The 288,358-nt window shown below is 39.2% G+C and overlaps 4 protein-coding genes across 4 annotated transcripts in view; all 4 read left to right on the top strand.

Moving 5' to 3' along the window:
- Positions 1 to 370, top strand: part of clasp1a (cytoplasmic linker associated protein 1a) — a 168,387-nt gene extending 168,017 nt beyond the window's left edge. The window contains 1 exon segment of the mRNA XM_055152935.1: positions 1 to 370. This exon segment is cut by the window's left edge and continues 3,710 nt beyond it. The gene's annotated coding sequence lies outside the window, so the exon portion shown is untranslated.
- A 6,326-nt stretch (positions 371 to 6,696) lies between these two features.
- Positions 6,697 to 39,928, top strand: tfcp2l1 (transcription factor CP2-like 1). The gene is made up of 16 exons (XM_055150817.1): positions 6,697 to 6,823; positions 7,222 to 7,363; positions 11,883 to 12,034; positions 14,146 to 14,219; positions 16,824 to 16,929; positions 18,849 to 18,955; positions 22,094 to 22,246; positions 25,468 to 25,578; positions 26,887 to 27,011; positions 29,416 to 29,467; positions 29,581 to 29,674; positions 32,246 to 32,336; positions 35,585 to 35,667; positions 37,956 to 38,098; positions 38,172 to 38,223; positions 39,555 to 39,928. The coding sequence occupies exons 2-16, from the start codon at positions 7,353 to 7,355 to the stop codon at positions 39,590 to 39,592; spliced, it is 1,392 nt and encodes a 463-aa protein (XP_055006792.1). The 5' UTR covers positions 6,697 to 6,823; positions 7,222 to 7,352; the 3' UTR covers positions 39,593 to 39,928.
- Positions 39,929 to 53,854: 13,926 nt separating this feature from the next.
- LOC110163931 (sterile alpha motif domain-containing protein 9-like) lies at positions 53,855 to 61,547 on the top strand. Its single transcript, XM_020928945.2, has 4 exons — positions 53,855 to 54,290; positions 54,373 to 54,464; positions 54,540 to 54,589; positions 56,487 to 61,547. Exons 3-4 carry the CDS (start codon positions 54,575 to 54,577, stop codon positions 61,086 to 61,088), a joined length of 4,617 nt encoding a protein of 1,538 aa, XP_020784604.2. The 5' UTR covers positions 53,855 to 54,290; positions 54,373 to 54,464; positions 54,540 to 54,574; the 3' UTR covers positions 61,089 to 61,547.
- Positions 61,548 to 71,564: 10,017 nt separating this feature from the next.
- gli2a (GLI family zinc finger 2a) lies at positions 71,565 to 281,825 on the top strand. Its single transcript, XM_055152490.1, is given in 15 exon segments — positions 71,565 to 71,745; positions 114,149 to 114,289; positions 186,342 to 186,447; positions 209,502 to 209,707; positions 222,334 to 222,543; positions 240,298 to 240,502; positions 242,015 to 242,210; positions 249,111 to 249,221; positions 250,709 to 250,849; positions 260,034 to 260,183; positions 271,323 to 271,487; positions 272,729 to 273,001; positions 273,003 to 273,011; positions 276,587 to 276,947; positions 278,099 to 281,825. Coding segments are annotated over 14 exon segments (4,395 nt in total). The 5' UTR covers positions 71,565 to 71,745; positions 114,149 to 114,174; the 3' UTR covers positions 280,246 to 281,825.
- Positions 281,826 to 288,358: the final 6,533 nt, after the last annotated feature.

The raw sequence follows: 288,358 nt of genomic DNA, 5'->3' as shown, positions 1-288,358 counted from the left end.
GCTTATTTAAGTTAAAGAATGTAAAAATGTACTATTTTAAAGTTGTTTTGGTCTTGGTACTGGAGTATGTTGTATTCTTGTTGCTCCTTTTGACTGTTTCCCTTTAAGCGTCTCACAAAGCCTTGTCTCATGAACAAAATGGACGCTTCAAACCGCTGGATCCTGGAAGCAAAAACGATGTCCACTATGCATGTCCTTCTTTTGTCTTAACCGCTCATGTAATATTCCTCTGTATTTATATATTTTATTTGGTCTCCTCCTGATAAGACTGTACAGACATTTTCTTTTGTTAACACCCACCTGTGGTAGGTTTGCAACGATGTAAAAATCAAATGTTTGCTCTAGAAATAAACAGACCAAGTTGATGGTTCTTCAGTGGTGTTATTACATTTAAGCAGAAATTTTTGTTTATTGTCACCATTTACTCACCCAAAGTTGTATTTTTTGGAGTGATTAATGCGTGTTTAAGCAATTTTTAATCACTTATTTTCAAGTAGAAGTGTTCAAAAATATCAAATTATCAACATATCGTGTCGTTTAATTGATATCGCGGTCTGCTGTATCGATATATCGCCAAGAGTATTTTTTTGGTATATTTTACTAAATTATTTTGTTTATAGCGCTACAGTTTTGTTGCTTGTTTAGTAGACGGAAACTCATTTATGTGACACATTTCACATTTTCACTGTTTTGAGGATTAAAATGTTTGTGTTTCATATGAACTTTTGCACAAAGAAGTGGTTTAAAAATTTTTAGTATTGAACCATGATTTAGCTTTTGAATCGATTCGAAATATGTCGTATCGAATCGAAAGTGCACTGTATTGAGACATGTATTGTATTGTGGCCTATGTATCGTATCGGCAACTTCTTAATGATACTCAGCCCTATTTTCAAGACGCCATTTCACTGTTTTCACTGCCACTGCTACACGCCCGCTGCTCTGTACTTACCGCGTTCTACAGTTTTATTTTCTTAATCGGTGATATGTGGAGGATTCTGCAGAGTTGTGTTAGTCATTTTGGTTCATATGAAACAAATTTGCTAGTCATCAGCCAGTTTCAATTCGTGGAAACTGTCTGACCTTGCAGTGTTAGATTTTGTTCGCTCGACGGTAGGCGGGTACTTTTTATCATTTACCCAATCGCTGCTGTTTGGTTGTGACGTATGTCATGTGCCGCTAAAGAGGCTAACTGGTATATTAAGCTTTTCCCAAATCCCGTAGGAAGAAGGACAATAACATCTTTCCCCTTGATAAAATTCACTAAACATTCTCTTTGTTCCAGCTTTAAATTCCTCAATCTCAGGAATCGTTGCCAACACAGAATGTATGGCTCTTCGCTGATTGGCTGGTGCCCGAACTCGCACTTTCGGGGTTTTTGCAGACCGTCTAATGTATTCCGATTCCTGATCTAGTCGCTGGAGAGAAATGAAATTGAGGGGAGGCACTAGGTGGCGCCAGCCTGGCTACAAATCTGCTGCTTGCTAGTGTGATGTGCAGATGTCCAAAGGAGGAGCTGTGTTTGATTATCTTCCGACTCCCACTTGGACCTCGGATTTAAAATCACATCCAAGCTTGAAGTGTAATATTATGTTCCGCATGTCGGACTATGTGGATTATGATTATGACTATTCCCTCATCTTATGAAAACACTGCCACTTTAATTAATGTAATTTTGCACTTCATTTTATGTTATGATTTCTTCTTTCATTACAACCTTAGGGACGTTAATGCTCGTTAATTCAAGTATTTGTTCAGTATTGTCCTCGCCACAACACCAACTACCAAACCCACAGGTAGTGATTCGGTAATGTACTGCAGGAATACGAGTGACTGAAATTGTCATTTAAACCACCAAAGTGTCCAAACACAATGAAAACAGTTCATATTTACAGGTCACAGTGGGTGCAGTCATCTTGGATCCTGACTCGGAATCCTTGCTCAGTCTACTTTTTCCGCCACCGAGGTCCGAGTCGCGCCGTCCCAGGAAATGGGGCGTGTCACGTGTGTCGTTGGCAACTTCCTCGGAAAACCGGTTAGGAAAGATAATCAAACACAGTGTGACTCTTTTTTGTGATGAAGTTTAGGGCGACGTCAACTCCGATTGGGCACCACTGTTTTCTAACGTGGAAGTCAGCTCAGCTCAGACTTGTTTCTTGTTCTCTTAAGTCGTTTTAGATAAATAATATTGCGATTTAAAATGTGTAAACTGTGTGTGTGGTTTTGTGTGTTTGTGTTTCTGAAGTCATTATTCTTCCCTGATGAGTGAGAGGCTGCCAGTCTGCACCATGTATCGGACTCTTCAATCACCACAAATCATTAAAGCCCAGATTATGGTCGTGCAACAAATCATCTTCGTTACCTTGAACTCCCCTCTGCCAACTGACGTGCACCTCAGAAATATTCTAACTATGTGTCGAAACAAAGCAGACAGCGGGGGAATCGACATGGACAATAACGGCTGGGATTGGTCCTTTCTAACCACCGCTCTACACACATTTCAGGTACTCCGCTTTTCTGCTTCATTTTGTAAACACATGAAAATGTTTACACATTTTGTAAACAACACCAGTTTTAAATCCTTGCCTCCTAGTGTTGTGGCGGTGAATTACTTTTGCAGTGTACAGACCTCGACGGAGATCCATAAATCAAAAACAACTACAACAAGATGCGGTTGAGTCGACACAGAACTATAATCCGGCCTTAACAAAACACATTCATACAGTAGAGGTGGGTGAAGTGTTTTGCTGAAAGACACAATGGCACAATGCACCAATTCCTCCTTTTACATCAAACATTTTAATCTATATTTTAATCTTAATCATATGAAATTTCAAATGTCTGTATTTTAAGTTGCAGTCTGCCACCTGCTTGTCTCTATGGCAATGACATTGATTTTTGGATGTTTCACAGTATTTATTAATCCCATCAGGTCAAGTTACAGGTCAGATCTGTGAAGACGCCACATAACTCACGGTAAGAATGCATGTTTTTCAAGATTATTTTGAGCAATAAAATTTAAAGCGCCCATTTCATGCAATTATCTGATCTTGTTATAAAGTTGTTTTCCTCATCACAACAGACGTGAAGTTGTCTTTAACAGAAACATACCCTTATTGAAAAATGTAAAAATGGGCAAGGTACAAACCCGAGGCACTCTGACTGAATATATTAAAAGTCCTTTAGGGTACGAACAAACGGGATGAAAACCATCTTGAAACGTGTTGCCGTCTCTTCACGCAATAAAGGACTTTTAACATTCTCAGTCGAGTGCCTCGGGTTTGAACATTGCCCACTTTTATATTTTTCTGTAAGGGTTAGTTTCTGTTTAAGACAACTAGTTTAACTCTCATAGAGCACCTGTACTGCCATTTTTTAACTCCTTTTATGACCCAGTGAAGCGCTCTACCTCTTTTCTTCATCTGACATACACCTGAAGTTGTGTTTTGTTTCATTCACACCCTGCATATTTAGGCTTTAGAGCAGGGATGTCCAAACTTTTTTCATCAAGGGCCACATATCTAAACACAGATGGAGCAGACGGTTGTTGGAGGGTCATAGACTGATGCTCAATACAGTGAATCATTTAAATATGTGCATGTTTAACACATTAAAATGAGCCATCAGACTTTATTCATGCTAAGATCCTTAAAAAAACACACACTAAATATCAAATATTAGCTTAGATTTTAAAAACACTTGCAGTAAAAAGTTAATATTTAATTGATGCAAGATCATTTGCAATTCACCTGGAAGCCTGAGGACCAAGAAAAATTTGTCTGAGAGGCCATAGTTTGGACATGCCTGCTTTATTTAGAGTTCTTCTCTCAAACAGAAAACACCCTGGAATTGCTACTTTCTACTGAACAAAATGTAAAAGTTAGCTGTTAATTTGAAAACTACCACTTCATGAGATCACAAAATGGAACAGAGCATTTTGAGCTTTGAGCTTACTAAGTGTCAAACAATCTCCAAACTCAAATTTTGAGCTTTGGAGACGTAGACAGACAAATAATAAAGTATTTGAATGAAACAAAACACAACTCCAGGTCTGGAGTTGGGTGTACATATAGGGCGGACTAAAAGGAGACTCAAGGATCGCTTTTGTGAACATAAAAACGCTATCAAAACAAAAAATCTGAATTACCCAATGGCCTTACATTTTTAATCTTCCACTCAATGTAAAGTCAGTCTTTTAAAAGTCATGGTAATTGAGGTCGTCCCTGCAGATATCAGAGGGGGCGACAGATTGTAACCTTAAAGGCAACACAACATCCGGGCCTCAATGATGATTTGGATTATTCCATGTTTCTCTGAAAGTTCACTTTTTGGGTGATCTCTTATTGTAAATGATATTTTTGTACTTGTGATAGTCAGTTGTTTATGTATTTCATATGTGATGGACACGCCTACTTTCCTCCAACATGTCTCGTTTTTCTTGTTGTTGTTTGGTGGGGCTGCTTATCACTTATGTTCCTCGTGGTTGGCCAACCTTTTGTTTTGGGGTTTGCTCGCTGTCTTTTTTTTCCTGCTGTCATGTTGTTAGGTTTATCTAAACATTGTAAACAAGAAGAAAGACAAGAGATTAATTCAGTTTTACTCGCGAGGAGAACGGGCAGAGAGTGGGCATCAAAACCAACAGTCTCCACACGTTCTGATGACTCAAGGCCGTTCTCCTCTTTTTATTTCATTAGGAGGCCCTAGTTACAGAATGATAATTCTCAAGGGGAAGGGGAAACAGCAAAGACATAATAAGAAACTGATGAAGCTATGCATAGTATAAACATATAAAACATGATTAACAATCAGGAGGTGCCTAAGGTTTGGTCAGACACCATCATAACTCTTGCATGTGTGACAGTGGGAGTTGGCTTCATGTGAGGAATCATCTCGAGGTTCACTAGAGCGATAGGACACTGCACACAGTTGTCAAACACAAAGAGGTTATTCATTTTCATACAAGTGATTGGTACATTATAAATCAAAGAATTGTAATTACGTAAATGGTTAACTCATAGGCATAGAATATCACACAAGTATTTAGCAAATATGAGATAATAAAATTATTCTGACACATGTGATGTTGTTATGTGATTAATTGATTGTATTTATTGACACCCAGTGTGTCTTGTTTTTACTACTTTGCCCTGATGAAGACCATCTTCCTGGTTCCGTCCCTTCATGTAATAAAGGACTTTTAATATACTCAGTCGGAGTGCCTCGGGTTTGTACCTTACCCATTTTTACATTTTCCTGTAAGGGTAATTTTCTGTTCTAAGACAACTCCAGGTCTGTTTTGAGGAGGTAAAGCTCACAAGAGTCATTTTTTTGCGTAATATAGGACCTTTTAATCATATTTTCTACAGTGTCAATGTGCTTGAGCTTTACACAAATAGTCATCATCACAAATAAATTCAGTTTGTTCTTGTAGCGCTTCTTGAGAAACCATAAAGTTATATAATGATTGGTTCTGATTGTGTCTTGTCTGTGCTCTTGTGTAGGTCGACCTTTTGAGCTCTGTCGCTGTACAGGTGTCCATCCGTGTCCAGGCACATGTGTCCGGCCGGAGGAGCCCTTATCCCCCCCCGCTGTAAACATTAACCACAGCCCACTTTGACATGAGCCAGCTCTGCTCCGTGAACCACTGAGAAACACGGGAGGACATGCAGCTGCCTCTGTTTGGTCAGGTGACTTCGCTGTGCCTGCTTTTTGAACCAGGCTCCCAGGTCCAAGCTCATACACAGGAGTTTTGTGTCATTGCCGTACAGTAGTTGGCGCGCGAATTCTTAAACGTCCTGCTCCTGTATTGCACGAAATATGATTCTTGTGAGCTTTAAGCCATGTTAGAATATTGTTACATCCACAAAAACAGACCTGGAATTGTGTTTTGTTTCATTCACACGTGTTTGTGTAATAGGAATGTGACGAAATCCAAATCTTTTTGTACGATATTTTCACGATGTGCATCTCACGTACAATATTTATCGCGGTATTTTTATTTTACAAAACTCACAGTTTTTGCTACTTATGCTACTTTTTAAATATAGAGATTGTAGAACAGTTGGATATAGAGTTTATTTTGGAGACATTTATGTTTTTCTGTTCCTTATTTCATGTTCAAAGTATATTTTATTCATTTTAATGTTTTATACATCGCAAAACTGCTCTAAGGTTCATATTTGTAGCCTATATTTATTTTCAATTTGAAAGTTTTGCATAAATTATCAATAACAAAAGTGTTTTTTGTGCTGAACAAGTGTATCGTGTAACTAAAAAATAATCGTTTCAATAATCGTGATTTCAATATTGACCAAAATAATCGTGATAATGATTTTTTCCATAATCGAGCAGCTCTACTATGTTTTTTTTAAAGCTATTGCTGCACCCAAACTATTGATTTAAGCAAAGAAACTTGTGTTTGCAATATATTGTGACAGCCCACGATATTATTGTGAGACTTTTGGCGATACCATATCACGATATTTTGATTATTGTTAGATCCGTAATGTCCAAAGCACAAATGCTCTGTTCTACCTTGTGATGTCATGTAGTGGTAGTTTTCAAGTTAACAGCTCCTTTTACCTTTTATTCAACAGAGACGGGCGCTCTGCTCAACCAGTGATACGAGCAGAAAGAGGCATTACCTTCAACAACCTCTCTCTGGATTGGCTCTTTGGTTGCTATGATGCTCATGGTCGGAATTCCAAATATGGAATTGGGCTCCAAATTCGCCTCTGTAACTGCAAGCCTCGATGAGCTTCATTTGACTGGACCAATATTTGTTTATCTTTTTACTCTTTACACCCGTTTTGGCAGGAAAAAAGTAAGTGCAAACTAATTACTCTGTTGATTTTATTTTGAAATTCCTTCAGGATTACTAAAGTGTCGATCTATCTTTAAATTGTAACTTACATTCATACGTTCCTTGAAAAGCCATCTGAATAATTCCTTTGTAAACAGTTGCTGCTCATAACTGTGGACAATAAACTGTCAGTGTTGACATTTTGACATGGTTTTTATGCTTTTATCTCTGTAATCTCTGGGCCTGTCCACACAAAACTAAAACATGCCAGTCTTAAACATATGTTTTGTCAGCGCAAAGAAATGAACTAAAGAGAAATAGTTACCAAAAGTGGCATTATTCAGTAACAAAAGTGTGATTGTTTTCATGTGAAAGAACTTTAAGCAATTTGTTTAATTTGGTTTTATATGGATTTTCAGTTCTGTTCCTGCTCTCCGTGTGAAATTATTACATCAGTTTTGACATTATAAATAACAACATCTGATAAATTACTGGTCACCACGAACACCGGCCACAGTTCTGAAGATGTTTGTAGCTCGCAGCCCAACACATGTTGACAAGGTAAACACATCTACTGTACTGTCTTTAAAAAGAAACCAAGAAGTTAATTTTTTACGTTGGCTGTGGTTAAATGTACACTCGAAAGGTAAATACTCTTAAAGGTCCAGAAGTCAGATTATAATCAGATTTTGATGCGCATATGAAAAAGGCCAAAGTTATGAATGCAAGATAAACTTCTCCCTGAATGAAAGTTTGTGACAACAGAACTTTACACAATACCTTTAATATAGTAGTATTATTTTTTTTATTATTGTTATCCCATGAGTCAGATTTAAAGGTGCACTATGTGACTTTTCACTTGCTTGTTTCTATGGATATGTCACTGCTCTGCCTGGAATGTTCCACAGTGTGACATTAAACAGTTTTACCTTACATTTATTCAATTACAGGTGATTTTATAGCTCAAAAATATCTAGAAAAACAACATTCTGACTGTGAGTGGAGTCGCCTCTCCACAGATCTGACCTGTAACTTGGTTTGGTTTGGTCTTAGTGAAGATAGAAAGGTTTAATATCACCTGAAATTTACACGTGACATAGGCAGAGCTGCATACACACGTGACTCCTCCTCTGTGGATTCTCACGTTTAAACACTAAACTTTTAAAATTGTTTGTGTATTCATTGTTGATTGGGTGAATTATGTTTTAAATCAATACAAACGTTGACAAGAGAGACGATGCTTTCCAACAATAACGAGCCGTATCTTTATTTATTTATTTCATTCATAAAGTATAAAAAGACTTGCCTGATTCATCAGACGGTTTCACTTCATGGAAACAGTCTGACCTCGCAGTGTTAGAATTCGTTCACTCGACAGTAGGCGGGTACTTTTTATCATTTAACTGCTGGTGTAAACTGTCCAACCAGTTAAAATGGAAAGCGATACCTGCGTGTGTTCTGCATGTACCGTATTTTTCAGACTATAAGTTGCACCAGCTAAAGAATGCGTAATGACGAAGAAAAAAATAATACATAGGTCGCTCCGGACTATAAGCTGCACTTTTTGGGGGAAATTTATTTTATAAAATCAGAGACCAGGAACCGACATTTCATCTTGAAAGGCAAATTATAATAATTACAATAGAACAGAGAACAACAGACTGTTAACATCACATATGAACAGTTCTTTAGATAACTATAGCATAAACAACAGAACAGAACAAGTTTACCAAACTCTCCATCTCACTCCAAATCACTAAATCCATTAAATTCTTCATCCTCAGTGTCACTTCTGAGCAACTCCGTGACCTCCGGAGGTAAACGGAGCGCTGCTGTCGTCAGACTCAGCATCAGTTCCAGTTAGAATTATTCCGGCCATTCTGAATCCCGACAGGATGGTTTCGGTGTCACTGAAGTTCAGGCTTTGTCGATCCGTCCAGTGACTTCCAGGAAAGTTGCATGGTGCACCCTCTCGGTTCCCGTGAAGCTGTGTTCTCCATCCCCGCTTTCCGTCAGTCCTTCACAAGTTTCTCGCTCACTCCAGACTTTATTTCTGCTTCTCGATTAATGTTTTTGGCTGCATATTTCACTACTTGCAGCAGGATAGCGTTTTTGTTTTTTTTATGTGCAGGAGGCATATGCAGTAGAGTGCGAAATGACAGTGATAGTGGCATACAAGCCTAGAGTGCTCTCTCGTGTGTAAAAATTTTAATATATAAGTCGCAGGAAGCACCCAAACCATGAAAAAAAGTGTGACGTATAGTCCGAAAAATACGGTATGTGAGTTTATGTGAGGCCATATTGTGAAACATTCCAGACAAAGCAGTAACATCTCAAGACGAAAAGCTTTTGACCGACCCACCACCAGAAAGTTAAACATTGCACCTTTAATTAAAAAAATACTCTTAACTTCTGTAATTTTCCAAACCTACTTTTCAAATTTACTACCGTCCACTGACATGCAACACTGCCCCCATGTGAACGACACACAACACTGCCCTCCCGTGAAAGCCAATAAACCTCGTTCTATTTACACTCTCTCTTGTCTTATCTCATCTCACATGCTATTGTCTCAAATCACTCCAAACATCATTATGCTATAGAGTTTAAAGTCTAGCGTAAGGCGTTCTGTTGACAATGTAAACACGGGCTGGAGTGTGACTACTATTAATACAAAACCCCGTGAGGCTGTCGAGGGGGGCGGGGCTTCCCAGAGGTCGATAGAGGTATGATCATTTCTGACGACATCACACGGACGCCTATAAAACGGAGCTCGCCGCGTGTTGTCTCTTCAAACTTCTCCAGACTCAGCAGAAGGACCGCACCTGTCTCTCTCTCTCTCTCTCACTCTCCGTACCTGTCTCTCCGCTCGCTCCCGGGACTCCAGACGACGCCAAAAACATGCTCTTCTGCCATTCCCAGCCGGAGTCTTTCCACCAGCACTCCGCTAGTTACATTAGGTAAAGCAGCACCCAGTTTTAGAAATCAGAACACAGAGAACACAGACACTAGGCACACAGAAAAAAATGTTCTCAATCAGGACATTTTTCTGATATTATTTTCAGCTAAATTATTTCACTGTACATTATGATGGATTCTCACAAATTGCTTTCCAAATTTTGCTTTTGTTGTTGTTGTTTTAATTCAAAGCAAAGCTACTTTTTCAAATTCTCAAATTGATGGTTTTCTTTGTTTTGGTTAATTATACATTTTGGATTTTGAAATTTAAAGCAAAATCTTTAGTTTATTGAAATTTTGTAGTGAGTTTCAAATCAAAGCTATTACTTTCTCAAATTCTGAAATATCCAGTTGATGGTTTTCTTAATTTTGGTTGATTAAAAAAAGCATATTTGAATGTTTTGTTTAAATATTCGTTTCAAAGCAGAACTACTTTGTCAAATTCTCATATATCTCATTGATGGTTTTCTTTGTTTTAGTTAATTAATAAGGTGCATTTTGCAAAATCTGCCCTAAACACTTTTTTTTTTTTTTTTGGCTTTCATAACACCTTTATTTTAGGTTGTGTCACCGGGTTATCACAACGCAAACTTCACTAAGTCAACAAACCTACATTTTAACATGCTTTTAGTGGAGGCTCAAATTCATTCACTGCAAAAAATATACGGATCGTTTAGTAAAAGAAAATGTAATTATTTCTTTTTTTTCCATATATGTCAATGTTATGTCATCTATACAGCTCAATAAAAGCTTTAATTAAACTTACTGTTTTTAACCTAGTTTTAAATCATAGACTGTATATATAAATGGACATAGCTAAAAGGCTAAATGCCACGTTCCAGATAGGAAGTGAGCATGGGCGCTCTTCCGACTCCACTGAGTCTGGCTCCAATTCACTTTCAATTGAAAAAATGTTCTTCCTTTCTATCTATTTTTACTACTTTCTACATTTGATATATCATCCAGTTCGGGTCCTGAGAGCTTGAGAGTTCTGCGCAGTATCTTTGCTGTTCCTAGTACCGCGATTTTCTGGACTGAAATGTCTGTTGTTTTTCCTGGGATCTGCTGTAGCAACTCCTCCAGTTTTGTTTTTTTGTTTTTTTAAATGCCAGCCTCGTTTTCATGTAGTCCATTTTGTGACAGGCGCAATTTCAGCTCTAGTGTTAAATTTGACTTGGTTCCATATCCAGAAATATTAGTTTTGGAGGTGTTAGTAATCTGGCAAAGTTTCATGCTTGTACCATAAAAGTTAACTATTTTGGTCCTTAACAGCTCCACTACATCCAGCTTGGGTCGGCTACCAGAGGCTTTGGAGCTTTAGAGTTCTGCTCAGTATCTTTGCTGTTCCTAGTACTGCACTTTTCTGGCCTGAGATGTCTGTTGTTTATCCTGGTATTTGCTGTAGCCACTCTTCCAGTTTGGGGGTTACAGCCCCAAGTGCTTCGATCACCACAGGCACCACTGATACCTTCACCTTACAGGCGTTCTCCAGCTCCTCCTTGAGGCCCTGGTATTTGTCTAGTTTCTCAAGTTCCACCACAGCTCTGCTCTGTTTCTTATCCACCACCACTTTGTCTGGTTGGTTCACCATCACCAGTCTGTCAGTCTGTATCTGGAAGTCCCACAAGATCTTGGCTCGGTCATTCTCCACAACCTTAGGACATGTTTCCCACCTTGACTTTGGGGTCTCCAGCCTGAACTCTGCACAGATGTTTCTGTACATTATGCCTGCCACTTGGTTATGTCGCTCCATGTTTGCTTTCCCTGCAGCATCTTACTCCCTGCAGTTTTGTGCTGAACTGTCTCAGGAGCCTCTTTGCACAGCCTACACCGTGGGTCTTGTCTGGTGGGGTAGATTTGGGCCTCTATTGCTCGGGTGCTCAGGGCCTGCTCTTGGGCATTACTTTTTTATTTATTTACTACATAATTCCAGATATATTGCGTCATATATTTGATGTCTAATTATAGCAGATAGTGGAGGGTGAGTGTACTATTATGTTAGTTTACTATTATGTCCAAGTTATGCAAGCCCAGGCCTTTGTACTGTGGATTAAAAGGTTAGATAAGAGCTGGCCTGCCTTCCTTGATCACTGGTTGTTAACAGATCACTTGTATATTTCAGAGAGGCGCTGGCACCGTTCCTAAAAAACGAGGAAGCGCGTCTGATGGCGGAGAGCGGCGGGGTGAGGAGGAGCCCGTTCCAGTACGTTCTGTGTGCAGCCACGTCTCCGGCCGTGAAACAGACCGAAGAGACCCTCACTTACCTCAACCAAGGTACTCCCCGCAGACACTGACCCCTGCAGCAGAGCTCGTGTTGGCAATGAGTACCAGCTGGGGTTTTTAGTTTAGAGAGATGAATGGATGGGTGGATAAATGGATAGATAGAAGAGAGCCTCACTTACCTCAATCAACGTGCCAAGGCCAATTTGTGAATGAGTGCCAGCGGGTTTGTTTGGGTTTAGCGATAGATGGTGGTAGAAAGAAAGAAAAATAGATACAGTAGACAATTTGGAGCTCCCACAGATAAACACTATTGTTGTGTCCTTGGTCAAGACATTTAACCCACCTCACCCCCTTTGTCTGCATACACTGGTGCATGAATGAGTGGGTTCTTGACGTAAAGCAGTTTGAGTTAACCTGATTTATCGGTTGGTTTCACTTCGTAGAAACCGTCTGACCTAGCAGTGTTAGAGATTGTTCGCTCAACAGTAGGCGGGTACTTTCTGTCATTTAACCAATCGATGCTATTCGGTCGTGAAGTATGTAATGGTATATTAAGCTTTTCCCAAATCCTGTAGGAAGAAGGACAATAACGTCTTTCCCCTTGATAAAATTCACCAAACATTCTCTTTGTTCCGGCTTTAAATCCTCGATCTTGGGAATCGTTGCCAACACAGAATGTATGAATTTTCGCTGATTGGCCGGTGCCCGAACTCGCACTTCCGGGGTTTTTGTGAACTGTCTAGTGTATTCCATCTCCTGACCTAGTCGCTGGAGAGAAATGAAATTGAGCGGCGGCACTAGGTGGCGCCAGCCTGGCTAAGTTTGAGTGCCTTAAAGATGGAAAAATGCAATGTAAAAATGTGACCACGATGTCTTTGAACTCTTAATATTTGATTTTTCCGAAGTCTAAGGGAAAAATTAATGGAAAATTTACTTCCAGAACCTGAGCGAGTGGTAGATGACTATTCTTTCTTTGTGTCAGAAGGGCCTATGATTTTCAGCAGTTGAAGCAGTAGTTGTCATGGTAGTAGCAGTAGTTGTAGTAGTAGATGTACTTCTGCAGTTGAAGTAATGTACTGTTATGCAAATTCAACTTGAGGTTAGCGATGAGCCAAAAAAAGGTTGTGTTGATGTTCTGGTATTTTATTTTGTTATAATTTCAGATGGAGGCAGGAACCTGTTTGATTCTATTGGAGATTCACTACTAGTTTTGGTAGAAAAATACAAATAACCCACAAACTCTACTTTGAGCCCTAATTATTAGTTAATACTTGGCTCCACAAACATCACATTTTAATCTCATGTTTAAAATTTTTCATAATTTTGAGACTGAATAATGGTGTCACTTTCTGAATGTACTGTGAAAAAGAAAACTGTCACCAGGCCCTATAATTACAGAAACATTAACCATAAACAAAGTCAGCAAATCTGCAGTCTGACACATAAACCAACCCTGGTTGAATGAACCTGGTATAATTCTAAGATACACAACTATTACTGAAAATGTAATAGTTGGTGTTATAAGAATGAAACTGATTGATAAACATGATTCAGAGCTGGTATTTGTCTCTCAACACGACCTCTGAAACTCTTTTTCCTGTCATCTTTTTATTCCTTCTGCATTTTCTTTGATCAGTTTATAATCTTTTATCTTGACAGACAGTTCATTCACACACACTTAAAGGTGCATTGTGTAACTTTTCTGGCAGAGGGTCCGTTAAATGCTTTTCTTTATAGAGATGTTATTGCTCTGTCCGGTTTCACACCTTTCTATCTTCATGGTGACCAAACCAGGACAAGTTACGGGTCAGATCTGTGGAGAGACAACCCCGCTCACAGTCAGAATCCCTGTTTTTCTAGGTATTTTTGAGTTATAAAACCTCATGTAATTGAATAAATGTGAGGTAAAGCTGTTTAATTCATTGTGGAACATTCTAAGCAGAGCAATGACATATCCACAGAAACAAGAAGGTGACAGACCTCGAACCAAAAAGTTACATAGTGCACTTTAACATCTACTGTCACATGTCACATCCTCTGTCTGTGATGATTTTGACACATGTATTTCACATTGGGAAATACAGTTTTCACTCCTGCTTCAGTTTCTGCCTGTACTTTACAAGAGAAGCCTTTTAATCAGGTGTTTTGTTTTCAAAATGTAGGTCAGTCCTATGAAATCCGTATGCTTAACAGAAAACTAGTGGAGTATTCAGACATAAGCACCAAATATGTGAAGGTAGGTGGACAGTTTTCTGTCTCTGCTCAATTTTAAAAATCTATTTTTCTGTACCAGTTTTAAGTTATACTGTAATAAATGTGTTTCCTCATCAAAAACATACTTGAAGTTTCATTTAGACATAGTTAATACACAACTCTTGCATATGTAGACTGTGTTCCACTGTTCCACTTTGTGATTTTTTTAATACAGGAAGTGCTCCATTGTGTTTTAAAACTCCATCCATCTTCACTAGAATGATTTGGATCATTTCTGGCCCAGAATTGCCAATCACTACTGCACAAAAGCTAAAAAGAGCTATTAACTTGAAAACTACCGCTTCATGACATCACAAGGTGGAACAGAGCATTTTGAGCTTGGGAAATGTAGACAGCCTGATAATGTAGGATTACTCAAACATGTGTGAATGAAACAAAACACTCCTGGTCTGTTTTTGATGAGGTAACTTGGATCAAACTTCACAAGATTTTGCGTAATACAGGATCTTTAATATGCAGCACATGGGCTGTTACTGTGTAAAAATAAAGTGTAGAATTGCAATAATTAGTCAGATAATGGACAAAGAATTCAACTGTAAACTACACTGCATATTGAAAGTATGTTTGTGTATCATCTGGCTCATTATTTGACAGTAACTCACACACTGCCTTGTTTAGTGTAGTCCTTACCCAAAGGACCTTGGTCAACACTTGGGTTAATTTTTGAAGAGTAGCTCCAGCGGACATGCCTTTGCGGTCAAGGTGCCGCACATTTAAGTTTGAACATCCCAGAAACACAAGAACGCCACAGGTGGATCTGAGTAAATACATGATGCCATTTATGAGTGTGTGAGAGAGCTACACTAGAGCTGAGTCTGTGTCGTCATCTCAACTGTCAAACATACATCCTAAAATCCCAGAGCACCAGAGAGAGCTACAGCTCCTCTTTTATTTGTAAAATAGCAAAGTATTGATCTAGTCAGTATGTGGGCTTGTAATGACGTGAATCCAGCACTGCTATTGCTAATGAACCTTATCTTATTTAATATTTACTTATTCTGCAATTCTTGTTTTGTCAACAGGTTCTGTGCACAGCAGCACACCAGTTATCTCACTGTGTCTCAAAGCTCACAGTCACTTTTATTAAAACTAATAATCTATTAATATTTAAATTATTTAAAATTCAGGTATGCAAACTCCCCCACCACAGTAAAGTGGCAGTTCAAGGTTTGCGTACTCAAATGATCCTCGGAGCTAAGTTGGCTGGGGTATTATGCCCCTGGTAGGGTTTCCCATGGCAAACAGATCCGAGGTCACGGGTCAGAATAAAAACAGTTCATGAACCCCTATGAATAGTCTGATATCAAGGACTGTAATGTCACCCGGGGCCCCACCCGAGAGCCAGGCCTGTGGTTGGGGCTCAAAAGCGAGTGCCTGTTAGACGGGCCTTTGCCCACGGGTCCCAGCTGGGCTCAGCCCAAAAGGATGACATGGGTCGGCCTGTGGTCTCACCACCCACAGCGGGTTTCATATGGGTCAGGTGCAAAGAGGACTAGACGACTGTTGAGGTCAGAGTCCACGACAACCTAGTCCACGGGCAGAGAACCTGGCCTCACTTCACTGGTGGAAAAGGAGCCTGAGCTTGTGCAGGAGGTTAAGAGGTACCCTCTAGATGTAGTCGGGCTCACGGCCACGCACAACTTGGACTCTGGTACTCAACTTCTCGAGAGACCCTCCATTTTCTGGTGTCGCCTGCGGGGAGCGGCGGTGAGCTGGTGTGGCCTTATAGTCCCACAGCTCAGTCGCCATGTGCTGGTGTTAACAGCAGTGAACGGGGACAGGTCACTCACTGTGGATGATCGACTTTGTTGTCATGTCTGAGTGGTTGGGACGAGAATCAGCTCCTCCCAATTAAAGACCATGGTTCTCAACCGGAAAAAGGTGGCTTGCCCTCTCCGGGTGGGTGGAGGGTCCCTGCCTCAAATGAAGGAGTTGAAGTATCTTTGAGTCTTGTTCACAAGTGACTGGAGGATGGAGCGTGAGACTGATAGGCAGATCGGTGCAGCGTCTGCAGTGACACAGTTCTTGGACTGTTGTGGTGAAGAAGGAGCTGAGTCGAAAGGCAAAGCTCTTGATTTACCGGTTAATCTACGTTCCTCCCCTCACCTATGGTCATGAGCTTTGGGTAATGACTGAAAGGACGAGATTGCACGAGGGACTATGTCTCTTGGCCTCTCTATGTCTAGAAAACTGAGTTTGAAAATGAGCACAAATCAAACAGTGCGATCAGATTATAACTGACCCACAAGTGCGTCGAGAGTGGACAATGTCACGCGCTCTTTTCACAGTCTTATTTCTAACAACTGTCCCAACCCACGCTGTCTTAGTTTTGATTTTTGAAAATTTGATCACCCTAAATCAGTTCACTGCTTTTTCTTTAAATCTTAATTCATTTTTATACAGAGATAAAACTGGACAGGAAGTAGAGAGACTAACAGTGAGGTTGCCGGGCGTTATTGTGCACAGAGCCTTTTGAGATGACAGGCTGCAGTGAGGTGACATATAGACAGATAAATGTAAACAGAACAGTGTACAGAGTGTGCTGACGTGGTGTCCCTGTGCTCAGAGCATAGTGCGGGTGGTGTTTCATGACCGCAGGCTGCAGTACATGGAGCACCAGCAGCTGGAGGGCTGGAGGTGGAGCCGACCCGGGGACCGCATCCTCGATATCGGTCAGTCACTGCACTCACACAGTACTTCACTTTACCTTATAGTAGGGAGACCAGGCATCCCCTTTCCCCGGGACAGTCCCAGTTTTGAGCTCTTTGTCCCCTGTCCCAGCAGATTTATCCCAAACCAGTGATTTTGTCACTGTTTTATACAAGAAATGTTCCAGGTGTCGCTATTTTCGACCAATCTGATCCCTGCCAGCAGTAAAGTAAAAAACATATCTTGTCATTTGTTTAAGTAAAATATAGCAAACAGTGCTTAAAAAAGAACATAAAGCAACACAAGTCCCTCAGATTATAGCTGTCGAGAATGGACTATATGCTCTTTTCAGAATGTTATTTATACCAACTATCCCATATCGGGTGTGTCCCAGGTTTGAAATTTAAAAAATCTGGTCCCCCTCCCTTATAGCACAGATATAACCTGGTACTGGCATAGAAAAAGGTACAATACCATTTTAAAATAATATTAATTTCATAATATTTCAAATTTCAACTTGATTAAAGGTGCAACTTTTCTGGTGGAGAGTCTGTCAAATGCTGTGATGTTATTTCTCTGTCTGGAATATTTCTCAGTATGGCAAACTAGACCAAGTTACAGGCCAGATCTGTGGCGCAGTCAGCAGTCAGAATGTCTGTTTTTCATAGTACTTTTGTGCTGTAAAACCACCTCTAACTCAATAAATATAAAGTGGAGCTGGAACAGGAACAATAGAAACCAGCAGGTGACGGACCCCCCACCCTAAAAGTTACATAATGTTCTCTGTCTGCGGCTTGTTAGACTTTAATTTGACCTTTATTTTAACACAATCTGATTGGAAAGAGCAGACTTAGCTGGAAGTACATTTTATAAAATTTATCCACGACTATCATGAAATCGATTTTTAATTTTAATTGTAGAATCAGCCTGAGTTAACAAGTTACTTATGTTTTATTCATGACAATAAAGTTAGTTTTGCTCAGGAGTAATTCACTTGTCGTTGTTCGCCTTTAGGTTTTCGTCTTTCTTACCTTGATAGTTGTGAATAAAATTTTCATGTTTATCCTTTGTTGACCTGGTTGAATAAAGATTCGGTGATGATGCAGATTTATGAAGCTGGTGGAAAATACACGAGGCATTTCCACAGATATTTTGCCATGGAAAAGCATTAACCGGAAGTGACATTTACTTTACATCGCAGAACTTCTGGTCTTTGTTGAAAAGGTCTATAGCACTAATACTCCCTGCCCACACTCTGACAATGAGAGCGTCACTCAAAAGTGAAAAATTCAAAGCACACTCAGAGGGCCGATGTCCAAAAGCTGATTTATTTTCAAAATAATTTTTCAGCAAAAAAGCCTTCATCAGATATTTTTCTTACTTTGGACCACAGTGCACAAAATGGTTGCCAGCCCAGGTGCCATTTTTTGAAAATAAGTAAGCTTTTGGACATCGGCCATCTGAGTGTGCTATGCATTTTTTCACTTTTGTCTGGCTGCTCCTTGCATTTGCACCTCTACAAGAATTTTGGAGTGTGTTTTCTGTTTCTTTTGAATCAGAGCGTCATTAGTGAATGTGCAATTACACTTTATTCTAGCACGGGAAAAAAAAAAGGATGTTCCCCAAGGTCACACGGGCTCCCCCGGCTTTACAGTAACAAGCTAGATCTCAGTTTTTCAGTAAGTCTCTCTCAGTTTTTTGGTGACATTCAAACACCTAAACAGGACCAGGAACGCTCTTTTTGATCACAGGCTTCTGGAAATGTGCTGTTTAAATCCATTTTCAATCTTAAAACATATTTGTCAGTGTTTGTTGATGTGGAGACTGGTGGTGATATGATTATACATGAGCGTGGTTAGTTTGAAAATTCACATTAGGACGTAGACAGTGGTGTTTGTGAAGAAGAGCAGATTCATCATTCGTCTTGTCACGTATCTTGCAGACATCCCTCTCTCAGTGGGCGTACTAGAGCCACGTTCACACCCGCTCCACCTCAACACCATCGAATTCCTGTGGGACCCTGCCAAGAACGCCTCCGTCTTCATCCAGGTACAAATATCCGGACGTTTACACATCACAGGTTCGACTGGTCATTTCAATAAAACATAGTTAACATCATTATCCAAACCAATGCACTTTATTTATACATCACATTTTATAAACAAGACAGTGCTGCACAGACAAATTAAGACAATAAAAGAGAGAAGATCATAAATAAAAACAATAAATAAAAAGCATTAAAATACATAATACATATTTATACATGCAAGTTATACATGAAAGTTGGACGAAAGTTTGACTAAACCTAAACTAAATCTGGACTAAACCTGGCCTAAACCCTGACTAAACCCGTACGAAAGTTGGACAAAAGTTGGATGAAACCTGGACAAAACCCGGATGAGAGTTGCACTAAATCCGGACTAAACCCAGACAAAAGTTGGACAAAAGTTGGACGAAACCTGGGCAAAACCTGGACGAAAGTTGGATGTAAGTTGTACAAAACCTGGACGATACCTAGATGAAAGTTGGACTAAATCCGGACTAAACCCGGACTAAACCTGGACAAAAGTTGGTCAAAAGTTGGACGAAACCTAGACAAACCCCAGACGAAAGTTAGACTAAATCCGGACTAAACCCGGACTAAACCTGGACAAAAGTTGGTCAAAAGTTGGACGAAACCTAGACAAACCCCAGACGAAAGTTAGACTAAATCCGGACTAAACCCAGACAAAATTTGGATGAAAGTTGGACAAAAGTTGGACAAAACCTGGACGATACCTAGACGAAAGTTGGACTAAATTCAGACTAAACCCGGACTAAACCTGGACAAAAGTTGGACAAAAGTTAAACAAAAGTTGGACAAAACCTGGACGAAACTCAGACAAAGGTTGGGCTAAATCCGGACTAAACCCAGACAAAATTTGGACGAAAGTTGGACAAAAGTTGAACAAAAGTTGGACAAAACCTGGACGATACCTAGACGAAAGTTGGACTAAATCTGGACTAAACCCGGACTAAACCTGGACAAAAGTTGGTCAAAAGTTGGACGAAACCTGGACAAAACCCAGACTAAAGTTGGACTAAATCCGGACTAAACCCAGACAAAATTTGGATGAAAGTTGGACAAAAGTTGAACAAAAGTTGGACAAAACCTGGACAATACCTAGATGAAAGTTGGACTAAATCCGGACTAAACCCGGACTAAACCTGGACAAAAGTTGGACAAAGGTTGGACGAAAGTTGGACGAAACCTGGACAAAACCCAGAATAAATTTGGAATAAATCTGGACTAAACCCAGACAAAATTTGGACGAAAGTTGGACGAAACCTGGACAAAACCTAGAATAAATTTGGAATAAATGTGGACTAAACCCAGACAAAATTTTGATGAAAGTTGGACAAACGTTGGACAAAAGTTGAACAAAAGTTGGACAAAACATGGACAATACCTAGACAAAAGTTGGACAAAAGTTGGACGAAAGTTGGACTAAATCCGGACTAAACCTGGACAAAAGTTGGACAAAGGTTGGACGAAAGTTGGACGAAACCTGGACAAAACCCAGACTAAAGTTGGACTAAATCCGGACTAAACCCAGACAAAATTTGGATGAAAGTTGGACAAAAGTTGAACAAAAGTTGGACAAAACCTGGACAATACCTAGATGAAAGTTGGACTAAATCCGGACTAAACCCGGACTAAACCTGGACAAAAGTTGGACAAAGGTTGGACGAAAGTTGGACGAAACCTGGACAAAACCCAGAATAAATTTGGAATAAATGTGGACTAAACCCAGACAAAATTTGGACGAAAGTTGGACGAAACCTGGACAAAACCTAGAATAAATTTGGAATAAATGTGGACTAAACCCAGACAAAATTTTGATGAAAGTTGGACAAACGTTGGACAAAAGTTGAACAAAAGTTGGACAAAACATGGACAATACCTAGACAAAAGTTGGACAAAAGTTGGACGAAAGTTGGACTAAATCCGGACTAAACCTGGACAAAAGTTGGACAAAGGTTGGACGAAAGTTGGACGAAACCTGGACAAAACCCAGACTAAAGTTGGACTAAATCCGGACTAAACCCAGACAAAATTTGGATGAAAGTTGGACAAAAGTTGAACAAAAGTTGGACAAAACCTGGACAATACCTAGATGAAAGTTGGACTAAATCCGGACTAAACCCGGACTAAACCTGGACAAAAGTTGGACAAAGGTTGGACGAAAGTTGGACGAAACCTGGACAAAACCCAGAATAAATTTGGAATAAATCTGGACTAAACCCAGACAAAATTTGGACGAAAGTTGGACGAAACCTGGACAAAACCCAGAATAAATTTGGAATAAATCTGGACTAAACCCAGACAAAATTTGGACGAAAGTTGGACGAAACCTGGACAAAACCCAGAATAAATTTGGAATAAATGTGGACTAAACCCAGACAAAATTTGGACGAAAGTTGGACGAAACCTGGACAAAACCCAGAATAAATTTGGAATAAATGTGGACTAAACCCAGACAAAATTTGGACGAAAGTTGGACGAAACCTGGACAAAACCCAGAATAAATTTGGAATAAATCTGGACTAAACCCAGACAAAATTTGGACGAAAGTTGGACGAAACCTGGACAAAACCCAGAATAAATTTGGAATAAATGTGGACTAAACCCAGACAAAATTTGGATGAAAGTTGGACAAACATTGGACAAAAGTTGAACAAAAGTTGGACAAAACATGGACAATACCTAGACGAAAGTTGGACGAAAGTTGGACAAAAGTTGGACGAAAGTTGGACTAAATCCGGACTAAACCTGGACAAAAGTTGGACGAAAGTTGGACGAAACCTGGACAAAACCCAGAATAAATTTGGAATAAATCTGGACTAAACCCAGACAAAATTTGGATGAAAGTTGGACAAACGTTGGACAAAAGTTGAACAAAAGTTGGACAAAACATGGACAATACCTAGACGAAAGTTGGACAAAAGTTGGACAAAAGTTGGACGAAAGTTGGATGAAACCTGGACGAAACCTGGACAAAACCTGAAAGCTAAAAAGAAGAGTTAAAACTTTCCTAAATAAATATCATATATATCACTGTCTCTGTCGTTCTCTCTGTCTTTCTTTGTCCCTCTCTCTCCCTAACTCTTTCTCTCTTCGCTCTCTTCTCCCTCTCTCTCTCTCAGGTGAACTGCATCAGCACAGAGTTCACTCCCAGGAAACACGGAGGTGAAAAAGGCGTTCCGTTCAGGATCCAGGTGGACACTTTCACCACCAACGAGCAGGGAGAGTATATGGAGCACGTGCAGTCGGCCAGCTGCCAGATCAAAGTGTTTAAGGTACATCTGCTACATTCACATCACCCATTAAAAACACATATTCATTTTTAGGTTTCTGTGTTTAAAGAGGATCTACCTACTTTTTGGAGCTTTCTACCATCACAAAAACCTGACAGTGTGCAGTGCTGGGGAGTAACGGATTACATGTAACTGGGATTCCGTAATCAGAGTACAATTTATGAGTGACTGTATTCAGTTACAGTTACTGTTTCAGTGAGTGGTAATTGGATTACAGTTACTTTGTTGAAATAAATGGATTACACGGCGGTATTTTCCTGTTTTCACATTTTGGGCTAAACCAGGACTAAAACCAGGACCACACCAGGACTACACCAGGACTACACCAGGAATAAACCAGGACTACACCAGGACTAAACCAGGACTAAACCAGGACTTAAACCAGGACTAAACCAGGACTACACCAGGACTAAACCAGGACTAACCAGGACTACACCAGGAAGGAACCAGGACTACACCAGGACTACCAGGACAGGACTAACCAGGACTTACACCAGGACTACTAAACCAGGACTACACCAGGACTACACCAGGACTACACCAGGACCAGGACTAAACCAGGAACTAAACCAGGACTAAACCAGACTACACCAGGACTACACCAGACTAAACCAGGACTACACCAGGAATAAACAGGACTAACAGGACAGGATAACCAGGACTAAACCAGGACTACACCAGGACTACCAGGACTAACAGGACTACACCAGAACTAAACCAGGACTACACCAGGACTACAACCAGGAATAAACCAGGACTAACACCAGGACTAAACCAGGACTACACCAGGACTAACCAGGAACCAGGAAACCAGGACTAAACAGGACTAAACCAGGACTACCAACACCAGGACTACCAGGACTAAACCAGGACTAAACCAGGACTACACCAGGACTAAACCAGGACTAAACCAGGACTACACCAGGACTACACCAGGACTACACCAGGACTTAAACCAGGACTAAACCAGGACTACCTACACCAGGACTAACACCAGGACTACACCCAGGACTACACCAGGACTACTAACCAGGACTAAACCAGGACTAAACCAGGACTTAACCAGGACTAACACACCAGGACTACACCAGGACTAAACCAGGACTAAACCAGGACTAAACCAGGACTACACCAGGACTACACCAGGAAACCAGGACTACTACACCAGGACTACACCAGGACTAAAACCAGGACTTAAACCAGGACTACACCAGGACTAAACCAGGACTAAACCAGGACTAAACCAGGACTAAACCAGGACCACACCAGGACTAAACCAGGACTAAACCAGGACTAAACCAGGACTAACCAGGACTAACCAGGACTACACCAGGACTAAACCAGGACTACACCAGGACTAAACCAGGACTACACCAGGACTAAACCAGGACTTAAACAGGACTAACCAGGGACACCAGGACTACACCAGGACTAAACCAGGACTAAACCAGGACTACACCAGGACACCAGGAAACCAGGACTAAACCAGGACTAAACCAGGACTACACCAGGACTACACCAGGAATAAACCAGGACTACACCAGGACTAAACCAGGACTAAACCAGGACTAAACCAGACTAAACCAGGACTAAACCAGGACTACACCAGGAACCAGGACTAACCACCAGGACTAAACCAGGACTACACCAGGACTAAACCAGGACAGGAACACCAGACTAAACCAGGACTACTAAACCAGGACTTAAAACCAGGACTACACCAGGACTAAAACCAGGACAACACCAGGACAAACTAACCAGGAAACCAGGACTACACCAGGACTACACCAGGACTACACCAGGACTACCAACCAGGACTACACCACCAGGACTACACCAGGACTACACCAGGACTAAACCAGGACTAACACCAGGACTACACCAGGACTACTAACCAGGACTACACCAGGACTAACACCAGGACTACACCAGGACACCAGGACTACACCAGGACTACACCAGGACTAAACCAGGACTACACCAGGACTACACCAGGACTACACCAGGACTACACCAGGACTACACCAGGACTACACCAGGACTAAACCAGGACTTAAACCAGGACTACCAGGACTGAACCAGGACTGAACCAGGACTGAACCAGGTCTAAACAATATGACACATAACAGTAGGTGGACATAATTTAAGGCAGCAGTGATCTCATATACAAATCATTTCTCTATCAATAATATTTTTAAAATGCTTAAGTAAAGACAGGGCTTTTTATTTTCTTTTAGCAGACAAAACAGATATCTCATGTTAAGATTTCCTGGTCTTTACTTCTCTAGAGTAAACAGTTGTCTGTTGTCATGGAGACTTGGGCTCAACAGACAATTTAAAGAGAACAAACAAGAATTTTCAGGATGCGGTTGTTAGATTCATGTTGTTTTCAAAAGCATAACAATATCAAGTAATCCAAAGTATTCAGATTACGTTACTCACTTCAAGTAATTTAATGGATTACGTTACAAACTACATTTTGGGGTGTAATCTGTAATCTGTAGGGGAATACATTTTAAAAGTCACCTTCCCAACACTGACAGTATGACATTAACAGCTCTACATTATGTTTATTTAATTACAAATGCTTCTAAATAACTAGAAATATTGGCATTCTGTCTATGAGCCCGGTTGCCTCTCCACAGATCTGACCCATAACTTAAAGATATAAAGATTTAATGCCATACTGTGAAACGCTCCAGACAAAACAATAACATCACCACAGAGAAAAGCATTTGACGGAGCCTCCAACTAGGGGTGTGCAAAAATATTGAAATATCGGTATATCGTTTCGTTTAAAGTGATGATACAGTATCGATATCATGGCCTGCTGTATCGATATATCGACAAGAGTATTTTTAAAGTACAGTGCTACAGTTTTGTTGTTTTTTTTAGTGGAAGGAAACTTTTTTATGCAACACTTTTGACATTTTCACTGTTTTGATGATTACAATGTTTGCGTTTCCGATTAACTTTGCACAAGAAGTGGTTTAACATAGACTTTTAGTATCACAGCCATGATTTAGCCTTTTTATTTTTTATTGAACCGTATCGAATCAAAAGTGCACAGTATCGAGGTATGTATCGTATCGTGGCCTATGTATCGTATCGGCAACTTCTTAATGATACCCAGCCCTAGTGACGATGCTAGAAAAGAGTATGTCATAATTTTGTTTATTTATTTATTTATTTTTGTCTTAAAGCCTAAAGGAGCAGATCGTAAACTGAAAACAGATCGGGAAAAGATCCACAAAAAGGAGCCCCAAGACCGGGAGAAGTACCAGCTCTCACACGAGACCACCGTACTCAAAGAGGTACAGCTCGTTTTCTCTTCTAACCATGAATATATTTATTTATTTGACCTTCATTTTCCACACGTCATCCTAGTACCCCTTTTTCCAGAAGATAGTAGGGATGTAACGTAATAGAAATATCGTCAAAAGTCTTGCAATATGTTGAATTACAAATTTCTCCGCTTAAATTTATTGTTATGGTGCAGCAACAGCTAAAAAACTGAGAGAACTACATAGACCATGATCCTTTGCTCTGTTTCTTTCTTCAGTCCAATCTGTGTAATGAAACAGCAGTGATTAAACGTTTTTACATCTTAATTTTTTCATTATGACAGACGAGTGATGTAGACTTTTTATTAAACCCAGATAGATTTACAACAGTGTAGACTTTGCGGTGTTGTTATCTTAGGTTAGACTTTGTAGTTCTCAAAACCACAACACACTTACAGAACGAGTAAATGCAAACTCATTCATGTTAATATGTTGCATGAGTCACTACGTTTTCCCAAAGTTTGTTTTGTCTGTCAATGATTGGGGCTCGGAGTCACATGGACCAGGTTAATCTCGTTTGAAATTGAACCGGAAAAAACATGGAACAAAAAAAAAAAGGATCTCCAACACAGTCAATTAAACAGCAGATTTTCTAGTTTAACATATTAACTTCTTTCAAAAAATAAAAGTTGCGGAGATGAAGAAAAAGATTAATTTCAATAAAATTTATTCTGACACCACAAACTCCAGTAGCTTACATTCTGTGTTTCAGGCACTTTACATTGAAACTGCTTGTTTTTGTTTCTAAATGTATCACAGTTTATATTAGTTTATTAGTTTTGTTATAATCATAAGGAACTGAAAACTGTAACTTCCCTGAAATCTCTGATCATGACTCACGTACGTGTACAGTAGCCAACAACTGTATTGTCATAACGTAACTTCAGAATAATATTACTCATAACGCCGAAAATAGTGGTTCAAGAAATGACTAAGTAAGACTACTACTCAAGAAAGAGTAACTGAAAGAGAAAATGAAACATTAAATCATGCCCAAGATCAGGTATTTTCAAAGGATAGACACAAAAATTAAAAACACGAAATCATATCTGAATGAGTGACACAAAAAACGCAAATCAACATAAAACTTGGGAAGAGTCACGAAAACCTTAACTCAAGTAAGAGTACTGTTTCTTCAGTAAAAATATTACTCAAGTAGGAGTAAAAGTATGCTGTAAGAAAAGTACTTTGCTCATTTGTGTATGTATGTGTGTGTATTTGTCTGTGTCTGTGTGTTTATGTTTACATATACGTGCTTGTGTGTATCTTTGTGTGCAGTGTTCTCCGTGGCCTGACGCTGTGAACCTCCCAAACCACAGCAGCAGCAACGGCGGCGGCAGCAACAGTCTCCCTCTGTCTCCAGGTTACCACAGCCCCCCCGCCCCCTGCTCCTTCACTGAACGGTAAGAATCTTCCCTCACTGGAACACACAAAATGACTCTTGTGAGTTTTAAGCCATGTTAGAATGTTGTTACTCCTCAAAAACAGACCTAGAGTTGTGTTTTGTTTCATTCACACATGTCTGAGTAATCCTGCATTATTACGTATTACTGTCTACAAGAGATGGGGCCAAGTCGTTCTTTTGCAAGCCTCAAGTAAGTCTTTGACCTCAAGTCCGAGTCAAGTCTGGGCTTTTTATTTTCTTTTAGCAGATAAAACATCTTATGTTACAATATCCTCGTCTTTGCTTCTCTACAGCAAACCAAGTAATCCAAAGTATTCAGATTACGTTACTCACTTTAAGTAATTTAATGGATTACGTTACAAACTACATTTTGGGGTATGTAATCTGTAATCTGTAGATTACACTGTACATTTTAAAAGTCACCTTCCCAACGCTGCCAACAGAGCCCAAAGGAAGTCGCCATCTTCATGTTTCCAAACGTCTTCCGGTTTTGTGACATGAGCGTGAACAGAGCCCATTGATACTTTGTGGCGGCATCATGCTGGGGGTGTTCTACAGTTTGTTTATGGCAGAATATTCAGAAATTACCATGGTGACACAATGCATACATTAGCAATAACTAGGGATGTAACAATAACCAAAATATCGTGATATCGTATCGTCAAAAGTCTCACAATAATATCGTGTAACAGCTTATAAACATTGGGAACTACATATCCCATGATTCATTTCAGTGCAAACAACATGAAGAAATATGTTTTTTACGTGAATTCTTGGGATTATGACAGAAATAATTTACACCAAAATCAAAAGGTATTTTAAAAGCAAAAAAGTGTCCTATCTACAATTACATTAGCCTCTCCAAGACATCGCAATAAATATCGTACCGTGAGATTTGGATATCGTTACATCCTTAGCAATAATAAGTTTTAACACTGTCTGAAAACAAAATGGATTTAAATCACATATTTTCAGAAGTCTGTGATCACGAGTGCTCACAATCTGTGTATCATTCATTCATTAGTTTTTGAAAATAAAACCAAAAATAAGAAAATGAAAAAACAACAATTTTCTTCATTATTTGTCTCCAAACCCAAAATGAAAAAACGGATAATGATTTGTTTTTTCAGTTTTCGATTTTGTGTTTAAATGAATGATGGAAAAAACGTTTAACGGCCGTTTCCCGTTTATGTGACTTGAACTGTGATGTGGGACTTTTGCACCGTGTACGGACTGAACCAGGACTAAACCAGGACTAAACCAGGTCCGGGACCAGACCGGAACTGAGTCCGGGCACCGACCAGGATCAGGACCAGGACTAAGACCGAGACTGAAGCCGGGACTGAAGCCGGGACCAGACCAGGACCAGACCAGGACTGAGACCGGGACCAGACCAGGACTGAGACCAGGACTGAGACCGGAGACCGGGACCAGACCAGGACTGAGACAGGACTGAGACCCAGACCGACTGAGACCGGAGACAGGACAGAGACTGACCGAGACCAGACCAGGACTGAGACCGGGACCAGAGGACAGACTGAGACCGGGACTGAGACCGGAGACCGGGACCAGGACTGAGACCGGGACCGAGGACCGAGACTGAGACCGGAGAGGACTGAGACCTGAGACCGGGACTGAGACCGGGACCAAAGCGGGACTGAGACCGGGACCGAGGCCGAGACTGAGACCGGGACCAGACCGGGACTGAGACCGGGACCAAAGCGGGACTGAGACCGGGACTGAGACCGGGACTGAGACCGGGACCAAAGCGGGACTGAGACCGGGACCAGGACTGAGACCTGAGACCGGGACCAGACCGGGACCAGACCGGGACCAGACCGGGACCGAGACCGGGACCGAGGCGGACCGAGGCCGAGACCGGGACTGAAGCCGGGACTGAAGCTAGGACCAGGCCGGGACAGGCCGTGACTGAGACCGGAACCAGACCAGGACTGAGACCGGGACCAGGTCAGGACTGAAAACGGTTTAGTCCTGTTTTAGTCCCATTTTAGTCCTTGTTCAGTCCTGGTTTAGTCCTGGTTCAGTCCGGCATCGCAGTTTAAAGTCACGAAAACGGTAAAGGATCATTATCCGTTTTTTCCATTATTCATTTAAACCCAAAATCAAAAACAAAAAACAAATCATTATCTGTTTTTTCATTTTGGTTTTAGAGACAAATAGTTTTGGTTTTATATGGAAAAATGAATGAACAAATGACACACAGATTGTTCATAGTTCTGTTTAGGTGTTCATTACAGCTCTTTATGCAGAGTACGGGTTTCCATGGTTACAAAAAAGCACATAAAATCCTACCCCTGGATGAAAAACCAAGCTTTCAGGAAGTCCCTCAAAAGCAGGCTTGTCTAATTTTCCGTGTTATTTCTCCCTGGATTCCTCCGTAGCAGCTGTTCCCCAGACCAGCCCGCGGAGCTGCTCGTAGCCGGCTGCACGGATGTAAGTATGCGTGCAGATTGGCGTCTAAAGCGTGCTCTCTTATTCCCTTTAGGCCAGTATTTGGAGACAGTGGATACTCATTACAAAGGGCTCTTGTTGTTTTTGACCCGTAGCACCTTCTGGCCACGTCCTCCCCACAGGACACACAGCAATGGCTCCTCCAACACAGGTTCACGCCTTTCTCAAAGCTCTTCTCCAGCTTCTCAGGTACAATCCACCACTGCGACGCAACAAATGTACACTCTGAAGGTGCACTGTGTGACTTTTCTGGTGGAGGGCCCCCGTCAAATGCTTTTCGCCAAATAGAGACATACAGATAATTTTTTTAGAGACTTCCAAAAGATGATGTTGGCGTGAGATTTTTCAACATAAAGTACTGACTCCCAATTTATACCCAATTATACACACACAGTCTCTCTTTAGTTTTGTTATACGTGTAGAACCCATGTGTCATTCGTTCATTCGTTTTTCAATATAAAAGCAAAATGAAGAAAATGAAAAAAAAAACAAAAAAAACAACAATTTTTTTCATTATTTGTCTCCAAAACCAAAATGAAAAAACAGATAATGATTCGTTTTTTTCAGTTTTCAATTTTGTGTTTAAATGAAGAATGGAAAAAATGGATAACGGCCGTTTCTCATTTAATTGACTTCTGTGACTGCGATGCCGGACTGAACCAGGACTGATCCAGGTCCGGGACCAGACTGGGACGAGACTGGGACCAGAGCGGGACCAGAGTGGACTCTGAGCTTTGACTCCGAGCCCCCTCGTGGTCCGAGGCTCAGCTTCGAGCTCCAGCCCTGTCATGGGCTCTGAGCCTCCGGTCTGGTCCCGGCCTGGTCTCGGTCTCAGTCCCTGTCTGGTCTCACTCTCGATCTGGTCCCAGTCTCAGTTCAGATCTCAGTCCCGGTCTGGTCCTGGTCTGATCTCAGTCTCGATCTGGTCCCGGTCTCAGTTCAGATCTCAGTCTCGCACTGGTCTCGGTCTGGTCCCTGTCTGATCCCGGCCTGGTCTCGGTCTCAGTCCCACTCTGGTCCCGCTCTGGTCCCGGACCTGGATCAGTCCTGGTTCAGTCCGTATGAGGTGCAAAATTCCGGCATCACAATCACGGAAGTCACGTAAACGGGAAACGGTCGTTATCCGTTTTTTCCATTTTTCATTTAAACACAAAATCGAAAACTGAAAAAACAAATCATTATCTGTTTTTTCATTTTGGTTTTTGGAGTCAAATAATGAAGAAAACTATTGTTTTTTTGTTTTCTTATTTTTGGTTTTATATTGAAAAACAAATGAACGAATGATACATGGATTGTGTAGCCAGCCCGTCAACAATCATTTGGCAGGCTTGGGGCAAAAAACCTCGCATGGGCCCCCCTCTAATATAAATCAAATTCTGGGCCTCTGAAACCCCGAGGCCCAGGACAAACACAGACTGTATAAAAAAAGTGGACTAAGTGACGTCATCCACAGAGTTCAGTTCCAGTCAAATGAAACTCATAATTTTAATGTTTACAGGGGTCAGTTTGGAGCCATAACAGCAGTAGTGTGAAATAGTATGAGCAATACATGCATCACGAATTTCCCGGTCATTGTGCAATGCATACTGGGGAGGATCCTCCAAAAAAGTTTTCATTTCATTTCATTTATTTATTTGTTTGAGCCAGGTACAACAAAATTCAAAAACAATAACAAAAATAGCGATATGTACATGAACATATTTGAGACCTGGTGCTCAAAAGGAGTAGGATGAAGTTTAAAAAACATATAGAATCCTACCCCAATTGTTTTACATAATCACGTGGTTCACAAGTGAGCATCAAACCACCATGTTTGATTTCCCAGTGGGATGTGTCTATTGTCAAAGCCGATCTTTTCAAGTCTTTTGAACCATATCGCATGTGTTTCTGGTTCTTGTATTGTCATATTTTAGTTATGGGATTCGGACATTGTAATTGTGTGGCTGTTGGATGTCCTAACAGCAAAAAATGGGCTTCAAAAGTTTGTGAACTCCATAAATGCAAAAGGTAATCAGATCTGTGTGAGTGCAAACCTCCGTTCAAACTGTTTCCCTTCCCAATGGAATTGAAGAATAGTGAAAGGTGAAGGCGATGGGCAGGATTGATCCACAGGAAGGACCAAAAAGGAAACCTCGCACTCTTGTTCAATTGGCTTTACAGCAACGTCACGTCTTGGTGAACAGCTGGTGCCTTTCGCCTTGACGTTGGCTTTATAAATTTGTAACCAAGGTTGAGCAAGGGGGTTTTGTTGGCACTCCACATACAAAATGTTCGCTGCAAACTCAGGATGATTTCTTAGGCAGCCAAAGATTTCCTTTTTGGTCCTTCATGTGCATCAATCATGCCCTTCGCCTTTGATTATTTTCTATTCCGTTGGGAAGGGAAACAGTTTGGATGGAGGTTTGCAGTCACACAGATCTGATTCCCTTTTGCAGTTATGGAGTTCACAAACTTCCGAAGCCCGTTTCTCGAGCCGTTTTCCGCAGTCAGGGCATCCAATAACCACACAATTACGATGTTCGAATCCCATAAATAAAATATGACAATATCAAAACCAGAAACAAAAGTGATATGGTCTGCAAATAAAACTGTACTTTAATATTCTTAGTGTAGCTTGCAAAGTGTTCAGTAACAAACATCTCCGTCGCATTCGTCCATCGTGGCCTCCTCAAAAGCACCTGCACCTGTTTTGTTAGACCATAGTTATCTGTCTGGCTGGACTAACTTGTCAGAAGGTCAGACATTGTGAATGTGTTGTAGGAGCTGACCTGCTGAGGATGAGCAGAGAAGATCTGATCCAGATCTGTGGCCCGGCCGACGGCATCCGCCTCTTCAACACTATGAAAGGAAGGTCAGTACCCAGTGCAAAATATTAGCATTCGGACTATAAGTCGTTCTATACCAGGTGCTGTATTAATTCACATACCACAGCCTATCCTTTTCCTATTCTTTTTAAAGAGCTGGCCCCATGTTTTCTCAAATGCACTAATATTTTGTTTCAGGGAAAATCAAATGTTTTCTAACTTTAGACGGGACATGACATCTTGTAACTACTGTGAATGTGAAGGAGGGTTAGTGTCTTTCCACTTGAATAAAATTGCTCGATGTGCCATAAGTAAAGTAAAAACCAAAGAAGATTTTTTTGTAGCACTAAAATGTACATGTACACCAAAAAGCGCCAATACAGGGTTTGGTTCTAACCTTATACTGGATACCTGGGATAGAGTGTTAAAAATGTTCTTCCAGTAGGTTTGCAGACATGAGCAGGACCAAAACCAAAATGTGGCCGAGAGACGCCTCAGTCAGGCCACATCTGATGCACAATGGACTAACTTCAGCATACACAGAAGATAGTCTGGCCCTGGAGATATGCGTTCGATGTACAACTTTGAATTGAATTAACCGGTGCCGAGCATAGAAAGAAGAGGAGTAAGTAAGTTTAAGAGCAGTGGACCAGGTATCATCAGGTATAGCAAGACCTAATCCTCCTCCCAAGCATTTTTACATTTATCCACAGGTGGGATTTTAAGATCTAGCATGATATTATACAACTTAAAAATAAGGCCTTTGGATCCCTGTGCACTGCTACTCAAGTGTTAAAATATATATATATATATATATATATATATATATATATATATATATATATATATATATATATATATATATATATATATATATATGTATTTTTTTTTCACATAAAACTGGCACAAGGTTCACCACATTCTCTGTCAGTATAAATAAATTAAAGGGACGTTTTCAGGAAGTAGCGCCATGGTTCCTCAAAGACATGAGTGTTTGAAAGTGGAAAGGAACTTAAATCATAAGACAGAAATAACAAGGGTGTGAATCAAGAGTGAATTTCCTACAGAAATAGATCAGCCCTTGCACTCATTTTGAACTGAAACTTTGCATGTAAAGTGTCATGCTGATGAATATGACAGGCTTTCATGTTTTTCAGTAATTCAGGTTGCTGGGACAGAACGTTTTGGTTAATATTTATCAGAGTTGCATCAGTTAAATATGAAGAAAGTTTTAAAAAGTAAAAAAAGATAAAAACAAAGAGGAAGTAGCAGAGCGATCTAACATGGAACAGCTCTACCTATAATAATCCGTGTATGATTTGTTCATTCGTTTTTCAATATAAAATCAAAAATAACAAAACGAAAACACAACAATTTTCTTCATTATTTGTCTCCAAAAACAAAATGAAAAAATGGATAATGATTTGTTTTTTCAATTTTGGATTTTGTGTTTAAATGAATAATGGATAAAACGGATAACGGCCCGTTTACGTGATTTAAACTACGATGCCGGACTGAACCAGGACTAAACCAGGAGTAAATTGTTTTCGGTCCTGGTCTGGTTCCGGTCTCAATCCCGGTCTCAGTCCTGGTCTGGTTCTGGCCTCACTCCCGGTGTCAGTCCCGGTCTCCCCTGTCAGTCCCGGTGTCAGTCCCGGTCTCAGTCCCAGTCTCAGTCCTGGTCCTGGTTTTGGCCTGGTCCCGGCCTCAGTCCCTGTCTCATTTCCGGTCTGGTCCCGGGCTCAGTCCCAGTCTTAGTCCTGGTCTCAGTTCTGGTCCTGGTCCCGGTCTGATCTGGAACTCAGTCCTGGTCTGGTCCCGGTCTAAGTCCTGGTCTCAGTGCCGGTTTGGTTCCAGTCTGGTCCCGGACCTGTTTTAGTCCTGGTTCAGTCTGGCATTGTAGTTTAAGTCACGAAAATGGGAAACGGCCGTTATCCGTTTTTTCCATTATTCATTTAAACACAAAATCAAAAACTGAAAAAACAAATCATTATCTGTTTTTTCATTTTGGTTTATGAGACAAATGATGAAGAAAACAGTTGTTTTTCATTTTTGTTTTTATATTGAAAAAACGAATGAAATGATATACGGATTTATAATCATCCATGTGGAAAAATTCTATCCAAAATGCAGGAACAATTTATGCATTTTTCTGACAGATTAAACCCTGATTTAACAAAATAAATCTATTTCAGTTTGTCTAATTATAACTGTTGTGTAAGTTAGACAGTTTTTGACACTTCTTACAATTCTTTTTGACACTGCGCAACTGCTTGTCTCCATGGAGATGGTATGGCTTTCCCTGGAATGTTCCATAGTATGACACAGACATTACGCACGTGTTTCTGTTGCTCATAAACTCAATAATTCCTTCTGTGAATAAGGGCGACTCTCCACAGATCTGAGCTGTAATGTAGCGTAGTGCTGTAACCTGCCTGTCTCCCTTCTGATATACTGTATTTTTCAGACTATAAGTCACTCCGGAGTGTAAGTCGCACCAGCCAAAAAATGCGTAATGAAGAAGAAAAACACATATTTAAGGTGCACTTAAATGAAAATGTATTTTAGAAAATCAGAGACCAGGAACTGACATTTCATCTTGAAAGTCAAGTTATAGTAAAAACAATAGAACAGAGAACAACAGACTGTTAATGTCACATATGAACAGTTCTTCAGAAAACTATAACATAAACAACAGAACAGAACAAGTTTACCAAACTCTTCATCTCACTCCAAATCACTGAATCCATTGAATTCTTCATCCTCTGTGTCACATCTGAGCAACTTTGCAACCTCTGGAGATAAACCATAGATCCATGATGTCAACCGTATTTAGCTGCATATTTCGCTACTTGCAGCAGGACAGAGGCTCTTTCTACAGGAGACATGCGCAGTAGAGTAAAGTGACAGTGGTACAGGAGTAATAGGAGCAGCAGATACTGACACACAAGCCTAGAGCGCCCTCTCGAGGCTGTCAGTGTGAACATTTTAATATATAAGTCGCACCGGAGTATAAGTTGCAGAACCATCAGAGCCAAACCATGAAAAAACGTACAGTCCAAAAAATCCAGTAGGTTTAATCTATACTGTGGAACATTCAAGACAAAGCAATAACATTTCCACATTGACAAAGTGGGGCCGGACCCTCCACTAGAAACATTATGCAGTGTGCCTTTAACAGTATGATCGCTTGGTACCAGAACTTGAATTACATTGTGTATTTAAAGTCACTGTAGTGTTGCTGTAGTGTTGTATATGAGAGATACTTTTCTTTTCTAATGTGTTTTTCCTTTAGGACGATACAGCCACGGCTCACCATCTACGTGAGTCAGCAGCAGAGCAGGACCCCCGCCTCGCTCAAAGCTGTGGGAGGAGACAGTGAGTTAACACTTTAAATATTCAGCTTATAGACGAGTTTCAGCTGACGTCATTGTTATTAAAAGCCCGCGTTGCATGCTGGGAAATAATTTGGTCGGAGGCAAGAAACACGATAGCGGTCAAACACAGTGCGTAACCTCGCGTATTTATCCCCAATAATGGTAAATTCCTGCTGCATTATCGGATGCACAAATAAAAGCACGGAAGAAGGAAAATGTCTTTTTTGTATTCCGAGTGAAAAGAACCGCTAACGGTGAATTAAATGGATTTCAAACATCCGCAAAGCAAACGTAGAAGATCCTAGCAAACCGTGGACTCCAACAAGTTCAACAACGCATCGAGACTCTTGGGGGTTTTCATCTTTTCTGCTGTGAATGGTCCAGGAGTTTCCACCAAGTCATTGTGGATATCGCCGAAGTGAATATTTAGCCAGGTAGTTGGCGATTCTGACCAGAAATTTGGTTTGGTCCACCTTTTGTTGGGGTTGAAAAGGGTGATTTGGCTCCATCGATGCTTATGACCAATTTCTGGTCAAATCATCTTGGGTCCTCTGCCGTTAGAGTGGATAAATAACCGGGATCAATACCCTTTACGTGCTTTCTCCCTCCGTCCGTCATGTTGAATTAGTGTTTCTTGCCGCCGACTAAAATAATTCCCAGCATGCAACACGCGCTTTTGTCAACAATGAAACTTGCCTATTCCAGAAGTTGCTAAGGACGCCGCCTTCATCATTGGGGTTGCATTATTTTGTACTTGTTTACAGTAAATAAGTTCAGTACAGACTTGTTGGTGCACATGAACATTGAACATTTTACATAAATGTACCAACTTTATGTCATATTTTAGCTGCAGAACTTCCCAAATTCTCCAGTGAAATAAATGAGACCCCATTAACCTGAAGTACCACCACAAAAAAGCGCGGTTTACGAGCATTTAGAGGCAAAAGTGACAAAATAAGGTGAATAGTTAGCCCCTATGGTAATTTATATTTGTATTAATGAACATGATAATAAAAAAACAATATGAAGTTATTTAAAATCAGGAAAATTTAATCAATAATCAAAAATTTGTTGAAAAGACATAAGAATGATATATAAGCAAAAGAATAGAAGAGGCCAAGAAAATCCGTGTATCATTTGTTCATTCGTTTTTTAAAATAAAACCAAAAATAAGAACATGAAAAACTATTTTCTTCATTATTTGTCTCCAAAAAACAAACAAACAAACAAACAAACAAAAACAGATAACGATTTGTTGTTTTTTTTCAGTTTCTGATTTTGTGTTTAAGTGAATAATGGAAAAAAAACTGATAAAGTTTATTTCCAGTTTCCGTGACTTAAACTGTGATGCTGGACTGAACCAGGACTGAACCAGACTGAACCAGGACTAAAACAGGACTGAACCAGGACTAAAACAGGACTGAACCACGACTGAACCACGACTGAACCACGACTAAAACAGTACTGAACTAGGACTAAAACAGGACTAAACCAGGACTGAACCATTACTGAACTAGGACTGAACCAGGACTGAACCAGGACTGAACTAGGACTGAGTGTCGGGACGGGCCTGGAGGTGCGCTTGTGTAGACCATCGAGTGATCAGGACTGAGACCGAGACCAGACCGGGACTGAGACCGTTTTTTCCATTATTCATTTAAACACAAAATCAAAAACTCGTTATCCATTTTTTTTTCATTTTGGAGATAAATAATGAAGAAAATAGTTGTTTTTTTATTTTCTTATTTTTGGTTTTAGTTTGAAAAATGAATGAACTAATGACACACGGATTCAAGAAGATATTTTGAGAAAGAAACGTGAAGTAGAATTATGAAAACATCTACAGTGCTCATACCTAATTTTACTTGAAACTTTTAAAAATGATTATTGTAGTCGAATTTTGGACACTTTGTGGCTGTAATTTTAACATCTTTAGATTAGACACTTCACCCGCCTTGCCTGTATGAATTAGGGTTGTCAAAAGTGTAGAAAATCACATACTAATCGTTACTAAAACTAGTATTGAAACTAGATACTCATTTGTGCAAGTATCGATACTAAAAAGTCACATTCACAGGACAGAAATGAACCTTTCCTGAATAGTTTTAGACTGATCTTGAGCTGTATCAGAACAAGTATAAGAGCACATAGACTAGTTTACGCCCATGGACCACTGTGGAACCTACTTGGACCACTGAGGGATTACACAGATGCCCACTAGAATCCATTTCGGCCAGTATAGGACCTTTACGAAAGCTTTTACAACCTTTTTTTCCCTGTTCTCTTCAGTCTACCACGCTCTGTATTTGGAGGACCTCACATTGTTGGATTTGACTGATAAACTGGCCATGCTGTTTAACACTTTACCCCAGAGAATCATACACGTGTACAGACAGAAGCCAGCGGGGATTCACGTACTAGTCACTGATGAGGTACTTTTACAGCAGTACACATATGACATAATTGATACCAGACATGTGATAGTTATAACTAATTCTGTTTCAGATGGTGCAAAACTTTACAGAGGAAACAAGCTTCATCATCAGCACAATAAGAGGTAACTGACAATGAAATCTGTTACAATATACTGTAAATATACCGGCAAAAAGCAATATTATTATAACAAGAGTTAACCTTAAAGGGCCCATCTCATGCTAAATAACTCTTTTCACATTGTATCTTCTACACATATACAAGCACAATAGGTAACACTTTATAATAACTACACCTTATTTAGCCTTAATAAAGCATGAACAAAGGCTTAATTAATAATGAACAAAGACTTAATTAATAAAATCAAATCTGAATTGAGCATTAAGCCCTGCAGTCTGAACGTAGTCATAGATAAATTTAATCTATACTGTGGAACATTCTAAACACAGAAATAACATTTCCATGGAGACGAGCAGGTGGCGGACCCTGCACTAGAAATGTTACTACTCATTGTAACGTTTATGCTATAGGCAGTGTTGGGAAGGTTGCTTTTGAAATGTATTTCCCTACAGATTACAGATTACATACACCAAAATGTAGTTTGTAACGTAATTCATTAAGTTACTTAAAGTGAGTAACGTAATCTGAATACTTTGGATTACTTGGTTTACTGTAGAGAAACAAAGACGAGGATATCGTAACATAAGAAGTTTTGTCTGCTAAAAGAAAATAAAAAGCTCAGACTTTACTCGACCAAATTAAAAATATTATTGATAGAAGACGAGGAGACACAGTCCATGCAGCATGATTTAGTCCTGTTAAATCCTGTTTGAGACATAGTTTAGACCTGGTTTAGTCCTGGTTTAGATCTGGTTTTAGACCTGGATTTAGACCTGGTTTGGACCTGGTTTGGACCTGGTTTAGACCTGGTTTAGACCTGGTTTTAGACCTGGTTTTAGACCTGGTTTTAGACCTGGTTTAAGACCTGGTTTAGTCCTGGTTTAGTCCTAGTTTCGATCTGGTTTTAGACCTGGTTTAGTCCTAGTTTAGACCTAGTTTTAGACCTGGTTTAGACCTGGTTTAGACCTAGTTTAGACCTAGTTTAGACCTAGTTTTAGACCTGGTTTGGACCTGGTTTTGACCTGGTTTAGATCTAGTTTAGTATCCGGCAATGAGTGGAATTACCGAAAAAAAATAAAAAATAAAAATAAAGGGATATTACCCAAATGTGAAAACAGGAAAACACCTCTGTGTAATCCATTTATTTCAACAAAGTAACTGTACTCCAATTACCACTCACTTAAACAGTAACTGTAACCGAATACAGTTACTCAGAATTTGTACTCTGATTACGTAGCTCTGGTACATGTAATCTGTTACTCCCCAACACTGGCTATAGGGAAAAAATATGAAATTATAACCACACCTTACATTTTTCTAATCTTTTTTCTGCAGATGAAAACACAGATGGATTCCACATTGTTTTAAAATGAACCCCAACTATTGTACAGCCTGTAAATATACTTTTTATGTTATATTTTCTGTTTTTGGACGGCTTTAGTTTTACTTAGCCTACTCATTTTTGCTTTTGGTTCCAATATTGAAGCTTCAAGACCAGCTGAAGCAAAAGCAGAAGTCTAAAAATGTTATTTGTACATTTACCACAATGTTGTAAAAACTACGCCTACTTCTGTACAGGCATAAACTGTAATATATGAAAATGAAAATTCTGTAATATTTAAATTGAAAGACCAGACTGATAATTTTGGTTTTGTCGTGTGTGTGGATTGTTTTGTAAATAAATAAAACACTGTAATAGTACGTTTACATTTGTTGATTTCTCTTTTTCCTTTTCTTTCTATTTTGAGACTTGATAAAATGGACTAAGACTCGGGACTTGACTTGGACTTGAGCCCTGTGAGCTGAGACGACTTGACTTGACTCCTCTCTAGAAAAGAAGAGTGTTATTTTACAGAAATATTTGTGGCCAGGACTTTTTTTCACGAGGTGTATTTGGTCAGCTGAATTTTAATGGAGGTCTATGGGAGAGCGTGAAGTTTGCAGAAAATTTGATGTCATTACGTCGCTTCTGCTCGTTACTTTACATTACAGCATTAAAATACGTCTTGGGGGAGCAGGGTGAGGACGACCTGAAATCAAGTGGTTGGTCTAAATAAACATTATCAATCCGTGTATCATTCGTTCATTCGTTTTTCAAAATAAACAAAAAAAAAAACTAAACTATTTTCTCCATTATTTGTCTCCAAAACCAAAATGAAAAAACAGATAACGATTTGTTTTTTCAGTTTTTGATTTTGTGTTTAAATGAATAATGGAAAAAACGGATAACGGCCGTTTCCCGTTTACATGACTTCCATAAGTGCGATGCTGAAGTTTTGTGTTGCATATGGACTGAACCAGGACTGAACCAGGTCTGGGACCAGACCGGAACCAGACCGGGACCAGACCGGGACCAGAGCGGGACTGAGACCGGGATTGAGACCGGGATTGAGACCGGGACCAGACCGGGACCAGAGCGGGACTGAGACCGGGATTGAGACCGGGACCAGACCGGGACCAGAGCGGGACTGAGACCGGGATTGAGACCGGGACCAGACCGGGACCAGACCGGGACCAGAGCGGACTGAGACCGATTGAGACCGGGATTGAGACCGGGACCAGACCGGGACCAGACCAGGACCAGACCGCGATCAGACCGGGTCTGAGACCGGGACCAGACCAGGACCAGACCGGGACTGAGACAGGGACTGAGACCGGGACTGAGACCGGGACTGAGACCGGGACCAGACCGAGACCGGGACTGAGACCAGGACCAGAACGGGACCAGACTGGGACTGAGACCGGGACCAGACCGGGACCAGACCGCGATCAGACCGGGACTGAGACTGGGATTGAGACCGGGACCTGAGACCTGGAGACCAGACCGGGACCAGACCAGGATTGAGACCGGGACTGAGATCGGGACCAGCCTGGGACCAGACCAGGACTGAGACCGGGAGGGACTATGTCTCTCGGCTGGCCTGGGAACGCCTCGGGGTCCCCCCGGAGGAGCTGGAGGACGTGTCTGGGGTGAAGGAAGTCTGGGAGTCCCTGCTTAGGCTGCTGCCCCCGCGACCCGGCCCCGGATAAGCGGACGAAAATGGATGGATGGATGGTTTACACTGCACATAATGCAACTAAATACCAGAAAAAACAAAAACAAACAAACAAAAAAAAAACCACAATATGTCTTTTTAATATGCTGAATTTCCCACTCTCTGATGGGGACAGGAAGATACGAATGTTAAATGCGCCTGTTCTAGGTCAATTTTTTATTTATTTATTTGTTTATCCAACCATAATATACAGCTTATGCATTATAACAATACACAGAGACAATTGTCTAGAACTATAAGTCTGTACTTCAAAGTGTAAATGCACATGCACAGATGGTTCATGTGTCTGATGTTTAAGGGTCAGTGCACACTCCTCTGCTCAGTCTGATGTGAAATCACTTTTTCTTTCTGTTGTTTCAGGCTGAAGACGGTCCGTGCTCAGAGTGTCCTCTGTGAGGAATCAAAACTCTACATTTGCTGTTTTAACAATAAATTGTAAATATTGTACAATAAACTGTTGGTATTGTTGCTTTATTTCACATGACATACAGTTTGTTCTCTCAAAATATGTCAAATATCAAATTGGTCAATATCATCTCAAGTCTATATGAGACTCACACTCGTATGTGCGGATCATTTAGACTGACAAGCAGCAGTTAAGTATTTTCTATTGGCACGATTAAAGAACTGCTGCAATAGTCTTATGTTTATCAGGCAGCTGAGGTATTTTTCACTGAGTGTGTATACATGCACATCAATAACCCGGTTATTAGCCATACCCCGGTTATGTCAGTATTCGGGTTACTGCGTATACATGCGCACTGAGAAACCGGGATACTCATATTCGCGTATACATGATCAAATGGAGTATCCCGGTTTCTTGACATAATCTTACAAATGCGCAGGCGCAAAAATTAACTTAAATCAATTTCATAAACCAGGAAAAATACAAACCGTGAGCTCCTTTAGCATAAGAAGCTAAGGAGCTACGAGATCTCCCACAATCCACTGTGCAGATTCTTCATTAAAATCTTCTGCATAAATAAACTCAACTTTACAACATATAAACCATAAACACTATAGAGCTACATCAGCCCGTTTGATCATATAATTCAGCTGTGATCACATTTGTTTACGTTTTTACAGAAACGAAACTTTGACCGTTTGGCTAATTAGCATAAACTGTTAGCGGCGATAAAAACAACTCGCTCCTTGCGCCGCTGATGTGATCAGTTTCTTTTGGACTAAATGACACGACTCTGTGGATTATGTGTGTTTATTTCTGTGACAGAAGAGGCGCTAAATGATGGTAAGTGTGTGTTCCGTGCGTATAGAGTATAGGAGATAGTTCATGTTTTAGCTTTTCAGCGGTCACACGAGTGCAGGTCGTACGAGTGCAGATTGTACATGTGCAGGTTTAGCGCAGCTCTTAATTTTACAGTCATTTCACTTGTTACTTGTGGCATGTATACGCAGTATCCCGATTACTGCAACATAAAGTTGAGTGCGCATGCGTCCAAAAGACACTTTCCAGCCTTTCACCACAACAGTAGCGACATAAATAAATTGACCAATATAAATAAAGTGACCAAACGAGTGAAATGACTGTAAAATAAAGAGCTGCGCTAAACACGTACAATCTGCACTTGTATGACCTGCACTCTTGTGATCGCTGAAAAGATAAAACATGAACTATCTCCTGTAAGACACACGCACAGAACAGACTCACCATCATCAGCACCTCTTCTGTCACAAAAAGAACACACATAATCCACAGAGTCGTGTCATTAGTCCAAAAGAAGCTGGTTGCATCAGCGTCACAAGGAGTGAGTTGTTTTTATCACCGCTAACAGTTTGTGCTAATTAGCTAAACGGTCTTAAGTTTCGTTTCTGTAAAACGTAAACAAATGTGATCACAGCTGAATTATCTGATCAAACGGGCTGATGTGGCTCTACAGTGGTTATGGTTTATATGTTGTAAAATTGAGTTTATTTATGCAGAAGATTTTAATGAAGAATCTGTTGGGTTTGATCTGCACAGTAGATTGTGGGAGATCTCGTAGCTCCTTAGCTTCTTATGCTAAAGGAGCTCACGGTTTGTATTTTTCCTGGTTTATGAAATTGATTTAAGTTAATTTTTGTAAGATTATGTCAAGAAACCGGGATACTCCATTTGATCATATATATGCGGATATGAGTATCCCGGTTTCTCAGTGCGCATGTAAACGCAGTAACCGAATACTGACATAACCGGGATATGGCTAATAACCGAGATACTGATGTGCATGTGTACGCACTCATTGATAGAAACCTTGGGATAGTTGTCATGGTGATTCCCGTCAGGTGGGCGTGGTCACGTGAGCACAGATGTATGCTGGGTTCTTTAAAAATGGCGCTCACCTGCACAGGTAAGGGACCTGTCACCTGATGACATGGCACAGAGGAGCCGAGCCAACTCGTTTTGTTTGTCGACAGCTTCACGTAAGTCACTCTTGATGTCACTTCAAACGCTGCTTTATGTCAGAGGAAGCTCCTCTCACGGCAGCGCGACGTTTTTAACAACAAAGAAAGAAAAGGCGGAGTGGAAGCGCAGGACCCGCGCAATTCAGGAAAACGCACCAAAACTGCAGCGGCACCCAGATCACCATCAGCACGACAAACAGCACGGAGGAGTCCAGGTGAGTCTTACGAGTCCAGGTGAGTCTTGTCTGTAGATACAGAATCATTATTGCAATAATAAATTGCTGTTCGGTTGTAAATGTTGGATGAATGAAGCTGCTGCTGCTGGTGCAGATTTTTCTCCGCGCTCTGATTGACGTTTCTGTAATGTGCAAAGTGAACTGAAATAAATAACGTGATGATGTGATGAGTTTCAAATGATAATGATGCTTTCATTGAAAGGAAATCTATTTCACTCTGTGGATGTGTTTTAAATGATGGTTCACTGAAAAAGGTGGATTATAAAAGAAAAACATGAAGGTGCGGCCTTGTGTCCTGAAACTGTCTGGTAAAAGGAAACTTACAGAAAGGCCTTTTCTGAAAACAAATGCAAAAGGTTTTGTCAGTAAAATGAAGGAAACTATGCCACAAATGAAACTCATGAAACAAAAGCAAAACGTGTGTCAAATAAAATCTCTCTGTATTTTGATGTGTGAAAATGTTATTTATCACAAAGAGTGAAACCGTGAGGAAAATGTGTTTTTCAAACTGAACAAACTGCAATGAAAAGGTTTAAACATGTACACCAAGCTTGGATCAATGAACTGGAACACAAAGACTCAGAATTATATGAAATGAATGAACTGATCATTTTCCAAACATGAATGATATAAGGATGGTACAGGACCTGCCGTAAAATACTCAGACATGCAAATTTAAACAAGTGGAAAACAAAAAGTGGAAAGTGTCATCAAAGATTTCAAATGGGATGAAAACCTACTTGGAAAATAAAAATATCTCATCTATACTGGAAATATAAAACCGTACACAAATGCATCCAACTGTACAATGGTCACGATGTAACCCTCAAATCCTAAAACATTTATTCTTTCTTTCTATTCTTTACCTTGTGTCCTCTCAAAACAAGATCTGAATACTGAGGATTTTAACGGCTCAGATTTGGGCCTAAACTGGTTCAAATGTATCAGATTCTACACACACTTTTATGGAGACTGTGTGGTCTCTTGTGGGTTGATCTGGTCTAAATGTGGACTGCATTTTAATGTTTAATTTCCACAGGTGGCACTTAGTTTTGGGCCCTTGTATTACGTTTCGTGCGGGTTTGGAGTGATTGGTAATAGTAAAACTAAAACAAGTGCATAATTAAGGAAAATTGTGATGCACTCAGACCACCTTGCTGGAAAAGTTTACCTGAACTCTTTTGGGTTGAACGTCCGTCAACTTTCCCCCAAAAACCCAAAGGTGAATTTAAAACTGTTTTGTTGAAATACACTAGTATTTTTTAATTTTTTTCTAACTTTTCCTTTGTGTTTGCAGGTTTGGGTGGTGTTCTTTAACCATTCTACAGGTGTCAGTTTATTATTATTATTTATATTATTATCATTGTTAATTAGTTCATAGTTAATTTAAGATAAATCTACCTCATGTCTTGCAAATGTGAGACATGAAAATCATCTGCGACATCTGTAGCAGATGTTAGTTTATTTTATTTGAAAACAGCTAAAGCTAAAACATGTCTGTCATATGTTACTGACTAACCCCTGGAGTTTTCAGGTTTTAGGTTGGTGTCTAACCCTTTTACAGCAGCTCTGTGATATCTACTACTGCTGGAGAAGCTAAAGAGTGCTTCTGACCAGTGACAAATGAATCTTTGGCTCCATTTGAAGTTAAAAAGGACCCAAGAACTAAGAAGAAGAATGAAAAATCTTATATCAGAGGCTCTGAATGAAAGAATTGATCCAGAGCACCTTGATGGAAGAGTTTACCTAAACTCTGTTTTGGGTTGGGTTGGGTCGGGCTTCAGCCAGCTTTCCCCCAAAGACCCAAAGGTGAATTTAAAACTGTTTTGTTGAAATACACTAGTATTTTGTAATTTTGTTTCTAACTTTTCCTTTGTGTTTGCAGGTTTGGGTGGTGTCCTCTAACCCTTCTACAGGTATCAGTTTATTATTATCATTGTTAAATAATTCATAGTTAAACCTAAGATACTTGTAAATTCTACTACTATGTCTTGCAAATGTGAGACATGAAAATCATCTGCGACATCTGTAGCAGATGTTAGTTTATTTTATTTGAAAACAGCTAAAGCTAAAACATGTCTGTCATATGTTACTGACTAACCCTGGAGTTTTCAGGTTGGAGAAACCCACATCGTTTTAAACCTTGATCATTTGGAATAATCTTAAGGTACAGTATATTAATAATCTTAAGGTACAGTATATTTTAGTAGGGAATTTTTGAGGGAAATTCTCCCTCTACATTTGACCCATTCATCGTCAACAAAGTGCTGCTCAGGCAGCCTGTCAGGAGCAGTGAGCTGCTGCCATACACCTGTGCAGGTTCTGCACACAAAGGAACCTTCTTGCTGTGAGTGAGTGCTCAGCCACTCATCTTGACTTGAGTTTTGGTCCAAGGCTTGAGGCCCTTGTGTTCTGTCACTTTTTTGTGGTCTGAATGTAATAGTTCTGACCCTTTGGCACTGGATTTGTGTCCAACGTAATCTTACAGGATCTTTCCGTGCTGCAGGTTTCACTGGATTTATTGGTCTGTCCATGCAGACTTTAACTCAGGTAGGTGACATTTCTGTGTGAATCATCATCTCAAAACAAGACCTGAACATGCTGAGGATTTGATGTTACAGGTTTTAGTTTTGGGCCTAAACTGGTCCAAAAGTGGGCCATATTCTAAACGTTGGCTCACTTTTATGGAGACTGCTGGTCTCTCTTGGTCTTATCTGGTCTAAATGTATTTCCACAGGTTGCACTTGGGCCCTTGTGTGTTTTTGGTGTGTGACCCGACTGGTCTAAATATGGGCCAGATTTAAACAGGCTGGTAAAACATGTTATCGTTGGGTGAAACTGATATTACTTATTGTAAACTAACCCTTCAATAGTTTCATTTGGAGTTAAAAAAGGTCCGAAAACTGACTTGATCTTTGGGTTGTGTGTATGTTTTATATTTGGTTTGGTCTGAACTGGTCTAAACGTGGGCCAGATTTGGACTGGTTTACAGAGTCTGATGGCTCTTGTCCTAACCCTGACACTAAACTGAAAGTCTAGTAGTCGTGTACTAACCCAACTCTTCCACAGGTTTGCACAGGGTCTGTTTATTTGAAATACGTTGACATTTCTGTTTAAACATTGTATTAACTTTACAGGGTTAAAGGTTAAATCTCATATTAATATTTCCATGTGTGTGTTGTAAAATTGTTTTGGGCGTGTCTTGTGAAATGACAGTTCTAACTCTAACTCTTCTGCCTCTTCTCATTGCAGCTCTAAACTGTTTTACTAAACTTTTAAACTAGTCTTTACAGGTCCAGAAGCTGCTGCTGTTTACTGTGAGTATGTCTGCACACACTTACTAACACACTAACTCTGTACGAACACGGGCGGTGGATCTAATCCAGCCACAAAGGGCGCTGTGTGTGTCCCTCTATGAAAGTCCCCAGCCTGGATAAATGGAGAGTTGCTTCGGCGTAAAACCTGCCTCTTTTAGCGCGATCTGAAAGTGTGTATGGCAGCTTTTTCTAATTATTTTGACTTGGTTTGGTGATATTTACTTGTGGTGAATATTTATCATAGTTTTACATCAGTTTTGTGTTAGTTTCTGGACAAAAGTTGAAAAGAAAAGCATAAAAATAAAGGACGTAGTGGTTCTAAAAAGGAATATGTCTGTTATCAAAACTTTCAAATGCAGAAATAATACATGCATCATGAATTTCTGACTTCTGGTCATTGTGCAATGCATACTGGGAAGGATCCTCCGAAAAAGTGAGTAGCAAACCACCATATTTGATTTCCCAGTGGGATGTGTCTATTGTCAAATCTGATCTTTTCGTCTTTTGAACCATATCACTTTTGTTTCTGGTTCTGATATATTATTATATTTTAGTTAAGGGAGTCGGACATCGTAATTGTGTGGTTGTTGGATGTCCTAACAGCGGAAAACGGGCTTTTGAAGTTTGCGAACTCCATAAATGCAAAAGGGAATCAGATCTGTGTGACTGCAAACCTCTGTTCAAACTGTTTCCCTTCCCAACGGAATTGAAAAATAGTGAAAGGCGAAGGCGATGGGCGGTATTGGAAACCTTTGGCTGCCTAAGAAATCATCCTGAGTTTGCAGCAAACATTTTGCATGTGGAGCACCAACAAAGCAAAATTCCGATCCCTCCCTCAGCTTTGGTTTAAAATTTTTTAAAACTCAACGCCAAAGCAAAAGGCACCAGCTGTTCGCCAAGAAACACCTTCCACTTCAAAGAGACCAAGACATAATGTTGCTGTAAAACCACAAGAACAAGAAAGTGCAGCTCAGTCTGTTTGTCTTCTGTACTTCTCCCTTAACAAATGGATCCTGTTTTGTTGGCGCTCCTCATACAAAATGTTCACTGCAAACTCAGGATGATTTCTTAGACAGCCAAAGGTTTCCTTTTTGGTCCTTCCTGTGGATCAATCCTGCCCATCATCTTCGTTTTTCAATATTTTTCTATTCCATTGGGAAGGGAAACAGTTTGAATGGAGATTTGCAGTCACTCAGATCTGATTCCGTTTTGCATTTATGGAGTTCGCAAACTTCCAAAGCCCGTTTTCCGTTGTTAGAACATCCAACAACCACACAATTACGATGTCCAAATCCCAAAATTAAAATATGACAATATCAGAACCAGAAACAAAAGCGATATGGTTCAAAAGACTTGAAAAGATCGGCTTTGACAATGGACGCATCCCACTGGGAAATCAAACATGGTGGTTTGATGCTCACTTTTTCGGAGAATCCTTCCCAGTATGCATTGCACGATGACCGGAAGTCCAAAATTCATGATGCATGTATTGAACTATTGTGTAATTTTAGACATGCCCCTTTTTCACAGTGCTGCTGCTAGGTAAAAGTTATGAAATTGGCTCTGTATCTGCTGTCCATGTTCGACCAGGAAATAAAATCAAAAATCTTCATAAATGCCCTTTAATATATCGACTGTACCAACTTAAATCTGTCTTTTATCTTGTAGCTTTAAAGTTATATTTATAGTTTTGATTTGGTCTGTGATTACCAAAATGTCTCCTGCTACTAGAATAAAAAGTACATCTGTAAACTATTCTGTAAAACTGTAAATATTGTAATGTTGAATCAAATGTGTAATGTGTGTAGAATTTAGAAAGAAAAAAAAAATCGTTTCTCAAACTAAATTATGAAATGTGGAGAAATCTGACGACTGTCCTGTGCTTTTGAACGTTTGACCTTTGACTGAGTTTTACAGAGGAAAACCTAAGAACCAAGTACCCTGCCTCACCCAGAGCAGTGGCGCCATCTGCTGGAGAAGGAATACAAGACCCAGACCTCCGGATTCACAACATTCAAACACTGAACAAACAGAAATCCCTGGTTACAAAATACAGCTCTTTTTCCCCCCGGTGTCCTTTTTTGATGCCTGTGACCAGATTTGTGATTTATTGAAATTTCAGATAAATAAATTGACTTTGATTTCACTTTTGAATCTCAGTCCTTTATTTATAAATAAGTTGAAAACGACAGAATGAAGCTTTTCTTTACTAAATCCCACTTGTTTTATGGGATAGGCTATTTAATAGTTTGTTTTTATTTTTTTCTGAAATGTTATAAACCTGTCCTTCCCCGGTCAGCTGACTCAGACCCTGTTGCTATGGTAACCGGTAGCCTGTCTTGTTTTTAGGTTTTTCTGTCATGTCATTTGTTAAACGTGTTGTGATATAATGCTAATGCAAATTTTTTTATTAACTATCTAGGGGCAGTAAGCAGCGTAGCCATGTTCTAAGAGGCCTTTTAATGTGCACACAGGTCCGGAGCCCAAAAACTGGGTCAAACCCGATGGCGAGCTAAGAACCGTCCTATGAGAAAATTTCTGGTCTGGTAGGAAGCCAACAGCCTGTCCTCTAAGGCTACGTTCAGACAGCAGGGCTTAATGCTCAATTCCGATTTTTTTGTGAAATCCAATGTTTTTGCGAGGTCGTTCACATTTCCAATTAAATGCGACTTGTGTGTGATCTCCAGTGTGAACAGTAAACGGCCCGAAAGTGTCCCGCATGCGCACTGGGAGACACGACGACGTCAACTGCAGTGAGCGTGCTCTGTGTTTATGGAAGTTGTCCAAACATGGAGGCGAGCATTGAGCACCTGGAGATTTTAAAGTTCCTCTCGTACCAGAGCCAGAACAACTTACTTGTTTTAAGGAGGAGACTGAGAAGGAGGACGAGGTTTTTGGCCGTGGCATTTTGTAGGACAGCGGCAGCGACGTCCGTTGAAAGGAACGTGTGGATGTGGAGACGTAGCCAAGAGTGGTGAGTGGAGATGTGCTTTGCTTCAGTGACACTGGATGAGAGACTATTGGGAATTCCAGGTGCCACAGTGGAGCACCAGTGGCAAAAAATTGTCACTGTGTCCTTAGGCATTTCCTAATAAGAAAGTGGAGTGTGGGTGACTGTTGGTGGTCGAAGGGGTCGATGGCGCAGATTGGCAGCATCGCTTCCATCAGTTTGCCCCTGTAAAGTAGAGCTGTTTAATGTCATACTGTAACATTCCAGGCATTGCAGTGACACATCCATAGAAACACAAAGGAGACGGACCCCCAACCAAAAAGTTACACACACTGTGCACAATTATTAGGCAAGTGGGTATTTGACCATATCATGATTTTTATGCATATTCTCCAACTTCCAACTTGAATTCTTATTGAATTTAAAGGGCCCATGTCAAGTAAAATCTACTTTTCAGAGCTTTCTACCTTCTAAGAGTGATGTGTGGGCCTTGTATATGTCGCCGAAGTGGTTTTTAGATTGATTCAGTTTTTTTTTTTAACAAACTGCAGCGTATTTCTGCCACCCTCCCACTTGACAAGGAACTAAAGCTGCTACAACAATGATGCGTCCAGCTACACCTATGATGCATTTGACGTAGCAGATAGTGCTTCGTACCAGCCTCCCTCCCCCGCTCCACTGCCTCCACCCCGCATCGGCTGACAATTCCCACATGAACACCTAAACAAAAGCGACAGCATAAGCTAACTGTTCTACACTGCAGTGTACATGATATAAGTTTATCTAATAGTGTTTATTAATACTTCGTGCTCCTCCAAGTCCTCGTACAATTATGGGTCCAACACATGCGGCTGAACGCGCTGTATCTCCATGATGAATAAAAGTTTATTCCTGCCACTATCAGGGTGCACGTCTGTCTCCCCCTCCCTCCCTGAGATGGGCGGAGGAAGGGCGGCTCACTCAGAGCCTACGTCACGTTTGGAGGGTGGAGCCTGTGCTTTCTCAGGACGGGCGGGAGATGAGCAATAGTCGGACTTTCATATAAGCGCCATTTCATAAGGTTTACATATTTGCATATAATTAACAATTCATAATAATTCATTTGTATTTTTGGTTAAAAGCCATTTTAATATGTTTCGGTACATGATTTATGTTTGATTCAAACGAAAGAAAACTGATACATGATTTGAACATTTGGGGGCGCACCAGTGCCTATCTGTTGTATTCTCATGTAATTAATGTGAAGAAATGCTGTTCTTGAACTTGTTGACAATAAAGAAAATTGTTGACTGGAGCAACATGGTCATTTTACAGTTCTGCAACGTGCTGTAAACACGTAAGACAGGCTCATTAGTCATCTTTCTTTGTGAAGAGGTTAATAAGGAGTCAATGACTAGACCAAAAAAAAAAAAAAGCCACTGGAGGTGGGAGTATTGCTATTAAAGATGGACTCAAAATGAACTCCAAAACCTACTGCCAGTTTTTAGAAAACACTTTCTTCAAGCAGTGGTACAAGAAAAAGTCTGCATCATTCAAGAGGACCATGATTTTTACGCAGGAAAATGCTCCATCACATGCATCGCAGTGCTCCCCTGCGTGGTTAGGCAATTAAGGCCTTAAAGATGAAAGAAAATGACATGGCCATGCCATTATTTTTTTCATCTTTAAGGCCTTCCTCACCTGACCTAAACCTTATAGGCGAGTTTCAGCTGACGTCATTGTTATTTTTTTTATTTTTATTTATATTTTTATTTATTTATTTCATTCATAAAGCATAAAAAGACATCTACAGTGTCACAACATCAAACACACAAGAAATGAATGAAAAGGAGCAGAAAGAAGAAAAAATCTTATGTTATCTGCCCCCCTTTCCTTTTTCAAGACAAAACATCAACACTGATCGTCACTAAACATTCCTTATCAGTTCAGGCACAATTACTGATCAATTGCAAACAGTAAATCTTCATTATTATACACAACTTAATTTTCTTTTTCATACAGACACAGTGCATTCGATTTTATATGTTTTTTAAATGTCATCATTGTACTTGATTCTTTTATTTCTTTGTCAAGACTCTTCCATAAGTGAACTCCTTTCACAGCGACACTTCGCTCCATAACCTTGGTTCTGAATCTGGGTTTTTTAAACATGTAGGTTCATTTTAAATTGTAGTGGCTTTGTTCTCATCTCAAACAGTTTTTGAATATTTACAGGTAATAAATTACACTTTGCTTTATACATGACTTTGAGGATACTTAAGTCAACAATATCCTGCATTATTAAAAGCCCGCGTTGCATGCTGGGAAATATTTTGGTCGGAGGCAAGAAACACAATAGCGGTCAAACACAGTACGTAACCTCACGTATTTATCCCCGATAATGGTAAATTACTGCTGCATTATCGGATGCACAAATAAAAGCACGGAAGAAGGAAAATGTCTTTTTCGTATTCTGAGTGAAAAGAACCGCTAACGGTGAATTAAATGGCTTTCAAACATCCGCAAAGCAAACGTAGAAGATCCTAACAAACCGTGGACTCCAACAAGTTCAACAACACATTGAGACTCTTGGAGGTTTTCATCTTTTCTGCTGTGAATGGCCCAAGAGTTTCCACCAAGTCATTGTGGATATCGCCAAAGTGAATATTTAGCCAGGTAGTTGGCGATTCAGACCAGAACTTTGGTTTGGTCCACCTTTTGTAGAGGTTGAAAAGGGTGATTTGGCTCCATCGATGCTTATGACCAATTTCTGGTCAAATCGTCTCTGTCTCTCTCGGGTCCTCTGCCGTTAGAGTGAATAAATAACCGGGATCAATACCCTTTACATGCTTTCTCGCTCCGTCCATCATGTTGAATTAGTGTTTATTGCCGCCGACCAAAATAATTCCCAGCATGCAACGCGCACTTTTGTCAACAATGAAACTCGCCTATTGAGAACAAGTGGGCCCTTCTTAAATGGGAGATTTACAGTGAAGAAAAACTGTACACCTCTCTGAGCAGTGTCTGTGAGGCTGTGATTACTGCTGCACAAAAAGTTGATCAACAGAAATGAAACTGAAACTAAAGAAGAGGGAAATGTACATTTTTCACGTAGTTGTGTAATAAATCTGCACATCAGTAGTTACCCAATAATTGCGCATGATTTTCTCCAGACTCAGAGCACCGTAGTTATTCAATTACAAAGTTCTCATAAATACAGCTTGCCTAATAATTATGCACACAATGTTTTGTTTTTTTTCTTAAATTTTCAGACAATCTTAATCTTTTTTTTAATCTGTGTTTGATAATGTGTGCATTGCAGTGGATTAAGGTAACAAAGTACAAAAGTACTACAAAATGCAGGTATCTGACTGTACTTTACTTTTACAGTGGATACTTTTTACTTTTACTTCACTACATTTAAGACTGTGAATCTGTACTTTCTAATCTACAATATTTTAGAAGTATTTTTATTTTTAAAGTAATTTTTGTGGTAAATTTATTTGGAGTTAACATCCCAACTTTATGCAAACCAAAATTCTTTTTCAAAATCACTACATTTCATGATATTCATCCTTCAGTTATTCTGCAAATCTCTGCAAAATACTCTACCCATGTAAGACAATGCATTGTGCAACATATGTCAGAAGTGGAAAAGGAGGAGTCTGGATCATACATTGCCCACGCTGGAGGGACACTGATTCAACTCTACGCTCGCAGAATCGTGCAAACTCTCCGCTAAAGGGGTATTATTTTACGATTTGAAGGCAAAATGGTAACTTTCAGCAGCTTTTTGTAAGTTCAGAATTAGATCAGATGACGAAACGGAGAAGGAGAGAGGACGTAGGAGCTCGTCCCGTCACGTGACGCCGGTGAGCAACGTATGATCAGCACTTTTTGAAGTTGGCTTCCTCTTGGATCCGACTACACCAGCAAACATGACCGCGGAGGCTTTGGTGGGCACTACGGCGCGATAAAACCCTCAATTGTGCCTCCGAAGGTAAAACGCAACCTTTTGTCATCTTCAAATCAGCGTAATGTGAAGCCATGCTCGAGGGAAAAGTCGATTCCGCTTTTTTTCCTCGGAGCTCCACGCGCCCTCCCGACGTGTCCATGGACTCGGAAAAACAGTTGGGTGAAAAGTTTGGATAGTCTGTTTATTAATGTCGTTACTGTTTATTATCTAAATGCACTTATTAATTTGCATCCCAGATACCGGAGACGTCCTGACATATAACCTAGAATCGATTACATCAGCAGCAGCTGTGGCCATGGATGAATACTTTTTCACGTGTCCTTTTCATGTAAGCATCCTTTTAACCCAAAATGATTTATATTTTTAAATGTGTTACTATTCATTCGTCTGTTATTTCTTGCAGAAGTTCCTTAAGTGACCTTCAGACCACCTTCTGTCATGGCTGAGATGCAGGTATGTCGTTACACTTTACACTTTAAACTCTGTCCCAGTTTTTATTTCCTAGTGATGGGACTAATGTTGACCCTAATAATCCGTGCTAAAGTTGGTCCAAAAAGATCGCGAAATAATATTATGAAATATGCGCGCGTTTAATTCACCCGTGAACAGCGCGGAACATGGAACCTTGGAGGTTTTAACACTTTAACACTTAATGTTGTTTGAAAAAGAAACATTTAGGCCCTTTTCACCCATAATAACATAGTTTAAAGTGACAAAGAAACCAAAGAAGTGCTCTTCCTGTCTGTGCACTCAGTGAACTCTCGCAAAATGCGGTTAAGCAGAAGAAGCGAGGCACAAGGGGAGAGGCAGAGGGAGAGAGAGGCACAAGGGGTGAGAGGCAGAGGGAAGAAAAGCAGAGGAGGAGAGAGGCAGAGGGGGAGAGAGGCACAAGTGGAGAGGCACTACCGTGCAATTTCCCTAGGGGGCGCTATTGCGCCACCTGAGATTTTCTTATATAAATCTGTTCAGGGTCGGGGTGTGAACCCACAATTAAAATTTGAATGAAATCGGCCAAAGTTTTGTGCCAGAATTTGTAGATTTTACCAATGGAGAGTTTATGCCATCGCTATGGCAACGACATAAAAAATATGACATGGGTGTCATTGACTTTTGGATCAGGATGCCAAAATGGAATTTTGTGCAAAGTTTCTGAAATTTTTGAACAACTATTTGGGAACAAAAGGTTTTCTCTCATATTAAATTTTGTTTCAATCTATAGGGGGCGCTAATGCACCAAATGAATAATTTTCACATTAAGTAGCTTCAGGGCAGAGAGTTTAACAACTGTTTCAAATTTCATTGAAATCGGAGTTCGTTTGAGCAAATGGGAGCAATTTGTAAATCTCCAAAATTGTGAGCATTTTTTGTTGCTTCACTGCTCAGAGATCGTAAGACGTGTGTGAAAAATTTGGATAACTTTTGATGTTCCACGTCTTGAGATAATATGGACCAAATTTGAGTTCGTTCGGAGGAGTTCGTAAAAGCTTAGCCAAATTTAAGCTAATATTACTGCCCCCTAGTGGAGCACACGGTGTTGGCGTAATAATATTTTTTCCTTGTCTTGACATGATCGACTTCTGTGTAAAATTTTATGATTGTACATGCAAATTTTTTTGTGTGTCATTCGTATTCCCTAATGCATTTTTGAGTCGTTTGGGGGCGCTGACGAGCCATTTTATTTATTTTTGGAAAATGAAAATAGCCAAAAGTTAGAGAAGCGCGAGTTTTACCAGATGGCAAAATTTCAGGACTTTTCGTCATTGTTCAGTGGATGAAAAATGGGTGAGTTGGTTAGGAGAATAACCAACCGATATGAGAACAATGTTCCGCTTTTTTTTGGCCGATAAACTATACATTTTCGGAAACCTCTGGCGCATTGCTACGTGATGGCGAGGGTCCCTGGTCACTACGGGCGAGTCACGTCGCGCCATTCCATTTTTTGGCCACTTGGAGCATCGCTTTGCGATACTAATAGGCCCTTCGCCAGCCTCTGGCGCTCGGGCCTAATAATTATGAGCTAAATATATGTCCAGTAATTGTGTGGTGTGATGTGGGTGGTGACAGAGCGGTTTATTCAGGTTGTGTTACATTAATGATAGTTGGAGTTAATTCTGCTGTCTCTTCCACCTAAAATATGTACTAAATACATCAACAGAGAACTCCAGGGGCAGCAGTAGTTAAATTGTGTACCCACCACTACCCTTATGATCAACAGCTTGATCCCATCTTCAGTCAGTGCATGCTTTTGATTCCTTTGTGCTGTTTTTGTATTTTAAAATGTATGAAGTAAATAAATATGATGCAAACACACATTTCCTCACAATTACTTTGTATTTGTTTTATTTTATAGAAGAATGACCTGGATCTATCAACTGACATGGAGCACTGGAGCAAAGATCAAGTGAGAGAATGGGCTCTCAGACTGGAAGGTGTAGATGACACCGCTGCAAACACACTGTTTGAGCAGGACATTACAGGACCTAGTCTTATGCTTTTAAAGGCAGAAGATCTGACAAACATAAGTGTGAAACTTGGCCCTGCAAAAGTTCTACTTCATTCCAGAGATGAAACTGTCAAGTTAAAAAAAGAGCAACCAGAAATATGTCCTGGAAGACCATGCAAACCATATCCCTTTTATAGGTGTCATGACACTTATAGATACATGGAAGGCAGCATTCTGGATGTAACAGAATCTGGGGCATCAGACTTTTATGAACCATGTCATGAATACAAAGCTTTTACCAACACTACTGAAGAAACTAAAATGATCAAGTTTACTTCTGAGGTCATACGCTTTGCAGCTGCTTGCATGAACAGCCGCACCAACGGCACCATTCATTTTGGAATAGGGGATGTGCCAGAATTTACTCACGGTCAAGTCTTGGGTGTGGTTGTTGAAAAAGATCGAGAGGTATATGACAAAACTTTAAGACATGCTATCAGTCAGTGTTTTGAGTTAAAACATGTAAAGACAGCCCAAACATGCATTAAACCCCCTCGATTTGTCAGTGTCCTCAACACAAACTTGACTTCATCTGAAAAGTTTGTGATTGAGGTAGATATAGTACCTGATTCATCATTATGTGAAAAGAATATCTATCACACAGTCAACTGCAGCATCAAAAAGAAGAAAAATAATGCAAAAGCATCTGAAGGTGAACAGAAGCAGTTTTTTGTTCGAGAGGGGGGCAGCAGTAGAAACCTCCTGGCTCCAACTACAAATGCCAAACCAATGCATGAATTCAACAACTTTGTTGCCAGTGTACCACAATTACTTGAACTCCGAAGGCAGGCAGAGGAGAAACACCTGAACAAGGTGAAAAATCACGTCCACGGTTCTAAGCTATGTCAGATGATCACTGGGGGAACTGGCTCCTTGGACAAGTCTTTCTATGAGCACTACATTATAGTCACCAATAAATCTCACCCCATTCAGCTGGACTCCATTGGTTTCCTTGTTGAACTCAATCCTGTAGCAGTGCTGGACTTTGATCCCCAGTCCTGTCAAAATGGGCTATGTGAGGGCTTTGAAAAGAAAAGTCCTGTTAATCTTCATTCACCAGACAGGTATAAAATCACAGAATCTGTTGAGGACATTGCTAAAAAACTGCAGCTGACTCGAAGTACCAGCTGGGTGTTCTGCAATGGAAAAACTGGTGAAGAGCAGCCGTCTGAGATAAATCTGTGGCTGATGGACAAAGGAGCGTCAGTTCGAAATGTGATTTCTTTTTTATGTCGAAAAGATGTTCTTCGAAACAAAAGGTTTCTTGTTGTATTTGTACTTCTGTCAAGAGTAAATGACAAAATGGATCCACTGGTGGAGACCTTTTGTACATTTTATCAGGAGCTGAAAGGCACAGAGCAGATTCTTTGTATTTGTGAAAATGAGAATGCATTTACCTCCTGGAAAAACTTGATAGACGCTCGCTGTGAAGTGGACATCTCAAATAGATGCATTTATGAGCTCAGCTTTGCAGAGGTCAATGGCACCATCTTGAGCCTTCTGTCAGAGAACCGCAGGAGCAGCCGATTCCTCCCGGGAGCTGGAGGGAGCAGAGTGTGTCTGGAGAAGAAAGTGGAGCGCCAGCTCACTACGCTGGATGTTCTGTGTGTGAATCAGTGTGAAGGAGGAAATGAGGACCAAGTCTCCATCGAGCAGAACTTCTACAGAGGGGGAGAAGTGTCCTGGTGGAACTTCTATTTCTCTGAGCAGCCTGGCTCCATGCCGTTTATTAAAAGGGATAAGTTTGTTTACATAACTGACACACTCATCCCAGACTTGTGTTCTCTGAGAAAAGCTTGTGTCCTCTTGAACCTTCTACATGTACCTGGATGTGGTGGCACCACTTTGGCCAAACACACTCTGTGGACTTTCAGAGGAAAATTCCGTTGTGCTGTTCTTATTGACAACGACGCCGACCCAGTTACAGTGGCAGAACATGTGTTCACCCTCCTGCAGTACGGCTGTAAAGAGCAAGAACTCCCAGTGCCTGTGTTGTTGATGATTGATGATTTTGAAGACATGGAAAAGGTCTTCAACTTACAACAGCTGATTGAAAAACAGTGTTTGAGCAGCAGTGTCCAGTCCAGGTCTCCACAGGTGATCCTCCTCAACTGCATGAGGTGTGAACACATTTTTGGACCAACTGATCCAACTGAAGACACTGTATTCATTGGGAATAAACTCACAGATGATGACCAGAAACAATTTGACCAGAAATTAGCAGAAATGGAAAAAACACATGATGATACTAAAACCTTTTATGGATTCATGGTCATGAAAAGCAACTTCAACACTGAGTACATTCGAAGTGTTGTTCATCACACCCTTCAGAGTTTCAACATGGAGCAAAAACATGCTCAGCTTCTAGCAGTGTTAGCACTAAGCAGCGTCTACTGCAAACATGCAGCTCTGTCTGTCTCTTTGTGCGAGGAATATCTTATGTTGCCAAAGCCATATTTTGGAGACAGTGAAGTTGAAGAAGGTTTTAAACAGTTTTCAACTTTAATCTTGTCCTGTGACATAAGATCTAAGGTTCTGTTTAAAGGAGTTAGAATGATCCATTCACAAATTGCACTGCACTGCCTGAAGGAAATGAACTTAACACATAAAGTCAGCAAAGCAGAGATTGCAAACTTCATTCTGACAACTGATGAACTTTATGACTGCACACAGGGTAAAAACAAACTCATGCAGGATATTCACAACATTTTAGTCAAAAGATATCCTTTTGGGCAAGAAGCTCCTTCTCAACCTTCTGTTCTTGCCAGTGCCTCACGTCACAAACCCACCAGCTGTACTGAGCAGGAGGATAAAATGAAGGAGGAAAAAGTGGAGTCTCGGTTTTCTCCCCTCATTCGAGATATTGAAAGTGAAACTCCAGGGCTGGAAGAGGATGTTCTTATAAATGCTTCCTCTAGGTTTCAAAAGGATGCCATTATTGCTCAGTTACTAGCCCGGTACTACTACCTTAAAAAGAAAGATTTTAATGAAGCAAAAAGCTGGGCAAGAAGATCCAAACATTTTTCCCAAAAGAACAGCTCGTACATCTCTGACACCTCAGCACAGGTTATAAAACATGAGCTGAAATATTCCATTGCAAATGAAAACTTCGCCATTGACCCTGAAGCTCTACAAAAACTTTTGAAACTGGCCAAATCTGCAATGGGTGCATTCAAAGAAACCCAACAGCTTGCAAAGCACGAGTCATTCCAAAGGTTACAATCCAAAAGAGACTACAGCCCTTTAAATACCTCTGGATTCCTTGGGGAGATACAAGTGTGTGTACACATTATTGAAGTGCTTGAAAAAATCCCTTTATTCTCAAGTGGGAAGGTTCGCCATGACCTTTTGTGTTCCATGCTTTCTGGAAGAACAAAACTTGACCAAATGAAAGACCATGATCCTGAATATAAGAACCATGTACAATTCTACAAGGTTCTTGAAGAATTTGCTGAAATGCTGTACAGTCTCAAAAACATGATGAAATCAAATTTTGACTTTCTTGTCAAATTTAATGTAAACCTGGCATCTAAATTTGGGATGAGAGAAAGCTGTGACCAAATAGCCAAAAGTGAACTTTCCCGATGCTTTGGTAAATTTGCACAACTTTTCTGTTTGACAGAATCAGAACCTTTGCTCAATAAAAGCATGAACACCATACTGAAGCTACATAAGGCCAGGCAATTCATTGAGAAGGAAGAACTTGATACATACTCTGGAATTTTGAATTGTCTTTCAAATGACAATAAACAAGAAATCTTGGGTGACATTGTCAGTGCGTACAAATTTATTTACAACTCTGACAACTGCAGTCCTGTTGAAAAAATGAACTACATCTACATGAATGTTGTGCTCAGTTGTATCAATCTGAAATTGATTGAGGAGCCATTTCCAAGACTGGTTAATATTCTGTGCAAATGTCTTAAGGATCCATTACCAAAGGCTAATTTGCCTCTCTACTTCATTGCAGTCCTTCTGTTATGGCCACAGCAACAGCGACACTTAAACTGGCCAGAGAGTGCTGATCTGCGGAGTTACATCTCTCACATGAAGACCGCCTTTCACACTGAGATGAAACACATATACAATGGCAAGAGACCCATTGTCCACTTCTTCCTGGGAAAAAAGGCTGGTTATGAACGTATAGTGCATCTGGGGGAAGTCAAAAGATGTAGCAAGGCTGAGAAGGACCAGTTTGCCTCCAAATGGGAAAATGGAGTGATATGGAAAAACCCCAAAGTACAAGAGCTTCTTTGCAGAGTAACTGGGAAAGTGAGATCCAGAACCATTCTGGTCCGTACTGTCATTCCTGACGTAAATATTGAAGTCACACCACAATTTCAAAGTCAACTTCGAGGTTACAGAGAGGGCTCCACTGTATCGTTCTTTATTGGGTTTTCAATGCAAGGGCCTCTTGCAATTGACATTGACAATATTAAACTAGATTAAAGTAGGCCTAACTATGCAGTCTGATACGACACTGTTGTCAAAATGTTATCCATTTCTTTTTTCTATTCCAACTTTTTTTTTTTATATAATCACTATTTACTTGTCTATATTCATAAGAAGTTTTTATAATATATAAACTCACCAATCTTGTTGCACATCTTTATGAATGTAAACCTAAAAAAACTGTTCTTCTGTAACTAACATAAATCATACATCGTCTTTTATCCAACAACTTTTCACCTGACATGAAATATATAACTGTTTGTTTGTTTGATTTATAAATTATTAAATACAACAATACTTGACTAAATTGAGTGTATTGATATTTATTATTAATTGTTAATCTCATCCATGACCAAATAATGAACATTTAGCACGGTTGCCATGGTAATAAAAATTCAAAGCATGATAAATCAATCTTTGTGTCCGTTAATAATAAAATGGTACATTACTTTTCAACTCTTGTATAAATTTATATATGACATAGACTCAAATATCAAAGACCTAATAACTGTAACATGATTGATTTATTTGAGTGAGTTTATAATATTTGCCTGTCAAATCCAGAATGATATCTGTGAAAATGAACCTGTGAAATGAAGGAACTCATTGGACACCTTTCATTTACAAATAAAATCACCTGTGATATTTGTTCCCTTTCTTTTCATGGACAAACCATTCTTGTCCCTGATTGGCTAATCCACCTGTCAATCACGCCCATCTGAAAACTGGAAGATTTCACCATTAACCCAACTCACGTTTTTGTAAAGTATTAAAGAAGTGTGTGTTCTGGATCACAGGCAATGTCATTTTCATTTGATAAATAATAAATATTAAGCATGTTAATGTTTTGTTAAATGTAAAGCCAAAAAGAAAGTTTTCACATTACTTCATTTATTAACATGTCTTTTCTCCACATCTCAAGAATCAAGAAATGTATTTACCATTTGTGCGTCCACACACATCGTGATCTGAGAGAAGAGAGTTATGTCTACTGTCGTCCAGCAGAGGTCAGTGTAACAGTATTTTTCAAGAATGGCTCGTGTCAAAGTATTGTTTCTACATCTATTAATGCATTTTATTTAGAAGCGTCTTTCTGGGCACTCAGGGACACCAATTAAACGAAATAATTAAAAACTTTTATTTACAAACAATTACAACTATCTTATCTTACCAATAATACAGCACTAACATATGCACTTATATAATTATGCCTTATTTTACTCCATCTTTTTTGCTACTTATTTACAATTTACTATGACCATTTATATTTTTTTCACTTTGTTATTATATTATATTGTGATGTATGTAGGAAGTGTCCAAGTAATTTCCCTTATGGATCAGTAAAGTTTGTCTAAGTCTAATAAACATACCTGACTGAAAAAGACTTTATATAAAAAAGTATAAAAAGAGTATAGAGTACAGTACGAAATTAATATAGTGAGGCTAAATGTTTCCTAAGGGGATTAATGGTTGTTATCAATACAGTTTTAATTTTATATTTTCTATATTTTCTCTCTTTGCATCATCTTCAGATATTGAGCTATAGCCTTAGTCAGGACTTTGTGTGATTTTTTCTCTTTTGTCAATGTGTGAATGTTTTTGTTGTAGGGTAATTAAAGATATCTTAAATAATTGTAGGTGTGCTAGATTAGAAACTATTTAATTCACCATGAGGTCAAAGCGTCTCTATTGTGATATAAAATGTATTGAAGATCAGTGTTTCCCAAACTTTTTCTGGGGACCCATATTTTAAAAGTCACCCAAGTCAATAGACATGATTCGTAAATCAGAATATAAAGGTGGATTTGACCATTATTGAACATAAATGAGGAGATTTTATTGTTGACTGAGTGATCAAGTTTTAAATAATGAAAAACAGTCACTGAACCAGCAATAAAAGGATCCATAAATCGACTATCTGGACATTAAATGTAGCCCATTTCTTTTTTCTTTTCAACATTCAATTGAACCAGTAATACTGGAACAAAATAGCCAATAAAATAATTATAAAAAGATTAGAAATCATACAAAACATGTCTTAATGTTTCAACATTTCTAATGAGACAGGTGCACCTGTTTGTGTTTTTGTGGAGTGTTCCAGTCCGGGGTGCAGGAGGAGAGCGCAGTGGCAGATCAGGTGCACCATTCAGTCTGTTTTTGTGCTTTGTTTTCATTTTTGTGAGCAGAGAAAATCCCAATTCACACATATATGTAGTAGCAAAAGGAATAAGCATAGAAACACTGGCCCTACTGAGGACAGGAGATTCACTCGCGCTCTCATGTGTCAGAACTGTATATTGCAGATAAACATGCAGATCGTGACAAGGCCACCCCCCCAAAAAAACCTCTCGCGGCCCAGTCTTTGGAAAACAATGTTCTAGAGTACAGTATGCTGTGGAAATCCTCAGTCAAACTCGTTGCAGTACCACTAAGAACCAGCAGAGAGCAGCACCTCAGGCCTGCTGCTCAGACTTCTAATCTGCACTCAACAAACAAGTAAAGATGTTTTTTAAAAGCTGTTATCTATATATTTTATCTATTACCTATCACAAAATAGCCAATGTCTAATAAGTAAGGCATTGGGCCGTGTCCCTCGTGGTGTCCTGTGGGGGGTGCTCTGGGAGTATGGGGTCCGGGGCCCTTTGCTAAGGGCTGTCTGGTCCCTGTATGACCGGAGCAGGAGCTGTGTTCGCATTGCCGGCAGTAAGTCAGACCTGTTCCCGGTGCAAGTTGGACTCCGCCAGGGCTGCAGAATTTCTAGGCACAGTCAGGGGGGACCAAAGGATCTCATCTCTGTTGTTTGCAGATGATGTTGTCTTGTTGGCTCCGTCGAACCAGGACCTGCAATGTGCACTGGGGCGGTTTGCAGCCGAGTGTGAAGCGGCTGGGATGAAGATCAGCTCTTCTAAGTCCTGAGGCCATGGTTCTCGACCGGAAAAAGGTGGCTTGCCCTCTCCGGGTGGGTGGGGAGTCTTTGCCTCAAGTGGAGGAGTTCAAGTATCTCGGGGTCTTGTTCACGAGTGAGGGAAGGACGGAACGTGAGATTCACAGGTGGATCGGTGCAGCATCTGCGGTGATGCGGTCGCTGTATCGGACCGTTGTGGTGAAGAGGGAGCTGAGTCGAAAGGCGAAGCTCTCCATTTACCGGTCAGTCTTCGTTCCTACTCACACCTATTTTCATGAGCTCTGGGTAATGACCAAAAGGACGAGATCGCAGATACAAGCGCTTGAAATGGGTTTCCTCCGCAGGGTGGCTGGGCGCTCTCTTAGAGATAGGGTGAGAAGCTCAGTCACACGGGAGGAGCTCGGAGTAGAGCCGCTGCTCCTCCACGTCGAGAGGAGCCAGTTGAAGTGGCTCGGGCATCTGTTCCAGATGCCTCCTGGGCGCCTCCCTCGGGAGGTGTTCCGGGCATGTCCCACCGGGAGGAGGCCCCGGGGAAGACCCAGGACACGCTGGAGGGACTATGCCTCTCGGCTGGCCTGGGAACGCCTCGGGGTCCCCCCGGAGGAGCTGGAGGACGTGTCTGGGATGAAGGAAGTCTGGGAGTCCCTGCTTAGGCTGCTGCCCCCGCGACCCGACCCCGGAAAAGCGGAAGAAAATGGATGGATGGATAATAAGTAACAAGATGTAGATATACATTTAGAATACCACAAGTTAAAACCATATTTCAGAACAATCTTCTTGGAGAATTCTTGAAGATTTATATTTTTCTTTTTGTTATTATAATTTACGGTTATGTGTGAGCTACTGTGTCCAAATAATTTCCCTTGTGGGTCAATAAAGTTCATCAAAGTCGAAGTCTTAAACAAATGAGGAACAACATTTCCATGGAGATAAGCAGATGGACAAGGTTTGTGGAGATGCAAGCCGGCTCGGAGTAAGAACCCTTGTTTTTTAGTGCAATAAAAACATCCAATTTATTTATTTATTGGCAAAAAATTACACAGTGGGGCTTTAAATGTGTGTAACTTTTCCGGTGGAAGGTCGGTCAAATGCTTTTCTCCATGGAGATGTTATTGCTTTGTCTTTTCTGTCTTCACGGAGACCAAACCGGACCAAGTCATAGATCAGATCTGTGGAGAGGCGACCCCGCTCACAGTCAGAATTCCTGTTTTTCTAGGCATTTTTGAGCTAAAGTCAGAGCTGTTTAATGTTGTACTGCGGAAAATTCCAAGCAGAGCAATGACATATCCATAGAAACAAGACTGTGACGAACCCCCAAACAAAAAGTTACACAGTGGGGCTTTAAGATTGACTGGGGTATTTTATTTTATTTTTTTATAGGAACCTTCAAAAGTGAGAGCCGAGGAGAGCCATGGGGACCTTCTCCAGATCTCGTGATAGCAAAGAGATGACGACACCTGGACACAAAGTAAGTACAGAGTATATTTTTAACTTGTCTATGTTCATGTGGTGGGTGTTGTACACTATTATGCACTTTTAGTCTACTACTCAGTTTGTTGTGATGCTCTAACATAATTTCGGTGTTATTTTATAAGACACTGACAATAAAGGAATTGAACTTACCATGTATTTTATTGACAGGGTGACTTCAAATCAATTTTTACTTGTGTGAATGATAGAAAAACTGGATTTGACGAAATTAATGTTTGCAATTTCACCTGTTTGTGAAGTTGGAAAATCACCTGAATGATTCCACAGAAATAGAAAGATACCTGTGTAATCCCTCAGTTGTCCAGGTAGGATCCACAACAAAAGAAAAGTTATATTCTGTCAACTGGACAAAAGTTTTAGAGCTTCTTCTTCTTCTTCTGCTTCAGTTCTGGTCAGACGCTGGTGGACACTGCCTTATATCTGTCTGAAGGGAGGAGCTAACTACACTGAAACTAACACACCTATTTCAGTCCAATTCAGTCTTTATCAAGAACCTAAATATCTGATTCATAGTTATTAATTAGTAAAAAATAATATTAAACATTGCAGGTTATAATGTATACAGACATGACCGCCAAAGTCTCCACAATTTAGAAGTGAATCTGACAGTGCTCCTCACAGAACAAACTGGACTAGAGCTTTCATGATCTGACTGTTCAGGTTCATAGCTTTACACATAAATGAATACATTTGTTTACAGTTACAGCTACAGTAAGTGTGAGTTCTCATATTTGCATAATTGTTCAGGCCCCTAATGGGTGAATGGGTGATTTCTGTCACTATAGAACAATAAAACCATACTTCAGAACATTATTCGTATGAGTTTTATATCATACTGGGGAATATTGTTAGCCTGATTCATCTGCTGGTTTCACTTCGTGGAAACCGTCTGACCTTGCAGCATTAGAATTTGTTTGCTCAACGGTAGGCAGTGCTTTTTTTATTTAACCAATAGCTGCTACTTGGTCGTGACGTGTGTAAAGCGCCGGAACGCTCAGTGGTGTCCAAGTAATTGCAGCAAACAAAGCAGAGAGTGAACATGTCTGTCAATGATCATTGTCGTTTCTGCGAGATGAACTTGCGAATTAAAGGTGCAATAAAAAAATGCGAAGTTTGTATGTGACAAAGGAAGTGTAAAGGAGGATTGCAACTTGGGTTGGTTCAGCTCTTTGCTGATTGGCCGGTGCGCGGTCTACAACTTCCGGGGTTCTTGCAAATCATCTAGAGCAGGGGTGTCCAACCTTTGTTCATCAAGGGCCACATATCTAAACGTAGATAAAGCAGAGGGCTGATTTAGGGCCATAGACTGGTGCTGAATACAGTGAATAAATGAAATATGTGCATATTTTATATGTTAGAATGAGCCATCAGTCTTTATTCATGCTAAGATCCTTAAAAACATACACTAAATATTCAATATTAGCTATATCTAGGTAGAGTTTCAAAAAACTTGCAGTAAAAAATAAATTTTTAATTGATGCAAGGTAATTTGGGCCAATTCACCTTGAACTCTGAGGGCTAAGAAAAATTTGTCTGAGGGCCGCATTTGGCCCCTGGGCCATAGTTTGGACATGCCTGGGCTAGTGTATTCTGATTCCTGACCTATAGTCGCTGGAGAGAAATGGAATTGAGCGGAGGCACTAGGTGGCGCCAGCCTGGCTAGAATATTAGGCAAAGGAACAATATTTTCATGGAGATAAGCAGGTGGATGAGCAGGTTTGTGGAGATGCAAGCCAGCTCAGAGTAAGGACACGTTTTTAAGTGCAATAAAACAACCAAAATTAGTTTTAACTTCTTGGGTTCTTTTCAAAGACAATACTTCTTGTAGCGGGCATGCACCTTTTCCAGCCTCTCCAAATGGTGAAGTGCTTTGACACCTTTTTGTCCAAATCTTCTTCTTATTAAGCCAAAGATGTTCATTTTGTCTTTTTATGTACTTTAACTTCTTGGGTCTTTAAAAAGTATTGTGTTTACAAAGAAACCAAGAAATTAAAGGACAAAAGAAGACAAAATTAACATCTTTGGCTTAAACAAAATGAGTCTTTCTTAAACACAGTGGAGCTTTAAGATGGACTGCACTATTTTTTTCTTGTATAGGAAAAATTCAACTCTTGTCAGGAGCAATGTACATACACGAAGAAATATTTGTTTACAGTTAGCTAGATCTGTTGAGTGTGAACTGTGCCTGAGTCATATTTATGTAATCGTTAAGGACCATAATACGTGAAAGGGTTGATTTCTTTTGCTCTAGATAAGTAAAAAAAACGCACTTTGGAACATTATTCATAGCGACAGATGAGTTTTAAGTCATACTGTGGAATATTATAGGCAAAGGAACAACATTTCCATGGAGAACAGGTTTGTGGAGATGTGGAACTACCATATTTGCAGTAAAACACCCCAAATTTGTCTTTTTAATGGCTAAAAAGTTCCACAGTGAGGCTTTAAGATTGACTGCGCTATTGCTTTCTTGTACAGGGAAAATTCAGATCTTGTCAGGAGCGGCGCAGCGCCATGGAAACCTTCTCCAGATCTCCTGACGTGACGACGAGGATGACGACGCCACGACTCGAAGTAAGTAAATTGTGCTTTTTTTTTTTTACTTTTCGATTTGGATTCCCGTAGACAGGGTGAGTTCAGGTAAAATTTGAGACCTGTGATGATAAATGTTGCTTCCCACTAGGCCTAAACTGCAGAATAAAGGCTTTTGGAGTCAGTTGAAACCTATGTGTGGACGGTCATAAACAAAACATGTATTACAAAGAACCCTTACCTTCTACTTTGTGAATCAGTGCGTTGATTTTAAGTACAGGCTCCCAGTGCTGGGTCAGAAAATGTTTGTTCGACATCAGAAAGCGCCTTCAATTACGCTTCCGCCTACTTAAAGAATCGCAAAAACAACAGGCAGCAGATACATGTGCAAAGAATTAAAGGAGGCGAGATTAAACGTGCATTGTGAAACTTTTCTGGTGGAGGGTCTGTCAAATGATTTTCTCCGTGTGTTCACAGTGTGGTTTTAAATCTTTCTAACTTCATGGAGACCAAACCAGGCCAAGTTAGAGGTTAGATCTGCGGAAAAGCGACCCCGCTCACAGTCAGAATTTCTGTTTTCTAGGTGTTTTTGAGCGATAAACCCACCTGTAATTGAATAAATGTAAAAGTAGAGCTGTTTAATGTCATATTGTGGAACATTACAAGCAAATGATTGACAAGGGGAGTGTCATCAGTGGAGAAAATAAAAGGGTTTCCAATGAGGTTAAGGGAATATCGAAATTTGATTAAATTATTTATCTGTTTAAAAGTGTAGGGTTATGGAGTTGTTGACTGAAGACGTGATTTTAAGTGAATTCTACTTTATAGTCAAGACAAATGGGAATGACTAGGACAAATGTTATTGATCAAGGAGATTTATAAACACTCGCAATTGACCATTTAAGAATATTTATTAATAAGAAAAAGCAATTCGTTTGGTAATGAATCTCTAAATAATAATAGTAGTAAAGCAATTTGTCAAAAAGAGAACACATACAGTACATGTCTGTATTTGTGACCAAGTCGTTGTTTTGCACATCTCAAGTAAGTCTCAAGTCTTTGACCTCAAGTCCGAGTCAAGTCCCAAGTCAAATACAGGCAAGTCCAAGTCGAGTCTCGAGTCACCGGCCCATAAGTCCACGTCAAATCCAAGTCGTCTGCTTTGAGCTTCAAGTCATTTCGAGTCTTTAAACCAAAAGTACCAAATGTAGCTTCGATTTTTGCACTTTACGAGTTTTAAGATAAATTGTACTTTAAAAATCATAGTATATTTATTTATGATTATTTATAGAAGTATGTAAGAGTTGAAGAAATTAAAATTTTTCCTTTTTAAATGTCCTGACAAGATCTTAGTGTGAATAATTACGGTCAGAGTCTTCTCAAGTCACAGGCCTCAAGTCCGAGTCAAGTCCCAAGTCACTAACCTTCAAGTCCAAGTCGAGTCCCAAGTCTTAGTCCGTTTTATCAAGTCAAGTCTCAAGTCCTAAAATTAATGACTCAAGACACGACTTGCAAGTCCCCACCTCTAACAGAAAGTCATTTTTTATATATGATAGTTGGAATCCATGTAGTTTTGGGTCAGGATCTGCAAAGTTCTGTTTTTTATTTATATTTATTTGACTGGAACAACCAAGTATGTTTCATGTACTCATGTCACACACGTATATTAATATGCTATGCCGTATATTTTGTGCAGTAATGACTTTGACACTTCTTAATTCATGAAGCATCTGTTTTAAAAATGTAGAGAAATTTATACAAACAGAAGGTTTCAATTAGAAAGATTTTAATTTTATTTTGTGTTGTAGTTTAACTTAGAGCTGGGTGCAGTTCAGATTTTCAGTAGCACATACCAACACTTAGAAGATATTTAGTTTACTATTTCAGTGAATTAAATCATATTATTAGTAGGGTTTGTTTTGTTTCATTATGTGTTAGTTCAAATTAAGAACAAAAGGCCTGTTCTCATGATCCATACATCAACTTTCAGCCAAATTATTGAGCTGGAAGTGCCAGGTAGTTTTTTGCAGCAGTGTGTAAAGTTCCTTAAACTAAAGAATAAGTCCACAATGAAAAATACACAAGGTGGTCGTCTATATTAGTGTTTCCCAAAGACTGGGCCGTGACTCTCAGGTGGGTCACAAGAGATTTTTTTTAGGGTCGCCTGATCTGCTGCTGCGGCGCTCTCCTCCTGCACCCCGGACAGGCCCAGGTTAAGACATGTTTTGTATAATTTCTAATCTTTTTATAATTATTTTAGTGACTATTTTGTTCCAATATTGCTGGTTCAATTGAATGTTGAAAAGAAAAAGAATTTGGCTACATTTAAAGTCCAAATCGGCGACTTATGGATCCCTTTATTGCTGTTTGAATGACTGTTTTTCATTGCAGAAAGAACAAAAATGTGGCTGTTTGCTGCAGGTGTTCCAATCAGTAGGAGCAAGTAGAGGGTGCTCTTGGAAAAAAGGATCAAAACTCAAACACAATGGACTCCAGGCACTCCAAAACAGTAGAAAAAGTTAACACATCGCACGAGGAAAAATATAGTTAAAAGGCCTTTATCTGAATGGCCAAAGCCAACATGTTTCGACCTTAACTGGTCTTCATCAGGGCTTAATTAAGCTTAATCATTTTTCCTTGTGCGATGTGTTCACTTTTTCTACTGTTTTGGAGTGCCTGGAGTCCGTTGTGTTTGAGTACTGTTAATCATTGTTTAAAACTTAAGTAGTATTAATAGTTCAGAGAGAAACAATAAAATATCCTCATTAATGTTCAATAATGGTCAAATCCACCTTTATTTTGTGATTTACGAATAATGTTTATTGACTTGGGTGACTTTTAAAATAAATATGGGTCCCCAGAAAAAAAAAAAAAAAGTTTGGGAAACACTGGTCTGTACTGTAGCATCAACATTTAAATGACTTGACTCCATTTTTAAATCTTGGATCAACTCATAAACGCGTTTTGACCGTGTTTTTACGCACGAAGTAACAATTACGCGCAGCTGTCCTTCCCCCACTTGTAACTTTCACTCTATACGTCTACCTAAACCGCTCCAGAACGCAGTTGAACGCGAAAAAAATCGAACAACAAATGAAACTTTACCCCAACTTTTCCTTCCCCTCCGCTTCCAACTGCTGGATTGGGTTAGGCCCGTCCCATCTGGCGCAGCAAATGGCCCTACTCACCGGGGAGCTCAGGGGGGAACGAGGGAGGGGGGGGGGGGAGTAGGAGCCCGAGGAGGAGACGAGGAAGAAAGGGGGGCAGGATTGAAAACAGATCAGCAGAAAGGGACGATCCCAACACCAGCGCGTGTTTCTGCTCCCAACTACCACCACAACACGCCGCGTACGCTCACCCACTTCGAACCGACGCACGATTTCTCCACGCAGACTTTCTGACGATGGATCTTACGCCAAAGTTTACCTCCACTAACGCTACTTCTGCAACTTATTCCCTCGCATCGCTCTGACTCGGGACAGTTCGGGGGGGGATACAGACAGAGCAGAGGAAGGAAGGAAGGAAGGAAAGAAGGAGCTAATGCCGGGCAAACTGCTCCCAAACTTTCCCCAAGTCGCTTCATGGAGTTTTTAACGCAGCTTGTACGTCGCGTTTTGAGTTTGCAAGTTGGTCCCTGACTCCAAAGCGAGTGGAAAAGTGAATCCAAGAGCGTAGGAGACGAAGAGGAGACGTCGTGCAATAGCGGAGAGACGCGGCAGTAAGAAGGTAAGGGGGGAAAAGTTTGCGGAGATGCTCGCACGCTGGTTTTGTCGGCGACTTTTGGTGTTTATCCGCGGTGTGTTACGCGTACGTACGTGTGTGTGTGTGTGTGTGTGTGTGGAGAGTGTGGAGAGAGTGGGGCTTCTCGAGTTGCTTTGCGTGTCAGCGGCAGATGAGGCGGCTCGCAGTCAGCTCCACATCTCTTTTGCACTTTGAACTTATCTGACACAGGAATCCAAAAAATGCTTCGTCCTGCAACTTGATCCATATGGGAAGAGATGTGATCAGAAAGCACGGCGCCAATCCCTCCCTTTTCACTCCCCACTGAGACTTTTTTTTTTGTTTTGTAATATACGACTTATTGCATCGCTTTTCTGTTTAAAAACTTTCAAACTATCTCTCGACTCTTAAATCTTTCATTTTACAGCTTTAAACATCCAACTTTTACCCTGAATTCAGCTGTGATGTTGTGGAAAAAAACAGCTTGGAGAGTTTTGCAAGATAGTTTTGATTATCACGTAAATTACACATACCGCGTTTTGCGTCACGTGTTGCGTTACGCGCGGACATTCTGGTGTCAACTTTAAAAAAAAAAAAAAAAAAAAGCACCTCTGCAACTTTTAAGTGCACCAAGATAATCCAGTTTGTGCTTGGAGTCGATCAAAATTGGCCAAAACGCTTTTATAATCTGAAATTTTGACTCTGCGCATCAAATATTTTAACCAAACTTATTTTTCTGCAGCATTTCTCATCATTTTGGAATGAACATGACCTTATATGAAACCTGCTAAGTTATTTTCAGATGCAGTGAAAGTCTTAATTGTCAATTAGCATCACCACAACTTACTTAACAGCCACTTCCAAATGAACTAACCTCTTCATCCTATTGACATCTTCGCATTTCAAAGGACATGCAAATCCCGTTTCAGTCTTAGCTAAGAAAATATATATAATGCCGTCTTCAGTGTTGCAGCTTCTTGAGAGTAATTCCATACTTTTGCTGCTCAATGTTTGCAGTATTAAAAGAGGAAAAAGAGCCCTGTGTGGAATGCAGTAGCAGCGCAGGGGCCCAGACGCACGGAGATGTGTACTTATTGTTGAAAGATTCACGGTTTACTGTTTGCTTTGGAGTGGAAATAGTCAACAAACACTTGACGCCTTTGTGTGGACCCTTAAAGCTCCTATATTTGCTATTGGCTTTTTGGCCTCTATCAAACAGACACTGCGCTAATGATCTCCAAACCCATGTGGTGTAGAATTATCAGCTCCACTTTGGTGTTCAGTTTTGCCCCCGAATTTGAGAGCGTGGAAGAGTTTTTAAAGCTTATATCGTTTGCTTTTTTATCCGCAAAGTGATTTAAATTAAGAAGTTTGTAGATATGCCTTTGATTTGGGAGCGGATTGATGTCAAAAAAGAAAAAAAAAGTACTAGTTTTGTCGAATAATCTTACTTGTAGATGAGTTTGTATAACCTTGAAGTTATAAATGTATCCAGTAGCAATTTCAGTTCAAGTTGTAGTTGTATATACTTTTTTTTTCAGTCTTAGTAAACTATATACTTCGTACATTTGCATCTTTGTGACATTTATACCCTAAAATTTTGTTATTATTGCTTATTTACTCAAGAGGAGCGTCCGTTCTTCGATGATGAGCCTTATTCTAAAGCAAAAACGCTTTCCAGTTTCTCAACGTTCCCCAACGTTTTTCCATTAACTTGTAAATAATCCGCGACGCCAATGCATATAAATTTTACTGTTATCTTAAAATTCATCGACTTTTCTACCCGGTACAAGTGTGTTTTTTCCGCTTCACACGATGACAACTCCGCGGTCCGAGGTTGGGAGGAAGAAAGGAGGAAGAAAGAAGGAAGGAGGGGGTCTATTCCCATTTGCATGAGAAAAAAAAGCAGCGAAAACTTTTAGTGCATTTGCCCATTGTGAGGAATGAAGAGTTCCAACAGTTAGGGCCTATGGGTAGTGAAAGGGCCTAAGAATGGATGAGCCTATTCAACTCATTCAAGTCTTCAGTCTTGTAGGGAGCGGGCGGGCGGGAGGGGGGGTCTGCGCTGCTCCAGCCTTCACCGACCCATAGTAGCTGTGTCACTTTCATCTTCACAGTCCCTCTGTTGTAAACGCCATTGGACGATCTTTTTTTTTTTTTTCTTCTTCTTCTTCTTTCGCACATCTCTGTATGCCTTGCTTTTCATTGATCTAGCTTCCTTATAGCTTACGGTATTTAATGAAGCAGATACTGGAAAAGCAAAGACTGGTTTTTGTGTTGGAAGGAAAGAAGAAGTAGTAGAAGGTGGTGATGGAGGTGGGGGGGTGTTACGGACTTTTTTTTTTTTTTAAGCAAATTCCGATGAAGTCTAGCGTACAGGGACCGAGAGTGACTCTAAGAAGAAGGAGGAGAGATGGGGGGGAGAGGAAGAAGAAGAAGAGGAGGAGGAGGAGGAGGAGGAGGAGGAGAGGTACCCCCCCCACTCCACCCCGCTTGGCCGGCCCTCCTACTACCTCCGAAAAAGAGAAAGCCACCCACTCCTGCTGAGTAAACTGAAAAGTGCGGAGGAAAAAAGAGAATTCCTCAAAGCACCTCGTCTTTAGGACATAATTCTAGGGGTATATAAAGCCATTGAGGTAGCCCGTCGTGAACTTTTTTCGGATGGGAACGGCCGGCGGAGTCGTCAGAGAGAGGTGGTCGGTTTTTTTTAAGAGGAGCGGGTGAACCTTTGACTCGGAGTCGTCCCGTAGCGCCTCGTAAATCTGCCCTCACGTAAACATTTAGTCTGACTGTAAAGGTCTGAGTCGAAAAGTGCTTCTTTTGGATTGTCACACTGTGTCTGAGCGGTTCCTGTTGTTGTTTGAGTTTTGGGCAGGTTCACGAAAGGGAAATAGTCACCGAACCTGACCCAAGCAAAATAAATGTCATTTTTTGGAGAATAAGTAAATGCATTTTGGTGTGTAGGAGTAAACGGTGCAAGTTGAACTCTGAAAAAGCTGCGTTCTTACAGTGCGCAGGGTCGCCTCTCCACAGACCTGACTTGTAATTAAGGTTAATGAATCTGTGTTTGATTCATTCATTTGTTTTTCAAAATTAAACCAAAAATAAGAAACAACAAAAAACTATTTTCTTCATTATTTGTCTGCAAAACCAAAATGAATTCAATTTTCAATTTTGTGTTTAAATGAATAATGAAAAAAATGGATAACGTTTCCTATTTCCTATTTATTAAGACGGACTTTTGCACCACATACAGACTGAACCAGGATTAAACCAGGTCTAAACCAGGTCTAAACTAGGTCTAAACTAGGACGAAACCAGGTCTAAACCAGGACTGAAACAGCGCTGATCCCAGGACTGAACCAGGACTGAACTAGGACTAAAACAGGACTAAAACAGGTCTAAACAAGGACTGAACCAGGACTAATCTAGATTCAGTCTCAGTCCCAATCTTAGTTCCGGTCTGGTCCCAGTCTCAGTCCCGGTCTGGTCCCGGTCTACACGGGTGCACCTCCAGGCCCATCCCGACACTCATTCCTGGTTTAGACCTGGTTCAGTCCTGGTTTAGTCCTAGTTCAGTCCTGGTTTAGTCCTAGTTCAATCCTGGTTCAGTCCGGCATCGCAGTTTAAGTCACAAAAACAGAAAGCGGCCGTTATCCGTTTTTTCCATTCTTCATTTAAACCCAAAATCAAAAACTGAAAAAAAAAAAAAATCATTATCCAGTTTTTCATTTTGGGTTTGGAGACAAATAATGAAGAAAATAGTTGTTTTTTTTAGTTTTCTTATTTTTTGTTTTATTTTGAAAAAACGAATGAATGAAAGAAACATGGATTTTAATGAACTTCCTCTACCAGAAAAGTTTTGCTGTGTATATTTTTTGGAATGTTTTTGAAATTCCTCAAGTTTTTGTCTGAAACTCTATGTTTTTTTATTATTAGTAAGTTAAATTTTCTCACATATTTTAGAAAAGAGCATGCATTATATACGTTTAAATTGTCAGGTCTCTAGAAGGATTCTTAGTGGTTATATTATTTCCTCAAATCCATTAATTTCTTGTTTATTTGTATTCTTGTGACCGTCATGTCCTCAAAATCCCCTTACATTTACCGCACTTCGCCTTCGTCGCATCCCCAGCTCTTTCCTGGAACCAAGAAGCGTCGTCTCCGATTGAAGTTTACTCAAGTGAAAGTTTTGAATTGACGAGACCCCAATGGCCGCTCAAGAGGCTGTAAAAGGCACCTCTGCGTTCAACGATGCCGCAGCCGCCCGTCCTAACCCAAACCCACTTCACCGCCGCGCGAAAGTGGACCGGCCCGAGAGGGAGATGCCTGTTTACATTCATGTGTAGAGCACTTCACTGGATCCCATCTCCTTTTGGCTGCGTCCCGAGGGTGGGGGGCAGGGGGTGAGGGTGCTGGCTGGCTGGCTGGCGGGCTGGTGGGTGGGTGACAGGCTTGTTTTAACGCCTGTTGTCTTAGACCCCCTCCAGGCTCAGTCTTTCTCCCCTCGAGTGAGTGGAAGTTAAAGAGGCTCCAATCATATCCGCCCGTGAAGCACCGAGGGCTCCGGGTGTGGGGGGTCAACCTGTTTGGAGCCCCCTTTTTCACACTGGAGCCGAGGAGTGGGGACTCAGTGGGCAGTGCTCTCCAGTCTCTGCAAAGGGACCCGATGCTGGATTGTAGACAGAGATGTAAGAATAACTGAAATATCGTGATATCGTATCGTCAAAGTTCTCACAGTAATATCATGGACCATCACAATATATCGAATTATAAGAGGGCCCGGTCAAGCAGAAGTAAACAGCAAGGTCAAAAATTCAAGTTAATGCATCTGATATAAAAATGTATTGAACAGATACATATGTACTCTAGTTTATGAAACTGTTTACCTTTTTTCTGTACCATTTTTGGTTCTAAAGTTCCATACGTTTTAAACAGACCATGAATGAAACATGGAACAAAAATTATTTCCCAAATTTCAAAGACCTGAAAATCATGTAAATAAATGGATGTATTTCATCATATCTTGTGTTATTTGATCTTTGAACTGTTGATGAAGGAACATGATTTTTATTTTTTTATTATTTAAAATGATAAAAATTTAGCTTGGAAGGACTGACATATTTTATAGAAATAGTTTCCTTTCATTTTGAAGTAATATTAAAGTATTCGGAAGAAATAAGCTGACAAATTATGTAAAATCCTGCACCTTCTACTTGTTTGCACAATTTTCCCTCCGTTACTTTTTCCTCTGTTACCATGACCTTTCTTAATAAAAAATCTCATTACTCAAAAAGTAAGAGGTTTTTCAACCTAATCTTGTACCATATGGTAGAAAACTATATGAAGCAAATATTCAAACCACTTATTTAAAAAAGACAGAGGGAACTACATAGACCATGATCCTTTGCTCCATTTCAGTGTAGACTACATGAAGAAATAACAGTTTAATTTTAAGTTTTAGTTCTTTGGATTAAGACTTGTCAAGATGTTTTAAAAGCTAAAAGTGTCCTATCTACAATTCGTTTAGCCTCTCCAAAATATCGCAATAAATATCGTACCGAGAGATTTGAATATTGTTACAGTTCTAATCATGAGCCTTCCCACCATATTGTGAACTTTCCTACGATATCGCAATAAATATTGTACCGTGAGGTTTATACTGTGGCGATATCGTATCGTGAGGCTTGGATATCGTTACACTTCTAACTGTAGATAGTGAAAAGCTTGAGGTTGGTTGAGAACATTTTACCTTTTTTTTAAACCGTTTTATTTGGCAGCTGTATTGTCATGATTTCCTTGTAAATGAAATTCCATCAGCTTAATTGTAGACACCATGGTTTGACTTGTTTTTACCTACAGAAAGTTACCTAACCTGACACACTCTTGCTTTAAAAGTCCTATATTAGGCAAAACTGACTCTTGTGAGCTTTAAGTCATGTTATAATACTTGTTACCTCCTCAAAAACAGACCTGGAGTTGTGTTTTGTTTCATTCACACATGTTTGAGTAATGTTATCCTTTATTATTAGTCTATAGGGATGTAACAGTAACCGAAATATTGTGATATTGTATCGTCAAAAGTCTCAAAATAATATCACAATATATCGAATTACAAGTTCATTTCAGTGCAGACAACATGAAGAAATATGTTTTTTACTTGAATTCTTGGGATTATGACGGAAATAATTCACACCAAAATCTTGTCAAGGTATTTCAAAAGTGTCCTATCTACAATTATATTAGCCAAAATATCGCAATAAATATCGGACCGTGAGATGCATATCGTGATAATATCGTAAATACAGATTTGGATATCGTTACATCCCTATTAGTCTGTCTACGTCTCCAAAGCTCAAAATACTCTTGGCTCCACCTTGTGATGTCATGAAGCCTTAGTTTTCAAGTTAACTTTTTTACCTTTTGTTCAATAGAGACAAGAGCTGAAATTACCCCAAAAAGATGTTACTGAAAGCGTATGGAGTTTAAAAACACAGTGGAGCACTTCCTGTATTACCACATGACATTAGAAGGTGGAGTGTTTTCAGTTTGAGAGAAGAACTCAGCCTAAATATGCAGGGTTTGTGTGAATAAAGGTCTGTTTTTGATGAGGAAACAACAATAGAACATAGAAAATAGTGTAATTTGGGCCTTTTAATTTTGTGATATCAAGATTGATTGAAGTTAAAATGGATTTTTGGTTGTTGAATTATGTAAAATTATGATTGTGTGTGTTTTCTTGTAGCGGTCTTATTACAGTATTCAGTCATTGTGGATTTGGAGGTTTAAAATGACAGATTAAAGAGCCAGAATCATATTTACGCTCAACACATGGCATCATTTTCAAGCAGCGTTTTAGTCAAGGCCATTGTCAAGTTAATATGGGCTCTATCTTTTTAAACAATCTACTCTTTGATTGGGAATGTTGTGGAATTACTTGGGTGATTTTCCCAAAGTAAGAAATCCTAGGACATTTTTCACCAATGACTCAAACAGAACTGTTCTCTTAAAGCTCTTAAAGGTGCACTATGTAACTTTTTGGTTGAGGGTCCGGTCCGTCACCTGTTTTGTTTTTGTTTTTTTCTGGATTTGTCATTCCTTTGCCTTGAATGTTCCACAGTATGACATTAAACAGTTCTAACTTAGATTTATTAAATTCCCGGTGGTTTTATAGCTCTGAATACTTAGAAATCAAGCGTTCTGACTGTGAGTGGGGTCGCCTTTCCACAGATCTGACCTGTAACTTGGCTTAGTTTGGGTTTCCATGAAGAGAAAGGTTTAACTGTGAAATAAGGCTGTGCAATTAATTGAATTTTGATCGCAATTTTGATTTGCGTGTCAAAAGATCTTCAAACTCATATAATCGAGTTGAAACGAAAGCTTAACAATGTTTATTTTAGGATATTTTTATTTTAAATAAGTATATTTATTCTTTTTTTTAAACATAGAGATTGTAGAACAGCTGGATATATAGGTTATTTTGGATACATTTATGTTTTTCTATACCTTATTTCATGTTCAAGTATATTTTATCCATTTTATGTTCGCAAAACTGCCTGAATTTATTTTCAGTTTGAACATAAAAGCGTAAATTATCAATAACACAGTGTTTTTTGAGAGAGAAATGCTGAACAAATGCATCGTGTAACTAAAAGAAATCATCGTTTGCATAATCGCAATTTCAATATTGACCAAAATAATCGTGATAATGATTTTTTCCGTAATCGAGCAGCTCTTCTGTGAAACTTTCCAGACAAAGCCATAACATTTCCTTGGAAAAAAAAGCATGTGACGGACCCTCCACCAGAAAAGTTACACAATGCACTAGGGCTGGGTATCATTAAGAAGTTGCTGATACGATACATACCTCGATACACAGGCCACGATACGATACATATCTCGATACAGTGCACTTTCGATTTGATATGATATATTTCAAATTGATTTGATATGGTTCAATAAAAAATAAAGGCTAAATCATGGCTGTGATGCTAAAAGTCTTTGTTAAACCACTTCTTGTGCAAAGTTCATATGAAACACAAACATTTTAATCATCAAAACAGTAAAAATATCAAATGTGTCGCATAAATGAGCTTCCTTTCACTCCACAAGCAACAAAACTGTAGCTCTGTAACAAAATAATTTAGTAAAACACACCTAAAAATACTCTTGGTGATATATCGATACAGTAGCCCACGATATCGATACTGTATCATAACATTAAACGATGCAATATATCGATATTCCGATATTTTTGCACACCCCTACAATGCACCTTTAACAGCTCCAGTTATCTTTTAGTCATCAAACGCATGTAATACGGTTGGAATGTCAACTTCACAGCTCTATCTTCTCTGAAAGACACGAGATCATCCCAACTGTCTGGTTTTGTTTACAGGTGAAAGCGTGATGCACCCTGAATCACTCCCGTACATTAAACAGCTCTCCGGACTTCTCACAGTTCCTTCTCCGGACGCTTCTCTCACTCCCTAAATCACGCACTGAGTCATCGGAAGCCTGTTTTCCCAATCGCACTAACATCATCATTGTCTGAGGGCTCACAAAGGAACAATGGTGGTCACAGCTCGAAAGTTTTCTGTGCAAAAGCCAGTCCAGGTCACAGCAGGTCAGCTCGTTTGGAGAAAAGAGGGGGGGGGGGGATGGGAGCTGCTGATTCATTATCTCAACACAAGATAAACTCTGCAGGACAATGAGAAAGGTCTATTTGGGAAGAACAAATGCTTTTATCTGGAAATTTTCCCCATAGAAAGTTTGCATTTGATCCTAAGTCTGAGTTTATGTAAATCTGTAGCTGTAACCTAATCATTTTGCACATTACCACACAATTCAGGTATCTAGAAGTTAAGTTTGTTTGGGAACCGTTTTGAGTAACAACCAATGAAAATCTCAGCATTCAGTATTTATTTGACTTTTGGCCTTTTATAATCTCCCTCATTGGCATTAAAAGCTCGTTAGCCTTAAGTCTTTGTTTGGACTGCAAACAAATGCGATTTACCTCTCAAATCTTCAGACAGGCTTTCCCCTTTTTTTTGTCTGAAAGTGTTCACGTCGGGCCCGTTATGACAATCGGAAAAAACGTTGACGCAAATGTAAACAAATTAAAGGTGCGCTGTGTAACTTTTCTAGTAGAGGGTCCGTCGTACGCCAAACAAACCCAAAACGTGGAAGAATAGCTGATATTTAAGGTCAATTAAATACAATCAATCAATGAACCTGCCCAGGGACGACAGGTAGAAATTGGCACTGGCGCTACAACCTGGTACAATCCATCTCCCAAATTGTGCGCTGTCCCATTAGATAAAATAAATAAATTACAATACTTTTCTCGATGGAGACGTTATTGTTTTGTCTTGAAAGTTTCACAGTGTGGTATTAAACCTTTTATCGTCATGGTGACCAAACCAGGCTAAGGCTACGTCCATATGACAACGCTCCTGGACTTTTTTTTTTTTTTTTTTTGCGGGTTGAAAAATATTTGTGGATCAATAAATATTCACGTCCACACGACAACGAAGCACTGAGTGAAAACGGTGTAAGACATATGCTACATATACCGTATTTGATGCTGTAAACAGGACAGAGTCAGAGCTACTGGATACACAATACTACAAAGAGCGCATGCAAATAAAGTCCTTCCTGAGCGGGGTTCTCTTCTGGACATGTGGTGATGATGGGGTCGAGACGTTATCGTTTTCCACACAACATCGCAACTCCGGCGTACTCAGATTTCTCCACTCTGGAATCCGTTTTCAGAAATCACCATTTTCGCCCACCCAAAACACCGACTCTGTGTGAAAGAAAGGCCAAAATGAATAAAATCTTCACCGTTTTGACCAAAAAACGTTGTTGTGTGGACACCACTTAAGTTACAGGTCAGATCTGTGGAGAGGCGATCCCGGTCACAGTCAGAATCCCTGTTTTTCTAGGTGTTTTTGAGCTATAAAACCAGGGGTGTGCAAAAATATCGATATATCTTATTGTTTAATCTGCTGATACAGTATCGATATCGTGGGCTGCTGTATCGATATTTTGTAAGAGTATTTTTTGGTTTATTTTACTACATTATTTTGTTACAGAGCTACAGTTTTGTTGCTTGTTTCGAGAAAGGGAACTCGTTTATGCGACACATTTGACATTTTCACTGATTAAAATGTTTACGCTTCATATGAACTTTGCGCAAAAAGTGGTTTAACAAAGACTTTTAGTATCACAGCCTTGATTTAGTCAGGATTTTTTACTGAACCGTATCGAATCAATTTGAAATGTATCAAATCGAAAGCTCAAAGTATCGAGATGTGTATCGTATCGGCAACTTCTTAATGATACCCATCCCTATATAAAACCACCTGTAATTGAATAAATGTAAGGTAGAGTTGTTTAATGTCAAGCAGAGCAACGGCATTATCCATAAAAACAAGCAGGTGATGAAGCCCCAACCAAAAAGTTACACAGTGCACCTTTAAATCAGGCCTACATTTGTAATTCGGTGCAATACTGACTCATAGAAAAGGCATTACAAGAACAAAGTACACATAAAACATACTGCTTTGCCTGGAATGTTCCACAGTATGGCATTAAACTTTCTAATTTTTGCGTTTATTCAATTACAAGTGTTTAGATTGGTGAGTGGTGACGCCTTTCCACCGAGCTGACCTATAATTTGACCTGGAAACAGCACCTGCTTGTCTCCGTGAAGATGAATGTTTTAAAGCCATACTGTGAGACTTTTAGGTAAAACAAGTATCTGTGCACCACACATTTAAAAGACCACCAACCGTTGCCCTAACTTTCTGCTTATTTTGCCGGTTTAAATGTGGTTTCCTAACATGATTAAAATCAATTTTCCATTTGCCAAAATTGATTTTCTCTGGCAATTTAACCAAAACCAAACAGCTGAAAATGGACTTACAGACATACACACAAATCTCGCTTTTGCTTTGACTGTATCATTAGCACTTCCTCATCAAACATCCCAGTGGCCCCTCTGTGTGACCACAAGCTTTCGCGATAGACTTGCGGACAATGCCGTATTGTATTCCGTGTTTGCAGCCCGCGCTAATCTGATGCAGAAGCCTAGATTGGGGTCTACGTCGAGGCCAGCGACGGCAGCCAACTTCCAGAGAGAGAGAGAGAGAGAGATAGACGGTGAGAAACAACGACAGAGAAAGAGAGAGTGGGCCGTGTTTGCGCTGGTAACTCCACGGTTTGTCTTGCGGATGGGGAGGGGAGAGGCTAACAAGTTTGTATGTTATGATTTACACTGAGCCCTCACGCAACTACAAAGCACCGAAGCCCGCGTTGCCTTCAGGGCCAGATAGGCACGGCTTTCTTTCTGTACGACGTGAGATATTAGATTCCCAATTGCGCTGACTCGGAGCCAAGCCACAGTCTCCTCGCTGATACACGCCGGAGACAACCAGGCAATAGTCAGATTTAAGGACATGTGGTTGTCTTTAGCAGAGAAAAGCGCCCCTCCTCTTCCCTAGCCATCATCTTCCCCGCGGTTCCTCCATTCTATCCAGTATGGCTTTACAAAAGTTGACGAAAGAAGTTCTTGGTCGACCAAAGACGTGCTACTGATCGATTGATTGGCTGAAAAAGGGGCGTGGTAAAAGATACGTATGTCCAGGTGCGTTGACAGAAATTTGGGGGCCCTGGGAAAAAAAAAAGCCTTAAAAGGGTCCGCTTTTTTAAATAAATGAATAGGAAGAGGGTCCAATTCTGTAGCCAGGCTGCTCAATTTCATTTCTCTCCAGCGACTAGTTCAAGAATCAGAATACACTAGATGGTTTGCAAGAACCCCGGAAGTTGCCGGCCAATCAGTGAAGAGCTGTGAAGCCATGACGTCAAACTCAAGCCCTTGTCTGAGTCCCTTTTGTGGTACAGCACAACAGTAAAAAGCAGTAAAAAGCGGTTGAAATGGATGTAGACGAAGACATACATTCTGTGTTGGCAATGATTCCCGAGATCAAGGATTTAAAGCTGGAACAAAGAGAATGTTTGGTGAATTTTATTAATTTGAAAGACTTTATTGCCCTTCTTCCTACGAGATTTGGCGCATTACATACGTCACGACCAAACAGCAGCGACTGGTTAAATAAAAAAAGTACCCACCTACTGTCAAGCGAACAAATCCTAATGCTGTGAGGTCAGACGGTTTCCACGAAGTGAAACCGGCTGATGAATCAGGCTACCAATTCTGGGCCCTAAAAACCCTAGAGCCCGTGACAACAGACTCTTCCTGCGTATGTCTATGTATCTGACCCAAATTGCTTAAGCAAAACTACACCTGCACGCGAGCTAATGCAAAAACAACTATTTATGCTGAAAAAGTACTAGGACATAGGCCTGTCACTAACAAATTTTGTAGTACGATATTTTGCTACAGAGATATACTGCGATAAATGATATTGAAACTAATTTATGCCACTGACACAATAAAAATAATGAGAGATAATCCCTGTAAACCATTTTAAACAGATAGTATCATTAAAAGTGCGCTATGTAACTTTTCGGTAGTGGGTCCGTAACCTTCTTGTTTCTGCGGAAATGTTATTGCTTTGCTTGGAATGTTCCACAGTATGACATTTGACTATTTTATTGCTCAAAAATACATTCAAGGCTGTGAGGGGGGTTGCCTCTTCACAGATCTAACCGGTAACTTGGCCTGGTTTGGTCTCCATGATGAGGAGAAGGTTTAATACCACACTGCGAAACCTTCCTGACAAAGCAAGACCAAGACCAGTCTCGAGTACTACAACACGGATAATTATGGCTTATATTTTGCTACGTATTTAGAATTTATTATTACCATTTACATTTTTTCTCTTTGTTATTATATTTATTGTGATGCGTGAGCTACTGTGTCCAAATAATTCCCCTTGTGGATCAATAAAGTTGGTCTAAACCTAAGCCACTGCAGACCTACTCGCATGTCCGTGTCTGGTACTCTGGCTACGGGCCCAAAGTACTTCGCGGTAGTGTTTTGTAATCAGCTCATTAGAGGAGGGGAAAGTGGGATGAAAATGGGTCCCGTTATGCGCAGGGGCCATCTTTGTACTCGCTGGCTTCACATGCAAGGGTCTGTCATGCCGGGGGCCGCTCGCCTAGTGAACCCAGCGCGGGGCAACAGGTGGCTACGGCGATGCGAGCCAAGCAGGAGAAAAAGTTTATAGAGACCAAAGATCATTACAGTGCGTGTGTGTTTTTAAAAGGTGCTGTCTTTTCACTTTACGGTAACAGACTACATTTTAAAAGGTCCTATATCACGCAAAATTGAGCTGTAAGCCGTGTTATGATGCTGTTACCTCTGCAAAAACGTAACTGAAGTTGTGTCTTGTTTCATTTGTAATCCTGCATTATTAGTCTGTCTACGTCTCCGAACCTCAAAATGCTCTGTTCCACCTTGTGATGTCATGAAGCAATAGTTTTCAAATGAACATCTACTTTTTACTTTCAGAAATTGGCAATTCTAGAGCTGAAATTATCCAAATGATTCCAATAGGGATGCCACAATAACTGAAATATCGAATACCGAAATACTGAAATACAGAAATTTTAGTCTTTTTACATCTCCAACGCTCAAAATGCTCTGTTCCAACTTGTGATGTCATGAAGCAGTAGTTTTCAAATGAACAGCTACAGTACCTTTAACCTATTTTCAGTAGAGATGGGTGATTCCCGGGCTGAAATTATCCAAATGATTCCAGTAGGGATGTCACAATAATCAAAATATCGCAATATCGTATCGTCAGAAGTCTCACAATAACATCGTGGGCTGTCACAATATAACGAATTACAAGTTTCTTTGCTTAAATGCATCGTTTTACAGCGGCAACAGCTTATAAACATTGGGAACTACATTTCCCATGATTCATTTCAGCGCAAACAACATGAAGAAATATGTTTTTTACTTGAATTCTTGGGATTATGATGGAAATAACTCACACCAAAATCTTGTCAATGTATTTTAAAAGCAAATAAAGTGTCCCGTCTACAATTATATTCAAAATTCTTCAAAATATCGCAATAAATATCGAAGGATTTGGATATCGTTACATCCCTAGATTCCAGTAAAGTTGTGACATCGCAAGGTGGAACATTGGGTTTTCAGTTTGAGAGAAGAACTCCGCCTAAATATGCAGGATTTGTGTTTGTGAATGAAACAAAAAAACACAATTCCAGGTTTGGTTTTGATGAGGAAATATTATAACATAGATCAGAAAATAGTGTAATATGGACCCTTTAAAGACAGATGTAAAGGTTTGTACGGAGTAAATAATGCTTTATGGACAAGTTTGCTTTTCAAATCTTCAAACTTTGTCTTAAAATATGCCTAGTTAGACAATTATTTGGAACTACACTGGCTAAAACCAGTTTGTTTCCTCTATTTCCTGTCTGTTCTTCAACCAGTGTGGTCCAAATGGTCAACCAAAGTGTGAAGGAAAGCGTGCCGTTTCACTCCGGTTTTTCGCATTAGTCTTTGATGCTTTTAACGAAAGGAAACAACAACAACAGCAGCAACAACCACCACCTGATGACGTTCTGTGGCAAATGCTGCTGACTTCTGAAGCCAGCACTTTTGCAGTTTGTTTACCCTGACGCTACAAAGGCCGGTTTGTACGAGAGAGGAAAGACCAGCAGCTGTCATTCTGAAACATCACATTTCCCAATACTAATAAATGTTTTTGTTGTCATCAGCACGAAGATTAATTGCGATGGAATTAGAATTGCAATTTGAATGGTCGGAAATAGAACATTATATTTTAGGACTGAGCAGTTAATCAAATTTTAATTTAATTTCAAATCGTCATTAATATGGTTCAGTTTTGGTTTTTTTTAATAAAGAAGTCATTGTCTTGTCAACCGAACAAGCTCAGACTTAACAAAGAAATAGCTACACTTCTTTCTTCTAAGTGGCAGTGATTAAAAGTTTCTGTTGTTTACGTTCAGGAAAGACAAAATTAAATGAAAAATGAATAGAAAATTGTCATTTATTAATATGAGGAAAAAGAAAAACTCGTATTTAGACCCCTACTAATGTCTTCTTGTATCACTTTTGCAAAGAGCAGAAGTCTTCTCAACTATTAATGCTCCTGGACTGAGAAATTCTTTCAAAAAGTCCTTAAATACATCTAGAAATATACATTTAGATGGGGTTTTCGATATATCGGTTTGATATTTGCGAGGGACGGTACAAGATCTCGTGCCATAAGATCTCGTGAGAAGAAGAGAAAAATTATGGACAATGGATTGGAAAAAAAAGGGTTAAGCATTGGTGACTTACATCTCTTACAGTTCCAAAAAGTATTATAGTGGAAACAACAATGTGAAATCAAAGAAAATTGTGAGGCCAAAAGTCAAAACTGAATTGTGAAATGCATTTTTTATTTTAGGAATTACTTTAAAATCTCGTCTTGTCTCGTTCTCGTTGACCTAATCTTGTATCTCGTTGTGTCTTTTGGAAATTATGTCTCGTCCCATCCCTAATATTTGCACTTTTTTGTAGCGACGTAACAATAACCGAAGTATCGTGCTATCGTATCGTCAAAAGTCTCACAATAATATCGTGGGCTGACTCAATATATATTGAATTACAAGTTCCTTTGCTTAAATACACGTTTTTATAGTAGCAACATCTTATAAACATTGGGAACTACATATCCCATGATTCATTTCAGCGCAAACAACATGAAGAAATAGGTTTTTTACTTGAATTTTTGGGATTGTGATGGAAATAATTCACACCAAAACCATGTCAAGGTATTTTCAAAGCAGAAACAAACAAAATATCGCAATAAATATCGTACCGTGAGATGCATATCGTGATAATATCGTACCGAAAAAACAAAAACAAAACAGGGTTGCAGATGTTTTATTATAATTTAATAATGCAGAGAAGTAAAAAGTACAGACAATATTTATGTTAGTATTAATTTCTCAGCCTATCTACCATCGGTTACTGTGGATTCTAAACGCGCCATGAAATCCCCCGTATCGGTCGATCTCTAAATACACGATCACAATAGATTAGAGTACAACAGAAAATTTGCCAGATACAAGTTTTGAAGTGGTTTTGGTCTCTTCTCAGCTGCCGCAACCATCAGCTACTGTTGCTTAAGTACGGCGGGCGGTTATTGACAGCTGAGGCGCTTTAGAGTGAGTGCTAACAACGCATTTAGCGCGATGACCCTGGCCAAATGTTCCGGGAGAGGGAGGAAGCCGACTCGTCTCTACGGCGCTCAGAATGGCCCCGACGACAGCTGCTCTCTTTGCGCTCACACACTCCCGCTTCCACTGCAGTGTCACGGGTCACTATAAAGGACAGTCAGCTGAGGTTTGGCAGCCGCGAGGAATTTTAATGATTTGGGGTCTTCGATTGAGTGGTGTTGTCACGATACGGGCATTTCAAACGCGGTTTCGATCCTAAGAACTGATTCGGATACCACAATGATAATTAAAAACATCTTCATTTAGAGAACAGAATGTAGTTTTTAACATGAAAGCGTAGTTGTTTCTTTTATATTTCCATGTGGTCTTATATCTGTGTAATCCTTCAGTGGTCCAGGTCGGTTCCATCGTGGTCCATGGGCCTAAACTAGTCTATGTGCTCTTATATTTTTTTCTAAAACAGCTCAAAATCATTCAGGAAAGGTTCATTTCTGTGCTGTGATTGTGACTTTTTTAGTATCGATACTTTTTCAAATGAGTATCTAGTTTAATATCTGATTTTTGATCATTTAATCATCACTAACTTTAAAAAAAAATATGTGATAACTAATATTTTTGAAGAAACCCATCATTAATTCTTAGAGGTGTAACGATATCCAAGTCTTACGATACGATATTGTCACGGTATGAACCTCACTGTATGATATTTATTGCGATATCGTGGGAAAGCTCACGATATGGTGGGGAGGCTCATGATTAGGGATGTAACAATATCCAAATCTCTCGGTACGGTGTTTTCACGATATACGTCTCACGGTACGATATTTATTGCGACAAAACTGTTAATATGCTTCTTTTTCCTCTTAAAATGCCTTGACAAGACTTACTCCAAAGCACTAAGACTTAAAAGTGCTTAAAACTGTTATGTCTTCATGTAGTCTGCACTGAAATGGAGCAAAGGATCATGGTATATGTAGTTCCCTCTGTCGTTTTTTTTTTAGCTATTTCTGCACCATAACTCTTAATTTAAGCAAAGAGACTCGTGATTTGACATATTGTGATGATCCATGATATTATTGTGAGAACTTTGACGATATGATATCATGATATTTTGGTCATTGTTACATCCCTACTAATTCTCGATTATTGGCCTTTATATTTTTTATTTAGACATTTTTAAAACAACAACAACAACAAAAAAACAAAGGTAATTCATTGGTTGCAGCTTTTTGAGGAGTTTTTACCATTCAAAACTTGTTAATTTCAGCAACAGTCCCAATGTGTCATCATTCTAAAACTCACGAAACCCAAGAATAGAGTGGTGGATTGTGCAACTTTTCTGGTGGAGGGTCCGTCAAATGCTTTTCTTCAAGGAGATGCTATTGCTTTGTCTGGAATGTTTCACAGTATGGCATTAAACCTTTCTATCTTCACGGAGACCAAACAAGACCAAAGAAGTTCTTGGCCCTACTGATCAATTGATTGGCTAAAAAGGTAAAAGATGCATATGTCCAGGCTCGTCGACAGAAATTTGGCGGCCCGGGGCAAAAAAAAAAAAACAAAAACGTATATGGGCCCCCGTCTATTATAAATTAATAGGAAGAGGGTCCAATTCTGGGCCCCAAAATCCCTGGGGCCCGGAACAACAAACCCTATTGTCCCCCCGTCTACTTTCCTGCTAATTTCTATGTATCTGACCCAAACTTTAAGTATTTTTGAGCTATAAAACCATCTGTAATTCCAGGCAAAATGAAAGACATATCCATAGAAACAAGCAGGTGACAAATCCCCCAACCCCATTCCCTCAAGTTTCGCAAGTCCACGTTGTTTTTATTCTATTACTCATGCTGTTAGTGGATTACTCCCCTATTTCATCGACTTGCTAAATATCTTCTCCTGTTCCATTTACTTTATTCTAATATTCTAACACAAACATTGCTTTAACACACTTTGGACCACACTCCCCCAGTCCATTAGCACGAGTAAGGACATGTTTCTTCGCCTCGTGCCAGAGTTTCTTCGCTAAAACGAGCATATCTGAAGCTGCACTCACACCCTCGCTTGCTTCTTCTTGCCTCGGTTTATGCCACAGGCTGCCCTCACCCTCCCTGTCTTTACGTTGCGGTTCTTCCGTCCTCCGCTCGTGGTAGATTCCTCGCTGGCTGAGGTCGGTGCTGGTGCGTGGGCCGCGAGCTCCACATCTGTTTCGCGTTGGTTCGAAGGAGACGAGAGATCAGCCACAGGATATTGCCTTTACTAGCAGGAAAGGTCAGGTCCAGGGGTGGAGTAGGAACTCATCCACGAGACTTTGCTCTTGCTGTTTTAGATGCCTTTTATATTACATCAGTTGTTAGATGCTCATTACAGTGTATCCCCGGCAATCCCGCGGATGCTTGGGTTTTGGTTTGGGATTTGGGTCCCTGATGGTGGAGTTCACAAAGGGCCAAGAACGTAAAATGTGGCAGGAAAAGCTTAAAATATAAATGCGTCGTGCTGCTTATATGTCTCTGGGAGTGTCTAGTGAAACTTTAGATCGAGATGGAACTCCAAACTCTGGGAACTAGACTACGGTAGCCCTGTTGGGACACTCTTTCAACCGTTTACAAATCTCGTAAGTCATACTTTAATGCTTTACTGGAGACTGGATTTTATTGGATGTTCAAATAAAAAAAGAAACCTCAAATTCAGCAGTTAAAGGTGCGCTGTCCAACTTTTTTAGTGCAGGGTCTGGCGCTTTACTTACTTTATTTTTACTTTACTTAGAATGTCCCATGGTGTGACATTAAACATTTATTCATTAGGGATGTTTCTGTTGCTCCAAAATACCTAAATTCCTTCTGTGAATAGGGGTGACTCTCCACAGATCTGAACTGTAATGTAGCATAGTGCTGTAATCTGTTTGTTAGACAGGTTTAATCTATACTGTGGAACAAGTAAGAACATTTCTAAGGAGACAAACAGGTGGTTGACCCTCCATTAGAAATGTTTTTGCATTTTTAGAAATACTTTTTTGATCATTTGTGGATTACCGTATTATTCGGACTATAAGGCGCACTTAAAATCCATTAATTTTCTAAAAAATTGACAGTGTGCCTTATTTATTAATTCTGGTTGTGCTTACTGACCTTGAACTGATTGTATGTGGTACATGGTCCTCAAAAATCTGTCAAAATATTTTAGTACGACTTTGGTAAACTACGAAGCCACACCGCTTGATGGATTGTTGGAGAATTACGGCTACTGTAGTCAGGAGCCTCGCAGAATCTGATAGAACTGACCACATTAGGCACAAGGAGCGAGCTGTTTTTTCGGTGCTTATAGTTTATGCAAATTAGCCATGTGGTTTTAAGTTTCATTTCTGTAAAATGTAAACAAATTTGTGCAAAGCTGCATTAAACACATTATTACTCAGTATTTATTTGAGTCGTCCTCATAGGAAATAAAAAAAAAAAAGATATTAAATGATCTACCCACATTCACACTCATAATACACATTCACCAAGAAAATGAGGCAATGCTGGGTGAATTGCGCCACGATCTGCCAATGGATCATGGACACCTGGGCTAAGGGATCAGTCTCAAGTGTCGTCCGTTTGTTTCTCTTAATGCACTTTATACCATATTTTCCGCACTATAGGGTAATCCACAATCCAGAGCGTCCTATGCACGAATCCACTCGGGTGTCCCAGCACGACTTCAGTAAACTACAAAGCCACACCACCCGCAGCGCACGCAAACACACACGGAGCAGACAGCGACCGCACAGCGAAAAACACCCACAGACACACTCATCACTCCACGCCGACGAGGAACAAAACGGAGGGACGAACCGAAAAAGCGAGCGCAATGTGCCGCTTCTAAACACAACTGAACAACTGAGTCACTGCGAACACGCCGACAATCCAGCGGTCCCAGACAGCACCCTCCCTACACGCCACAACTGAACAAAGCCCAGAGTCACCGTGAACGCGACAAACAAAGTCCCACTGACCCATCCAACTGTTGTGTTTCGTTTAAAATCCGGTGCCGTTTATTTGTGAAAAAAGTTCGAAAATAGATTACTCTGTGACAGTGTGCCTTATAATCCAGAGCGCCTAATAGTGCGGAAAATACGGTAATCCAGTGCACCTTATAGTCTGAAAAACACAGTAGTTAACTTTGCATGTGTCACAAAACAGTAAAAATCTTGTCAGCATTGTATAATAATTGTTATCGACATCTCAGTATAGACCTACCACTTATCTGGATCAACTTACGCCTTTAACCGAACATTTGAACACTGTACTGTCCGTAAATCTAAGTAAACAGATTGAGTTACGGCACCATCTTTTGCACTTAAAAAGCCCACCTAACAGACCCCTGTGGCCTAGTTTCGAGCACCGCTGTGGTTTCTGCCTGACTGACTGCTCTCTATACCCCAGTGACAGGCTCTAGTGATGTTGTTTAAACCTATGAATCAGGCTGATGGGTAAAAGGGCCTCTCCAGACGACTGCATGGGTGACCTCCAGGACCTCGGCGCTAAATCCTAACATGGAGTTCTACCAAAGACAAGTGATTCACCCCGAGAGAATGTGTCCGGGCCCAGTCCAAACCTGCCCTGGCCCTGGGGTCTGTGAGCTCTGCCATCCATTACACGCAGCATCTGTCAACAAAAACAGTCACATGCAACATACGGATTTGATTTGATGATTTGATGATTTGTTTAATTTAGAGAACAAAAGTGAGACAGCAGGAAGGGATCATGTGTACAGACGTTAAGGATCAGAACAAAAATGTAAAGTGGAAATGTTAGCGGCTTTAAAGGGCCCACGTGACACTATTTCCTGATCTTCGCAAACATACCTGAACTTGGTGCTCCACTGTGTTTTTAAACTCCGTAACAACACTATAACATGGCTTAAAGCTCACAAGAACCAATTTTTGTGTAATAATGGACCTTAAATTCTTGGAAGACTCAGTTATTACTTCCTTTCCTTGCATTGAAACTTAATTAGTGCTGACAATGATGCACAGAAATGAATTTGAGTTATGATTGTTCTGGTGTTAGTTATAATTTGGCATTTATTTACTTTATTTACAAGCAGGTGATGGATGCACCACTAGAACAGTTACATAATCCAGCTCTGTGATTCTTGTTTTCTTGTTCCTAAAATCTTTAATATGTATAATTTTTAATAGTTTAACAGTTTTAATTGTTGCCTAGCTCTACAATAATACTTCGTTAGGGCTGGGTGTCTTTAAGAAGTTGCCGATATATAATGCAAAAGAAAAAATTATTCAGTTCTGGAACCAAACAATATCTGATCTTAAAACCTCCTTGTTATGAGGTATATATTAGACCATTGAGCGGCATATTGTTGTTTTAAGTTTGTCTAAGTTTAATGTGGTAGATATTGATGAGCACTAATCTTTTTCATTTATTTAATTTTGTCCCGGACCTGTTATGTTGGTTTGTGTATTGTTTATTTGTTATATTAAAAACCAATAAACATTTGGTAACAAAAAAGAAGATGCCGATACGACACATACCTCGATACAGTGCACTTTCGATTTGTTGCGAGATATTTCAAGTTGATTCGATACGGTTAAATAATAAATAAAGGCTAAATCATGGCTGTGATAAAGCACTAAAAGTCTCTAACCGCTTATTGTGCAAAGTTAATATGAAACACACACATTTTAATCATGAAAATGTCGAAAGTGTCGCTTAACAAAGTTTCCTTCCACTAAACAAGCAACAAAACTGTAGCGCTGTAATGAAATAATTTAGTAAAATATACCAAAAAATACTCTTGGCGATATATCGATACAGCAGCCCATGATATCGATACTGTATCATCACATTAAACCATACGATATATCGATATTTCAATCATTTTGCACACCTCTATACTTCATAGATGTAGTTTTTTAATGTGCATACTTGGAAAAACACAATTTCGATTAAGTATTCATACATTTGTTATGGCACGAGACCAGAAACCATTACGTAAAGGTGCACGATGTAACTTTTTGTTAACTCTATCTTACGTTCATTCAATTACAGATGGTTTTATAGCTCAAAAATACCAAAAAACTTCCATTCTGACTGTGTGCGGGGTCGCCTCTCCACAGACCTGACCTGTAACTCGATCTGGTTTGGTTTCCATGAAGATAGAAATGTTTAATACCATATTGTGAAACCTTCCAGACAAAACAATAACATCTCCTTGGTGAAAAGCATCTGACGAACCCTCCAGCCGAAAAGTTACACAATTCAACAGATCAAGCTAAAACAACTTAACTAACAAGACAACTTTGTAAAATGTCCTTCAGTGGAACAAATCACCGGTCTGAACATGCAGCCACTTCTATTTAAAAATTACACACCACATTATTATAACCAACGAGGCTTCAAGTCGAACAGCGGTGAGCCAAAGGTGAAGGCCTGAGACTGTGGTCAAAAACAAGTGCTTTTAAAACCCTCAAGTCCCGCCACTGCCAGAGCTAAAAACGCAGCGTATTTCTAAGTAAAAGGAAGTCTCTGGGAAGTGCTCTCGTGTTTGGGAACATTTGGCGAGTTAAATTAAAGGTTCGTAGTGAAACTGTCCCGGCGATCGTCTCTGGAGGCTGCTCTGGGTTGGAGTTCTGTGAAGAGAAAAACAGCTGGGTCAGTGGAGTGAGTTATGCGCGGTGCTTTTCAGGCCCGTACGGACACAGTGAAGGTGGCTGACAAAAGGAAGACAGTGTGGAGCCGTGATCGTACACCTGTCCACCTGTAAATTATGTCTGACGCTTCCTGCATTCCTCCGCTGAGCTGTGACTTCTTTTTTAGGCTTCAGTGATCAGTCATACTACTTAAAACTGTTTTTCCTGAAAGTCATGATTCAAGACTGTATTTAAAGGTCCCATATTACGCAAAATTGACTCTTTTTGACTTTTAAGCCGTGTTCGAATGTTTTTACCTCTTGAGTTGAGTTGAGTTTTGTTTCATTCACACATGTCTGAGTGAGTCTTTATTATTAGACTGCCATTTTTGGATCCCCATTAGTTATTATTACCGCAGCAATAACTATTTGTGATCTCATGACTCGACTACTGTAACTACTTTCTATCCTGGCACTGACCAGGTCCAGCTCAGCCGCCAAAAGGGTCCAGAATGCAGCAGCTCGCCTTTTAACTGGAAAGAAGCAGAGGGACCACATCACTCCTGTTCTTAAATCCCTGCATTGGCTCCTTGTACATTTTAGAATCCATTTAAGTCTTACTGAGTCTTAATGGCATGGCACCTTCCTATTTATTTGAACTCCTTCATCCCCACGTCCCATCCAGAGGACCCCAGGACCAGGCTGAGGACCAGAGGAGACAGGACCTTCTCTGTGGTCGGTCCATGACTGTAGAACACTTTGCTTTTACACATTAGAGCGGCACAGTCACAGGAGCACTTTAAATCCTTGCTCAAAACGCACATTTCTTCCTTTTGGCATTTGCCCAGAGTTGGGAAGATACACCTTGGCACCTTGCTATTATTATTTTTTGCTTATTGTATATTTTATTTCACTGTAAATGTTGTTCAGCACTTTGGTAAAGCTTTGGCTGTTTTAAATTAACCTAGTGCCTCCGCTCAATTTAATTTCTCTCCAGCAACTAGGTCAGGATTTAAAATACAATCGACTGGAAGTGCGAGTTCGGGCACCAGCCAATCAGCGAAGAGTGATATATTCAGTGTTGCCAATGATTCCCGAGATCGAGGATTTAAAGCCGGAATAAAGAGAATGTTTGGTGAATTTTATCAAGGGGAAAGATGTTATTGCCCTTCTTCCTACGGGATTTGGGAAAAGCTTAATATACGAGCGGTGCATTACATACGTCACGACCAAATAGCAGCGATTGGTTAAATGATAAAAAGTACCCGCCTACCGTCGAGCGAACAAAATCTAAGGCTGCGAGGTCAGACGGTTTGTATGAAGTGAAACAAAGTAAAACAAAGTAAAACTGGCTGATGAATCAGGCTCGTTTTAAATGTGCTGTACAAATAAATTTGATTTGATTTGATTGTATTTGTCTAAATGCTCCACCTCCTCATGTAGTGGGAGTTTTCAAGTTAATATTTACCTTTTACTTTTAGTTCAGTAGAGATTGGCAATTCCAAGGCTTTGACTCTCATTCGAAAGCGGCTCCTGTTTCTATCCAAGCACCCACGCATCTATGCTTGCAGAATTGTTGTGTCTTTGAGCAATACACTTGTAATAAACTGACAGATTTTCTGTTTTGTACATCTTCAGAATCCAAGTGTAAAAGACCTAATCAGGGCTCTGCTAAAACAATATTCTTACGCAAAATATCATGAGAATTGCCTTTATTTGAGGATTCTCTTCAACTCTGTTCCACCAGGCGACGTCATGTGGTAATACAGGAAGAGCTCCACTGTGTTTTTAAACTCCACACACCTTCGCTAGAATAATATGGATCATTTCGAAGTCTGTGTTGTTGAGATAGTGTACCAGAATGATTAAAGCGCTAAATAACTCTCAGATCCTTAAAACAACACATCAACATAGCTGTCATAGGGGCACCTCGTATGTAAAACTATCCACTGTTTTGACTTTGGGGTTCTTGTCGCGCTAACCTGCATGAGCGTGCCTGTCTGTAACCCGAGTGCAGAGGTCCGCAGGTGCCATAGGGGTCTTCCTCCGCCAAAAGAAAGTACTGGATGTTCGCTGGCTGCCAGGAATTAGACACTACCAGCACCTTGGATCACACTCACCAAAAAGATAGGAAGTCAGAAGGCTGGAAATCTTCAAAAAAAAAAAAAAAAAAAGCAGAGGGGCTCTTTTGATGTGTGTTTGCATTCCTCACAGCGCTGGTGAAAGGGGAGCCGTGCCAAAGAGGAACACTTGAAACTGAACGAGGCTCAAAGAAAAACACTGGCCCTGGGTTCATAACAAAAGTCTAGGGTCTGGGGGTACGAGGTAAAAAGACAAGATGGATAGATGTTTGGAGAGGAGATAGAGAGGGAAGATGGGAGATGATAGAGGCTAATGGACTCTGTCTAGTTCATGGGAATCACTTCCTTGAGACAGTTTGTAGTAATTGTAGTACGGTAGCCTCAAAGGGACATTGTATTCGCAAGTATGAGTCACTGGTGCATAGATTAGTGCATAAATTTAACATTTTTACAGATAAAATACCTGATCGATCTAGGAAACAGCATTAAATAGTTTGTACCTGATTTTTTTCCATGTATTTTTTAATGTATGAGCAAAGTTTGTACAGATATATTGCGTCCGGATGTAACAATAACTGAAATATTGTGATATAGTATCGCCAAAAGTCTCACAATATTATCACGGACCATCACAACATAAAATTCCAAGTCTCTTCGCTTAAATTTATAGTTATGGTGCAACAATAGCTAAAAAAAAATAGGAACTACATAGACCATGATCCTTTGCTCCATTTCAGTGCAGATTACATGAAGAAATAACTGTTATTAAGCCTTGTCAAGGTATTTTAAAAGGAAAAAGTAGCATATTCACAATTTTGTTATCGCAATAAATATCGTACCGCGAGATACGTATCGTGAAAATATCGTACCAAGTGCTTTAGATATCGTTACTGTCCTAATATTGTGTAAGCAGCTCTTCAAGGCAAAATATGTCTCCTGTGTACTGTCTGGATCAAATTACAAAGCGTTTTAATGTTTTATAATCTGGAAGTGCACTCTTAGCATGCTAATTGTTGTTAGATTCACTGCTTTGGCCTCTGAAAGTTGTGAAAAGTGCTGAATAATTAGGATGCTCTGAACGCATAAGGTAAGAGAGGAATAATTTTGGACCACAGCAGATTGTTTAATGTGAACTAGTTCTCATTTTTACAGGACAGTAAAAATAAGGTACAGCATTTTTAACAACAAATCTAAAAAATATTGTCTAATTTTAAGCATTCGGAGGTACTAACTAAATGTTTTTTTAAAAATGAGTGGCATCTAGTATTTACATTTTTCTTGCATTATTGACAATTGAATGACTTGACATGGGCTACATATATTAAAGTTGCGCTGTGTAACTTTTCTGGTGGAGGCTCTGTCAAATACTTTTCTTCATGGAGATGTTTGTCTGGAATGTTTCACAGTATGGCATTAAACCTTTCTATCTTCATGGAGACCAAACTAGATCAACTTAAGCTGGGCGTCCACTGTGCGATTTTTGGCCCTTTTTGAGTCGATTTTTCACTCGTACAACTGTTTTTTAACGTGATTCATCAGCCAGTTTCACTTCGTAGAAACTTTCTGACCTTGCAGTGTCATTCGCTTGACAGTAGGCGGGTACGTTTTTTTATTTAACCAATCACTGCTGTTTGGTCATGATGTATGTAATGCGCCGCTAACGGGACTAACTGGTATATTAAGCTTTTCCCAAATCCTGTAGGAAGATAGGAAGGGCAATAACGTCTTTCTCCTTGATGAAATTCACCAAACATTCTCTTTATTCTGGCTTTATATCCTCGATCTTGGGAAATGTTGACAACACTGAATATATGGCTCTTCGCTGGTGCCTGAACTTGCTGTTTCGGGGATTTTGCGAACCGTCTATTGTATTTTGATCCCTGACCTAGTTGCTGGAGAGACATGAAATTGAGCGGAGGCACTACGCTAACTGTTTTTGGGATCAGGCCGACTTTTGGCTTAATCGTGTGTCGTGCTTTGTGTAGTAAACATGGGGAAACGAGAACCGATTAATACCTCACGAACAGCTCCCGATCGGCATTCGTAGGTCACAAGAAAATTGAACCTGTTTGAAATCCAGTCGCCTCTTGTGAGGGTTTTGCACTGATAAAGTTTTAGTATTAGTTATTCATTTTTTTCTTTTTCTTTTTTTCTTCACTAATTTACAAATATAGGTGTGGTGATGATAAAATCTGAGAGATGTATGTCTTAAGATCCTGTATTGTATAGTATGAATGCTGTCTGTGTGTTGTGTGAATGTTGTCTTTGTGTTGTGTTTGTCTTTTGTTCTGTTTTGATTTGTTTTTTCTTTCTACTAACTAACTAACTAAATGAATGATTAAATAATAAAGAAATAAATAAAGTAGTTCCGTGTTCTACAAACTTTTAAACCCTGTGATTTGGCCGTACAGTTTGAGCTGGGGCTGACTTAAACAGTCAAAAATATCACACAGTGTATGTCCGACATTACAGGCCAGATCTGTGGAGAGGCAACCCCGCTCACAGTCAGTTTTTCAAAGGTATTTTTCAGCTATAAAACCACCTGTAATTTAAGAAATGTGAGGTAGAGTTGTTTAATATCATACTGTGGAACATTCCAGCCAGAGCAAAGACATATCCACAGAAACAAGCAGATGTCTGACCCCCAAAAACCAAAAAGTTACACAGTGCATCTTTAAACTCAGTAATGTTTGACTATTTAAATGAACTTCAAATGGTTAAAAGATCTTGTCCAATGTTGTTTCTTGTGGTACTAACAACACCAAATTCAAAATAGCCCAGAGATATTCACTTGAAAATTAGGTTTTGTGGCGTCAAGCATCAAGGACTGCGCAGCCTTGTTTGGTAACATGGTTGGATAAATCATTTTAACTGACAAAAGTTGTATGTTCGTGATAGTTCGCAAAAAAACAACCCCAGAGCCAACGCAGCAGGAGACAGGAGACCATTTCGTGCCAAACTTTTGTCACATTGCTGCGTTACATCACTCTATTAAACCCCTCTGGTCATTTCAATAAAATAGTCACACATTTCTGGACAATTATGCCGTGTCACGAAGGTCTGTTTCGCTTGGTGTCTGTAGTTTCAGAGCTAATAGTTATGGCCTCGTGAAAATATTACAGCTTCCTCTTATGTGAGACATTTTGAGTTTGACTTTTTTCCCGTCCAGAAGATATTTCGTTTTAAATTTGCTAATCGATATGGCAACAGTGGTCATTTTTCATCATCCTGAAACCCATGAAAACCATTAAAAATCACATGAATGCAATTTAATGTACATCAAATTGATCTTAGTATTGACATGGGCTAGAAAATATAGAAATAGTTTGCAGTAACTGAGTCTAAAAGAAGATATCAGACACTAAAAAACAGACTTGATACCAGTGGCGGAGTTAATAATTTGGGGGCCCTAGGCGAACTTGAGATTCGGGCCCTCACTATATTTTTTAATAACTTTTAAAATATTTATTGTCTGTTTTTCCCCATTCATTGGAAAAAAAAACAACATCTAGAAAAGTTTAAATGATGTAAATTAATAATATTTTACTTTATTTCAGTAGATTCAACTTGACAAGTAAAATGATCTACCAATGGAATAAGTTTGTTTTTCTTAATTCAAGCAATATTCCTTTTTTTTTTTTTTTTTTTTTTTTTAAGTGCAAAAAGTTGTTGTTTTTCTTATTTTAAGTGTAGCAAGATGTATTTTCATATTTTAACTACAGAAAGTCTTGTACACTGGCAAATAATTTGACTTGTTAAGTGAAATTTACTCAAATCATGAAAAAACTTTCTTAATTTAAGTCATTTTAACTTGACTAGACTTTGTTTTTTGGAGTGTTGCTCTTGAGACACGCACATCTATATCTGAATTATGGTGGATTGGAAACTTTTCTTATTAGTTCAGTCGCCTACTAGATAACCATAGCTGAAAGTAGTTTTATTTTTTTGCTAGTACAATTACATTTTTGTTTACATCCATTTTATATGATTATGATTGTGATATGATTATGTTCAAATCAGGGTCAAGCTCCATTCTAACGTGAAAAGAGAAAATGATTTGACAGTTAAAATAGATTTGACAATCAGATTCTATTTTGATGGTGGTTTTTTTTTTTTGTTTGAAAGTAAAACTACACATTTAATGTCATACTGAGAGAAAATAAAATTGCTCTGAGGCTTCGGCCATTGGGGGCCCCTCCAGGTTCGGGGGTCCCTGGACGGCCGCCTATTGTTGCCTAATGGTAGCGCCGCCTCTGCTTGATACTCACTAATAAAAAACAGATAATATAGAATGTCATTTCCAACATTAAATCATAGTACTTTCTTTTATATTCCCATGAGGTCTTATATCTGTGTAATCCCTCAGGGGTCCAGGTAGGTTCCACAGTGGTCCATGGGCGTAAACTAGTCTGTGTGCTCTTATACTTGCTCTGATACAGCTCAAAATCATTCTAAAACTATTGAGGAAAGGTTCATTTCTGTCCTGGCAATGTGACTTTTTAGTATCAATACCTGCTCAAACAAGTATCTATCTTCTATACCTAGTTTTAAGATTGATTAGTATCTGATTTTTGATACTTTTGACAACCCTAGAATCTTAGGTATTTAACAAAACTTTTAATTATTGATATTTATAATGATATTTCAAGTTGCAAGGTAGCATTGTTAAAACAAAATAGAATAAACTAGGTCGACCTATACTAAATGATAAGTTGCTGCCTGTTCTGTCCTGTATTTATGCATTTTTTTTTTTTTGTCAAGGCTTAAAACTCCCCACAATTTTTCATTTCTTTTAAAAGATTTTCACATTCTTAGCCAGCTACATTCAAAGAAACATATAAAATAGGTCAATAAATACTAAATCGAGTTCTGGTTCAATACTTGATGGAATTTTTGAGGGCCAATATTTATCATTTATCTTTTATTACTTTTTCTTTGTACTAAAAGTTTTTTTTTTGTACTATAATGAGATTTGAGCTGCCAAGGGTTGAATAAATGCTTTTCTGACTCATAGATTCAAACAAAGTACTTTTATTATCTTTTTAATATTTATTAAAGTTTGTTTTTTTAACCATATGAAAAATTTTAGAATATTTAAAAAAATAATTCTACTTAAGTGGCATAAATTTGCTTCATGATAGTAATTTATCATCTATATTTTCTTCAGCAATATATCATATTTCAATATTTGTTATCGTGACAGGCCTAGTCATAATTTAAGAGCTAATATCCTGATGTGCGTGTGGTAGGAGGCCCATAATCCTGTCTTGGTCTGGAGTCAGCCTGTGGTCACATGGCTCCGGGGGGGAGGTGTGAGGCGAGGGGCACGGAGAGGTGGCCGGAGGGTGGGGGTCTTATCCTGCCCGAGCGACTCCAGCCCACTCGGCCAAACAGAAGATGAGAAAAGAAGTGCACCCTTGTTGTTATTTCGCCTTTGGCCCCTGCCATCTGTCCGCCTGGTTCGCGACACCTGTACCAGCCTGTCAGAGCCGGGGTCCCCTGTCAGCGGGGCCAACGCAGGTCCGGCCTGTTGGGAGAACCGGGGGTGGGTGGTTGGTTTGGGGGGGGGGGGTGTTTGGGCACCGTGGCACGAACTCGGCTGAATTAGAGGGAGCAGTGGGTGGGGGGAGCAGGGTGAAGTTGGGGGCATTTTGGAGAAATGAGCTTGGATTCTCACACTACCAAACTCATTATAATGAAATTGTGACCAACAGTTGCCAATGTTGATGCAAGATTTCCAGTAAAGCTCCTATATTAGGCAAAATTGACTCTTGTGAGCCTTTAGCCATGTTATAATCAAAAACATACCTGGAGTTGTTTGAGAAATCCATTTTAGGACTATAAGGCACACCACATTATAAGGCACAATATCAATAATGTTTAATTTTCTTCGTCTGTTTTTCATACATGAGGTGCACCGGATTATAAGGCGCATTAAGCGAAACAAAGGGACGACACTTGAGACTGATCCCTTAGCCCAGGTGTCCATGATCCATTGACAGATCGTGGTGTAATTTGCCCGGAGTTGCCTCCCTGTTTTGGTGAATGTGTATTATGAATGTGAGTGGATAATTTAAGTTTTTTTTTTTTTTACTTCCTATGAGGACGACTCAAATACACATTGAGTAATAATGTGTTTGACCCAGCTTTGTGCACATTTGTTTATATTTTACAGAAATTAAACTTAAAACCACATGGCTAATTTACATAAACTATAAGCCTGAAAAAAACAGCTCGCTGGACTAAGGACTGTAAATTGGGCTTTACTCCGTGAGGCTCCTGACTACAGTAGCTACAATGCTCCAACAATCCACCAAGCGTTGCGGCTCCATAGTTTACCAAAGTCGTACTAAAACATTTTGACAGATTTTTGAGCATCAAATACTACATAAAATCAGTTCAAGGTCAGTAAGCACAACCAGAATTAATACATAACAATGTGTTTTATGAAGCTTTGTGCACATTTGTTTACGTTTTACAGAAACAAAACTTAAAACCACATGGCTCATTTGCAAAAACTATAAGTGCTGAAAAAGCGTCTGCTGGACTAAAGGACACAAATCTGTGGAATATGTGTGAAAATCGGTTCAAGGTCAGTAAGCACAACCAGAATTAATACATAAGGTGCACTGTCAAATTTTGAGTAAATTAAGGGATTTTAAGTGCGCCTTATCGTCTGAAAAATACGGCATTAATCTGTACATCTACAAAGCTCAAAATGCACTGTTCCACCTTGTGATGTAAAGTAGTGGTAGTTTTTAAGATAAGTTTTATTCAGTAGAGATTGACAACTCCAGGACAGGTTTTTACATTTAAAAATGTAAAAAACACAGTTGAGCACTTCCTGTAATATCTCATGACATCACAAGGTGGAACAGAGTCAGCCTAAATTTGCAGGGTTTGTGTGTTAAACATGTGTGAATGAAACAAAACACTGGGTCTGTTTGTGATGAGAAAACAACATTATAACAGATCAAAAAACAGCGTAATATGGAAAAAACTGGGGATTTTAAGGTGAACAGGTTTGGCGAGCAGAACCAACTCATTTAAGGTCTTCAGTTAGTAAGAAATGCCTTATGAGGATTCAGATACACATTCATTCAAAATTCAACCCGCACCTGCCATGCCAATCAATATTTTCTTTGCTAAATGATCCTCGGAGGTTCCAGCGTCCCCTTCTACCCTTCTCCATCCCGCTTTGGCTCGGGCTTCAGAGGCAAATTGGAAAGCAAAGAACTGGCATGCCGTAAAAGCGCCGAAACAGCTATTAATGCTTTGCCAGATGTTCGGACGCCCATGTAAGCAGGAAGATTCCCTGTTAGTTTTTAAGGACTGGTGCGTTTGAAAAGCGAAGGCGGGCTCTTGTTCAGCTCATTCCCGGGCACCACCTCCCCGAGCCAAGAACGACTCAAAGGAGCCTGAGCTCCAGCCAAGTCCAACCCCGATAAAGGCTCATGAAAGAGGACGGTAGATTCTATGGCCGTGATAGGTGATATTCACAACTCTTAGAGACCAGAGCAGAGTTTTGTCAGTAAAGCGAACAACAACTAGCATGCTAACAGCGCACCACCTCATTATCAGTCAATAAAATGCTTTCTTATTAGCTTATGCAATATATTTGTACTGAGAAATGACAAATTTAGCTGAGATATACAGGAGAAAAATCATGTACACCGCCTTTGAATGAAACTTAAAAAAAAAATAAAAATTGACTCCGCCGTTTGTTTAAAGTGCACTATATAAATTTTGGTTGAGTGTCCATCACCTCTTTGTTTCTATGGATCTGTCATTATGCTGCCTGGAATGTCCTAGCAAGGCTGGCGCCACCTAGTGCCTCCACTCAATTTAATTTCTTTCCAGTGAATAGGTCAGGAATGGGAATACACTAGACGGTTTGCCAGAACCCCAGAAGTTGTAGATCGTGCACCGGCCAATCAGTGAAGAGCTGTGAAGTCATGTCTGGGTCCCTTTTGTGGTACAGCACAACAGTAAACAAAGTATTGAGATGGATGTAGACGAAGCCATACATTCTGTGTTGGCAACAATTCCCGAGATCGAGGATTTAAAGCCAGAACAAAGAGAATGTTTGGTGTTTCACTTCGTGGAAACTGGCTGATGAATCAGGCTAGGAATGTTCCACAGTGTAACATTAAACAGCTCTACCTTGTTTTACAGTTCAAAAATACCAAGAAAAACAGGCATTCTGACTGTGAGCGGGGTCGCCTCTCCACAGATCTGACCTGTAACGTTGTCTAGTTTGATCTCCATGAAGATATAAAGGTTTAATGCCATACTGTGAAACATTCCAGACAAAGCAATAACATCTCCATGAAGAAACCAGAAAGGTTACACAATACACATTTAAAGTAAAACATATGTTAGAATTCTTAAATACAAAAGGTTCACTGCAAAAAAAACTAAATCTGGTCAAGTTAAGATGACTTGAATTTAAAATGTTTTTTTCATGATTTGTGTAAATTTCACTTGAGAAGTAACATTATCTGCCAGTGGAACAAGAATGCATCTTGCTACACTTAAAAATTATAAGAAAAAAAAAACACCTTTTTACTCTTAAAATAAGAAACAAAATCGAATGCTTCTTGAATTAAGACTCACTCTTATTCCATTGGTAGATAACTTTAATGGTCAAGTTGAATCTACTCCAATAAAGTAAAACGTTCTTAATTTAAGTCATTTTAACTTACCTAGATATTGTTTTTTCCAGTCTTTCTACAATTCAGATGTAAAGATTTTTTGCTTAACTCACAAAAATTGCCTTCTTTACATTCTGTTCTGTATCATTGACTAGGCAGGCGCTTGTTTAACTCATTCAACTTATCCGAGCCAAGAAAGACTCAAAAAGACGCTTGCGTTCCTGCCAAGTCCGGCCTCGATAAAGGCCCATGAAAGAGGACATTAAACCCTATCGCTATAAGGTGATGTCAGAGCGGTCCGAACAGGGGACACGACAACTCTCTGGCTATCTCTGGGACTTTTTGGCACTGGGGTAAAAGGGAGACAGCTGCAGTCTAAACCTGTTAGTGGCCCACCTCTAATCGGCTTACATTGGCCGGATGACAGGAGACTGGCACCTCAGAAGGGTCGCGGAGACGGACGGAGCGACAGCCACCGCTCGGCGAAGGGGGACATGTTGGATAACCACGTGAAACCGAAAACAGTACTTCACACGTCCAGCGAGAAAGACGCCAGATCAGTGAACGATTTTATGCATTTAATCGACCTGAAAGCCCAAATTTGTTCATTGTTTTTTCTGGGTGAACCAAAAGTAATTATCAGAATTTCAAAATGTGTAGTATGTGTTATAAAATCAATAGTCATGTATTTAAATTTCATCAGGGAGGTACATTGTGTAACTTTTCTCGTGGAGGGTCCATGTTATGTCTTTGTCTGAAATGTTTCACAAAGTGGCAGTGTTTCCCCAACTTTTTTTCTGGGGACCCACATTTTAAAAGTCACAAATCTTCGCGTCCCAAGTCAACAGATATTTTTTCTAAATCACGAAATAAATTTGCAACCATTATTGAACATTAATGAGGATATTTTTTTGTTGACTGAGTGATCGTGTCTCTCTGAACAATTAGTATTACTCTACGGAGATTTGCAGAGAAGAATTGAGGATAGTAGTTTTGCGAGGATTCACATGATTCGGAGGCGACCCAAAAAAATTCTCTTGTGACCCACCCAGTCTTTGGGAAATGATGCAGTGTGGCATTAAAACCTTTCTGTCTTCATGGAGACCAAACCAGACCAAGTTACAGGACAGATTTGTGGAGAGGTGACCCCATTCACCGTCAGAATTACTGTTTTTTAGGTATTTTTGAGCTATAAAACCACCTGTGATTGAATAAATGTAAGGTAGAGCTGTTAAATGTTTTTATTGATTCATCTATTTGGTCACAGGTATATTTTGACATTATTCCACTGTCATATTTAACATACACTGGCCGAAAAGGTGTCGGCTGAAGCCACTCTTACTCTTTATTCCTTTGTCAGAGCGTCATCTTGACACCAGTTCTGATTCATAAATACAGCAAGAGGAAATAAACAAATCAGTAACAGTACAACAAAGTACCACAGCACAAACTAAGCATCATAAAAAATGGAACAGAGTGGTGCACAATTTTCGGTCTTCTGTACAATTGTTCCAGAGCTTCATCCCTTTAATAGACAAACAAAATTTCATAATGTTTGTTCTGATTTTCTTTTTGATAAACACGGCCGTGCCTCTGAGCTCATACTGGCTATTTCGGATTCTGAACACATCTATGACACTAAATTTATTAAACAATTGCAATAATTTGTTCATTTTTGTTACATTTTTCCAAAGACTGACCATCCATTTCCACTTTCTCTTTAAACTGTTCCTCAGTGTGATACTCACAGTTTATATTTAGTTTATTGTAGAATTGGACATGCCATACTGTGGAACATTCCAGGCAGAGCAATGACATATCGTAACAAGCAAGTTACACAATGCAGCTTTAAGATGAGACTGATATAATAATGTTAAAGGTGCTCTATGTAACTTTTCGTTTGCCCGGTCTGCTCAGCAAGCCTGATTCATCATTTGGTTTCAATTCGTGGAAACCGTCTGACCTCGCAGCATTAGGATTCGTTCGCTCAACGGTAGACGGGGCACTTTTTTATTTAACCAATCGCTGCTATTTGGTCGTGACGTATGTAATGCGCCAAATCCCGTAGGAAGAAGGGCAATAACGTCTTTTCCCTTGATAAAATTCACCAAACATTCTCTTGGTTCCGGCTTTAAATCCTCGATCTTGGGAATCGTTGCCAAAACAGAATGTATGTCTTCGTCTACATCCATCTCGATCGCTGTGTTTACTGTTGTGCTGTACCACAAACGGGACCCAGACAGGCGCTTGAGTTTGACGTCATGGCTTCACAACTCTTCGCTGATTGGCCGGTGTGCAGTCCACAACTTCCGGAGTTCCTGTAAACCATCTAGTGTATTCTGATTCCTGACCTAGTTGCTGGAGAGAAATGAAATTGACCGCACTAGGTAGCTCAGTTGTTCTCCATGATCATTTTTCATATATTTTGCTTTGCTTAGAATGTTCCACAGTGTTGCATTAAATTTCTATCTTGAATTTATACAAGAAGACAGAGATTATTGCTCAAAAATACTTTAAAACCCTATATATTCTTTCTGTGAGCTGGGTCGTCTCTCCACGGATCTGACCTGTAACCTGGCCTGGTGAAGTCATCTGCTTGTCTGAACAGAGTTTGATAAATTTAATGCCATACTGTGGAACATTCCTGTCAAAGCAATAGCATCTACACGTCCAATGAGTAGACCACTCTTCCACCGGAAAAGTTACAATGTGGAGCACCAAATGTATTAAGGCAAATTTTGTTCCCTGTGGAAGAAAGTTTAAAAGAAAGTATTTTATTATGATTTAGTTTTTCTTTTATCTTTCAAACTATAAAACACTTATTTTCGTGTCTCCGGTGAAAACGACTTACCTCATTGTATTATCAGGATGTTTCTTTTGCGCTCGGTCCAAGTAATTTTACGAGAGTCTGGACTGCTGACCATTCGTGTAAAGTTTTACTCGTTTGGACTTTAATAGAGATTCCGACAGGTGTCCAGAAGATAAAAGAAAGCTGGACTCTTCATTAAGATGCCCAAAACCTCGCGTCTGTATCTGTGCATTTTTCAGAGGAATATGTCAGGATTTCCGCACCTGGCTGCAACGCGCTGATAACATTTATGACCATGTAAGATCTGTTTTAACATTTTAAAAAGCCAAAGATATGAAGAAGTTTGTAGAACACTTATAAATGTTTTTACTTCTTCAATGAAAGGAACAGCCCCTGATTTTTTTGTCTTAAACTTGAACCTGAACCTGAAATTTTAAACAGTTCACAGTGGTCCAAAGTTATTCCTCATTTACCTTATTATTAGGGATGTATCAATAACTAAAATATATCGTGATATCGTATCGTCAAAAGTCTCACAATAATATCAGAGGCCCTCACAATATCTCAAATTCTCTTGTCAAATTATTGTCAAAAGGTTAATTGTATTGTATCTGCTACTTTATTTGGAGGCTCCAGCTGTGCCCAATCCTGTATTTCATTGGTCGAGAGTGAGAAGTGCCTTTAAATTAAACTTTCTTTAACTCCGTAGTTTAATATGCGTTAGAATACTTACTGTATTTTTCAGACTATGAGTCGCTGTGGAATATAAGTCGCACAAGCCAAAAAATGCGTAAGAAAAAAACATATATAAGTCGCACCAGACTATAAGTCACAGTTTTTGAGGGTAATTTATTTTATAAAATCTGAGACCAGGAACAATATTTTGTCTTGAATGGCAAGTTACAGTAACAACAACAGAACAGAAAGCAACAGACTGTTAACGTCACATATGAACAGTTCTTCAGATAACTATAATATAAACAACAGTACAGAACAAATTTAACAAACTCTCCATCTCACTCCAAATCACTAAATCCATTCAATTCTTCAGCTCCACGACCTCCAGAGGTAAACGAAGTGCCTCTTCTTCTTCTGTGTAGCTGTCCTCAGACTCAGCATCAGTTCCAGTTAGAATTATTCCAGCCTTTCTGAATCCCGACAGGATGGTTTTGGTTGTCTTTATAAGTTTGTTTAAATTTTAAATTGTTCAGTGGTACAGAAGTAATGGTGCGATCGACTGACATGATACAGACAGGACAGAGGCTCTTTCTGCAGGAGACATGCGCAGTAGAGTGAAGTGACAGTGGTACAGTGTGAAAATTTTGATATATAAGTCAGAGGACCACCCAAACCATGAAAAAAGTGCGATTTACAGTCTGAAAAATACAGTAAATACTTTTCAAATTTAAGCATAAATCACAAAAATAACTTTCTTTGTATTCTGCACTATACCATTACCTATGAAATGATTCAAACGTTAATTGTTTTGTATTTGCTACTTAAATGAGATGCCCCAGCAGTGCCCGATGCTGTACCTCACTGGTCTAGAGTGAGAACATCTTTTTGTATGACTCATCTTTTTATGGGAATCATAACGCAATGGAAAATCTATGTCTTAAAATGCAGTAATGAGTTTTAACACATGACATAAGACAGACACGTCTCCGAGCACAAACAACACATGTACGCCTCAAGACCTGACATCATGAAACCAGAGAGCAGCCCTGACTTTACGAGACAGTGAGAAGAACAAATATCTCATTTTTCAGAGTGTAATTGGGAAAGTTGTGTACCAAGGCTTCACGGTATGAGAAAATGATGCAGCATTTGATAATTATGTTTTATATTTCCATGAAGTTAAGTTTAAAAAAATGCACATTTACAAGTCAAACTGGGTCAAAATAAAAACCAAGGCCACCCCATTTCTAACGTAGAACTGAATAAAATCTGCCTTTTTGCCCATTTTACTAAAAAAATGTAAATTTGAAGACCTTTGCATTGTTGCCAGAGAAATCTTTTTGCCATGTAACTCAGCTTAGTGGCATGATTGGTTTCACAGAGACAGATATGTTTAATGTAGTGTAGTCTACATGTAGTTAAGAAGGCAGTGGACCATTCACAAGAAAAACAAATAACTGGCCTAGTCCAATTTGAAATCGATTAATAAAAATGCTTGCAAACCAGGAAACTGTGGTTGAGGTGTACCGTATTTTTTGGACTATAAGGTGCACCGGATTATAAGGCGCATTAATCAAAACAAACGGATGACCCTTGAGACTGATCCCTTAGCCCAGGCGTCCGTGATCCATTGGCAGATCGTGACGTAATTCGCCCGGCGTTGCCTCCTTGTCTTGGTGAATGTGTATTATGAATGTGAATGTGGAGAACAGCTCGCTCCTTGTGTGCTGATGTGGTTGAGCTTCTGTTGAACTAAAAGACATGACTCAGTGGAATATATGTGTTCTTTCTGTGACAAGGCGACCGCGGCGGTGTGTGGTGAGTCGACTCAGAACTGTACTTCGCTTTTTACTCCGCGAGGCTCCTGACTACGGTAGCCATAATACTCCGACAATCCATCAAACGGTGCGGCTTCGTGGTTTACCAAAGTCGTACTAAAACATTTTGACAGATTTTTGAGCGCAATGCACCACATAAAGTCAGTTCGAGGTCAGTAAGCACAACCAGAATTAATACATAAGGCGCATAATTTTTAGGATTTTAAGTGCGCCTTAGAGTCCGAAAAATACGGTAATAGTTATAATCTCAAACATCCTAATAACACATGTTTTTTCATAATTATAACTGCAAAGTTTAAGTGCAAAAAAAACCAAAATCTATTCAAGCTGAGATGACTTGAATTACGAAAGTTTTATCATATTTTGAGTAAATTTCACTTGCCAAGTAAAATAATCTGACAGTGGAACAAGACTTTTTGTATTTAAAACATGAAAATACATCTTGCTACACTTAAAATACGAAAAATAACAACTTTTGCACTTAAAATAAGAAACAAAATCTAATGTTGCTTGAATTAAAAAGAACACACTCATTCCATTGGCAGATAATTTGACTTGTCAAGTTAAATCGACTCAAATAAAGTCAAATGTTCTTAATTTAAGTCATTTTAACTTACCTAGATATTATTTTTTTCCAGTGTGTTATTGCTAAATTACTAGATGCCCATGAATGCCTCTTAGCCCTTCATATTTGTTTCCCTGACCTGCACGTGGACCGGGACAAGAGTCTGTCAAGTTTTGGGGGCAAAGACTCGCTCTGTGTTCTCATGTAAACGTCGTGAGTGACATATAGTGACAGAAAATACTCAGTGAGATCCCCTCCTCTGTCTATAAAGCTCGTAAATCCTGCGTTGCCTTCTGTTTTCACACTGCTCCATTCGCAGACACATGCTGACACATCCCGGCCTGTTTCTCACAAGAGTCTGAGTTTAGTCTGAGGTGAGATGACCGCCGCTTCACTGGAGGTTGTGGAATGGGGTTTGTCTCCTCCTGCCGCAGACCCAGGGCGTGTTTGCTCTGCGCCGGGGATGATCTTGTAGTTCTCACCAAGTTAAACAAGTGGCTCGCTGCCAGGCCATGGAGCCTTTCACGGAGCTATTGACTCAGGACACAGGCTAAAAGCTAAAGGCCGAGTGTATTTACAATTGGAATAGTCGTGCTGTGAGCATGCTGCCTCTGTGAGAGATTTGTGTGCTGCTTTGGATCAGAATATGTGGAATAAAGTCGTGTTTTTAAAGGTTTTTGATGCTTGAATTGTACAATCAAAATGCATTGTGTGGATTTTTTTTCTGTATTTCTTTAAAGGTGCACTGTATAATTTGCAACTGAAGAGTCTGAGATGCTGTTTTTGTGCCCGAAATGCTCCACAGTATGACATTAAACATATCTATTTCCACGGAAACAAGCAGGTGATGCCTCTAGGCCACATTACAAGCCAGATCATGCGTTTCAAAGCGTCTTTCCCAGCAATAAATACATAAAAATTAAATGTGAGGTGATTACATTTAATGCCACAGTGCCACTAGAAAGTTGCATAGTGCACCTTTAATTTACTAAAAACTGATTAAAAATGGTAAAACTTTATAAAAACTACACGTATTAATGCCTTAATAAAGCATGAACTAATGAATTCATGATTAATAAATAGTTTATTAAGAGTTATTAAAGTTCAGTAACGTCTAATTAATACTCTTAACTCTTAACGCCTTCATTAAAGTGCATTGCGTAACTTTTTGGAATGTTTTACAATACGGCATTTGCCTTTCTGTCGTCATGGAGACCAACCCAGGCCGAGTTACAGGTCAGATCTGTGGAGAGGCGACCCCGTTCCCAGTCAGAATGTGTTTTTCTAGGTTTTTTTGAGCTGTAAAACCACCTGTAATTGAATAAATGTAAAGTAGATTTGTTTAATGTCATATTGCGGAACATTCCAGGCAGAGCAATGACATATCCATAGAAACAAGCAGGTGACAGACCCTCAATCGAAAAGTTACACAGTGCGTCTTTAAGTGTTAGTATGTACTGAAACTTTCTTTAAAAAACATTTTCTTTATATATTGGATTAAAGGTTGTATGGAGGATTTTTTTTTGTTTGTTTTGTTTCAAATTGTCAATGATAGCATTATAGAGGTGCAGTAGCCTTGTAATTATGATGACCAAAAAAAAAGAGAATAAAAATTCATCAACTCTGGACGTGGTGGGGCCAGCTAAACATTTGCCAATAGATAACGACACTGCCTCGTTATCTGTTAGCTGACAGGCTGTCAATCAATCTCCCTAAGTTTCTAGCGTAACTGACTTGCCTGCGCGCCGCCGGTACGTGGTTTACGTACGCCTGTCACGCAGACGCAAGCCGCACAGACGCTGTTTACTCCACCAACGCAACAGTTCTTAGCGGCTTTTTTTGACCTATATCTTCCTCGCAGTTCGCACAAAGTTTGTTGCAATGGCAGACAAGAATCCAGGAGCAGTTAGCCGCAAAAGAAAGTCCGTTTTTGAGGTCGCTGAAAGAAGAAGACAAGGGGAAAAGCAGCGAAGCTAAACTAAGGTCATTCTTGAAGATTCATTCCAGCGATGGCGCGACTGAAGCAGACGCAGGGTCTAAAGACTGACGCATTGGTCGCCAAATTACTCCTGGACAGGTCACTTCTGCTTATTATGAAAACGTACTTTATTTCCAAGAGCTAGACAAACGTTTTTCAGGACACGAAAGCGATATCCTATGTCTGAAAACGTAATTTTCAAGGCAAAGAAAGAGTCCGCTTGCTGCTGCGTGTTGTAGCTAGTTCATTCGCACGGAATCTCCGCGCAACCTTCTCTGCACCCCTTTCCTGTCCCCGCTGCCCGATCCGCTCTTCCCCCTGCTCCTCAGTTCTCCGGGCACGGAATCTCCGCGCACCGCTCCCCTCTCCTCTCTCCTCTCCCTGCTCCGCTCTTCTCCCTGCTCCTCACTTCTCGTCCGCGCACGAAATGTCCGCGCACCCGCTCCCCCCGCTCCTCACTTCTCCGCCTTGCCTAACCAACACTGTAGTTAGTTGTTTACAAGTCATGTGCAGTGCACCGGCTGTAAACAAACCTGTTTCTGGCGTAAGAGGAGGCGGGAGAAGGCGTTTCTACGTAGGGAGCTGTAGGGGAGGGGGGGTGGTTTCACGCATGCGCAACATTTGAAAAAGGACAAACAGTCGCTGGATTTCTCGTTCCTTGGAAAATCCTCTATACAACCTTTAAGTCCATTGAAGATTTTGATTTTATTTATTTATTTTAATTCATTTTTAAGTTTTTCGTGACAAATTTAACCCCCTAGTATAGAAGAATGGTTTTAGTTTATGTCATATTAACAAATGTAAAGAAAATTGTCTTTAAAAGCTGTTTATTTTGTGAAAGGTAAAACTGTGGTAGCACTTCGAAAGGACAAAACCCACCACAAGGCCTTTGTCAAAACACCCAAATGGGAAGTTTTTAACACCTGGCTCCCACATTAGCATCTTAAAGGCAAAGTGTGATAACAGTTTTCCTTTTGGCTCTTCGCAGGCTACACCAAAGAGCGGTCAGGCATCATGGAGACCACAGCTCCCACAGCCACAGAGAAGAAGGAGTGTAAGACGTCAGCGCTGGATGGAAGCAGCTTCTCCGAGCTCCCCAAGAAACCGTCGCCAACAACACTCAACAGAGGTAAGACAGTTTCTGATTCTAATTTCCGATGGTAGGTTTGATTAAAGAGCAAACGGATTCAAAATAGTCAAACATCTCCAGGTCACGTCCCAGCACAGAGCACAAAATGAACAAATGTTACCAAATATTTAATTAAAGGGCCCATTTTACGCTATTTTCTAATCTGTTATAATGTTGTTTTCTTATCAAAAACTTATCCAGAGTTGCTCCACTGTGTTTTAAAACTCCATACACCTTCACTGGAATCTTTTGGATAATTTCAGCCATCGAAAACTACAACTAAAACTTAAAAACTACCATGACATCACAAGGTGGAACGGAGCATTTCGAGTTTTGTGGATGTAGACAGACTAATAATTAAACACAAAACACAACTCCAGGGATGTTTTTCATGAGGTCATCGCATAATAACTAGGGATGTAACGATATCCAAATTCCTTGGTACGATATTTTCACGATATGCATCTCACGGTACGATATTTATTAGAAGTTGAAACAGAATTGTGAATATAATACTTGTTCCTTTAGAAATGTCTTGACAAGCCTTTGGTTCTGTCATAAACCAAAGAGTTAAGCTTTAAAAGTGCTTAATAAGTAATTTCACTGGACTGAAACGGAGCAGAGGATCATGGTCTATGTAGTTCTCTGTTTCTTTTAGCTGTTGCTGCACAAAAACAATGAATTTAAGCAAAGTGACTTTTAATTCGATATATATTTTGATGGCCCATGATGTTATTGAGAGACTTCTGTTAATACCATATGACGATATATTGGTTATTGCTACATCCCTAATAATAACACATCCTAAAAGTCAATTTTGTGTAATATTGGACCTTTATTAAATGTATTTCTTAATCTGAGTAGGTTTTACTTCTCAACTAAAAATGTACACATGAAATAAGCCTTTTAATGCTTATAATAATTGAGCTTTTATTTTGATATAATCTTTGTATCGTATATATCGCTCCATGAATAAATCTTTCCTAAATTTTCCTTTTTTCAAAATCTACACACTTAAAGGTAGTTGTTGCAGTAGTAGTAGTAGTTTATTTTCTTCAGTCATGTACTTAATCATGTACTTAATAGATGTGACAAACATTTGACATAAAACTGTGATGGAAGGGGTTTAGGCAGAGGCAAAATCACTTACGAATGTCCAAACTTATTTACAAATGATGATGCCCAAGAATACGGCCAAAAACAAGCCACAACTTGAGCAATAAGTTAAGTTAAGACAACACAGAGAAAAAAAAAAAACAATAATAATAATAACAGTACTCATGACTTTAGTACAGCAGTTCTTTTGAGTAAGACTTAGACTTAGACAGATTGTATTGATGTACAAGGGAAATTATTTGGACACAGTAGCTCATCATCACAATATATTATAATAACAAAGAACAAAAAAAAAATATAAAAGGCAAAATAAATTCTAAATACGCAGCGAAAAAGATAGCAAGAAACAAAAACTGTTTACTCTGTAACTCTGTAAACTCTGTTCCAGTTTCTACACCTTTTTCCTTCAAAATAATCAATATTTACCCAAAACGAATCTACGTTATTATCTTTTTGTCTCTCTGTGTAGTAAAAAATATGTCTTTAAACCATTCTAGAGCTCTGTATTTGCCTATAGAATTTAATTTTTAATGTGTTTTTTAATGTCTTGCCAAGTGTTGGATAAACTATGTGCGTAGTATTTATTAAAACAAACAAAACAGTCTAAAACTTGAAGGTGCACCAATATTTCAAACTCAACTTTATTATAAGCAGTGTTGGAGAGTAACGGATTACATGTACCGGAGTTACGTAATCAGAGTACAAATTATGAGTAACTGTATTCAGTTACAGTTACTGTTTCAGTGAGTGGTAATTGGATTACAGTTACTTTGTTGAAATAAATGGATTACATGGCGGTATTTTCCTGTTTTCACATTTTGGGCTAAACCAGGACTAAAACCAGGACTAAAACCAGGACTAAACCAGATCTAAACCAGGTCTAAACCAGGTCTAAACTAGGACTAAACCAGGTCTAAACCAGGTCTAAACTAGGACTAAACCAGGACTAAAACCAGGACTAAGCCAGGACTAAACCAGGATCTAAACCAAATCTAAACCAGGACTAAACCAGGACTAAAACCAGGTATAAACCAGGTCTAAACTAGAACTAAACCAGGTCTAAACTAGAACTAAAAACCAGGACTAAACCAGGTCTAAACAATATGACACATAACAGTAGATGGACATAATTTAAGGCAGCAGTGATCTCATATAAATTAATTTTTCTATCAATAATATTTTTAATATGGATAAGGAAAGACTGGGCTTTTTATTTTCTTTATGCTCACAAAACTTCTTATGTTTAAGATCTTCGTCTTTGCTTCTCTACAGTAAAACAAAAGTCTGTTCATGGAGACTTGGGCTCAACAGACAATTTAAAGAGAACAAACATGAATTTTCAGGATGTGGTTGCTACTTTCATGTAGTTTTAAAAAACATGACAATATCAAGTAATCCAAAGTATTCAGATTACGTTACTCACCGAAAGTAATTTAATGGATTACGTTACAAACTACATTTTGGGGTATGTAATCTGTAATCTGTAGGGGAATACATTTTAAAAGTCACCTTCCCAACACTGATTATAAGTTTGTGAAATCGAACACTGTTTTTCTGAAAATTTAAGAACGACTGTGAAAACTAGAAGAGTTTCCGTAGTGTCTTTATTTGGTTTGCGCACGTTCGTAGTCCTAGCGTTTCCTGCAGTTGTGTTATTTCTCACTGAAGCTGTTGACTGTGTAGCTCCTCTTCATCGCCAGGCTCCACACATGTGAATCTGGGTGGTACATAAAAAGAGTTAGACCCTGAGACGGAGCTCGTACATGTCAGAGAATGTCTGATGAAAAAATGCTGTAATGAGGCCGAAGGACCTTGTTCTCACCTCCCGAGTGTAAATTTCATGAATTACTAAAAAAGCCAGTGGACGACGTCGCGTATCAGAGGCCGTGTGGAAAGAGCTCGCTGAGAGGGAGGGGGCGCCGCACTTTTGAAATGCTAACAAGACGTCATCTGACATTGTGGCGTTAGTGGTGCTCGCGCTTAATGATGGGCTTGGTGGCCTGCCACAAGAGGAGCCTGGTGTATTAATTGTTTAGGGATGCGTTCGAGAAAGTAGGACGTTTGTGTTTGGCCTGACTGGCAGCACTACAAAGACCCGACAAGTTCCTCCAAACCAGAAAGAGAAGAAAATATTGCACTTGCCACCGTCTTGAATAATTGATCCGTTTACACACTTCTGACCATTGTGTATGGCGTTGGCTGGGGGCTGTCACGGTAACCTTGCGCGCAGTGGGTGCTGGGTGAGCGCTCCCATAAAGGCCTTGTAATTAAAAGATGAGAGCTCATGTTTTTGTAAGTGAATGTGTGATGAAAACTCCTTCTAACGAGCGTATGAATTACTAACGGAGACTGGGTGGACACTGCAGCCCCTCCGGATAGCAGCCTTGGCTTCGTGTGCAGCGTCCACCACAGGAGCGCTGGTGTTAGAGATTAATGAAGGGCTTGGTGGCCTGCCATTGAAAGACCACCATTCCACCCAAGGGAGTCTAAAGTAGGACATAAGCACAGCGTTAAGTTTAAGATCAGGCTTTGTTTTTCTCTTGGAGTCTTCCCTCTTTGACTCGGGTACATTAGTATGCAGGCAGAAATGTGGGGCGCCCCTGAATAAATCTTGGTAATATTTGTTTTGGAATACATCATGCCAAGTCCTGCAAAGGCCACTTGTAATCTTCAAACTTGGAAAGTAGAATCAACAAAGGACAATAGTGTTTGTTAAGCAGAAATGTCCTAAAAACAAAGTTAACTGGACCAGCTACATGGAGACGGTAACTATTACATTGTAGTGAAGTGTAAGCCTTAAATTCTGTTAGTTGTCGGTTCATTATGGAGTAATTTATTGGTTTATTTTGAACACTTTGATTTGAGCAAACAAAAAAATACAAATAAAAACAGCAGCAACAACAGCAGGAAAATAACCTATTATTATCAAAATCTGCACGAAATACTTTTACTTTTTACTACAGGTGTAACAATAACCGAAATATCGTAATATCGTATCGTCAAAAGTCTCACAATAATATCATGGTGCATCAAAATATATATCGAATTACAAGTTCCTTTGCTTAAATGCATGGTTTTATAGTAGTAACAGTTTATAAACATTGGGAACTACATATCCCATGATTCATTTCAGCGCAGACAACATGAAGAAATATGTTTTTTACTGAATTCTTGGGATTATGATGGAAATAATTCACATCAAATTCTTGTCGGGGTATTTTAAAAGCAAAAACGTGTCCATTCTCCAAAATATCGCAATAAATATCGTACCGTGAGATGCACATTGTGATAATATCGTATCGAGAGATTTGGATATCATTACACATGCATGGTTTTATAGTAGTAGCAGCTTATAAACATTCAGGAACTACATCTCCCATGATTCATTTCAGTGCAGACAACATGAAGAAATATGTTTTTTACTTGAATTCTTGAGATTATTACGGAAATAATTCACACCAAAATCTTGTCAGGGTATTTTGAAAGTGTCCTCTGTCCAAAATATCGCAATAAATATCGTACCGTGAGATGCACATCGTGATAATATCGTATCGAGAGATTTGGATATCGTTACATCCCTACTTTTTACTCTTTAAGTACATTTTAAAACTTTAATACTTTTTAATTTTACTAGATTTTTCATGTGATACTTTTGCTTTTACTAGAATATTCTTACTTCAGTATCTGTACTTTTACTTAAGTAACAAAATCGAGTACTTCTTCCACTACCCCGATGATTTAATGTTATTCCTGTACCTGCAAAGTTCCAAAGTATGGCATTAAAACTATCTATCTATCTCCATGGAGACAAGTATCTTAGTCAAGACGCCTCTAGGCTGAGTTACAGGTCAGATCTATGGAGAGGCGAACAGTAAAAGACCACATGTATTTCCAAGGTAAGCAATAAAAAAAACAGTTTAATGCCACGCTATGGGACATTCCAGGCAAATCATTAATATCTCCATGGAAACACACAACACACAACAGAAAAAGTGAAGTAGTGCAGCTTTAATGAGTGGGAAAAACTGGTTATCGGGTACAATTACTCTTTAATTAAGCCCACATTTTCAAAACATGAAATTTCAGAAACCCAAAAATCAGCGTCTAAGTTTACACACATACACACAGAGTACAGTAAGTAAAAGTTAAAGTACTTCAAATGAAATAAATACTGTTTCAAATTCAATAACGACTTAATCAAGACAATGCAGAAACCTCGTAAAAAGTTAGTCCCTGAAAATAAGCACTTTGTTGTTCGCAGAAACCCGTAAAAAGACAATAGCGTAACCTAAGACGAAACATCCTGAGAACATCTTGTCCGGCTTAATCCGATGTGTCAGCTGGCTGCGGACTCCATAACTTTTTCCACTCCTTCCAAAAACACATGGCTTTTTGAACTCCCATCTGCGAGTAAGCCGATAGCAGGAGGTATACTGCAGCGAGGGTGCGAACGGTCAATAAAGTAAAAGTAGTAAAATACCGTACTTAAGTATACAGTTTAGACACCTGTACTTTACTTAAGTCCATTTTAAAGGTGCATTGTGTAACTTTTTAGGGTCGAGATGTTATTACTTTGTCTGTCAAGTTTCACAGAATGATATTAAACCTTTCTATCTTCTTGGAGACCAAACCAGACCAAGTTACGGGTCAGATCTGTGGAGAGGCGACCCCACTCACAGCCTGTTTGTGTACTTATTTTTGAGTGATAAAACACCCTGTAATTAAATAAACGTAAGGTAGAGCTGTTTAAAGTCATACTGTGGAACATTCTAAGCAGAGCAGTGACATATCCATACAGTAAAAACAAGCAGGTGATGGACTCCCAACCAAAAAGTTACATAGTGCAGCTTTAAAGTGGACAATTTTTACTTTTACTTCACGACATTTGAGAGCAGGTATCTGTACTTTCTACTCCACTTCATTTTGAACAGGACTGAAAAGTGAAAGTTTTATTTTTAACAAGTTCATTGTTTGAGCAAAGAAAAATATACAACTAAAAACAACTAGGAAAAAAAAAATGATTCAGTTGTTTTTGTTGAACAAAATTCAACACAAATCTTTATCAAAATCAGTGGTGGAGTTTGCAGTTTGGGGGCCCTGGGCGAACTTAAGTTTGGGGTCCTCACTATAATGCACCGTTTTTCTTCTTCTTCTTTAAAAAAAAAAAAAAAATATATATATTGTTTGTTTTTCCCCATTGGTCTTGAGACATGCACATCTTTATTTATTTGAATTATGGTGGATTGGAAACTTGTCCTACTAAATAACCAGATAATAGAATATAAAAGAAGAAAAAGAATAACTGAAAATAGTTTTATTTTTTGCAAGTACAATCACATTTTTGTTTACATCCATTACATATGATGATTATTATTTTTCTTATGATTATTGTTTAAAAGTAAACTACTTATTTAATGTCATATTGAGAGAAAATCAAGTTGCTAAATTAGTGGCACTCAGGGCAAATGGTTGGGGGCCCCTCCAGGTTTGGGGGCCCTAAGCAGCCGCCTACTTTTGCCTAAATGTAGCACCCAGAGGTGGGACCAAGTCGATGTTTTGCAAGTCTCAAGAAAGTCTCAAGTCTTTGACCTCAAGTCCGAGTCAAGTCCCAAGTCAAATACAGGCAAGTCCAAGTCGACTTTCGAGTCACTGGCCCATAAATCCAAGTCAAGTCCATGTTGTCTGCTTTGAGCTTCAAGTCATTTCAAGTCTTTAAACCAAAGCACCAAATAAAGCCATGGTATATTTATACATGAGTATTTATATAAGAGTTGATTTTTTTCTTTTTAAATGTCTTGACAAGATCTTAGTATGAATCATTAAACATCAGAACAGAAAGAATTAAGATTTTAAAATGCAGTTTTTTGCCGTGTGTCTGAACTGAAATGGAAGGATCGTGTTCTGTGTAGTTCCCTCTCTTTGACTTTATTGTACTGCATATTACTCCCAGGTCATTGACCTTCAAGTCCAAGTCGAGTCCCAAGTCTTTGTCTATTTTATCAAGTCAAATCTCAAGTCCTTAAAAAAGTGACTCAAGTCTGACTCGAGTCCAAGTAACCAAGAACCGCCTCTGATCAAAATTACTGCATTTGAAGCTTTATTATTATCAAAATCTGATTGAAATACTTTTACTTTTTACTCTTTATGTACATTTTAAAACAGGTACTTTAATATTTTTACTTAAGTGGCTTTTTCATGTGACACTTTTGCTTCTTCTTGAGTATTTTTGAGAGGCCCCGGTCACGCCAGAGTATTCTCGAGGTCTTGTTAATGGTTTTAAATGAGTGTTGGCGTTTGCTCCGACATCCTGCATCTGTCTCAAGACGTAAAAAAAAAACAAAAAACATCCACCATCTTTGCCCTTTTGCAACCAGACTCCGAGACCCAGGATTTACGAGTCTGCGCCTGGCATGTGCTTTACCATGTCGGCGAACATGTGTCGAGATTAGCTCCCCGCCCCCACCCGCACGTCGGTAGTAAAACATCTCGCCATTTCAAAACGAGTGATGGATGCAGCTCCGGCTCGGCTATATGTAAATTCAACGTTCAAAGAGAGACACGTTCGCCAAACCTGCCGTCATGTTGTTGTTTTACGTTCCTTATTATATTCAAAGAAGAAAGTTTACAACCTTTTTCCATCATCGCTCATTTTCCTCGTTGACCGTACTAGGCCAGTGGAGCAGACAGCCTCGGATTATTTAACTTTAAGGAGGCCATCGTTCTTTTTGCTTTCTGTCCGCAGTTTGTGAACTTTGCTGGCAGAGACTGATGTGGACCATAAGAAACGTATTGTCCGCAGATATTCATACGCAGCTTTGATTTATCTAAGAGGAGGCACCGTGAGGAATCCCCCCTCACCTTTGTCAACACTCGCTCTGCTTGCTTTGAGCTTAAGGAGAAGAAGTTGGATTAGGCTTTAAATCAACTCGGCTGCTATTTGAGACGAGGAAAAAAAACGGTTGTCGACGTATAGATTTTCTCAGGGTTTCTCGAACTTTTCATGAAATGTCTTAAAATTGTTTGTTTTTCTAAGTCTGTAGTTACACAAAAGACTTGACTAAACCAGAACAAAAACAATATAATGAAGAAACAAGGAGAGATTAAAATACGTGTATCCTTCGTTCATTTGCTTTTCAAAATAAAACCAAAATAAGAAAAAAACAAAACAAAACTATTTTCTTCATTATTTGTCTCCAAAACCAAAATGGAAAAATGGATAACGACCGTTTCCCGTTTTCGTGACTTAAACTGTGATGCCGAACTTTTGAGCCGCATACGGACTGAACCAGGCCTGAACCAGGACTGAACCAGGACTATACCAGGATTAAACCAGGTCTAAACCAGGTCTAAACCTGGACTGAACCAGGACTGAACCAGGACTGACACCGGGACCAGACCAGGACTCAGACAGGGACTGAGAATGGGACCAGACCGAGACCAGACCGGGAATGAGACCGGGAACAGACCGGGACCAGACCGAGACTGGGACCAGGACCGGGACTGGGACTGAGACTGGGACCAGATCAGGACTGAGAACAGGACTAAGACCAGGACTGAGACCAGTTTAGTCCTGGTTCAGTCCTGGTTGAGTCCGTATGCAGCGCAAAACGGGAAATAAAATCAAAAACTGAAAAAACAAATCGTAATCAGTTTTTTTCATTTTGGTTTTGGAGACAAATAATGAAGAAAATAGCTGCTTTTTCATTTTCTTTCTTTTTGTTTTGTTTTTATTTTGAAAAACAAATGAACGGATGACACACGGATTGATAAAGAAAAGCAAAATCTGACATTGAACTAATCTGAACCAGGATTAAACTGGTCTGGGCCTTTGTTAAACTAGAACAGAATCTGTCATTTTAGCCAAAAGAAACTGAAATAAAAACATGAGCAACATTTTTTATTTCATTTTTGCCATTTTATTGCACGGGAAGACGCAGAAAGTCATACATCATTAGTGTGAGCAGGCTTGCATCTTCACAAACCTGACTCGTATTTGACGTCCTCCTGCTTGTTTTTGTAGAATAAAAAAAATCCTAGAAAGTTGAATTTTTACATTTAAGATAAACCAGCTGAAATCTATTGTAACATATCACTACACCAGGACTAAACCCAAAGTAAACCAGGACTAAGGACAAATATTAAGAAAATATCCTATATTTTACTACAACAACAACATCTATAAACCCTCCAGATTGGACCGAGTACCATCAGCGTTCCCCGCCCCACATCTTGAGAACCGCAGCTGCACATAGATAGCGCCGAAAAGTCCCCTGTAATTACTCTTGCTGAGACTTTCGATAAGAAGCCTGTGTTAATCACGCCCCGTCAAGGCTGGGTCTGAAAGCCCGTACGGGGGTCCACGCACCGGCCACTGGGTCCTTTCTCTGGAGGGCGCTCTGGAACGGGTCATGCCCCCTTCGCCGGCAGAGAAAAATGTCCCGGAGAAAAATAGTTAAAAAAGAAAAAAAAAGAAAAAGAACTACCCTCGACCCACCACCATCACCCGCCCTGTTTCCAAAGGCCTACTCCAAAGGGACAGCCACTAATCTTCCTGAGAAAGAGATTTCCTTTGCCTTTCTTTTCTCTTTCTGTGGGCCTAAATGAGCCTCTTACGCCGCCGTGGTTCCTTCGAGCCGAGTGGGATGTGGACGGGGAGATCGAGGGGGGGGGGGGTGTCGGGGGCTGGAGAAGGGGGGGGGGCGTGGGTGGGGGGCGATGGGGCGGTGGGTGGTTTGGCCCGGGTTATGCAGGGATGACCACATTCAAGCCGGGACCTCCTTCGCCCTCCTCTCTTTTAGGGTTTAACTCCTTGCCCCGGACTCTTAGTTTAAAGACCCGGAGAATCCTTTGGCCTGATGGTTGGAGTGTTGTACTCAGCAGGTCGGCACAAGGAGACAATGTGGAAAAAAAAAGAAAGGATTTGATGAAGAGCGCCGGGGTTAAAATGGTTAAAATGATTAGCGGGAGTGGGTAATAACTTTTTAATGACGCAGGGTTCTTCTTAAACAAACCACAAAGGAGATAAGTAGACAGAGGTAAACAATAATGTGAAGAACTGAATCAGTAAAATTAACTATACAATTTCAGTCCTGGTTTAGTCCTGGTTAGACCTGGTTTAGTTCTGGTTTAAACCTGGTTTAGTCCTGGTTTTAATCCTGGTTTAGTCCTCTTTTTAGTCCTGGTTTACACCTGGTTTTAGATCTGGTTTAGACCTGGTTTAGGTCTGATTTTAGACCGGTTTAGTCCTGCTTTTAGTTCTGGTTTAGTCCTGGTTTAGTCCTGGTTTAGACCTGATTTCAGTCCTGGTTTAAACCTGGTATTAGACCTGGTTTAGACCTGGTTTAGACTTAATTTTAGTTCTGAATTAGTTCTGGTTTTAGTCTTGGATTAAACCTAGTTTAGACCTAATTTAGACCAGATTTTAGTCCTGGTTTAGTCCTGATTTTAGTCCTGGTTTAGTCCTGGTCTAGTCCTGGTTTAGCCCTAGTTTTAGTCCTGGTTTAGGCCTGGTTTTAGTCTTAGTTTTAGTCCTGGTTCTAGTTAGGGCCTCATTTATTGAAAACCACTGTTGTATCAAAAAACAAAACAAAAACAATACTAAGTTACTAATACTTACAGTACTACATTATTTACCTCTGACAGTTTGATTGATTTTAGCCTCTTGTCAAATTCCTACAACTTCACTCTGTTCTCAGTCTTATTTCAAGAAACTCTAGATTGTCTTATTCATTTTCAAGAAACTCCTCCCTGCCCTGACCACCTCCGAAGCCACCACACACGCCCTGGATCTCACTCTGAACGCCCCCAAGTCCGAGATGAGAAGAAATGGGCTCTATCAGGTGTCATCTACTGTAACATTTTGTAACAGCACGTCAATAATGTTTTTCCTGACACTCGAGAAGACCTGTGAGCAACAAGCTTACAGTAAAGGCCTATTGACCAGAGCCTGAACGCCTTTGCTTTACTGTCAGGGTCTATAGCAGCACGCGAGCCGGGACCAGGAACTGTCCTTATCCTTATCCATGGGCGGGCTCCGAGGGATACGGTTTCTGTCCCGGAATGAGTTTCAATTTATGGACTTTTTTTTTTTTTTTTTTGGTAAAATGTCGCTCTTTGGTATTCTCGTTGTAGTTGCTGTGACTGTGTCGTTATGTATAAACCTTCAAACTCTGAAATGTTATGATTTAGTCGACCTTTATACTCAAAGTAAACAATAATCTTTACAGAACATGTTCAAAATCCGAAAGAGCCAATTTGAGCTCAGAGGCCCAGCCATGTTTATCAAAAAGGTCTTTTTCACGTTATAAAGAAGTTTAAATGTTTAACTCTGGGCAGATACATGAATTATGATACTTAGTTTGTGCTGTAGTACTTTGTTGTACTGTTTCTGATTTGTTTATTTCTTCTTGTTGTATTTATGAAGATGAACTGGTGTTAAGATGACGCTCTGATAAAGGAATAAAGGGTAAAAGGCATAATAAGCTTAAGCTTCAGCCTGCACCTTTTCGGTCTGTGTATGTTAAATATGACGGTCTGTGAATTAATGTCAAAATATACCTGTGACCGAAATAAATACTTAAACAAATATCATAACAAGTATATGACCACATGGTAATAAAAAAGTACTATGATTTAATGTTGAAAATCACATTTTTATTGTCAAAAGAAACAGTGATTTTTATTATCACCATGGTATCATAATCATTACTGAGTACTGAGTCTATTCCTTGGTATTGAAATCAAGGTTGAATTTTTCCTTTTCTTTTTTTCTACTACTATACTAGGACAGTATTTACTTTTTTTCTCACTGGTTTATGCTAAGATTGGTGACACAATGAAACGTGTATGAATCGTTTTATTTTATCAATAGAGGACCTTTAAACCCGGAAATTGTCTCTACTAGTCAAAACAAAACAAAAACAAAAACAGTGATAGAAATTAGATATAGTTACTGTATTTTTTGAACTATAAGTCGCACTTTTTCGGGGGAATTTATTATAAAATCAGAGACCTGGAATCGACATTTCTTGAAAGTCAAATTCTAGTAAAAACAATAGAACAGAGAACCACAGACTGTTAACGTCATGTATGAACAGTTCTTCACATAACTATAGCATAAACAACACAACAGAACAAGTTTATGAAACTCTCCATCTCACTTCAAATCACTAAATCCATCGAACTTCAGTTAGAATTATTCCGGCCTTTCCGACTCCCGATAGGATGGTTTTGGTGTCACTGAAGTCCAGGCTTTGTCGATCCATCTAGTGACTTCCAGGAAAGTTGCATGCTGCACCCTCCTGATGTCACAAGTTTCTTGCTCACTCCAAACCTTCTTTCTGCTGCTCCATTATGGTTTTCGGCTGCATATTTTGCTACTTGCAGCTTGTAATCTGCAAAATATGATTTTCTCTTTAGGGGCATTTGTGTTCAGTCTTCTCAGTCGTCTTTATAAGTTTGTTTAAATTTTTAATTTTCAGTGGTACAGAAGTAATGGTTTTGACTGACATGATACAGACAGGACAGAGGCTCTTTCTGCAGGAGACATGCGCAGTAGAGCCAAGTGACAGTGGTGCAGGAGTAATAGGAGCAGCAGATACTGACACACAAAACTAGAGCCTCTCAGCATGAAAATTTTAGTACATAAGTCACACTGGAGTATAAGCTGCAGGAAACACCCAAACCATGAAAAAAAGTGTGACTTATAGTCCAAAAAATACGGTACATCTATATGTTCATATCATCATTTGTATTACCATCTTTTTTTCAGCTTGTTTTTAAACTACGGGGGCAAAAATTAGACTATAGGGACCCGCCATTGTCTCTATTAATGGGAAACAGTGAATGAGAGTGGACAGCTCACAATTGTGTCGACTGCTAATGGCCAGTGATTCATGTTCCTGATTTCCTCGCAAAATTGTGGGAACTCGGTCTGGAATGATGTCGTTACGAGCAGTGACTCAGCTAAATGATTCAATGTAAAATACCTTCTCGCCATTGCTCAGTCCCCAACACATGGACACGGAGTCTTGTACTTGAGTTTTACTGCCCGAAAAAGAGAACGAGTTCATTTTAAAGACTTTACAGAGGTCCAAAGTTATTCCTCACTTACCCTACGCATTCCGAGCATCCGAATTATTCACTGTGATGAGTTTATAAGCACAAGTTTTAGAGACCAGTGCGGAGTTTTCCCAATTAAATGCATTCAATACGCAGCGGACTTACAATATTTTAACTTCAAGAGCTGCTTAAACAATATATCTGTACTCACTGTTGGGAAGGTTACTTTTAAAATGTATTCCCCTACAGATTACAGATTACATACCCCAAAATGTAGTTTGTAACTTAATCCATTAAATTACTTTAGGTGAGTAACATAATATGAATACTTTGGATTACTTGATATTGTTGTGGTTTTTAAAACTACATGAAAGTAGCAACCACATCCTGAAAATTCATATTTGTTCTCTTTAAATTGGCTGTTGAGCCCAAGTCTCCATGAATAAGAAACTGTTTGCTGTAGAGAAGCACAGACAAAGATGTTTTATCTGCTGAAAGTAGATAAAAAGCTCTTTCCTTAACCAGATTAAAAATATTAATGATAGAGAAATGATTTTTTATATGAGATCCCTGCTGCCTTCAGTTATGTCCATCCTACTGTTAGTGTCATATTGTTTAGACCTGGTTTAGTCCTGGTGTAGACCTGGTTTAGACCTGGTTTATTCCTGGTTTTAGTCCTTGTTTACACCTGGTTTAGACCTGGTTTTAGTCCTGGTTTAGTCCTGGTTTTAACCCTTGTTTACACCTGGTTTAGTCCTGGTTTAGTCTTGGTTTAGACCTGGTTTAGTCCTGGTTTAGTTCTGGTTTTAGCCCTTGTTTAGACCTGGTTTAGGCCTGGTTTAGTCCTGGTTTAGTCCTGGTTTAGACTTGGTTTAGTCCTGGTTTTAGTCCTTGTTTAGACCTGGTTTAGGCCTGGTTTAGTCCTGGTTTAGTCCTGGTTTAGGCTTGGTTTAGTCCTGGTTTTAGTCCTTGTTTAGACCTGGTTTAGACCTGATTTAGTCCTGGTTTTAGTCCTGGTTTAGCCCAAAATGTGAAAACAGGAAATAACGCAGTGTAATCCATTTATTTCAACAAAGTAACTGTAATCCAATTACCACTCACTGAACAGTAACTGTAACTGAATACAGTTACTCATAATTTGTACTCTGATTACGTAACACCGGTACATGTAATCCGTTACTCCCCAACACTGTCTGCACTGGGGCAAGAAATTTTGCACAAATATGTAGAAAAAAATCGGATACAGGGCCTTTAATTTGAACAACAAACCGATAAGTAAAAATTTATGGAGTGTTTTTAGTCGGAGATTAGAAACAAATACGAAAAATGTTAACATATGGGTTTGGGAAAAAAAGATAATTCAACTTTTGGACTTGCTTTTGTGCAGTTCAGGCCGCCACAAAACGGGAAGTGGTCTCTCCAACTCCTCTTCACAATGTGTTTTCTTACAATTTACAAAAGCGGAAAAACCAAGCTAAACCCAAACAGTCCGGAGCACCGTTTGAAACAGGCTCTCTAAATTTAACAAGCCCGACAAAAGAGAGCTGTTTACTCAAGATCCAGTCACAAAGGCCCGTGTTCTGATTGTGTTTTTGCATGTAGCATGAACCGAAGCCTGATGGGACAACCTGATGCATGCCTCTTATGTGGTCTGTGCGCATAAATCAGACACCAATGAAAAGACCTTCCAGAAATCGCTTCTCTTCTTCCCCGCTCTTCAAAGAGTCTCAAAAGCTGCTCGGTATGCTCTGGGCACCGTCTGTAAATATAAATTCCCCTCTCCGTACCAGAGGCGATTCTCCGCACGCACGCCAAAGACAACACCGTACATTCCTGGCACTTTACAAGCACTGGGAGGGGGAGGCGATGTATGGATGCTTTAGGGGATTAAGCGGCAGCCGGCTCTCCCTTCTCAGAGACCTACTACACTCTCTCTCCGCTTCGTCGTCTCCGAATTCAGAAAGCTCCTCTCCCAGCGTGCGCGGTGTAATCCGTGCTCCGGCTTCTCGGGGCTACTTCCTGTCCTGTTGTGTTGTGGTTGGGAAAGGGACCAAAAAAGGTGCCAAGTCAAGGTCACGGTAACGTTTCGGTGGTTGGTTCAAGTAATCGATCTTGGCAAGTTTGCAAATTTGGGTGACAGAGGTAAAGTTTGGAAATCATTGGAAGACAACATGTTAAAATATTCCTAATTTCTGAAGTATGTTTGTGGGCGTAATTGTCACTTGCCGTAAAATATGAACTTTAAAACTAAAAAAAGCTTGAAATGTCAGACAAAAACAACATTTAGACACTACCGCGAACATTTTTTGATTGTTCGCAATAAGGGTTTTCATGTTGAGTCTTTCCTAATTTCTGATGTGTGTTTTATGTCCTACGATATGGAGGAAATAATGAAAAATGTAAAATCCAAAAATTCGAATTTGCCGTAAAATATGAGCTTGAAAACTAAAAAAAGTTTGAAATGCCAGACAAAAACAACATTTAGACACTACCGCAAACATTTTTTGATTGTTTTGCGATAAGGGTTTTCAGGGCAATATGGGCAAATGATGAAAAATGTAAATAAAAAATACTATAATTGTTTCTTGCCATAAAATATAAACTTCAAAACTAAAAAAAAAGCTTGAATTGCCAGATATAAACATTCTAAAAGACAACATTTAGACTAGGGCTGGGTATATTCATATTCATAAGTTGCCAATACGTAAATACCTTGATACAGTGAGTTTTCGATTCAATACGATATATTTCAAAGCAATACAATACAGCTCAAGAAAAAATAAAGGCTAAATCATGGGTGTGATACTAAAAGTCTTTGTTAAACCACTTCTTGTGCAAAGTTAATATGAAACACGCCCATTTTAATAATCAAAATAGTAGGGGTGTAACGATATCCAAGTCTCACGATACGATATTGTCATGATATGAAACTCACGGTACGATATTTATTGTGATATCATGGGAAAGCTCACAATATGGTGGGGAGACTCATGATTAGGAGTGTAACAATATCCAAATCTCGCGGTATGATGTTTTCATGATATACATTTCACAGTACGATATTTATTGCGATATTTTGTGGACACTGACAAAACTTCTTAAAATGCCTTGACAAGACTTAATCCAGAGAACTAAGACTTAAAAGTGCTTAGAACTGTTATTTCTTCATGTAGTTTGCACGGAAATGGAGCAAAGGATCATGGTCTATGTAGTTCCCTCTGTCTTTTTTATTATGTCTATTACTGCACCATAACTCTTAATTTAAGCAAAGAGACTTGTAATTCGATATATTGTGATGGTCCACGATGTTATTGTGAGAACTTTGACGATACGATATCACGATATTACGGTTATTGCTACATCCAAATGTCAAATGTGTTGCATAAAAGAGTTTCCTTCCACTAAACAAGCAACAAAACTGTAGCGCTATAACAAAATAATTTTGTAAAATATCCCAAAAAATACTCTTGGCGATATATCAATACAAAAGTTCTCGATATCGATACTGTATCAGCACATTAAACGATACGATATATCAATATGTCAATATTTTTGCACAACCCTGAATTTAGACCCAACCTCGTAATTTTTCTGATTGTTTGCAATAAGTTTTTTTTTTTTAAATCTATACTGTCTCTTTCATACATACTGATCTTGTGCCCTTGTGCAAGACACTTCTCACCCATGCTCATCTGACCCAAATTATAACTATATTTGTTTAAAAGTTCATTTTAACAACCAAAAATCGCATTACACCCCAGAAACGACACAGCGAGCCTTCTCAAAAACACAATATAGACGTCTGACATATGTTACCTATCACTGACCTGGTGTAACCTCAAGTCGGGTCTAACCTAAATTGTCTGCGCGGCTCAGCTACTTTCGGTGCGCTAATGTTAGCCCTAACACTCACAGTTCAAGTGAAGCAAAATAAACGTCGGAGGAGTTTAGACTGGTAAAACAAAAATGTGTGCTAGCTGTAAACACGAGCGGGAGGCGCTTGTGTAAACAGGCCGAGGTTCCTACGGTTGAGTTGGTCTGCAGGCGGACAGTTTGCGGTCAGGGACTTCCGGTTCTCCCTCCCCGTTGACTTGCCCCCCTCCAGAGCCCCCCCCCCCCCCCTCCTTCCCAACTCCCCCCTCCCCCCTCCCTCCAGACACAGCTGTGGTCCGTCCTGGAGGAAGAAAGGGCCGCTGGAGGGAAAGGCATCAATCGCGAAGCAGCACGGGGCAAAGCCATAGAAGTCACCCGCGATGAGGAGCCTCGTCTGCAGCTTCTCACACAATATACACCGTCTACATCAACAAACAGAGCCCTACAGACAGTTTAGAGAGAGGCCCGCCTAATGCTACGGCACGGACCGAGGAACTAGGCCAACTTACCCTCTGACATTTCTAAGCACATTCCTTTATTTGTACTACTTCCTAGGGTTGTCAAAAGTACTGAAATCAGATCCTAACTGATTCTAAAACTAAGATCAAAACTGGATACTAATTTTAACAGGTATTGATACTAAAAAACATCACAGTAGCAGGGCAAAAATGAACCTTTCCTGAATATTTTTGGCTTATTAGAACTAGTTTACGCCATGGACCACAAGGAATTACTTATAACTAAGATCACATGGTAATAAAAAAGAAAGTACTATTATTTAATGCTGAAAATGACATCTATCGTCTGAAGAAAAAGTGCTTTTTATTATCATAATTGGTAGGGATGTAACAATAACCGAAATATCGTGATATCATATCGTCAAAAAGTCTCACAATATTATCGTGGACTGTCACAGTATATCGAATTATAAGTTCCTTTGCTTAAATGCATGGTTTTATAGTAGTAACAGCTTATGAACATAGGGAACTACATATCCCATGATTCATTTCAGTGCAGACAACATGAAGAGATACTTCATTCTTGGGACTATGACAGTATTGATTTGCATTGAGTCGTTTCAATGTATTTTAAAAGTGATAAGTACCCTATCTACAATAGATTCTCCAAAATATCCCAATAAATATTGTATCGTGAGATGCGTATCGTGATAATATCGTACCGTAAGTTTTGGATAACAATAACTGAAATATCATGATATTGTATCGTCAAATGTCTAGCAATAATATCGTGGGCTGTCACAATATATCGATTCACAAGTTCCTTTGTATAAATGCATGGTTTTATAGTAGCAATAACTTATAAATCTTGAGAACTACATATCCCATGATTCATTTCAGCGCAAATAACATGAAGAGGTATGTTTTTTGCTTGAATTCTTGAGATTATGATGGGAATAATTCACACCAAAATCTTGTGAGGGTGTTTTAAAAGCAAAATAGTGTTGTATCTACAATTATATCAGCTTCTTCAAAATATCGCAATAAATATTGTACTGTAAGATGCATTTCGTGATAATATCTGTACTGTCCTGTGAGTTTTGGATATCATTACAGCCCTAATCCCTAATAATATGTCATTTCTACAGCGTTCTTAGTGTTGACATTTCTTAGTTTTAAAAGTTTTGTTGATTTTTATAACTCTTTCAATTTATTTACAACTTCTTACATTGTCTTCTTTTTAAATATTCATACACGTAGACTTTGCTAAACTCTTCATTTAACCAGTTTTGATCTCAGAATGGCTACTCCGTGGTTTCATGCGACCAAACGTCTTTTTGCCAGGTACATATCATGGTTTCCCACCTGACTGAAATCTCTTTTTTAGTCGAAGAAATTACGGTTCAGAAAGGCAGCTGTAAAAACAACATTTTATAGTGGAATCTTTCTAATGAAATGCCTAGACTGACTTGTCCAACCTCAATCGCTTACGTTCCGGATCATGTATGTTGGTCTGAGGCCGATGGGGACTTGCTTGGGTTTTGCTCATTGTCCCGTACAGTACACCAAGCTGGTTTCGTTTTTCCACCTCCTCGGCTTTTACAAACTCTGGGTGTGTTTAAAATAGTTAGCTCGCCCTCTGCACATCAGGTGTTATGTGTGTAGTTCTGCGCTCTGGGGCTCCACCTTCTGTGATTAGGCTAATTGCTAAATGCTAACAGAGCCGAGAGACTTGGAAATCAGCAGTGGTGAAACGTTAGACCTGTAATTACAAGAAGCAGCGGTTCCCTCAGGATGAATTCCACAAAAAAAAGAAAAAAAAATCAATTTCCTCTTGTGCATTCTTACAATTACAGCAGGCATTAATTGCGCAGTCAGGGGCTTAGACTGCTGTACAGGCCGAGACATAGCACACTTAAACACACTTTGCTTTTGTGCTGCCAAGTCAAAGTTACAAAGGCTCGACTTAGAAAAAGAATGCGTTTTTCGCTCCGGGGTAAGTTAGTATTGCAGCATTTGTTTAGCATTGCTGTGCCCGGAATGTTCCACAGTATGACTTTAAACAGCTCTGCCTTACATTTATTCAGTTACAGGTGGTTTTACAGCTCAAAAAAAAAAAACTTAAAGGGCCCATCTCATGCAAAATAACTCTTCACATTGTATCTTCTGCACATAAACAAGCACAATTTGGGTTTTGGAACATCCATTACACAGTTGTTATGAAATTTTACTGATTTCTTGGAGACAGCCACAGACCAGGAACTACAAAAGACCGACTATTGCTCATCCCCCCGCCCGTCCTGAGAAAGCACAGGCTCCGCCCTCCAAACGTGACGTAGGCTCTGAGTGAGCCGCCCTTCCTCCGCCCATCTCAGGGAGGGAGGGGGAGACAGACGTGCACCCTGATAGTGGTTGGAATAAACTTTTATTCATCATGTTGATACAGCGCGTTCAGCCGCATGTGTTGGACCTGGAATCGGATGAGGACTTTGTGGAGCAGGAAGCGCAAGCACCGCGTCGGCATCAGCTGAACATTACTGATTGGTAAAGTATTAATAAACACTAGTAGATAAACTTATTATATTGAGTACACTGGTGGAGGCGGGGCGGAGGTGATGGAGCGCGGGATGGGGAAGGGTGTAAAGCTCTTTCTGCTATGTCAAACGTGTCATAGGTGTAAATGGCCTTAGCTTTAGTTCGTTGTCACGTGGGAGGGTGGCAGAAATACGCTGCAATTTGTTAAAAAAACACTAAATCAATCTAAAAACCACTTTGGCGACATTTACAAGGCCCACACATCACTCTTAGAAGGCTCTGAAAAGCTGGTTTTGCATGAGATGGGCCCTTTAACTCCACTTTTACTATCACTTTTGGAGCCACAATACACATCCATGTTATTTCCACAATCTAGATTTGTAATTTGTATGCCCTGTGTGTTTTAAAATGAACTTTCTAACTTTCATTTTTTGGTTTTACTTGAAAAAATAAACTTGAAAAAATAATGAAACTTGGCGTTAGCTCCTAACTGACTAACGTAAACGTGAACTATTTAACATTTTAGTTTGGGGTCACCTGCTTGTTTCTATGGATATGTCTTTGCTGTGCCTGGAATGTTCCACAGTATGACTTTAAACTGCTTTACCTCACATTTATTCAGTTACAGGTGGTTTTAAAGCTCAAAAAAATACCTTAAGTCCACTTTTACTAACACTTTTGGTGCTAAAATGAACTTTCTAACTGACTAACATAAAGTTGAACTATGTAACATTTTGGTTCGAGGTCCGTCACCTGCTTGTTTCTATGGATATGTCATTGCTCTGCCCAGAATGTTCCACAGTGTGACATTAAACAGCTCTACTTTACATTTATTCAGTTACATTTGATTAAAAAACAGACATTCTAGCTGTGAGCGGGGTCGCCTCTCCACAGATATGACCTGTAACCAGTGGCGGTTCTAGGATTTTTCTGAAACAGGGGCCATTAAGGGGCCACATGTTACATTCAGGGTTCATCCAAGCACACAAATGATTAATTCAGTACGGTGCAAATACAAGCATAGACAGTTAAAAAAACGGAGGTGGAATTGCGTCAGTGATCATTAAATTCTCTGGTTGTTCTTGCACTTCAAGGGCCAATCAGATTAGAGGTGATTACGTGCTTACTTACTTATTTACTTACTTATTGCCTGTAACTTGGTCTGGTTTGGTCTCCATGAAGATAGAAAGGTTTAATATCATACTGCGGAACATTCCAGACAAAGAAATAACATCTCCGTTGAGTTAAGTATTTAATCAACCCTCCACTAGAAAAGTTACACAATGCACCTTTAGTAGGGTTGTAACAATATCCAAATCTCACGGTTCAATATTTATTGCGATATTTTGAAGAGTCTCATATAATCGGGATAAAAATGGGACACTTTCTTGCTTTTAAAATACCTTGACAAGATTTTGATGTGAATTATTACCATCATAATCCCAAGAATTCAAGTAAAAAACATGTTTCTTCATGTCGTTTGCACTGAAATGAATCATGGGATATGTAGTTCGCGATGTTTATTAGCTATTGCAGCTGTAAAACAATGCATATAAGAAAAGGAACTTGTGATTCGATATAGTGTGACAACCCACAGTAGGATATTATCACGATATGCATCTCACGATACAATATTTATTGCGATATTTTGGAGAATCTATTGTAGATAGGGTACTTATCGCTTTTAAAATACCTTGACAAGACTCAATGCAAATCAATACTGTCATAGTCCCAAGAATTGAAGTATTTCTTCATGTTGTTTGCACTGAAATGAATCATGGGATATGTAGTTTCCGATGTTTATAAGCTGTTGCTACTATAAAACCATGCATTTAAGCAAAGAAACTTATGATTCAACATTATTGTGAGACTTTTGACGACATAATATCACGATATTTCGGTTATTGTAACATCCCTAACCTTTAGACACACAATGACAACTATATACAGTATATGGAAAAAAAAGTGATGAAAAGTGATGTTAGCGCTTGCTCTAGAATGTTCCACAGTATTGCTTTAAACAGTACGTAACCATCTTGCATTTATTCAATCACGTGTGTTTTTATGGCTTGGAAATACGTTGAAATTTATGCATTCTTACCGTAAGCAGATCCACAGATGTAACCTTGGCCTGGTCGCGTCTCCATGGAGATAAATAAATTGAATGCTAGACTGTGGAACATTCCAGGCGGAGTAATTTACATGGAGAAAGTTACTTAGTGCAGCTTGAAGTAATGGTATTTTTCTTTTTCTATTGCTACTCATAACATACATGAACAAAAAAACATAAGAACGCTTAAGTTTATGTCCGTGCTGAGAGGTACGAGGCTAACCACTCTGCCAAATCGTTGAAAATTACTGAAATGTAACTACCATCGTTTTCTACAGTCGTTACCCCCAGACTTCAATGCTAAAAAAAGCAATGGGATTAAGCCCTGTCCGAGGCGCATATTTCATGTTTGGGTTACTTTGAAGAAATCCAAGATCCTCAGACATCCTGTTTTTTGAAACCAACCGGGACATTCTTTTTTACCAGAGGAAAAGAAAAAAAGTTCCCTGCCAACCTCAGCAAGGGATACCACTCAATCATGCTCCCGTACCCAGCTGTTACAGACTGCCTGCCTTTATTCCTGCTTCTCCTGGCATATTTCTCGCAGCTGTATGATGAATGACATTACAAATCAGTTTTCCATATGGCAGCATTTTGTTTGCTTTCTTTCTTTTTTTTTTTTTTTTTTTTACTAGTCACCGTGACAACCGTACAGGGCCCTATGACCGGCTTCTCGGTGATTACTGCGCGGTGGAACTAATATTTGAGTGGTCCCCAAGCTCTTTCTCACAAGGAAGACAATACTGTACCTGTTCGGGGTGAAAAATGTTTGTGGATTTTGACGTTTTGTGATGAATGGCGTCGAGCAATGAGCCAGTACTTTACTACACTACAAGGCTTGTACTACAACTACAATAATAACTACTGCGACTACTACATACCGTACTATATGCTACTATTTGGTACTACGCGACTGAAACATGATTTACTTTGTCTCTTTGCAAATTAATCGTTACAAATTTAGTCTAAAATGACAGTAGCGTACTAAATATGAAGTTGCTTTCTTTACATACATTTTTATTTATTTATTTATTTATTTTTTATCTCATTGCAAGTCAAGAATACTCTACCTAGGTCAAAAAGTAGTAGTAGTTTTATTCGGTCATTTTGCAGCACTACAAAACAAAACATAGACTAAAACCCCATGGATCATGACCGAAAGACTTTAGGCTGAAGTAAAAAGTACTTCTAATCCCAAACAATGACATAATTCCAAGAAAAAAAGGCATCATATGAACAGCAAGTTTGCATTTACGATTTCACTTACGACTTACTGTATATATAAGAGACAAAATATAAATGAATTAAAACTACATAATTCATTCATTCCAGAGCTGTATATCTTTCAAAACATAACGCTTTATACCAGGGATCTCCAACCTTTTTGCGTCCAGTAAGCTACATTTACAAAATAAAAATGCCGGAGAGCTACTAATTTTAGTGTTTGCAAGAAATTGAGTTGATATAAGAGGGCAAACCTTAGATGTTGTACAGTTAGAAGCCTATAAAACATAAACCGTTATCTATTTATTAGTACACAAAGTTCAAAATAATAAATTTACAGTGGTAATTAATCAAATTTGAGTTATTCAGTACAATATATATAATTCAGAAATTCTTTGGCGAGCTACTTGGAAGAGAGTGGAGAGCTACAGGTTGGAGACTCCTGCTTTATACTCTATTTGTAAAGGCTTCTACAGTGTTAGACTTTAAAAAAAATCATTACTCAGATTGTTCCACATACTAAACATACTACAACATACTAAAAAGTAGTGCTGGTTCTGATTTTTGTAAGCTTGTTTCCCAACTTTCAAGAGGCCACAGTGGAGTTTTGCCATCTCTGTAATACTAATAACAACTAGAATGCTAACAGCGCACTCGTTTTAATTCCTGGTTCGTGGACGATAAACATGTTTTACGCCAAGAGGATGCAGCAGTCTCATTTTGATCTAAAGAACTAAAGCTAATTTGACTTAATTTGTGAAATCAAGTACAGCCCCTATGTAACTTTTTGTTTCATGGCATTAAACATCTCTACCTTTCATTTATTCATTTTACAGGTAGTTTTAGAGCCTATTTACACTTGCGGGTAAAAACAACAAAATATTTTATCGGAAGTGCCTTTCGTTTAGACCGTGACGGCGTTTTGGGGGCTTAAAAACGCGAAAATCTGAAACCACCCTCCAGAGTGGAAAAGTTGAATATGCTCCGCCGTAGCGTTTCCGTCTACACTGCCCAAGACGCAAAACTCTGGTCAGATCTGCTCACGTCGCGTACACGTTTACGTCACATACATCGAATTCCACACACTTCTGCGTCACCGTATGCACGCAGATTTCCTCCCGAAAACGCTCGTCTAAACGCGGAATAAAAAGTGAAGACGCGACGCCACTTTTGCGTCTTCTGTTCAGACTGTCATCATATAAACGTAGAAAAACAGACATTCTGACCGTGAGGGGGTTTGCATCGCCACAGATCTGACCTGTAACTTGGTCTGGTTAACTTACCATGACGATAGAAAGTTTTAAGACCATACTGTGATTCCAGACGAAGCAATAACATCTCCATTTAGAAAAGCATTTGACAAACCCTCCACTAAAAAAGTTACACAGTGCACCTTGAAGCAGACCACATCATTAGCACCACAATGCTCCACTATCTACCATCATTTTATCAAGATTTCACTTTCTTATCTTCTAGACGACATCGGTTTCATAAGTGAAAAGTGGATGATGAATGAAAGCTAGTGTACGTTCGCCTAGCGTGTAAGCCTTCTGTGTTTTGTTTGCCAGGTGATTTCCCCTTAACCGTGTGAGCTAAGCCGGAGAATTCCTGGCTCTGGCTTCAAAGAGGTCAACCCTTGACAGCAGCAGATACAGACATGTTCGAGTCTGGAGAGGCGTGTCGAAATGGCCAACACCTTGACCAGCGTCGTCATGCTTTGGGTTTCTCCGGCGAAACTTTGAAGCCGACTGTATATCAACATTAATGTACGGGTGTGGAGTGTGGAAGCTGTATTGGTAACAAAGAAAACAAGAAAAGGCCCTAAACCCGATTATTTCCCACGTATTTGAGCAAAATTTGTGTTGTAGCAGTACAGATATGTTGTTTAAGCAGCTCCTCAGGTCAAAATAAGTCTGCTGTGGACTGTCTGCGATGATCAGGAGGTGCACTGTTGGCATGCAAGTTGTTGTTAGCGTTTCAGTCATGGCAAAACTCCGCTCAAACACGCTTTATTAACTCATCGTGGCGAATAATGCTCTAAGATAAGGTAGATGAGGCATAACTTTGGACCTCTGCAAACAATTTAACATTTACTTTTTCAGTTTTTCATGTTTTAAGTAACAATTTGGGAGCATACAGTACTTAAATGTTAGCCTGATTCATCAACCAATGTCACTTTGTTTCACTTCGTACAAACTGTCTGGCCTTAGATTTCATTCGCTCGACGGTAGACGGGCACTTTTTATCATTTAACCAATCGCTGCTATTTGGTCGTGACGTATGTAATGTGCCACTAACGGGGCTAACTGGTATATTAAGTTTTTCCCAAATCCCATAGGAAGAAGGGCAATAACGTCTTTCCCCTTGATGAAACTCACCAAACATTCTCTTTGTTCCGGTTTTAAATCCTCGATCTCGAGAATCGTTGACAACACTAAATATATGACTCTTTGCTGATTGGCTGGTACCCGAACTTGCACTTCCGGAGTTTTTGCGAACTGTCTATTGTATTTTGATTTCTGATCTAGTCACTGGAGAGAAATGAAATTGAGCGGAGGACCTAGGTGGCAACAGCCTGGCTACATAAATTTGGCTTTTGTTTAATTATTTTGTGGAATACCGAGTTTCACTATAATGTCTGTAACCATGATGTCTAGTAGTTTCTTTATATCCATCTTATCACATTTACTAAGATTGCAGTTTTGACCTCTTGACACTGAAGACCTGAGTTTTCATTGTGTTGTTTTTATGTTGCTGTGACATTTTTTGCTGGCGTTAGTGCATCTTTTGCCGTTAGCATGTTGGACAAGCACGGTCCACATTCCCCGAGCTCTGACAGCCCAGGTTCAAACTGCTTAAGTGCTCAAGGTGCTGTAAATCCTCTTTATTCAGCAGAGTTGTGGTCTTAGAGCAAATGTGGGCTCGTCTGAAATTCCCACAGAACAAAGCGGGAGGGGGCCAGGGGTTGAGGGTACTCAGCAGAAGAGGGGGTATTGTTTACATATCAAGACGCTTCCTCTAACTCCCAGGAAAAGCAGTAATTTGCCCCGCAAGGTTTTACTGTTTAATTTCTCCATTGTGCTGGGGGATAACCCCTTAATTATAGGGGAGGAAGTAGGCCTAAGCCCCGGACAGAGGGCCAGCGCAGACACAGAACCCTGGAGAGTTTAGGACCCCACTTCACTGCAGCCAGTCTGCCCAAGTTTATGTGGTGTTTCTATGGCGACTACAACATTTTTTACAAAGCTGTTAGATCATTTCTTTCAGGCATTTTTACGTATTATGAACAACATATTTTTTACAATGTTCATCTTGCACAAATGAGATATATCCCCTACTTTTGCCAGCCAAATTAAGTTGGTAGAAACTGACTCAAACCTAGGCTGACCAGATTTTCAAAATAAAAAACTGGGACATCCCTGGTTTGGGTTGGTTGGTAATAATCAAATTGTGAAACGAGTGCGTAATTAAGGATAATTGTTCTGCACTCGCCAGTATATTTCCTTGTGTTTTGGTCATTTTTAAGCAGCTTTTCTTTATTTTACCTAAACAAATGACAATTTATGCCTCTCTTTACTGTCGGCAGATATCAAATTGGTCAAAAATAGGGAGATCTGGGACATTTCTTGTATAAAACTGGGATAAATCACTGGTTTTGGATGAATCTGCTGGGACAGGGGACACGATGGGGACATCTGGTCAAAAGCCAAAGTTAGATTTAGATAAACTTTGATCCACAAGGGAATTTATTTGGACACAGTAGCTCACACATTACAGTAACAAAGAGCAAAAATATAAATGGCAATAATAAATTCAAAATAAGTAGTAGCGCAAGAGATGTATGTGTACAGGTAAAAATAAAATATAGAAATGTAGTAATACAAATATATCTCAGTTATATACAAGAGGTCGTAAGGATAATATACAATTCCCCAAACATACACAAACACAAAATAAAAGTTTAAATTTAGTTTCACTTTCTGTTTTGTTTTGTTTATAAAATGCATTCTTGTGTTCATTGCATGACTTCATATTTAGTCTCTTTTAGGGGAAATATAGACATATCGTATCATTTAATGTGATGATACAGTATTGATATTGTGAACTGCTGTATCGATATATCGCCAAGAGTATGTTTTGGTGCTACACTTTTGCTGCTTGTTTAGAGAAAGCAAACTCGTTTATGCAACACTTTTGACATTTTTACTTTTTTGATGATTAAAATGAGCTTTTTTCAACTTAATTTAGCCTTTAGTTTTTACTGAACCAGATCGAATCGATTTGAAATATATCATATCGAACCGAAAGCTCACTGTATCAAGATATGTATCGTATCTTGGCCTATTTATCGAAGTATGTATCGTATCAGCAACATCTTAATGATCCCCAGCCCTGGTCCCTTTACTGTTTTTGAATCCCATCTTAAACGTAGACACTTACATTTTGTCGTGTTTTTTTCTTTTATCACCGCGCACTAATAACGTCCTTAAAACTCTACGGCGAGCTCTCCACATGTTCAAAGTGCCGTAGCGAGCTCTGGTTTCACCCGCACTCACTTAACGTGGCTATTTTACTTGTTCATTAGCACTTGCAGGGTGTCTGGCCACTTGCCAATTAGTCGTCCATTGCAGCTAATATTTCCTTCCTCGAGGCCAGACTAGCTTCACTGGAGGAGACTTACAGGCGTCTGGATAACGGAGATTTGGGGGTTGAATTGGCAAAGTCCCCTTAACCCACCTTTGCACACTGGCCATCATTTTAAAATCCCCCGTAAACACCCGATGCCAGAATGTATCATGCTAGCTCAGGTAATTAACAAGCAGACTGGATACTTTAGCGCGGCTCGCCAAAACGACAGACATGCACAAATATTGACCCAAGTTATAAATGTTCCAAGCTGTACGTATGGCCAAATATATGGATACAGCAAGGAGATCTATCAACAGGTCGTTAGCTTGTATATTCAGGCTGAGGTTAAGTGTTGACGGATGTAGAGGTAAAATGACAAGTGGACTAAGTGTAATAACAGGTCATTTGTTTATTTTAAAAAAACAGAAAACAAAATGGCAGCCAATGCTATCTCCCACACAAGGCTAGCACTTTGATACTTCAATTTTGGTTACAGAAAGTTTTTGGAAATTATGTCTTATGTTATTTTCAAGTACTCTATACTTTTAAACGGTTACTGAAGTAAAGGTTTTGTAATATTTTGGTTAGAAAGGTGACCTACATTTGTAGCTTACGTAGCTAGTACCAGATCTGCGTTTGTAGCGTACCTAGCTAGTCCTAGGAACGGGATTTATTAGTGCCTGTTTTTTGTCCTGTTTTATATCTTTTTCTGAGTAAATTTTAAGAAGTAGTAGCCTAATTTATATAAACCATTCAATATTTTTTTAGAACTTCTACTACCTCTAGATGTTTTCTTCATTTGTTATTGGCCAATCCTATAACTCATACAACACTAATATTTTGATAACCTACTTCAAGTTTGGTTACAGGACGTTTTTGGAAATTGTCTTTTGTTATTTTCAAGTAGGCTATACTTTAAATGGCTACTGAAGTAATTTTTATATTTTTTTAATATTTTGGTTAGAAAGGTGACCTACATTTGTAGCTTACCTAGCTAGTACTAGGACTGGTTTATTAGTGTATGTTTTTTGTCTTTTTTTGAGTAAAAAACTGTTTTAAGGAGCAGCCTAGCCTAATGTTTATAAACATTCAGTATATATATATTTAGAACTTCTAGACCACTAGACGTTTTCTTCATTTGTTGTTGGCCAATCCTGTAACTCATACACCACTAGTATTTTGATAACCTACTTCAAGTTTGATTACAGAAAGTTCTTGGTAATTATGTCTTATGTTATTTTCATGTACTCTATACTTTAAAAAGCTACTGAAGTGAAGTTTTTTGTAATATTTTGGTTAGAAAGGTGACCTACATTTGTAGCTTATAGAACTAGGACTGGTTTATTAGTGCCTGTTTTTTGCCCTTTTTTTTGTCTTTTTTGAGTAAATTTTAAGAAGTAGCCTAGCCTAATTTATAGAAACATTAAATAGATATTTTTAGAACTTTTTTCATTTGTTAACTGGCCAATCCTATAACTCTTCAAGTTTGGTTACAGATAATTTCTGAAAATGATGTCTTATGTTACTTTAAATTGCCACTAAAGTAAAGCTTTTGTAATATTTTGGTTAGAAAGGTGACCTACATTTGTAGTAGTAGTAGCCTAATTTATATAAACATTCAATAAATTTTTTAGAACTTTTCTTCATTTGTTATTGACCAATCCTGTAACTCATACAACACTAGTATTTTGATAGCCTACTTCAAGTTTGGTTACAGAAAGTTTTTGAAAATGATGTCTTATGTTATGTTAGAAAGGTGGCCTGCATGTGTTTGTTGTCTTTTTTGGGGTAAAAATGTTTTAAGAAGCAGCCTAGCCTAATTTATATAAACATTAAATATCATTTTTAGACCTTTTACTACCACTGGACGTTTTCTTCATTTGTCGTATAATCCGTACAAGGATAACATTATGATACTTTAATTTTGGTTCCAGAAAGTTTTTGGAAATTATTTCTATTTACCATAGTAGGCTTTTTTATAATATTTTTGTTAGAAAGACGGCCTACCTTACTAGGACTAGTGCTAGGACTGGTCTCTTAATGCCAATAGTTTTTATCTTTCCTGAGTAAAAACAATTAACTAAAAACAACCTTGCCTAATAATAAACACTCAATCTTTTTATTTTTTTTTTTTAGAATTTCTAGCACAGTTATAAGTTTGCTTCATTTGTTGTTGTATTGTCAGAACATGGACTAAGGCTGTTTTTGCAGGTGCACGTTAGCTTAACACTAGCATGCTTGTTTTGTGAAATAGCCCTTGTGTTAGCCGCGTGCTGTTTAGTTAGCTTGCGCAGCTTGTCACAGGCCGAGACGTTGTAATTGCCCCTGAACCTGCCTGAGAAAAGGGTAGCCGAAGTCACGATAATAGAACATTTCATTTTGTCAAACTACCGCGAGCTACATGATGAATATGAATGGGAGGCTAACGTACGCCAGTGTTTTCCGTTTATGGTAACAGTTTAGCTATAAAGTTGTTTCTCGTTGGGAACTTGATACACAGCCACACTTAAAACTTGGAAAAATGTATGAACGGTGTCTTAGAAAAAAAAAGTTCCATATTAAAAAGAATACTGCTGACAGTTTGGGTCGACATTTTACAGGCCTGAATAACTTACTAGAGGATTAATTATAAAATTTGGCTCCAGGAAGCTACGCTGCATGGTATGTTTTATTATTTTTCTGAGTCATATGCTCTCATTAAAATGTTTAACAGCACAAGCATCCCGCTGTGTTAGCATGTATTTATTTAAGTCTATTTAATGTTGGAGTCTGAATCGCAGAGGGCTGTTTTTCATGTACTCTGTCACTGTTATTCTTTATACTTTATACTTCTTTCATTTGTTTTGTTCAAGCCAAAGTCTGTTCGTGTTATGACATACTCAAATTTCAAACATGATTTCCCGTATTAAGGAATAGACTCGATACCGATTCTGTTACCACAATCATAGTAACAAAACTCTTTATTTAGACCAGGGGTGTCAAACATATGGCCCCGGGGCCAGATCCGGCCCTCCAAAAGCTTAATCTGGCCCTCGGCTGATTTTCTACTAAAATATTTTAATTATATTTTCTATTAAAATATTGGTAATTTTCTGCGCCGCTGAGCATAGCAGCGTCTCCACCGTCTCCCACCAGAGCAGCACAAATGAAGACTTGTCTCTTTCCAAATGCTCTTAAAGGACGATCATTTTGACTGTTGACCGTGACACCCTCATCAACAAAATGTCAAAAATGAGTAAAGTGGAGCCGAGTGCAGGATTTTCCGAGAAAAATGTACTTAATCCTATTTGCATACAAGTTAATGTTAAAACACTGTGTTGAAATAGCATTTTTCTTAAAGTTTCAGGTTGTTCATAATATTAAAATATTTTGTAAATGAGAGAGTTCATCAATTAAAAAAGATTTCTGCAATAGATTTGTGTTTCTCTGCACAAATATTTGAACTTATTGCTATTGTTGGGGTATATATGTCATGAGCCCATTTGGGATCAAAGTAAGTTGGATGAAAAATGAGTTTGACACCCCTGATTTAGACAATAGAATGTCATTTTCAACATTAAATCGTAGTATTTAGTCTATACTAGTCTATGTGCTCTTATACTTGTTCTGATACAGCTCAAAATCATTCTGAAACAATTCAGGAAAGGTTGATTTCTGATCCTGTGAATGTGACTTTTTTAGTATCGATACCTGCTCAAATGAGTATCTAGTTTCGATACTAATTTATTTATTTTTATTGATTTATTTATTTGGAGGATAAGCCCGTTGAGATGTCTCGCCATCTCGTTTTTGAGGGTATTCTTAAAGTTACAAAAGCAAAAGACAGATACAGTAGGGCAGACCGTACAGTACAGCTATAAATTCAAATAAACATAGAAAAAACAAAACTACAAAACCAACACAACCACACACGCACACATAATAAATCAAATTTGAACAAAAACTAAGACAGAGTTCAAACATAGTCACAAAATACAACAAGATGAACAACAAAATTCAACAAAATGATCAAAAACAATTACACGAATTATGTAAATATTGAACCAGACCATTTTTAAAAGACAAGACAGAAGTTAATGTGCAAATCGATGGGGTAAGATCGTTCCAATCAGAGGGAGCTGTATATTTAAATGAGCATTTTGCTATCTGTTTTTTTGGCTCTTGGGACAACAAAAAATATCTGATCGGTGTAGTGTAAACTGTAAGAGGATCTGGCTGGAATTAAATACTGTTTAAGGTATTCAGGTTAACTGAGATTAATGCATTTAAAGATAAATAATAAGCAGTGAAGCTGACGTCGGGAGGACTTCAAGTCAACTTCACGGGATTTAACTACCCGAAAGTCTATAAAGGACACATGATTGCTTTTATTTATATAATACTTGAATGAGTTATTAATGATGTAAGCCAGTGTTTAACAATATTATTATTATTGTATGAAAAAAATTCCAAAAAAAGATGAATAATAAGCAGTGAAATTGATGTCGGGAGGACTTCAACTCGACTTCACTGGGATTTGACTACCCGAAAGTCTATAAAAGACACATGATTGTTTTATTTATATAATATTTGAATGAGTTATTAATGATGGAAGCCAGTGTTTAACTATATTATTGTTATTTTATGAAAAAAATTCCACAATAAGCCACTATTTTTAGTTAGTTTTACAGCATATATATTTTTTTAACTTGCCAAATGTCCACATACATGAAATTTAATGTAAAACGACAAGGCATGCCCGGTACATTTAACAGTATCTACATTCTACATGTGTAAAGTGAGCTCCAATTTGCTTTTTACACTCCATCACAGCCGTACATGCATTTTTAAATTCTACTTAAACAACTCAAGTCAATTCCACGTTAAGTACATGACTAGCACAACAAATTTCCTCACTGGACATAATTCTAGCTCTGTTTTTCCCGCAGTACCACACAGTTACCAGCACCATTAGCCTGTCATAACATGGCACATATAACCCCGAGTGATCCCGGGCCTGAGAGGAGCTGCTGTCCCTGGGGTCTTCTGGTCCACGGTCTGGGTGATGGGTACCACATGTAAGCAGAGCCAACCGCCAGCGCTAATACAAGCTGACAAGTGGCGGTCCGGCGCGGGGCGGATTGGATAGCCGCGGCGGGCCTATCGCTATAGAAACAGAGGTCTTTTTCACTATAGGGCCTAATGCCGAGTGGTTTTCTTTAAATAGAGGCTTTGTATCGAGAAATAGGCGGCTCACAAGCTCCGCTCCTGTCTGGCGGTATGCACATATGGCTCTACGTAGGTTTGGCTAATCTGTGTATTGACATAGCAGCGGTCTGTTTTACAAGGACAATGTAAATGGGAAATAGAGCAGTAAGTCTGAGTAAAGTATAGACTGGTGCGGAAGGCAGTGCCACTGATGCAGTAGCGTAAGTTCCTAAACCAAATTTTATGTATTTTTGTGCAATGTAGGGTACAGGCAGTTTACTGTTAAAGCCTGTGTGGAAGTTTCATACGCAATCCCAAAAAACTGAAGTGTTAAATGCAATAATTTGGACGTACACTACCAGTCGAAACTTTGGACAGACACTCTCAATGTTCAATGTTTTTTATTTCCTTTTATGTTTATCACTTTTCTACATTTTAGATAAGTACAGAAGACCTCAAATATGAAGCAGCGTATGGGGAATTATGTAGTAAAGAAAAAAAAAAAACGAACTCAAATAACTCAACAAAATATTTTCTATTTACGATGAAGTCTCCTGAGATGGACTTCGCTTCATAGTTGCGCCTTGTGCGGGGTCAGGAAATGACAAAAGTGCAGTGATCAAAGCAAAAGGGGAAAGGCTATTTAAAAAAAATCTAAAATCTAAAAGTGAGAGTGTGAGAGTTTTTTTTGTTTGTTTGTTTACTACATTAATCTCATTCATAGTTTGGATGCCTTCAGCGAGAATCTACAATATAAATAATCATGAAACACAGAAGAAAAATACATGAAAAAGTGTGTCCAAACTTTTGACTAGTAGTGTACATTAGAACTACATATTTTTTGGACTATAAGGTGCACTTAAAATCCTTTAATTTTCTCAAAAATCGACAGTGCACCTTATGTATTAATTCTGGTTGTGCTTACTGACCTCGAACCGATTTTATGTGGTACATGGCGCTCAAAATCTGTCAAAATGTTTTAGTATGACTTTGGTAAACTACAAAGCCGTGAGAGTAAGGGACGAAGGAGCAAGCTGTTTTTTTTCAACGCTTATAGTTTATGCAAATTAGCCATGTGGCTTTAAATTTTGTTTGAGTAAAATGTAAACAAATGTGCGTAAAGCTGCATTAAACACATTATTACTCAATGTATATTCAGTCGTCCTTGTAGGAAATAAAAAAACAAACCACCCACATTTACATTCATATTACACATTCACCAAAACAGGGAGGCAACGCTGGGCAAATTACACCACGATCTGCCAATGGATCGCAGATGCCTGGGCTAAGGGATCAGTCTCAAGTTTCGTCCGTTTGTTTCACTTAATGCGTCTTATAATCTGCTGCGCCTTATGTATGAAAATAGACAAGAGAATTCAACATTATCGATATTGCGCCTTATAGTACAAAAAATACGCTAATACAATCCAATCTCTTCGAATCAAGCTACGATAACATTGCCTTGAATTTTATTAGTTTGTGCTGTGGTTATAGTAATATGGAGAAGAAACTATAACCGCTTTACGGTATTCTAACAGACAATTACTGGTTAGAACCTTCCCCCTCAAAATAACCACTATCTCTCCTGGGTGGGTCCCGCTAACATATTCTATTGTGGTAAAGTGGATAAATCTTAAAACCGCTAAAATCATAACTGCGTTTCCAGATCTGTGATTGATTCCCCATCTCCCAAACCACACCGGCTCCACATGAGGACCCCTTAGCGCTTTTTAAAGAACAAGAGCCAGCGAGCACACCAAACACAGTGGCAGACGCATATGGCAGCCTTTCTCCCATTGAAGAAACATGGATCTGTTGATGAATATCTCAACTCCGCCACATGTGGGTCATTACCAAGACCCAGGCGGGGATGGTTAGGCGTTCAGTGTGCGCTTTTTAAGATTATAGCTTTGAAGGGAACAGCTTTCTAATCAAGACCTTAAAAAAACAAGGCCTAGAGTCAGAGCATTCAAATCCAGATGTTGTTTGTTGCGTTACTCCAAATCAGACTTTAAGCAAATAATCCTGTTTGTTTAGTATAAAATCGTCCATCGGGGATCGCTCACGGGAGATTTTGTCGTTTTCACTCGACGGAACAAACCGTGAAGTCAATTTTCGTTTCTTGTACAAAGACTTTAACTTGGATTTGCCGTGGAGCCATGAGCTTGGACCAGTTCCACCTTCTAATTGCTTCACTATGTCCCAGCCTGACGGAGCCATCCCAGAGAGTGCAGATAGCATATGGGACCAGCTCGCGTACTTTCAGATGTCTTATTTTAGCCTCCCCCCCGACATACATCAGGGTTCGATGAAATCCCCACTCTTATCGCCGACTAAGAAATACTTAACTGACAGTCTCTTCAATTTGTTCCCCAAATGTTTCATTTAGTGTGTTGATGGAAGTTCTCTGGCAGTCGTTCAGTCTAGACCAGGCCCTGATGACAGACCACGACGCAGGGCTCTTCAGCTAGGGTCAACAAACACACAGCTTCTATGTACAGTAAGGCCTCGTAATGAGAATTCAGAAAGGAGGTAATTATATATACAGTGATGCAGCAGGATTGCAGTAGTCACGATCGGGAGAACCAGCTGAGATGGCTACCTTAAAGATAGGAATTTAGCATAGCGAAGATTGTATAGTGGTTAAATACACTGTTATGATTTATGTCGTCACTGATGTCCATAATACTGCGTCATTCAAGTAGCCCGATGCTAGTTTAGGAACACCTACGCTGCCAGTGAAGTTTGGACACACCTCGCATCTCATTCACTGTTTGTATTTTCTTTGTGCTTACGACTTTCTACATTTTAGATTCATACAGACGTGAAATATATGAGTATGAAATTATATCAAAGCAAAGAAAATAATACTAATAATAATAACTAGGGGCAGAGGTGGGATCAAGTCGTTTTGCGAATTCCAAGTTGAATCTCGAGTCACTGGCCCATAAGTCCAAGTCAAGTCCAAGTCATCTGCAAAGTCATTTCAAGTCTTTATCTTAGATTTTTGCAGTATATCTGAATTTTAAACTAAATTGTACTTAAAAAGTCATGGTATATTTATATATGAGTATTTATAGAGTATGTAAGAGTTGTAGAAATTAATGTAGTTAATTTTTCCTTTTTAAATGTCTTGACAAGATCTTTGTGTGAATCATTACGGTTAGAATAGAAAGAATTCAGATTTAAAAGTGCTTCTCAAGTCACAGGCCTCAAGTCCCAAGTCACTGATCTTCAAGTTCAAGTCAAGTCCCAAGTCTTAGTCAGTTTTATCAGCTCAAGTCTCAAGTCCTAAAAATAGTGACTCAAGTGACTTGCAAGTCCTCTGACTAAGGGAGTGAAAACTATCAAAATATCAATATATCGTATTGTTCAATGTGATGATACAGTATCAGTATCGTGGGCAGCTGTATCGATATATCGTCAAGAGTATTTTTTGGTATATTTATTCAATTATTTTGTTACAGCGCTACAGTTTTGTTGCTTGTTCAGAGTAAGGAAACTCATTTTTGTGACACATTTGACATTTTCATTGTTTTGATGATTAAAATGTTTGTGTTTCATATTAACTTTGTACAAAAACTGGTTTAACAAAGACTTTTAGAGTCAGCCATGGTGATGATTTCGTGTTACCCATTATTTTTTATTGAACTGTATCGAATCGATTTGAAATATATCATATTGAATCAAAAGCTCACTGTATCGAGATGCGTATCGTGGCCTATGTAACGAGGTATGTATCATATCAGCAACTTGTTAATGATACCCAGCCCTACTAATAACAATTTTTTAATTTATTTTATATTCAGATTCCTAAGTTGCCACTCTTTGCTTTGTTGACAGCACTGCAAACCCTTGGCCTTCTCTCAGTTATCTTCCTTAAAATGGTTTTCACTTCAAGATGTGTGCCAAAACAGTGATCAAAATGAAGCGTGGCCATTTTTAAATATCAAAAATCTGAAATACGCTTCGAGCTCTTTTGAATTTAAGTTTTTGACTGGAAGTGTAGTAGTAGTTCTTCTGCTGGAACGTGAAAATATCTCATGTAATGGATTTCCAAGCTGTTTCTATTCAGGACCACTTTACTGATCATTTGGCTTCAGAGCTTCAGAGACTTCAGAAACTGTTAATTACATTAGTAACATTTTCTCACGTCCCTACCACTTTTTCCTACCATATTCATCAAACTGACTTAGTTTATTTTGGGTATATTAAGACTGAAGCATGACGGCTCACAAGAATAGTCTCTGTGTTCCCCACCGGCAGCTTACTGGACAACGAACGCAGTACTTTTTTCTGTGGATACACTTCATTTAATAGGACATCTGTCAATCTCATCAAACCACTTAAATGTACTTGCTTTAAATCACTTTTGCCATTATGTCTTTTACCAAACAGAGGCCCAAATCTCTGCAATCAGCCGGCCAGTTTCATGTTTCAGTGACCAGCAGCGTTTTTAGTCTTAATCACAACCTGCATTCTTTAGCGACATGTTCAAGTGCTCCATTGTGTCATTGTAAATTCCCATTTTGATCTGATGCAAACCTGATGTAGTCCCAGAATGTCTCAAGGCTGAAACATGGGAAACTGACTGAATTTTGTAGCTGAATGTTTGATTTTAAATGATTCCACCTATACTTTCACTATTTTATTTAACACCACTTTATTTTTTTTTATTAAAATTCTTTGTATCACAGTTTTGGCAAATACGTAAAGGACCAATATTACTATTTTCTGATCTATGTTGTAATGTTTCCTCATCAAAACATGTCTGGAGTTGTGTTTTGTTTCATTCACCCATGCTTAACACACAAATAATGCATATTTAGAGTTCTTTTCAAACAGAAAACACTCTGTTTCACCTTCTGATGTCATGTAGTGACACAGAAAGAGCTCCACTGTGTTTTTAAACTCCATACACTTTCACTAGAACCATTTGGATCATTCCAGCTCTGTAATTGCCAATCTCTGCTAAACAAATAGTAAAAGGTAGTTGTTAACTTGAAAACTACTGCTTCGTGACATCACAAGGTGGAACAGAACATTTTGAGCTTGGGACAGGCTAATAACGCAGGATTACGTAAACAAAACGCAACTGCAGGTCTGTTTTTGAGAAGGTAACAACATTATAACGTGTCTTAAAGCTCACAAGAATTCATTTTGTGTAACATAGGACCTTTAAAGACACACTGTGCAACTTTTCTGGTGGAAGAGCTGGCACTGCTTTGTCTGGAATGTTCCACAGTATGGCATTAACATGACAAACATGAAGTCTTACTGCAGACTCATCTCGACTTATCCAGTAACTTGGGCTTGTCATTTACCTCCATGAAGATAGATAAGTTTAAAGTCTTACTCCAGTGCATTCCAGGCAAAGCAAAAACATCAAACATCTGCCATCAAAGTTACGCAGTGCACCTTTAACAATACATACACAGTCAGCTCGTGCTTTCGTAGACGACGTGTGAGCTGAAAAGTCAAGAAACATCAAGGTTACTCGTCAACTGACCACAGATCTCAGCGCGCCAAGTGCCTATGTAAAATATAATGGAACAAAATGGATACAAGGATAAAAATAGTTTAAGAAAAAACTACTGTAAGGAAAGGGAAACCACATTCATGAAAGTACCTTCCAAAGTTAATAAAAAGTAAGTAGGCTTCTGGGTGCACCTGGGGTAAAGCGGATTCAACAATGGATGCTACTGTTGAGTGTGCGGCTGAAGTTGAGAATTTGTAAATGACTGAGAACGTATTGAGAAAAAACACAAAACAAAGAAAAATTCACACCGGATTCAAACAGCGTCTAATGTGACATGTGAAAATCGTGGTGGTTGGGGTTGTGGTTTGGTGTGTGCAAGATTTAAACCTGCTTTCGTGGAGTGTACGTTCTACATTATGGACGTGAACTGGGGTATCCCTGATCAAGATCCTGTAGCTCGAGATTTGAAGTAGGTTCTCTTGGCGTTAACACTACAGATACAGATACAGAAAAAAAATTGAACTTGATTTCAGTAGTAAGGAATAGACTTGAACTTGTAAGCAGCTTTCGACACAAAATAACTTTTCCATTTGTTTTTATTACAATGTGGTCCTATAATTCTCATAAAGATCATTCTAAAACTATTCAAGAATTGTCCAACATTTTCCTGTGTTTTGCTTAGTACTGGTACTTGCTCAAATGATTTATCTAGTTTTGGTGTTAGTTTTACTTTCGATTAGTTTCTGATTTTATGCTTTTGACATGCCCACTATAAAGTCTTAGCCAGGCTGGTCCCACCTAGTGCCTCCGCTCATTTTCATTTCTCTCCAGTGACTAGGTCAGGAATCGGAATACATTAGACGGTTTGCAAGAACCCTGGAAGTTTTAGACCGCGCACCGGCCAATCAGCGAAGAGCTGTGAAGCCATGACGTCAAACTCAAGTGCCTGTCTGGGTCCCTTTTGTGGTAAAGCACAACAGTAAACAAAGCGTTGAGATGGATGTAGACGAAGACAGACATTCTGTGTTGGCAACGATTCCCGAGATCGAGTATTTAAAGCTGGAATAAAGAGAATGTTTGATGAGTTTTATCAATCAGAAAGATGTTATTGCCCTTCTTCCTACGGGATTTGGCGCATAGTACGTCACGACCAAATAGCAGCGATTGATTAAATTTAAAAAAGTACCCACCTACTGTCGAGCGAACGAATCCTAATGCTGCCAGGTCAGACGGTTTCCGCAAAGTGAAACCGACTGATGAATCAGGCTAATAAAGTCTGCCTTAATTCCTATATTGAACCTGCATTGGGACAGTGTAGTTGTTGTCAGACTTTCTCTCCAAGTAGCTCTAGCAATTTTTCAAATACCTTCAGAAATAAAACCTGAAATTTGTGTGAACTAAACGTGAGTACGACTGAAGCAAACCTTGAGAACCATTAGAAGAAGCCTACGTACTGCAGTTTTAGAACCTTTGTCTTAGTTGCCTGACTTGTATGATTTACAGCACCACTACAAGGCCACAATCCTCCTTACCTTTCTGGCAAACATTGGTATAATCCTCACTAAACCAGCATCAGGACAGCGCAGTTGTTCTCAAACTTTCTCTCCAAGTATCTCTAGCAATTTTTCAGATACCTTCAGAAATACAACCTTGAAAATTGAACTGAAATTGGCCTGAAGAAAAAGGTAAGCTTAACTCGAGCTAGAGTACCTTGAGAACCAGAAGAAGCCCACGTTCCGCAGTTTTAGAACCTTTGTCTTAGTTGCCAGACTTGTATGATTTACTACAGCACCACTACAAGGCCACAATCCTCCTTACCTTTCTCGCAAACATAGCTGTAATCCTCACTAAACCAAAACCCAATAGACTAAAAAGTTAACCTATCAAAGCTACTTCCCAGTGATTGAACGCCTCTTCCTGCCGATATTAAAAATAAAAATATTATGAAGTCTGAAGTTCTCAAACTTGCTGTCCAAGTAGCTCTAGCCATTTTAAGTATCTTCAAAACTATGAGGTTGAAAAAAATTTACTGAAATTTGTGTGAACTAAATGTGACTAGAACTGAAGAGTACCTTGAGAACCATCCAAAGAAGCCCACATACCATAGTTTGACAACTGTTGTCTTAGTTGCCAAAGCTGTATGATTTACTTACTGTACTAAAAGGCCACAATCCTTTTTACCTTTCACACAAACATCATTGTAATCCTCACCAAACTTAACCCCCAAATTTTTCAAGTACCGTATTTTTCGGACTATAAGTCGCAATATCAATGTTTAATTTTCTCGTCTATTTTCATACATAAGGTGCACTGGATTATAAGCAAAAAAATGGTCGACACTTGAGACTGATACTTTAGCCCAGGTGTTCACGATCCATTAGCAGATCTTGGCGTAATTCTCTGGGTGAATGGGTATTATGAATGTGAATGTGGGTGGATAATTTAAGTTTGGATTTTTATTTCCTATGAGGAGGACTCAAATATACACTGAGTAATGTGTTTAGTGCAGCTTTGCGCACATTTGTTTACGTTTTATAGAAACAAAACTTAAAACCACGTGACTAATTTGCTTAAAGTATAAGCTCTAAAAAAACACAGATTTTGACAGATTTTTGAGTTCCGTGTACCACATAAAATCAGTTCGAGGTCAGTAAGCACAACCAGAATTGATACTCAGGGCGCACTGTTGAGTTTTGAGAAAATTAAAGAATTTTAAGTGCACCTTATAGTCCAAAAAATATGGTACCTTCAGAACTATAACATTTAAAATTGGACTGAAATTGGCCTGAACGCTGTAAACTTGACTAGAACTGAAGAGTACCTTGAGAACCATCAGAAGAAGCTTGCTTACCATAGTTTGAGAATCGTTGCCAATGTTGTACGTTTTACTTACAATACCATTACCTTTCTCGCAAACATAGCTGTAATCCTCACTAAACCAAAACCCAAGAGACCAAAAAGTTCTACTATCAAAGTTCCTTCCTAATGATTGAACACCTCTTCCTGCCGATATCCATAAAACTGCCGGTCAGATCTGGTCTCAGCTCCCACCAGGCCTCCCCTTGCGGTGACTCTACCGTCGGGTGTCACGCGGGGAAGCGGCCCGTTGGCTAATTTTATCACACAATGCGTTGCGTCTGTCAGCGTCGCGGTGGTGACAAACGATTCCTTTATCTTGAGGCCTGCTGTTTGTTGTTGCTGAGTAATGTCCTGGCCGGTTTCTGTGGTCTCCAGAGCCCTGAGCTGCTCCTCTGTCAGCTGTCACGGCCGCCTTCACCGCCAGGTCTTACACAATGGAGATATACGCTGGAGACATGGCTTGTGTACAAATAGAACTGAAGTACTGATGTTGCTTACCCTTGTAGGACTGTTGACAACCTTTGCTACCATGGAAGTTGTTTTCTAAGTTGCAACCGTAGTGGGACATGAAGGAAATGTGGTGGAGTTAAAGGTGTACTGTGTAACTTTTCTGATAGTTATTGTGATGTGTAAGCTGTTTCCAAATACCATATTTTTTGCACCGGATTATAAGACGCTGTATAAAAAATGTTGAATACTCTTGTCTTTTTTCATACATAATGCTCACCAGATTATAAGGTGCATTAAGCGAAACAAAACAATCAGATAAGTCAAACTTTTCCAGGCTAGAGTGTGGATGGGGACGAATTTTTCTGTCCAATCCGAGCCTTTGTAACTTACCAAAGTCGTACTAAAACATTTTCACAGATTTTTGAGCGCCGTGTACCACATAAAATCGGTTAAAGGTCAGTAAACACAACCAGATTTAATACATACGATTTTTGAGAAAATTAAAGAAATTTAAATGTGCCTTATAGTCTGAAAAATACGGTAATTTCTTTTGTGGGTCAGTAAAGTTTGTCTAAGCGTAAGTCCACTAAATGCTTGTCTCCACGGAGATGTAATTGGTTTGTCTTGAATGAATGAATCTACAGCATGAAAATAAACTTGGTCCCCACAATGGGGACAAGTTATTGATCAGATCTGCTTAGAAACAAGCCTGCATGTTGTAAGAATTTGTGTTTTTAAGGTATTCTAGGGCTATAAAAAACCTATGACTGAATAATTACAAGGCAGATCAGTTTAATGCCATACTGTGGAACATTCCATGCAAAGAAATAACATGCCCATAGAGACAAGCAAGTGACCCTCTACCCTCGTTACATAATGCATGTTAAAGTCGGGTTTTGATTGGCTCAAGTGAGTAATAATTAATTTATTTTTTAATCAAAGTGTTTTTATTGTTTTCAAATTACAAACAAGTGGCAGGTAACAAACTCACAGATGTCACAGTTCTGTTGATCTGGGGGAAAAAAAAAAAAAAAAATCTAAATTAAAGTCCCAGACCAGAACAGATCCACATGAGATGAAAAAAAAAAAAAAAAAAAAAAAAAGCAAAAATACAGAAGTAAAGAAAAAGCACATGTAACTATCTTTTTAAAGAGCTGAATACAACTGTAGAAAATGGCCCCATGTTTTCTTAAATGTACTAATATTTTGTTTCAATGAAAATCAAATTTTTTTATTTTTTTCTAGCTTTAGACAGGACATGACATCTTGAAACCACTGTGAATGTGAAAGAGTGTTAGCGTCCTTCCACCTGAATTAAATGGCTCGGCGTGCCATAAGTCATTTTTTAAAGATTTTTTTTTGTAAAATGTACATGATCCTCCAAAACATCATGAGTAATAATTTTTAATCGAATCAAGCAAGAATTGAAACCACAATTACAAACTGGATTAATTGTAGAGCTGTTGTATGGTTCATGTTGGAAATGGCTGGATATAAAACAATTTTCAAACCGCTGTGACTTTATATTGTAAAAATACCCCATCCCTAACAGTTTTATTATCATTTTTACAAAGAAAAATATGACAAAATCAATACAAACTGTAGTATTGCTCATAAAATTTGAAACTGATTAAATTCTCCCAATAAGACCCATCTCTCGCCCACAAAGTTTTACCACACGTATTCTATCTGAAACCAATAAAACCACAGTCAAAAGCTCACAAAAACTACACATGCTGCTCTTACTTCCCTTGATAAACTGTGTTCATTGTTTTGTCTGCTCCCTAATAATTGCGTGACCCCGTGGTTGACCTTTACCCCCTCCTCATTTCCTGTTTCCTTTGGTGCATCTTCACTACTTCCTCTTTAGCAGCTTGGACAAATGCTCAATAGCTGCGTCAGAATCTGTTCTCTGACCCGTCTCCTAGCTCACGTGACGCATTTTGTTGTGGTTTTGTAATGAAGAAATACTTTGTAATGTCTTGAGAAGGTTCTTTAATTAAGTCCACTTTTACTTTCACTTTTGGAGCCACAATTTATATCCATGTTCTCTCCACAATCTACATTTGTAACTTCTGTGCCACATAAATCCGTGTATCATTCATTCAGTCGTTTTTCAAAATAAAACTAAAAATAAGAGAATAAAAAAACAACTATTTTCTTCATTATTTGTCTCCAAAACCAAAATAAAAAAAAATGGATAATGATTCATTTTTTCAGTTTTCGATTTTGTGTTTAAATGAATAATGACTTAAACTGCAGCGTCGGACTTTTGCGCTGCATAGGGACTGAACCAGGACTGAACCAGGACTAAAACAGGACTAAACCAGATCTAAACCTGGTCTAAACCAGGACTGAACCAAAACTGAACCAGGACTAAAACAGGACTAAACCAGATCTAAACCTGGTCTAAACCAGGACTAAACCAAGACTGAACCAGGAATAAAACAGGACTAAACCAGATCTAAACCAGGACTAAACCAGGACTGAACCAGTACTGATCCCAGGACTGAACCAGGACTAAAACAGATTTAAACCAGAATTGAACCAGGCCTAAACCAAGTCTAAACCAGGACTAACCCAGTCTCACTTCTGGTCTCAGTCCTGGGCTCAGTCCTGGTCTCAATCCTGGTCTGGTCCCAGTCTCAGTCCTGGTCCTGGTCCTGGTCTCAATCCTGGTCTGGTCCCGGTCTCAGTCCCGGTCTCAGTCCTGGTCCTGGTCCCGGCCTGGTCCCAGTCCCGTTTTTCAATTCTGATCATACGACTGGGCCCGTCCCGACTCTCCTGGTTCAGTCCTGGTTTAGACCTGGTTTAGACCTGGTTTAGTCCTGGTTTAGTCCTCGTTCACTCTGTATGTGGTGCAAAAGTCCGGCATCTCCAGTTTTTATCATAGATCCATAGTCAAAACTGGATGAAATGGGAAATGTCCGTTATCCGGAAAATCGAAAACTGAAAAATCAAATCTTCTTCCGTTTTTTTCATTTTGGTTTTGGAGGTAAATAATGAAGAAAATAGCAGTTTTTTAAATTTTCTTACTTTTGGTTTTATTTTGAAATTCAAGTTTCAAAATGGACTTTTCTAATTATTACTTTTCTTTCACTCTACCTTACATGAAAAACAGACATTCTGACTGTGATTGGGATCGCCTCTCCACAGATCTGACCTGTAGCTTGGTCTAGTTTGGTCTCCACGGAGATAAAAAGGTTTAATCCCATACCGTGAATGATTCCAGACGAAGCAATAACATCTCCCTGGAGAAAAAACATTTGACGGACCCTCCACTAGAAAAGTTACACAGTGCACCTTTAACATTTATAATCTTTTTAGCAGTTTTTAAACAATGCGTCAACACTGTTTTCCTCTAACCAGCCTCTTTCAACAATCACACAAAATAGCCTGCCATCAACTCCCCCCTTTCCCCAGACCTTAAATGAGGGTCATTTGACAAAAAGCGAAAAGGCATGCTCTCTTTATCTGAAATCATCGGAAAAACGAAGAGAGAAAAAAAAAGAAAAACGAACGAAAGAAAGAAAAAAAAAAAAAATCACCTGAGAACCATTGCAGCGGTTTGAGGCCCTCTGACCCATTTCACAGCTGTTTCTTGTTAGTGATTTTAAAACAAATTCCCCCAGCGAGATGCTTTCCACGCTGGAGAAGAGGAGGAGGAGGAGGAGGAGGAGGAGGAGGAGGCCAGGACAGGACGAAGGGGTGGGATGGGGGCTTTACGAGCGCTTTGTACATGTGTATAAACAGAACTGACTTAACTTCTTTATCTTATCAGTTTAGATGACCCCAGGAGTAGGGTGAGGGAGCTGGAGATGCTGGGCTGTGTTGAGAACGTCGACAGGAGTTAAAGGTGGACTGTGTAACATTTCTGGTGGAAGGTCCGTCACCTGCTTGTTTCTATAGATATATGTCTTTGCTGCCTTTTATTTATTCAGTTACAGGTGGTTTTATTGCTCAAAAATACCAAGAAAAACAAACATTCTGGCTGCGAGCGCGGTCGCCTCTCCGTAGATGTAACCCGTGATGTGGTGTGGTTTGGAGGTAGAAAGGTTTAATACCGTACTGTGGAACATTCCAGTCAAAGCAATAACATCTCCATGGAGAAATCTGATGGACCCTTCACCAGAAAAGTTACACAATACACCTTTAAATATTGCTTCTCCCTGATATAATTATATAAATTATAATCACATAACATTACACGTTTTGAAATTCTGATTATTATATTTTGTTCACCCAGAAAAAACAAACAAATTTGGGCTTCTTGGTCGATTAAATGCATAAAATCGTTCACTGATCTCGTATCTTTCACCTTTAAATTTGTCCTGATCTGAAGTGAGTCCAGTGTAAGTGCCGCCGCCACCAAGACTAAACATGATGGGCTGTTGCGTTAAGGACTGGTTAGAAAATGCAGAAATTCTTATAACGATATGTGCACAATTTTATTAAACAGAAATCACAATTTGAATGGATGTAATGGGCAAACTGCAATTTTCCCACAAATAATCAAATATTCTGTCTTATTCTGTATAACAAAGGCTAACCCTGCACTTAAGATCTGCACAAACCTGTTCTGAAATGTGAATTTTCAAAACTGCGAACTTTGAACAGAATCCTATTATTAAAACACAAATTGCAAATCAAATCAATATCAGTTTGATATTTTTTATGGTTCAGCCCTTCGTTGGTGGGGATATGAGCACCTGGGCTGGCAATCATCTTGTGTACTTTAGTCCAAAGCAAGAAAAATATCAGATTTTTTCTGCTGAAATGTTATTTAAAAATTAAAAAAGGCTTTTGGATATCAGCCATCTGAGTGTGCTTTGGATCTTTTCGCTTTTCCCTTGCATTTACATTTCTACAAGAACTTTGGTGTGTGTTTTGTGTTTCATTTGGATCAGCCCTTAGTGTAACATTTAATGACAAAAATATGGTATTACTTTAGTGTAATTATATTTAGGACTAAAATAAAATAGGACATGTTAGATTTTCAGAAATTGCCTTTGTCACATTTTGAAGAAAGCAGCAGGAGCGTTCGCACACTGTTCTGTATCTGATCTGTGCTGCTGTCTTGGCCTGGACTGCCTTGAAAAAGAGATTAGTAATCTCACTGGGACTTTCCTGGTTAAATGAAAGTGTAATACAAAAATAACAAACTATATTCTGGCCTGCTTAAAAGAACATATGAAAAAGTGATGATACGACCTAATTTTGTAGAAACGGAAAACGTGATTTTGACCCAAATATTCAAAAATATTTTCAAACCGTGATATCAGGTTATGTTTTTATACAGAATTTAAGTTTTGTGTAAAGAATTGAATTAAAAAACACTATTCTTTCCATGTGTTTACATTTTTATACAAAGATCAGAGACTTTGTAGAAGATAGAAATGCATCTTAACATAATGAACAACTAAATAAATATTAAGGCTTTGCAATTAATCAAATTTTGATCGCGATTTCGATTTGTGAATTAAATGATCTCCAAACTCATATAAACGAGTTGAAACGAAAGTTTAACAGAGTTTATTTTGAGATATTTTTATATAAATAAGTATATTTATTTAAGTTTTTAAAAATAGAGATTGTAGAACAGCTGGATATGTAATTTATTTTGGATACATTTATGTTTTTCAATGACTTATTTCATGTTCAAAGTTTATTTTGTTCATCACAAAACTGCTCTAAGGTACAGATTTGCAGCCTGTATTTATTTTCAGTTAGAAAGTTTTGCATAAATTATCAATAACAAAGTGTTTTTTTGAGAGAGAAATACTGAATAAATGCATCGTGTAACTAAAAAAATAATCGTTTCAATAATCACGATAACGTTTTTTTCCATAATCGAGCAGCCCTAGTAGATATAAACATAAAATGGATTCCAAACACTATTCTTTCCATGTGTTTACATTTTTATACTGCGATCAGAGTTTGCAGAAGTTCATTTTTTTGCGCAGAATTGCCTCTCAACATAATGTAACAGTTATCTAATGTCTATCAAATCGAAATGAACACATAGATATAAATGTAAGATGGATTCGAAACACTATTCTTTCCATCTGTTCCTGTGGTTCTAATTGGAAAAAAGAAAGTTGTGTCAAATTCCACTGCAGATACCAGTTGTAACGATGACTTGATGAAGACCAGGCCGTGGGGTATGTCCCGGCTGATCCTCCGCAGCCTCGTGATCCTCCCCGGGGGGCCGGCTCACCTCGCCCTGACCCCCCGCCCGCTCCAGCCCGCCTTGAGATTGATGTGCGCTGCCTCTTCCACGCATTGTGCACTGTTTTAGGGTATTTCCTCTTCGTCTTCTCCTCGTCTGGGTTTAAAAAAAGGCGCTAATTGCCGCGCTGAGTTGGCGAACGAGCGCGGCGTCACAAGGCCAATGAGGACGCTCTTTGTGTCGAGCTGGCAGCCTCGCCGTCAGCTGTGTCTGGGGAGGTCAGAGGTCACGCGGGGGGGGACTGAGGGGCCCTATTGAGTTCTCGCCGTTCGGAGTGACTTGGCCTGGATCGCGGTGTTTGCACTTGGAAATTCTCAACTGATTGATGAAGTTCAGAACGGGGAATTTATGGGCAGGTGAACGACGCAAAGCAAACAAGGAGACTGGACATTATTTAACGCCGCACTATGTAACTTTTTCGTTAGAGATCCGTTACCTGGCCCTGGTTTAGTCCTGTCTTAGTCCTAGTTCAGTCCGTATGCGGCGCAAAAGTCCGTTCATTAGTTCATTCAAACTAAAACCAAAAATAAGAAAATGAAAAAAAAAAAAAAATTTTCTTCATTATTTGTCTCCAAAACCAAAATGAAAAACTGGATAATGATTCGTTTTTTCAGTTTTCGATTTTGTGTTTAAATCAACTGCGATGCTGGGTTTTTGTGCCGCATACGGACTAAACCAGAACTGAACCAGGACTGAACCAGATCCGGGACCAGACCGGAACCAGACCGGGACTGAGTCTGGGACCAGACCTAGACCAGACTGTGACTGAGATTGGGACTGAGACTGGGACCAGACTGACACTGAGACTGGGACCAGACCGGGACTGAGACTGGGACCTGACTGCGACCAGACCGGGACCTGACCGGGACCTGACCGGGACCTGACCGGGACCTGACCGTGATTGAGGCCAGGACTGAGACTGGAACCAGACCAGGACTCAGACCGGGACTTGACCGGGACTGAAAACTGTTTAATCCTGGTTTAGTCCGGTTTTAGTCCTGATTCAGCCTGAATTAGCCCTTATTTCTGTGTGTTTCTTGTAACTGTTGCTTAGCGGAACATAACAGAACGCTACAATGACATGCAGATGAAGAAAACTGGGACATTTTCAAATTTTTCCTAGATTTTGTCAGACTTACTACTGCGAACAGAGCCCATCTGAAGTTGTCATCGCATCTTTCCAAAGTAGAGGTTTACACGGGACAGAATTTTCAGTCCTACTCCCGCCCACACCCGCAAAGAATTGTAATTTTCATTCCCTCTCCCACCTGCATCTACCATATTTTGTCCCACTTTCACCCGCAAATCCCGCAAGATGGGGACATTCACTTTCTTAAACTCTATCAAACATGGAGAAGCTGAAAGGAATTGTCTAAAATGTCTAAAATGTGCGCGAGATTAGACTACATCTACAAGCTTAGGCTACTTAAAATGTTTTTTATTAATGCCAAATAAAATATCCAGCACAAATGATGTACGATAGGCAAACATTAATCATTTGTATATTTTACTTTACACTCATATTTAGTTTGCGGGACTGTAGTTTATCATCCCGCCCGCGCCCACAATGAGCTTTCAAAATGTGTCCTGCACTGCACTGGGAATGAAAATTACAATTCTTTGCGGGTGAAGGCGGTAGAGGGACTGAAAATTCTGTCCTGCACAGACCTCTAGTTTGGAAAGATGCGATGACAACTTCTGGCGGGCTCTGGTCTCAGTAGTAAGTCTCACAAAATCTAGAAAAAAATTTGAAAATAGCCCAGTTTTCTTCTTTTTGCGTCTGGTCCCGTGGGTGCAGGGCTCCTATTTCAAATGTCTTCCTAATTTGTGACGTAAGCGTGAACAGAGCCTATTGAAACCAGGCTGAAAAAACAAAACAAACTATTAAATGTGTCTAACAAGAAATAAATAACTTAACACGACTTAAACCAAGACTTTTTCTGACTTGACTTAACTTTTCTGCCATATCCCAAACCAGCCAAAGCGTGAAAGCCCGTTCAGTTCAGAGCGCTCACCGGCACCATTCCTCCTCCTCACACGTCTGGACCAAATTGGCCACCATTTTGTCCTGACAAGCCCTCGCCAATTACAAAGAGTCTGTATTAATTAGGCGATCAGATCAGGAGTACACCTGTGCTCCGGTGCGGCCCTGTGATAAATCAGTGAGTGAGCTGTGGTCTGATTATCCCGACAGCCCATCCGTCTTCACAGAGGCCCAGACCGAGAAAACACAAGCTCCACACAAACCTGGAGCAACTTTTACTGTACCCATACTACTATACGGATTTTTTAAATGTTGGATAGCGTTGTTTTAACTTTTTCCAGTTTTGTCAGTATTATTATTTGTGTTAACTAGGTACAAATCTCTCGGTACGATATTTATTGCGATTTATTGAGACTTGTTTGCTTTTAAAATCCCTTGACAAGATTTTGGTGCGAAGTATTACTATCATAATCCCAAGAATTCACGTAAAAAACATATTTCTTTATGTTGTCTGCGCTGAAATGAATCATGGGATATGTAGTTCCCTATGTTTATTAGCTCTTCCTACTAAAGAACAATGTATTGAAGCAAAGGAACTTATAATTCGATATATAAGTTGTGATTAAAAGGGCTGTGCTTGATTTTTTTTAAATGTAAAAAAGTTAAAATCTGTCCCAGTACAAATATCATGTAAAAGCAGTTCTTAGGGTCAATGTGAAACCGCTCTCTGCTGTTTGCGTCAAATTATAAAGCATTTTTATTAAGGCTGGTGCACTGTTAGCATGCTAGTTGTTGTTTGGGGGCACTTATAATTCCCCTTGTGGATCAATAAAGTTTGTTTAAGTCTAACTCTTTTTAACTAATCATGGTGAATACGTAAAATACTGGGATAGTTTTAAAAAAGTGTGGAAGTTGTTTTTCACCCTTTTCATAACAGTAGTAAATTGACCTGTATTGTAGTTATATAGATCAATTTAGGCTTTGGAAGTTATAAGCAGTTTTGTAGTTTCACAATTTTAGGAAAATGTTTCCCGACTATAAAGGCGCTGGATTATGAGGCACAATATCAATAATGTTGAATTCTCTCGTCTATTTTCATACATAAGGTGCACCGGATTATAAGACACATTAAGCAAAAAACAGACAACACTTGAGACTGATCCTTAGTCCAGGCATCCACGATTCACCGGCAGATCGTGGCGTAATTCGCCCGGCGTTGCCTCCCTGTCTTGGTGAATTTGTATTATCAATGTGAATGTGGATGGATAATTTAAGTTTTTTTTTTTTTATTTCCTACAAGGACGACACAAATATACATTGAGTAATAATGTGTTTAATGCAGCTTTGCACACATTTTACGGAAACAAAACTTAAAACCACATGGCTAATTTACATAAACTATAAGCTCTGAAAAAACCCAGCTCGCTCCTTGTGCGTTGATGCAGTCGTAATAAACCCGTAATGTTTCGACAATCCATAAAGTGGTGCGACTTCATAGTTTACCAAAGTTGTACTAAAACACTTTGACAGATTTTTTTGCGCCGTGTACCACATAAAATCGGTTCGAGGTCAGTAAACACAACCAGAATTAATACATAAGGTGCACTGTTGATTTTTGAGACGACAAAAGGATTTTAAGTGCACCTTATAGTCCGAAAAATACGGTACATCAAACCTTGTTCTAAACTCCATAATGAGCACATAAAGACATTACACCATTGACCGTACATTGATGCTCTAAAATTGAACTAGAACATTTTTTAACTTTTGTCTTTCTAAAATTCCCAGTCCATTCCAAAGTCCTGACACGAACAGATCACTGCTCTCCCTCCACCTCACGCTTCTCCCTGGGCACCCATTTTACCCTTAACGCCCCTAAGTACCAGCACCTAATGGTCGGTCCGGGTGAGGCGGGGTCTTCCTCACGCCCGGCCCGTGGAACAATTATCCGCCCGGTGTTTCCGCGGTGATGGATCGTCACGGCGGCGGCGGGCCGGTTTGATTGGCCGAGGCGGGCTCGCGGATTTGACAGAGACTGATGGCGGCGAGGGGGAAGCCAGCTGGGTCTGAGCAGGATCTGTAAACAGGCCGGGACAGGAATCACATCCCGTAAGAGATAGGAACGAATAGGGGCGTCATGGCAACCAGATATATAAATACAGGTAGATTTGATCAAAGCGAAAAACGTCGACGAAAATATCTGTCGGGATTGCTTAATATAGCTTCTCCAGCGAGTTCTTTTGCGACTTCCAGGTTGCTGTTTCACTTTTACAGCCAATAATTAGAGTTTTGTGTTGGACTTGTCTCTTCTCATCAGCCTTACTGCGATTGGAAACAAGCCAGCTGTTTTCAGTGTAGTACTCCCATAAAGTCACTGCCCACTGCATTCCCAGTGGCGGAAAACAGTTCGCCGCTAGCAAAACAGAGTTGATTATTGTATTCCTGTCAAGATAAGAGCTCGAAATAGTGCGCTTCTATATTAAAGTGGAATAGCGATTTATGCTTAAACAAATACCCAGTTTTAGCAAATAGAAAATATATGTTATCTAAAAATATTGTTCAAGTACCTAGTGTTTTAGAATATGGTCATCTAGTTCTACATAGGATCTTTTGGCTAATATAGAGTGACCAGATGTCGCTATTTACCCGGGATAGTCCCAATTTTGAGCCCTGTGTCCCCCGTCCTAGCAGATTTATCCAAAACCACTGATTTGTCCCAGTTTTATACAAGAAACGTCCCTAGGTGTCCCTATTTTTGACCACTTTGAGAGGCATAAACTGTCATTTGTTTAGGTAAAATATAAAAAACTCTGCTTAAAAACGACCAAAACACAAATTAAATGTGACTATATTGACTCACATATTCATCATGAAAGCAGTGAAATAAAGACCTTCTAGAAAAAAATCCTTGTAATTTGCACTCGCACTTTTTAAGTTATGTTTACTGCTGTAATATCAGGTACAATTTACTTGTTAGTATTAAGTAAAATGTACTTCAGTCATGAATTTACTGAGCAGTTGTTACTCTACTTTTTTTTTTTTTTAGTCAGAAGTAATATTTAAGTATATAAATAACGTATTGTCATAATCTCATTGCTGTGATGAAATAATTAAATAAATATTATATGTCTAGTATTTATTTGTGTATAATAAATGGTAAAGGTCACATTTTTATACAGCGCTTTTACACATTCAAGGCTCACAAAGCACTTTACAACAAACAACCACTCACCCATTCACACACCAGTGTACACACACACTGGGGCGAGGTGGGTTAAGTGTCTTGCCCAAGGACACAACAACAGCATTCATGTTTGGGAGCTAGAATAACACCAGCCAACCTGTGGATGAGTGGGTCTGATCGCTCAACCAATGATGTTTCTTTTTTTTTTTTAAGTCGAGAGCAAGATTCGAACCGCCAACCTTTGCCAATCTTGTTGCCGAGTGCAGGGAATTATCTAGAAGGACTTTGGTATTACTTAGTATTTCTGGGTTTGTGAGCAGCGACTGTAAAAACTCTAAAATGTGTTGGTGATTTTATAGTAGAACTTACTCATTAAACACAATACTTAAACTACATGAGTAATATTTTGTCATTTGGTATTAAATAAGTTGTAGTTGTCGAAGAATTATGTTATTTCAGTGTAAAAATTAACTCAACTTAATACATTTTCCTACCCTCCGAAGTATTTTTTTTCAGTGTGGTCTCTGCGTAACAATTTTTCTTAATTACGTACTCATTTCACAATTTTATTATTACCAACCACCAAAAAACAGGGACTGTCCCAGTTTATTTTGAAATTCTTATCACCCTAGGCCAGGGGTGGGCAAACTACGGACCAGGGGCCATATGTGGCCCTTTAATCTTTTTAATTTGGCCTGCGAAATGTGAATAATAGTAATAATGAAAATAATTTTCAGTGTTTTAAAAGTAATTTCTATAAATAGTAAATACTGTGGAACTTGAAAGACAGAGTTTTTGTTGGAATGCCTTGTAATGGTTTTCAATTTTGGGATATTTCAATAACATGGGATATATTTTCTACCTATCCCATGTTATTTTTTTCTCTTATGAGATGGATTACCAAAAACTCCATCCATCTAGTCCTGGTCCAGCCCTTCTGTCAAATTTTAGAACCCTTTGTGGCTCACGATTCAAAAAGTTTGCCCACCCCTGCCCTAGGCTAATATCATAGGTTACCATATAACAGGCCTCCCTAATTTTCAAAATCCATAAATATTATATTACACATTTTCTTTAATATTTACAAAATGAAGTAAGACTTTAACTTTCCAATTTAGCCAATGTTAGAACTGGACTTTTTTGTGTTGAACTGCATCCCAAAATCTGAGTAAACTTTCTGCTTTCCTGCTTAAAAAGCGGCAGAAATAGAAGAAAAAAAATTCCATTCATTCACATTTTTCTTCTACCATTAGCAGTATTAGCACGTCGTAAATAAATAATCATTTAGCCAATTTTCCCATAGACTTAATGCTCACTGAAATGAAATGCAGAACTGACTTCTGCTTCTTTATTGAGTGAAGAAGCACTTTTAACACCATCCAAAAGTCTCCATCTGTTTTCCAAAGAACTACCACATTCTTAAAGCCGCAATGTGTCACTTTTTGTAACAGCTTTTCTCCATGGAGATGTTATTGCTGTGTCTGGAATGTTTCACAGTATGGTGTTAAACATTTTATCTTCATGCAGACCAAATCAGACCAAGTTACAGCTCAGATCTGTGGAGAGGCGACCTGCTCACAGTCAGAATGCCTGTTTTTGTAGGTATTTTTGAGCTATAAAACCAGTGGTGTAGTGGGGATTTTTAAATCACTTTCAGTACAAATATAAAGGCGCCAGTCCAGTAAAAATCTGTAATATTTGTTGTTTTTTCACTCAAAATTATGCGGAATCATGTTATTAACATTCACACCATTCATAATTACCTACAGAACATAAATCATAGAATACAACGCATGTGCCCAGGACTGAACCAGGACTAAACCAGGACTAAAACAGAACTAAACCAGGACTAAACCAGGACTAAAACAGGACTAAAACAGGACTAAACCAGGACTAAACCAGGACTAAAACAGGACTAAAACAGGACTAAACCAGGACTAAACCAGGGCTAAAACGGGACTAAAACAGAACTAAAACAGGACTAAAACAGGACTAAACCAGGACTGAACCAGGACTAAACCAGGGCTAAACTAGGACTAAACCGGGTCTAAACCATGTCTAAAACAGGTCTAAAACAGGACGAAAACAGGACCAAACCAGAACTGAACCAGGACTAATATTGGAGCCCAAGGAGCAGGGTGTCCCCAAAGTGTGATCGGGCGATGGCTGCGCTTAGTCCTGTGGGGCGCGAATCTCTGCGCTGGTCCTTTCTCTTGCAGTCACCCGACGGTCTACATGGGCATACCTCCGGACCCGATCCGACACTCAGTCCTGGCTTTAGACCTGCTTTAGACCTGCTTTAGACCTGGTTCAGTCTGCCTGATTCAGTCCTGGTGTAGTCCTGGTTTAGACCTGGTTTAGTCCTTCTGGTTCAGTTCTTGGAAAATATAGAAAAATGTGACCATTTACCATTTACCAAATGTAAAGTAGAGCTGTTTAATGTCATACTGTGGAACATTCCAGGCAGAGCGATGACATATCCATAGAAACAAGAAGGTGAAGGCCCTCCAAAAAGTCACACAGTGCACCTTTAACTGGCTTTTTATAGTTCACAGCTTTATAATACCAGGTAGATTCCACATCTCCAGGACTCACTGTGAAGTCTCCACACTTTACCCTAATTCACTGCAGGATCTGACCAACTTCCTCCTCTACCTCCCTGTGTTATTTTTTATTTATTTATGTTTTATTCATTACTAACAAACACAAGGAGGTCAGGGGTCACACCCACTAAAAAAACAACTAACAAATAAAAAACAAACATTAAAAACAATACACATACTATTCCATTGACGGCGGGCTCTAATCCACTTACCTCACGCGCACAATCCTCCTATCAATAAAACAGGTATCGTCTTTCTCTCCCCGGGGCCCGTGAGAAGCTTGTGCCAGTCCTTTAAGACTTCCTTTCAGAGACGGTGGTGGTAGTGCACTCTGTTGTAAGCCCCTAATCCCCCTGTCGCCATCTCCCAGCGATGCTACGGCCTCGAGGAAGCTCGGTCTTCTCGCTAAACCTGGAGCTAATATCGTGTGGATTAACTTAAACATACACTGTGGTCACATGAGAGTCCGAACGAGGCTTTTTGACGTTTATTCTAATTGGACGGTTATTATATTTATGTTGTAACGCGCTGTAATGACACTGCTTTGCTTGAAGTATTTGTTTGTAGCAATTAAAACAGATCAACTTAAAGGTTCTATATTACACACTTGACTCTTGTGATCTTTAAGCCGTGTTAAAATGTTGTTAACTCTTCAAAAACAGACCTGGAGTTGTGTTTTGTTTTGTTTTGTTTACACATCTTTGAGTAATCCTTCATTATTCATCTGTCTACATCTCCAAAGCTTAAAATACTCTGCTCCACCTTGTGATGTCATGAAGCGGTAGTTGTTAATAGGGCTGGGTATCATTAAGAAGTTGCCGATACGATACATACCTCGATACATAGGCCACGATACTATACATATTTCGATACATAGGCCATGATACGATACATACCTTGATACATAGGCCACGATACGATAAATATCTCGATACATAAGCCACGATACGATACATATCTCGATACATAGGCCATGTTATGATACATATCTCAATACATAAGCCACTATACAATACATACCTCGATACATAGGCCATGTTATGATACATATCTCGATACATAAGCCACTATACAATACATACCTCGATACATAGGCCACGATATGATACATATCTCGATACATAGGCCACGATACGATACATATCTCAATACATAGGCCACGATACAATACATAACTCGATACATAAGCCACAATACAATACATATCGATATTTAAGCTAAGATACAATACATATCTCGATACATAGGCCAAGGTACGATACATATCTCGATACATAGGCCACGATACGATACATAACTCGATACATAGGCCATGATACGATACATACCTCGATACATAGGCCATGATACGATACATAACTCGATACATAACCCATGATACAATACATATCTCGATACATAGGCCACGATACTATACATATTTCGATACATAGGCCATGATACGATACATACCTTGATACATAGGCCACGATACGATAAATATCTCGATACATAAGCCACGATACGATACATATCTCGATACATAGGCCATGTTATGATACATATCTCAATACATAAGCCACTATACAATACATACCTCGATACATAGGCCACGATACGATACATATCTCAATACATAGGCCACGATACAATACATAACTCGATACATAAGCCACAATACATAACTTGATACATAAGCCACGATACAATACATATCGATATTTAAGCTAAGATACTATACATATCTCGATACATAGGCCACGATATGATACATATCTCGATACATAAGCCACGATACAATACATACCTCGATACATAGGCCACGATACGATACATATCGCAATACATAGGCCACGATACAATACATATCTTGATACCTAGGCCACGATGCGATACATGCCTCGATACATAGGCCATGATATGATACATACCTCGATACATAGGCCACGATACGATACATATCTCGATACATAGGCCACGATACGATACATATCTCGATACATAGGCCACGAGACGATACATATCTTGATACTTAGGCTATGATACGATACATATCTTGATACAGTGCACTTTTGACATTATTTCAAATCGATTCAATACAGTTCAATAAAAATAGAGGCTAAATCATGGCTGTGATCCTAAAAGTTTTTGTTAAACCACTTCTTGTGCAAAGTTAATATAAAACACACCCATTTAACTCATCAAAACAGTGAAAATGTCAAGTGTGTTGCATAAACGAATTTCCTTCCACAAACAAGCAATAAAACTGTAGCGCTGTAACAAAATAATTTAGTAAAATATACCAAAAAATACTCTTGGTGATATATTGATACAGCAGTTCAGTTAAGTTGTTAAGTTAACAGAATGAAACAAAACACAACTCCAGATACAGAATGTTTGTGATAAGGAAACAACATTATAACAGAGATCAGAAAAAAGCATAACATAGCGGCGCTTTGATACGATTGCTCCTTTATATCTTGTGTTTATATTGTTTTGGCTGTTGTGTGGATGTAGATTTAAACAAGATTAGGGTGACCAGACGTCCTTATTTACCCGGGACAGTTCCAGTTTTGAGCCTCGTGTCCCCTGTCCCAGCAGATTTATTCAAAATTCTCCCAGATTTGTCCTAGTTTTGTACAAGAAGTGTCCCAGATGTCCCTATTTTTGACCAATCTAATACCTACCAAGAGTATAGAGAGACTTACATTGTCATTTGTTTAGGTAAAATACAGAAAAGCTGCTTAAAAATGACCAAAACACAAAAAAATGCGACTATACTGACGCACATATTAGTCATGGACAGTTTTCCTTAATTACGCACACGTTTCACAATTTTATTATTACCAACCAGACGTGAGGACTTGCACATCGTAACCTGGACTCCAGTCAGACTTGAGTCACTATTATTAGGACTTCAGACTTGACTTGATTAAATGGACTAAGACTTGGGACTTGACTTGGACTTGAAGGTCAGTGACTTGGGACTTGACTCGGATTTGAGAAGACTTGAGAAGCACTTTTAAATCTGAATTCTTTCTGTTCTGATTGTAATGATTCACTCTAAGATCTTGTGAAAACATTTAAAAAGGAAAAAAATTCACTTCTCCAATTCTTACATACTCTATAAATACTCATATATAAATACACTATGATTTTTTAAGTACAATTTAGTTTAAAATTCTTAAAATTTGTACTTTGGTTTAAAGACTTGAAATGACTTGACGCTCAAAGCAGACGACTTGGACTTGTCTTGAACCTATGGGCCAGTGACTTGAGATCTGACTTAGACTTGCCTGTATTTGATTTGGGACTTGACTCGGACTTGAGGTCAAATACTTGAGATTTACTTGCAAAACAACGACTTGGTCCCACCTCTTTTACCAACCACCACAAACCGGGCGTTACAGTTTTTTATTTTGAAATTCTCGTCGCCCTAAACACGATGGAAGATATTATCAATAACTTTTGCAGACAATTATCTTTTTAAATCTCTATAAACACAAGTCTTTAATGAGTAATGAGCGGTTTAAACTCTATATATCTTACACACACAGACACCCAGATGTTTTTATCAATGGATCAATATGAACAGGCTGTGCTATAATCTCCATGTGTAGTGAGTTTCTTTGATAGAGCAGGCCCGTGCTCTTGAGCGCTTGTGTATAGCCACTCCTGGCACGCTGCCGCTGTGTAGTTAGGACAACTTCCAACTTTTTTTCTGTTGGAATTTCCTGTCTACCATGACCCCTCCCTCCTTCCACCACTCTCCTCTCCTCGCTCCTCTCCTTCGCTCCTCTCCTTCGCTCCTAGCATGACAAAGAACTTTTTTCCGAGCGTATTCCTGGCTGAGTACTTCCTCCAGGACATGAGCCCACTCCAGAATGTACTTGATCGGCCGTCTCAATAGGATGTAATGAGCAAATGCAGTTTCCTATCTCTGCAGTTGGAGCGTCTGGTAGCGTTTGTTTGCACGGGACAGCTGGTATTGTCTTTAGTGGGAGATAAGCGGTGGAAGAAGTACTAAATTTTGTTAAGTAAAAGTACAGATACCAAAGAAAATACATAAAAAAGTAAAAGTATCCCATAAAAAAAAATCTATTTACGTAAAAGTATTAAAGCACCTGTTTAAAAATGTACTTAAAGAGTAAAAAAATAAAGGCAAAGGAGAAATTCATTCAGTTTTCGGTCAACCAAATAAACGTTTGTCCAGTTGACAGATTGAATTTAGTTTTTGCCAATGGATTCTACCTGGACAAGTGAGGGATTCAACACACATTTTGAGTAAAAAGTAATAGTATTTTGTGCATATTTTGAGGTCTAATAAAGCTTCAAGTGTAGTGGTTTTGATACAGACATGGGCTAAATTTTGGCCAACAAAAACTATTTAATCCATATTTTTTTTCTCTTTTTGTTTTGCTAAAATTATGAATGTGTTAAAAATAAATCCTCAGAAGGTCTCAAACTATAATAAAAATACTTTTACTTTTCAGTCCTGTCCAAAAATGGATAGTGGAGTAGAAAGTACAGATACCTGCTCTCAAATTTAGTGAAGTAAAAGGATCCACTACCTAAAGTACACCCAAAATTTGACTTAAATACGGTACTTTGCTACTTTTACTTCATTTCGTTTCACCACTGGAGATGCAAAGTTGAAGTAGATATGAGTCTTTCTTTGGTAGGCAGTCATGGGGGTGATGGTGGGTTAGATACGCTCAGCCAAAAACAAAGAACTGCCAGAGAAGATCATAGAAATGTGTTTTAGAACAGCCAACATTTTGTGGTTGATGTGGGCAGAACTGATTCATCATGAGGCCTCAATGTTGTATTCTAAGTTTGTCAAGATCTTTGCAAAAGCCATTCCTCGCTTATTGATAAAATAAGGTTGCGAAGATCATGTAGTATTTTTCGGGTTATAAGGCGCTCTTAAAATCCTTTAATTTTCTCAAAAATCAACACTGCGCTTTATAACCCAGTGCGCTTTATGTATTAATTCTGGTTGTGCTTACTGACACTGAACTGATTTTATGTGGTACACGGCGCTCAAAAACTGTCAAAATATAAAGATGTTCATTTTGTCTTCTTATATACTTTAACTTCTTGGGTTCTTTTTAAAGACAATGCAGTAAAGTGTATTTACCTATTAAATGAAAGGATTCGCATCACCATCAATAAACAGAAAAACATTGAACGAGAACTAATGGACGAAAGGGAGAAATACGGACGGCTTTTCCCCATGGAGGAAGAATCACATCGACAGGTTAACAAAGTAAATACACTTTACTGCATTGTCTTTAAAAAGAACTCAAGAAGTTAATCTGTCAAAATGTTTTTGTATGACTTTGGTAAACTACGAAGCCGTACCCCTTGATGGATTGTCGGAGTCGGTTACGGCTACTGTAGTCAGGAGCCTCGTGGAGTCCGACAGAAGCTGACAAGGAGAGAGCTGTTTTTTCTTATAGTTTATGCAAATGAGTCATGTGGTTTTAAGTTTCATTTCTGTAAAACGTAAACAAATGTGCACAAAGCTGCATTAAACACATTATTACTCAAGGTATATTTGAGTTCTCCTCATAGGAAATAAAAAAACTTAAATGATCCACCCACATTCACATTCATAATACACATTCACCAAGACAGAGAGACCGACGATCTGCCAATGGATCGTGGATGCCTGGGCTAAGGACAGTGTTGGGGAGTAATAGATTACATGTACCGGAGTTATGTAATCAGAGTACAAATTATAAGTAACTGTATTCAGTTACAGTTACTGTTATATCCCCCTTTTTTTTTTCTTTTTTCTCCGTAATTTCACTCATTGCAAGACACTAAAACAGGTCTAAACCAGGTCTAAAACCTGTTTTAAACCAGGACTAAACCAGGAACTAAACCAGGACTAAACCCAGACTAAACCAGGTCTAAACCAGGTCTAAACCAGGACTAAACCAGGACTAAAACAGGATTTAACAGGTCTAAACCAGGACTAAAACAGGATTTAACAGGTCTAAACCAGGACTAAAACAGGATTTAACAGGTCTAAACCAGGACTAAAACAGGATTTAACAGGTCTAAACCAGGACTAAACCAGGAACTAAACAGGACTAAACCCAGACTAAACCAGGTCTAAACCAGGTCTAAACCAGGACTAAACCAGGACTAAAACAGGATTTAACAGGTCTAAACCAGGACTAAAACAGGATTTAACAGGTCTAAACCAGGACTAAAACAGGATTTAACAGGTCTAAACCATGCTGCGCGGACCGTGGCACTTCTATCAATAATATTTTTAATATGGTTAAGTAAAAACTCGGCCTTTTCATTGTCTTTTAGCAGACAAAACATCTTATGTGAAGATATCCTAGTCTTTGCTACTCTACCACAAATCAAGTAATCCAAAGTATTCAGATTACATTACGCACCTTAAGTAATTTAACGGATTACGTTACAAACTACATTTTGGGGTATGTAATCTGTAATCTGTAGGGGAATACATTTTAAAAGTAACCTTCCCAACACTGGCTAAGGATCAGTCTCAAGTGTCTTATGTATGAAACTATTCTGATGGAGTTTCTGCCATCTACGTAACTCCATGGAGACAATCAGGTAGCAGCGCATTTTCTAGAAAAGTTAGATAGTAGTCGGTGTTATCTCTGGTAGCTACTTTACAAAACTTGCTTCAGTATGATTTGGTTTTTTACTCCGTCACACATCAGTGGTGGAAAAATGAAGCTTAAAATCAGGTAAATTCTTTATCAAAATCACCACATTTTATGCTTTAAATGTTCTTAAAAACCTCAGCAAAATCCTCGTATAACAGGATGCACTGTTTTAAGTATTTAAGTATTAAGTATTTGTGTCTTAGATGTGTGGTCCGACGGGGATTAAACCAAAAGTCAGAGGGAGGTGGATGTTCTGGTCGTGCCCCCCTCTGGATCTGTCCCCGTAGCCCAAGAACAATGCAGCTGTCTGGGTGATGGAAAGGCCTGCTCAGCCCTAACCGCCTTCACATCCAGCAATAACACACCACAAAAATCCTCAAGCTTTATTTTAAGGATAGTAGTAGTAGTATTTTATGAACGTTTATGGATTTGTTTTTATTATTTTTACATATTTATTTTAGTGCTACAGTAGAAAATATTATTATAAAAGGAACATTTGGTGAAGAAATTTTAAGATTTTTAGTTTTCAGTGCATTCTAAAATGATGCAGGTTCCAAAAATCCAGAAAATAGACTTAACTAAACGCATGCTTTTTTCATTTTGGTAACGTTTATTTACTAAAAAACATGCGTCCTTACTGTGAGCGGGCTTGCATCTCCACAAACCTGACTCTTATTTGGCCTGAAGTGCTTGTTTCCATGGTGATGTTGCTTTTTTTTTTTATATATAATCTTTCGCAGTTTCACAGTTTTTGCTTTAAATTTTCCATCTGATTTTCCCTTTAATTCAATAGACTTTTCTCAATTTTAGATTTTTAGTTTAAAGATTTTAAAGATTTTTAGTTTTCGGGTGCATTTTAAAATAACACAGGTTCCAAAAATCCAGAAAATAGACTCAAGTAAATGCATGTTTTTTTCATTGTGGTAATATTTATTTACTAAAAAACAGAGAAAAACACAAGCCCACTCCTTACTGTGAGTGGGCTCTCATCTCCACAAACCTGACTCTTATTTGGCCTGGAGTGCTTGTCTTCACGGTGATGTTCTGTTTTTTGGCTATAATCTCTCACAGTTTCACAGTTTTTGCTTTAAATTTTCCCTCTGATTTTCCCTTTCATTCAATAGACTTTCTCAATTTTGATGTAAAACTAAAATTTAGATTTTTAGTTTAAAGATTTTTAGTTTTCGGTGCATTTTAAAATAACACAGGTTCCAAAAATCCAGAAAATAGACTTAAGTAAAAGCATTTTTTTCCCATTGTGGTAATGTTTATTTACTAAATAAACATAGAAAAACATGTGTCTTTACTCTGAACGGGCTTGCATCTCCACAAACCTGACTCTTATTTGACCTGAAGTGCTTGTTTCCACTGTGATGTTGCTTTTTTTGGCTATAATTTTTCATAGTTCCACAGTTTTTGTGTTAAATTTTCCCTCTGATTTTCCCTTTCATTCTTTAAACTTTCTCAATTTTGATGTAAAACTAAAATGTAAAGTTTTAGTTTAAAGATTTTAAAGATTTTTAGTTTTCAGTGCATTTTAAAATAACACAGGTTCCAAAAATCCAGAAAATAGACTTAAGTCTATTTGCATCTCCACAATCCTGACGCTTATTTGGCCTGGAGTGCTTGTTTCTACGGTTATTTTCCCTTTTTTTTGGATTTAAATTTTTCACAGAATGGCATAAAACTTATCCACGGAGAAAGTTCCCAAGTATGGCTTTAACGTTTTCCTTGGAATCTTGCAGTTACGCCATCTCCAGAAAGTGTTTTTGGTTTAAATTTTCCATCTGATTTCTCTTTCATTCAGTAGACTTTTTCAATTTTGACGTAAAACTAAAATGTATTAAAACGTCTATTGAGTGAATTTTAGTTTTAGCAGATTTTTTCACATATTTTGAAAAGTTCTTCCTTCAGAACTTTGACCCTTTACCAAATATTGTGAAGTTCCACGTTTGTCGCCGACTCATTACGGCACGATGAGGTTGACGAGTGCATTTAGACTTTCCATAATAGACTAATGCCTTTTTACTTTTCATGAGGCCCCTTCATTGGCACCACTTCAGTATCTCCACATCTTTGTCCCATCTTGTCCCGGTCCTCTCCTCCGCCGAGACTCCGCGACACCCAAACTCCTGACTGCACCTCCCGCACAAAAGCCTGAACTTCTGGCTCCACTTGTGAAACAAAGCTCACGATTCTTTTGCTTCACGTTCAGCGCCCCTCTCTTCGTCTTTTTCTGGCTTTTTAACTCGCGAGTCGTCCCGGGATCCTTGGCCTGTCTTCGTCACAAAGGCGGGGGGCGGGGTTCTGGCGGGGTTCCAGGCGGACGGCATAGATCACCATCACAACACAGAGGGTCTGGCTCCGAGAAGGACGCAAGACACAAGGAGACAGGCAGTTTTTATGGCCTTGCTTTGACTCCCGGGACATGCTTTTATTAAAACATGCAGAGGAACTGTTAGGACCTTTAGACTGATTTCACCTGGGGGCTGTGCGAGTATGAAGGTATAATTTGTCAGCAATCGTTTCTTGTAAAATTCCACTGGAAAACATATGCAGTTTGTCCCTAAAGATTGTGAGAAATGGGGTCTGTGATAGTGTTTAACATTAAAGGTGCACTGCGAAACTTTTCTGGTGGAGTGTCTGCTACCTGTACCAAGCATTTATTCATTACGAGTGTTTCTATTACTCAAAAATACAATAATTCTTTCTGTGAATAGGGTCGCCTCTCCTCAGATCTGACTTGTAATGTACCGTAGTGCTGTAACCTGCTTGTCTCGCTCGTGATTAGGGATGAAACAATGACCAAAATATTGTGATATCGTGATATTGTATCGTCAAAGTTCTCTTCTCGTGGACCATCACAATATATCGAATTACAAGTCTCTTCGCTTAAATTAAGAGTTATGGTGCAGCAATAGCTAAAAAAAGACAGTGGGAACTACATAGACCATGATCCTTTGCTCCATTTCAGTGTAGACTTCAAGAAGAAACAACATTTCTAAGCACTTTTAAGGTTATGTTTATATTGAAACGAATCACCGTATCGGAAACGATTTGCGTCCAGACAACACAGGTTCACACAGTAATGCAAAACCAACCTCCTGAAACGCTAGACACAGGACTAGGCTGACATCACGTTGTCATGACGTCACGTGGGCGGTAAAAACAAGGAAGTGGAGCACCGTGTCTGAAGTTGCAGCAGCCGATTTCAAGCCGAGGAAGATTGCAAGAGTGAAAACAGTCTTTTCTACTAGCAAGTTATTCTATCTGAGCTGTTTCCCGTTTGTCTCTGGTTTGTTTAAACTGTTTTCCGCAATAGTGTCACATGACCGATGTCACGAACAGAGCAAATCAGGAAGGCGTAAGTCACAGTGACGTGGTCCAATAAGGACGGCAGAGAAACTAGAGTGTATCAACGTTTTCAGGCGTCCACACAAATCCGTACACAGATGAATTCGTGTGAGCTGGCGGCACCAGATCGTTCCATCTCTGGAGCCATTTTCCATCGGATTAGTGTGGACGAACAACAAAAGTGCATCCGCAACAAAAATGACTCAAATACGTACTAATGTGGACGGGGCCTAAGTCTTAGTTCTTTGGATTAAGTTTTGTCAAAGTATTTTAAGAGGAAAAAGTAGTGTATTTTGTAAGCCTCCACAAAATACTGCAATAAATATACCATGCGATGTATCGTGAAAACATTGTACCGAGAGATTTGGGTATTGGTACATTTCTAATTGTGAGCCTCCCCAACATTTCGTGAGCTTTCCCACGATATCACAATAAATATCGTACCGTGAGGTTCATACTGTGAGGATATCGTACCGTGAGACTTGGATAATGTTACACCCCTACTTTCATCTACACTGTGAAACATTCTAGACAAAGCCATAACTTTTCCATAGAGACAAGCAGGTGGCGGACCCTCCACTAGAAATGTTACGCAGTGCGGCTTTAACCCGGCTCTCCCCCGATTGATATGAAAGCGATTGCGAAAAGGTGGAACTTCATTCAAATCAGAACAAGCCGAAAAAATTGAACTTTTGTTGCATCCAGTTGCGAGAAAAGCACAGACATCCTCCCTGTTCACAAATGCACAAAGTAGTCTATATTTTCGCTTAAATAGGCCGAAGTACATCTGTCGGCGTCGCCATGTTTGTTTTGGTTCACTTGGGTGCGTCACCTTTGCCAAGATGGATTCTCTTGAGTTTGTGAACTCACAAATACTGCAGGCATCCATCTTAAGGGTAATTTAACATGGCCTACTAACGGCAAATTATTTATACTTTATATTCAAGACAACATTTGACAGACACTTCTTCTTACTAGTGTACTGTAGTAGGAGAAGTAGTCTTTTTATTTGATGTATTACTACAACTTCCACTTCTGGCCTACGACAACCCCCACCACCACTACTACTACTACTACTACTACTACTACTACTACTACTACTACTACTACTACTACTACTACTACTACTACTACTACTACTACTACTTCCACTTCTAGCCGACAACTACTACTACTACTACAACTACTTCCACTTCTAGCCTGTTACTACTACTGCTGCTGCTACTACTACTACTACTACTGGTACTACTACTACTACTACTACTATTTACACTTCTAGCCTACAACAACAACAACCACTACTACTACTACTACTACTACTACTACTACTACTTACTACTACTACTACTACTACTACTACTACTACTACTACTACTGCTACTACTACTACTACTACTACTACTTACTGTTGCTACTACTACTACTACTACTTCTAGCCTACAACAACCAGTACTACTACTACTACCATTTCCTCTTCTATCCTACAACAGGCACTACTACTACTACTACTACTACTACTACTACTACTACTACTACTACTACCTCCACTTCTAGCCTACAACAACAAATACTACTTCCACTTCTAGCCCATAACAATCACTACTACTACTACTACTACTACTACTACTACTACTACTACTACTACTACTACTACTACTACTACTACTTCCATTTCAGGCCTGCAATAACTACTACCTACTTCTTCCACTTCTAGCTTACAACAACAACCACTACTACTACCACCTCTACTACTACTACTACTACTACTACTACTACTACTACTACTACTACTACTACTACTACTACTACTACTACTAGCCTTCAATAACCACCACCACCACTACTACTACTACTACTACTTCTAGCCTTCAGTAACCTACTACTACTACTACTACTACTACTTCCACTTCTAACCACCAATACTACAACAACAACAACTACAACTACTACTACTACTACTACTACTACTACTACTACTACTACTACTACTTCCACTTCTAACTACCACTACTACAACAACTAAAACAACAACAACAACAACAACAACAACTACTACTACTACTACTACTACTACTACTACTACTACTACTTCAAGCCTTCAATAACCACCACCACTACTACTACTACTACTACTTCCATTTCAGGCCTACAGTAACTACTACTACTACTACTACTTCCACTTTTAACCACCACTACTACAACAACAACTACAACAACTACAACTACTACTACTATTACTTCCACTTTTAACCACCACTACTACAAACTACAACAACTAAAACAACTGCAACAACTACAACAACTACAACAACAACTACAACAACAACAACAACAACAACAACAACTACTACTACTACGACACAATTTAGTTTTTTCTCAAGGCGCAGTTTTACAAATGTTTTAGCTGTAGACCTCGTACTCTCTTAAATAAGCATTAAAGTGAAACATTAGCTCTAGCAGTAAAAAACACACAAAAGTCTGACCCCGTTCACAGGAAACGGCGTGTCCTTTTGTACCGACTCCAGGTGTTGTCATTGTAATGAGACCAATCATCGCGTCGTTTGGATTAGCCGGGCTTGATCTGTCCTCCAGGCGCACTGTATCCTCCCTGCTCTTTACACCCAGAGGCTAACACTTGTTTTGAGGTGGTACAAACACACACATTACTGCTGCTTAACCCTGATTGAGCCTTTTGTTCTCTTCTGACTGGGGTTAGCATGTTGACGCGGTGCCATTTTGCGCCAAATTGTGATGGGATTAGCGATGACTGGAGGCAGATGTTTACTTAAGAACTCAGGAATTTTCAGAAAAGTCACCATAGCATACTTTTCTATGAATCATCAGTGACATACCGACAGAAAAGGTGAGCGTTTTGTTTGCGCGGATTCAAATGAAGTCAGGGGTAAATGAGGTCAGACACTAGAGGTCACCATTGTGCGGTTACACAGTTTCAAGATATGGAAGGGCATCTGATGTAAATATCCAAATTTATTATGTTATTGATTGTGGAACTTCAGGAAAAAAAGTATGCAGCTAGAGTTAAACCACAAACAAAATAGTACTACTAATTATAATACTCCCTACAACTGTACAACACACCCTGATGCAACAGATAATACGCTCTACAACTATACAACAACTCACTCTTATGTAACAAGATAATACTCCCTACAACTGTACAACAAGTCACCCTTATGTAACAGATAATACTCCCTACAGTTGTACAACTCACCCTGATGTAACAGATAATACTCTCCACTACTGTACAGTTGTACCCTTATGTAACAGATAATACTCCCTACAACTGTACAACTCACCCTTATGTAACAGATAATACTCCCTACAACTGTACAACTCACCCTTTTGTAACAGATAATACTCCTACAACTGTACAACTCACTCATATGTAACAGATAATACTCCCTACAACTGTACAACTCACCCTTTTGTAACAGATAATACTCCCTACAGTTGTACGACTCACCCTGATGTAACAGATAATACTCTCCACTACTGTACAGTTGTACCCTTATGTAACAGATAATACTCCCTACAACTGTACAACTCACTCTTATGTAACAGATAATACTCCCTACAACTGTACAACTCACTCATATGTAACAGATAATACTCCCTACAACTGTACAACTCACCCTTTTGTAACAGATAATACTCCCTACAACTGTACAACAACTCACCCTTACAGTATGTAACAGATAATACTCCCTACAACTGTACAACTCACCCTTTTGTAACAGATAATACTCCCTACAACTGTACAACAACTCACCCTTATGTAACAGATAATACTCCCTACAACTGTACAACAACTCACTCTTATGTAACAGATAATACTCCCTACAACTGTATAACTCTTCCAGACACAACTTACATGGAATCCTACATATCCCATGATCCTTTGCTTTGTTTCAGTCCAATCTGCATATTAAATAACTGTTATTAAGCACTTTTAAATCTTAATTATTTGGGCTTTGACAGAAAAGTAGCACAGTTTTGTAAGCCTCCTTAAAATATCACAATAAATATATCGTATCGAGAGAATTGGGCATTGTTACATCCCTAATAAATACAAGACTAGTGTAGCATTCACATCTTGCAAATAACACAATAATTTGGTTGCAAATCTGCTAAACTATTACTTACATATCAACAAAAATTCCATTATTATTACTATTATTACATTAAAGACAGACTTGGAGTTGTGTTTTGTTTCGTTCACACATGTTTAACACACAAACCCTGCATATTTAGGTCGAGTTCTTCTCTTAAACACCTATTTATTTACCCAATCATTTGGATAATCTCAGCCCTGGAATCACCAAGCTCTACTGAATTAAAGATAGAAGGTAGCTGTTAACTTGAAAACTACCACTTCATGACATCACAAGGTGAAACAGAACGTACTGAGCTTTGGAGATGTAAACAGACTAACAATTAAGGGTTACTCAAACATGTGTGAATGAAACAAAACACAACTCCAGGTCTGTTTTTGATGAGACAACAACATTATAACATGCATTAAAGCTCACAAGAGTCAATTTTGTGTAATATAAGACCTGTAAATACCTACCTTGCAACTGAGATTACAACACTTTACCGTATTTAGAAAGTTTTGTTTTGTTTCGTGCATAATTTTACGAAAAGAACAGTTTGTTCCGCGGGGCTGCTTACTTTTAAATACAACAACTTGAAGACTATCTTTGCGTTCCCGTCTTGCAAATATCACAATAATTTGGTTTCTAGGGCTTTGACATTTGCTCCCTTTTACCATCAACAATTTAGAACGGCATTTCCCAGAATCCCCGTCACTGACATTGTAGTCATCAGTAGCCAACTCCACAACTCTCTCCTCTATGATCAGCCCTATTTACTCGCTTTTATCCCGGCTTGAATACACCCCGCTGAGATTATAAGACAGTGACTTTTAAATGTCTTTTCTAATAAGACTTCAGCCTCCAGACATCAGAGCCTTTACTGCAGGAAACCGTGCATTCAAGCGCTCTTTGTCCGACACATAAAACACATTTATTATAGTGTTAAACCTGCCCCGGTCTTATTACATACACAGTCATTAATAGGTATTTAGAACTTGGGGGCAAAATCCAGAGACAGTCTACAAGGGTCCAATTAATGGGGCATTACGGGAACTGTAAAATCCTGGCGTGGCGCGTCCTGCTGTGTGCTGTGTCATAAGAACTAGTCACGAAATCATGGCACGGGTTTAAAAAAGGTCCTTCAAGGGCCCATGTCAAGCTATTTTCAAAAACATACTTGCCGTTATGTTTTGTTTTGTTTCATTCATGCAAGTTTAACACACAAACCTGTCATGTGGTGAAACAGGAAGGGCTCCACTGTGTTTTTATCCTCCTTACACTTTGACTAGAATCATTTTGGATGATTTCAGCTCTGTAATTGCAAGGGATGTAACAATAACCGAAATATCGTGATATCGTATCGTCAAAGTTCTCACAATAATATCGTGGACCATCACAATATATCGAATTACAAGTCTCTTTGCTTGAATTAGGAGTTATGGTGCAGCACACACAGAGGAACTATATAGACCATGATCCTTTGCTCCATTTTTGTGTAGACTACATGAAGAAATAACATTTCTAAACACTTTTAAGTCTTAGTTCTTTGGTCTTTTCTAGGCATTTTAAGAGGAAAAAGTAGAATATTCACAATTTTGTTTGCCTCCACAAAATATCGCAATAAATATCGAACTGTGAGATGTATATTGTGAAAATATCGTAATGAGAGATTTGGATATTGTTACATCCCTAATCGTGAGTCTCCCCACCGTACTGTGAACTTTCCCATGATATTGCAATAAATATCGCACCGTGACGTTCATACCGTGACGATATCGTATCGTGAAACTTGGATATCGTTACACCCCTAGTAATTGCCAATCTCTACTGAACTAATGGTCAAAGGAGCTGTGAAACAAAACACAACTCCAAGTATGTTTTAACGAAATAACAGCATTGTAATATAGCAATGTAGCAAAAATACCTGTGATTTTGTTTTAAGTTTTTGTCTTCTGGTGTCTGCAGGTGGTCATCCGCTCTTCCCCACCTTCCACACGCCCATCCCCATCGACATGAGGCACCACGAGGGACGCTATCATTACGAACCGCATCCACTGCACGCCATGCATGGGTAAGTACAGAGGAATATATGACAGTAAATTCATCACAAAATGAAAAAAAAAAAACGTGAAAGATGACACCGTATGATAAAATTTGGGTACTCAGAATGTATATTTTTTTATAGAGATGGTATTTCTTTTCCTAGAGTGACAACAAAGTTTCACAATATGGCATGAAACGTTTAACTTAAACTTCATTTATTCAATCAAAGTATTTTTTATTGCAAAAGAATTGAAAGAACATGCAGTATTGCTAGGGCTGGGTATCATTAAGAAGTTGCCGATGCGATACAAACCTCGATACAATACGGTTTTGGATACAGTGCATTTTCGATTTCGACTTTCATTGTGATTCGATATAATATATTTCAGAACGATGCGATACACTTCAGTAAAAAACAAAGGCTAAATCTTGGCTGTGATACTAAAAGTCTTTATTAAACCACTGAGTTCATATGAAAAACACCCATTTTACTCAAAACAGTGAAAATGTCAAGCGTATCACATAAACAAGTAAACTTTCTCCAAATGAGCAACACATTTGTAGCCTGATTCATCAGCTGGTTTCACTTTGCGGAAACCGTCTGACCTCACGGCATTAGAATTCGTTCGCTCAACAGTAGGCGGGTACTTTTTTATTTAACCAATCGCTGCTATTTGGTCGTGACGTACGTAATGCACCGATAATGGGCTAACTGGTATATTAAGCTTTTCCCAAACTCGTAGGAAGAAGTGCGATAACGTCTTTCATGTTGATAAAATTCACCAAACATTCTCTTTGTTCCGACTTTAAATCCTCAATCTAGGGAATCGTTGACAACACGATTCCTGACCTGGTCGCTGGAGAGAAATTAAATTGTGCGGACTAACACAATTGTAGCACAACTGTAGCTCTTTTACAAATTAATTTAGTAAAACATACCAAAAAAACACTCTTGGCGATATATTGATAAAGCAGCTGCCCATGCTATTGATATTGTATCATCAAATTAAACAATACTATATTTATCGATATTTCAGTATTTTTGCACACTCCTACTGTGAGTGGGCTTGCCTTTCCACAGTACTGACCTGTAATTTGGCCTAGTGCCGTTATCCAGTTCTGTCTATTGATGTATATACAGTAAGTTTAATGTCAAAGGTAGTTATTAACTTGAAATCTACGGCTTCGTGACATCACAAGGTGGAACAGAGCATTTTGAGCTTTGGAGACGTAGACAGACTAATAACAGAGGATTAGTCAAACATGTGTGAATGAAACAAAACACAGCTCCGGGTCTGTTTTTGAGGAGGTGCCAGCGTTATACCGCGGCTTAAAGCTCACAAGAGTCAGTTTCACGTAATATAGGAGCTTTAATACGGTGGGGTTACAATGACGCCATAGCGATGAAAATATCAACAAAAAAAGCCTCAAACTTTCATGCATTACAATACTCTTTATCTCTTATTCCCTGCAGACTTCTGTTTTGTCTTTGCCAGTAGCAGAACCTCAGAAAGTTGCCCTGATCCAAGTTCAAACAGATGAAAGCCAGTCAGGAACCACAAAGCCACAGACAAGGAGACATGACGCATTAGCACTGATACCGCACTATGCTAACATTTCCTCAGTTATCGCCTATTACCGTTTCATGGAGCGGGGACTTGGAGAGACTTTCTGGCATTGGCAGCAACCAGAACTGAGGGACCGTGCCAAAGCATGTCGTCTCCGAGGAGGAAGTCTGCTGTGAAATTGTTTTAAAAAGATCTCTACGTCATTTAGTTAAGTCGCATCTGCAAAACATTACAGGAGCAGAAGATTTGATTCAGATTTCAAACTAAAAGATAAACTAAATAAACCCAGTTACTACTAAGACTAAACTATTACATGCATATCAGCTAATATTACATGGTTAGTTGTGTTGTCAAAGGTATCGAAAATCAGATACAAATCAATATCAGCTAGGATCAAAACTAGATACTCATTTGAGCAAGTATCAAAACGAAAAGAGTCACATTCACAGGACAAATACGAACCTATCTGAATAACTTTACAATGTATAAGACCATATAGACTAGTATACACCCATGGACCACTATGGAACCCACCTGGGCCACTAAGGACTTACCGTATTTTTCGGACTATAAGTTGCTACAGAGTATAAGTCATACCAGCCAAAAAATGCATAATGAAGAAGAAAAAACATATATAAGTTGCACTTTTTTTTTTTTTTTTTTTTTTTTTATAGAAAATTGGAGTCCAGGAACCAACATTTCATCTTAAAAGGGAAGTTACAGTAATAACAAGAGAACAGAAAACAACAGACTGTTAATGTTGCATATGAACAGTTCTTGAGATAACTATAGCATAAACAAAAGAACGGAACAAGTTTACCAAACTCTCCATCTCACTCCAAATCACTAAATCCATTCAATTCTTCATCCTCGGTGTCACTTCTGAGCAACTCCGCGACCTCCGGAGGTAAACAGAGCGCCGCTTCCTCTTCTGTGTAGCTGTCGTCAGACTCAGCATCAGTTCCAGTTAGAATTATTCCAGTGTTTCTGAATCCCGACAGGATGGTTTTGGTGTCACTGAAGTCCAGGCTTTGTTGATCCATATATTGAATTCCAGGAAAGTTACATGGTGTACTCTCCTGGTTGTTTCTCGCTAACTCCAGACTTTCTTTCTGCTGCTCAAGTTCCGTTTTCAGCTGCAGATTTCACTACTTGCAGCTTGTAATCTGCAAAATATTTGTATTCAGTCTTCTCAGTCATCTTCATAAGTTTGTTTAAATTTAACATTTTCAGTGGTACAGAATTATTGGTGTGATCGACTGATATGATACAGACAGGACAGAGGCTCTTTCGGCAGGAGACATGCGCAGTAGAGCCAAGTGACAGTGGTACAGGAGTAACAGGAGCAGCCGATACTAACACACAAGAATAGAGCCTCTTGTGACAAAATTTTAATATATAAATCGCACCTGAGTATAAGATGCAGAACCACTCAAACCATGATATAAGAACACATAGTAATATCAAAGAAAGTACTACAACTTAATGTTGAAAATCACATTCTGTTGTCTCTATTAGACCTTTTTTAAATTTGAATTATCATTGTGGGAATTTGATTCAGTATTAAGTATCAGGACTATGCCTTACTATTACTATTCCTATTAAAAATGGAGTGTTAAATTTTAGTATAGTGACAAGACTACTTGGCTACTACTTCTTTATTAATTACTACAGTTTTACATTGCAAGAAAGGTTACAATACTATGCCATTTTTAGAAAGGTTTCTCATGTAAAACTTTCATTTGCTCTTACAGAATTTTGTAAAAAGTGAAATTTATTCCCAAAATTCAAGCTAAATGTTCCTAGTTATTTGTTTGTAGAGTAGAATAAAGTTTTTGTTTCCCCTCCATTGAAAGGGATATCTAGGTTGCCAGTCTACTTTTCGTAACTTTTGTCCAAACCTGACCTACTTACTGTTTATTTTCTTAGGTTATCGCGGTTCGCCATTACCATACCAACATGGCCTCCCCTCCTCCTCCTCCTCCTCCTCCTCCCCTCTCCCTCCACCTCCTTCTTCTTTTGCTTATCTAAAATATTTGAATCCAGCCGCATCTAGAAGGGAAGCCGGGGAGTAAGATCAATAGAGGTTTTGCGCGGACTACGCTGTTACATTTAAATTCAGCACGATCAGGTGATACACAGCGCCGTCAGGGCTATTCATCACCCCCAAAAGCAGTAGAAGAAGAAGACGACGACGGGAAAAAAAAGTGTTGCCACGGCGCCCAGTTTGTTTTGATTAATGTGATGCAACTCTTGACAGTGCGCTACCGCTAATTCATCAAGACCTTGATCTAGCTGTCGTTCCCCCCGGCGCGCACCAAATTCACCTAATTACGGAGAAGGCGTTGAGTCCCATGGCTGGCCGGTCCCCCCGTTGTCAAACGCCGCACCTCGCTCTACATCAAGTTTTTTTTTTTTTTTTTTTTTTTTTTTGCGCATAGATCGTTACGAGCGCCGCCGGCCGCTCCGTCATACCTGTCAGAAGGAGCGTGGAGGTTTGATTTGTCTTCATTGAGCTCGCCGGACGGGAGGAGACGAGGATGGGGCACGGTGTCAGGAGCGAAGCTAGTTTACATGCGCAATGTACGGGAGACAGGCCTGTATGTATATATGTATATGTATATGTAAAGTGCAAATAAGAGAAGGGCGGAGATGTGGATTTGTAAGAAGTAGTGGTAGTTTTGTAGTTGTGTGAAGCGGAGACGAAAGAGAGTTCAGTTGGTCGTAGAAAAACTTTTGATGAATACTGGCGTGGGACAAATATACAGTACAGTTTGCATTATTCTACGACGATTTGTGGAGTTGCTTTTTTAAGGTTGTATACAGGAAGGCAAAGTGAAAAACTTGGAAAGAAGATCTGAAAACTTTTCTTGTGGGACCTGTGAAAGTGATGACGGTCATTTACACTGACCATAAGCGAAAATAAAACGGACATCTTTAAAAAAATGAAGATAAGAACTAAAAAAAACAAAAAAACAAAAAAAAACTTATGGAACAATCTGAGTAATGATTTAAAAAAAGAGTATAAGGGCCTGTTTACGCTTGCAGGTAAAAACGACTACATATTTTATCAGAAGTGCCTTTCGTTTAGACGGTGGCGGCGTTTTTGGGGCTTAAAAACGCAAAAATCTGAAACCACCCTCCAGAGTGGAAAAGTTGATTATGCTCCGCCGTAGCACTTCCGTCTACACTGCCCAAGACGCCAAAGTCTGGTCAAATCTGCTCACATCACGTACACGTTTATGTCACCACTTCACCGCCTGGCATGCAAACCCAATCGAATTCCACACACTTTTGCCTCACTGTACACATGCATATTTCCTCCCGAAAACTCTCGTCTAAACACGGAATAAAAAGTGAAGACGCGATGCCACTTTTGCGTCTTCTGTTCAGACCGTCATCATATAAACGTAGCCCAAAGTGTTATGTTTTGAAAGATATAGAGCTCTGGAATGAATGAATTATGCATTAAATTTAGTTTGTTTTAATCTATATTTTTTCTCTTATATAGACAGTAAGTCATAAGTGAAACTGTAAATGCAGTTTTCTGTTCATACACTGCCTTTTTTTCTTGGAATTCTGTCATTGTTTCAAAGGGTTTGGCATTATGAGTATTTTTTACTTCAGCATAAACCCTTTTAGTCATGATCCATGGGGTTGTAGACTATGTTTTGTTTTGTAGTGCTGCAAAATGACCGAATAAAACTAATACGACTACTATTTAAAAGTGCACTAAGTAAGGCTGTGCAATTAATCGAATTTTTATCACAATTTCGATCTCCAAACTCACATAATCAAGTTGAAATGATTTAGATTTAGCTTAACAAAGTTTATTTTGGGATATTTTTAATATAGAGAGATTGTAAAACAGTTGGATATATAATTTATTTTGGATACATTTATGTTTTTCTATGCCTTATTTCTTGTTCAAAGTATATTTTATTCATTTTGTATTTTATACATTGTAAAACTGTACATATTTGTAGCGTAGATTTATCTTCAATTTGAAAGTTTTGCGTAAATTATCAATAACAAAGTGTTTTATTTTTGAGAGAAATGCTGACTTAATGCATCGTCTAACTAAAAAATAATCGTGATTTCAATATTGACCAGAATAATCGTGATAATGATTTTTTCCATAATCGAGCAGCCCACGCACTAACTAACTTTTCTGGTGAAGTGTCCAAATCCTTTTATTCTCTCTGGAGATATTGGAATGTTCCACAGAAAACACACAAAATTCCTTATTTATAAATCGATTTATCTTTTATCACTTTACGTACTTCACTTAAAACACGAAATATTCTCTTTCACGCGGTTGCCAACTAATGCATCCAACCTAAATTAGCATCTTAACCCCGCCTACTTTTCCCAGAATCCTTCGCAATAACACGAGGGATGAGAAAAAATGTCCCCTCCTAATTCCCCTGGATCCAGCAAACAGTTTATCTTTTGTGGAAGAACAGTCAGTGACCTAACCGCTGCAAAACCAAACTTGTCAAAACCACAGCACCACCACGGCTAAGATAGGATAAAAGTTTCTGATGAGGTCTTAAGCCTTTACAGTACGTTTACCGTGAAAAACTCTGCTGGATTCTCCGAGCTTCCTGATTGGTCGCTCCTGATAGACGCGTTGTTATCTTGCGTGTGGATGCTCCCTTGAGTTCCAGCCAGGAATGTGGGGCTCCGAGACAAGAGACCCATCAATCAAAGCCGGTCGCCATGTTGCAAATCAATAGCAACAATTTTCACGCTTTACCGCGCAATTTGAAAGAAACTTCTTGCACTACCGAAAGACTCAATGTGATGTGACAGCAGCTAGCCCAAATAATAGTTAACATCAGAGTACATTATCCCGTTTTCGGACACGGAGGGGCCACGGTAGGTTCTCGAGTTGTGTTTCTTAGCGTCTCCGGGCCCCAAAAACAACTGTGCTAGGATCGGAGGTGTAGCGTTCCCATGCGGGGTAGAGAGGTGATTTATCATGATCGCCATAGAAGCTGGGAAGTAAAGAAAGCAGCGTGTCATATCATAATTCACTGCTACCACCGCGGGCCACGGGGAAAAGGCCAGAGAGGCAAATAGTGACTCGTGTTGGTCAGTGTGGAGGGCAAAAAGGTAAAAGAAGAAGACACAGAAGAGAAGAGGTTTGGTCCATTTTGAGTTTGACAGAGAGGAGTTTAGAAGTGCAGAGATATTGCAGAGAAGTAGTGAATTAAAATGCAAAAAGTGTGGCTAGATGTTATAGAAGAAATATAATCTATGGACAGGGTTCCCACGCTCATGGAAATCCCGGAAAAGTCATGGATTTTTGTAAATTCATTGAAAGTTTTAGAAAAGTCATGGAATTTTAGTGTTTCTTTTACGCCACTACAGTGTTTTGCGTATGTGCCTTTTGTTTTTTTGAGACGACACTAAATGCACTGACAGTATTTTGAATGTTAAAAAACTATAAAACCAAACCATAAGGTGAGTGGAAAGGGTTAACATTTCATATTTAGTCCTAAAAGTCTGATCAGTTCTACACATGTAGGTGCCGTAAAGTCATGGAAAATTCACTTTAGGTCATGAAAATGTCATGAAAAAGTTTTGAAAGTGAAAAAAGCAGTACGTGTATGGAACCCTGTATGGAACAGTTTCCATTTATTTTATGTTTTTTAACCTTTCAAAGGACGCATCTTCATAAAACGTTGGAGAAAATGTTCAGAATATAAACAAAAAGAGTCATGATCCCTTCTTTCATATCTCTATTGTAACTGAGCAGTGCCCCAATTTTTGTATTTACTATTTAAAACTTGAAAACCTGATTAAATAAAAAAAAGTATTTAAAAAATTACAAAAATTTGGTAATTTTTGTAATTTTTAAAAATTTATTCTATAAATAAATACAGTGAAGTCATATTTACTAGACTGCTGATGGAAACTAGCTTTTTAGTTATAATCTGGTGCAGAATTATGATTTTAATGTCTCTAAACATTAAAATATAGGAAAACTAAACAAAACTGAAACTTTTCTTTTAAACAGATCGAGTCTAGTCGAGTCTAAAAAAAGAAAAAAAAAAACTAAACAAATTATACATTATTTGTCAGCTGTTGTTTATGTTAGATTATAGCCAAAGTAACAACATATCTCTGAAGTGTCCCTCCTCTAGAACAAATAAGAGCCAGGTTTGTGGAGATGCAAGCTCAGTCATAGTACAGACATGTGTTTTAAGTGCGATAAAACAACCACAAAAGAAAAAGAAAAACATTATTTTATTTAATCTATTTTTAAGCTAAAAGTTACATACTGTGATTTAAATAAATTGTAAGAAACAAACACATTCATCCACGTACGTTCTTTCTGTTGACGTGTGTAAATGGAAGTTGACTTTGAGAAACCTTTGTGACAAAAACATGAACTTACAGCTGTCTATCAAAAAAAAAATCCTTTATGCAATTTCACTAAAAACACTTTGAAGTCTTTCCAGCACTGCTCCACCTCTTTAAGAAACCGACGGTGGTTACGCTCTATCTCAACCACAATCACCCGCTCCAACCATTTTGCAACACTTAAAGGTCCCATATTACCCACAATTAACTTTTGTGAGCTTTAAGCCGTGTTATAATGTTTTTACCTCATGAAAAACATACCTGGAGTTGCGTTTTGTTTCATTCACACATTTTTGAGTTGTTAGTTTGTCTACTGAAGAGGTAATTTTCAAAGTTAACAGCTACGTTTTACCTTTTATTCAGTGGAGATTGGCAATTCCACGGGTGAAATCAACCAAATGATTCTAGTGAAGGTGTATGGAGTTTAAAAACACAGTGGAGAACTTCTTGTATTACCACATGATGTCACAAAGTGGATTAAAGAGAAGAACTCAGCCTAAATATACAGGATTTGCATGGTAAACATGTGTGAATGAAACAAAACACAACTCTAGGTTTATGTTTGTGATGAGGAAACATTATAACACGGATCAGAAAACAGTAGGGATGTAACAATAACCGAAATATCGTGTTATCGTATCGTCAAAAGTTCTCACAATAATATCGTGGGCCATCACAATATATCGAATTACAAGTCTCTTTGCTTAAAATAAGAGTTATGGTGCAGCAATAGTGAGAGAACTACATAGACCATGATCCTTTGCTCCATTTCAGTGTAGACTACAAGAAGAATTAACAGTTCTAAGCACTTTTAAGTCTTTATTCTTTCAGTTAAGTTTTGTCAAGGCATTTTAAGAGGAAAAAATTGCATATTCGGTTTTGTTAGCCTCCACAAAATATCAAAAAAAATATCCGTGAGATGTATATCGTGAAAACATCGTACCGAGAGATTTGGATATTGTTACATCCATAATCGTGAACCTCCCCGCCATATCATGAGCTTTCCCACGATATCTCAATAAATATCATACTGTGACAATATCGTATCGTGAGACTTGGATATCGTTACGCCCCAGCAACAGCTTATAAACACAGGGAACTACATATCCCATGATTCATATCAGCGCAAACAACATGAAGAAATATGTTTTTTACTTGAATTCTTGGGATTATGATGGCAATAATTCACATTAAATCTTGTCAAGGTATTTTAAAAGCAAAAAAGTGTCTCATCTACAATTATATTAGGCTCTTAAAAAAAAAAAATCGCGTATATAATATCGTACCGTGAGATGCATATCGTGATAATATCGCATCGAGAGATTTGAGAAAATAGTTTAATGTGGACCCTTTAAGAAACCTTCCACATCACGTCCATCAACAAAACTTATTCATTTCTCCGTCTCCGTCAGACCAACGTGTCGGCGCAGAAGACGCAATAAATCACCAACTCCGAGTGTATCCGAGGTTGTGATAATTCGCCGAAGTTTACGGGGCCGGTCTGTCACGAGGAGAGCAAATAACAGTGCAGCGTGGCAGGTACCATTATTGAGGCCGTGTCGACCCACCCTCCTCCTGACAAGATGTTACATGAAGACTGGGTGTTGTGGAGCGAAAGGGGGCGGGGCCGGGGAGAGGGCCGGCCGGAGCTGTCTCTTCATCACCGTTTAAACGCTCTTCTACCGTCACGTCGGGGGGCACTTTGGGAGGCTGACGAAGTACTTAGCTGAAAATGGAGCTGTAGAAAGAGTGACCTCAAAGAAGAAAAGGTCAAATGTACAAAAAGAATGAAGAAAAAGGGAAAGAATAAAAGCTGGTGATTGAAGTTGAAGAAATGCATCGTGACATTTTGTTTACCGTGGCAATACATATATAAATAAATATTGGTAAAATGGATTGATTGATAACAAATGACAAAAAAGTTTGCGTTCAAAAATTCTAAATTGTGAGTAGTGCACACTGGCCAAAAATAAAGTAAACAAAGTAAAATATGTGATGTAAATATATATTCAGTATTGTTAACCAATACAAGCTTCCTGATTCACTATATATTACTTGGAATACAACTTTTGATTAAGGCAAAAGTAATTATCCCAATAGTCAAAATAATCATACGGCATTTTTTTTAGGACTGGGTATCATTAAGAAGTTGCCGATACGATACATATCTCGATACATAGGCCGCGATATGATACATATCTCGATACATAGGCCGCGGTATGATACATATCGATACATAGGCCGCGATACATATCTCGATACATAGGCCGCGGTACGATACATATCTCGATACATAGGCCGCGGTACGATACATAGGCCGCGGTACGATACATATCTCGATACATAGGCCGCGGTATGATACATATCTTGATACATAGGCCGCGGTAAGATACATATCTCGATACATAGGCCGCGATACGATACATATCTCGATACATAGGCCGCGGTACGATACATATCTCGATACATAGGCCGCGATACGATACATATCTCGATACATAGGCCGCGGTACGATACATATCTCGATACATAGGCCGCGGTACGATACATATCTCGATACATAGGCCGCGGTACGATACATATCTCGATACATAGGCCGCGGTATGATACATATCTCGATACATAGGCCGCGGTACGATACATATCTCGATACATAGGCCGCGGTACGATACATATCTCGATATATAGGCCGCGATACATAGGCCGCGGTATGATACATATCTCGATACATAGGCCGCGGTACGATACATATCTCGATACATAGGGCGCGGTATGATACATATCTCGATACATAGGCCGCGATACAATACATATCTCGATACATAGGCCGCAATACGATACATATCTCGATACATAGGCCGCGTATGATACATATCTCGATACATAGGCCACGATACGATACATATCTTGATACATAGGCCACGATACGATACATATCTCGATACATAGGCCACAATACGATACATATCTCGATAAATTGGCCGCGATACAATACATATCTCAATACATAGGCCACTATACAATACATATCTTGATACATTGGCCGCGATAGGATACATATCTTGATACAGTGCATTTTCGATTCAATACGATATATTTCAAATTGATTTGATATGGTTCAATAAAAAATGGCTGAATCATGGCTGATACTAAAAGTCTTTGTTAAACCACTTCTTGTGCAAAGTTCATATGAAACACAAACATTCTAATCATCAAAACAGTAAAAATGTCAAAAGTGTCACATAAAAAAGTTTCCTTCCGGTAAACAAGCAACAAAACTGTAGCTCTGTAACAAAATAATTTATTAAAATATACCAAAAACTACTCTTGGTGATATATCGACCCAACAGCTCACGATATCAATTCTGTATCATCACATTAAATGATACGATATATATAGATATTTTGATATTTTTGCACACCTCTATTTATTTATTTTTTTAAATGTAAGTTATGTTATTATGTACAAATGACTGATAATAGTGTAGTAGACTTGAAATAACTTTATCAATCCTAGAGAAAACATAGTAGCTCATAAAATAAGATAAAGAAAAATAAATAAACTAAAAAAGTGTCCTTACAGGTTTAAAGTAGTTTAAAGTTTAAGTTTGACCTAGTTTGTTTGACCCAGTAAAGCACTCACGCCCAACATGTATTCACAAAGCCTCCAAAAATTACATATTTGGAATATAATTAGCAAACCTTATCATTATATAGTATTTGTCATATCAGAGTCTAGACTATAATGTAGAAGAACGATCTTAATCTTTGACTTAACTCTTTTTGGGCCAGATATGAAGTAGAAAGACAACAGAACACACAGCAGCATACTCACATTCTCTTTAATGCCACTACAAACATCTCAAAAACGGATGATTTTAAGAGTTTAAAGGGCCCATGTTAAGCTGTTTAATAGGGATGTAACGATATCCAAATCTCGATATGCATCTCACAGTACGATATTTATTGCGATATTTTGTAGAGACTTATATACCTGTAGATGAGACACTTTTTTTGCTTTTAAAATACCTTGACAAGATTTTAGTGTGAATTATTTCTGTCACAATCCAAAGAATTCAAGTAAAAGTAAAAGTCTCTTCATGTTGTTTGCACTGAAATGAATCATGGGATATGTAGTTCCCGATGTTTAAAAGCTGTTGCTGCTGTAAAACCATGTATTTAAGCAAAGGAACTTGTGATTCGATGTATCGTGACAGCCTACGATATTATTGCGAGACTTTTGATGATACGATATCACGATATTTCAGTTATAATGTTGTTTCCTCATCAAAAAGTTTTTCATTCACACATGTTTAATACAGAAAAGCTGCATATTTAGGCTCTGTTCTACTTCTCTTAACCAGGTTGGTGCTACCTAGTGCCTCCTCTCAATTTAATTTCTCTCCAGCGACTAGGTCAGGAATCAAAATACACTAGACGGTTCGCAAAAACTCCAGAAGTGCAAGTTCGAGCACCAGCCTTTCCTGAGATCGAGGATTTAAAGCCAGAACAAAGGGAATATTTGGTGAATTTCATCAAGGGGAAAGACGTTATTGTCCTTCTTCCTACGGGATTTGGGAACAGCTTAATATACCAGTTAGACCCGATACGTCAAGACCAAATAGCAGCGACTGGTTAAATAAAAAAAGTACCCGCCTACCGTCTAGCGAACGAATTCTAAGGCTGCGAGGTCAGATGGTTTGTACGAAGTGAAACAAAGTAAAACCGGCAGATGAATCAAGCTATACCTTTCTACCCTGCGTTTTCAAACTCCACACAACTTCACTGGAATAATTTGGATGATTTTAACTCTAGAATTACCTATTTCTACTAAACACAAAGTAAAAGCTGGCTGCTAACTTGAAAACTATTGCTTCATGACATCCCAAGGTGGACAGACTAATAATAAAGGATTACTTAAACACGTGTGAATGAAGCAAAACACAACTCTAGGTCTGTTTTTGAGGAGGTAACAGCATTATAACAAGACTTAAAGATCACAAGAGTCAACTTTGCGTAATATAGAACCTTTAAACCAACTTCCTCGCCCCCTGAGTCTCGTGGCGCCGGACTGAACTTGTACGCAGCACGCCCCGGCCTCATCTCTCCGTCTCTTTCTTTTAAATCGCTGCTAATCAGACCTCAATCTCCCCCCCCCCCCCCTCCCTCCTCCCCGTAGTCCCCCAGCCAGCCTAATGTACATGTTCAGAGGTATGCACTTAGTCACGGCGTTACTCACGAGCAAGACGAGCCCTGCCACGTCCCTCATCACTTTTTCTCACACAGTGTAACAATGGGAGAAACAGCATGTAATCACATAGGGATCGACATACAGCCAAACAGCAATTACACAGATGGAGGAGTGAGGAGCAGAGCCTGTGGTTATGGATTTCAATCGCAATATTTAAACGTGTGGTGGTGATTTTTTACTTTGGGGTGCATAGTAATAGAAATATAATAAATAATATAGTAAGATAAGTTGTGAAAGTTGAAAGTAGCAAGGTGTTTTGACAGTGCAGTGGTCCTCAAAAGGCCTATTGTGCTGTTTTCTGATCTATATTATCATGTTTCTTCATCACAAACATATCTGGAGTTGTGTTTTGTTTTGTTTACACATGTTTAACGCGCAAATCCTCGAAATTTAGGCATAGTTCTTCTCTCAAAATGAACTGTTATGTGGGAATCCAAGAAATGCACCACTGTTTTTAAACTCCATGCTCCTTTGGAAGAATCATTTGGATAATTCAGCCCTGGAATTGCCAAATCTCTGCTGAACTACAAGTAAAAGAAGCTGTTAACTTGAGAACTACCACTTCATGACATCACAAGGTGGAACATTTTGAGCTCTGGACATGTAAACAGACTAATAACAAGGGCCTGTTTAAACAAGAACGCTTGCAGGTAAAAATGACAAAATGCTTTATCAGAAGTGCCTTTCGTTTAGACGGTGACTGCGTTTTTAGGGCTTAAAAACGCAAAAATCTGAAACCACCCTCCAGAGTGGAAAAGTTGAATACGCTCCGCCGTAGCGTTTCCGTCTACACTGCCCAAGACGCAAAACTCTGGTCAGATCTGCTCATGTCACGTATGCATTTACATCACATACATCACCACTGAGCCGCCTGGCATGCATACCCAATCGAATTCCACACACTTTTGTGTCACCGTATGCACGCAGATTATCTCCTGAAAATACTTGTCTAAACGTGGAATAAAAAGTGAAGACGCAACGCCACTTTTGCGTCTTCTGTTCTGACCGTTATTATATCAGTGTAGCCTAAAGTGTTACTCAGACATGTGTGAATGAAACAAAACACAACACAAGGTCTGTTTTTGAATACACACAATAACATAATTTTGTGTAATATAGGACCTTTATATTGGATGAAAAATTTTAATTACCCAAAGTCATACACTTTTGCGTAAAAGATATGTGATGACTCTCTTCGAATATTGAACAATAATGAAAATGTTGAAAATTATGCCCCAAAATTTCTTACTAAAAGTCTCACAATAATATCATGGGCTGTCACAATATATCAAATCACAAGTTCCTTTGCTTAAATTCATTGTTTTACAGCTGCAACAACTTATAAACATAAGGAACTACATATCCCATGATTCATTTCAGTGCAGACAACATTAAAAAATATGTTTTTTTACTTGAATTCTTGGGATTATGACGGAAATAATTCACACCAAATTCTTATTTCAAAAGCAAAAAGCAAAAAGTGTCCTTTCTACAATTATATTAGGCTCTTCAAAGTATCGCAACAAATATCATATCGTGAGATTTGGATATCGTTACATCCCTAGAAAACAGCATAATATGGTCCCTTTAAACTCTTAACGTAATCAGTTTTTGAGATGTTTGCAGTGACGTTAAAGAGAGTGTCCTATCTACAATTATATCAACCTCTCCAAAATATCACAATAAATATTGTACAGTGAGATACATATTGTGATAATATTGTACCGAGACATTTGGATATCGTTACATCCCTACTAAAAACTAAATGCTTCAACTCGTGTTTTCTAAAATCCAACCTTAAAGTTGCAGAAAATGGATCGTACAGAAGTTTTGTGAAAATATTATTACGTTATGATTAAAGACAATTGAATAGACGTTCAAACAAAAACATTATGAATCTGGAAACTCTTAACAGTGCGATTTTTCTTCCAATTTCTTCAAAAACTGTGTACCTTCGAGACCTTTTTAGGATCACTCCCGACCATACACAAATAATGCAGTGATAAAAGACACGATAAATCTCAAGTGATCCTAAGCTTCACTTGTGGCCCCTTTGCTCGCCATTACATTACATTACTTTACACACAATACTCTTTAAGGTATAAGTTATGTCCACGCTGTACTACAAAGCGAGCGTTCCAGACACGGCACTAAAACGGACGCTACATTTTCACACACTATAAACTTAAATGGAATTATGTGCAAAAACAATATGCTCCGAGTTAGCCGCGAACATCTGTACCCCTAATACAACAATTTTAAAGTTATATAGACATGAACCAGACAGTGGGAGCAGGTGTTTCTAATGTATTTCCCATTCACTCAACGCCGAAAGAATCTCAAGTCATAACCCGACCTGCATTGTTTGGTTAGGAATACAGTATGTCCGTCTATGGTCAGTTACGGCGGCAGATCTCCACCCCCCGTATCCGAGTCGGGGGCATCCCTTAAGGCGAAAAAGACCCCCGAATCCGTCAGCGATGCCAGGCTGCCAGCGCGTTGCCAGTTGGGTACGATAGAAGCTTGTTTTTGTGTATGGGTAGTCTGTTTCTTCTCACTTCTACCCCCCTCCCATGCCAGAACAGAGCGCTCTTTATAGCTGTTTGTAAAGGGGAAGAGTGGTCCTGATGAAAATTGGCACGCGGACAAGGCCGGCAGTCTGCTTACTGGAAATGGAGCGAAGAATATGCTCGGTTGGATGGGAGCGTGCAGGTTGGGTAAAGCGTTACAACTCAGAAAGATTTCGATTTTGGACCAGATTTTGTAAAGATTCATGTATTTGGGCAAAATTGGTGGTATTGATATATTGTAAAAGCAGATGATTAGGTCATAATAAGTCCACTGTAAGGGTGCATCGATCCAATACTGAAAAAATTGCTGGATCAGATATCGGCTTCCAAATATCGGTTCAGTCGATATCCTGGTTGGACATTTAAATGGACGTAGTAACTCTATTTACTGGTCACAGTTGGTCCAGAAAGTCTCAAAATGTTTTAAGTTTTATTTATACGAAGTTGTTCTGTGGTTACTTTAAAGGTGCATTGTGTAACTTTTCTTGTTTCTAAGGATATGTAATTGCTCCACTTGAAATGTTTCACAGTATGACATTAAACAGCGCTTCTTTACATTTATTAAATTACTGCTATTTCTACAGACGTTTTCAAAAATACCTAAAAACAGACATTCTGGCTGTGAGCAGGGTCGCCTCTCCACAGATCTGACCTGGTACTTGGTTTGGTTTGGTCTCCGTGAAGATGGAAAGGTTTAATAGCATACTGTGGCTACGTTTATATGATGACGGTCTGAACAAAAGTGGTGTCGCGTCTTCATTTTTTATTCCGCGTTTAGACGAGAGTTTTCGGGAAGAAATCTGCGTGCATACGGTGATGCAAAAGTGTGTGGAATTCGACTGTGTGTGCATGCCAGGTGGCTAGGTGGTGATGCCAGGTGGTGAAGTATGTGACGTAAACACGTACGCGACTTGAGCAGATCTGACCAGAGTTTTGCATCTTGGGCAGTGTTGACGGAAACTCTATGGTGGAGCGTGTTCAACTTCAAGGGTGGTTTCAGATTTTTGCGTTTTTAAGCCCCAAAAACGCAGTCACTGTCTAAACGAAAGGCACTTCCAGTAAAATATTTAGTAATTTTTAACCCACAAGCGTTCTCCTGTACACATGCCCTGTCAAACATTCTAGACAAAGTGATAACATCTCTATGAAGATGAGCATTTGACGGATCCTCCACCAAAAAAGCTGCACAGTACATCTGTAACATCTACATAACATGGTTGAATAAGTTTTGTTATATTTTATTTTTGTTGAAAGGAAATAAATGCTATTTTTAGTCTCTGCACTGGTATCGGTTGGTATCAGATATTTAAAGCTATAGTATCGTAATTAGGACTGGGAATCATTAAGAAGTTGCCGATACGATACATACCGTACATACAGTACCGTACATACAATACCGTATATACAGTGCACTTGTGATTCGATATGATATATTTCAAATCGATTTGATATGGTTCAGTAAAAAAATGACGGCTAAATCGTGGCTGTGACACTAAAAGTCTAAACCGCTTCTTGTGCAAAGTTCATATGAAACACAAACATTTTAATCATCAAAACAGTGACAATATCAAATGTATCGCATAAAAGAGTTTCCTTCTTGTAAACAAGTAACTAAACTGTAGCTATAACAAAACAATTGAGTAAAATATACCAAAAATACTCTTGGCGATATATCGATACAGCAGCCCACAATATCAATACTGTATCATCACATTAAATGATACGATATATTGATATTTTTTACATTTTTCACACCCCTAATCAGAATTGGTATTGGAACCGAAAAAGCTGGATATGTACCGCAGTGGTCCATTGTGTATTGTCTGCATCTAATTATAAGCCAATTTATTGCATGATGATTCTGAAGTGTGTGGTTAGCATGCTGGTTGTTGTTTGCGTTACCATGATGTGAAAAATAACGCTCTGGTCTCCAAAATTTCCGAAAAGCGCTTATAAACTCATCACTCTCTCTGAACGCGTAAGGTAAGCGAGGGGTAACTTCAGACCACTTCAAACTTGCTGAAAACGAAGCAAATCTGTAAAAATCACGGCACCACGGTTCAAAACGACTGCAACATTAATCGCAATCAAAATCACAATTTGAATCGACCAGAATTAGCAAATTACAAAGGCTTTGAAGCACCATAATTTCTTCCGTAAACATCAAAATATCCTGTCTTGTTCTGAAATGTGATTGTATTAGTTTGTCATTTAACTCTTCCGTCTTTTTGTCGACCCTCGTGGACACGTTTAGATGCGAACTTTGCACCGAATCCTATTTTAAAAACACAAAACGCAAATCAAATCGTAATACTCGTCAGAAAAACTGGCAATAATACGTTATTTTTCCCCAAATCGTTCAGTTTTATGGTGTAAGCAAGTTCATTACGACTTGTGATGGAGTGAGTTTGAAAGATTATAACAGGAAAAGTGCAAAGCTGATGCCAAAAACGAAATGTGGCTGCCAGCAGGGAAAACCGCATGCGTAAACAGACATTTGTTGCCGGAGTGTTTGCACAAGCTGCCTTTGTTTTCACGCACTTGTAAAGAGTGTGTTACAGTAAAGTGGTCCGTGCAGGATTCATTCATAAACAGGCCAACACAGACGACGTCACAGCCCAGCTCTGCTCTCAATGAGGGTTTTATAATGATTGATTTTTTGTTTTTGTTATTTTTTATGTATTTTTTTAGTATTTTGAAAGAGTATACTGCATTTTTCATCCACTAGAAAAAGCCATATAATGAGCTCCTGTTTCTGCAGTGTAAATCCAAGGACTTTTTTAAAATTTTTATTACCATACTTTAAAAAAATAGTACATACTGTATTTTTTTTAAATTATATTTCTTCATTTAAAAAAAAAAAAATAAATATAATATATTTGACTTTTAATTGATAATAATAAATAGAACATACCACGTTTTTACATCATATTACTGTAAAACTACAAAATTATGGATAACTATGGCCCAACATGGCAAGTGTCATTCTAAGACTTAAATACAATACGATTTGGAAAAAATATTGTAATTAAAATTTTCTGATAAGCTTTGTGATTGAAGTTAGATTTGCAATTCATGTTTTAAGTTGACATTTTAAACGCATCCAGAAGAATTGACAAAAATGCTGAAATACAAACTGACAAACTACCACAAGATTCTCATTTCAGAACATGTTTGTACAGATTTAAACTACAGGGTTCACAGTGTTTATGCAGAATAACGCTTTTCACTTTTAGTTTAGTTGTTTGTGGATGAAATTATAGTCCTTCCAAAACGGCAGCCGGCCTTTGTGATTTGCTAATTGCATCTATTCTAATTTTGATGCAATTCCGATTAATCTTGAAACCCTAAAGACACCTGCAAATCTTTGAAGCAAGAGACCTGCTTGATAAAACAATATGATCATGTTTTAAAGGTCCTATATTACACAAAATTGATTGTTGTTAGCTTTCAGCCATGTCATACTGTTTTTACCTCTTAAAAAACAGACCTGGAGTTGTGTTTTGTTTCATTCACACATGTTTGAGTAAACCTTTAATATTAGTCTGTCTACATCTCCAAAACCCAAAATGCTCTGTTCCACCTTGTGATGTCATGAAGCAGTAGTGTTCAAGTTAACAGCTCCTTTTACATTTAGATCAGCAGAAATCGGCAATTCCAGATCTGAAATCATATAAATTATTCTAGTGAAGATGTATGGAGTTTTGTTTTCTGTTTAAGAGGAGAACTCAGCCTAAATATGCAGCATCTGCGGCCATACTGACTTGTCAAAGCCTGATCCTGTCAGATCTCAGAAGCTCAACAGGGCCTGGTCTGGTTAGTACTTGGATGGAGACCACTGGGGAAATCAGGTGCCACAGTGGAATGCCAGTCGTTGTGTCCTTAGGCAAGACGCTTCACCCACATTGCCTCGTATGAAAGTGGTGTGTGTGTGAGTGATGATGGTGGTCAGATTGGCAGGACCGCTTCTGTCACTCTGCCCCAGGGCAACTGTGGCTACAATATTATCTTACCACTACCGGGTATGGAGTGAATGAATAATGCTCTGTAAAGCGTCTTTGAGTGTCCAGAAAAGCGCTATAGAAAACTGATGCATTATTATTATCATTCATTTGTAGAGGTGTGCAAAAATATCAAAATATGGATATATCATATCATTTAATGTGATGATTCAGGATTGATATTGTGGGCTGCTGTATTGATATATCGCCAAGAGTAGTTTCTGGTATATTTTACTAAATTATTTTGTTACAGCGCTACAGTTTTGTTGCTTGTTTAGTGTTAGGAAACTTGTTTATGCAACACATTCAACATACTCACAGTTTTGATGATTAAAATGAGCGTTTCCTGTATTAACTTTGCACAAGAAGTGGTTTAACTCTTTCCCCCTTGGACGCCTACTTGGAACAACCCATACATATATTAGTATGTATGGGTTGTAGTGGCCCACACCTTTCACAGCCTCCGTTTACATGTGGAAAACCGAGCCATTTGTAACGGTCGTCAAATCACGTCTTTAGTGATACAGCGGAGGTGTCAAAAGACAAAGAGTTAACAAAGACTTTTAGTATCACAGCCATGATTTAGCCTTTATTTTTTATTGAACTGTATCTGTACTCTATCGTATCAACTCAAAAGTGCACTGTTTCGAGATCGAGGCCTGTGTATTGAGGTTTGTATTGTATTGGCAACTTCTCGGAAACTAAATACTCAGCCCTATTCATTTGTGTGTTAAACTGAAAGAAAACACAACTCCAGTTATGTTTGCGATGAGGAAACAACATTATTATATATGAACAGATCAGAAAACAGTGTAATATCAGCCCTTTAAACACTATCTACCTTTTACTCCTTCTTGGCCCTGACTCATCCCCTCACTCCATGCAGGTGTTCTTACCACACACTGAGCCTCTTATCAGCCCCAGCGCTCGCTCCATACAAACCTTTAAAGCCAGTGCCAGCGGCCGGCAGACGGTCTTATCTAGAGTTCGGGCCCCCGGGGACACTTGAAGCATTACAACACTTCTCTGTCTGTGATCCCCGTGTACGAAGCTGCCAATTACCTGCCATACATGACAAATTTACTGTAAGGACTGAACCAGGCAACTTCGACATCACATGAGACGCTGAAGGCTACGCTTGCATCCGGTTGCGCTCTCTCATTGTTTTGCGTTACCTCAGGTGGGAAGAGCTGGTGTTTTGCCCGACTGAACAAGGAGGGGACTACACTTTGCAAAATGATCGGTTTTGACTTGTCTGTAGCTCCCAGGCTTAATAGGAGATGGTGTTATAAGAGATTATTATGTATTGCGGATAGGGAGGGGAAGCAGGGTGATTTCAGATAGCAAGATTTGGCTAAGTACACAGCAGGGAGGTGACTTGAAGTGTTTGTGATTGTTTTGTTTTGTACATGGGAGCTGGACTTCCTATGTTATTCCGTCATAAGCCACGGTGTACCTCGGATACTTTGTGGGAATAGTTGAAAGGTTCATATAAATCTTGTAAGACATTTATAAAGTAGCGGTTACCTAGTATACCGCAGCTGCCCGGCGGCTAAAGCATGAAATACGGCGCTATCAACCTCTCCAGTCAACGCTAATCACTCATTCATACTTCACTACTAGGGTGTCTTGCCCAAGGACACGATAACAGGACTCGCAGGTAACTTTGAAATCGAAGGACAACGCAATCAACCACCTGCGAAATGAGTAAACCTAACCTAATCTTGGTGATGATGAGGGCTGAAGGAATGAAAATATTTTAAAAGTTCACTATGTATGTGTTTTTTTGTTGCTTGTTTCCATGGATATGTCCCTAGAATGACCTTAAACAGATTAACCTTACATTTATTCAATTACAGGTGGTTTTATAGCTCAAAAATACCTAGAAAACAGGTATTCTGACTGTGAGCGGCGGCACCTCTCCACAGATCTGACCTGTAACTTGGGTAATTTTAGGGCATGTTTATACGAGAACGCTTGCAGGTAAAAACGTCAAAATATTTTATCGGAAGTGCCTTTCGTTTAGACTGTGATGACGTTTTTGGGGATTAAAAACTCAAAAATCTGAAACCACCCTCCAGAGTGGAAAAGTTGAATATGCTCTCCCATAGCGTTTCCGTCTACACTGCCCAAGACGCAAAACTCTGGTCAAATCTGCTCACATCGCGTACACGTTTACGTCACATACGTCACCACCTAGAAGCCTGGCATGAATACAAATCAAATTCCACACACTTTTGCGTCACGGTATGCACGCAGATTTCCTCCTGAAAACGCCCGTCTAAATGCAGAATAAAAAGTGAAGACGCGACGCCACTTTTGCGTCTTCTTTTCAGACCGTCATCATATAAATGTAGCCCAAAGGATTACTCAGACATGTTTGAATGAAACAAAACACAACTCCAGATCTGTTTTTGAGGAGATAACAACATTCTAACACTACATAAAACTCACAAGAGTCAATTTTGCGTAATATGGAACCTTTATATTGGATGAAAAAAATTTTATTACCTAAAGTCATAAAATTTTGCATAGAAGATGTGATGATTCTTTTCGAATATTGAACAGAAATGAAAATGATGAAAATTACACCCCAACATTGGAAAAAGTTGAATACGCTCCGCCGTAGCCCAAGACGCAAAACTCTGGTCAGATCTGCTCACGTCGCGTACACGTTTACGTCACATACATCACCACCTAGCCGCCTAGCATGCAAACCCTATCGAATTCCACACACTTTTGCTTCACTGTATGCACGCAGATTTCCTCTTGAAAACGCTCATCTAAACGCAGAATAAAAAGTGAAGACGCGACTCCACTTTTGCGTCTTCTGTTCAGACCATCTTCATATAAACGTAGCCTTAGTCTCCAGGTAGAAGGTAGAGAGGTTTAATGCCATACTGTGAAACATTCCAGACAAAGCGATAACATCTCCATGGAGAAAAGCATTTGATGGATCCTCCACCAGAAAAGTTACACCATGCACCTTTAAAGTATATTTTAATAACATTAATAATTCACAAGTCGCCATATTTTGTTCTTAATTTGGTTAAAAGTGCATTTCAAAATCTCTATGAACTGTAGAAATAAAGGTTTGGCCAATTTAATACAAAATAAAATAGTAAATAAAGAAAAAATAATCACTAACAAGTCAGCTAGGCCTACTAAAATTATTCTTAGTTGTTGCCATAGTGATGCTGCAATGTTAAATACAACCACTGATTGATAACAGGAACACTACAAACCTATAAAATGTTATATTATCGCACAAAACTTGGAAATATCTTTGTGTAATCATGTTTTTCCTTCTCTCTCCACAGACCTCCAGGCCTGACCAGCAGCCCGGTCATCTCAGACATCTCCCTGATCCGTCTGTCCCCTCACGCCGCCGCGGGCACCGGGGAGTCGCCCTTCAGCCCCCCTCACCCCTACGTGGTCCCCCACATGGAGCACTACCTGCGCTCCGTGCACGGCAGCCCCACCCTCTCCATGATCTCAGCCGCCAGGGGACTGAGCCCGGCAGAGGGTGAGAAGAGACACACTTAACTTATTTTACGCCAGATTCCCTTTCTTTAGTATTATTATGTGACTGGAGGAGGGACTGAGTGCTAAAGGTGCACTGTGTAACTTTTCTGGAGAAGGTCCTGCCCAGACTTTGGTATTAAACTAATCTATCTTGCATTTTTTCAAGTATAGATGTTATTTATTCCTCAAAAAATATCTTGAAAACATTAATTCTTACTGTGAGTGGGGTCACTTCTCCACAAATCCAACCTCTAATTTGGCTTCTTTAAATTTATAGCCATACTGTGGAACATTTTAGGCACATCTCCATGGAGAAAGTGTCATGACTGAATACAACTGTAAAGAGATTGAACTGGCCAAACTACCCTTTGATTGGTGGGCAAGCACTACTATGCCACTTTCGTCACATCCTCAATTAATGTCCTTTTTCACTTAAAGATTTGGATTTATTTTTAAAGAGATATTTTGTAGTTGTGAGGTTATATAATACTCCACTGTGGTAATCTACTTGTGTGTACAGACCTTGCAGCACACTGACTTAATGGAAATACACTTTCAGCAGGCATTGAGCCACCAACCTTGCTGTTTGTGGGCGACATGCTTAATTGACACGCTTTTCTTACTAAATTCATACAGTTTAACAACACTTCATTGTGGTAATCTATTTGTGTCTACATATCTCACAACACACTGACTTGGATTTGGCAGCCAGACTACAACAAGGACACAATGTCATAACAGGAATTGAACCCCTCACCTTGCTATTTGTTGACAAGATGCTTAAAGAGCCCATATTACTCTATTTTCTGGTCTGTGTTATAATGTTGTTTCGTCATCAGAAACAGACCTGAAGTTGTGTTTTGTTTCATTCACACATGTTTAAAACACAAACCCTACGTATTTAGGCTGAGTTCTCTCAAACAAAAAATACTCTGTTCCACCTTGTAATGTCATGTGGTGATACAAGAACTGCTACAATGTGTTTTTAAATTCCATGCACCTTCACTTGAATCATTTGGTTGATTGCAGCACCGGAATCGCCAATCTCTATTGAACTAAAGGTAAACGGTAGCTGTTAAAGGGACAGTTGGGAGTTTTGGACATAGGACCCCATTTCCTCGTGAGCCAGAGTGTTGGAGACGTTTGGAGGCACTTTTTAAAATATTCCATCCAATCCTTGTGTTTGCAGAGGTCGCTGGTGCTAGGCTAGTGCATGTCAATGGCCATAGTTATCCTGCCACTAAAAACAGTCTTACCCACTCCACAAAACACCTGAAGCATATCTATTATTACTTCAGACTGTCGATGTAAATGTCTGTCGATAGAATAATTTTCGAAGTTAAACCAACCTTGCATTTGAAGGATTTATGTCTGAGCAGCAGCAGCAGGAGCGAGTTGTACTTCTTGATAGGAAGCTCGGCAGCGGCGGACTGATATATGAGAAAATAGTCCCTCAACATGCGACGATTCATGCGACGCAAGGTTAGATTTATTTCAAACATTATTCTTTCAACACAGACATTTACATCGACAGTCTGGTGTAATAATAGATTTGCTTTGGGTGTTTTTTGGAGTGGGTAAGACTGTTTTTAACGGCAGGATAACTATGGCCATTAACTTGAAATCTCCCGCTTAATGACGTCACAAGGTGGCACAGAGCATCTTGAGTTTTGGAGATGTAGACAGACTCATAATAAAGAGTTACTCAAATATGTGTGAATGAAACTAAACACAACTCCTGCTCTGTCTTTGGTGATTAAACAACATCCTAACATGATTTAAACCTCAATTTTGCGTAATATAAGCCCAGTAATTTCCCTCTAGATTGACATTAACATTATTTTATTTACACATGCCCTTCTATCTTTAATACGTGTTGTGTTCTATATTAAACCCACTGTATATTATCCGCATTCTAAACACAAAGCGCGGCAGGTATCCATTTGTCCTGACCTGTTTGACTGGAGCGATCATAAATCTAACTACTTGGCGCCTGCCCTGCCACTGCTATATCAAACAAAGCATTAGACACAACTCACTTCATATCACGCGCAAACAGTCTTAGCGGCTTAGCGTCGTAGCTACCTCTCAATGCCCTGTGGCTCTATAAACACTAGCGTTACCTGTTCCGCGCTCCTCTGCATTCTAGATCTGCCAGGATGGAAATATTTAGTCTCCCGGTGATGTATGTCGTGCACAGTCTGAGCTTACGGACTGCCAGTGATGTGGAAAAAGTCTCCTCTCTGTTATTCTACCAGTTAACATTAAAGAGGTGAGATTAGAGTTGAGCGGGTTGAAAATTTATGCATCCTGCCAGCTCTGAACCGGGCCTGTCTGCGAACGGCGTGCTCCCAGTTTGCACAGACTTGACCAATAGCGATAATTAGCCTTGCACCTCGTACGTCTGCACACAGAAAATGCTGAACGCACCTTTCAGCAGTTCAGGTCGGGCTGTTTTTCTATGTGATTGGAGTTTGCAGAAGGATTTGGGCAAGGAGACTCCGGAGAGAATGTGCGGGTGAAGCAGAAACTATGGAAATTAGCAGGAGAGGGGCCAAATTCAGTGCGCAAATAAAAGTAGGGTTAAGGTAGGCTAGTAGTAACTCAAGTTAAAGAGATGGTGTTTAAATTCTGCAAGGTGTTTCATAAAAGACGCTTTGTGTTGGATGATTTTGTAATAAGGAAAAAGTCAAAGTTAAAGCTACCATTGCACATATCTGCTTCTGTAGCCTAAAGAATCTACATTATTATCTTACTGTCTCTTTATATCAGGGGTGGGCAATTCATTTTTCCATGGGGACACATGAGAAACAGAAAATAGTTAGTCGTAATGCTTTTTTCTGCAGTATAAACATGGGTTGAATAGTTGTTTTGTAACATATGACCACTAGATGCTCTCTATGTTACTATGTCTGGTGAACAGGTTTCTTCTGGTAAAACCACCATCAAATAAACTTACAGGCAGCTTTTACTTGCAGTGAATCATCCTTAAATATTGGGAAAATATGTACCGTATTTTTCGGACTTTAAGGTGCACTTAAAGTCCTTTAATGTTCTCAAAAATCGACAGTGCGCCTTATAATCCAGTATTAATGTATTAATTCTGGTTGTGCTTACTGACCTTGAACCGATTTTATGTGGTCCACGGCGCTCAAAAAAGTGTTTCAAGTATGACTTTGGTAAGCTACGAAGCTGCAACGCTTGATGGATTGTCGAAGCATTACGGCTACTGTAGTCAGGAACCTCGGGGAGTCTGACAGAAACTGACCACATCAGCGCACAAGTACTGAGTTTATGCAAATTAGCCATGTGGTTTTAAGTTTCATTTCTGTAAAACGTAAACAAATGTGCGCAAAGCTGCATTAAACACATTATGACTCAAGGTATATTTGAGTCGTCCATAATACACATTCACCAAAAGGGAGGCAACGCCGGGCGAATTACGCCACGATCTTCCAATGGATCGTGGATGCCTGGGCTAAGGGATCAGTCTCAAGTGTCGTCCGTTTGTTTCACTTGTTGCGCCTTATAATCCGGTGCACCTTATGTATGAAAATAGATGAGAAAATTCAACATTATTGATATTGCGTTTTATAATCTGGTGCGCTTTATAGTCTGAAAAATACGGTATTTCACATTCCATAGAACCACAAAGAATCCATTTTTTTTCTAAAGTCGGACATATATGACAAATTTAGCACTGAAGAGAAGACGCATTTTCATTTCGACACAAGAAATTTTACATTTTTGTATCAGCTCAATTAATATTTTTGAGTTTGACCCTCATCGGCACCTGTAGTTGTTGGAGTAGGATTCTACTAAACAAAGAAACAATGAGTAATACAGAGAGTCTTACAAAAACCAAAAAGACTTACTTGTGTTTAGGGGCATACTGTAGTGTCCTTGGGCACTTTAACCACATGTATGTATGAAATGAAATGTATGAAACGTATGAAAATAAACGAGAGAATTCAACATTATTGATATTGCGCCTTATAGTCAGAAAAATACGGTATTTCCCATTCCATAGAATCTTTTTTTTCCTAAAGTCAGACATATATGACAAACTTAGCACTGAAGGGAAGATGTATTTTCATTTCGACACAAGAAATTTGAGTCAGTGAAGTAGGAATCTATTAAACAGAGATACAATGAGTAGTACAGAGAGTCTTATAGAAACCAATAAGACTTACTTGTGTTTTTATTGTTGTGTTGTAGTGTCCTTGGGCAAGACACTTTAACCACTTTGTCAATGAATGTGGTGAATGAGCTCGTTGACTCATAGAGGCAGCCATGTCACGTCAGGTAAATCTAGTGCAGCTGCGGCTACACAAGTCTTCAACCTTCAAGCGGTTTTGTAGAAAGTTCTAATGGGATTCCAACCATAAAAAAATATACACACAACCTCTACTTCTCTGAACACGACTGGATTTAACCTGCTAATTCCTCACATCTCATCTCTTACTTTGACAGACTAGTTCCCACTGCCCCCATCCCAAACAGCAGGTCACATAGCGGAGCAGCGAAGCCTCCAGCCTCCACAAATAAATCACCAAGTGCACGCTTTTGGCAACGAAATGGTTCACTACCCTTTCACGAAGAGAAAAAGAGATGGTGTCACTGATAAAGTAGAGGCAAATATGGAACACCGGCATAATGCAGTTTTGCAGAACATAAATAAAGCCCGGTAGTACAGCAGCAGCCGAGCGTGTATAAACTCCTGATAGGGATACCTGGGTGCTAGCCATGTGTTGAAGACCGCTTGTGAAATCCTAACTGCCTCAAATGTACACTATATAAATTTAATTTGTGGTTTTGGAGCGAGGTTTTCAACAGGTATCGGCCATTTTCACAGCTAGTCTTAAGCAAACCAGAACATAAAGATGGTTTTATAAGTGTGAAATTTCCACCCAGAAGCAGCTAATAGAGTAAGTCTATACGTTGGGGCTATACGGGAAACGAGCCAGACAAGCAAAACTGATTTAATAGCGAAGTGGGTCTGAAACCTCAAGCCATTTACACCGGAGATCACAGCTTGGAACGCCGCAATTTTAAGGATCTTTAACTGATTTTTCCGATATATTTGAGCAAAGTTTGTCTTGCCCCAGTAGAGATATATTGTGCAAGGAGCTCTTAAGGTCAAAATAAGTCAGCTGTGAACGGTCTGCATTTAATTATAAAGCGTTTTGTTGTCGAGTAATCAGGAAGTGCTTGTTAGCATGTTAGTTTTCAGTTACAAAACTCCACTCTTGTTTCTGAGAGTTGTAAAAAGGCAATTATAAACCCATGGCAGTGAATCCTTAGGATGATATGAACGCATAAGGTAAGTGAGGAATGAGTTTGGATCACTGCAAAACGTTTAAAATGAACTACCGTAAATTCCGGACTATTGAGCGCACCTGAATATAAGCCACATCAACTAAACTTTTTTTTAAACTAAATTTTAAACTTGTACTTATATAGGCCGCACCCGAATATAAGTCGCAGGTGTCCACGTCTTCAAGAATGTTTTCAAGATCAGGCCGTCTGCTTTTAGTCAGTTCGTCACGCTGCTGTCGCGACCGATTCATTGATGAGTTGTTTTACAGTATAGTTGCACATGTTTTTAACACTTTTATCTTTAATCTGTAGTTGTTTCACTGTCTTATATCTATATCTATCTCTATTCACTGTTTCATGTTATAGTTGATGTGTGAGTGTTCTCTGTTTGTGCGGTTTTATCCTGCCTCTTGACCAGGTCGTCATTGTAAATAAGAAGGTGTTCTCAACTGACTTACCTGATAAAATATTGAATAAAAAATATATATATATAAAAAATGCCAAGCTCACGTGCAGCAGTTCGATTTCCTTCTTCATATACCTTTAACTTCTGCATTTCGTGTATTTTCTATGAGGAGGGTGTGTGTATGAAGCGCAAAATAACTGTTCAAAACTAGTATTTTCCTCAGCGCATCGTCCCCGTCTCTTCCCGTGCATGACTCCTGCAGAAAGAGCCTCTCTGGTATCGTGTCAGTGTTTCGTAGGATTTCAGCAGATTTCAGACTCTCCTGGGAACTAGGTTAGTTGTATCGATCAGGTGTGAGTGGATGTCCGGCTACTGAAATTTGAGACATTTCTTCTTGTCATTTACGCACTCACCTGATTTAACACATTTGGGTAAGACATATCCCCCTCACTAATGTTAATTTAACACCATGTCTTATTTTATTTTACAGTGAGAAACTGTTTAAAGTTGCAACTTCATGTGAACCCTAGATCCATGTGTGAACTGCACAGACGGTGACGCTTTCTGCACTCAGACGGCACGTATCGGCTGTGTTGCTAAACCATCGACCGTATATATGAACGGACAATGTGCCAAACAAAGAATCCGTCCATATATTAACCGCATCGTTTTATTACCCACACCGTTCAAAGTGTGAGAAAAAAGTTGTGGCTTATAGTCCGGAAATTACGCTACTTCTGTTTTTAATGTTGTAAAAGAATCAGGATTTGTAGTCTTCATGTCAGAGAATTGAAACCGCAACCTCTCGTATCAAAATCGGTGGAACTATCTCAAAAAGCCTCTTAAAACATTAGTACAGCTTTCCAGCCAAGAGAAAGGGGCGCATTTCTAAACTACATTTCTCAAAAACACAAAGTAACTGATATAGCACAACTTACAAGCCCGGGTTTAACTTGAACCAAATGTTGCTTCTGCTGCTCCTGCTTGTTTCGACGGTGAGGTCACACACGTACAAACACTTATAGAAAATGCAGCTCTGTGGAGGAGGTAACGTGATCTGGCGCTGGAAAAGTCCCCGGTCACTCTGGGCCTGTACCCCTTTAACCCAGCCCCGGTCTAATCGCTTCTGATGGGGCCCGTTAACGCTGGGGCGGCGGCGGCGGCGTGGAAGCCGGGGAGTGGTTTTGGTTTGCCGGTTTTTACCCAATTTGCACCCCGACCCACACGGTCAACTTCTGCTTACCGCCATTTTTTTGTTTTAAGGCTTCTATATGACACAAAACTGACTCCTGTGAGCTTTAAGTCATGTTAGAATGTTGTTACCTCCTCAAAAACATTTATTAATAGGCTGTTTACATCTCCAAACCTCAAAATGCTCTGTCATGAAGCGGTAGTTTTCAAGTTAACATCTACATTTTACTTTTTGACAATTCCAGGTCTGAAATTATCCAAATGATTCTAGAGCAAGACTTGACTGACTGCTAATTCTTACTACTTGCTGGTTAACTGCTATTTTTACCAATAAAAAGTAACAGATTTAATTTCTGACCACATTTTGATCGTGATTTAGTTAGAGTGGACATTGGACTTAAACTTAGACTTAGAGACAAACTTTATTGATCCACAAGAGAAATAACTTGAGAACAGTAGCTGATACTCACATTAGCATTAGCAGCATTTTTAAGTGCTGTAGTTAGCTAGTTAGCATAGAAACTAGCCCTGTAGATCTTTTTCAAAATCGTGCTCCGCTTTAGGGTTGCGGGACTTCCGGATAATGGTTTTCTGTGGGAAAATGTGTGTGGAAACGTCTCGCGTATTTTTCACCAGCTTCATAAATCTGCCCCATCATCAAATCTTCATCCAACAAGGTCGACAAAGGATAAACATTCTACCATGAAGAATTTATCCACAACTATCAAGGTAAGAAAGACGAAAACGTAAAAGCGAACAACGACGAGCATTAGTGGGGAGCGTGCCTATGTTTCCTCAGCTCTATGTTCTCTCATTTCTAATTTATTTATTTTTTCTTTCCAAAATTTGGCTCTGTGTTCCCACATTTCCTTTATCATCAATTTGTATTAAAACTGATCCCCATTTCTCCCAGTTTGGTCGACAGTTACACCCAACCTATTCTCCAGCAGCAGTTGACTACAGATATAATGTGAAGGTCAGGGTGCGAAGGCTCCTAGGTTGAAATGACTCTAAATCATCCCTTTAAATGAGGTATAAAAATAAAAATGACTTAGACTTAGACTTGGAGTTTAATTTTGAAAAAAAAAAAAAAAAAACATTGAAATAAGACAAATCATAGAAATAAGGGAACACAGGGCTGACTTCGCATTAGTGAACTACTGAGCAAAACTAGAGATGTCTTGCGTTCGAACTACACAAATCTCTCTGTCTATGCTAATGTCGACATCATGAAATCGACTTTTGATTTTAATTCTAGAATCAGTCAGTTAACAAGTGACTTTTGTTTTATTCATGACCATCATGTTAGTTTTGCTCAGTAGTTCACTAATGCTTATCGTTGTTCGCCTTTTAAGCTTTCGTCTTTCTTACCTTGATAGTTGTGGACAAATGGAAGAATGTTTATCCTTTTTCGACCTCGTTGGATGAAGATTTGGTGATGGGGCAGATTTATGAAGCTGGTGGAAAATAAGCTAGAAACATTTTCCCACAGAAAACCATGAACCGGAAGTCCCACAAACCTAAAGTGGGGCACTTTCGGTCGTTGTGAAAAGGGTCTCTACAAACTGAAATAGTCATTACCCAAGTGACTTTCTATTTTTACCAGTACACGAGCTGAGCAAAAAAACATTGTTGTTTTTTGATACGTCATTATTAAACTTGACACTTGCAGGTGTGAGCAGATTTTTTCGTCAATACAACTTTTGCACATTTAAGGCCTTTCTCAGCAGTATACCACCGTGCACCTGCTCTGTGTACGAGACCCCAGTCTGTCAAACCTCAGACGCTCTTCCACCTTCCTCTACCTCCTCCAGTGGATGAAGTACAAGTTTTGTTACTTGAGTAAAAGTACAGATAAAAGGGCAAAAGATTACTCATGTTAAAGTAAAAGTATCACATGAAAACAAATCTAAACTTAAAACTATTAAAGTACTTGTTTAAAAATGTACTTCAAGAGTAAGAAGTAAAAGTATTTTGCAGAGATTTTAAGAACAATTAAAGCATCAAATGTAGTGATTTTGATAAAGAATTAAGCTGATTTTAAGTGATTCAGTTGATTTCTTCATTGTTCTAGCTGTTTTTGTATATTTGGTTTGCATGTTTGGGGCGTTAATTCAAATGTGGTAAAAATAAGTAATTTCAGCAGGTCTCAGACCATAAAGGAATGTACATTTAACTTTTCAGTCCAGGTCTAAAATGTAGTGTAGTAGAAAGTACATATACGTGCTCTGTAACGTGTAAATGTAGTGAATTAAAAGTAAAAATTATCCACTGTAAAATGTAAATAAAGGTGCATTGTGTAACTTTTGTCAAATGCTCTTCTTCATGGAGATGTTATTGGTTTGTCTGGAATGTTTCACATTATGGCATTAAACCGTTCTATCTTTATGGAGACCAAACTAGACCAAGGTCCTGTCAACACGACAAAGTTTTTTGGTCAAAACGGTGAAGTTTGTATTCATTTTGGTCTTTCGTTCACACGGAGCCGGCGTTTTGGGTGGGCGAAAATTGAGTTTTTTGAGAACGGGTTCCAGAGTGGAGAAATCTGAGAAGGCCGGCGTTGCGTTGTCGTGTGGATGAGCGAACTGCAGCTTTTGGAAAACAATGACGTCACAACCCCGTCATCTCCAGGGTTCTCTGATGCAACCCTCAAACTGGCATCCGCGGACGGCAAGAGCGTTGCTGAAATGGGACAGGTGTCGCCTACGGAGCCGCTCCCATCGCCCAGCAACCAGTTAGTGCTAATGCCAACAACAGAATACACACACGGATCAATAACAAAGGTTACGCACGAGTAATTAAACTGCTGGATTTTGAGACTAGAAGTTATTCTGATAATTTTCATCCAAATCTTATGGCTAAAAACGAAAACTTATGTTTAACTTTTAAAAAACAAAGTGGCTGTATTTCTGAGATACATCTAAAATCGGCTAAATTACCTTAAAGTAAAAAAAAAAAAAACAAAACTGTAACGAGATGTGCATTATTAAATATTATTATCATTGTTAACAGCGCCACATACAGGTGTGGCATATGTATTACATCGTTCTCACTCAGTGCTCCGTTGTTATCTACACGTGAATATTTCTTGATCCAACACGTTTTCAGCCAGTAAAAGAAAAAATCCAGGAGCGTTGTCGTGTGGACGTAGCCCGAGTTTCAGGTCGGATCTGCGGAGAGCGACCCCCTCATAGTCAGAACGCTTGTTTTTAGATATTTTTGAGAACTTATGTAGAACTAGAAGAGATTTTATAAATATAAAGAAGCGCTGTTTAATGTCATACTGTGAAACATTTCAAGCGGAGCAATGACATATCCACAAAAATAAGACAAGTTACACAATGCACCTTTAAAGTAACTAGAGAACAACTTTGTATAAATAGAAGTTTAAACATTATGACAACTTTCTGGACCAACTATGACCAGTAAGTAGAGTTATTACGTCCATTTAAATGTCCAACCAGGATATCGACTGAACCGATATTTGGAAGCCGAAATCTGATCCAGCTATTTTTTCAGTATGGGATCGGTGCACCCTTACAACGGACGTATTTTGACCTCATTATCTGCTTTTACAATATATCAGTACCACCAATTTTGCCCAAATACACAATACAACACCTGTTTTTCTAGGTATTTTTGAGCTAGAAAACCATCTGTAATTGAAAAAAAAGCAAAGTAAAGCGGTTTAACGTCACACTGTGGAACATTCCAAGCAGAGCAATGACATATCCATAGCAACAAGCAGATGACAGACCCTCCGCTAAAAAGTTACGTAGTGCAAGTGCATGATAATCCAGTACAGATACCTAAAAATTGTACTTAGGTATTGTACGTTTACTTTTGTACTTTGTTACATTCCAGCGCTGACCTCCTCCCTCCTCTCCCTCTTTTACCCGGCCTAGCTTCCTCCTACTCCCTAGAGATATTTCCCCACAAGCCAGCGAGCCTCAAAGACATCAGACATCTTTTATCAAACGGCTCACGCCCCGGGGCATGCACGCAAAGCACAAATCTTCAAATCTGTAAAGCAGGCCACTTGTCTGCTCAGTTGAGACCTTCTCTTTCAACCTTTCTTTTCAGCCTCCTTTGTTTTGTCAGTCTGTCAGGCTGCATGTAAAAAGATGTCCGCCAATGTGTTACTCGGTTTTCATGACGGATTTGAGCTCCCGTGACTTGTCAAAATGCATCACTTTACACGGCTGTGACCTCGGGGTAGACCTTAGCAAAATGTAGCCGTCAGCGGATGTAGGTCAAAGTATGTGTAGCGCAGAAACAAACTGAAGGATTATGATTTTGGAAACGTTTTGATTAATAGTGGTTTGATTCATAGTGGTTTTAGTAGTAGGCGAGCAGTGGTAGTCAATGGATTTTTAGAGATTATAAAATATAATGGTTACATGAACAGAAATTTGTCCCCAGCATTTGACCCGTCTATAAAGTTTTTTCATTGTTTCTGATATAGGCCATTCAAATAATACGATATTTTGTTTTAAATTAAAGTGTCTCAGAAGGATGGGTCAAATGCAGAGAGCAGTTTTAGTTTAGTTTTGTGTAACAGGCTACTAAGTGTTCCTCATTTGTGTTCCCCAAATAATGACTTCTTATCATTTATTGCAAAATTATGATGCAAACTTTTTGGTGTCTTCAATTGATTTCTTCATTTTTCTAGCTTTTTTTGTGTATTTGGTTTGCTCAAAGTTGGGATGTTAATTCAGGTTAAATGTGGTAAAAATAAGTTATTTTAGCAGGTCTCAAACCATAAAGAAAATTACTTTTTACTTCTCAGTCCTGGTCTAAAATGTAAAAAGTTGTGTAAAAAAAAAAAAAAAAGTAAAAAAAATATAAAATAAATAGTAATAGTAAAAGTTCTGGTAGACCTGGTTTAGAACCTGACCTGGTTTAATCCTGGTTTTAGTTCTGGTTTAGTTCTGGTTTAGTCCTAGTTTTAGTTTTGGTTTAGTTCTGGTTTAGTCCTGGTTTTAGTTCTGGTTTAGTCCTGATTTTAGTTCTCATTTAGTTCTGGTTTAGTCTTGGTTTTAGTTCTGGTTTAGTCCTAATTTAGTCCTAGTTTTAATTTTGGTTTAGTTCTGGTTTAGTAATGGTTTTAGTTTTGGTTTAGTCCTAGTTTTAGTTGTTGTTTTAGTCCTGGTTTTAGTTCTGGTTTAGTCCTGGTTTTAGTTCTGGTTTAGTCCTGGGTTTAGTTCTGGTTTAGTCCTAGTTTAGTCTTGGTTTTAGTTCTGGTTTAGTCCTGTTTTTAGTTCTGGTTTAGTCCTAATTTAGTCCTGGTTTTAGTGCTGGTTTAGTCCTAGTTTTAGTTTTGGTTTAGTTCTGGTTTAGTAATGGTTTTAGTTCTGGTTCTAGTTTTGGTTTAGTTCTGTTTTTAGTTCTGGTTTAGTTCTAGTTTTAGTTTTGGTTTAGTCCTGGTTTTAGTTGTTGTTTTAGTTCTGGTTTTAGTCCTGGTTTAGTCCTGGTTTTAGTTGTGGTTTAGATGCACGGGAAACACAGGAGGAGGTATGATCCACGCGGCGTTTGGGAAGGGAGGTTCACGCTTTTGTGACCCGGTACCAAACAACCCACGGCCCGGTACCAGTCCACGGCCAGTCCTGATGTAATGGACCCTCAACCGAAAAGTTACACAATGCAACTTTAAAGTGCACTGTCAGCAAAAAGCTAACCAAACAACATTTCTTTTCCTTTCTCCTCTTTAGTTACCCATGAACACCTGAAAGACCGAGCCCTGTTCAGCCTCCCCCCTCCTCCCCCAGGAGCCAACCCCACAGAGTACTACCACCTGATGGCCAGCGCGAGCCAGAGGAGCCCCTACGGAGACCTCCTGATGCAGAGCGGAGCCGCAGCAGCCGCAGCAGCAGCGGTGGCGGCGGCCGGCCATCTCCCAGACTACATAAACCCGGTGGATGGTGAGATTCTGATAATGTTAATAGATTATATAAACCCAGTGGATGGCTGATATTATGATCCTCATATCCTGCTTATTCCACCCCGCCCATGTTTACTTCTGACTGCCACTGACCCACAGTTCTGTTTGAGTTGGTACTTCTGGTGGGAATCTCAGTTTTTTCAATGGAATACAAGAGAAAGTCTTAATAGTTTAGGGCTGCAAGACTCGAAATCACAATTTGAATCGACAATTAACAAATCGCAAATGCTGCAATTTTTTAAGTACCATAATTTCCTCCACAAACTGCATAGAAACTGCGAACGCTGCTGTTTAAATCTGTACAAACATGTTCCAAAGTGTCATTCTTGTATTAGTTTGTCTGTTCATATTTCTTTTTAGTCAGTTCCTCTGGTTAAAATATGAACTTTGAACAGAATCCTTTTATTAAAACATAAATCACGCATCTAACCACAATCATAATACTTTTAATATTTCTCCAAAATCATTCAGCTCAAAAATAGGTTGATTTGTGTAAAATGTTAAATGTTCACATGTACCAACAAGTCAACAATGTGCCCTTTCTCCGAGAGCACCGAAAACTCTAGTCTGTATATACTTATTTTCAGCCCTACCCAAAATCATACAACTGTCAACTTCCTTCACAAGTGCAATAACTTTTTAAAATATATTTTAGGGCCTGTTTACACAAGAATGCTTGCGGGTAAAAACGACAAAATATTTGATCAGAAGTGCCTTTTGTTTAGACGGTGACGGCGTTTTTGGGGCTTAAAAAGACAAAAATCTGAAACCACCGTCCAGAGTGGAAAAGTTCAATACGCTCCGCTGAAGCGTTTCAGATTTCCTCCCGAAAAAGCTTGTCTAAACGCGGAATAAAAAGTGAAGACGTGATGCCACTTTTGCGTCTTCTGTTCCGACCTTCATCAAATAAACGTAGCCTAAGTAGGTTTGCAATTATGATTAGAAGGATTGAACATGGATTTAAAAAGTATATCACTAATACAGATTTAGTTTTGAAGGTCTTGAAGGATTCTTTAGAGCTTAAAGCCACTTTAGAATGGTGTTAATTCATCAAAAACTTACTCAGAGTTGTATTTTGTTTCAGTCACATGTTTGATTTACCCTTTATTATTAGTCTGTCTCCATCTTCAAAGCTCAAACTGCTCTATTCCACCTTGCGATGTCTTGAAGTGGAAGTTGCCAGCTACCTTTTACCTTTTTTTTTGTAGAAATTGGCAATTCCAGGGCTGAAATCACCCAAATTACTCTAGTGTAGGTGTATTGAGTTTTCAAAGACATTGGGTTTGAGAGAAGAACTCAAGAAGAAGTCAAAATACGCAGGATTTGTGTGTGAATTAAGTCAAGTCAAGATACGTTTTAGATGAAGAAACAATATTAAAACAAAGATCAGAAAATACAGTTGCATAATACGAGCCCTTTAAACTCAGAAACCGCTAGACAAACATTCGTCAAAAGTGATAAGATAAACCTCCCCACCCAAAACCGCACCATATTCCGACCCTCTACACGTTATATTTCAATTATAAGCACCGACGCATCTTGATCCTTTGTGTGTCTTTCATCCCATCTACAAGTGTAACAACCAACTTTTACTGCCTCTTCCCCTTTGTTCCCAGCAGCAGGCATGTTGATACCATCCTCTTGTTCTTCCTCGTCTGCTTGGAATAGTTTACCACATCAAAGCCCGTGGAGTTCTCGTAGACTTTTAGATGTTGAGCAGGGATGGTGGTTAAGGCCCGTGTAAAAGCTAAAAGCCCCGAGGAACGTGCCCGTAAAAAATGTAGATCCAAAACAACTAGTGAATACCTGAAGAAGGCCAGTGTGGGAAGATGTTATTCTAGAAGAGTGAGCGTGAGATTAGTACGTTTTTGGTTGGGGGTCTGTCGCTTCACCTGCTTGTTTCTATGGATATGTCATTGCTCTGCCTGAAATGTTCCACAGTATGGCATTAAACAGCTCTACGTTCCATTTTCATAATAATAATAATGCATCAGTTTTCTATAGCGCTTTTAGATGCTTTACAGAGCATTCGACCACCACCATCACTCACGCACATTCCACTTTCATACTAGGCAATGTGGGTGAAGTGCTTTGCCTAAGGACACAACAACAGTTTTTGTGACTGGCGCCCCACTGTGGCACCTGGAATTCCTAGCGGTCTCCCATCCAAGTATTAACCAGGCCCGACCCTGCTGAGCTTCTTAGATTCACATTTTATTTATTTACAGGTGGATTTATAGCTCAATACTACCTAGAGAAACAGGCATTCTGACTGTGAGCGGGGTTGATTCTCCACAGATCTGACCTGTAACTTGGTTTAGTTTAGTCTCCATGAGGATAGAAAGGTTTAATACCGTACTTCAGTGGTTTTCAGTAGGTGAGGCCTGCGTCCCCTGGGGTGTGTCAAAGAGTCACTGGGGAGGCGCGACGCATGCGGGCTAAACCTGGACTGATCCCAGGACTGAAGCAGGAGGATGAAACCAGGACTGAACTAGGACTAAAACAGGACTAAACCATCACTGATCCGAGGACTGAACCAGGAGGACTAAACCTGGACTGATCCCAGGACTGAAGCAGGAGGATGAAACCAGGACTGAAGTAGGACTAAAACAGGACTAAACCAGGACTGATCTGAGGACTGATCCAGGAGGAGTAAACCAGGACTGAAGCAGGACTGAACTAGGACTAAAACTGGACTAAAACATGACTAAACCAGGACTGAGTGTCTGGACAGGCCCGAAGGTGCGCCTGTGTAGACCGTCAGGTGACTGCGGGCGAAAGGACCAGCGCAGAGCTCCACGCCCCACGCAGCCGTCGCCCGATTGCTCTTTGGGGACACTCTGCTCCACGGGCTTGGAGTTCTCCTTCTCTCTCTCTTTAGTCCTGATTTAGTCCTGGTTTAGTCCTGTGTACTACTAATGTTCAGTGATGTTAAAAGTCGCCTCGATTGGGCCTGCATGAAGTTGGAAATTATTACAATATTTAAAAACTATATTATCAGTTGTTATTGAAACTGATCATTGCAGGAGCATTAAAGATGCATTTACTGTGTGGCCTGTGTGGAATAGGCAGGCAGATGGGATTTTGGGCAGGGTATTATATTTTGTTTCATTCATTTAACCCTTTAATATTAGTCTGTTAACAGCTCCTTTTACCTTTAGTTCAGTAAAGAATTCCAGACCTGAAGTCATCCAGATTATTCTAGTGAATTATTCTAGTGTAAAACAAAACACAACTCCAGGTATTTTGATGAGGAAACAACATTAGAAAATAGTGTACTGTGGGTCCTTTATTGTGGTCGTCTATATTTTCTTCAGTAATATATTGTGCTTAAAAATGTGTTAACATGGCAGCAGGTATAATATTTACATTGATGCATTACTTTAGCATGCGCACATTAGTTTAGCATGTGCACTTTAGCTTAGCGAGGGCATATTATTGTACCTTGCCAAACTTCTGACAGTCTAGCTAATGGCCAAGAAACAACCGCACAGAGACTAGCTTGTTTCTTGGCTCCGCTCTGAATCAAAATGATGGTCAGGCCCCGGCACGAAGCTTTGATTTCAGAGCTCAGACTCATCCAAGAAACCTTCATCCCTCATGAATGGAGGATAGAGAGAGCACAAAGTGGAAAAGTGTCCGTGAAAGTTGAACCTTTCAATGCCTGATAATCAAGTACTCCCTGCTATTTTGGAGACTGACCACCAATTCACTTCTCAAGCACTATTTCTTTCATCCTGCCCAAACCGCCCACCCAGAAAAACCAAAATCAACCTCCGGTCAAGTCAGCATCCTCACGCACATAGAAAAACATTTAAAGGGCCCGTGTTACACGATTTTCTGAGCTATGTTTTAATGTTTTCTCATCACAAACAGACCTGGAGTTGTGTTTTGTTTCATTCACATATATTTATTTTAAAACCCAAACTGCAGATTTAGGAGAGTTCTTTTCTCAAACTGAAAACACACTGTTCCACCTTGTGATGTCATGTGATCGTACCAGAAGTGGGCTTTTATACTCCATACACCTTCACTAGAATAATTTTGAGCATTTCAACCCTGGAATTTCCCATCTCTCCTGAACTAAAGGTAAAAGCGAGCTGTTAAGATGATAAACACCGCTTCATGACATCACAAGGTGGAACAAAGCGTTTCAGATTAAAACGTGTCACAAAATCAAAGCTATTATACAATTCAAAATAAGCTCATAATCCCCTTTTTGGCACACAGCCATTTACAGAGATCATCACATTGTGTTGATCTAAGTGCCTGAGCCTTTAGATTAATCAGATTAGAAAAAAGAAAGCATTTCATGACATCACAAGGTGGAACAAAGCATTTCTGATTTAGACATGTAGACAGACTAATAACGCAGGATTACTAAAACACACCTCGGGGTCTGTTTTTGAGGCTGTAACGATATTATAACATGGATTAACGCTCATAAGAGTACGTTTTGTGCAATATGCGCAAGGGCTGAACGAATTTGAGAAAAAAATTGAATTGTGATTTTTCTTTTCTTCTTTTTGATTTCATCCACGATTTTTTTCAAATCAAGATTTAGTGCAAACATCACAGAAACTTACATCACACCAGAGTCTTGCACTGATGATTTGACGCTGGACAGTTTGCGCACATTTGTTTACGTTTTACAGAAAGAAAACTTAAAACCACATGGCTAATTTGCATAAATTATAAACTCTGAAAAACATTGAGCACTGATGCGGTTCAGCTTCTGTTGGACTAAAGGACATGACTCAGTGGAATATGAGTGTTCTTTCTGTGACAGAGGATGTGCTGATGATGGTGAGTCTGTTTTGTGCTTCTATCGCGTTGGAGATGGTTCATGTTAAACTTTACACGAACGTCAAGTTTAAATTCTAGCTTCCTCACGTTGTGGTGGTGAATTACTTTGCGGCGCATAGACCTCGACGCAAACCCATGAATCAAAAACTACGGTGTAAGTGTACGTTGAATCGACGCAGAACTAAACTTTGCCCTTAAAGGTTGTATAGAGGATTTGTTAAGGAAAGAGAACTACAGCGACGGTCCTTTGTCAATGTTGTGCATGTTGTCCACCTCCCTCCTCCACAGCTGCCTCAGTAGAAACACCTCCTCCCGCCTCTTTACTCTAGAAATCACGTTTGTTTACAGAATTACTGTTGAAGTGACCTGTCTAGAAATAATTTAGTGATAATTTGCTTCAGTCATGCAATCACTGGAAGGAATCTCCAAGCATCACCTCAGTTTGTCTTCACTCCTTTTCCCCTTCTCTTCTTCTTTCAGCGACCTCAAAAATTGACTTTCTTTTGCGGCGAACTGGTCGTGGATTCTCGTGCGCCATCGCAACAAACTTTGTGCGAACTGCGAGGAAGCTACAGTTTAAAAAAGCCTCTAAGAACCACTGCATAAACCACATAATCCCCGCACACCAACGTGTCAGTTACACTAGAAACTAGGGAGTTTGATTGACAACCTAACAGCCAATAGAAAATGAGGCAGCCTCGTTTTCTATTGGCTGATGTTTATCTGGCCTCAACACGTCCACAGTTGATAGATTTTCTTTTATTTTTTTTTGGTCATCATAATTACAAGGCTGTTGCGTCTCTGTAATGGTATTTTAAACTTTCATTGACAATTTGAAACAAACAAAAAAAAAATCCTCCATACAACCTTTAAATTGGGCTTTAGGAGCACTGCACCCAAAATCATGTCGTCTGAGATCGCGATTTTCCGTCCATAAACATTAGATCGTTCAGCCGTTGTACTCGCCCTTTAAGATCTGATATTGCGATTCCTGTTTCAAATGACCTCAGTCACTCAACCCTAAATTGCAAGTTTGTTAGCTGACCACCCCTCTCTTCTTCACCCCCTCCACCCACCCCGGTGACCGCCGCTGTGTAGCCGTGCCCGCGCTTGTTTGGCGAAGCTGTTTACTCAAAAAGCCACCGGCCCCTGCCTCATCTGCGCCACTCTCCTTACCCCCGAGTCCCATAGGCTTTCATGTAGCGCTCTGCCCGTCCGTAGGAGTGATGTGGTCGGTTAGGGACGCTCCGCCAGTGCCAGTCCAGCCGGGGCACTCTTCCATTGCGGCGTCCGGGCACACGGTTGGTATTGACAGAGGCGGAGGGCTAATGGTCATCGCGGGCAGCCTCAACACGAATCAAAGGCGTTATTTACTTGCTCAGCGCGGGAGGAGGAGTGGCGCATACTGCATGTTTTCAGTCCTGCAGTTAGTTTTGGAAAGCAGGACAGATCTAGAAGCTCATATTAAAAATCAATTTATGCATTAATATTCAGCAGACCCACCGCAAATAGCTGGTCGGACTCGGTGAACTCGTAGCGTGGCTTCACACCCTCCCGGCCCCCGGTTTTCCCCCTGGATAAGTAAATTGCAGACTGGAACATGCCACAAAGATGCCTTGGTGGAAAAGGTTGTAAATACATGCATTAGTGAAGGGGCTTTAAGTCTTCTGGTCCATCCCAAAGTATGTTAAAGCACTGGCTAATGTCCAGGTAATGACTTGTGGCTAACCTCCTTAGAATTAGCCATTAATTCAATTACAAGGTGCTAAAGCTCTTCCTGACAGACTTCGTTCATACCACTATTTTTACGTAAAAGTGCACTATGTAACTTTTTAGTTGGGGGGATGCCACCTGCTTGTTTTTATTGATATGTCATCGATGTATATTACTTTTATTCGATTACAGGTGGTTTTATAGCTCAAAAATATCTAGAAAAACAACATTCTGGCTGTGAGAGGCATCGCCTCTCCGCAGATCTGACCTGTAACTTGGTTTGGTTTGGTCTCCATGAAGATTGAAAGATGAAACATTCCAGACAAAGTAATAATAATATCTGCCTTGACCAGAAAAGTTACACAATGCACCTATAAGCGAAAATACTAGAGACAAAATCTTGTCAAAGTATTTTAAAAGCAAAAAAGGATCCAATCTACAGTTATATTTGCCACTCCAAAATATCGTACTGTGAGATAAATATCGTGATAATATCGTACTGAGAGATTTGGATATCGTAACATCCCTAAAAAATACCACATGATATACAAATAAAATAGAAATAACATGTATTATTGTGTTTTGTTTTCATTACTGTGGTCCAAAGCAAAAAAATTATAATCTAACGAAGGCTTTTTTGCCAAAACGTTATTTAAAAATAAAAAAAACACGTTTCTGGACATTGGCCATCTGAGTGTGCTATGCATTTTTTCACTTTGCATTCTCACCTCTACAAGAAACTCGGTGTGCATTTCCTGTTTTATTTGTTTCTGTTTTTTGACCATAGAAAGAAAATGTTAAAATGAGTCACAAAATCAAAGATATTACACCAGGGATCCAACCTGTAGCTCGCCAAGGTTTTTCTAAATTATATGTATTGTGCAAAATAAGTAAAATTTGATTAATTGATTAATAAATATGTTGTCTATCTAACGGTCCCTAATCTAAGGCTGTGGCTCTTATATTTACTACATTTCTTGCAACTGTTAAAATAAGTAGCTCTTTGGCGTTTTTGTTTTATAAAGGTAGCTCACCAGAGGAAAAAAGTTGGAGACTCTTGGATTATACAATTCAGAGTAAGGTCAAAACTTTCTTTTTGGCACGCAGCCATTAACAGCAATCATCAAATTGTGCTGATCTAAGTGCTGCAGCCTTTAGATTAAACCAGATTTTACACTGAACACTTTCTCTCCATGAAACCGTGTCCTGTACCCAAAACATACAGTCTTTTCAGCAGCAAACCTACCAGGCTCCTATAATCTTTGTGTAGAGTTAGTAAAACGATCCCTCTCTGATCCACCATAGACGCAGCGGCCGTTCCAAGCCCAATGAAAAGCCAGTTAACTCTGATTAGCATGCTGTACTGTAAATACGTCTGCTCACATTGGGAGGCATTGAGGAGGCTGTTTATGCCTGAGCGTGCAGGTATGTCGGGGCTGGGTGGGCACAGGAATATCAGAGCGACCTGTGGGCACGGTCCGGCGCTCCCACGACAAAAGCAGCCGCCAAAGTAAATGCGGCCATCCTGAGGAAAAAGGGATTTTCTGTAGACGCGGCAAAGCGAAGGGAGCAGATACATTTGTGTACATATGCGGCGGTGAGGAGTGAGCGGGCGAGGGGGGCGCTCCATACACAAACACTTAACTATATGTTGGTTGATGTGCACATGGCGGCAAGTGTGTGCGTAAACAACGGTGGCTTTAGCCGGCACACTGGGGGCTCATAGAGGATTCAGCAGCGGCAACTCTCCTAATAAATTCACTGTGTTAGCATTAGCGAGATTTAGCAGGGAAAATAAACATTGGCCCACTCCAGAGACCCCAGGGGGTGGCTGGGTAAAGATGTGGAGGCCTTGGGCTGCTCTGGCTCTGCGTCAGACCCTCGTGCGGTGGGTGGGGGTGACCGCTCATTACGGGGAAAGATACTGGACATGTGGCCTGCCTCACCTCAGACAAGGTCAAACTCACACACCTCAGAGCTTGTAACGTAAAACTCAGTGCAGTATTTCTGTAACGCATTATATTTTCAGAGTTTTTATTCGCATACATAACTCCTAAAAGTACTGCCAGTAAAAAAATGTTTCACTATAAAACATCAACGTCATTCAAATAAACCCACAATGAGCCATTAGTCCGATTATATTTATAGAGACTGAGGCAATTACATTTGGAAAAACATCCAAATCTCAGCACAATGCATGACTTGCACAAAATAAGTTAAAGGAACAGTTCGTAATTTTGGACATAGGGCCTCATTTTTCTAGTGAGCCAGAGTGTTGGAGACGTGTGGAGACACTTTATAAAAAAAATATTCCATCCAGTCCTTGTATTTGCAGAGGTCGCTGGTGCTAGGCTAGTGCATCTCAATGGCCATAGTTCTCTTGCCACTAAAAACAGTCTTACCCACTCCACAAAACACCCAAAGAAAAACTATTATTATGCCAGACTGTCGGTATAAATGTCTGTGTTGATAGAATAATGTTTGAAATGAAACTAACCTTGCATCGCATGAATTGTTGCATGTTGAGGGACTATTTTCTCATATATCAGTCCACCTCTGCCAAGCTGTCAACAGGAAGTACAACGCACTGCTGCTCAGACATAAATCCTTCAAATGCAAGGTTGGTTTTACTTATAAAATTTTTCTATCAACACAGACATTTACATTTACAGTCTGGCATAATAATAGTTTTTCTTCGGGTGTTTTGTGGAGTGGGTATGACTGTTTTTAGTGGCAGGATAACTATGGCCATTGACATGCACTAGCCTAGCACCAGTGACCTCTGCAAATACAAGGACTGGATGGAATATTTAAAAAAGTGTCTCCACACGTCTCCAACACTCTGGCTCACTAGGAAATGAGGTCCTATGTCCAAAATTTATGAACTGTCTCTTTAAGAAGTAGACTTAAATGTATAAGCAAGTTTAACAATGCTGGCCATCTGGAAGGTTGACGGTTCAAATCCAATGGTTGAACATAACGAAGTAAAAGTAGTACTAGTACTAGTAAGTTTTACGTAACTGTACTTTAGCAGATTTTAAAGTAAATATAGTAGAAATATAGTATCTGTACTTTCTATTCCACTACATCTTTGAACAGGACTGAAAATTAGAAGTATTTTTATTATTGTCTGAGACCTGCTGAAGTCTGTGGGGTTTATTTTTAAAACATTCACATTTTGAGCAAAAATAAACAAATAGAACAGCTTGAAACAATATTACCCTTACTAATACTAACTTTATTTATTAAACACTTTAGAAACTTTACAGCTGGCCAAAGTGCTGCACACAAACACAGGATAGACAAGGACAATCGCAATACACACAATACACAAAACAAACACAATACAACAACTAAAATACATAGAAAACAATAAGATAGTGAACAACAACAAATGTACATCTCACTTGTTAAAAGCCAGTGAAAAAAGTTGCGGTATTAGGAATGATTTCAAAACAGGTACGGACTTACAATATTATAAAAAATAAATACTTAAAAATATATTAAAATAAATGTTGATACAGTTGTTTCTGTTGAACAAAATTCAACACAAATATTTCATTATCATATTCATTTAAAGCATTAAATCATTAAAATTGCTACTTTTGACGCTTTATTAGATCTCAAAATCTGTGCAAAATACTTTATTAATAATACTTTATAATAATAATTAAATAATTAATAAAAAATGCGATAATAAATAAATAATTAATAAATACTTTATTGAAGTACCTGTTTAAAGATGCACTTAAAGAATAAAAAGTAATTTTTATTCTTTAAGTGCATCTTTAAACAGGTACTTCAACACTTTTACTTCAGTTGATTTTTTAAGTGACACTTTTACTTTTACTTGAGGATTTTTAAGTATCTGTACTTTGACTTAAAGCTGCACTATGTAACATTTTGGTTGGAGGTCTGGCACCTGTTTGTTTCTACAGATATGTCATTGCTCTTCCTGGAATGTTCCACTATATTTGAAGCTTTATTAGATCTCAAAATATACTTTAAATACTTTTACTTTTTACTCTTTAAGTGCATCTTTAAACAGGTACTTCAATATTTTTACTTAAGTTGATTTTTGTTGTGATACTTTGACTTTTATTTAAGTATCTGTGTTTTGACTTAAAGCTGCACTATGTAACATTTTGGTTGGAGGTCCGTCGCCTGTTTGTTTCTACGGAGATGTCATTGCTCTGCCTGGAATGTTCCACAGTGTGACTTTAAACAGCTCTGCTTTACTTTTATTCAATTACATGTGGTTTTACAGCTCAAAAATACTTAGAAAAACAGACATTCTGACTGTGAGCGGGGTCTCCTCTCCACAGATCTGACCCGTATCTTGGTCTGGTTTGGTCTCCATGAAGATAGATTTAATGCCATGCTGTGGAACATTCCAGACAAAGCCATAACACAGCATTTGACGTACCCTGCACCTTTTAAGTAACAAAATTGAGTACTTCTTACACCATTATTCAATTCCCAACCAAATGAACAAGCCACAGATATCAGTTATTGACTTTTTTATGAGGTACACTGTTGCTTTTGAAACTTATATTTGCGTAAAAACGGTTTGCCAGACTATTTCAAGTATTTTTATTTCGTCTGCAGTTCTACGCCCCACTCTGTCTCCCACCAAAAGCGCAAAACTCTCAGGGGAAAAGTAAAAGCATCTGCATAATTACTTCTAACAACATATTCTTAAGAGTGATTTTAGCATTACAAAGGTTTTACAAAGGTTTTACAAAGGTTTTACAAAGGTTTTATAAAGGTTTTACAAAGGTTACAGACTTCACAGCGCATTACAACAGCCTCATATTTACTCCAGGCCTGGGTCACACTTAGCTCTCGGAGATTAGCGCAACCCTGCAATTAACGTGTTTTCATTTTCCACAAAGCCGTTTCATTTTAAAACAGCACGACTCGAAAATAATCACAAACATACACGCGCTTTTTAATATATTTCTTTACTGTATCAATGGACGCCCCCCCCCCCCGTGCCTGTAATTACGCCTATATAAATCCAGATCCCACAATTACAAACAGGCTAGAATCATCGGCCTATTGCAGCACATCGGCCTATGCAACATCTGTTTTCGAGCTCCGTGCCGGAACCTGCTCTACCCTTTCAATTAGGAGCGCCACCAATAAATACTGCTGTAAGGAGTACTCGATTTTGTTACTTAAGTACAAGTACACATACTGGAGCAAGAATATATTTACGAGAAAGTAAAAGTATCACATGAAAATACTACTTAAAAGTGCTTTGTGTAACTTTTCCGGTGCACACTCCTTCAAATGTTTTTCTTCGTGGAGATGTTATTGCTTCGTCTGGAATGTTTCACAGTATGGCTTTAAACGTTTCTATCTTCAAGGAAACCAAACTAGACTAAGTTACAGCTTAGATCTGTGGAGAGGCGACCCCGCTCACAGTCAGAATGTTGTTTTTCTAGGTGTTTTTGAGCTGTAAAACCACTTGTAGTTGAGGATGATGGATCCCAAACCGAAAAGTAACACAGTGCATCTTTAAGAAAAAGTATTAAAGTACCTGTTTATATACTAAAATATACTTAAAGAGTAAAAAGTTAAGAGTTTGAGATCTAATACAGCTTCAAATTAGATTTTCAGCTTCAGATTTTGATAAAGATTTGTGCTAAATTTTGCTTCTGTATTTTTTGTTTGCTCAAACTATGAACATGTTAAAAGAAATTCCATAACCTTTTCAGAAAAATTTCAAACTATCATAAAAAATACGTTTACTTTTCAGTCCTGTTCAAAAATGTAGTGGAGTAAAAATAAAAAGTAAACACTTTAAAAGGAACTTAAAGGTGCATTGTGTAACTTTTCTGGTGGAGAGTCCATCAAATGCTTTTCTCCATGGAGATGTTATTCTTTCTTTCTGGAATGTTCCACAGTATGGCATTAAACCTTTCTATCTTCAAGGAGACCAAACCAGACCAAGTTACATGTCAGATCTGTGGAGAGGCGACCTACTCACAGTCAGAATCTTGTATTTCTAGGTGTTTTTGAGTTATAAAATCACCTGTAGTTGAATTCATGTAAGGTAGAACTGTTTAATGTCACATTGTGGAACATTCTAAGTAGAGCAATGATGTTTCCATAGAAACAAGAGGGTGACAGATCCCGAACTTCAAGAGTAAAAAGTAAAGAGTTTGAGACAACTTCAAATTGATTTTGATAAAGATGTTAACCTGTTAAATAACAGTCCAGTTCAAAAATGTAGTGGAGTAAAAAGTACAGAGATGTTATTGGTTTGTCTGGAATGTTTCACAGTATGATATTAAACCTTTCTATCTTCATGGAGACCAAACTGGACCAAGTTGCAGGTCAGATCTATGGAGAGACGACCCCGCTCACAGTCAGAATGTTTGTTTTTCTAGGTATTTTTGAGCTGAGTGTTTTTGTATATTTTTGTTTGCTCAGAGTATGAACCTGTCAAAAGAAATTGCATAACCTTTTCAGCGAATTTTCAAACCATCATGAAACTTTTTACTTTTCAGTCCTGTTCAAAAATGTAGTGGAGTAAAAAGTAGAGATATCTGCTCTCAAATGTACTCAAGTAAAAATTAAAAGTATATTTAAAATGAAAGGTGCACTTAAAGGTAACTTTTCTGGTGGAGAGTCCATCAAATGCTCTTCTCCATGGAGATGTTATTGCTTTGTTTTTTTCCATTTTCACGGAGACCAAACCAGACCAAGTTACAGGTCAGATCTATGGAGAGGTAACCCCGCTCACAGTCAGAACGTTGTTTTTTTCTGTATTTTTGAGCTGTAAAACCACCTGTAATTTAATAAATCTAAGGTAGAGCTGTTCCAGGCAGAGAAATGACGTATCCATAGACAAACAGAAACAGGTGACAGACCCTCCACCCGAAAAGTTACACAGTGCACCTTTAAGTAAAGTACAGATGCTACGTTTCACCGCCAATAAAACACGCGGTTGCCAAGCGTCGTGTGAACTCAGCTAAATAGACAACAGCTTCCATCCGCGTAAACAAAAGCTAATGAAAGAGGACTATATCTTTTACCTCTTCCCCGCGGGCCTTGAGAATTCCTACGGTGCGCTGTAAAGGGGGCGGGGCCCTGTGGCACGGTGCCCAGACGGGTGAGGTAGGCGCCAGAGCAGCCATGCCACCAGCCTGTGAGTCCTGTTTCCTGCTTCATGAAAGGGGAATATTATTAATGCAAGCTATCTGCCATTAAAATCTTCTGGCAGATGTGGCGAGCAACTCCTCTCTGCGAAAAATAGCAAGTCTGGGCAGCTGCGTGACCCATTTGTAGTGACACAGTACAGGGCGAGCTAAAAGTCTCCATTCATGCAGGCAGTGTTCACGCCAAGATTTTCGTATTCATTTATTTGGTTGTTTTCATTTCTTCGCTAATAATTTGTCTCCGGGCCCTCATAAAGAGAAGAATTATACCTCGTCGATGTTGTAATAGCGTTAAACCTGCCACATTTGCTCAATTTGAAGTGGTCCCTTTCTATCAATCATAATTTCCATAATAGTGCATGTTAGGCTTGCACTAATACGGCTTTTTTGTTACTGATGGTGAGACGAAAATGCGTTTGTAGCCTTAAAACACAACATATGACAAAATTCTAATTTGTTATGTAACTATATGCCCTTCAAGTAACTAATACAATAGACTGATACGAAAATTTCCAACGCAATTTCAGTACTAAAGAATGGATTCAATACTGAATCCAATACCAGGATGATCAATCAAAAACACAAATAAATACATAAATACATACATTTTATTTTCAACATTAAATCAAAGTACCGTATTTTTCGGACTATAAGGCGCACTTAAAATACTTAAATTTTCTCAAAAATCGACAATAGGTTTTATAATCCGTTGCACATTATGTATTAATTCTGTTTGTGCTTACTGACCTTGAACCAATTTTTTGTGGTACACGGCGCTCAAAAATCGGTCAAAATGTTTTAGTACGACCTTTTTAAACTACGAAGCCGCACCGCTTGAAGGATTGTGGGAGCATTACTGCTACTGTAGTCAGGATCCTCGCGAAGTAAAGCCCAGTTTATGGTCCTTTAGTCCGACAGAAGCTGACCACATCAGGCACAAGAAGTAAGCTGTTTTTTTGTCAGCTCTTATAATTTATGCAAATCAGTCATGTGGTTTTAAGTTTTGTTTACTATAAAACGTAAACAAATGTGCGCAAATCTGCATTCAACACAATTTTACTCAATGTATATTTGAGTCGTCCTTGTAAGAAATAAAAAACAAACTTAAATTATCCACCCACATTCACATTCATAATCCACATTCACCAAGACAGGGAGGCAACGCCGGGCGAAATACGCCACGATCTGCCAATGGATCGTGGACGCCTGGGCTAAAGGATCAGTCTCAAGTGTCGTCCGTTTGTTTCGCTTAATGCTCCTTATAATCCGGTGCACCTTATGTTTGAAAATAGACGAGAGAATTCAATATTATCGATATTGCGACTTATAAATTGGGTCCGCCTTATAATCCGAAAAATACTGTACTTTCTTTTCTTTTACCATGTGGCCTTATGTCTGTGTGTGTATTCATTTCTGTGTCTGAATGTGACTTTTTTAATTAATATTGATATCTGCTCAAGCAAGTATCTAGTTTCAGTTCTATTATTGTTTTCAAATAGTATCTGATTTTATACACTTTTGACAACTAAACTGGGCAAAGAACAGTTTTGTGTGATGAAGGTTTAAACTTAATGAGACATTCAGGGTTAACAAAGGCCAGGCAATTCAAATTACTCTGCTGAATCAATATCCAGTCTATATTTTGGCAGAGCAGCTTTGATATTCTTTACCAATTTTAGTATCACTGCTTCTCTAAACTTGAGATGTTTAGTTTCAGAAGTTGGCAGTATGGTTTTCAGATTATGGCACTCCAGCAGTTTTCTACGGCTTTCTAGAGTTTGATTGATCCCATGCCTATTCCATTGAAAAGTTTTACACGCTTTGACTTCAAATCAAATCCAAAATGATACGAAAAGAAGCCATTATCATTTATTACCGTGCCGTATAGAGGCCTGGCATATGTTTCTTACCTTAAACACAAAACCAAAGTATAGACATTTTCATAATTGGAGCTCCCCCATTGGTTTAACCTCTGTTCCCCTCCCACCAAATGACATATTATTCCTTATGTACATTCCTTACAGGCTTTTGTTGTGTTTGCCAACTCTTTCATATCAGTCTCTGCTTTGCTGCTCAGACCTTCAGTGTCTCGTTGCATCTGGGGGCCCGCTAACCAAACACACATGTCTCCCCTTTACTTCTTGCCACCTCCGAAACTTTTTTGAAAGCGCCAGGCCCCTTTATTTTACGGCCGTAAGGGGGTCTGGCGCGGTGGCGGTGGCTGCGTGGAGCTCTGGGGCCTTCAGATTGGGAGCACATTGAAGACGGTGGGTTTGACACGCAGTAAATATGAGCGCGGGGTCACGGTGCATGCGCCTAGGTGAGCCGTGATGGGGGCCGTTACCAGTTTCCGGGCCCCAGCGCCTCCAATGATGTCCACCGTAAGAGCTCATTACAGGCCAAAGTGGAGCTGCTGCCCGTCCAGCCACACCACCTGTCTGCTGCGAGGGCTGGAGCTGTCACCCCATGAGTTTAGAGGAGGAATGTGCAAGGGAAGGGTACATGGACAGAGTAGGTGAGTTAGCTGTGGTAGTAGTAGTAAATTAGTAAAAGTAAAGTAATTAAGTAAAGTAATTAGTAAAAAAAAAAAAAAAAGAAATTAATAAAATAATTTCTTAAAAAAAAAAGTCAAAAATGTAAATAAGTGGCTCCAATGATGTCTGATGATTTTAAAATTTAAATAAAAATAAAAAAATAAAAAAAAAGAAAAAAAAATAACAGTGCAAAAAAATAAAACATGTATTTAAAAAAAAATAAATAAAAATAAATAAGTGCCTCCAATGATATCTGATGATTTTAAAATTAAAAGTAAAAAAAAAAAAAAAAAAAAGTGCAAAAAACAAGAAAATATATATATAAAGGTAAAAAACATTAAAAAAAGTGCAAAAAACATAAAAAAAAAAATAAAAAAAAGAATTGAAAAATAATGATTAAAATAAATAAGTACCTCTAATGACGTCTGATGATTTTAAAATTAGAATTTAAAAAAGTTAAAGAAAAAAACAAAACAGTGCAAAAAAGTAAAAACAAAAAAAATAAATAAAAATAAAAATAATAATAATTTAAATAAATAAGTGCCTCCAATGATGTCTGATGATTTTTTTTAAAAATTGCAAAAAATAAATAAAAATAATAATAAGTAAATACATAAAAAAAATAAAAAAATAAAAGAAAGAATTGTAAATCAGTAACAGTACTTGAAGTATCACTAAGCTTGTTGTATTAGTAATATCTGTAGCAGAGAAAATATTGTAAGAGTATTTGGTAGCAGTAGTACTACTGTAGTTGGAGATCTCTTCAGTATTTTTGTTGTTGTTGTGGTAGAACTCGTACTAACTACCAGCCACAGTATCAAAGAAGTGAAAAAAATAAGTGTTACATAACAGTACATAATAGTTTTCCTCCTTTTTACTTTCCATACATCATTGAACTTGTCCCAGTGATGTTAATGGGAGCAAATAATAGTCAGGCATTACACTGAAATAACATAAATAGATTTAAAATGATCAAACACGTTCTAATACTGAATCACAATGGCAAAATAAATACGCATATGTTTAAGTTCATGGGAAAATTCCACTCTCCTCAGTCCAAACCCATCAGGTCTGAGCGGAGGCTGTGAACCCTACCTTTGTAAGTCAGCCTTGTTCTTTTTTAATGGTATTCTGAAATCAATTTGTTTAAATTGCCTCCATTTAACTTGCCCAAGTACAGCGGTCTTGAGAAGATCTGTATCACGGTAATTAGGGAGAATGATTGGGGCGATTCATTATGCATAAGAGGATGTGAATGTTAAATAGGAGAGTTGTGTGTGAGAGAGATGCAGGAGATAGTGGCTGTGACCTCCACGGGAACACGGCAAAATAAGTGTTTGTTTACAGGCCTCAGCTCTAGAATTTACCATCTTAGTATCTTAGCATTATGTAGCAGATAATTGACCTACCACTGGTTATTGTGCAATGTGTAGGGATGTAACAGTAACCGAAATATCGTGATATCGTCTAATTTACTTTTTAACTTTATATTTCTTCTTCTCTGTGTCTCAGCAGTGTCACGGTTCTCCAGCCCTCGCCTGACCCCCAGACTGAGCAGGAAGAGGGCCCTGTCCATCTCGCCTCTGTCCGACGCCAGTATCGACCTCCAGACCATGATCCGGACCTCGCCCAACTCTTTAGTGGCCTACATCAACAACTCGCGCTCCAGCTCAGCGGCCAGCAGCTCCTATGGACACCTGTCTGTGGGGGGGTTGAGGTACGTCATCAGAATATGTGTAAAGGTCCTCCAGCGCATGATGCTATGTTGTCGTTATGTTAGCTGTAAATTACACACAAGTTTAATTCTACATAAATATACAAAAGCATGAGACCAGACTTGACACAGCAACTTGACAAACCCGATGTGACGCGCAGTAGTTTAATCAGCAGAATCCACGATGATTGTGTTGTGGTAGCGCTCTGAAGGGGGAGTGACTTAACAAGGAGAGCAAACAGAGGGAAGATTCAGCTCTGAAAACAAAAGTGAAACTTAAAAAACATAAATATGCTGAAATAAGGGGCTGACTTATTAGAACATTAAAACTCTCCCGGTAGATTTCAGAGCCCCAAATTGAGATCCATTGTAGTGTAGACATTAAGGATGGGCATGATTAGTCGATTAATCGATAATTGATCATTAAGAATTTTGTCAGTCACGTTCATTTTTAATTGACAAACCAAAAGTAGGTTGCTGTGCGTAGTATAGTGTAAAGAAACGAGGCCGCGTCTGACACAAACACTGGAGTTGTGGCCTCACAGTCCCACGTTTGGGCTCTTGGAGATCAATATCCTGGGTACGATTGGATCCGGTCAGTATCCCGATTTTGTCACGGTGCATGTAGACACAGTATCCCAGTTACTGCAACATAAAGTTGAGTGCGCATGTGTCCAAAAGACCAACACTTTTCAGTCTTTTTTTTATCACAACAGAAGCCAAAATAAATAAAGTGACAAACATAAATAAAGTGAGTGAAATGATGTTAAATAAAGAGCTGCACTAAACCTGCACACGTCTGATCTCTGAAAACAGGAACCATGTCCAACACGACACACAGACAGAACAGACTCACCATCATCATCATCATCATCCCTCTGTCATAGAGAGAACACTCATATTCCACTGAGCTGTGTCCTTTAGTCCGACAGAACGAGGAGTGAGCTGTTTTTTTCAGCACTTTTTATGCAAATGAGTCATGAGGTTTTAAGTTTAGTTTCTGTAAAACGTAAACAAATGTGTCAAAGCTGCATTAAACACATTATAATCTCAAACAGGCTGATGGGCTCTTGAGTGGTTTTGGTTTATATGTTGTAAAGTTGAGTTTATTTATGCAGATTAGTAATTGTAATAATAATGATGTTAACTGTAATATAAAAACGTTAATGGTTAATCGAAAATTGTTAACTCTCTGGATGATTGATTAAGAAAATTTAATTGAATGCCCATCCCTAGTCGACATAAAGTATCTGCTCGCTAATATGATCAAACTGGTGAAGGTGTATGTATATGTATATAAAACATAGAAGAACAATTTGTTGATTTCAACTTCACAAGGTGGAACTTTTTGAGCTCTGCATGTGGAGATAAACATCTGCATACCTGGATTTGTGTTTTCATTTGTGCACTTTTGAGCCATCAGCATGTTTTTGATGAGAAAAATAAAAACATTTGGCTTATACATTTATTTTAGAGGACCTTTAAACGTTTGCTTACACGTGTTTATCTCTCCAGCCCGTCTTTCAGCTTCCCTCACCCCATGAACCCAGTGGCCTATCAGCAGCTCCTGTCCCAGCAGAGGGGCCTGAACGCCTTCGGCCACACTCCTCCTCTGATTCAGCCCTCTCCCGCCTCCTTCTCCGCCCGGCAACACCCACTCACCTCCTCCATGACGGCATCCCATAATACCTCCAACTCTGAGGCCAACCAGGTACCAGCCTTTTTAGTCCATGTTGCAACCGATTTTATCTTGGTATGTAAATATTGGCACTGTCCAAGTTTTGTAGCAGATGAATACACTTGGCAATTGCAATGTCTGAATCCAGCTCAGCGTAGTGGGTGTTATTGCTGTTGTGTCGTCGAGCAAGATGTTTTACCCACAGTGTCAAATGATTTTTTTAAGTTCTTGGTTCAGTGTGTAACTTTTCTGCGTGGAGTTTGCTTGTTCTTTCTGAGTTCTTGGCGGGTTTTCTCTGCGTCAAAATAGACACGATAGACAAAATCATCTAAATCACAGGTGTCAAACATAAGGCCCGGGGGCCAGATCCGGCCCTCCAAGACCTTTAATGTGGCCCTTGGGTGATTTTCTACTAAAATATTTTAATTATATTTTCTATTAATATATTGGTAATTTTCTGTGGTGTTTATCACAGCAGCGTCTCCAGCGTCTCTGTACGTGGCCCCTCCCACCAGAGCAGCACAAATGAAGACTTGTCTCTTTCCAAACGCTCTTAAAGGACGATCGTTTTGACTGTTGACCGTGACACCCTCATCAGAAAAATGTCCAACATGAGAAACGTGGAGCCAAGTGAAGGATTTTCCAAGAAAAATTTACTTATTCCTATTTACATACAAGTTCATGTTAAAACATTGTGTTGAAAATAGAAATTTTCTTAAAGTTTCAGGTTGTTCATAATATTATAATATTTAGTAAAAGAAAGAGTTCATCAATTAAAAAAGATTTCTGTAATAGATTTGTGTTTCTCTGCACAAATATTTGAACTTATTGTTATTTTTGGGGTTTATATGACATGAGTTTTCTGATCCGGCCCCTTTGGGATCAAAGTCGTTTGGATACGGCCCCCGGACCAAAATGAGTTTGACACCCCTGATCTAAATCATCCTGACCCTAACGTGATTTAAGATTAGAAATTTCAGAATCGGTCAAACGCAGATAACAAATTAACTTTAAAGGGACTGGGTAGAGCCTTTACTTTTTTCAGTTGAACCTGGGTTGCCAGTGCCTAAACCTTCATATAGACGAGACATTCCACTTTTTGTCATTCTCAGTTTTAGAGCATGGAAACCCGACGTAAATAAACACACGTGGAACTACTCACCTTTTTACTTTTAACGCTTCAAACTGGATTAATAGTGCTGTTTTGTGGACTTGATGTTATTATTTGCGGAGGATCATTTCTATGAATAATGTGGATGAGATGCTGCGCTTTAAATTTAATACTGAACGAAAAGTGAGTAATAAAGACTTTATATATAAGGCTTTATATAAGGCTTTGTCCCAAGTTTGCATTTTGCGTCTCTTTGTTCGTTAGAGATCACAAAAACAATATCCTACGTGTGTCATTAGTAGGTTTATGAAAATAGTGTGAATTTAATTTTGTCGGGTTCGGACACAAATATCTTAATGCCTGTCGGGCTCGGGTTGGATTCGATCGCAGCTCCGTTGGACGCCGGCCAAGCTCGGACATAAAATCTCAGCCCGATCCACACGAGACGGCAGTGGCTCAGTTGGTAGAGCATTCGCCCACTGATCTGAAGGCTGGTGGTTCAAATCCCGCTCTCGCCGTAAGCGTCATGGGTCAACATAAGCGTCATTGAACGATCATGGTGACCTGCAGTGTGATTCCAGCTCCCACAGATGAATGCTGTCATTGTGTCCTTGGACAAGACACTTAACAAGACACAAGATGCTTCATGTGAAAAGCTCAGAATGTCCAGAATTCACTCCCTGAGCTTCAGAGGCTGCACTAGCACTGATTGGCTATTGGTGATGGGGTTTATGTAGTGAGGATTCATGTCAGAGAGAGTCCTTTTAGGCATCAGAACTGGCAACCCAAATGAGACACTAACGTATAACATGATATTTTTGTAATATACAGGGTAGCCGTGGGGTCTTAAAAGTCTTAAATTATGTTCTCCAAATCTTATTTTTTTCACAAACCTGGCCTGCACTGCAATGTTAAATGGATGGAAGAAAAAAGAAACAACAACGTGAAATCATGCTCTTAGATTCTAGATATAGTACCGTAGTTGGTTGGTCATCATTAGAATTTGATCTGGAGTTTTTCGCTCGCATAATGGGTGCGATGTTGGTCTTAATTTTCATTTAAGTGGTCTTTAAAAAAAAGTCTTAAATTTGGGGTAGTCAAACCTGGGGATACCCTGAATTAAAGGTTGTATGGAGGATTTTTTTTGTTTCAAATTGTCAATGAAAGTTTAAAATACCATTACAGAGATGCAGCAGCTTTGTAATTATGATGACCAAAAAAAAAAAAGAATGAAAATCTATCAACTGTGGACGTAGTGAGGACAGATAAACATCAGCCAATAGAAAACGAGGCTCCTTCATTTTCAATTGGCTGTTAGGTTGTCAATCAAACTCCCTAGTGTAACTGAGTCGTCGGCGTGTGGGGATTATGTGGTTTATGCAGCGGTTCTTAGAGGCTTTTTCAAACTGTTGCTTCCTCGCATTTCGCACAAAGTTTGTCGTGATGGCGGACGAGAATCCACGACCAGTTCGCCGCAAAAGAAAGTCCGTTTTTGAGGTCGCTGAAAGAAGAAGAGAAGGAGAAAAGGACAAACTGAGGTGATTCTTGGAGATTCCTTCCACCGATGGTGCAACTGAAACAGACGAAGGGTCTAAAAACTGACGCGTCGGTCACTAAATTACCTCTAGACAGGAAACTTCAACAGTAATTCTGAACGCGCACAAGGACTGTCACTGTATTTCTCTCTGTATTTTCTCCTCTATACAACCTTTAAGAATAAAACTGCATTAGAACTGTCATCAGAAAAAGCTTTATTTGATTTGAACATGTCTACCTCATATCTGGAGACAGAGATGAGTCACATTTATGAAACTGAAATCAAAATCTTCTTCCTTCAGCCTCACTACTTCCCACCAAAAAATGTACACGTTTTGATCCAGCAGCACATTATTTTTGGACACGACTTAAACCTCCCTGTACTTCCTCTTTATAGCACCACTGTTTACTTTATGTTCCTTATTTCATGTAAACATCTCATGCCAGGAACAGACCCATCTTGCATTCGTCTCCTATCAGCTCCCTCCTGCACAGTGTCAGAGCTAAAAGCCATGTGCTAACCTGACACGAGCCATAATAATAACCAAACATTTAGACGTGGTTAAATCGCTGGTTTTCAACAGTGACCGAGACCATGTTTTGCCGTTTGGTTGACAGCCAAGTGAATTTAAAGTGCATATGATAAGTTTATATTACTTTGTTTCTCGGTTTGGTGGGATAAAATTGGCAGTTTGTGGGGAAAAAAGCTGAGAAAAAAGTACAAAAATACAGGAAGTTGCGGTGAGTTCTAAAACAAGATTCCTCTGTCTATGTTATCAACACTGAAAGTTCCAACCAAAACACAGAGACAATTAATAAGCAAGGAAGCCATTTTTCTGTCAGCTGAAACATTCATTTAAAAAATAAAGGTGTTGTCATGTATTGCTCTTAGCCTAATCATAACTATTCTGCAATTTAAAGCCACAGTATGCAACTTTTTAGCTAAGAAAATAGACTAAAATAAAAGCATTCTGGTCATGTTTATTAGACTTACTTAGACAAACTTTAAGGGAAATTATTTGAACACCGTAGCTCACACATCACAATATAATATAATAACAAAGAGAATATATACAAATGGTAAAATAAATTCTAAATAAGTAGCAGAAAAGAGCAAGAGACCAAATAGTCAAATAAGACATAATTATAGAAATGTAAATGTACAAGTCAGAATTCAATATTGCACTGAAAGGTTTGAAAATAAATGAAAAGTGAGCGGGCTTGCATCTGCCTGTTCATCGAAATGTTGTTCTTTTGGCTATAATGTCCTAGCCAGGCCAATCAGCGCCGTGCTGTGAAGCCATGACTGTGTCCCTTTTGTGGTACAACACAACAGTAAACAGAGTGGTTGAGATGGATGTAGATGGAGACATACATTCTGTGTTGGCAACGATTCCCAAGCCAATGATGTTCATTTTGTCTTCTTATATACTTTAACTTCTTAGGTTCTTTTTAAAGACAATGCAGTAAAGTGTATTTACCTTGTTGACATGTTTCGGCTGCTGCTGCTTCATCTTCAGAACTGTCACCGGTGTTGGTGGTGACGTGTCGTATATCAGCTGTTGTTACTTCCTGTAGGCGTGGTCAGCCTGATGGACCTGGCAGGTCGCTCAGACTGATCACGCCCCCCGTCGCCCGGTGTCTCTGGAGGAGGGTGTCCCAGGTGTGTGAAAGGAGGAACGCGCCGTCATCACGGTTAATGCTGTCAGTGCCTCGTTTCCTGATTTCAATGGCCTCCCTGATCCAGCGTTTGAACTTGTTGTTTTCCGATCCGATGACCTGAGCCCCTTCCAATCCATAATGTGGTTGTTCCTTTTACAGTGTCTGATATGGCGGATTTTAGGTTTTCCTATTCTGCTTTATCTTTTTGTGTTCTGGTGAGTCTCCCTGACGTTTCCTTTTCGCATTCCTTTTGGTGTTCCTTTTTTCGGATGTGAAATCAGGAAACGAGGCACGGACAGCATTAACCGTGATGACGGCGCGTTCCTCCTTTCACACACCTGGGACACCCTCCTCCAGAGACACCGAGCGACGGGAGGCGTGGTCAGTCTGAGCAACCTGCCAGGTCCATCAGGCCGACCACGCCTACAGGAAGTAACAACAGCTGATATACGACACGTCACCACCAACACCGGTGACAGTTCTGAAGATGGCTTGCAGCTAGCAGCCGAAACATGTCAACAAGGTAAACACACTTTACTGCATTGTCTTTAAAAAGAACCTAAGAAGTTAAACGATTCCCAAGATCGAGGATTTAAAGCCGGAACAAATAGAATGTTTGGTGAATTTTATCAAGGGAAAAGACGTTATTGCCATTCTTCCTACAGGATTTGGCACATTACAGATGTCACAACCAAACAGCAGCGATTGGTTAAATAAAAAAAAAAACGCCTACCGTCGAGCGAACGAATCTTAATGCTGCAATTTCAGACGGTTTCCATGAAGTGAAACCGGATACTAATGTCTCACAGCATGGCATAAAATGTATCTATCTCCATGGAGAATGTTCCAAAGTATGGCTTTAACTTTCTATTTCTATGGAATCATGCAGGTGACATTCCTCCTCCAGAAAGTTACATACTGTACCTTCAAGTTTTGACCCTTGTTTACGTTATAGTTGCTTGGTAACAGTTAGGCAGCGAAATAGAGACATGCACGTCCAGCAAAAATTGCAAATGCGTGCTAGGTCTAAAGACAAAAATAGCGCCAAAAAAAAAAAAAAAAGAAAGAAATTCAAGGTTCAAATTTCAAGGTGTCATTGAAATAAAAATGTGTGAGCTTCAAAGAACTGCAGTGCGGATCTCTTTCTTTTTTTTGTATTACCGCTACATAAGGCTGTGCAGTTAATCGAATTTTGATCGCGATTTTAATTTGTGTGTCAAACGATCTCCAAACTCATATAATCAAGTTGAAACGATTTAAGCTCAAGTTTATTTTGGGATATTTTAATATGAATAAGTATATTTATTTTATGTTTTAAATATAGAGATTGCAGAACAGCTGGATATATTGTTTATTTTGGATATGTTTATGTTTTTCTATGCCTTATTTCATGTTCGAAGCATATTTTATTCATTTTATGTTTTATACATCGCAAAACTGCTCTAAGGTTCATATTTGTAGCCTATATTTATTTTCAATTTGAAAGTTTTGCATAAATTATATATTTTTTTGAGCGAGAAATGCTGAATAAATGCATCGTGTAACTAAAAAATAATCGTTTGAATCATCGTGATTTCAATATTGACCAAAATAATCGTGATTTTTTTCCATAATCGAGCAGCTCTACCTCTACACATGTCATATCCGCAGCTGGTGTCCATTCAGGAAGTCAAATTATAAACTTCACCAAAATTTAAAAGATTTTAGTCAAATCTTATTATGATGTTTACTATGTTTTTGTCAAACGGGTAGTATAATCTGTCATATGCACTTCAACAATATTTTGGTGGGAATATACAACCCCCTTCACTGCTCAATAAATCCCACCACCACAACTGCCGGAGTTTCCCCATTCTTTTCCATACTAAGTGGCGTCAATGGCTTCCTGTCGTCACATCAAAGTCTCTATACCAATAACTTTTTTCATATTTTCTTGTGGTTTTGGCGATCGTAAAGAAGTCTAAACTGTTTAGTCTCGGCGGCGGTCTCCGGGCTGACTTATGGGCCCTGGTGCCTGGTGTGACCAAGACTCCCCCACTCCGCGCAAAAGGAACGCGACTCTCAGCCAAAACGCGTAACCACGAAACGACGCCAGCATTCTCTTATCTGATACGACGCTGCTTCCCGCTGCGGAGAAGTGGTGAAATAGATTCTCGCGGTTTCATAAAGCGGGGTGATGGTTAAATGAAAAGAAAAAAAAAAAAAAGTAGGAGTAGAGTGGGAGACGTGTGTGTTAAAGTAATCATGCTTTGAGGTTCCATGAAAGCCCATCGGGGAGTAGTATACTGGATTCACTGATTTGTAAATGTCACAAAAAGAAATAGTTGTCATGCTAACAATTTTACTCAAATATTAAGTAACCAGGCTGGTTTTGAGCAGGGGCGTTTTTGAGAAAAGGGCAGGACGGGCAAATGTTTAGGGGGCCCAAGCTTCAAGGGGGCCCCAAAACTTAATTTAGATATTTGAGTTTTATTTTGAAATTATATCTACATTTGTACAACCATGTCATATTTAAAAAGTGTTCTGGTGTTTTATTCTAATTTTGTGACAGAAAAGTTACACTCTCGTTGTTGTCTTTGGTCTCGCAAATGCAAAATGGTCCTGATTTTGGATTGTCTCTTCAGAACGCAGGCGGAGACCCGGCAGTAAGCAGTACAGTCAACCCGCTCAACACCAAGAGGTCAAAGGTCAAGACAGAAGCTGAAGGACCCCTGCCCATCTCACCGTCCACTCAGGTACAAAATTAAACCTTGTAAATGGGCAACCACTGATAAACATTTATATGTTACCTATACTAAATGCTCTTTTGATTTTCTCTCATCGCTATGTAGCTGTATTTAAAGCAAAATAATTTAACATTTTACAACTGTATTGTCTCTATCTATATGCCTCTAGCAAAAAGGTTTCAATAGAATGTTTAAGTGTGTACTGCAATTTTTAGATATTACCTTTTTTAGCATCTTAACTAGGGTTGCATCGAAATAAAAATTTGTGGCTGAAACCGAAATCGAAAAAAAAAGTAAACGCTTGGTCGAATACTGAAACCGAAAGTGAATATCAAATGCAGTTAAGTTTTTTACTATTTGTGTTTTTTAAAGAAAGTAAATGTTTATATAATATTCTTTAAATATTCCAGTAGCCTTTCCAGTAAGTGTTTCATTCATATTAGACTAAGCTTTCAAATAAAACAACAATTCTAAAAAAAAACTTAACTGCACCTTATTTGATTGCGTCATTGCCTCACACGCCTCCATTCAGCCTTACTTTTAACTCATTCCACCGCAAGCCGATATTGCAATATATGATTGAATATATTCGGTTGCAGAATATTCAGTGCATCCCTAATCTAAACAACGGATACATTTACATTTATTTACTTGTAATAAACTGTTAAGGTTCAAAACGAGACCGCTGTGTGCTGTTTTCATCTAAATATAAAGCATTTTTATCCTCCACGAACCAAGAAATAAGGGTGGTGTGCTGTTAGAATGCCAGTTGTTGTAACATTAGCGTAATGGCAAAACTCTGCTCTGGCCTCTGAAAGTTGTGAAAATCATTTATAAACTCAATGCTGTGAATAATTAGAATGCTACAATTGCATTAACAAAAAAAGGAATAACTTTGTATCTCTGCAAACACTGAACCAGCTCTGTTTACAATATTTAAGGCAGATAAAATTTGCAGATTTATATTATGGACACCAGTAAAATTGACAAAAATAGCAAATGCTTTTTAACAAGGGTTTAAAAAGTCCATCTTGGCGTATTACATTGTTTTTTTCTGTTTGTGTTGTCCATACCAAACTAAAGTCACGTGTTTATTTGGGGGTTAACCTTCGACACCTTTAACTACATTAACTCCATCCATCTTCTCTTGTACGTCTACACAGCCTCTTACCAGTAATACCTCTTACATTAACCACAATAGATTACTTTTTAAATGCGATTAATTAAGCCACCGCCGCGCCTCTATTTCAGATTGATCAGAAGGTAATGAATAAAAATGCTGTTTAAATCAATGCGTCGCCGCTGGTTTGATATCTAGAAACAACTCATTAGGATTACGGAGAAGATAAGATAACACAGATGCAAAATAGTACTCGCAAATGTTTGTCCCAAGTATTGACCACAGATTTGGTTAAAAGATGCAGCCGAACGCGCACATTTGTCATTTCTTCTCATCGGAGTGGGCGCATTAATCTTAAAGTGTTCTCTGGCTGTAGGATCACGGAGGAGGGGTCTTGGACTTGAGCGAGGATCTGGATAAAGACGAGTGTAAACAGGAACCTGAGGCCATCTACGAGACCAACTGTCACTGGGAGGGCTGCAGCAAGGAGTATGACACCCAGGATCAGCTTGTGCATGTGAGTATTTGCTAAAGGGCCCATATTACGCTTTTTTCTGATCTATGTTATAATGTTCCTCATCAGAAACATACCCAGAGTTGTGTTTTGTTTCATTCACACCTTTACACCCAACTGACCTACTGTGGAATCCTGCATTTTATGATATGCAGGATTCCCACCTGGTGCCTCCGCTCAATTTCATTTCTCTCCAGCAACTAGGTCAGAAATCAGAATACAATAGACGGTTCACAAAAAACCCGGAAGTGCGAGTTCGGGCATCAACCAATCAGTGTTGTCAACAATTACCAAGATCGAGGATTTAAAGTCGGAACAAAGAGAATGTTTGGTGAATTTTATGAAGGGGAAAGACGTTATTGCCCTTCTTCCTACGGGATTTGGGAAAAGCTTAATACACCAGTTATCCCCTTTAGCAGCACATTACATGTCACGACCAAATAGCAGCGATTGGTTAAATGATAAAAAGTACCCGCCTACTGTCGAGCAAACAAAATCAAAGGCGAGGTCAGACAGTGTGTACAAAGTGAAACGAAGTAAAACCAGCAGATGAATCAGTCTAGGATTCCACAGTATGTCATGAAACATTTTCTATCTCCACGGACATAAGTGGATACGGCCCCTACAGCAGGTTATAAGTAAGATCCATGGAGAGGCAAGCCTGCTCACAGTACGAATGTATGTATAACAACATACATTAAAGCAATAAAACAAATACCGTATTTTTCGGACTGTAAGACGCACTTAAAATACCTTAATTTTCTCAAAAATCGACAGTGCGCCTTATGTATTATTTCTGGTTGTGCTTACTGACCTCAAACCAATTTTCACACACATTCCACTGAGTCGTATCCTTTAGTCTGACAGAAGCTGGCCACATCAGCCACAAGGAGCGAGCTGTTTTTTTTAATGCTTATAGTTTATGCAAATGAGCCAGGTGGTTTTAAGTTTTGTTTCTGTAAAACTTAAACAAATGTGCACAAAGCTGCATTAAACACTTTATTACTCAATGTATATTTGAGTCGTCCTTGTAGGAAAAAAACAAAAAAAACTGAAATTATCCACCCACATTCACATTCATAATACACATTCACCAAGACAGGGAGGCAACGCCGGGCGAATTACACCACGATCTGCCAAAGGATCGTGGACAACTGGACTAAGGGATCAGTCTCAAGTGTCGTCCGTTTGTTTTCACTTTATGCGCCTTATAATCCGGTGTGCCTCATGTATGAAAATAGACGAGAGAATTCAACATTACTGATATTGTACCTCATAATCTGATGCGCCTTATAGTCCGAAAAATACGGTATAAACACTCACAAACACATATAATACTATAATGTGGAATACCCCAGGGACAAATTGGTAGAGGACCACCCCACCAGAAACATTACCTAATTATTTACTGCGGTGCATTTAAAAGAGCTTTTAGTGTTTTCTGGGTAATACTAGCAACAGCTAGCATGCAAACATGTACTTCCTGATTCTGGACCAGTAAAACTTTTATAATTAAATGCAAACAGGACCTGGTTGACCTATTTTGACCTCAAGAGCTGCTTATGGAAGACACATTTTGCACAAATACGTGGGGAAAAAAAAATCTGAGATCTTTTAACTAAGAAATGAGGAAAATTATGATAAAAATGAAAAGCTCGGATGATTTTCTTCTCGCAACAGTGACAATATTTCATTCACAGCCAATATTTCAAACTTGAGTTAAAAGTAAAAGGAAAACACGACAGTACATCTTAATTAAACGCCTTTACTCGAATCGTGCACTTGACCAAAACTCCCAAACACCTTCTTTGTGTCCCTCATTAAACGTGGCTGTGATCTTTCCCGTCTGCCGGTAATGAGCCCGCGGGCCCTCGCCAAATCCAACCGCAGCTGTAACCCCCACTCCCCATCCCGCGACCCCTCACCCACCTCGACCTCCGACCCCCGACCCCTCACTCTCCAACCCGGGCCCGTAAATCCAGTCCCCCCTCGTGGGTTGAGCTCGCCGGTCGTCACGTGAACACTAAGAGGTGAGCGTGTCAGGACCAAAGACCCGAGAGCTGATGGGAGTTCACTACAAGTCAGAACCAGGGAGAACTTTGGCCCTCCCCGGCTCCCGTAGTGTGTGAAAGCATGCCAATTTGCGAGGAAAGGACAGCTGAGGCAATCTGCTGAGGTCAATGCGTTTTAAAGCCATGGTGTGTAACAAAGTTTGACAATACAGACTGGGAAATCATTATGGTTTGATGAAGTGGCTGCTAAAAGACCAAAGTTGGAAGTGAAGGCGTTAAAGCGGAAATTGTCAGTCCCTCGTGACCGTAAAGTGTTAGCAGCTACACTAAACTATGTACGTACTTCTTTAGTTATTGTTTAGCAGTCTGTAAATTTTGAATATTTTCTCTTCAGATTGCTTTTTCGGTTGGATATGCCATCGCTCTGCTTCAAATGTTCCACAACATGACATTAAGCAGATTGCCTACATGAAGCTCTTTTTTAAAATGCAAATGACTGTTTCCCACGGACATTTTTCCACTGTCTGATATCCTCTGTGGCTGAAGTATTCTCTGATCAAGCGTTTTGCATCGGCTCATACGATATATGGGAGCACAAAGTCTGGAGGAGTACAGACGGTTTCCTCCCCATTTTTAAACCGATTCTCCTAAATGCTGCCGATACGCCATTATACAGTAGCTACAAGTTAGAAACACGTTCAGTAAGTTCTGTGGTCGTCTGGAACATGTCAAATACATCTGCTTATATCAATATACGGTGGAAATAAGTTCGATATAAGTTACAGATAGGTTCAAAACATGTTACTCTTAAGTTATGTGTACGCTAGACATTTTCTCAATGTGTTTGGACTTGTGAGAAACTTACAATTAACGTGCTTTGAACCTATGTGTAATCGAGCTTATCTCCAACGCATATTAACGTATGCAGATGTATTTGACATGTTCCAGACGACCGCAGAACTTACTGAACGTGTTTCTAACTTTTAGCTACCATATAAGTTACACATAGGTTCAAAACACGTTGCTCAGAAATTCTGTGTACGCTAGACATTTTCTCAACGTATTTGGACTTATGAGAAACTTACAATTAACGTGTGTCAATGATCATATAACTTACCTACAACTTATGGCCCACGTATGTAGGACGTATAAACATACGCTGACATATGTCGAGAAATTTTTCGACGACTTTGCCGTATGTCGCCGTATGCCAGCGTGCTTCAGCGTGCTCATAACTTATACAATACTTACCTAGAACTTATCCGACGCACGCCAGCGTATTTACCACATTTTTCATACGTCAAGGTGTGACTATTACATTTGTGCACTTACAGGTAGTTTAAATACATAGAATTCTGACTGTGAGTGGGGTTGCCTCATCAGCTGATTAGGATTCGTTTGCTTAACAGTAGGCAGGTACTTTTTTAATTTAACCAATTGCTGCTATTTGGTCATGATGTACAGTATGTAACGCGCCAAATCCCGTAGGAAGAAGGGCAATAACGTCTTTCACCTTGATAAAATTCACCAATGATTGTCTTTGTTCCGGCTTCAAATCCTCGATCTCGGGAATCGTTGCCAACACAGAATGTCTGTCTTCGTCTACATCCATCTCGACCGCTTTGTTTACTGTTGTGCTGAACCACAAAAAGGACCCAGACAGACGCTTGAGTTTGACGTCATGGCTTCACAGCTCTTCGCTACAACTTCCGGGCTTCTTGCAAACCGTCTGGTGTATTCCGATTCCTGATCTAGTCGCTGGAGAGAAATGATTTAGCCTGGTTTGGTCTGGATGGAGAAAAGCCGATGGCGGACTCAACACCAGAAAAATTACACAATGCACTAGGGATACAACAATACCTGAAATATCGTAATATCGTATCGTCAAAAGTCTCACAATAATATCGTGGAAAATCACAATATATCGAATTACAAGTCTCTTTTCTTAAGTTAATAGTTATGGTGATTTTTGTCTTCCTTTGTGATTCTTATTCTGTAAAGCACTTTGAATTACTTTGAGTATCAATTGTGCTTTACAAATACACTTGCCTTGCCTCGCCATGGTGCAGCAGAAGCTAAAAACCAGAGGGAACTACATAGACCATGATCCTTTGCTGTTTTAGTGCAGACTACATGAAGAAATAACTGTTATGAATCACTTTTAAATCTTAATTCTTCATATTATATCAGGACAAAAGGCTTTTAAAAGGAAAAAGTATCATTTTCACAATTTTTGTAAACCTCCGCAAAATATCGCAATAAATATCGAACCGTGAGATGCGTATCGTAAAAATATAGTATTGAAGGATTTTGATACTGTTACATCCCTACAATGCACCTTTACCTTGTCATTTTTATTTTATTATGATTATGAAATATAAAGACTCACTGTGTAACTTTTTCTGGTGGAGGGCAAGTGTTTGTCGCCATGGAGATGTTATTACTTTGCCTGGAATGTTCCACAGTACGCCATTAAACTCATCTATCTTACATTTATTCAGTTGTTGATGTTTACTTTTAGCTCACCTCACCATAGATCTAACTTGTAACTCGGACTTTTGGCTTCACCTGCTTGTTTCCATGGAGATAGATCAGTTTAATGACATACTGTGGAACATTCTGGTCAAAGAAATGATATCTGAGTGGAGACAAACAGAAAAGTTACCCATTGCGTCTTTAAAATTGCCATATGCATGTTGATTGGCACAAATTTCAGGAAGTTTCAGTGATACAAAATTGTTTTTAAGCATTTGAAATCAATAATCCTAAATACAAAAATTCTTTCCAAATACAACTTAAAAGTAACTACATCTTTATACTCCAGAAATTCAGTTGTATTTTATCTTGATTTTTAATTTAAGACAAAAAAAGTGTTCTGAAATGTCTAGGTTTATTCGATTGTTTAGCAGTTTTTATTCCAATTCAAAACCTGCACAGTGAAGCCTTATTTAACCATTTGAAATCAAGAAACATAAATACAATTTTTTTCCAAATAGAACTTAGAAGTAGCTACATTTTTAACTCCAGAAATTGTATTGTACCCAACTTTTTTTTGGCAAACCGTTTTTTCCGTGACAGCTCCTCCCCGAGCAGGTTTTGTCTGGTCTCGACCGTCTCACTAAATCAGCAGAAACACACACCTGCCGTTTCACTTTTGTGCTCCCAGACTCCAAAATACCGAGTTTGTGCCGAATATAACCTGCGCATAGAGGCCACACACTTGTTCTTCTGGTCCGTCTCAGCTACAAATAGAAGTGAGGGATTGTGGGTAGGGATGTCCTTGTGCTCAGGGTGGTGCTGTTGGGCGTGTGGCTGTTTGTGGTGGAAAGAGGAAAGCATCTAAGTAAAGCGCTATGGTGAAACATCAGCTAAAGATATACTGTGTAACTTTTCTGGAGGAGGGTATGCGGCACTTGGTTGTCTCTATAAAGATGTTATTGCTTTGGAATATTCCACAGTAAGGATTACCGTATTTTTCAGACTATAAGGTGCACCGGATTATAAAGCGCAATATCAATAATGTTGAATTCTCTCTTCTATTTTCATACATAAATCACACGGGATTATAAGACGCATTAAGTGAAACAACTGGAATGGACAACACTTGAGACTGATCCTTAGTCCAGACGTCCACGATCCATTGGCGGATCGTGGCGTAATTCGCCCGGCGTTGCCTCCCTGTCTTGATAAATGTGTATTATGAATGTGAATGTGGGTGGATAATTAAAGTGTTTTTTTTTTCTGCGATGACGACTCAAATATACATTGAGTAATAATGTATTTAATGCAGCTTTGCGCACATTTGTTTAGGTTTTACAGAAATGAAACTTAAAACCAAATGGTTAATTTGCATAAACTATAAGCACTGAAAAAAACAGCTCGCTCCTTGTGTGCTGATGTGGTTCAGCTTCTGTCGGTCTTACTGACTACGATAGTCGTAATGCTCCTACAATCCATCATGCGGTGCAGCCAAATTCGTACTAAAACATTTTGACAGATTTTTGAGCGCCGTGTGCCACATAAAATCGGTTCAAAGTCAGTAAGCACAACCAGAATTAATACATAAGGTGCACCGGATTATAAGGCGCACTGATGATTTTTGAGAAAATTAAAGGATTTTAAGTGTGCCTTGTAGTCCGAAAAATACGGTAATATCCATGGAAAAAAGCAAATGGCACCACCATGTTAAGTTTAAGGTCAGATCTTTTTTTTTTGAGCAATAAAAACACTAAGATACATAATTGTGTCATACTGTGGAACATTGTAGGCTACGCAGTAACATCACAATGGAGACAACCAGATGGCTGACTCTACACCAGAAAAGTTACATAGTGTATCTTTAAAATTTTGTATCTAAGCCACAGTTAATTGTTCAAAATACCCATGTAACTGAACTAAAATCTATACTTAGTTATTGTACAACAAAAACAAATAATAAGTTAAAAAATGCTTGTACAAAACAGAACTAGTTCTTTTTTCACTTTTCACAACTTTCAGAGACCAGAGTGGAGTTAAAATGCAGTACACAGTGAACTTATTTTGACCTCAAGAGCTGATTTAACAAAATATCTGTGCAGGAACAAGATAAATTTTGCTCAAACGCATGCACTTTATTGCACAACAAAAACAAATGTTAAGTTAAAAATGCTTATACAAAAGAGAACAACAAAACTTTTTCGCTTTTCTCAACTTTCAGAGACCAGACCAGAGTTAAGAACTGGCATGCTAACAGCCTGCTTCCTGATTATCAGACAATAAAACACTGCAGCTAGTACACAGTGGACTTATTTTGATCTCAAGAGCTGCTTATACAAAATATCTCTACTGGAACTGGACAAATTTCGCTCAAATACAGGTCCTTTAAAATTTTTAGTAATTAATTCAGCCAGTAAGTACCATTTTTGTAAATTCTGAAATCAAACACACAAAAAAATCCCAATAATTTGAAATAAATATAGATCGAAACAACAACAACCACTTAGAACTCGTCACCACTTTCAAAATTATCTTTACGACCCAACCATGACACAACAAAACCCTTGTAAAGCACAAATAGCCCAGTTTTGTTTTGTCTTACGCATCTTTAAGGACCTTCAGTCACACACTTCCTTTACCTCAGAGAATAGACCGTAAACAAGATAGTGACTTTTTCCTGTCTCTTCTGTCCTTCAGCGAGGAAATCCACCAACACTCGCGCCGCCTGAAATAACAAATGACATCTTTACACTTATTTTCTGCTTTGAGTGAGTGAATAGCGGCTGTCACTTGTAACGGATAGGCCCGTAATGGATAGGCCCATTCATCTGACTGCGTGTGTTGGAAAGAGGGAAGCGTTTGGTGGGAAAAAGGACAAGAATTTGCTGAGTGGACCTACGCGTAAACAAAATCAGTCTATTTTTGTACCATGTGGTTTGAATTTGGCTGGAAAAAACCCTCACTAGTATCTGTCATCGGAAAGCTAATGTAATTTTGTGTTATTATGTTATCTATTATAATATTATTGGATTGGGTTTTTATGTTGCTATGGTATTTAGACAATCAGATACAATAAAAGTTAAAAGCAAAGACTGAGCGCGGCATCCAAGACAAATATTATTCGTTTATAGGCTTGGTATGATTAAATTACTTTACATTATTAAGTTCATGTTGTTGTTTTAGTTTTTTTTTTTAAGTTATTACATCTTGAGTAGGGCAGCACCATGAATCAAATGCAATATTAAAAAAAAAAAAAAAAAAAGGTAATTTATTCACTAAATTTACCATATTGACAAAGTTTGCTCAATGACGTTCATTCAGAATTCCTTACTTTTATCAAAAATAGATATACCGCTTTTTTTTTTTTTTTTTTTTTACTTTATTTTGCCAAATTTTCCATCATGCAGTGGCACAATGTTGGATTTATTATTTTTTAAAATTAATTTATTTGTTTATTTATTTATTTCAATTTCAATTAGATTTCCAATTTAGGATTTTAAATAAAGATTCAGATTTTAAACATGTCTAAAAGCAATGAGAGAAGATTGAAATATGATCTGCTAGTGCTATTTTTTTGTTATCTATAAAAATAAGATGATTATTCTACTGTCTATCTATTATACAAAAATATTGAAATATTGATATATCGTATCGTTTAATTTGATGATACAGTATCGATATCAGGGACTGCTGTATTGATATATCGCCAAGAGTATTTTTTGGTGCATTTTAAGAAATTATTTTGTTACAGTGCTACAATTTTGTTGCTTGTTTAGTGGAAGGAAACTTGTTTATGCGACACATTTGACATTTTCACTGTTTTGACTTTTAGTATCACAGCCATGTATCGAATCAATTTAAAATCTATCATATTGAATTGTATTGAATTGAAAGTGCATTGTTTCAAGATATGTATCGTATCGTGGCCTATGTATCGAGATATGTATCGTATCGTGGCCTATATATCGAATCATATATCGTATTGTGGCCTGTGTATCAAGATATGTATTGTATCTGCAACTTCTTAATGATACCCAACCCTATTGTCTATTGTCAAGACGACTACTACTGAAACTTTTTCCGTATTACACAAATTGCATCGATTTTGATACTAAAAAAATTTGCTCAATGCTCCTTTATAGAAATATAATGTAATTTTCATGTACAAAATATTAGTACTTTTAAAAACCTTTGCTTAAGGTTTTAAATTAAACACAAATTACACTAGAAAAAACAATATCTCGGTTTTGATTTTACTTTAATTGAGTAGATTCAACTTAACAAGTATATGTGTTTTTCTTAATTCAAGCAATATTCAATTTTGTTTCTTATTTTAAGTGCAAAAAGTTGTTGTTTTTCGCATTTTAAGTGTTGCAAGGTGCATTTTCATATTTTAAGTGCAAAAAGTCTTGTTCCACTGGCAAATCATTTTACTTGTCAAGTGAAATTTACACAAATCATGATAAAACTTTCTTAATTCACGTCATCTTAACTCGACTAGATTTAGCGTTTTGCAGCTTATGTCCGGATAATGTGATTTTTTTTTTTTTTTTGCAGTATCAATACTAGTTTCGATATTTGACGATTCAGTTTGAAATATATCAAAAAATATCAAAAATAAACAGCAAAAGTATTAGTTACGATCATTTAAGTTCTAATTTTGTGCACGCGTTTTAATTCATGTTTTTTTCTATCTCCAGCACATCAACAACGACCACATCCACGGCGAGAAGAAGGAGTTCGTGTGCCGCTGGGATGAGTGTTCCCGGGAGCAGAAGCCCTTTAAGGCGCAGTACATGCTGGTGGTCCACATGAGGCGCCACACCGGGGAGAAGCCACACAAGTGCACGGTAAGAACAGGACGAGGAGCTAAGCCCGTCCAGGCCAGCGCTAAACAACCTGAGCAGAGGCAGATGGAGGTCTCAGGGCAAAAACACAAGAGCGTGCATTCCCATAATATAGTTATAACTCCAAACATGTGGGGCGGGAGTCAGGGGAGTAGCTCGTTTGTTTTTGAGGTTATAGTTTTTGCACATATGGGTCAGGTTGGGACAGTGAGTTCACGTAGGGAGGCTTGGTATCCAGGCGTTTCAGAAGGGTGAAGATTTAGAGCCGTTGCCATAGCATTTAGCAATTTAAAACAAAAACCTGACGTCTTTTGAATGGTGAAAAATCCTCAAAATGTTGCAGCTCACTCTTTTCTTGTTTATTTTTTATTTTTTTTGAGTGATAAAAACACAACCAAAGATACATAATTATGCCATACTGTGGAACACTGAACGTTAAAGATGCACTGTGTAACTTTCCTGGTGCAAAGTCAGACATGGAGATGTTATTGCTTTGCTGGAATGTTCCATGATATGACATTAAACACATCTATCAAGCAAATCGACATGGTTTATAAGTAGGGCTGTACAATATGGCGATAAAAAATTGTTATCTGATACTTTTACTATGTTTTTTTGTCACTTATCTTCATAGTGATTCAGTTAGTTTGAGTTTAATGTAGATAAATGTCAAAACACGGACTCTTCCTATTGGTCAGGAGCAGGGGTGTAGTGGAGTTCTCCCGAATTGTGAAAATAATAAATATAAAATAGCTACTACTTAAACGTCAAACTGGAGCTACTGGCAATAGTGAAGATAAACTGCATAGGCTCATGATATCTGCATTACTGTTCTATAGTGACCTGAGACATGAGGGGACCGGGACTGAACCAGGACTAAACCAGGACTGAACCAGGACTGAACCAGGACTGAACCAGGACTGAGTGTCGGGATGGGCCCACGTAGACTGTTGGGTGACCAGAAGCGAAAGGATCATTGCAGAGCTCCATGTCCCACCGGGCTAAGCGCAGCCATCACCCGATCGCGCTTTGCAGACACCCTGATCCACGGGCTCGGGGTTCTCGCTCTCGCTCTCAAGTCCAAGATTAGTCCTGGTTTAGTCCTGTTTAAGACCTGGTTTAGTCCTGCTTTAGTCCTGCTTTAGTTCTGGTTAGTCCTGGTTTAGTCTTGGTTCAGTCCTGGTTCAGATCTGGTTTAGTGCTCCTGGTTGAGTCCTGGTTTACTCTTGGTTTACTCCTGGTGTAGTTCTGGTTTAGTTGAGTCCTGGTTCATGTGTTGTAGCCTGTGATTTATCTTCTGTAGGTGATTATAAACAGCATTAATGTTGATAACATGATTCCGCATCATTTTGAGTAAAAAACCCATCAACATCGATTTCGTGATCGTGATCTTGACTGTTGAAAATCTTGTATGATATGATTTTTTTTAGCATATCTTCCACCCATAAATGTAAATCAACAAGTACGTGTTTATTCATACTTTATAATTATATCCAAACGGACTTGAAAAAAGATCTACCTTATCAAAAGCAGATGCAAAATGTCAATAAGCATTCCCAGGCTTGCCAAACAGAATTATTTAGTGGTCGAAATGAACTGAACGTGGCCTCTTCCTGTGTAATTATTCTAAAATTATTGTGGTTTCATTTTATAATATCTATACAGTATACATTCAGAACCAATATAAAACATTATTACTAGTAAACTATCTGAAACACTAGTAAACTTATTTAAATATGAGTCCAAATCTGAGCTCTGAAGTCTTGGAAAAGTTTTAAAGCGGCAGAGAATTCCAAGGCCGTTGCAACATCCACATTATTATGATTACGTGTGAAACTTTATCTTCTAAAGCAAAACACAAATTACCTCATCCTCGGTCACGCTGACATCTTCTTTCACCGCTGATAACCTTTTTCTACGCACTACACCAAAACCAGCCTTGAGTTTTTCATTTTTGCTGATTTTACGAGTTTACGTCACAAGGAAATTGTTTTAAAACGTAAATGATTTTGGAAAATGACCAACTTGACTCACAATTTTATAAACTCTAACAATGCACTTATGTAACTTTTCCGGTGGAGGGTCTGCTGGACGCTTGTCTCCATGGCGATGTTGTTGCTTTGTCTGGAATGTTCCAAAGTATGGCATGAACTTATCTAGCTCGATGAAAACAAGCAGGCAATGTCAAGTTACAGGTCAGATCTGTGGAGAAGCGACCCACTCACAAGAGATTTCTGGAAGACTTGTAATTGAATGTTTGCAAGATAGATTGGTTTAATGCCATACTGTGGAGCATTCTGTGAAATCTCCATGGTCACAAGCGGGTGCCAGAGACTTGGAATGTTACCAGGTACAGCTTTAAATCTACTACAACCAAAAGGAATCTATGTGGAATTGCCAGTCTGTGCTCAACTAAAGGTAGAAAGTTGATGTTAACTTGAAAACTACAACTACACAGGGTGACCAGATGAAATTGGCTGAAATTCAGGACAGGGGTGGGGTAGGGAGGGGCAAAATGTAGGCTCAGAAATGTTGATGTGTTCTAAGTTGGCACTCCCCCGTTTTCTACAGTGTCACTTCTTATTTGTTTTTTAAAGCGTCTTTGAGTGTCCAAAAAAGCCCTATATAAGTCCAATGTAGTGTTATTATTAAATCTGCCTTTCTTTACAAACAAAAATCACATTAACTAATAAAACCACTGAGTTTTAATATATTATTTTGTTTCCACACAAAACAGAAAAAAGAACAAAATACAAATGTAAATGACAAATCACGGTCTTGAACCCATAGCAACTGCACTAAACATTATAGAAGCCAGTGTTTCCCAAACTTTTTTTCCAAAGACCCATATTTTCAAAGTCACAAACCTTCGCGACCCAAATCAATAGACATTATTCGTAAATCACAAAATAAAGGGTTTGGATTTGACCATTATTGAACATTAATGAGGATATTTTATTGTTGACTGAGTGATCGTGTCTTTTAGTATTACTCAAGTTTTAAGCAGTAATTGAAGCAGCAATAAAAGGATCCATAAGTCGCCTATTTGGACATTAACTGTCGCCTGTTTCTTTTTCTTTTCAACATTCAATTGAACCAGCAATATTGGAACAACATAGTCAATAAAATAATGACACAAAGATAGGATTCGCTGACTCACTCGCTCAGAACTGTATATTTCAGACCTACATGCAGATCGTGACAAGGCGACCCAAAAAAATCTTTTGCGACCCAGTCTTTGGGAAACAATGATATAGGGGGAAGCTTGGTTGTGGCAGTACCTCACTTGCCTCTCCTGACTGCACGTCGCTGGTCCTCCACCTCGCTGTCTCCCCTCTGTTTTCCACTCAGCTCCAAACGCGACGGCTGCTGCTTGCTGTCTGTCCACGCCTTCAATCAGACGCTCTCCGATGTTATGATGTAGGAGACGACCCAGGCAAATGTACGTCGTGCGAACAAAGTGTGTAGAAGCTGTCAGGGGCTCTCTACGGACAGAAAATAACTACTCACTATTCTGTTTGAGTGTAATTTTCTGAACATTTAGGGCCGAATTTGGGATTCAGGACAACAGCTTCGATTTGGGACGTCTGGTCACTCTACCACTGCATGACATCACGGGGTGGAATAGAGCATTTTCAGATGTGGAGATATGGAGAGATTAATAATAAAGTGTTGCTCAAAAATGTGCGAATGAGGCTGCGTTTATATGATGACGGTCTGAACAGACGACATTAAAGTGGCGTCACGTCTTCACTTTTTATTTCGCGTTTAGATGAGCGTTTTCGGGAGGAAATCTGCGTGCATACAGTGACGCAAAAGTGTGTGGAATTTGATTGGGTATGCACGCCAGGCTTTTGTGTACTGTATGTATGTGACGTAAAAGTGTACAGATCTGACCAGAGTTTTGCATCTTGGGCAGTGTAGACGAAAACGCTACGACTGAGCGTATTCAACTTTTCCACTCTGGAGGGTTTTAAATTTTTGCTTTTTAATAGGCTGTTCCGATTTTTTTGCCGTCGAGTCCGAGTCATTTGATTTTGAGTATCTGCTGATACAGAGTCCGATCCAATACTTCTATAAAACATTATGAAATGAACTAAGAGCAAAGAATAAGATCCAGGATGTGTGCGGGATCAGACTGTATTGATTTCAATGTGTATATTTGACTGAACTTGTGAAAAATCTAATGTCCAAAACTTTAATTGTATTAACTTTTCTAACCGTTCATCACCATTGTTGAAAATCTTGACTTCTACCACAGTCTGGTCTTGGAATGTGTAACTTTGTAAACTTAATGAACTGGACAAAACAGGAACCAGACCAGAATCAAATCAGACCTGAGACTAGACTCTGCACAATCTACAGTTTGTATATTTGAGATTATATAGAGGCATGTGCATTACATTTGAAACATTTAGGCCAGTCTATGAAATCCAAATAATACAAAATCTTACCAAATAAAAATGAGATGACAGAAGCCCCACAGCCTCACTCCCCCACACCGCCACCACATCCACAAACCGACAGCGGAGCGCACCGCAACATCAGTCCCACCGCTCAATAAACACTTCGTGCCACTTTTCCCACCCTCCCCACCAATAGCGCCAGCTCCGTTGCGCAACATGCAAACACTGCCGTCCCACGACATAATCGGCCGCGCAGGTGTGAGCACGGGGCACAGAACCCCAGGTAACACCGCCCGAGCACAGCACGGCCCAAAAGTCCCAGCGTGAGTGCACCTCTAGTACAGCGGGCACTGGGACAGACAGATGTGCTGACTGGACGTCCCTGAGCAGCAAATCCCGAGCCTCAGTTTAAAAAAAATATATTAAAAAAAATGCTGTGTGTCCTGTGTGCGCTGTGTGTTATATATGTTATTTATCCGAAACCTGATTGGACCATAACAGCCGAGTCCACAGTGACGTGATCAGCGCCGATTTCCAATCACTTGATCGAATCGAGACAACCCTAGTTTTTAAGCCCCAAAAACGCCGTCATTGTCTAAACAAAAGACACTTCCAATAAAATATTTTGTTGTTTTTACCCACAAGCGTTCTCGTGTAAACAGGCCCTGAAACAAAACTATAACTAACATAACTCCAGGTCTGTTTTTGAGGAGGAATCAACATTCTAGCCTGGCTTAAAGCTCACAAGAGTCAATTTTGCGTCATATAGGAGTTCAATTAGAATTCCTTTAAAAACTTGACTAAAGTTCTCAGCTGAAGTTTCAATATTTCATTCCTTCACCCCAGTTCTAGGTTACGTCTCTGTGTATCACCCACCCTCTTTTACCCTCTGCACAAACTAATCAGACACTTCTTTGAGATTTCTTTGTGGTGATCCGTTCTGTGTTGATAAATCTTGGGGGGTTCGTCTCCGGCTCGCTGGGTGAAGATCAGATCACAGAGGCTGTTTTTGACGTCTTCAAAGCGGCTCCGGGGCTCCTCTGAGTGCATTAAACACACGAGCGGTGAAGGCCATGTGAGAGCTGACTGACAGTGGGGAAGTGTAATTAAAATCTGCAGACAAGCTCGAGGGCTCCTGACGACGGCCAAGACTCGTGTTGTATTACCTATATGAGAAATCCCAATGACAAGATACGCATATAGTGACATTTTGAGTAAGAAAGTTAGTCGTTTTATCACTTTTACTTACAATTAAATGTGCTGTACCTGATTTTACAGAACTATTTCAAACAGTTTTCAGTGCTCCAAAGTTATTCCTCACTTACCCTATGCAGATGAGATTATAAGAAACTTTCAGAAACTAGATCAGACTTTTGGCACACGGTGAAGTGGCTTATTCAATATCTGTACTGGGGTATTTTTACTCAACTACTCTGAAACAATCTTGTACAGGCACTTTAAATAGCTGTACTCAAGGACTGTAAGTACTTAGTTACTTCTACTTAATGCAACTTAACAGGCACTTTAAGTTGCATTAAGTTGAAGTAACTGAGTACTTACTGTCCTAGTTACATGGCAGATAATGTTGACAACTTTTCTAGTGAAGAGTCCGCTACCTGCTTGTCTCCACGGAAATTAGGGGTGTGCAAAAATATTGAAATATCGATATATCGTATCATTTAATGTGATGATACAGTATTGATATCATGGGCTGCTGTATCAATATATCGCCAAGAGTATTATTTGGTGTGTTTTACTAAATTATTTTGTTACAGCGCTATAGTTTTGTAGCCTGATTCATCAGGTGGTTTCACTTTGTGGAAACCGTCTGACCTCGCAGTGTTAGGATTTGTTCGCTCAGCAGTAGGAAGGTTTTTTTTTTTTTTATTTAACCAGTCACTGCTATTTGGTAGTGACTTATGTAAGTTTACGTGTCCAAGTAATTACCGGCACAACAGTAAATCCTCGATCTTGGAAATCGTTGCCAAAACAGAATGTATGTCTTCGTCTACATCCATCTCGACCGCTTTGTTTACTGTTGTGTTGTACCACAAAAGGGACATAGACAGACGCTTGAGTTTGACGTCTTGGCTTCACAGCTCTTTGCTGATTGACCAGTGCGCAGTCTACAACTTGTGGAGTTCTTGCAAACCGTCTAGTGTTTTCTGATTCCTGACCTAGTCGCTGGAGACAAAAATGAAAGTGAGCGGAAGCAGTAGGTGGCACCAGTCTGACTAACAGGTTTGTTGCTTGTTTAGAGGAAGGAAACTCAACGCATTTGACATTTTCACTGTGTTGATGAGTAAAATGTTTGTGTTTCATATGAATTTTGCACAAGAGGTGGTTTAACAAAGATGTTTAGTATCACAACCATTAGTTAGCTTTTATTTTTTATTGAACTGTATCAAATTGAAAGTGCACTGTATCAGGATATGTATCATATCGTGGCCTATGTATCGAGATATGTATCGTGCCTGAAATCTTTCCTGGTATGACTTAACCAATCTCTGCTATTTGGTCGTGACGTATGTAATGCTCCATTAACGGGGCTAACTGGTATATTAAGCCTTTCCCAAATCCTGTAGGAAGAAGGGCAATAACGTCTTTCCCCTTGATAAAATTCACCAAACATTCTCTTTATTCCAGCTTTAAATCCTCGATCTCGGGAATCGTTGCCAACACAGAATGTATGGCTCTTTGCTGATTGGCTGGTGCCTGAACTCGCACTTGCAGAGTTTTTGTGAACCGTCTACTGTATTCTGATTCCTGACCTAGTTGCTGGAGAGAAATTAAATGAACCTGTGACCTATTCTCTGTGAGCCTGAAGCGTTAACCACTCTGCCACCATGCTTTGAAAGTTACAATAATCTTTATCACTTGAAACAGACCATATTTCAGTTACTCATTAAAATAATCTAAATACTTTGGTCACCAACTTTTTACTTCTACTTGAATAATATCACCTGAAAGTTACAATCTTTGCACAAACCCTTCTCCTGCGCCTCTTTTCATCTTCTCTTTTGAGGTCGAATCTTTTAAATTTACAAACAATTTTTGGCTCAACTTGTATTTCTTTTCATTTGAAGCCTGCACAATGACAGCTCAGAAGGAATACGAAATTATAGCTTGTACCATGCACCAGAAACAACAGACTAAACAGAGGCTCTATTGTCTCTAAGCCTGACACTTTAGTTTAGTTTTTGCAGATAATAGGCCCCTTTTTACCCCGCGTTTGGCTTTGTGTGGCACGGCACAGTAGGCGGGCACCGGGCCAAGGCTGGATTACATTTAAATAGCAGTCGCCAACCAACCAGCTGGGCATAAACAGAGCGCGGATGTAGCCTGTGCCATCCAGCGTGTTTACAGGCGAGTGGGCATGGGGCTGCTTCAGGTGACATCATGTAGGGCTGTGTTCTTTTAGTTCAAATATTTGCTCGTTTTTGTCATTGTTAACGAAAGTACTGATATTTTAGACGGATAATAAAAACTAAACATACTGAATGAAAGGAACTGCTGGAGTCGGGATCCAAGTTACACTTTTCGACTTGCCAAAATTCAATATAATAATAAAAAATTATAAAGAAAAAAATTTAAAAAATAAATGCATAAACAAAATAAATACATAATAATAATAATAATAATAATAATAATAATAATAATAATAATAATAATACACTTTATTTATATAGCACTTTTCACAAACGGTTTCCAAAGTGCTGCACAAAAACATACTAATAACAACAGTAATAATATATTGATAAAATAAACACTCTGATTTAATCATACTAGTCCTAAAATAATAAAACCAGTAAAATAAAATAAAAACAAAACCAAAAAATAGAAATAAATAAATAAAACCAATAAAATGCATTCAAAATAAATAAAATTAATAAATAAAAGACCACACAACTCACGCAATAACAGTAATAATAACAACAACACATTTTATTTATATAGGTCTTTTCAGGACACTCAAAGATGCTTTACAGAATTCAGTAATATAAGTTATCAAAATTAAAAATATGTTTTGTGTTAAACTAAAGTAATTATGGGTGCAGTTGACTAAATCGGTATTGCATATTTGAAAATATGAAAATATGGTTTTATCAAAAAACAAAAACTAAAACAAAATTTTGAAATGAAAGTAATAGTGATGTAATCATATGCACATCTCATGATACGATATTTATTTCAAATTATTTCAGTTAGGGGTGTGTAAAAATATCTAAATATTGATATATTGTATCGTTTAATGTGATGATATTGTATCGTTATCATGGGCTGCTGTATCGATATATCGCCAACAGTATTTTTTGGTATATTTTACTGAATAATTTTATTACAGCGCTCCAGTTTTGTTGCTTGTTTAGAGAAAAGAAACTTGTTTATGCAACACATTTGACATTTTCACTGTTTTGATGAATAAAATGTTTGTGTTTCATAAGAACTTTGGAGAAGAAGTGGTTTAACAAAAACTTTTTGTATGACAGCCACGATTTAGTCTTTATTTTTTATTGAACCTTATTTGAACCTTATCAAATAATTTTTAAATATATCAAATTGAACTGAAAGTGCACTGTGTCAAGATATGTATCTTATCTTGGCCCATGTATCGAGGGATGTATCGTATCGGTAACTTCTTAATGATACCCAGTCCTATTTACGGAACAGTATTTATTGTGATATTGTAGAGATGTTGACAGAATTTAAGAAATTCTACTTTTTCCTTTTAAAAGAAACTTAGAAGCTTTTGGTTCTATGTTACTGTCATATTCCAGATAACTAATATTGATACTTTGTAATGACATGACGCTGGGGGCATTCTACATCTATGTGTATGGCAGGATGTTTATCAGTTACCATAGTGACACAATGCACACTTTAACAAACACTGCCAAAACTGTCTGAAAACTCAAAAGAAAACACAAAATGGATTTAAACACATTTTCAGGAGTCTGTGATCAATATGAGCGTCCATGGTCCTGTTTTGGTGTTTGACTTTCAACTAAAAAGTGCAAGTGGGTGAAAGTTAAAAACTAGCTAGGCTGTAATTGCAATGTTTACCTGTAAAATAATCTTGCCTCTTGTAGTTTCAACTAAGTCCGTTCATTCTGGTCAGATTGTGTTAAAATAAAGCTCAGATTAAAGACAGACAGAGCTGTGTCTACAGTTCTAATCACACCCTGCGGGAGTGTTCATAACACGAGCTGCAGAGTTCTTTATAGTTCATTTGTTCATACGGTCATGGACGATGTAGTTCCCTCGGTGTTTCTATGTTTTTAACTGTTGCTACAATAAAACTGCACATTTAAAAGTGCTATTACGCCATGACTTAATGTTGGCAATAATCTTTTTAACTCATCACAAACATACCATGAGTGTGTTTTGTTTCACTCACACTTGTTTGAGTAAACCTTTATTATCAATTTGTCTACAGCAGCGGTGGGGACTTGCAAGTCGGGACTTGGACTCAAGTCAGACTTGAGTCACTGTTTTTATGACTTGAGGCCTGTGACTTGAAAAAACTTGGGAAGCACTAAATCTGAATTCTTTCTATTCTGACCATAATGATTCACACTAAGATCTTGTCAAGACATTTGAAAACTAAATTAATTTCTCTTACACACACTATAAATACTCATATAACTAGAAAAGCAGTCAGAGAGCGCAGACCTCCGCCAAGGACTACAGTCCCCCTCATATTAATTCTGTTTTCCATAAATATTTGTCTCGTATCTTTCAATTTGGAATATGAAAGAGGATCCCATTGTCCATCCCTGAGTTAAATTTCATGGGGTTTGGTCAATAATTAATCGAGATATTGAGAAACAAAATTTTTGGCCCCATTTACCACAATGTTAACTAAAATTTCAAAGTGATCCAGAATCCAGGATTTCTTCCAGATCACCCCCAAAATGAAATCAGTTCTTCCTTTTCACATTTCCAACAACTCCTGAAAATTTCATCAAAATCGGTCCATAACTTTTTGAGTTATGTTGCTAACAGACAAACAAACAAACAAACAAACAAACAAACAAACAAACAAACAGAAAAACGCCGGCAAAAACATAACCTCCTTGGCGGAGGTAAATATACCTTGAGTTTTTAAGTACAATTTAGTTTAAAATTCATATAAATTGGCAAAAATCAAAGATTTGGTTTAAAGACTTGAAATGACTTGAAGCTCAAAGCAGGTGACTTGGACTTGACTTGGACTTATGGGTCAGTGACTCGAGGCTCGACCTGGACTTGCCTGTATTTGACTTGGGACTTGACTCGGACTTGAGGTCAGAGACTTGAGACTTACTTGAGACTTGCAAAACAACGACTTGGTCCCACCTCTGGTCTATGCCCCCAAAACCCAAAATGCTCTGTTCCACCTTGTGATGTCATGAAACAAATTTTTACCTTTTATTAGTCGAGATTGTATTGGTTTAAATACGCAGTGGAGCACTTCCTGTATTACCACATGACATCACAAGTTGGAACAGAGCGTTTGAGAGAAGAACTCAGCCTAAATCTGCAGGGTTTGTGTGTTGAACATGTGTGAATGAAACAAAACACAACTCCAGGTCTGTTTACGATGAGGAAACAACTTTAGAACATAGAAACTAGAGTAAATATGGACTCCTACCACTGGATATTGTGAGACCTTTGACGATACAACACCACAATATTTCAGTTATTGTTACGTCGCTGATAAATAACCTCATGTACTTTGTGTGTTTGTTTGCAGTTTGAGGGCTGTGCCAAAGCGTACTCTCGTCTGGAGAACCTGAAGACTCACCTGAGGTCTCACACCGGAGAGAAGCCGTACGTCTGCGAGCACGAGGGCTGTAACAAGGCCTTCTCCAACGCCTCGGACCGCGCCAAGCACCAGAACAGAACTCACTCCAACGAGGTACTTCACTTCAGCTATTTTACACAGCGGGGTACTAATGGGTTTTATTTGAGTACGTACTAGTTTTTCGCACCATTTCTTTGAGTACATTTGAAAATACTGAGTACGTTTTCAAATATTAGTCAGCGCACCACTTTTTACACATTTTCGTTCATCAAATGCTCAACTGTAAAAGCTGCTATTATGTTTAAAAATTTAACATAAAAAAGCAAGATATAAAGTTTTTTTTTTCTTGTAGCTTGCTTTAAGATTTTTTATTTATTTATTTTATTTTATTTTTTTTTTACAATTTTTATTTATTTTTTTTAAATCAATATTTAAATTTCTTAAATACTATGTTCAATCATCAATCAAGTCAAACTTTATTTATGGAGCGCTTTTCATACAAAAAAATGCAACACAAAATGCATGTTACTAGTTTTAGGGCACAAACTTTTACTTCTGTTTGAGTAATATGTATATTATGTTGCTACTAATTTTAAAAGTTTAATGAAAAAAGTAAAATGTTAAAAAGTAAGATTTAAGTTTTAGTTTCTTGTAGCTTTTGATTTTTTTTTTAAAACTATTTTTCTTTTTTTTTTCTATCATTTTAAAATTTTCTCAATCTCAAAAAAATATGTATTTAAAATGTAAATAAATATCAAATTTATACAAATACATTCACAAGTAAAATTCACATAAAAATCACAATCACCAAAATACATACCTTTGTACTTTTTCTGTGAATAAATAACTACTTGTTCCTTCTTGTGACCACTTCTTCTTTTTCTCCTTGAGATTTTCCTTGCCGAGAAGGAAGGTCTAAGGACGTTTATTTATTTCCTTGTTTCCAGCTAATGTTGGTTAATCTGTTATTAACCAGTGACTGTTTCACTGATTTTCTAACTTCCTCTTCAAATCAACAATTTTGTGAAGCTCTGCGATGCCACTGCTCTTCTGTGATTTTGAACTCTACCGAAGTAATTTAAATTGAACTGAACTAACTAATCTCTACATTTATTATCTTAAAATACTGTCAACAACCTAACGTACCTCTTTTCTAGTATCTGTAATTTTATTTAAAGGTGCACTGTGTAAATTTTTCATCACCTGTTTGTCTCCATGTTCGACGGTAAAGATTAAACCTATTGAATCTATCTATCTACATTGCCTTAACTTAATAACTTGGCTTGATAAATAAATACATTCAAAAAGAAAAAAAACAAAAAAAAAAAAAAACTAACACACCTCTTCTTTGTCAGAAACCGTACGTGTGTAAGATCCCTGGATGCACCAAACGCTACACCGACCCCAGCTCTCTCCGGAAACACGTCAAGACGGTGCACGGACCCGAGGCTCACGTGACCAAGAAACAGCGCGGTGACCTTCCTCCGAGACAGCAGCCGCCAAAAGGGAACGGCGAGAACGAAGTCAACGCCAAACACGGCTCCAAGGGCGGAGACGGGAAGGTGGACGGCAACATGACCTCTAGAGGAGGGGAGGACTGTCTGCAGGTCAAGTCCATCAAGACGGAAGAATTCTATGGTTAGTGACAAACTTTTTTATTTATTATTTAGTTTATTTTAGTTGTATTTATTTCTTTATTTTTATTGTTTTTAATGTTTTGTTAATGTAACCACATATAGAGAAAAAGTACTGAAACCAATAATATATAGAGGCATGTAGTGGAATACTGAACAATAACATCTTGGTTAAAGGGACAGTCCGGAATTTTGGACATAGGACCTCATTTCCTAGTGATCCAGAGTGTTGGAGGCGTGTGGAGACACTTTCTTAAATATTCCATCCAGTTCTTGTATATGCAGAGGTCACTGGTGCATAGTTATCCTAACACTAAAAACTTCTTAACCGCTCCACAAAACACCTGAAGCAAAACTATTATTACTCCAGACTGTCGATGTAAATGTCTGTTGATAGAATAATGTTTGAAATAAAACCAACCTTGCGTCATATGAATCGTCGCATGTTGAGGGACTGTTTTCTCAGCAGCAGTGAGATTTTACTTTGCCGGTAAGATAGGTGCTTGGTGATATCAGTTCGCCGCTGCCGAGCTTTTTGTCAGGAAGTATAGGTCTGTGCGGGACAGAATTTCAGTCCCTCTTCGGCCTTCGCCTGCAAAGAATTGTAATATTCATTCCCAGTTTTGCCTGCATCTGCGATATTTTGTCCTGCTCCCGCCCGCAAAAATCCCGCAAGATGGGGACGTTCACTTTCTTAAGCTTTATCAAACTCAAAGAAGCAGAAATGAACTGTCTAAAACGTGCGCAAGATGAGACCACCTTTGCAAGTTAGGCTGCTTAAAATGTTTTTATTAATGCCAAATAAAATATCCAGCACAGATGATGTATGATAGGCATATGTTATTTATTAGTATATTTTACTTTACACTCATATTTAGTTTGCGGGACTGCAGTTTATCATCCCATCCACCCACTCCCGCATTGTCCAGTCTCGCTCCCACCCGCGCCCGCAATGCGCTTTCAAAATGTGTCCCATGCCGCTCCGTATGGCGTCGGGTCTCGCGCCGGGCTCTATCAGGACATACAACTCGCTGCTGCTGCTCAGACATAAATCCTTCAGTGTAGTTTTAGTTTTGAAGAATAGTTTTGCTTCGGGTGTTGTGTGGAGTGTGTAAGACTGTTTTTAGTGGCAGGCTAACTATGGCCATTGACATGCACTAGCCTAGCACCAGCGACCTCTGCAAATACAAGGACTGGATGGAATATTTTAAAAAGTGTCTCCACACGTCTCCAACACTCTGGCTCACTGGGAAATGAGGTCCAAAATTCCGGACTGTCCCTTTAAAATGTATACTTGACTTGTGGTATTACTACATAATATAAACATAATGCCAAGCTCCTTAGCCACGCCTCGGTCTTCACTAACATTGCACTTTTCATCCAATACGATACAAATAAAACTACTTCTAGACTATTTAACCACTGCTAGTTTCTTGTTACATTAGCACATTTCTTGTTTAACCAACTAACTTCACAATTTTCCTAACTGCATCTTTCTAACTTCCTTCGATCTTGCTATTGTCTTTTCTATTTAACCTTCCTCATGGACAGACAACTTTAAGGTGAGCTTCTGACACTTGCTTTTCCAAATTTCTCTGCATGAAATATCTTCACTTAAAGGTGCATTGTGTAACTTTTCTGCGTAACGATCCGTGAAACGCTTTTCTCCATGGAGATGTTATTGCTTTGTCTGGAATTTTTCACAGACAAAAGCCATCAAGACCTTTCTATCTCCATGGAGACCCCCGTAACGCCTGTTTTTCTTGATATTTTTGAGCAGTAAAACCACTTGTAGTTGAGTAAATGTAAGGTAGAGCTGTTTAATGTCACACTGCGGAACATTCCAGGCAAAGCAATGACATATCCGTAGAAAAAAGCAGGCGAAAAGTTACATAGCGCACCTTTAATTTCATTTTCTCTTTTTTTTTTGGCATGTAAAGTTTCAACCCCTTCTATTTTTGCTTTATTGCTATTTTTTTCTGTCTGGAAGATCACGTTGGCCGTACTCTTTGCTGTGGGCCGCTGATAAAAGTCATTGTCACATTAATATTGAAGAGATGGGACGGTTTTAGCCGCTGTGCTGATTCTGCTGAACAAAATGGTGCCAACATCAAGCTGTGATCAAGACTTAAGTGAAGCCAGTTTGAATTAGTCTTGTAACACTGTTGTAGCACCCAGAATTCATCCATTATCCACTTGTTTTTCTGTTGTTAATAAGTCCGAGTCTTCTATAATGCATGTGATTATGGCCTACATTGGTTTATACAAAACACATCACAGTCGGAATAATAAAACTGCTAATTATTTAATGCCTAAAGCAGCATAAAAAGCTTCTCTGGATGGAAGCCAGTCACTTTGATCAACTTTTTCGGCTTTTATACATATATTTTTCTTTCACTGTCAGTCCATTTTTTATCTAGGTTTGCTCTTCAGTTTAGCCATGACAATATAAAGCAATATTTATGTGGAATTACTGAGTTAAATGTGGATGCAAATTCAAATCTTTGCCTTAATCTGGCTAAGGTTGTCAAAAACTATTATTATCGAAACTAGATTTGAAAAGGTATTGATACTAAAAAGTCACATTCAGCTTTAAAATGATCGAGCACTACTCAAATTAAATGATCTTTTATCAGTTATGAAGGACAGGAGTAGTTTTCAATTTCTTTCAGATGAGGACTTAGCCAGGCTGGGGCTGGACTAGGTCAGGAATCAGAATACACTAGATAGTTTGCAAGAGTCCTGGAAGTTGTAGACCACACACCGACCAATCAGTGAAGAGCTGTGAAGCCGTCAAACTCAAGCCCCTGTCTGAGTCCCTTTTGTGGTACAGCACAACAGTAAACAAAGTGGTCGAGATGGATGTAGACGAAGACAGACATACTGTGTTGGCAACGATTCCTGAGATTGAGGATTTAAAGCCAGAACAAAGAGAATGTTTGGTGAATTTTATCAAGGGGAAAGACGTTATTGCCCTTCTTCCTACGGGATTTGGTACATTACATAAGTCACTACCATATAGCAGCTATTGGTTAAATAAAGAAGTACCCGCCTACCATCGATCGAACAAATCCTAATGGTGTGAGGTCAGACGGTTTCCACGAAGTGTAACCGGCTGATGAATCAAGCTAATGGGGACCTGGAACACTAATCCTAAATGGTGTATTTTCATTTCTTATATATTATACATTAATAAATACATTTAAAAAACTGCACAATTCAAACACAAAGTAATTCAAAGTGCTTTGTAGAATAAGAAATACATTAAAATCACAATACAAACAAATCAAAACTTAAATAATTGTCATAAAATTAACATTAAAAGAGAAAAGTACAAAATAAAAACCTTTCTTCAAGATCTATTATTGGTACATGTTTATACAACCAACATGAGAAAAGCTTCTGAAAAACTGAAACGTCTCCTGTTATCTGATAAACGTTCACTCTCCATCATTGTCAAGTTTTTATACGTTAAAAAAAACAACTGTCCATTTCATCATTACCTGTCTGTAAAAATTGTATTTGTATTTGTTTTTTTTTATTTCATTTCATTTGAATTGAATCTTTCCTTCTCTGCAGACGTATCAGTCCAGTCCTGGTGGCCACTCGTCATGTAGCAGTGAGCCGTCACCTCTCAGCAGCACCAACAACAATGACAGTGGAGTAGAGATGGCCATGCACAGCGGGGGCAGCTTCGGAGACCTGAGCGCCCAGGACGAGGGGCCCATGATCGACTCCACGGTCCAGGCTGGGGGCCAACACGCCGGGGTGGGCCTACAGCTGAGGAAAGCCATGCCCCACGGTTCAGTCACCATCAAGCTGGAGAATATTAAAAAGGAACGGCTGAAGACAGTGAGGGACTCCTGCCCCTGGAGCAACTCTGCACCACAACCTCCGCAAGGCCAGCACAACACCAAGCTGCCGCCCATTCCCGCTGTTGGTGAGTGGAATAAATCTCAGTCATAGTGCCATTTATTATTTTCTCAATTTTACCTTGCAAACTGCTGAAAGTCATGAAAATACCAAAAAAAAAAGAATTAGTTCATTTCAAATGGTTTGCAATGGTTCAAAGTTATACATTATACCACACTCGTAGCAGTTTTTCACAACAAAAAAGTATTTTAAATCACAATAATGCTAAGAACAACCAGCATGCTAAAAGCACACTTCCTGGTGAGCAGCATTACGTGAAAAAAATGGGGAGAGCCCTAATCCATGTATCATTCGTTCATTCATTTTTCAATATAAAACCAAAAATAAGAAAACGAAAATATATATTCGTTTTTTCAGTTTTCAATTTTGTGTTTAAATGAATAATGGGAAAAAAGCGACTGTTTCCTGTTTCCGTGACTTAAACTGTGATGCCGGACTTCTGCGCCGCATACGAACTGAACCAGGACTGAAAACAGGACTAAAACAAGACTAAACCAGGACTAAACTGTTTTCAGTCCTGGTGATCCCAGTCTTAGTCCTGGTCTCATTCCTGCTCTTTTCCCGGTCTGGTCCTGGTCTCAGTCCCGGTCTGGTCCCGGTCTGGTCCCAATCTCAGTCCTGGTCTGGTCCCAGTCTCAGTCCCGGTCTGGTCCTGGTTTGGTCCCGGTCTTAGTCCCGGTCTGGTCCCGGTTTCAGTCCTAGTCTCAATTCTGGTCTTGTCCTGGTCTCAGGCCTGGTCTCAGTCCTGGTCCTGTTCCCGGTCTCAGTCCTGATCCTGTTCCCGGTCTGAGTCCTGGTCTCAGTCCCAGTCTGGTTCCGGTTTGGTCCCAGACCTGGTTCAGTCCGTATGCGGTGCAAAAATCCAGCATTGCAGTTTAAGTCACGAAAACAGGAAACGGCCATTATCTGTTTTTTCCATTATTCATTTAAACACAAAATCAAAAACTAAAAAAAAAAAAAATCATTATCCGTTTTTTTCATTTTGGTTTTGGAGACAAATAATGAATTTTCGTTTTCTTATGTTTGGTTTTATATTGAAAAATGAATTAACAAATGATACACGGATTAGCCCTTTTAATTAGTTTTCTCATGCTACAATAGGAATTGATTTTTTTTTTTTTTTTGGCTTAAAATCTAACCATACCTTGAAATTTCCAGGTTCCTTGCTGGAGAACTCCAACCTCATCAACAACCTCAGTGGCCAGTACCCAGGCCAGCGCCTCACCGACCCGTCCTCCTGTGAGGTGACCCTCCTGAACCAGCTGAACGAGCGCAGGGACAGCACCACCAGCACCCTCAGCTCGGCCTACACCCTCAGCCGCCGTTCCTCCGGGATCTCCCCCTGTTACTCCAGCCGCAGATCCAGCGAGACCTCCCAGTTTGGAATGAACCGGCACAACAACATCAGCTCTGCCGACTCCTATGACCCCATCTCTACCGACCTGTCGCGCCGGTCCAGCGAAGCCAGCCACTGCGGAGGAGGAGCCGGGAACGGAGGTCTTCCGAGTTTGCTCAGCCTCACCCCGGCGCAGCATTACCGTCTCAAAGCGAAGTACGCCGCTGCTATCGGAGGGGCCCCACCCACACCTCTGCCCAACATGGATCGCATGAGTTTGAGAACACGCATGGCGCTTTACAATGACTCCCAAGAGGGCCAGTCCCACTCCTTCCACCAGCCGCCTTCCGGAGCTGTCCCGCGAAGGTGCAGCGACATCGGGTACGGCCATCAGAGCATGATGCCGCACGAAGTTCCCAACAGCCTTCCGAGGAGAGCCAGCGATCCTGTCCGCCGTCCAGCTGGAGATCCGCACGCTTTCCCGAGAGTCCAGCGCTACAACAGCATGAACAATATGAATCCGATGAGTCTTCAACAAGAACGCCATCAGGGACTGGCTCATCAAGGATACACTCGCTCCGATGGTAGTCTCCAGCGATACCCCTTCGCTCCACGACCACCCAGCATATCCGAGAACGTCGTGATGGAGAACATGGCCGTGGACGGAGCCATGGCTGGGATGGAACACAATGGGGAGGATGATATTGTCCTTCCAGATGACATGGTGCAGTACCTCAGGTCGCAAAACTCGGGTCCGAACGGGCAAAATTCAACCTTCCACAACAACAACCATTCTCAGGGCTACCAAGGGAGCATGGCCCCTCCTCCTGCATCTCACTACTCTCAGAGGAGGATGGCGATGGTGGACACTGACATGCAGCCGTGCCATCTTGGTAACTCACAACAGCCGCTAGCTCACAACATGAACAAAAACAACATGCCCGTGCAGTGGAACGAAGTCAGCTCGGGGACTGTGGATACTACGGACAAACTATCCAAGCAGCAGCAGCATCCTCTTAGGGGCAACCTCGCAGTCGTCCAGCAGAGGCACAACTTCGTGTCCTTCCAGGCAGGACAGGGGCTGGGCAGCAACCAACAGGTGGTGCCAATGAACCAGAACATGCCCATGCAGGGATACGCCAACCAGAACGGCCAACGGCAAATGAGCCAACAGCAACAGAGGCAGTGCAGCAATGTGAACCTTGGCGAGCAGATGAGTCCTCAGCAAGGGTTTGGCCAAGAAACTATCCCCATAACTGGCAGCACGAGCATGAGAGCCAACAGGAATGGTATGGAGCTGCCAGGGTACAGGGCAAGGACTGACGGTTATCCTCATGCCAACCAAGTAAACGGGTACAACGCAGTCCCACCACAGCCAAATATGAACGGAGGAAGAGTTATGATGCAGCCGAGACCTCCGGCAGAGCCCAGAACAAGGCACGCCGGACCTGTGGCGAACAGGATACCCAAGATGGAGATGAGTCCGTGCCGAGCGAATGACACCTCCGAGGCAAGCCCAAAGAGGCCGAGCGGTTCTGCGGTCCACAATTCTGACAATGTCTTCTACACGGGGCAGATCCACATGTTTGAACAGGCAAGCTTCGACGCCCCGATGTCTCCACAAGCTCCCGCCAACAACGCAACTGCTCCCGGCAACATGGCTTCCCCGGGCGTCAACCAAGTATCGAGCAGTACCGCAGACTCTTCGACCAACGGGGCAGCAGAACACGCCCAGATTGACTTTGACACCATGCTGGACGACGGGGACCACTCCAGCCTCATGTCGGGTACTCTCAGTCCAGGGCTTCTGCAGAGTCTTTCCCAGAATTCCTCTCGGCTCACAACCCCCCGTAACTCGGTGACTCTGGCGTCCGTACCGGCAGGGATCGGCAACATGGCCATTGGAGATATGAACTCCATGCTCACAGCGCTGGCAGAGGAGAGCAAGTTCCTCAACATGATCAGCTGAGAGCGACCGCAGACCTCATCCTTCCATCCAGTCTTAACTTTTGCTACGTCAGGATTATATGAAAGAAAGCACTGACTGAACATTTGTGAAACTTTTTGATATTGTCCATAGACTTTTGCTTGTAATATGTACTTTATATACTACAGTGGAAAGTATAGTATAGGCTTAAGAGCATCATCCTCATTTGTTTAAAAGCCATACTTTTTAGCTCCAAATATACGTATGATAGCCAGGGATATATAAACGCAGATCCGTTCAGTATTTGCCAGAGTGGCAGCCCTTTATAAAGTGGTGCACTGAAAGCATTTCACAACGTGCCTTGCTTATGACATCAAGGTTTAATATGGGGAAAAACTACCAGGAAATGGACATATGTAGATAACAGATATTTTCTCATGAAGACATTTCATGTACGTTTATAGATTTTTACTGTATGGTACTGTGTTTAAATTATATTTGACTTACAGTAAAATGTTTAAACTATGGCTGTCCATGTGGAACATCAGGCCTTTGGCTGAAGCTTGTTCTGTAAACACATATTGTACTATGTATAATATGATAAGAGGTGTCTGCCAAGTGGAATAGGTTTGATTATTTACATCTTTGGTCAAACCTTTGAATGTGAAAGGGACTGTTGCATATCATATAATGTTGGTCCCAGATATGGAATTTAAGTAAGAGAAAATAGTAACTGCCATTTTTGCAGTTAATGCGCACTTAAACACAGTGTCATCACATGATACAGTTGATAACGGTGTTGTAGGCCTATTGTAACAAATCAGTATTTAGTAAACTTGGTTCTATTAGATACATATACTGTATACACTCATAAATAATTAAATGTAGAAGTAGTGCATGCATTTCTGTTTGGACAGTGTTTTGCTGTAAGTGGGTGCAGTAAACTCTGTTCCTGATGTTTCCAGATGATGGTCAGACAGAGATAATGGGTCCCTCACTATATTGTTTAAAAGATTAAGAAACTCCATGTCATTCTTCATTTGTGTTTCTGTCAGAGTGACTCACTGGGTCCATTTGCAGCTAATGACAACACAAAGTGTTGGCTCCAATCGACTTCTCCAAACTCGAAGTCAAAATACTACTGTATAAAATGCCCTTTTTCTCAGAGTGCCTATTGACACAGTATTGACGTTCTTGAAGAGTTGGTGCGTTAGTTGGTGCGTGTGATTAAATTGAAGCAGAATCTTGAGTAATTACAATGTAAATGTAGCCCTGACAGCCCTAGTTTAAACACGTGGTTGTACAGCATTCTGGTCCACTGACATTAAGTGCTTTTTGATCATGGCCCGGGCTCGGGGGGACCGGCCTCTGGATCAGAGGAGTCGCTCCTCTGTGGTCTCATCTCACCAGGGTAAACATGGAGCAGGACAAGACTGTGCAGCCATCACTTCCACCCTTGTATGAGACGAACGGCATTCTCTGAAAGAATATACAAGTACCTCTGTGTGTTCTTGGGCCCTAATTACCACATCCTCGCCCCCTCGCCCCCCCTCACCCCCTCCCCTGGGCGCGCCATGGGTCCACCAGGAAGTGACTTTGATTTTGGACAGGATCTGCCAACAAGCCCCTCAGATTTCTTCGTGTTTGATGAATTTCTAAGTAGCCTTTAAAAGTGTTTGTATGTATGCTGCCATCCACTTTTACTGCGTGTGGCTTGAGTGACTGTGTACATAGCTTTTGTACATTTCAAATAAACTATCCTCTTTGTTCTTTTAAATCTCTTGTCTCCGCTTGTGTCTTTTTGAAATTAGTCAGACCTCCAGAGAGCACGTTAGATCAGAACACTATTCTGATGGGAAGGAAATAAAGTTCTTCAGATGGATCCATTTTCAAGTAGCTATTTCATAATATTTTTCATAGTATATCTTATTTTTTGATAGTAAATTTGAAGATATGGTCCTTACTTTACACCTTTTTTGACTTGGATAACACTTCCATTCAATGTAATGTTAAATATTAATAGAATTTTGAAGTACTGTATTATTATACTATGAATATTTTAAGCACCACTGAACAAAGCTGTTTTGAAATAAAAGTTCAGTAGGAGGTATTGACACACACAGCTGCATAAATATTAAAACAAGTATAATTATACATGTATTACTCTACTATAACTGTATATGAATAACTATAGACTATCTACATATATGTAAATGTTGGTTTATGTGTAATTTTTGCCTGAGGTCCTATTTTAGCCCTGTCTTTAAAAGTATGTGGAGTAGAGCTTAAGTCTTAAATATTCAAATGTCACACGCATCTTGATTAGATATAAAACAACAGCTATATTAAAATAGTTGAAGTTTGTGATAAAAAATGTTATTGCACTGGAAAAAAAAACAATATCTATGTACCTTAAAATGACTTGAATTAAGAATATTTTACTTTATTTGAGCAGATTCAACTTGACAAGAAAAAATTATCTACCAATGATGTGTTCTTAATTTAAGCAACATTTGATTTTGTTTCTTATTTTAAGTGCAAAAACTTGTTGATTTTCTTAGTTTAAGTGTTGCAAGATGAGTTTTAAGTACAAAAAGTCTAATTTTAATTGTCAAGTGAAATTTACTCAAATCATGGCACAACTTTCTTAATTCAAGTCAACTTAACTTGACTAGATTTTGTTTTTTGCAGTGTGTTTGTTTGTTTTCAAGGCGTTTCTTAGCGTTTGTTTGCTGATCCAAAGGCCATTCAAATTCCGCTCTCAGCGTAAACAATATTAGTAGAAAGCGCAGATCCACAGATCCACAGGTTGGCGGTGCAGTTCCAGCTCCCACAGAAGAATCCTGTGTTTGTGTCCTTGGGCAAGACACTTGAAAAACCCAGCTCACCCTCAGTGTGTCTGTACATTTGTGTGTTCATGTTTGAGCGTTTTCTTGATGTAAAGCGCTTTGAAAGTGGAAAAGTGCTGTATAAAAATGTGACTATTGACCATTTACTATTTAATGCCAGACTGTGGGAAATTCCAGACAAACTCCTGGCAGACTATGCACTAGAAAAGTTACATAATGAAGCTTTAAATTACAAACATATTTCTTTATGTTTTGATTTTGGGCAAGTAAAAGATTTACATTCTTATAATACACATGGAACGTTGGTGAAATCATAACAGAAATAACCACAAAAACTAAATAAAAAAATATCGAAAATGACTCTGTCAAGTTTTTGTACTTCAACATGAGTCATTTTTCTGTCCTTCAGTGCACTAAAGAACTCTGTGCGTGTGTTGACTGTCACTGTTTGATCTTGAGCTTGTCAAGTGATGAAAAATCAGTGGCAAATGTAAATATGTCATAATAATTTAAGTATGAATATAAATACTTAATATAAATATTAGAGATGTAACGATATCCAAATCTCTCGGTACGATTTTATCACGATATGCATCTCACAGTACGATATTTATTGAGATATTATATATTACATATTTTTACTTCTCAAACTTAATAGGCACCGGTGTTACGTAATCAGAGTACAAATTATGAGTAACTGTATTCAGTTACAGTTACTGTTTCAGTGAGTGGTAATTGGATTACAGTTACTTTGTTGAAATAAATGGATTACACTTCGGTATGTTTTCACACTTTTTTTTTTTTTTAAATTCCACTCATTGCTGGACACTAAACCCAGGACTTAAACCAGGTCTAAACCCAGGTCTAAACCAGGACTAAAACCAGGTCTAAACCCAGGACTTAAACCAGGTCTAAACCAGGACTAAAACCAGGTCTAAACCAGGACTAAAACCAGGTCTAAACCCAGGTCTAAACCAGGTCTAAACCAGGAACTAAAACAGGTTAAAACCAGGTCTAAACAGGAACTAAACAGGTCTAAAACCAGGTCTAAACCAGGTCTAAACCAGGACTAAACCCAGGTCTAAACAGGACTAAAACCAGGTCTAAACCAGGTAAACCTAAACCAGGACTAAACCACTAAACCAGGACTAAAACCAGGTCTAAACCAGGACTAAAACCAGGTCTAAACAGGACTAAACCAGGTCCAGACTAACCAGACTAAACCAGGACTAAACCAGGTCTAAACCAGGACTAAAACAGGTCTAAACCAGGACTAAAACCAGGTCTAAACCAGGACTAAAACCAGGTCTAAACCAGGACTAAAACCAGGTCTAAACCAGGTCTAAACCAGGACTAAAACCAGGTCTAAACCAGGTCTAAAACCAGGTCTAAACCCAGGTCTAAACCAGGACTAAAACCAGGTCTAAAACCAGGTCTAAACCAGGACTAAACCCAGGTCTAAACCAGGACTAAACCAGGTCTAAACCAGGACTAAAACCAGGTCTAAACCAGGACTAAAACCAGGTCTAAACCAGGACTAAAACCAGATCTAAACCCAGGTCTAAACCAGGACTAAAACCAGGTCTAAACCAGGACTAAAACCAGGTCTAAACCAGGACTAAAACCAGGTCTAAACCAGGACTAAAACCCAGGTCTAAACCAGGTCTAAACCCAGGTCTAAACCAGGACTAAAACCAGGTCTAAACCAGGACTAAAACCAGGTCTAAACCAGGTCTAAACCAGGACTAAAACAAGGTCTAAACCCAGGTCTAAACCAGGTCTAAACCAAGATTTAACAGGACTAAATCATGCTGCGTGGACCGTGTCTCCTCCTCTTCTATCAATAATATTTTTAATTTGGTTCAGTAAAGTCTGGGCTTTTTATTTTCTTTTATCAGACAAAACATCTTATGTTTCGATTTCCTCGTCTTTGCTTCTCTACAGCAAATCAAATAATCCACAGTATTCAGATTACGTTACTCACTTTAAGTAATTTAATGGATTCCGTTACAAACTACATTTTGGGGTATGTAATCTGTAATCTGTAGGGGAATACATTTTAAAAGTCACCTTCCCAACACTGGATTATGGATAATTCACAAAGCTCGTTTCTGTAATATTATCATTAGATTAAGTGTTCCTCTACACTTTGACATATAGTTGAGTTTTTGCGGTTAACCGTCACCCCGCGTGACTTCCGAAAACACGTAGGCCTATAAACCATTAACCGCTTAAACCCCAGGTGAAACTCCGCGGACAAACTGCCCACGGAGCACTTTCGGAAGTTGGGAGCCGTGTTTTCCGATATCCAGTCTGACAGCTCGGGCCTGAGGAAAACGGGTGTGAAGGCAACATAAAACGGAGCGGAGATGAGAAATCAACGACGAGCGCAAGACACTAAAAGGGACACGGCGGATCAGGGGGAGAACGCCGGCCTTATGAGCCAAGATGCAAAGCGGTGGAAGAAAAAGAACAAATCATTTTTAATTTGACAGCGCGTTCGGCAGGGGACCGGTTTGGAAGGGCGCGCGGGCTGATTGCTTTTGCCAGCGGAATTCCGTATTCTCTCAGAGCGCCGTCAGGAGCGAAAAACAGCCGCGGGGTAAGGAGTCTCAGTAGAGGAGAAGAAGAGGTTAGCCAGGCAGCGAGGGATCAGACAAAGCACACGGGGGGCCGGAGGAGGTGGAGGAGGTGGAGGACGGGGGGGGGGGGGTGAGCGTTAACCTGTTGGAAGCATGGACGTCTTTTTTTTTTATTTTTTATTTAAATGTATTTTTATTTATTACATTAAAATAACATTTACATAAAGAAATGAAATCCGTGTGTCATTCGTTCATTCGTTTTTTTCAAAATAAGAAAGTGAAAAAAAAACAACTATTTACTTCATTATTTGTCTCCAAAACCAAAATGAAAAAAACAAAAAAAAAAAAACAGATAATGATTCGTTTTTTTTTTTTCAGTTTTCGATTTTGTGTTTAAATTAATAATGGAAAAAATGGATCACGGACGTTTTCTGTTTCTGTGACTTCGATGCCGGATTTTTGAGCCGCGTACGGATTGAACCAGGACTAAAATAAGACTAAACCAGGTCCGGGACCAGGACCGGGGCTGAGACTGGGACTAAGACCAGACCAGACCAGGACTGAAACCGGGACTGAGACCAGGACTGAGACCGGGAACAGGACCAGGACTGAGACCGGGACTGAAACTAGGACCAGACCGGGACTGAGACCAGGGTCAGACCAGAACTGAGACCAGGCTTAAGACCAGGAACAGGACCGGGACTGAGCCCAGGATCAGACCAGGACTGAGACTGGGACTGAAACTGGGACCAGACCGGGACTGAGATCAGGATCAGACCAGAACTAAGACCAGGATTGAGACTGGGACCAGGACCAGGAGTGAGACTGGGACTGAGCCCAGGATCAGACCAGGACTGAGACCAGGATTGAAACCAGGAACAGGACCAGAACTGAGACTGGGATTGAGACTGGGACCAGAACGGGACCAGACTGGGACTGAGACCGGGACCACACCGGGACCAGACTGGGACTGAGACCGGGACCACACCGGGACCAGACTGGGACTGAGACCGGGACCACACCGGGACCAGACTGGGACTGAGACCGGGACCACACTGGGACCAGACTGGGACTGAGACCGGGACCAGACTGGGACTGAGACCGGGACCACACCGGGACCAGACTGGGACTGAGACCGGGACCACACTGGGACCAGACTGGGACTGAGACCGGGACCAGACTGGGACTGAGACCGGGACCAGACCAGGACTGAAAACAGTTTAGTCCTGATTCAGTCCTGGTTCAATGCGGCATCGCAGTCATGGACGTCATGTAAACGGAAACTGCCGTTATCCGTTTTTTTCATTCTTCTTTTAAACACAAAATCAAAAACTGAAAACACAAATCTTTTTTTTTTAATTTTGGTTTTGGAGAAAAATATATAATGAATAATGAAGAAAATTGTTATTTTTTTTTGTTTTCTAATTTTTGGTTTTATATTGAAAAACGAATGAACAAATGATACACGGATTAAAAGAGTTCGTGTATAATTATATAGTTTTTAGGGATGTACCAAAAACCAAAATATCATGATATTGTATCGTCAAAAGTCTCACAATAATATCGTGGGCTGTCACAATATACTGAATCACAAGTTCCTTTGCTTAAATACATGATTTTACAGTAGCAACAGTTTATGAACATAGGGAACTACATTTCCCATGATTCATTTCAGTGCAGACAACATGAAGAAATATGTTTTTTACTTGAATTATTGGGATTATGACGAAAATAATTCACACCAAAATCTGGTCAGGGTATTTTAAAAGTGAAAAAAAACCTGTCCTATCTACAATTATATCGGCCTCTCCAAAATATCGCAATAAATATCGTATTTGGATATCGTTACATCCCTATTTATATAATTAAACAATTTGGACGTGAATTCCATATTAGGAACTGGAATTTATTTGTGAACAAAACAGCAGAGTCGTGGAGTTAATACGAAAATAATGTTTGTTAGCTTCACCGTGATTGCAAAACTCCGCTCTGGCCTTTGAAAGTTGTGAAAAGCGATTATAAACTCATCACTGTGAATAATTAGGAAGCTCTGAATGGATTAGGAAAATGAAGAATAACCTCGGACCACCCTTTAAATTAAAATGTTCACGTTTTTAGACGGTTAAAATCTGGCTTTAAAAATGACCTGTCTCGGTGGATACAAGCAGATGACGGCATCAGGCCCTGTTACAAGTTAAACCTGCCATCTGTTGTTGTGTCCTTTGGCAAGACAATTCAACCATCATGACTGTTCATCTATTATAAGTCAGTAAAAATATTAAACTAAATAATTCAAACCTGCAGCATTTGTTGTCTCATATTTATCTACAGTAATCTACAGCAGGTGTCTAAACCAGGACTAAACCAGGTCTAAACAAGGACTAAACCTGTACTAAACCAGAACTAAACCAGAACTAAACCAGGACTAAACCAGGACTGAACCAGGACTAAACCAGGTCTAAACCAAAACCAGGACTAAACCAGGACTAAACCAGGACTAAACCAGGACTAAACCAGGACTAAACCAGGTCTAAACCAGGTCTAAACTCGGACTAAACCAGGACTAAACCAGGTCTAAACAAGGACTAAACCAGGACTAAACCTGTACTAAACCAGAACTAAACCTGGACTAAACCAGAACTAAACCAGGTCTAAACCAGGACTAAACCAGGACTAAACCAGGACTGAACCAGGACTAAACCAGGACTAAAACAGGACAAAACC

The sequence above is a fragment of the Boleophthalmus pectinirostris genome, unplaced genomic scaffold (assembly GCF_026225935.1).
Source record: "Boleophthalmus pectinirostris isolate CB_2022bp ecotype Guang Dong unplaced genomic scaffold, ASM2622593v1 HiC_scaffold_1, whole genome shotgun sequence".
Lineage (NCBI taxonomy): Eukaryota > Metazoa > Chordata > Actinopteri > Gobiiformes > Gobiidae > Boleophthalmus > Boleophthalmus pectinirostris.
This window is presented reverse-complemented; position numbering and strand designations above follow the sequence as displayed.

Excerpts from the sequence above, each read along its gene's own strand:
- tfcp2l1 (XM_055150817.1), top strand. Across the intron at positions 29,468-29,580 it reads TCGTAGCCGGCTGCACGGAT|CACCTTCTGGCCACGTCCTC; the intron begins GTAAGTATGCGT and ends TTTGACCCGTAG. Across the intron at positions 29,675-32,245 it reads GCTCTTCTCCAGCTTCTCAG|GAGCTGACCTGCTGAGGATG; the intron begins GTACAATCCACC and ends AATGTGTTGTAG.